This window comes from Pogona vitticeps, chromosome 4, assembly GCF_051106095.1.
Source record: "Pogona vitticeps strain Pit_001003342236 chromosome 4, PviZW2.1, whole genome shotgun sequence".
Lineage (NCBI taxonomy): Eukaryota > Metazoa > Chordata > Lepidosauria > Squamata > Agamidae > Pogona > Pogona vitticeps.
In genome coordinates, this window is record NC_135786.1 from 174,593,646 (window position 1) to 174,882,003 (window position 288,358).

At 40.7% G+C, this 288,358-nt stretch overlaps 4 protein-coding genes across 10 annotated transcripts in view; 2 read left to right on the top strand and 2 right to left on the bottom strand.

Moving 5' to 3' along the window:
• Nucleotides 1-35,777: 35,777 nt before the first annotated feature.
• SOCS6 (suppressor of cytokine signaling 6) lies at nucleotides 35,778-100,939 on the bottom strand. Of its 4 annotated transcripts, XM_072998756.2 has the most exons (4): nucleotides 74,102-74,233; nucleotides 70,441-70,481; nucleotides 67,583-67,701; nucleotides 35,778-44,416 (listed from the first exon to the last, which is right to left on the bottom strand). In XM_072998756.2, the coding sequence occupies exon 4, from the start codon at nucleotides 44,290-44,292 to the stop codon at nucleotides 42,685-42,687; it is 1,608 nt and encodes a 535-aa protein (XP_072854857.1). In that variant the 5' UTR covers nucleotides 44,293-44,416; nucleotides 67,583-67,701; nucleotides 70,441-70,481; nucleotides 74,102-74,233; the 3' UTR covers nucleotides 35,778-42,684. The 4 variants fall into 4 exon arrangements, with proteins under 4 accessions (XP_072854857.1, XP_020652297.2, XP_072854859.1 ...); XM_020796638.3 differs by lacking the exon at nucleotides 70,441-70,481 and having other exon boundaries at nucleotides 74,102-74,240; XM_072998758.2 differs by lacking the exons at nucleotides 67,583-67,701; nucleotides 70,441-70,481; nucleotides 74,102-74,233 and adding an exon at nucleotides 100,830-100,939.
• Nucleotides 100,940-101,155: 216 nt separating this feature from the next.
• On the top strand, nucleotides 101,156-225,429 carry RTTN (rotatin). Its single transcript, XM_020796643.3, has 49 exons — nucleotides 101,156-101,318; nucleotides 105,003-105,190; nucleotides 105,527-105,725; nucleotides 106,547-106,615; nucleotides 109,540-109,630; nucleotides 110,050-110,164; nucleotides 111,431-111,581; nucleotides 113,348-113,513; nucleotides 114,235-114,416; nucleotides 116,557-116,672; nucleotides 119,797-119,967; nucleotides 122,697-122,909; nucleotides 125,601-125,713; nucleotides 126,391-126,517; nucleotides 128,062-128,187; nucleotides 130,966-131,082; nucleotides 131,914-132,050; nucleotides 133,827-133,998; nucleotides 134,108-134,207; nucleotides 134,827-134,915; nucleotides 137,077-137,194; nucleotides 144,241-144,337; nucleotides 145,253-145,321; nucleotides 146,624-146,812; nucleotides 147,885-148,124; nucleotides 152,069-152,213; nucleotides 153,288-153,442; nucleotides 155,818-156,037; nucleotides 159,096-159,224; nucleotides 160,871-160,978; nucleotides 170,263-170,421; nucleotides 172,410-172,481; nucleotides 175,585-175,777; nucleotides 178,702-178,784; nucleotides 181,977-182,085; nucleotides 183,024-183,222; nucleotides 187,301-187,391; nucleotides 190,237-190,390; nucleotides 191,643-191,780; nucleotides 193,508-193,719; nucleotides 195,783-195,888; nucleotides 196,597-196,694; nucleotides 197,649-197,726; nucleotides 201,379-201,505; nucleotides 204,515-204,717; nucleotides 208,637-208,904; nucleotides 210,214-210,317; nucleotides 222,097-222,166; nucleotides 224,412-225,429. Exons 1-49 carry the CDS (start codon nucleotides 101,222-101,224, stop codon nucleotides 224,492-224,494), a joined length of 6,756 nt encoding a protein of 2,251 aa, XP_020652302.3. The 5' UTR covers nucleotides 101,156-101,221; the 3' UTR covers nucleotides 224,495-225,429.
• Nucleotides 225,430-229,515: 4,086 nt separating this feature from the next.
• On the top strand, nucleotides 229,516-251,974 carry CD226 (CD226 molecule). Of its 4 annotated transcripts, XR_012086813.2 has the most exons (7): nucleotides 229,516-233,178; nucleotides 233,621-233,965; nucleotides 240,671-241,033; nucleotides 247,597-247,699; nucleotides 248,646-248,697; nucleotides 249,978-250,101; nucleotides 251,066-251,218. XR_012086813.2 is itself a non-coding variant. In XM_020796649.3 (6 exons), exons 1-6 carry the CDS (start codon nucleotides 233,064-233,066, stop codon nucleotides 251,174-251,176), a joined length of 1,089 nt encoding a protein of 362 aa, XP_020652308.3. In that variant the 5' UTR covers nucleotides 229,516-233,063; the 3' UTR covers nucleotides 251,177-251,974. The 4 variants fall into 4 exon arrangements, 3 of the variants coding, with proteins under 3 accessions (XP_020652308.3, XP_020652311.3, XP_020652309.3); XM_020796649.3 differs by lacking the exon at nucleotides 249,978-250,101 and having other exon boundaries at nucleotides 251,066-251,974; XM_020796652.3 differs by lacking the exon at nucleotides 249,978-250,101 and having other exon boundaries at nucleotides 240,671-240,832; nucleotides 251,066-251,974.
• Nucleotides 251,975-255,060: 3,086 nt separating this feature from the next.
• DOK6 (docking protein 6) overlaps nucleotides 255,061-288,358 on the bottom strand; it is a 264,561-nt gene continuing 231,263 nt past the window's right edge. The window contains exon 8 of the mRNA XM_020796646.3: nucleotides 255,061-261,182. Within this exon, the coding sequence (XP_020652305.1) occupies nucleotides 261,043-261,182 (140 nt within the window). The 3' untranslated portion in view covers nucleotides 255,061-261,042. The remainder of the gene's footprint in view (nucleotides 261,183-288,358) is intronic.

Sequence of the window (288,358 nt, forward strand, 5' to 3'; positions counted from 1 at the left end):
TCTGACTGCGTCATAGTAGGATCGGGCAGCTAGGAGCCAGTTGTCGATATAAGGGAAGACCGCTACTCCCCTGATATGGAGATACGCTACCACAGGAGCCATACATTTGGTGAATGTCCTGGGAGCTCTCGAGAGCCTGAAAGGGAGAGCAGAGAATTGATATGTTGTAGTCTTGAGCCGGAATCTGAGGAACTTTTGGTGAGTAGGATATATTGATATATGAAAATATGCATCTTTGAGGTCGATGGTTACGAACCAGTTTACCTGGGATAGAAGAGGGAGAATGGAATCAAGGGTTAGCATATGGAATTTTCTATACAGTATGAATTTGTTGAGGTCTCTAAGGTCCACGATTGGCCTAATACCGCCATCCTTCTTAGGGACTGCAAAGTATCGGGAGAAGAACCCATTGTTAAAGTCAGAAGATGGAACTCTGACTATAGGACACTTTCTGAGGAGTGATGATATTTCCTCTCGTAAGAGTACTGAGAAGGAGGTGTTCTTAATGAAATTTGATGGAGGGATTTTTGCAAATTCTGAGGTATCCCTTTCCGATAATAGCCAGAACCCATTTATCAGTTGTAATCCTCCACCATTCTGGCAATATACCCAATCACTCTCGTGGGGCTATGAGAGTGATTGGGTATATTGCTTACCCCTCCGTTGTGTTTTACGAAAAGGCAGGCTGGTGCCTTGGCATTGTTGCTGTTTGAATTGCAGGGGGTTGGTCTGTGGCAGTTGGTAGACCCTTTCCTGCAGTTGTTGCTTATTGTAACGAAAGGGCTGGTATTGACATTGCAGGTGTTAGAAAGGCTTTTTGTAAGGAGGTCTCGTATTTATATGGTTGGTACAGTAGATATGATTTAGCCATTTTCCTCATCTTATGGATGCTTTCCAATATGTCATCAGTTTTTGCATTGGACAACCAAATGGCATCGAAAGGGAGGTCCTTAATATTAGTCTTGGTATTGTCAACAATGTTAGCTGCCCTGAGCCTTCTGAAGTTAACATGGTCTTTGACACGGTGTCCGCAGTATGTTTTGCAGTGACCCTCTGCTGTTTTGTGATGGTGGTAGCCTCTGTATACACATTCAGGATTTCTGTCTTTGATGGCTCTGGCGCTGCTCGCAGAGTGGGGAGTATTTTGTCCCATAAATGTCTCTGATAGGCGCCCATTGCCACCTGGTAATTGGAGATCCTGATCATTAATGCCGCTAGTGAGTAAAGTCTTCTCTCCAAGGAGTCAATTTTCTGTCCCTCTCTATTCATAGGTGTCATATGAAACCTAGTGCGGGACTTGGGTTCAACCACTATTGCGTGGGTTCAACCATTATTGAACTAGGAGTTGGATGTTTGGCTAAGAAGTCCAATTCTGATCCATGTGTCTTATAATGATGTTCAACCCTTCGTGGAATTTGAAGAGTCGAGAGTGGCTTATCCCATGAATCTTTAATAAGCTTAAGAAGTGCTGGGATAAGGTTCAAACTAGGTGGGAGTGTCTTATCCTGGTCCATATCATGAAATACTAAGTCTTTCTCCTGCTGTGATAATATTTGAGCATCAAGTTACAGGGTCTTTGCCATGCACGGTATGAGTTGAGTGTAAGATGTGTAGTCATCCGCAGGTGACAGGGGATGACTGCCCCTGGTATCAGCAGAAGGGTGTTGAGCCTTGGATACACCCGACAATGATGAGTCATCCTTATTAGAAGAGATAGAAGCCCTTGATGGCAAGTGATGAAAGCTCCTTGAATGAGTCCTCGAAGGGGGGGGGTCGGCATCCAACTGCATAGATGCAGAGAAAAACTCGGTATCATGGCCGGAGGGGCCGGAGTAAAGCGTGGTTGCTTCTACTGAAAAATCGTCTCTGTGGTGTTTAGGTCGTTTACCTAGTACAGAAACCTCTGGTACCGTCTTTCTTTTCTGAGGTGATTTGACTCAGGGAGCAAAAGCATCCCCTCGGCGTTCAGAAGAGACTTCTGGCGGTGGTGCCACAGAAGGGTACCAAGATGGTGGTGGGTAATTAAGACCCCTATATTCATTGTGATAGCCATAGACATGGTACAAATACAAGTGGTATCGATCAAACTAAGGATAGCCATACTGCGGCGGACCCTCGGGATGGTGGTATTGCTCCTCATGGCTGAAAGGTTGGTATGGAGAAGTATGTTTGTGCTCCTCTGTTCTCTTTTTAGGAGTGCACATAGCAGACTCCTGTTCAGATTCAACATCAATATCTGCCCACCCTGAGGATCGAGGGCTAGAATGGGCCAAGGATGGGCTAGAAGGTGCGTCAGCCTCACAATGGCCTGAACTTGGAGAGAAGCTAGGAATAACATGAGGTGTTTGGGCTGGAAGAATGGCGCATTCCTCCCTATCCGAGAGCCCAAGATCTTCTCTCAAGGATTCCTCCAATGGCAATGAAGCCGAAGGAAGGGATGCGATAGCTGGCTTGGCAATTTTCTTTTGTTTTTTTAACTTTTTCCTTGTCTCTTTTCTTTTCTTTTTCGCAAGCATGTCTCCAGACCTAAACCCTATTGAGCATCTGTTGACATCCTGAAATGGAAGTTGGAGGTGTGCAGGGTCTCTAACATCCACCAGATGTGCGATGTCGTCATGGAGGTGTGGAAGAGGACTCCAGTGGCAACCCAAGAGGGTTAAGGCATTGCTGGAAAATAATGGTGGTAACACAAAATATTGACACTTTGTGCCCAATTTGGACATTGTCACTTAGGGGTGTACTCTCTTTTGTTGCCAGCGGTTTAGACATTAATAGCTGCGTGCTGTGTTATTTTGAGGGTACAGTACATTTACACTGTTATACAAGCTGTATACTCCCTGCTTTACATTGTAGCCAAGTGTCATTTCTTCAGTGTTGTCACATGAAAAGATACACTAAAATATTTATGAAATGTGAGGGGGTGTACTCACTTCTGTGATATACTGTATTTTGTTTTAGCTGTTCTACATAGTAAATGGATGAAATCTGAGGAAATTATGTAGGTGAGAGTGCCACGAACCTTCACTTGAGGTATAATTCTGCATGGCTTCTGCAGCAAAATATGATTCTAGGGAACAGAAACGTCCCATTCCAGTGGACGAGGGTTACAATTGCAGCCTTGCTTTGTATGAGCTTTAGGTATCTTTCCCAAATAAAATACAGTCCCTCAGTGTGCTCTCTCAAATATCATATAACCTTGCTAATTAGTTTGATAAACGGCTTGGGCCCTGGATACCTGAAGGACCGCCTCCTTCCATATGAACCTACCCGGCAGTTAAGATCTAGCCAGGGGACCCTTTTGAAAGAGCCATCCCTTAAGGAGGTAAGAGGGATGGGCTTGTAGACGAAGGGCCTTTTCGGCAGCTGCCCCCAGACTATGGAATCCCCTCCCGACTGAGATTCGTCTGGGGCCGACGCTGATGACATTCTGGCGCCAGGTCAAAACCTTCCTGTTCCAGAAGGCTTTTAATTGAAATAATATTAGGTGTGGGTCCTATGGCAATTTTTATATATTTTTAATTGTATTTTAATTGTTCTAAATTGTATTGTATTTTAAATGTTGTAAGCCGCCCAGAGACCTTTGGGTAGTGTGGGCGGCATATAAATAAATAAATAAATAAATAAATAAATAAATAAATAAATAAATAAATAAATAAATAAATAAACTTTAATCAAGGTTATGAAGATTTTATTCTGAAGATGTTTCTCACCATTAATTCAGCTGTGACATTTTGAAGATTCTTATTCAACTCCTTTTTATAGGTTGCTGTGCTTTGTCAAAGCATCACTACTACTCCATTTTGAGTCATAAATGTCTTTTATGTCAGCTTTGTACTATCTTCTACTTTTTGAGTAGACATTTTATGCAAAACATAAATTACATAGGATACAAACACACTGGAGCTATTTTGACGATGGCTTATCCTCTCTGGCACTTATCTAACAGAGCTCTTCCCAAGAGCAAAACAGAGAAGAAATTCAGAACTTTACACTTAGCTATTGTGACTGGGAAAAAAAGCCTTAAAATCCTGATAGAACCTTTCAGGACTAGCCTGTGCAATCCTGCAAGTATTTGTTAGTGTGAGGTGAGGTGAAAATGTTGAGCCTGAAGTGGTGTAAAATAGGTCATCTCCCTTAGCGTTAGATGACCTATAAGTCTTGCTTTTGACTGAAAACTTTTGAAAATTGAGCTGGAGGAAAGGAAGTCTGTATTTTAATTTTGGTACAATGGTATTGTATTGGGGTGTGTGTATTATGAAATTCCATATGTATCCAAACATATCAGCACGAATCCAGAGCAATGCAAGGGCTATTTTTCTGAGTGGTGGTTTTCCACAATATTACATTTCTGTCCATGGACCTACAGAGGGTCTAATCTTCTGGTTAATTCTGTGACTGCCAGAAAGGGGAAGATGTTGGATTCATCAACTGTTGAGCAAGGTCAAACTGTCCTGCCCTATGCCAGAGTAGAGGGCACAGCTGGGCATAACCTCTGTGCAACTGGGTAGTTTATTATAAAATGAAATCCAATCCGCCATACAGCTTGTGTTGAGATTTAACTAGCAATGCTGCCAAATATTATGCGAGCACAGCTGGGATGTCAAACACAAGAGATCAAATTATGTTTACCTCAATGCTAAACCAGCATTGCAACCTCCAATTATCTTCATCCCAGCCAATCAGAATATAATCTTTGACTCTTTCCCTTCTTCTTTTCCCACCCAAGTCCCAGCCTGCCTTCAACCTGCCTCCCACTAAAAAGGCAAGGAATGGAGGGACCTTCCCAGCAAAGCTCCCTCTCTGAGGTCTGTTATGCAGCTATGACTGTATCCCAGCCTCAGTAAACATAGGGAAATGTAGCTTTTCCAGCACTTTCAGTGTTGCAGGGGTGACATCATGCATTTTCCCTGTCCTCTCCCTTCCCCATTCCAGTACCTAGAGGCATTAATTGGAGCCTTCACACATACAACCCAATTGTCAAAACCATTCATTTTTCTCTCTGTCTTCCCTTCCCTGAAAAGAGAAAAAAAGTTGTAAATTTCTTGGAATTTGCATAAGGTTTTGCATAATTAGCTATGGCTAATAATTGTCGCAAATTGATGAGATGCCAAAGTGCTTCTCAGTAGTGCAGCCATAGAACATGGCCAGACATGCAATGGAGATAAACCACAAGACCTTGTCAATTAGCTTTGGCAAGTTACACAAAATTTCAGAACCGCAATCCATTATTTTCTGGAAATCATGGGAAATGGGGGAGGTGCTAGAGGATTGGAGGAGGGCCAATGATGTCCCTATCTTCAAAAAAGGCAAAAAAAGAGGAATCTGGGAACTACAGGTCAGTCAGCCTGACATCAATCCCAGGCAAAATTATGGAACAGATCGTAATGCGGTCATTGTGCAGGCACCTAGAAAACAATGCAGTAATAACTAGAAGCCAACATGGATTTGTCAAGAACAAATCCTGTCAAACTATTTTATCTCATTTTTTGATTGGGTAACCTCCCTGATAGACAGAGGGAATGCTGTAGATGTAGTATATCTTGACTTAAGCAAAGCTTTTGACAAAGTACCCCATAATATCCTGATTGGCAAGCTAACTAGGTGTGGACTGGATAGATCAAGTGTCAGGTGGATATACAATTGGCTATAGAATCACACTCAGAGGGTGATGGTTAATGGGTCCTTTTCTAACTTAGATGAGGTAACTAGTGGGGTACCTAAAGGCTCAGTCCTGGGCCCGATGCTCTTCGAGATCTATTGTGACGGCCTTCCTCACTACTCACAAAGGGAGGTCGCCACATCACTTTAAAACCCTTCTCTTCTTTACTGCCACCAACCATTCCTTAATAAATAAATCATACAGCAGGCCAGTATAACTTTTAAAAATAGAAACTTGGTTTATTGAATACAAACATAAAGGAATGGTAAATCACTATTAAAGAAATAATTGATCAATCACTGTTTCTCAGGCACTAGCTATCACAGACTCTTTCACACTGACACTAAGATTACTTTAACTCGCAGCTCAGACACTCATCTCTCATCTCAAATTCCAGTCATCAATCTCTCTATCTTCTCTCTCTTATCTGCCCCACTCACTCCTCACACACACCTTATATATCACAGCTCCTCCCGCCTCTGCACCACCCTCCGCCCTCTCATTGGCTGAGATTTTCCCTCCCAGCTGTGACGGACAATTTGTATTAATGACTTGGATGAGGGAGTGCAAGGAATGCTTGTCAAATTTGCAGATGATGCCTTATTGGGCAGAATAGCTTGAACCCTAGAAGACCTAAACAAAATTCAAAATGATCTTGATAGAACACTGGGCCAAAAGCAACAGAATGAAACTCAACAGGGATAAGTGTAAAGTCCTGCACTTGGAATAAGAAACCAATTGCACAGTTACAAGATGGGGGATACCTGGCTAAGCAAAACTTCGAGCAAGAAGAATCTTGGAATTGTAGTAGATTACAAGCTAAATATGAGCCAACAGTATGGTGTAGCCACAAAAAAGGCAAATGCTATTTTAGGCTGCATTAATAGAAGTATAGTTTCCAAATCCCACAAGGTGCTAGTACCCCTCTATTCAGCACTGGTTAGGCCTTACCTTCAGTATTGTGCCCAGTTCTGGATACCACACTTCAAGAAGGATGCTAACAAATTGGAACAAGTTCAGAGGAGGGCAACAAGAATGATCAGGGGGCTGGAAACCAAGCCCTATGAGGTAAGACTGAAAGAACTGGGTATGTTTATCCTTGAGAAAAGAAGACTGAAGGTTGATATGATCACACTTTTCAAATATTTATAAGGCTGTCTTACAGAGGAGGGACAAGATCTGTTCTCGATCATCCCAGAGTGCAGGACACACAATAATGAGCTCAAGTTAAAGGAAGGCAGATTTTGGTTAAATATCAGGAAAAACTTCCTAACGGTTAGAGCAGTAAGACAGTGGAACCTGTTACTGCGGGAGTTGGTGACTGCTCCAACACTGGAGGCTATCAAGAAAAACTTAGATAATCACCTGGCAGATCTGCTTTGATTGTATTCCCACATTGAACAGGGGGTTGGATTTGATGCCCTTGTAGGCACCTTCCAACTTCACTTTTCTATGATTCTATGAATTACTTAGTTATACTGTAGAGTCTCTTGTATCATAAGCAACAAGTTTCATTCAGTATAAGTGTGCGTCATTAAATCTTCATATGTTTTTCCTTGTTCACCTAAGCTTCAACTTTTCTCCATTTTGTTGTTTTCCTTGTGTCAAGCAGGGACCTGTTATTTTTGTATGGACGCTCTGTATGTGGATGTTATGCTGTATTTTGCATGCTTGCTCTCTTGGTGCATGTGTATGTACATGTTCATGTGTGCCCTTCTCCATGAAGAAGAGAGCACCTAGCCCCAAAACTTAAGTCAACATTTTCTTTAAGCGGAAAGTGACATGTCAAACAAGGAGAGTCCTCTTCATATGTATGGAGGTTTTCCATATATACACAAACAGACAAAAATATCAGGATTCTTGCCTGCATAGAAACTCAACAATTGAGTAGGAACCTCTGCTCCTTACATACATTGCTTTCCACATAATGAAAGCAATGATGGGGACAGGAAAAAGCAGTTCCCCTTCTCTCATGTTGAGTTTAGTTCAGTAAACAACAGCCTGAATGGGGCTCATGTGTGTTCATTTATACTCTAATTTCAGAGCATGGATTTTTTTTAACTCTGCTAAATCCAGCCTGACTTTTCCTCCATCAAACTGGAGGAGAGTCTTCATTTATTAATATGAGAAATGAGCCTGGTAAAATTGTGCATTGCCCCAATGGCACCCCTTATAAGGCTGTCTGCAGTAAAAGCACTACAACAAATAGTAATAGCCTGCTCAGGTGTATTAGAAAAGGACTATGACCCATAGTTTTATTGACTGTCAAAAAACAATTCCCATTTTGTGAAACAATAAAACTCAGATTTAGTGTAAATGTTCCCAGGTTAGAGCCTTCAGCCCTTTAATACTAGAAATGAGAGCAGGGACACCACCTTTTCCCCCTACATGCCAGTCCCCAAAAGAAACTAGAAATTGCATTCTAGAGAAAGGCACTCTGCGAGATACTGACATATGACCATGTAATGATATAGCCATTGCCTGAGAAAATGCCACCAATTTGCTTGTTTTCCATGTGTCTGACACATCTCAGGACACTGGGGAAAACTCAAGAGTGCTTCTTTCATGAAGCTGCAAGCTCTTAGCAAGAGTCTTAAAAATAGATATATCCGCAGTACTGGGTAAAATGGAAGCAAAGGGAATAGGAGAGCCTTGACTGACAGCTTTTCCTCTTTAGGGAAATTTTCTAGGGGGTGCTAGGAGAGGGGGTGATGACATTCCTTCTTTAATAACCAGATCTCTTCTGAGATATTTCGAAGATGCTGTCTCAAACATTGGAAGTTCTTGGTGGGTTGGAACTCCACGGACCTCACAGGTCATTTCCTTTTATGTCACCCTACATGGCGTTCAAATAAGACTCTTCTTAGAGCATCATCACTGTTAAAAATCCCATGGGGCAACAAGAGAGAGGGTTTCTTTATTAGTAGGGTCCTGTTGGCCAAACTCCCTCCCTGAGGCATTTGCCTAATGTCTACATTGCAGTCCTGTTGGTGCCAAGTCAACAATGGTTGTCTCTGCAGGTGTAAGCAACATGCACTTTTCTTGTGGTCCCCACATTACTCAGATGGAAAAATGAAAGCACTGCATTTTAAACAGTGTAAGGAAGTTATCAGTACCACCAACTAAACTGATTGTGAAGTTGTGGTGAATTTAGGAAGAGCTTTTTATTTTAATTGCATTTTTTTGAAGTACGTTTCCTGGTTCATGGCTATTCTGACTTCAGATGCAGCAGCTCTAAACACCAATGCTATCTTGCATCCAAATTAGTCAGAAAGGTTTTCAGCCAATAAATGTATTTTCTTTCTTGCCCTTCTTTTCCCATTTATTTTTCCTTTAATGAGCAGCTGTAACAATATGTACTTTTCACATTGCACAACCATACTGTTTTAGCTTTCTTTTAAAATGTTTTACAATCTGCTGGTCCCAATTTGTTTGCCTTTAGCCCTTCTTCATTAGTCAGCCTTTTGATCCAAGAAAGTTTTAGCACCCATATTAAATGCACATTTGAACCCTTGGGTCTAGAGATACATCAGTCAGCAGATGGACCCATCCTCCATGCTCGTGCCAGTACTATTGGCAGCTGTTACCAATAAAGTTGTGGCCTGGTTTTGCTTTCAATAGCTGTGTGTTTGTGTGATTATTTCATACCAGCCCAGGGCCATTGCTTGCTGGATTGGACAACAATTGCCATGATCTTCCTATATTGCAACCTTGAGTGCTGGGATGAGAGAGGTTATTTGGAACATGGTATACTCTACTACTGCAGCAAATGCAGTGTCCAGAGAATTTGATACTTGTGGCTCAGATTCTCAACTTTAATCAGTTTCCCACCGGGGGCAACTCCTTTGTTTTGCTTCTAGTGGTGGCAAGCCAAATGTGCAATGCCCATAAGAAAAGTTACTTTAAATCCCAGTAACTTTTGGAAAGTTACTTAAATCACAGCAACTGTCCATGAAGTCTGGAGATCATAGGAAATTTCCAGTCTTTGCAACCAAGACATACAGGTATGTGAAGGAAAGAACACCAGTGTGCCATCCTCAGTAGGACAGAGCATTGAGGAAAACCGCGGTTGTGTGGAGGGAATACTGGTGGAAATAAAACAGGAGAGGGAGGAGTGGAAAGGGTCACTGGAGGTTTGCTTAGCAGATGAGAAAGGGGAGGAGTTGGACCTGATTGTCTGGGAGGAGGATATAAAAGAGGAGGGAGGCGTGCAAAGTTTTAGAATCCTAACGGGCAGCGAGCAACCGGAGAGGAAAGATCAAGCGGTTCAGACCGAGCTGGGTTATGGGCACGAGGACTTTGCTAAACTGATGAAGGATTTCCTTAACCTCCAGACCGGAGGAGGCATGCTGCCAGAACCGAAAGACCAACACATGAGAGGAAGAGAGCTAGAGCCCATAGAATGGACCGTGGTGGTATATCCACGCAATCAACGTGGGGAGAAGAGGGTGATCCGTCCCAGTCCCTCTTTACTCCAACAACCGCACGAGGGGGACTGGGTGAGACACCCCTGTTGTGGGACAGTTTGTGCCGTGAGGAACACCCCTCCACGTCCAATGACCGATCGGGAGCAGTTTGGACCGGCCCCAGTATAAGGAGTGATTTGCTGACACAGGATGTAAATGTGTGAAGTTATAGAGTTCTTCCAGAATTGAGCTTATTAGACCCTTTTGAAACAGTTGAATTGAACATGTTAAATAAAAGAGACTGTTAAGAGTAATGAACAGCCTCCGACTCTTCTTCCTGCGCAACCTTTGGGGTCGCCCCCTGCAGACGAAGAACCCAATCACAAGGCAATACAAAAGCTCTGTGATTTTGTCTCAGCACCTGGCATTGGGGCATTTCTAGAAGGGGAGATCTTTGGAAAATCATACTCTGGTTCTGTTTAACATAGCTAGGCGTAACGCTTGTGTGTTTACGTCACCAACTGTATATCCAAAACCAGGAGAAAGCACAACTTGGAAAATATTGTGGGCATATACTCATTCGGCTGCAGACTGCAGAATGAAAACCTTTAAACTTAAAATAGATTTAAATGACAGATGGTTTTGTTCCCTCGTACTTTTTTCTTCCCACAGCTCTGTGTGAGCTCTGTTTTTCAAGTCTTGAGCAAGACATCACTACCTTGAAAAGCCTTGTACTTGCTACAAGGTTCCTTCATTAAAACTTTGCCACAGAAAGTTTTAGAGCTTCAGCAAGGAGCAGAGAGTGGATGAATGGAACAGTGGATGACTTGAGGGTTGCTTTAAAAAATACACTATTTAGCTAGGCCATGTTTTTCCTGCTGGCCTGCATTTTATGATATAAATTGGATACAAGTTAATGCCCATTTTTCTTAATCAACCAGGATTTCTTATATCCCTCTTCCTTTTGCCTGCTGTTTAGAGGTCCCTGAAACAGTTGCTGGTCTAGATTTGTGTAAGCTCATCAAAATATGTTAGTGCACTACTGCAATCTATGTTCAGAGTGACTCAACAATGTGGAAATATACTCAGATGTGTTCAAACAGTAGCTCTGATTGTATCTGGATAAATCTATGCACTATCTACATCACTGGTTCTCAACCTTGGCTTACACAGGAGTTGTGGACTGCAATTCCCAGAAGCCTTCACCACCAACTGTGCTGGCTGGGGTTTCTGGGAGTTGCAGTTCAAAAGCATCCGAGTAACAAAGGTTGGGAACCTAGGATCTACATGAAAGAGAGAGAGATGGAGGAGGGAGATATTTTCCCTACATATTCTGTTAAGGTTCATTCATATTCTGAAAATGAAGGGTTTGTCCTGGTGACATGCTGAGCCCTCTTGAGAGGTTGCAATCCACTCATGCAACATACCTGTGTGGCAGCATCCAAAATTATTCCAGTACAATTCTCTACATGGAGAAAGTTTTCTATTGAGGAAGAATTAATAATACCAAATCACAATGATGTAATTTCCAGTTCATGACATTTAACCTGTAGGCCTGTTGTGTCCTTTAATATTCTAGCTAAGGAAAAGGAAAAAGACAGAAATGTGGGCATTTGGAACTGTAAATGGTAACATTACTAGAAAAAAAATTAAGTGTGTGTCATATATGAACATTTCTTAGCAATTATATGCCTATATATTTTCCATAAGCATAAAGCTGCTGCTTATGTTATCCAACTGGAGGGGGGAAACAGTCACAAGATCCTTAATGCTAGCCAATACAGACAAAGAAATAAGCCCCATTGCATTCAGTGGGATTCCCAGCCTGAGCAAGCATGTATAGCAGGGGTGAAAAACCACTTTGGAATGTGGTTTAGCTCCCCATCACCCCACCTGCTGTAAACCAGACCGCACTAGCACTGTGCCTTTTCCACCTCAACTGGAAAACAGGTTTCACTTTTTCCATCCCATCCTCACTGGACATTCCCCCTCCCACCACCCTCTGTTGGACTAAAGTGAAGGGAATGGATTGAATAAACATCATCTGCCCTGCCAAAACAAAACAAAAACGAGAAAGAGAGAGAGAGAGAGTTAAAGTATATCTACATAACACTATTATAGCAGTTTGATAGCTCTTTAACTGCCAGGGCTCCACCCCATGGATTTATATTGTGGTGAGGTACTTAAAATTCTCAACTACAGTTCAGGTAAGTGCTGTGCTAGACTCCAAATTGCAGGGCTCTGTAGGCTGGAGCTGTGGCTGCTAAAAGTGGTATCAAACTACCGTTAACTGTATATTGTAGGCACACACTACACAATAAAGACAAGCTTAAACCACCCAAATTGCCCTGAGACTGCTACTTGCTCAAAGATCCCATTCTCCACCCACCAGACAATTGCTTTAATCTCTGAGGGCTAACATTTATCCTTAGCATCATTTTCCCATTGAAACACACTGCCTTCCATTAAAAGGCATTTGGGGAGCAAATGAGAGGTTATTTTATTTTGGAAATGGCATACAGGTTAGTGAGCCTTTCTCCCTACATCTTGCAATCCCATTACAGAGTAGAGGTTTCATTGGCCGCTATTTCTAAACTTTTAAAAGCCCGAAGATTTACCTTTAAGTTCCAACAGAATTGCTTTAATGTGCTAAGGTCATCCTGGGATATTTATCCTGGCATTTCACAGTTGTGGCTGAGAAGTTCTTTCTTACGTATTGACAGACCCTGGCAATGCCCGCGCATAGGACGCTGGGATCGCAGACGTTTTTTCCACCAACACCTTTCAAATTTCATTATATTTGATGGATGGTTTTCATGCATCTTGAGAATCTGACGTGGGTAGCATTCTTTTCCCATTCCAGTTATGGCAGAGAATTCCATCTTCTTTCACTAAAGATCACTAGCCATGGGGCTTGTAGCCAATTTGGTTCACTTGGCAGCTGCATTGTTCACCTGCAGGAACCTTGCTCTGAGACAGAAGCTTTTTGCTTATGACACACAAGTCAGATAGGTTATGCAATTAGATGCATGGAAATTTGTCAGGCCCTGTGCCCTGTGGTTTGGATTGATCATTCATATTTTCAGCTTCTCGCTAACATTCTAACTGAATGACAACCCAGATTTAAAAGTTGTGGATAATTCAAAAACATGTCCCCTGAAAATGAAAATGTGACAAGTAAAAAGGGCTTTGACCCAAGTGGCATCAAACAGCTTGTTCTTATTAACGCTCCATTGCAAGCAATTACCTGATGAGTGATCAGACCTGCCATCGGCTACAAAGAAGTGGCTAAAGTGTGTTCAGGTTCAGATAAACCCCTGGAGAGAGTCTGATTGCCTCTTTTTCTTAAGGAGGCAGGAAGTCCACAGTGCTACATCATGCTTTAAGTTATGGTCCCTGGTTCCAGAAGTTCAGTTTCTTGGATTTTGTCTTTATGTTGGCAAACATTGCCTTTTCGAGGCATTCATGTTCACATTCAAAGTGGAAAACAACAGGGCTTAGGTAGAATGAGGCAAGAAACTATGAGCAGAGAGCAGAGATTATCAGGAAGTGTACATATGCAACATTAAGTTGTTTATTTAAAATTAAGGCTGAATTCTAAGAAGGAAGACACCCTGGGTTCTTTGCTCTTTGGAACTCTTATTCTAAACATAACTCATAAAAAAAGGAAAAGGAAGTTAGGATCTGTTCCTTCATCTATCAAGTATTCCCTGATTTTTTTTAAAAAAATAATGTAATAACGTCTTCCATTAGTGTATTGAGCTTGTCAGATTGGTTCTGTAAAATGATAGCCTTACTGGATAACTGATCATTGTACAACACATGTGGAGTGAGGGACAGGCCAATGGAAGAGGTTGGAAGCTAATTTGGCAAAATAGCAGGTGGAAGGGGAAAAAGTGGTCACTGGCAACCAGATAAAGCACAAAAATCATGCGCTATTTATTACCATTTATTTATTTAAAATAGTTTTACACGGCCTTTCTCCTTAAAAGGTCCCAAGGCAGCTTACATCATTAAAAAAGACAATATTTAGAAGCGAAAAACAAAAAGTATACAAATATTTTGAAAGAAGTTTTTTTCAAAGTTGAGGACTTCGGTATCAAGGGTTTCGATTTGTGTCTTCGAGGTCTTAGACCAGTGGTCGGGGCACAGGGGTAATTTACCCCAAATGGGGTAAAAATGAAAATCCTGGGGGTAATGAGCAGAGTGCTACCAAACCCCACCCCTGAAACTGAACCTCAAACTGTAATCCACCTCTCCCTGCTGCCTTCCTTGGTTCCCGCAGTTGTAGATCAGTTCTTTTAGAGATCTGAGATAAGCCAGCTTTATTGTTCAGGGCTGTAGAACAGGCCGGGCACTCAAGCCAGCTTGTGAATGACTACTTCCACCGGAGCTGTATAAGGCGGGAAGGAAGGTGCAAGAGAGGGAAGGGTGGATTCATTAAGCTTGTTTAAAGGTAAGATTGTAGAAAATTTAGGGAGGCAGGGTGGGTGTATGTGTGAGAGAGACTGACTTTCATAAAGCCATGAAAAAAGGAGGTGACTGCAAGGAGAGAAGGCAAGAAGATGCAAGAGAGGGACCGGGTGGTTCCATCAAGCTTATTTACCATCACTTTCATACTGAACTGAAGCAACTGATTGTTGAAAATTTAGGGAGGGAAGGATGGAGGGATGGTGTGTGTGTGTGTGAGAGAGAGAGAGTGAGAGAGAGAGAGAGACAGAGAGAGAGAGAGAGAGAGAGACTTGACTCCACTGCATTTAGCTCTGCAGTTTCTGCTGAGAAGAGCAAGTACTTCAAGATTCTGTTTAGACACTCAATTTGTACTGGGCAGAACCAGAATATTTAGAAGAGTTTCACTAACAGCAAACACCTAGTAAAAGACAACCCCCACACCTGGTACTAGATGTCTGAAGTGTGTAGCAATTGCATTTCTCTATTTCTCATCCCCAAAGCAGGCAACAGTATCATAGTTTATTCCCCAGATCTGAATCCCTGTCTCTCTGCTCCTGGTCCTGCTTTGATTGCAACACCAAACAAAAGCTCTTACAAACAAAGACTGTGGCTTTCTTTATTGAATCAACCCATCTCATGTGCATTCTTCCTATTTTCCTACTGTATTGCACTTTTTCCTGCATTGCTGCCTTTTCCAGTGAGCTTGTCTTCTCATGATGCCACTGTAGAATAATACCAAAATCTCAGATAGGGGACTTACACATCACAAATCTTCTCTATGCTAAGTGTTTGATAACCCTGTCCTTAAGGCATTGAACTCAGTGTAAGATCCCTTCCTATAAGGAAATGAGGGAACCACAAAGATACCACATTTGGAAAGCTTTGATTTCCTCTATCTCTATCGTTTACTCTCGCTTCAAAAAGTATTTTAACAGTGCAACATTGTGGCGATCACCCTGCTTTGGCTCATGTAGTAGGTTATTTTCACACACCAATGGGAGCTGTTGGGAGGTGGAGCTGGAGAAATTAGAAGGGAGGGGTGACACAGAGAAAAGGAGTTTTGTCAGTTTAGTCAGTTAGAGATGAGAGTTTGAAAAGTTAGTCTGTGGGAGTTAGAGAGTGTGGTAGAGTGAGGAGTTAAGGGAGGCAGTTAAAAGTGTGGAATTTATAGTGAGTTAAGAGTGAAACAAGTTATTACTAAACTAGTGAATACTTTAAAATCTTTGAAGAACCTGTTTAAGTGAACTGTATCCAATAAACCTGTTTTTGTTAAACTTTACAATCAGCATGGACCCCAATCTTTCTAATTGAACATTGTTGAGAGAGATCAACCGGTGGCAGCGTAACGGAGGGAACATCTCATGGGGCTCAGGCTAGTGAAATAATCTGGGGACCTGCAGGGACACACCACAAACATATACTCCCATTAAGACATTTTTGGCTTAATCAAGTGCCTGGCAGCTTTTTCTACATAGGGAAAACAAAGTGGGTTAGACAAAATAATAAATAAGCCAATCTATGCCTATTTAACTGTGGTCAGAAAAAGCCAATCTGTTGCAGTGCTGTAAGGCACCATTGCTTTAGGCTGAAGAGTTGAGGCATCCAGAGCTCTCATGCCAATGTACCTTCAGTACTGTAGGATCACCCTCATGGTAGTCAGAGATGGAGTCAAAATTCTTCCACAAGCCTGGACCGTATAGCCTGAGGCACCATCAAGAGTGGGGTGGGGGAGTGTATGACTCCTTCTCTAAACTGCATTTTCAGTCTGAAAAAAACTATCTGACAGTGGAACAGATCAATTCACCTCTAACCTCTGGTCCTGGTCCTTCATTTGTCAGAAACAAAGAATTTTTTTCTGACTACAACACTGCTTTTTGCCCACTGGCCAGCCCATCGTCTGATTATGATCTGTGTCTCTGACCTGTTTGATTACGTTTGACGCTGCCCCTCATTGCAGCCACAAAGTTGGCCTCGGACCAGACAAATACTTTACAAAATAAGTAAGAGGTTTTGAGTAGTCTTTAGGGATAAAAACGTCCTTCAACTCTTTCCATGATTGCCAAAGCACAGACAACATTGTGTGACAAATGGCCATAATACTGTTTGGTGTACATCCCAGACTGAACAAAAGAGCAGATTGATCTCATCATTTTGAGGGAAATGAAGCTTTGCATGTGATTATTGATAAAGGAGAATTTGTGTGTGTCATCATCAAATGAATCCTCTAGTGAGGACAAGTCAGAATCCCCAGAACCCAATGCTAGGGAAGATTTGACAGATCCCAAAATCCTGGACCCTTGGACCCAGCTGATGTGGCTGTCAAAGGAGAGAGCAAGACCTCTAGATCACTGGTTCTTAACCTTGGGTTACTCAGGAGTTTTGGACTGCAACTCCCAGAAGCCTTCACCACCAGCTGTCCTGACTGGGGTTTCTGGGAGTTGCAGTTTAAAAGCATCTGAGTAACAAAGGTTAAGAACCACTGCTCTAGATAGCCCATAAGAACAACATAGGCTGAATGCATAAGTATGGCTAGATATTCCCAGATGAAATGTTTAGCTGTGAGGAAGAGTCCTCAGGAGAAAAAAAAAAGCCTCCTCAGAAGTAGGCAGTCTCCTTGAAGGAAAACACTTTCTCCCAAAGAGACCAGTGGGCCAAACTCCGCACTTAAATTCCCTCCCCAGTCGGCCATATATTTGCAGCTGAGTGCTTGCTGGGATCCAACAGGATCTATATGCATCTCCAGTTTGGGACAGTGATTTATTGGGGACAACATCCTTACTGATTCCTGCCCTTGCACCTTGTTTACCTGGAGCCCTGTCACTGACTCATAGACTGTGCACAATCTTTATACTGGTTGACTACACCCGTCAGATGCTCTCGTGGGTTTGCAGCAGTTAGTTGCCTAGTTTGACTTTTTTGGACTGTTACTGGTCTGTGGCTTTTGAATTTCCTAATTTGCCTGGCCCTTCAAGGAGTGTTTGGTTACCGGACCCCCTGCATCACTTTGGCTCTGGTTTTGGATTTTCCTGGCCCCAGGCCTCAGCTGAACTAGACTGCCTGTGCATGCAGCCTGCCAGAGAACAGGACAATAAAGCAGTTCATGCTGCATATGGACTACCCAGTTCCTTTTATATATATATATTGATATTGATATTATATGATATTGATATATTGATATTATATGATATTATTTGATATATATAATTTCCATGAATGAAATATCTATGCCATAAGAAAAGAAACTTTCAAAGCACTGGCTATTAATAAAAATGTATGACTCTTTTTTCTAGTAGCATCTTTTCAAAATACCATTTCCTAAGCATTTATTTGTTTTAGTCACCTAACTTGGATTACTTTTAGTGCTGATCCAAGAAACAATGCAATTCACCACTAGAGGGTACTGCAAGTAAACCAATATTCATCATCTATATCCAACTCAATTCTTTAGCAGCCAATCCATATCTAGCCAATATAGTACTGTATGTGTTCTGAAGGGAGTAATAACAAGACTGAGTCTGCAGATTTTTTAAAAAAACCTTTTAAAAAGCAAATGATGACTGAGCATTCCCACTGACCACAGTGGGAATGCTTGGTGGGGAAAGAAAACTGGGAAAGGAATGTAATGGGATCTGTCCTAAGTACAAACACTGCACTTTTGTACAATTGACAGAGATATTTCTGCTCGCAGATACTAACAGTGATTTTGTTCCTCTGGTTGCCAGTCTTTCTGTAGCTATTCAATCTTGCTCAGTGCAGAGTTCAGGGCAATGTGGCACTAAGTGTCAAAAGAGTTAATTGATAACGTCAGATGACTCAAGACTAGTCAAACCAAAATCAAGGTTGATTAATAAATGGCTAGACAACTAAAGTTTCTAAGTCCAATAAATAGGTTCAGAGGAAACAAAATTAGATTGGGAACACAGGAGGGGTAGGGCTCCACATGAGGCTGCCTTTGAGACTGATGCAGAAATTTCAAATGGTGCAGAATGCAGCGGCCAGACTTCTCACGGGGGTGAAAAAACGTCAATGTATCTCCCTCACTCTGGCTGCCCTGCATTGGCTGCCGTTTGATTCCACATTGATTTCAAAGTATGAACAATGACATATAAAGCCCTAAACGGTATAGGACCTCAGTATCTGGTGGAACACCGTCTCCCACCTAGATCTACCCATATCACTCGTTCTAGCCAGGAGGGGTGGCTGAGAGGCCTAATGCTGAGGGAGGCCTGGAGAGAAAGAACAAGAAACCTGGCCTTATCGGCAGTGGCCCCTCGTCTCTGGAACAGTCTACTCCCAGAAATTCGCCTGGGTGTTTTTAAGAGCAAACTCAAGACCTGGCTCTTTAGGCAGGCCTTCCCTCCTGTCATTATTTAATTTATTTTGCCATCTTCAATTATATTATGTTGTTGTTGCTATCTTAAACTGTTATTGTTTTTAGGAAATTGTTTTATGAACTTGTTGTTAGCAGTCCAGAGTAGATTTCAGTCTAAACGGGTGGAATATAAATTAAATAAAATGAATAAATAAATAGGAGGACCCAAAAAGCAAAATGAAACAAGCTTAGGTCAATAGGTGTTTCCGTGACCACCTTCTGTTCTGGGTCTTGGTCTTCAGAGGCAAGGGGCTAGAGTTCTGAGTCATGAACTGCCCAAACAATGCCATTAATATATAGGAAGGAGAAGACAACAGTTGTTTTTGAGGAACAACAGGTTTTCCAGAGAGAGAGAGAGAGAGAGAGAGAGAGAGAGAACTTAAAAAAAATAAGGGTGGGAACTCACTAGTTGTTTGTTTGTTTGTGTTTTATGCTGCCTTTCTTGTGAAGTTGGCTCACAACAGTGCTAAAACAAACAACATATTTCATTAAACAATGATTAAACATGATAATATTAAAACATCTATCTAAAAACTGTTTTTTAATGTAAAAATGTTTAAATGATATAAAAACATCAAGTGGTATCTAATTATATTAAAATTGGATATTAAAAGCCTGTCTGAAGAGAAGGAATCTCACTTCCTGGTTAATACTTGTTAAAGTTTGAACAGCAGACTCATAAACTCCCAAGCTTAGCTCATGGCACAAGGAAAAAATGTACATTTTCTACACATTAGTACAGGGATGGTTGGAATCAATGTAGCTTACTGGTTCAGTTCTTGTCAGAACACCCAGAGTCACTTTTAGATGTCAGAGAGAGCAGTACAAGCCCAAGAAGGCTTCAGCCCTGTTTTTCTGCAACAGCAGTCCACACAAATACAATGTCGACAGACCTTCTGGCAAAGCATTTTTGAAGCCTAAGAGGTATTTCAGAAGCAGTCTGTGATACGATGAAAAGGACAGGAAATCCACTGCCTGAACACCAGCTCCAGGGATTATTTAGGTAGCTGATCCAAACATTTGGATTGTGCTGCCTCTCAGCTGCTGTGTTTTTGACAACAAAGAATAGGGCTTATGTTGCAAAGCTGAAATCAGTGTGTTCCCCAATCGTATGCATGTTTTTCACATCACACTGGAGCTGTAGCCACAGAGCACTTTGCCACATCCAGCAGCAACTCTATAGGTTTTCTCAGAACCTGAAAGCTCACTGGGACCTGCAAAAGGAAAAAAGGATTGTCTCTTCCACAGTTCCAATGAATGTCACTGTTGGAAGACCAGGGTTCAATAGTTCCTTGTGTTCTGCTAATCACAAGATCACAAATTTTGTAGTAGAAGCCTATCTATACTTTCTCAAAAATATGTCTGACCATTAAACAGAGGTTTACAATGTAGAGGATATGTGCATGGTTATAGCCTTGGTCTGTTCTGTATTTGGAGGGGAATGAGATTTTCTATTCACTACTTCTTTGAAGTCACTAATTCTAGGATCATATAACAATATATTTCACTCTCATAATAATCCTTCAAAACTGGAACAAAAAAAGAGCTTGATCACTTTTATCCTTTTAAAGGAGAACACTCCATAAATTTTAGAGAGCTTTGACTATTGCAAAATCATATTAATGCTACTTAATAGTTCTGCTGCCTATCTCTTGAAACAGCCATTAAAAACAGCAGTATATTAAAGATTTTAAGCAATTAAGACTTCTACACTGCTATTTCAGACATTGCCAAAACATCAGATCAAAGGGTGATATAAAAATATTTAGGTAGATAGAATATAGTATTACAAAATAAATTCCGCTAGATGGAGCAGTCCTCAAGAGAGTGAAAAGGATTTTTCCTTCCTAGCTCTTCTACAGAATTTATAGATACTGAAGGATTTTTATTGTGCAGTAATAGAACAATTATAAATACTGATGAACTGAATGGGAAAAGTTAAAGTTAATATGTCCAACGTCTTGACCCTAGGCACTCAGAAATATATGGCAGCTCACATCCAAAATGGAAATAATATTTAGGATTACAGAAATTCTTATAACAAGAGCTAAAGAGGTCTTTCCACTCACAATTTCTTTCTAAACAATACCAATAATATTTGTAACAAGCAAACATAATATTTTTGGCCAGTATTCATACTTGTTCAGTAAATTCTGAGCTAATACCATTGTAGACACTTGGAATGAATGGATTTTGTTAGTAAATGATAATGTAAATCTTACTGATTTCCATTAGTCTATTGCAGTTGGAACTAAAATTGAATTTGGTCCTCTGTTATTTTGTAACCAAAGTGCATGGATAGTTAAGCTGTGTTGTTGTTGTTTAGTGACATCCACAGCCTCATTGCAAAGCAGGGTTTTGACAAGCTTAAGTCCATATATTTTTAAACATGATTCTGAATTTAGCCTTCTTTCATCATCAGAATGCAAGAATTAAAAGTGCAGAAACTAAATGTGCTAATACTGAAGTAATTTAACACTATAGGAAAGATTCATTCTCCCTTTGCAATGGTAAAAAAAACCCATCAGTCATATTATTTGATCTCTCCATGCTAATTATATTACTTGAGCTTATAATATGTGACAGTATGATAAAATTCAAACATTTTAACAACTTATAAAAAAAACTGCTGTGGCTTGGATCTAAAACATGGTATGTGGAAAGAAGCTCATGGAAGGTAACTTTTCCAACTTTCTTCCAATAGCAGTCCTCCATGTTCCATCCTTATGGCAGAAAGTGAGGAGGAATTAAAGAACCTCTTAATGATGGTGAAAGAGGAGTGTACAAAAAATGGTCTGAAGCTCAACATCAAAAAAACTAGGATCATGGCCACTGGTCCCATCATCTCCTGGCAAGTAGAAGGAGAAGATATGGAGGCAGTGACAGATTTTACTTTCTTGGGCTCCATGATCACTGCAGGTGGTGACAGCAGCCACAAAATTAAAAGACTCCTGCTTCGTGGGAGGAAAGTGATGCAAACCTAAACAGCATCTTAAAAAGCAGAGACATCACCTTGCCGATAAAGGTCCACATCGTCAAGGCTATGGTTTTTCCAGTAGCAATGTATGGAAGTGAGAGCTGGACCATAAAGAAGGCTGACTGTCGAAGAATTGATGCTTTTGAATTGTGGTGCTGGAGGAGAATCTTGAGAGTCCCTTGGACTGCAAGGAGATGAAACCTATCCATTTTGAAGGAAATCAACCCTGAGTGCTCACTGGAAGGACAGATCCTGAAGTTGAGGCTCCAGTACTTCGGCCATCTCATGAGAAGAGAAGTCTCCCTGGAAAAGACCCTGATGGTGGGAAAGTGTGAAGGCTAGAAAAGAAGGGGATGAGATGGTTGGACAGTGTCACTGAAGCTACCAACATGAATTTGACTCAACTCCGGGAGGCAGTGGAAGACAAGAGGGCCTGGCGTGCTCTGGTCCATGGGGTCACAAAGAGTTGGATACGATTTAACGACTAAACAACAACAACAACAACATGTTCCATCCTATAGTATTCTGGGGTCCCCACAGTTTCTCTGGAGTCCCTTATCAATAATATAAATGATTAGTATAGAGACAGGAAAATCATACTGTTTCATCTTACACCTACTCACCATTCTCAGGATTTAAATATATACTGTCATTCACAAAAAAACACCTTATTCAGAAAAATACATGTTCAGAATAACTTGGAATTGTTGGTTCTATGGTGTACATGTACACACACAGAAACACTGGCGTGCCAGATACTTTCTTGTGCTCACTATCATTCACATTTGTAAAAAACAAAAAGATTCTTTGTGTTTGGGTAAGAAGTGGGTAACTGGTGAAAAAAGGAGCCGGTTTCTAGAATTGTCCCTTTTTTAGTGTCTCTTATAAATGGTAGTTAGTACAAGAGGGTATCCCATAGACCATCTTGATTGCTGCCGTTGGTGTTCCCAACATTCAGTCTACCCTTTGCTATGTAAAGCTTGCCATTCTTTTTCCTGCTGGCAATGCAAGCATGATATTATACAGCAATATGGGCCATTTCCTGGTGTTTTGAATTATGGATACAGAAACACAGTACAGTGGTGCCTCGCATAACGACGAATCCACATAGCGATCTATTTTTTGCAATTGCTAATGCGATCGCATTGCAATGTTTAGATAGGGAAAACATAGCATTGCGATGTTTGGTAAGCGTTTCGCTTACCTATCTTCGCATTGCGATATTTTTAAAACAGCTGATCGGCAGTTCCAAAATGGCCGCCGGGTAACCAAAATGGCCGCCAAAAGCATTTTTGCGCGCTGCCCTCGCTTACCGAGGCAGCGAAAATGGTGGCACTATGGAGGATCTTTGCTCAAAGGTGAGTTTTCACCCCATAGGAACACATTAAACGGAGTTTAATGCGTTCCTATGGGATTTTCCTATCCGTATAGCGATGTTTCCGGATAGCGACGATTAATCTAGAACGGATTAACGTCGCTATGCGGGGCACCATTGTATCTCATATTCATAAACCAGAGAGGTTTTTGAAGAATTGTAATTTTATGGGGCATGCTTATCCCAACATGAGACCAGCATGACTGTGGAAGAAACGGAAGATTCCACAATGAATTCCAATACAAATAGAAAGTCAGCTCGGACTAGCCAAGCCAGCGATGCATTCATGTTATGCATAGAGCAGGATGAGGCACTTAGGAAATCTTGGTCAACCACCATGCCTGGCCGCATCTTCTGTTGTTTCAGCTTTGTCTTTCTGCTGAATTATGGTAGGCACTGGGAAGACAGAGAAAGATCAGTGTTGCACAACTCATTTCCACCATGTGATTATCATGGAATGACCTTCTTCAGAAATGAAGGACAAACTATATACTGTATATGATTCTGAACAGAAGGCAGTATAGTGAATAAGTAACATATATATAATAGAAGCATATGCTGGGTACTCAAAGCAAGTGATTTTTTGAACAAGGATGTGGGAAATTATCTTAATTGCATTATGTAATTGGTTATTTCCCAAGTTTTCAATGAGAGATTAATTCAGCTGAACTATTGTAACCTTTTGTGTAGCCTGCATAATATAAGGAAATAGTGCACACCCATGACCTCATGGAAGCTTGGACTGAGGGTGGGATTTCTGTTTCCCTTTCTAGAAATTCCTTGGCTCTTTTCATGCCTACCCAGGCCATTTTTAGCCCAAACAAAAATATAAAATGTGAAAACACCTGTTATGGACAAGTATGGATTTCACCATGTTAGCTGATTGCAAATCCCCCAGCCAGCATCTTTTAAAGCCTGACTTGCCAGTTTACAATTACTGTAAGTTTAAAATGTGGTAATGTGATATCTAGTGGAAATATCATTAGTTTTCTCATATAAATGGCTCCTCTACTGATAGCAGCTGAGGCTTTTTCCGAAAGCACTGTTTACTGACTTACAATTCTACAGAATGGCTTTTGACCAGGATATTCTAAAACAGCTTTCTGAAGCCTGGTGCCCTCAAGATTATACTGGACTGCAATTCTCATTCTCTCTAGCTAGCATGGTGTGAGTGGGTGAGCTGGAGTGCTCATGAGGGGTCTACCTCTATATCCCACACAGGTCCTTCCCAGAGCTATGCATCAGGCACAGGGTGGATCCCTTGTACCAGCTATTACCTGGAGCTTAATGCTCCATCGGAGGCAGGGAAGTGGAGAGACTCAGATGCATAGAGGGAAAGAAAAGGTGGGATAGACACACAGTATATATGAGAGATACAGGAGGAGGCAGTAAGCAGCAAAGATGAGGAAAGTGAAACTAAGGAATGGGCAAAGGCCCCTGAGTGGAATGGCGCATTGGCTTTGTAGAGATCAGTGAGCGGGGCACCCCCTGTGCTCGTGCGCATGTGCGAACAAGCACACGTGCTCTCTTGCACGAGCATGCCCGTGCACATGCGCAAATGGCAGCACAGCGCTTGTCTGGGTGTGTTTGTGCTTGCGCGCATGTGCAAATGGTGGCATGGCGCTTGCACAGGCGCGCTGGAGAATGTGCACAGCCGCAAATGGGCTGTGTGGGGGTGAGTGCGTGCAGGGGGTGGGGCATGAGGTCTGTCTCGGCGGCCCGGTCTGACTCAGGCCACGGACTGGCACCGGGCCGTGGACCAGGATTGGGGACCTCTGTTGTAAACAGTTTGCAATAAAGTCTATGTCTGTTCTTTGGACTTTGATTCTGGTTTTCAAAATTAAGATGGAAAGTAAAAGGGTACCTTTCAGGATTTCCACCATCCTGGGAAGGGCATACACCATCACACATGGCCATGCATTGGTTACTGTGGCAATTTTGGTCTGTAAATAAGTTTTATGTATGGACTTGGATTAGCTTGCACACTAGGTGGTTGGGATTGGTTGACAGTAGTATGTGGGATGTGTGCCAGGAGTGACAGTTAAAACAGTTGAGACGTGTGAAAAGGTGTTTATGAATGGAGCTAGGAGCTGATTGTTCTTTGTAGTTCTTGATTAGAGCGATTCTGTTTGCATATAAGTGTGGATGTGTGAGAAAAAGTTTGTCAGAGCTATAAGTTGATTAGTGCTGTTACTAAAGATTTGTCAAATTGAGTCAATTTACTTTTATTGAATATGCTTTAAGCACAAGTAAAATTAAGGATCCAGCCTGATGTGTATGTATGCAATGCAATCTTGTCCCTGTTTATTCAGATGTAAAACCCACTGTGCCTAATGATTCCTGTTCCCAATGCATGTGTGCCTATAATGGCAGTGTTAGTGGTTTTGCTTTCTGAAAATTACTGATCATATGGCCTTCAGTCTCTTCCAAGAAAATGAGTCAATACAGATTAAACATGTTTGTCTGTTTTCAGCACAAACAACTTCTAGCAATGAGCACATATGTTATATGTGAAGCACAGCATAATAGTTACATGTGAGTGAAGTCCCTTCTGACTTATGGTGACCCTAAAAGGGATTTCAAGGTATGTGAGATGCTCAATGAGTAGTTTAGCTTTTGTCCCCAATTGAGATTCCATGGCTGAGCAGGAATCTGAAGCCAAGTCATCTGAGTCCTAATCTGGCACTCACTACACCTTACTGGCTCTCATACTGGCCAGTAACAACTGAGCAATACATTATTGATATTTCAAATTTGTTGCTAATTTCAAACACAATCTTATCATTTTATTAATTTCAACCATACCGAATGTGCTTAATGTTGGCTCAGTTAATACCTCTGATCCTTCAGTTCTTTTCATCAGCTTTGAATTCACACAAGTCAAGCTAACCAACTGTGGAAAAGGAAACAGTTTCCTACATTGGATGCCAACTGACATGTTACACCTTACTACCCCGCTGTTATGCAAGCAAATACTCTGAAGAATCACTAACTCATTACTGTATTGCTTCAGAAACTAGTGTTAGGACTAGAGCCTTTGAATTGGTTATTGAAAGGAAGGTAGGGCTGACAATGGAAAGTTTGGTGACCTTTTATCAGAATTGGAGGAATGAACCATATGATTTGACAACTATGGCTTATCTTTATTTTTCTGTTGTGAGCAACTGTAATAACTACACTGTTGCTAGGTTCTCAAAGGGCACAGTCCAGCAGAGTTCCACAGTGGCAATTCCATTCATTGTAATCTGGAATTGCCATAGATTGCAACTCTGTGACAGCTCAAGAAATCCTATGCACTGATTACAATGGAAGAAAAATAAGTCAGAGTGCAATAGGCTCCTTATCCTTTGTCCAACCAGCTCAAAACAGTAGGAAAAGCGTAATATTTAGAAAGAACATAATATTCAGGAAAACACAGAGCTGAATGAAAATGACAGTCATGCCCCTGTTGGAATGGAAATGTTACCAATGCCCATGAACCATGTCCTGTTGTGATACCTCCCTGTCACTCACATGTGAAGGGAGATGATGCATCCATGTTGAAAGGGACATGCCTCTAGGGCAACTTCATGCCCCCTCCCCAGTTTACAAACAATGCCAGTATGCCCCACACTCTAGGAGCGTCTGTGACACAGGCAGTAATGAGCTGGTGCTGTGAGTTCGCTGCAAGCAGGCTTTCATGCCCCTGTTCATAGGAAAAATGCCATGACAAAGCACAACACACAAGAAGATAAAATGAGAGATGAGGAGGAAGCCATATGACACAGCACCCAGATAGTTCATTTGACAGAAGGCCTGCAGAACCAATGAGATGAAAATGTTTAGCTGAAGGGAGGAAAAAAACAAAACCCTTTCACTTCCTCTGTGACTCTGGAACCCTTATCCCAAGAAGGCCCGTGTGTTCTCTTTGCTATTGAATTGACTAAGAACTGTTAACTTAGTATGTCTCATTACATGCATGCAAACTAAGCACACATACATTTTTGAATATTGAAAAAAACCCTGATATCTAAAAAGCTATGAATTCAAGAGACCATAGGCAAGGTCCTTGAAGCTATTGTTTTAAAAACCTTATGATTTAAAATCAGTGGCACAACTAAATACATGAGAGCAGATGTATGTGTGTATGTGTCTCAACCAAGCCTGCTGCTTCTGCACATGCGTCCACCATGAAATTAATAAGTGGGCACATGGGCCAGCATGGACAATTGGTAGAAATTCTGAGAATTGGGAGTCCAAAAGACCTAGAAGCCAAAGCTGAGAACCACTGGTCTAATCCTTACTCAAAATGGTGATTCATGCGAGTCACCATTATGGCAAATATTATATTGGAAATGGTCAGGAAAGTGTGAGAAAGGTAGAAGTTTCACTGTTTAAAAATATCAGCTTTGTACTGATATACAGTATTCAAGGAGCTTATACAGTGGGGTCTTGACTTAAGAACGGCTCGAGTTAAGAACATTTTGACTTAAGAACCACTCTCATAGGAAAATATTGACTTTACTTACATACTTAGATTTGAGTTAAGAACTGAAAAAAAAACACGTGGGAGGCAGGGAAAGTGCAAAATGTGAACTTTCAGTGAACTGTTGGCCAGTGAAAAGGGTGCCTGTCTGCTTCCTCACTCCTCCCAGTGTTTAGAGAGTGGATTGGGAGACAGTCTTCGGACTGCCTGGTACTGTCCTGCCTGGACTGTATTTTCCCTGCCTTCCCTGAACCTTTCTTGACCTAAGAAAAAAAGAAACAAAATATCCCCCTCTAGTGGTCGAAGGTGGAATAGCAGCTTCCCATTAGTTTCCATGGACGGAAAAGAGCAGATACGGATCAAATGCTTCTCAATGCATTCCTATGGGAAATGCAGATTTGACCTAAGAACTTTTTGACTTGAGAACCGCCTTCCAATACGGATTAAGTTCTCAAGTCAAGACCCCACTGTAGTGAATTCAAGACCAAATCCTTGATGGCAATGGGCAATTCATTAACACGATAGGGCACAAGTTATTTTTTCAGACAGCATTATTTTGCACCAATCATTAAATTTCATCTGCCACAATGTTGCTTATTCTTTTAACAGCCTGCTTGTGCTCCTACTCACCTGGCAGAAATTACTACACAGAAATATCTGTTTATATTTGGCATTCTTTTCCTCCCGCGTGACATTAAGATGGCATGCCACAGGTAAGATGGCTATACTATAAATGGTATCATCCTAAACAGCATTCTGAAGAGACAATCAATTGTGTGTCCTCATGTCCAGCTCAACAGTTATGTACGCATACAGGAATTTACTGCTGATTCACATTTGAAGACTGAGTCTTTATCTCTTCCAATGACTAGTCTCTCTCATTACACATCACTGCAGTAATGACCACAATAAAGCCCACCTGTTCCATGATGTTAAACCTTCTATACATAATACTATATTAATTTTTGCTGTAAACCTGTCACTGGTTTCTCTTTTGATCACACAAATAATCCCTGTGCTTGTTTGAAAGTGATTAGGCTGGGTCTATTTTTGAATCACACAAGCGCACAATTGTGTAAGCTCCATCAGAATGGGGGGAAAAACAGAGTACTTGGGACACTTTGTTTCTTTTTCCACACTTTGAGATTTGGCCATTCATGTCTGCCAAGCTTCTTATCTTTCAGCTTGTTCTAAAACAATGAAAGGAATTGCTACTTACACCACAAGAACTCTTTATGTGTGTGTATGCTGTGTTTTTTTTAAACTACAGTTCTTATGGGTTGGTAAATGCTGGAAGAACTGGAAATACATTTCCAAGACTCTGACATGAACTCTTTTCAAGAACCTTAATGAAGAACCAGCCATTTTCAGCTTCATAAGTTGTTAGCTGTTAGTCTTCAAATATAAGAGACTGAAGTGTTTAAACAGACAAAAGTTAATATTTTGCATATGCCGCAGCTTGGATTAATCACAGTTCTGTCTTTCACCACTGAGCTTCCATGTTACTTGAATTTTTTTTTCTTTAGAAAGACATTGTGTTTTAGTTTGCTTCATCTTCAGTTGGCTCTTTGCTAGTTCTCATTTATTTATTTGGCTTTTACCCCACCCATCTAGATTCAAACACATCTACTCTGGGCGGCTTACTGTCTGAGAAATATAAAAAAGAATTAAAACAGATAATATGAAAAAGAAAGAAAAAAGAAAACATAAGCAAAGTACAAGATGGAAAAACACAGGGAACTAAATGATGGAAGGAGGGAAGGCCTGCCTGAAGAACCAAGTCTTCAGCTTGTTCTTTAAAGCTCCCAGCGAGGGCACCAGGCGAATCTCAGGAGGCAAGATGTTCCAGAGGCAAGCAGCCACCATTGAGAAGGCCGGGTTTCTAGTTCTCTCCTTCCAGTCCTCTCTTGAGGTCAAGCCCCTCAGCTGCCCAGCCTGACTAGATTGAGTGATATGAGTAGAGCTAAGTGGGAGCTCTGCCAAGTATCAAGGCCCTAAAAGGTACAGGGCTTTATATGTAAGCATTAATACCTTGAAGTCAATGCAGAAACGAATGGGCAACCAGTGCAAGGCTGCCAGAGTGGGGAAATGTGATGATATTTTTTCACCCCAGTTAATAGTCTGGCAGCCGTATTCTGGACCATTTGTAGTTTCCTCATCAAGGGTAGCCCCGCATAGAGTGCATTACAGTAGTCCAATCTCAAGACTAAGAGTGCATGGACCAGAGTGGTGAGTGCCCCAACATCAAGACAGGAGCTCAGCTGGGCAATCTGCCAAAGATGTAGGTGGGTAGTACAGACCACAGACACTACCTGGGACTCCATAGTAAGCGCTGGGTCAAGATGGACCTCCAAGCTGCGGACCACACTTTTTGTGGTGAGAGTCACCCCCAAAAAGAGAGGGAGCTTCCCAAACCACTGATAGGAGGGGTGCCCACCCTCAAGACCTCCATCTTGTCCGGGTTCAGCCCCAGTCCATTCTCCTGCATCCATTGCAGTATAGTCCCCAGGCAGTGCTCAAGGAACTGAAGAAGTTTCCCCAGGGCATTCATGCGCCAAAATCATAAGCAACTGACATCTTAATGGCAAAGGTGAGAATATAATGATGAGTGTAGAACTTTAGATCTAAGTGTGCAAACTTCAGATACAGCTGGAAGGCCATGGTTTTGCAAAGTTGTGTGCTCTTATTCCCTAGTACAGTAATAATGCTTTGGGTTTGTTTGTTTGTTCCTGTCAAGGAGGCAGTGGGGAATCAAATTTCCAACCTCTGGCTCTGCAGCCAGATAGCTAAACCACTGAGCTATGTAGCAGTTCCTTATAATGGTTGCATGCCATTTATTTCAACTTACGGTGGCCCTTCTCAGCATTTTCTATAGATGGTATTAAATCCTTGAATGGTTTTGCTTGTACAACTAAATAGAAATATTAACACATTAGTGAGTTCCATGGAAGTTAATGGATCTTACTCCTGAGTAAGGTGAGCACTGAATTGTGGCCACAATGTTATAATAAATTAAGGAAAACTGAGGAATGCAAGTTGACAAAATTAAAGGAGAAAAAGAAAAAAGTGAAAGCAAAACTGTATGTCGTTTTAAAGACCTTTAAAAGCTCAGTTTGAGCTTTTTAAAATCAAAATTCACTTCAGATGCAAGGAATGTGAATACACGTCCTCTGTATGTGTACACGTATTCTCATGACCAGAAAAGAATATAGATAATGAAGTGTCAATGGTTTATTAACACAAGAATGGGATTATCAAGCTGCAAATTACTTCTATTAGCAGTGAATGGAACTGCTTTAAGCCCACAAGTGTAACAAAGTATTCCTCCAGGTATGCCTCAAAATACATCCATATGTGATCAGTCTTTCGTGTCAAGATCTAAATATACTCACTTGTCAAAATAAGGAGTGCAACATCCAAACTAATACTTGAACTGACATTAGTTTACCTTTTTGGTGACTTGGTAAATGCTTTAAGATAAAGTCTTCTGTTAATTTTTAATTTTCTGTGCTTAATGTTATTGTACTTTCATGGTAAACATGATCCCTTTTCTGAAATTATTTTTGTTATTTTTATTCCTATTACTATGTTATTTTAATGTTGCTGCTAGCTGCCCAGAGTAGTGGCTCTGCTACTATTCGAGTGGGATAGAAATGTAAATAAACTAACATATCAATTTTGCAACTGTATTGATGGATCCTTATTAATACATCTTCAATCGGTTCAGAAACTAATACACAGAGGAAAGGGACACTGAATAAACACAGTGTACGAGATGTAGAAACTATTGTTTGGAGTGGCCCTGCATTGCCTTATGTGAAACACAGTACGTTACTGTACTGAAGTGTCCATCTAAATAATTTTTCTTTTAAGGTAACTGAAGAAACAGCTTTTAAAAACCTGAGGCCTGGAACTGCTTGTGCTAAGCCATTTAGTGTTCAAGGATCTGTGAGAGGGGGAGAAAACAGCTGCTGTTTTTCATTTCAGAGAATGCACATCATATGGGCAGTCAAAAGAAAACTTGCATCCAAAAATCTGATCCAGATGTTGCTGTTTGACAAAATCAAAAAGCAAACAAACAAAGCCAAAACATAACTAGAATACACAGAGCAAGACAGTACAAAGCAATGCATAGTTTTGACTATGAAATATGAGAAGTGGAGAGCAAAATAAGCCACAAATAATATTCTATTACAAAGTAAAAATAGGAGTATCATTACATTTTTGGAAACATAAGCACCCAATTGCGTCCTGTCTAGACACTTACTGTACAATATGTGAGAGGGAAATAGTGTTTGTCAAATTATACAGTTTGCCCAGCTTATCCATGCACCTAGTACTTTTGTGTCAGATTACAGCTGCACAGGGACTTAGAAGTATGGGCTCCAACTACTGTACGTAATATTCAGACTGTGAAATTTCAGTGCACAGATTGCATGACTGAATATTTTGTTTTATGCGATTATTTACATAAATACATTTTGCAGAGTCCTGGCACCTTAAAGGCGTACAAATCCATTTGTGAACTTTGGGGATCACAACCTACTTCCTCAAATACCTGCCACATTGTATCTCAGAAAGGGTTGTGATCCATTGGAACACACTGCAAAAAAATCTGTTGGCCTTCAAGGTGCTGTAACTTGTTTGTTTTATTCTTGCTATATACTCCGAAGAAGACTAACAAGGCCAGCTTGTTAGATACTGTTAATAGATAAGGATGGAAAGGTTATAATGAAGATATGTACAAGAATGAAACCAGGCCACTACCACACTGCTTTACTTTAATCTTTTCTGTTTTTTTTTTTTTTTTTACTTCCAAGAGTATTTTGGATTGAAAGTACAAATACAGGACTACAGTACAGTGGACCCTCGACTTACAGACGGCTCGACTTACAGACTTTTCGAGTTACAGACTTCTCTGGCTGCAAAATTTAGATTCGACTTGCAGCTAGAGAATCGACTTACAGACCAGAAAAAAACCAAAATGGAATAAAAATAGAATAAAAACCACTGGTTATGGGATTAATCGGTTTTCAGTGCATTGTAGGTCAATGGAGATTCGACTTACAGACTTTTCGACTTGCAGCCACCATTCCAATACGGATTAATTCCTTAAGTAGAGGGTCCACTGTATTTTGATTGAGAAAAACAGCCCAGAGTACTTTATATAAAAAAGCTTTATATAAATAGATCATACTTAAGGTAAGTAATGAACAGCCTTTTAATTACAATTCTCGTTCCAAATACTGTATTTTTCCATGTATATGACCCCCCCCATGTATAAAACAACTCCCTAATTTTGACCCTTGCTGGAGGCAGAGGAGCAGTTAATGGGCAACTGCTCCTCCACTTCCGTCTCTCCTGCTGCCTCCGCTGCCCGCCCAATCATCTCCTCCAGTGCAACTGCTTTGCCTCTGCCTCTTAATGCCTCCGCCACCAGAGGGGACAAGGCGGACATGGAGGTGAGCCTCGTCAGTCCCATTGGAGGAGGTGATCAGGGGCGGGCGGAGGAGGCAGCAGCAAGAGGTTCCCAAGCTCCTTCGCCTCTGTCTCCTGCTGTTGCCACCTCTGCCACCGGAGGGGACAAGCTGTGAGCCCTGGAGGAGGCAACTGAGCAGCAGTGGTGGTGGTGGCAGCAGCAGCAGCAGCAAGAGGCATCTGAATGCACATGTGAGTGCTCCTTTGCCTCTGCCTCCTTCTGTGTATAAAACAAGCCTCAATTTTTCCTCTAATTATTTTAGGAAAAAGTGTTGTTTTATACATGGAAAAAATAAGGTACATTTTGCAATTATTTTGCTCTCAAGCAGAATGTCTTCAAAACACACAGGTGACATTGCTGTAAGACTAGCCACTTAAGAAAAATAAGTGTACCAGTGTATCATTAAAAAATCTTCCAGTGAAGGCTATTACTTGAAGATACAAAACAACAGAGAAGTCCACACTAAGCCGTAGGCAGTAATTTTCATGAGGCAGAAAAAAGGGTTACCAATAAGCACAATAGGAGGGATAAGCTGTAATGGTGTCTGCTAGTTGGCAGAATTGGCCAAGCATTCTTCCTTAACTTCAAAACAGCATCTACTGTATTGAATGTGATTTTGATAAACATATGTATTGCAATGTGCCTATTAGCTGGAAGAGCCATGTTCAGAACTAGTCCCTTCTTGCTATTTATAGGTTTGTTATTCTTGGCAGTGGGAAAGGAACTCTGCAACCCTTGTTCTGGACATATCTCTATATAATACAGGTAGGGTTCTCAATAATGCTGTGTGGAAAAAATCTCCCATAAGAATGTTGACCTTTCTCTTTGATAGAAATTAAAATGTTTTTGGGAAAAAAATTCAAAGGATGAGAAATTTCAAATAAACTCATGGGTGAGGTTTAGGATTCCTATCCTTATCTTCCTTATGCTGTGGTTGAGAACGTGTGCAAATATATTGTCTTTTGTTGCCTCAATCATCTCTGCAGCTTCTGGATTTCAATTAAAGTCCTGGAAAAGACACAGTAACTCCTCCCACAGGGCTTTTTCATATGCAGAATGAAGAACTAGGAAAGATGAAGACATGTAAAAAGGAAAGACAAATCAGTTAGGGGCTCGATTCCTCAATGTGGCCCCTTGACAGGGACTGGGATTGATGGTCCATAGGGTCCCTTCCAGCTCTGTACATCTAAGATTATTATTATTCGTATAAATGCAGCGCCTTCACCCACCTTGCAATGTTATGGTAAGTTCAAAATGATCACCAGAAGAAATTCTGAATACCTGTCAAAATGAGGCAGAAAACCAGAATCCTTTTTCTTGGAGAAATAAACCTCTTCAGGAAGTAGGTCTACCTTTTTCCTAATGCAAATCCTTTTTTTTACTCCCTTAGCAAGAAGAAGTCTTGGAAACCAGGCCCTATGGGGAAAAATGGAAAGAACTAGGCATGTTTAACCTTGAGAAAAGAAGGTTGAGGGGAAACATGATTGCATTTTTCAAATACGTAAAAGGCTGTCATACAGAGGAGGGGCAGGATCTGTTCTTGATCATCTTAGAGTGCAGATATGCAATAGGCTCAAGTTACAGGAAGCCAGATTTCGGCTGAATATCAGGAAAAACATCCTTACTGTTAGAGCAATACAGTAATGGAATCAATTACCTTGAGAGGTGGCGAGTGCTCCAACACTGGAGGCATACAAGAGAAATTTAGACAAGCACCTGACAGATATCCTTTAATTTGTATTCCTGCATTGAGCACAGGGTTGGCCTCAATGGCCTTATAGGCCACTTCCAACTTCATTATTCTATGAATCTAAGTCAGTTTGCAAAATTATTTCCCAAATTGCTCCACTTCCATTCTTGTAGTAGGCTCCCCAGTCATGACTGCAAACTCTAGAATGACAGAAAATAGAGAGCATCAGCCAGGCTGCCAGTGGAGCTACTGTTCTTGCCACCTGCACGGACAGTGGATAACAACCAAAATAACAAAGGTGTGCTCTTACCGTTGCTAATGGTGAACCTCACCTTTGAAAAACAGGTAATTTTTTTATTCCCTTGGAGAAAGTTAGTGGAATTATTCTCGTTTATCTGCCCAAATATAGTGGAGTGAATTTTCAGAGGTAATAAGGTGAACAACTACAGTTTCTGAGTAGGTACCTCATGTAGTGCAGAGTTAACAGGCCCAGGTCCAGGCAAAAACTCCTTGAAACATCTCATTTACCTTGAAAACCCTATTGGGGCACTAGAGTATAAAATGTGACAGCACATAACACACACATATAGTGTCTGAGTATCACCATATACATCCTCCTTCTCTCAGCATCTCAAATGCTTTCTAGGACATAACAACCTAATATTGTTGATGTGGATTTCAAAATGGCAGATTTGAAACCTTTATATATATATATCTCACACTTAATTTGTCCAGGCAAATGTGAAGATTCAAAAATTTCATTAAATGAACAGCATCTACCAGTAAGTGCAAGCTAGGCAAACAAGGAAAACTGGTTATTCATTCTTCAAATGCTTTTGCTAACTATAGATACAGACTATACTCAATGGTCTTCAGCATCACACCAAATTATACACTACATATTATTTTTGTGAATTTTTTATTTACACACTGTATCTAGAAGCAGATAAATTCTTATACAATTTTTTCAAAAAATGTGCAAGAAATTACTATAATCTTTTTAACAAATCAAAACACAGTTAAAATCAATGAACTTTGGATAATTTATTCTGTTGTGTGCTTAGTACAAATAGCGCACACTTAGTTGGAAACATACAGAAAAGTGTAAACTACAGCAATCCGGATTTTAAGTATCAGTTCCATGGCACTCCACCACCATTATAAAAATTCCTTAACCCAGTACATAGCAATACAAACTTCTTTGAGAATTTCTTCCAACATCCTATTACTGGCAGAAAGAGTTTTGACATTTTCCCCAAATATATCAAACTCTAAAGTATTTTGTCGTATTAGAACTATCTCATTTTTGTTAAAGAACACATTATTCATGTTCTTATAGTATTCAAAGACACAATATCAGTGACTGCCAGTGTGATCCTATTTTAGCTTAATTTTCTTTTGAAGTTATGTAGCTGAAGACCCTTCCGCACTGGAATTCACAGTCATTATATTGCTGGTATTTTGGTTTCAACTGTTCCAATATTTACATATTAAGAAATGTGTTTGTATGTAAAAGGGTGTGTTTTGTGAGGTTCAGCAGCAACAGTTCATATCGAGATAAGCACCTTGACTTAAAGATACTGAGACATTTGAAAGCAATAACACACCTGGGTTGGCCAGACTTGATCACGTGGGATAAGTAAATTCTTAGAACAAAATGAAGAAAATGTTGGGAATGATCAGTTTAGGTGGAAATCCAGCCCCTCCCCAAGGTTCACTTACCTAAGTTAGAAAGGATGAAGAGAAGCTTACTCAGATACTATTTGGGGGGGGGGGATACTATTGAGCTTTATGGGAAATATCTGCCTTACCAAAAACTTCCCTTCCACACAGCAGTTAAAGAAACTCACACTAGCAACCTGAATCTGCCTTCAATTTTCCAGTAGTTCAGTGTAAACAGGAAAAAAAGCAGTTCTCTGAAGCGCCACTACTTTTCTTCATCCTCTTTGCTCAAACTAATCATACAGAATGATAAATCTGTGCTGTTTTGACTGCCAATTCCAACACACATACAGAATTTGCTTTTTCTAGAGGGAAAACGTTATATTCAACCTAGCAAAGACCTAGATCTAGGGTAAACCGCGTCAACAGCTGTGGCATTAGACTCCACAATCCTTTAGGAAGAGACAGAAAATTGTGGCTGGCTGCATATTTTTAGAGAGCAACTCCCATAGTCCCTCACCATTGACTAGAGCTGCTTGGAACAGAGGGCCTCAGAAATATCCAGAAGACCAAAATTCCTTATTCCTGCCCTACAAGTTCTTCTAGCAATTACACCATGATGCTTGGGAATCTAAAAATCCTAACAACTCCAATAAGATACTGTGCCCAGTGTCAGATTATTAGGTGGTATTAAGATAATTCCATGCAAATGCACCCTTAAGCACGAGGACTCTAAGAACACTTTAGGGAGGAGTGCATGTGCACTTGCTCATATTTAAGGAAGATGCAGACATAAACAAAGAGGCAGAAAAGCCTCGAAAAAAAGAGAAAGAAAACTGTTGGAGAATGGAAACCAGCTGATTCCCCAATGAATCAATGTGCTAGAAATTCTTCTGTGCTTGTAACTGTATGAAAAAAAAAGAGATCTGTGAAAAACTAAATGTATTGTATATCTTACCATTATCCAAAATTTTCAATTCATAGATGTTATTTTAGCCTATTAGAAGTATGGCAAAGATATAAAATTGACACATCTCAGCAGCACTGATGCTTTTGTTCTGAAAACAGAAATATTAATTGATGGCTTGAAAAATAACCTTTAAAATAAATTAATTCCCTTTATTATTAAAACCACAATAGATCCTACTGTCCTTGTGCAGATCCCTGAGGCTGGAATGAGCCTTTTTTCTTATACCAGGTTTCATTCCAAAAGCCTTTACTGTAATAGGCTCAAAAACTACCATTGCAATTCAACTTTGCTTTCTCACAAAGCTGAAAAACCATTAGTAAAACCTGTTACCACTAAAAGTAGTTTTCTTTAAAGGGACACACTCAAGTACAACTATCATGGAGTTACAGATTATTTGCTAAATACATGGAAGCTGTAGCCTAAGAACAATTTAGTTCATTGCCCCATTTTTATCTTTACCTTTGTAACACACTAATGTGATGCAATATTTTCGTTTAAGTTTACAATAGCATTTTATGTCTATAGCAACAGCATTTTCCAGTGGCATTTATTATCCAAGCTATGCTCAGGTAGAGGTGACAGTAATTTTTATATAACCAATGCTATTCGTTATGCTGCATTTAAGATGCACTTACTATGTTATGTTCCTTATGCTGGTGTTTCCTGGCACAAAAATGCTCATACGTGATCAACACTTTGGTTTACAGAATGATTACAAAACCTGAGGGAATTACCCCATACAGTTAAAAGGCATGCTAACCATCTAAACTGACTGTATTCTCCCTTTTTCTTTTTCTTCAATGCTTAAAAAAAGCTGTTCATCTGAGAACCTACTATGCGCTAAGTGCCATTAAAATATGATTCACTGTAACAGCTTGCAGAATAATCAACTGGCATCAGCAGGGTGATACGGGAGGAGGAAATTCAGACAATACTGCAGTGGCAACTTGCATGACTAGAAACCAGCAAACTGTTCATGGAAGCTGCTAGGAACTGTTGCATGAGTCCTTTTATCACATTCAGCATAATGAACAGGTGAGACAACTCACATTAACAGTTAAAATGTCCCAAAATGTGACTGAACATAATTTATATTTGTGTCACAGTATGGGATCAATCTTCCATGAACAGAACAAAGAAGGCAATTCATAACGGATTTTTCAATGTATTCATTCAAAAGTCATTCCAGAATTTATCCAACCTTTTGTGTAATCAATGGATGCAATTTGCACTCACCTCAGACAAGTGGCAGTTGCCTCAAATAGCAAATCAAAGCCTTGGAAACAGAAACACAGGGCAGCTTGCAATAGTTCTGTCTTACTAGCTCAACCAGTTTAGGATCAGAACACACAAATGGGAAGGACATTTCCAGCATAAATGACATTAGGCTTGACTCCCAATGTTTCGTCTACATCCTTGCTAAGCCAAACACTTGCTTCAGAGGTCATCCAGAGCAGAAACAGAAGCCATTACCACTGTGGCAATGCTAATTGCTCATACATTCATAGAGATACGTGAGGTGGCAGTCAACAATAAAACAGAACATACTCCAGTGCTCTCACTGTTGCAGCTAAAATACCCTCTTAGCTCATATGCAGATAACTCACAATGTGTTCATGCAGCCTCTTCTATCTGTCAGACCATGGGCAGACAAGGACATCTGTGTGGCAGGTACTGGCTATTCCTGCTCTAGCTATTAGCTGGCTGGTAAATGAAGGGCTAGAAATGGAAAAGTTAAATAGGAGAGAAAAGAGACATCCACCACTTCGTTCGTTTCCTAGAGCACATGGTACATTTGTTGGAGCGTAATTATTTTCCATAAGTCCACTAAGCTTTACAGTGGGAAGGCAGAAATTAATACTAACTCTGTGCAACAAGAAGTGTTTTGAAGAGATGAGCATTGCAAGTACGGGCTCACTACTTCTAAAAACCTATTAGCGGTATGGATGAACATAAAAGTGTGGGAAGAAATGTGGTGCACAGGATCAACCAAATGAAAGAGAGATGGCTGGATAGGTCAGTGAATCAGGTACAGTGGTGCCTCGCTAGACGATTGCCTCATGGGACGAAAAACCCGCAAGACGATTGGTTTTTGCAATCACTATGCTGCCTCGCAAGACTTTTTTTCTATGACCGTGCTTCACAAGACTTTTTTTTGAGACCGATGCTTCGCAACTTTTTTTTTTAGACCAATGCATAGGGAACCTTGCAAGACGATGATTTTCACGGAATGAATTAAAATCGTCTTGCGAGGCACCACTGTATTTGGCTGCAGAGGCTTGGAGTTTGATTCCCCACTCTGCCTCTTAGGGTAGCCTCAGCCTGTGTAGCCTTTGGCAAGCTGCACAGTCCCAGAACGTCACCCAAAAGAAGTGGTAAACCACTTCTGAGTACTCTCTACCTAAAACACCCTGGAAAGGGTTGTCAAAAGTCAGAATTGACTTGATGGCACACAATTATTATTACAAAGGTAAGCAATGTAAGTATTGGGTTATCAAACTGAGAAAGTGAAGATGTACAAGGAGAAACATGGTGCATAGGATCATTGCCTAACCCTCTTAAAACAGCAGTATAACTGAGATATTAGAGGGCTAAATCGTATGGAACCGTAATACCATTATGATTCTCTAAATCATGGTTGGATTGTTAAAATACTGAGATAATAATTATTTTAATTCTTTCGCCATAATACACTTTACAATTAGAGGAAGATACCCCAAACCCTTCATTTTTTTCTTACTACGGGGGGGGGGCAGAATTACCTCTTTCATAATGACAAGAATTTTAACCTAGTATGTGTCCTATTATGAAAGGGAGGTCCTTTTTCTTTCTTGAGCTCAAAACATGGTACCATAGTATATATTATTGTGCCTTTTATGTATAAAATTTGTTTGAAAATCAAAAAGCAAATGAAGATTTTGCATAAAAACCAGAATGGTAAAGACAAGAAATGTCTAGCATATACATATATAATTTGCTCAGGCATTTTAAGACTACATCTACTCTCTATTTCTTTTCAAAATCTATTGAACTGAGCAATAGAGAAATTTCCACCTCTATCTCCCAGAGCAAAAGACATGCTTTGCCTGATACTCTTCCTTCTATGATCTAAAAATAAATTTTAAAAAAATAGAAGTTTAGCATATTGATTCAGGCAACCCAAGATGTGGTGCCATCACAGCACCTTGCAGCAATACTTAAGCCCATTTGAAAGTACAAAAAAGAAAGGAAAAAAAGCTAGGTAGAACCAGCAAGAGAGAATTTTTCCCAAAGACTTCTCTAAACTTCATTCAGTCTTTGTTTTGGCCCTTCTTTAAATAAAATGAAATAGATTCAAATAGCTTAGAATGGAAAATAAAAATTAATCATGACAACTTTCAGAGCACAGCAAAACATAAGATACACAAGAATACCTCCTCCCCCAAAAGTAATTCTAACTTCAAATTGTACAATTTATTTTGGATGTTTCAGTTTCCTACTTATTGAGATTTTGATTTACAAGACATCTTCTAAAAAGAAACAGTAGCAGTTCCATTCCACATTAATTAGATTGCAGGAACGGCATGGGGACAATCTGCCATATCAATCATAACAATAAAAATCAAAGTGGCCCTAACTCAGAGAAAATCAGGCTGCAAATTTATACGAAGTCACCCAGGAACAAACTCTACTGAACTCAATGGAACTTTCTCCTAGTTCCATTATGTCATCAGTCGTGTGGGTCAGATTAGTCAAAACTTTAGTACTGTACAGGTAACAAACTTTCTCTACACTGTGTCTAATATGTATGGCACTGTCCCATCAATAGCTCTTTGCATCCACTGGAAACTTCTGCTTAGGCATCAGTGAACGGGAAGGGAGATGTAAAAGAATATACCCATGCTCTGGAAATGCTAATGCAGGAGCAAGTTGTAGATTTTAAACAGGATTGATTTTTCTGGGTTTCAAATAAAAATAAGTAGGAAAAGCCTGGTAATGCACTGAAACAATTCCTATGGTGATTTTTACGCAAGCTAATCAATTTATCTTTAATTTCACAATGTGCATGTTTTAAACAGTATAATCTTTAGCAGTATATTTCATTTGTCCCTTTGCTCCACTGACTGAAAAAAGGCAAACAAATGGATACTAAACAATAAAAGAAAAACAAGAGAATGATTGAGCAAAGTTAAGTACTTCCTGATCACACTACTTTTTATGGAGGAAATGTTACCATCTGTATATCCTATGATACTGAGCAAACACAAATTTGCTTAACTTTGCCTGGATAATGTCCTATTTATGCTGAAATTATGGGGTAATATTTATGTCAAGTTAAGTCAAATAATAACTTTTAAAACCTACATTGAGACAAATCCCACAATTCTGAGATTATCTGGAAAAGAACATTATTTTGCCATAGCTTGGTCCAAATAAGAATTTCTAAAGGCAAATTTTAAATAAAAATTAAATGGCCCTACATCTACATTTAGCCTTTATCTAACATGAAAAATTCATTATCTTTTTTTTCTAAGTCTGTTTTAAAAGGCCATCCTAAAATTTTAAAAAATTTGGGGAGTGAACAAAAATTAAAATATCTACAATCTTTAAAAGTGTCTAGGAGATAGGATACTCTGAAAAGATATGTTATATAACTATGTTGCAGCACAAGTTCCCTCCAGCCCTTGGTTATCTTTATGGTTTTTAATTGGATACTGGGAAATCATTTTAAGCACACATCTCAGTTTTATGTAGCACATTTTATCCACTCTTCTTTAATTAAAAAAAAGAAAAAAGCACAAACAAACAAAGCTAATTGAAGAAGACAAAACATATCCCATTAAGTTTCAACTTTTACTTATGGTTGAAAACACATGAAATGTGCTTCAAATGCATAAAAATCACAGTGGATTAGCAGCAAGATGGGGAGTTTTAGGAAAACTTTTATCATTCACATTGTGATTAATTTTACACATTGAATGAAGGATAGCTGTTTCACTCTTCTGAAAAACTTTAGAAAGAAAAACCCAGACCACCCAATCAACAAATAAAAATGCATTACCCTTCTTGATGCAGAAAAAAGAAATTATGGCAGCAAAAGAATGATAGCAATTAAAGTTTGTAAACTGTATTTCAATCTCTCTTTTAATTTTTTGTTGTTGTTCCCAAAGTGCAAGATGCAAGGTTCCCCTAAGCCTTCAGTAGTGCTTTTCTTGTAAATAATCCTTCATTTTGTTTGGCAAAGGCAGTTTTTGAATCAGATCTATTCTGGTATACTGGCGTATAACAAAGCGACACAAATACTGCAAAGAGCGCACCTGCATAAAACGAGACACCGGATTGGTCAGTCTGACTGGATAAGTTGTAGATCCAGGCAATCGAGATCTTGAATAGCAAAATGCTCCATTTTCAGAGTCCCTGATTGAATGCTCAATTAGATCAACTATAGAAGTATGTCCCTCCACATCTGGTTGTTCATAAAAGCTAAATCTACCATTTGAATGTTCAATTCTAGTATGAAGAGTTTTACCATGGGAACGGAAACTCAGACTTAAAAGGTATCGGTCATCAGAGCTGTCTCGTACAAGAAATGAACCATCAGGGACATTGGCCAGCTTCCCCTCTGCTTCCCATCGTGTAATTGGGCCCCAGTACCATCCTTGTTTTGCAAGTTTTTTCAGTTCTTCTGTGAGACTTGTCACAACCATAGGACCACTGTTCTGTACAGAATCATAAACTCTTCCAACTCCAGGCGCAGAGTTAGGATCAAAATTCAAATGGCACCGCATACTTTCAGCCACATGGACATCTGTGCCATTCAGGCCATTGAAGTTCCTTTGGATTTGATTATTCTGTATTGGAGGTAGCAGTGGGGAGAGTGGAGGAACATCACTGTGATTAACTCTTGGGCTTTGCAACATGACTCCTGTGGTACCAATTAATAAACCACTTACTGCTTGGTCCACAAAGATATCTGGAGGAACTACTACATCTTGACTCACTGAAGCTTCTTCTTCATGAAATGCACTACCACCCATTTGAGAAGAAACAGTTGAAACTTCCATGGGTGAGGAACTATCCAAACAGTAACTACGTGATCCTTCCAAAGGATACATTCCCTCATCTAAAGGCACAGTATACTGAATGTAGTCCTGAGGCATAAGTCCAATAACTACAGGCACATGCTCATCAATATGGAGATGCAAATCTCCATTCTGAGATTCTGTACTTTTTAATGCATTGTTTTGTTCCTGGAACATGCTGTCTGACTGCAAGTCATGGAAATCTTTGCGAACACCATTCAGTGCAGGGCTTGGATTTGAGGAATGGACCAAGGCTTTTACTTTTACTTCCATTTTTATACATGTTTCTTCTGAGTTTGTTGGACGAAGGGGCCATGGAGTTGGACTATAATGATGATTTCGTAGGGAAGTGGATCTAAGAGGCCTTTGAGCTCTCACATCTTTGAAGGTTATTGGAGCAGAAGAAGAAGAGAAGGTGTCGTCATCAGCAGAACTTACAGATGGGGTACTACCTTTGTTGCCTTTCTGCTTTTGTTTTGCCGACAGTCTTCTTTTTAACGTACCCATTAAGCTTTCACTCTTTGATCTGTTTTTCCCACCTTTCTCATCTTCGCTGTTAATGTCGCAGTTAGTCAAATCTTTACCGTAGCAGCTCCCAAATAAGGAGTCGTCTTTTGCAAAATCATTTAGTGATGGCTGTGCAACTACTACAAAGTCACTGTCATCTTTGCTCTTATTTAAATTAAAAGATTTACGAATGGTCTTGAGACTAATTTTCTTCATTATGAAAGTACAGGCAAGTCTTGATGTTCAACTCTTTCAGAGTTCTGTCCTTAAAATATATAAACAAGGAGCTTCTTCATGGATGTGCCTCATTCAGTCTCATTTTACTTCCAAGACTCATTTCCTGAAAAACAAAGAGATAAACAAATGAATTCCATACAAATCCCAAATGTGTAAAATCCAAAATTATTAGTTTTACACCATAGTTCATTTTTATTGTGCATTGTTATTTGAATATTGTTATTTGTATATTACTTATATTCCTTGTTGGTCTTATTGGCTAATTAGTCTTTGTGTCTTCTACTCAGAGAAGTAATGATTTGAAGCAGTGGTTGCCAACCTTAGGTAGCCCAGGTGCTCTTGAACTACAATTCCCAGAAGCCTTCACCACCAGCTGTGCTGGCCAGGGTTTCTAAGAATTGCATTCCGAGGACACCTGGGTTACCCAAGGTTGGGAACAACTAGTGTTGAGGATCATGAACAAGCTGTGAATTTACATGCTGTTCTTCCCCTTCTCCTGAAAAACTTCACTTCGGTTTCCAACTCAGTACTAATCACAATATGCTAAAATCAGCAAATGGCAAGCTATGGTTAGATTTCACCTTCCAAATCAAAATCAGAAAACCTAGTCAAGCAATTGTTTCCGGTTCTATTTTGGAAAACATTCCAAACTGAAGAGGATTTGCCACAAAGCTTCAGATTTCCATTTGTTTGTAAACCCAGTCTGATGCCTTTTTAACCACCCCCAGGCAAACTCTGCATGAAATGAAAATGCCAAGGCAGGGAGAAGGGGGGGGGGGAAGAGAGTCATGTAGTTTTGTGACTGATGTGTCTTGATTCTAATGGCTTTTTTCCCCACTTCCAATCTTAGCATATTAGAGAAGGATTTCTACAATGCAAGACTCACCCAGAATACCCAACAGAGAACAACTCTACACAGTATAAGACATCTTACAGAATAGAACAAAACAAAACAAAATAGCCCTTGTTTCAAAACAGCACATGCATAACTGAACTCATCAGTATGAAATTAAGAGGCTTCATATGCCACTTGGTTACTTAAAAGAAAAACAAAGAAAAAAGTCTCAAGCCTTATAGATACATAGTATAAAAATCCACACGCCCTTTGTCTCCATACATAACCCAACCCATATTTTTGTGAACCTGTGCATAACAATATACTTCCCCAAAGTAATTTAGTATAAGGGGAATGCTGTTTTACCCCTTAAGAAAAATAATCAGTGTGATCTTGAATGGAGAACAAAATCCACAAGACAACCCAAAGAAGATATAATAATGGGCAACTTTATTCTCACATTTATTGGGTAAATGTATGTTTTGGATCACAATGAAGAAGTAAAATTTCTGTATGTTCTCAATGACTGTACCTAAGCACAAGTAGACATGGAATCACCAAGAAAGGAGACTCTTAATCCTAAATGGTCTTTCCCAAGATATAATACAAGGTATGAGTATACCTGAACCAAATGAAAACTGTGACCATAATACTATTAAATTTGATTTACATGTAAGTAGAAAAGCCCCAGGAGCCCCAGCATGTTTCTGTTTGACATCAAAACAGGGAACTTCTTCACAATGAAGAAACTGGAAAAAGGAAGGGGAGGAAAAAAAAGTCAAAATTGACATGCCTCTCCATGATGCTTGGGGTATAGTCGAAGCTATATCAATAGAGACTGGTTAGAAGATATACTACAGATTAGAAAAAGAATGTCAAGTTCCAAGAGTCACAAACGTGGCTAACTGATAGCATGAAATAAGATACCGTGGATAAACAGGCTTCCTTCAGAAACTGGAGGAAATGTGGCGAAAATAAAGGAATAAAAAATGCAAGCAGACAATTAGGGATGCATACATGTACTTTAAGGGCCATATGTAATTTGAGAGCCAAGTGGATCAATTAATTATTTAAATATATCAGAAACAAAAAGCCATTTGTGGAGGCTGTAGGTCACTGACTGACAATGAAATTAAAGGCATTCTGAAATATGATAAAGATACTGCAGAGAAGCTAACACAATTCTTTTCATCTGTCTTTATTGATGAAGATATAGGGCAAATACTAACATCTGAATTGATGTTTCCAAGAAAAAAGAATAAGCAATTGAAACAATTATTGATGACAAGAGAATAAGTACTAGACCTCACTGAAAAATTACAAATTAATAACTCAGTCCAAACAGTATAGCCAATCAAGAGTTCTTAATGAAAGCAAGTGTGAGATTGCTATTGAGCTAACTAGAATGATAAACATGTCTCTAAGATCATCTCTCCATACTAGAGGACTTGGCAGAATGGCCAAAGTAACATTTTTTTCAACAACAACAACAAAAAAAAAAGGATCTGGAAAATTATACAACAGTTAATTCAACAGGTGTTCCAAGTACACCAGTGAAAAGCATTATTTTAAATTTCCTTTTGGAGAACTTTACAGCTACCATGGGCCACTAGCAAACAAATACAGTGGTGCCCCGCTTGACGATTGCCCTGTTAGACGTCGAAATCGCTTGAAGATGACATGGTGGTGCTACGGGCTAAACTGCAGAAGCCTGTGCTGCAGGGTCAGAAGACCAGCAGTCGTAAGATCGAATCCACATGACGGAGTGCCGGTTGCTTGTCCCAGCTCCCGCCAACCTAGCAGTTCGAAAGAATGCAAATGCAAGTAGATAAACAGGGACCACCTCGGTGGGAAGGTAACAGCATTCCGTGTCTAAGTCGCACTGGCCATGTGACCATGGAAGATTGTCTTCGGACAAAACGCTGGCTCTATGGTTTGGAAACGGGGATGAGCACCGCCCCCTAGAGTCGAACATGACTGGACAAAAAAAAAAAGCTTGTCAAGGGGAACCTTTACCTTTTATAGCAATTGCAAAACGATGATTCCAATGGTTTTTTTTGTTTTACGGGAACCATTTTCCCCCTGCATTATGACGATTAAAAAAAGCTGATTATCGGGTTTTCGAAATGGTTCCCTGCTGTTTTCCGGAAGACAACGATGCAAAATGGCTTCTCCTATGGAGGATCTTCGCTGGACGAGCAGGTATTTTCCCCATTGGAATGCACTGACCAGTTTTCAATGCATTTCAATGGGTTTTTTACTTGACAACGATTTCGCTTAACAGCAATTTTAATGGAATGCATTATCATCGTCAAGCGGGGCAACACTGTATATGGATCTGAGATCAAAGGAAGATATTGAATAGAATGTAAGTGGGTACTAGACCAAATCAACCATGAACTTTCTCTAAAAGCAGAAATGACTGAACTGAAGCTATTATATATAATGCCTTGAGAAAGGCAAGACTCATTGGAAAATATGAAAATACTAGGAGCTCAAAGGCAGCAGGAAAATAAGACCTGACATGAGAGTGACTCCATAAAGGAAATTATGGCTCCTGGAGTACAGCTATGAATGATAGGACTTTCTTCACTTCATTAATTCATCAGGTCACTATAAGTTGGAAATGATTTAATGGTATTATCATAACAAACTCAAAATACATTGGCACTCTGCGACTATTGTTGAGAGACTGCCAACATTATTACCAAATCAAGTGACTGTTGCCAGAACTGGAAACTGACTACACGTTGTAAAAAAAAAAAGTCAGCAGCATGATGTGATTAAATATCACCTCAAGTAACAGAATCAATATGCATCTATATATTAGTTTTTAGGGAATGCAAGATGGATGGTGCACTTATACTCTTGTCCTGTTGATAAGCTTTCCATTGGAAATTTGCTAGCCACTACATTAATAGCCTTTGGTCTGATGAAGCACAGGTCCTCTTACCTTTCTGTAAACCCTCTACCACTTCAACTTTCCCCTGAAAAGTTTCTGCTTCCCTGCTGGAAGATGGCTTTATAAAATAGTACTTAACATACATGGATGCTTTTAAAAACACTGTAGTCAGAAAATATGATGTGTATGTAACTGCATGTGAGTGAGTGAAAAGGGTCTTGGCAAGTGTATCAATGTCTGTGTATATCTATAGTGGACTGGCTATATCCACAGTTTGTACTTACTCTCTGATATGCTTAAAAGGTAAAGGTAAAGGTTCCCCTTGACAATTTTTGTCCAATCGTGTTCGACTCTAGGGGGCGGTGCTCATCCCCGTTTCCAAGCCATAGAGCCAGCGTTTTGTCTGAAGACAATCTTCCGTGGTCACATGGCCAGTGCGACTTAGACACGGAACGCTGTTACCTTCCCACCAAGGTGGTCCCTATTTATCGACTTGCATTTGCATGCTTTCGAACTGCTAGGTTGGCGGAAGCTGGGAGAAGCAACGGGCGCTCACTCCGTCGCGTGGATTAGATCTTATGACTGCTTGGTCTTCTGACCCTGCAGCACAGGCTTCTGCGGTTTAGCCCGAAGCGCCACGACATCCCTCCACAACGCCAACACGTCACTTCTGATATGCGTACTGTGGAGCAATTTGGCCCAAGGACTGAAACAAATTATTTGCTCCTGATATAGAGAAAAATATGATCTGCTGGGACAGCATCACTTTATTTTCCTGTTTACTAGACCAGAGAAAGCTTAAAACCCCATATTATGCATACTAGTTTTCATCAGAAACTTTTGTAACAGCACACTCTGTAGTACTGAAATATCCAGGATCCGGGGAACGTGAGAGCTAAAATGTGCACACAAGTAAGCCACCATTATATATGGCTGAGCACCTTTCTGCAGACAGAATCAGATAATTTCCAAAAGCTGTCCTATGCATGAGATGAGAGCTTGTGACTAAATTTCACTGTACAGTAATGGCTGACATGACCTACAGTGGGAAATGGGAATGTAACTGTGGCATACAGCTCTGCTCTCACCTGTCCGTCACAGCTGGGCAGGGGAACCTCAGCCAATGAGAGGACGGAGGGTGATGCAAAAGGGGGAGGAGCTGGATTATATAAGGTGTGTGTGATGTGTGAAAGGGGGAGTTTTGGAGAGTTTGAAAAGATGAGAGAAGTTGACTGAGAGAGTGAGATAGATTTGAGAGAGATCGTCAGTGAGGGAAAAGTCTGTGTGATCTAGCAATTGAGAAACGTGATTAACAACTTGATTTTACCTGTGATTCATCCTTTTTATTTTGTACAAATCAATAAACACTTTATTTGTTTGAAAGAAAAACTTGTCCTTTGTGAGTACTAAGGATAGGTTGGTGGCAGCAAGTGAAGAATAGTAGTGAGCACTCTTGGAGGCCTGTATTGGTAGAGGCTTGAGAGTGGCCCGCTACAGTAACTTTAGAAGCTGATATGCTGTGCTTTTTAGAAGTCTAACCACTATGGCTACATGTGTAGGTAACTATTTTTCATGACTTGGACCTTCCAGTATTTTATGACTTAAGACAGAAATTGTCATCATTGCAATTAAATACTTGCTACTCAATGTTTTAGCAAAATGTCTTAAGCTAAGTTATCATTGCAGCCAAGAAAGTCCCTTCTTTTCTATACTTTGGGCAAGCTTCATTAAGACTAACCAGTAACATTTCAAAGTCAGAATACATGAATTTCTTATGATGAATAAATAGTATTCTAGGATTTCTCCCAATGGATTTACTTCCAGATAACTGTAACTATATAATCCAAACAAGTTTTTTAATGCAGCTTTGCCTTTCAGGTTTCTGATTTCCAGTATGCCTAGAACTCCAAGTAATAATCTATGTCATTTTAGATGAACACATCATTTGCTTAGATATCCATGTGATAGTTCCTAATAAAACTATCCTGCAGAATGTACAATAACATGGAGCAAATTTTAGTCAGATGGAAAGGTTACCTGTCCATTAAAGTAACATTTTACAGAATAGTTACTTTTGAAGGCTCTGCAAGTGAAGGATGTTCTTCATAAGAAAAGAAATTGTTTTAAATCTCGGGTTCTTTTCAAGTAAATTTCCTTCCTTCTTTTCTCCAGTAAAATTAGCAATACTAGAAAGTTATGTTATAATAAATTTGTTTGCCTCTCAAGCACCAGAATATTTTTTAGTTTTGCTACAACAGAATATAATGGATAATCCTCTGCTAATTTAAAAATTTATATAGGATAGAGACTTACTTTGTTCTTTGAATGCTGACACTTAAGGATAAGTAGTCACTTGTGTAGCTTCAAAATGGATTTGAAATAAAAATGATGAAGAATAAAACAAGGAAAAAACAGCATCTGCTTTTCATCAAATTGTCCACAATGAAAAGCGAAAGGAGAACGGAGAAAATAAAAGTGAATACTCAAGGAGATCCATGAGGTAGAAGCTAAACTTGCAACCTGTGAGCCAAAGTTCTATTATTTAGACAAAGGGTGGGCAATTTTGGTGGATTTAGGGCCAAGCTTTCCTCTAAGGCAGGGGTGGGCAATTAATTTCTATAACGGAGCCACATGAAAAATCTGAACTGTGTTCGGGGGCCGAACCAACTTTACTTAAAAATAAAATCAAACAGTGATGTTATGATTGTTTTTATTTTAAACTTGCTAATCTTCACAAATACTAAAGAGGCTTTTTGCAGTATGTTCAAGATAAGCAATGTATCAACTTTAGACAAAAAGCTATAAATGGTTTGATGTTCAAAACTGTCTGTGGGCCGGACAGGAGCGCCTTGTGGGTCGTATGTGCCCCTCGGGCCGCACTTTGCCCAGGTCTGCTCTAAAGTGTGTGCCTACATGAGATTCTGCCCCCTCCCCACATGGCTCCTCCTCCTCCCTGCACTTGCTGCAATTGTTTTCAGCCCCTTTGGCTGCAACCATGACAGAACCCTCTGTGTGTGTGTGTTTGGGGGGGGGGGGGTCGCACATGAGAGAGTAAGTGCCCCACCCAGCAGAGGTGAAAATTAGAGGGAATGTTGTTTGGGGCCAAATGTTCACTCCTAGCACTAACTGCAGGCTGCATCCAACTCAGAAAATGTCTTAAAAAGAAATCAAAACTGAAAAGATCAGATTTCTACTTTGGGGACGTATCATTTGAGCATGGAGAAACCAGGGAAGGGCTCCATGCAGGCTGCAAAAATGGCTATGGGAGCTGCATGCAGTCTGCAGGCCAATTTCCCCCCTCTGGTTTGGATGCTGCCTCATCCCAGGCACCCTCTGAATTGCCGGGTATTTCCATCCCTCCCATCCCTAGTCGTTGTTGTTTAGTCGTTTAGTCATGTCCGACTCTTCGTGACCCCATGGACCAGAGCACGTACTAGACCTCAATTGGTGTTAATTAGGATGAAGGACTCATAGAATCACATCAGTTTCTTTGCTGAAATACTAACTTCTTAGTAAAGTGTATGTCATGAGCATTTAGAACTGTAACAAAATAAAAAGGTTTTCAACATTTGGCAGACAATTAAAAGAGACTTCAAACATAATTATTCCTGATTTATCCCATCATCAGAGCTGCTACCTTTTACACTATGTTGATGAAATTTTAAATTCTTGTGTTAAGATTTACAGCTGATATTTAGGAAGAGTCCTCTTATCTTCCTTTAGTTAATTTATTTAATGGAAAAGATTCAGAAATTATTACCAAATTGATTTCTATGGCATTTAAGATGTGATCCATAAACCATTAGCACCAAACATATCTTACTTCCTTAATAGTTCTAAAAAGATTTGAGAGCAAGTATTTTGGATTAGGATCGTCACAACATTGGGTTATCCAATTTGCAGAATAATCCTAGTACAGTATTCTGTAAAGTATGAGATTGTCTGCTCAAAGATAAACAATGCCATTTACTCTATTACAGCTCTGATCTAAAGCCAGAGATCTCAAGGAGATGACTTTCACTTATTTTAATTGGATTTGGTCTTGCAACTATCAGGCACTGCCTTAGCATTCGACCTTGAGAACCACATTAAGGTCTCACTGACCTTTCTTGTGGAACAACCAAAATACTCACGTACCTACCCACATGATATGTTTGTATTCAAATAAAAAGAAATACAGTGGTGCTCCGCATAATGAGCGATTCGTTTAACGATGAATCTGCATAGCGATGAGGTTTTTGCGATCGCGTTTCGCTTACCGATTATCACATAACGATGTTTTTAAAACAGCTGATCGGCAGTTCCAAAATGGCCACCCACAGTGTTTTCGCGCCCTTTCCTCACTTACTGGGCAGCGAAAATGGTGGCTGGATGGAGGATTTTTGCTTAAAGGTGAGTTTTTCCCCCATTCAATGTGTTTTAATGCGTTCCTATAGGTTTTTTTTGCCCCGCATAGCAACGAATCCGGATAGCGACGATTTTTTCGGAACAGATTATCGTCGCTATGCAGGGCACCACTGTATCTAACTATTGTGAAATATTATCAACTGAACATACCCACTACAAAAATGCTTTACTTTTGTAATTACAAAAGTAGTTTAAAAAAAATCTGATGGAAAAAGAAATAAAGAAAAACATAATTTAAAGGTTCTTGTGCTAAGCAGCTGCACCAATTTTTCAAACATCAAAAGTTGGTGGAATATCTGATCTGGTTTGGAGTCAAATAAGACTATCAATTAACTGTAATCTGCCTCTTTTTTTCTTACACTCAAATATACAGCCCTAATTTCATGTGTTGTAGGGATTGAAAGTTTCTGCTTTTGAACTACTTTGTGTTTTGTTGTCATCAGCAACAGGATATAAAGCCAGGATATAAAACAAATAGTTCTGGCTTGTTTTAACTAAGCACAGAATAAATAAAACACAAAGTCGAGTTTCCAAAGTGTTAATGTAGTTGGAACCTACTGATTAGTTCAAAAGTAAAATAATCTGGTGTCCTCCTCTTGTACATAGATCTGGAGCAAGGAAGACGAAATGCATTCTATTCAGTCTTGATAGCCTAACAACCAACTATAGTTTGTCACCAGGCATTAGTACATGATGATGGGTGGGGGAGAACTGTGCAAAGTAATGATAAAGCCTCGGTTTGGATATCAGACCAAACCATGGTTTATGCTTAGCTTATTTAAGAACACAGCATATTTTGTACTTTAAGATATACTAACTATGGTTTAGAACTGTTAAATCAGCTTTTATTTTACATCTGCTCAATACTGGCCTGAATATGTTCCTAAATTATCTCCCTTCTTGGCGCAACAACCTCTTGGTAAATAATTTTGGGGTCCTGGTGGGCACAGAACTAACTTATAGTTTCAATGAGAGGATAATTAAGACACAGCAACACCCATAACTGTTGGCACTGCATTGTACATTCAATCATAGTAATAATCTATAGTTACTGAAAAGCAACTTCAATCCTGAAAAGCAACTTCACATCCCACTTTACTTATAATTCTGGCACAGGATCAGAATTAAAACAAGCTATGGCTTTGCATGATGTGGGTGTGGCCAGCCTCCAGCACTGTGGAGCTGGCAACAGTTGGGTTCCTTGGCACAAACTCCATGGGCTCAACTTTGTGGTTTAAACATATGGGTGCTTTATTCACTACAGCTTTGCAGAAAACCAGCAGCCTTGGAAGAAGCAGGTTGACGGGTATACACCAGTCATTGGGCACCCTTCCCCTCAGTGGGATCCTCAGTTATCTTCACTGAGAGTCCCCACAGTTCAGGTCCATCAGCATGAGCCTTTGCCCAGCTCAAAGAGGGTTTGTATTCTTCTTGATATGGATGCCGGCTACCCACCCTTTCCTTCCCCCTAGTCCTTGCCTGTTCAGGTAAGGAGGCTCAGCTATCTGTCAGCAGTGGTCCTTCAGCTGGAGGAATGTCATAGAATGGTGCCCCGCTTGACGATTACCCCGGCAGATGACGAAATAACTTGATGACGATGTTTTTGCAATCGCTATAGCGATTGCAAAACGATGATTCAAATGGGATTTTTTCGCTTCACGACACTCGGTTCCCTGCTTCGGGAACCGATTTTCCTTTTCACAACGATTTTTAAACAGCTGATCGGCGGCTCTCAAAATGGCTCCCTCTGTTTTGCTGACCTCATTTCGCAAGACAGGGAGTGGAAAATGGCCGGCCTATGGAGGATCTTTGCTGCACAATCAGGTATTTCCCTCATTGGAATGCATTGACTGGTTTTCAGCAGTCTTCGCACCCTCTTTTCTCATGCCTCAGCCTTTTCCCATAGCATATCACAGACTTCCTTTCTAGTTCATAAGATTGCTGCCCTATATTTAACTGACTGAAACTAAGATTCCAGAAAATCTTTCATTTTTACAAACTGCCTTTACCAAACCTGATTAAAACATTTCCAGAAAGATCCTGTGTGATAAGTTAGCTGCAATACTGGACATAGAATAGAGAAACTCATGTTCAAGTCTTCACTCTCTCCTGAAACTCAACTGATGATAAAAAACCTTGGACCAGTTACAATATATCATCAAAATGTACTGCACTGATTTGGTGCAATTAAAAAATTATATAAAGACTGTGTTTTAAGCTTCTTGAATAAATAAAATATAAATGCACTTAAATAATTTAAAGTTCAGATGGAGTAGAGAAGAAATCACTGTAACTGTCATATTTTGCCATCTCATCCATTAAGAAATCTTCCCAACATCTCACTGAAATATGAAACATATACAAATCAAACCTTAGAAACATCAAGGTTGAAGTGCAAAATTAAACCAGTGTTCATCTTTGTCTGTCAACATCAGTAGTCTGTTGAACACAACTAGCAATTTTTATACTGTACCTTTTATAAAACCTGGTACAAAATACACTTCTGCTAATAAGCATCAAAATGACAGGAAGATAACAAAACCTTCTCATGTATGAAGATATGTCTGCATCATTAAATAGAACAACTTAAACACAATATGATAGCAGAATATAAAATAATTTATTCTTGAATTTATTATTCACAAATTTAGTCTAGAATGAAGACTGTAAAAATTAAAGCAAAACACCCTATTAAAAGGTTCAGTATTAACCCAAGCCAATGGGCCCACAACTGTTCTGCTCCAAATCCTTCCCAAGTTGCTTTTTCCTCCCAGAAGCTTATGTATTAAAATATATACCTGACCTTCTCTACAGCACCTAATTCACTGCTGACCATATTTCCACAATTTAGGATGACACTGATGATCTCTCACCAGCAGATGCAGAATGCTTATAGGGATTCTAAGTTTGCAAGTATAAATAACATGATTAAATTAATTGCTGTTTGGTGCATGGGTTGGTAAATGAAACAAAAAAGTAAGAGAAATTCCAGTTAAAATATATATATTAAAAATCTTTAGGATTTTGAATCAGATTTTTTTTGAAGGATATGAAGTTGGATAATGGGAACAAAGTGTACATGTATGGGTACTGCTTAGAGATAAGCACAACCCACAGTTTGCTCCCCCGCCTCCTCTGGGTGAGCACCCACTCTCTGCCAGGAGTGCACATCGCTCCTCCACCTCCTCGAGCGATCATCTACTCACTGGCAGCAGGACACTTTGCTCCTCCAGGCAATCCACCACTCACTAGCAACAGTGTGGGCTTCCCTACCCCACTTTGTCTGAGTGGGCGATCACCTGAGGAGGCAGAAAAGGGAATTGCACTCCTGTCAGTGAATGGGTGATTGCCCAGAGGAGGCAGGGGAGGGGAACATGTAGTGCCTGTGGAATAACTGTATGGGTATCATGCTGAACCACAGTTCAGTTGCCCATGCTACTGAATTTGCTTTCTAGCAACAGTGCTATTATTTATACTTCTAATTAAAATTCCTTAATAAATTGACATATTCGTTTTACAGTTTGTTGGATAATTTTCATAATGTCTGCATTTTATTGGCCGATAAATATTTTTCAAGGGTACATCTGAAAAACAATATAACTTCATTAACATTTACCTAGCTAAAACTAACAAAAGTATTTTAAAAATTGCTATTTCAATTGCACCCATGTAAGAATCACAAAACATGAAAAACTCAGATATTATAATCCATAACTGAAAATAGGTTTCAGCAAACTATAGTAAAAATTCAGCATTATGAAGCCTATTGTGAAAACTGAGCATATGTATCAGTAATACTTTGATTATTACAAAACACAGGACAGTATCCTGTTGCATAGCTATGTCAACGTAGTGGGAATAACATCACCACCACCAGGCGATTGCCACTAATTAGCTACTGCTTTGATTTCTGCCTGTGAACAATTTGCATGCAGTGAGACAAAATCAAATGCAAATGACATCATTCCCATTGCCCCAATGTAGTTACATAATAGGATTTTGGCCATTAATGATTTTCCTATCAGATCTACTTTCAAATAAATAAATCAATATGCCAATCCATTTATTGGGGCTGGGAAAAGTGACATATTTTTTTAAAAAAGAGAATGGTAAAATACCTCTGAGTACTCTATACCTAGAAAACCCTAGGAGGTCACCATAAGTTGGGACTGGCTTAATAGCACAGTTATTTATTGTTATGTTCAATGAAAGGCTGTTGTTCTCCGTTTATCACTAGGAGGTGCACAGGAGACCCCATTGATCACACCACAAACTGCAAACAGTCATTTTTAGTGGTAATAAAGAGATGAGTATTTGCTACCTTTTGAAGTCCCATCTTATAAGAGATAAGTGCAGTTAGTTATACACTTCTAGCCAGGGTGGATAATTATTTTTTAAAATCAAATTGATTTAAATCACAATTCAAACTATTATTTAAAATTTAAATAGTCAACACTCTGATTTTTAAAATCTAAATTGTGTCTGAAATCAAATCCGCCCTGATTCTGGCACTTAAAAACAGGGATGTGTTCAATGGACAGTCCAGGAACAAATATTCTGCCACCAAGACCCACCACAAGTGACATCAGTCTGTAAATTAAACAAAATCTACAAAATAAAAACACTACTTCTGGTTTTAGTGGGGGTCCTGCACCATGTTTTATTGGATAATAACTACTGTACATTCTTTACTTTTAATAGAAGAGATCAGGATTTCCAGGGGCTGATAAAAAAGACCAAGGCAGAAGTGCATGACCAGTGAAATCATGGAGTGTCTAAAATCTTAACACTACAAAGAATTAAACAGGCACGTTTTTGATCTACTGCTCCAACCCCAAATCTTAACTTTGCATTTCCATTACAAGGCTTGCACTGCAATGTAGACAAAACTTCACCAAATATTTTTTTCTCCACAGTAAAAAATGTCAAGATTTTTTTTTATTTTACTGAGTTGTGCAGCATGAACAAGCTATTGATAGTCTGAGAGCTCTCTAAAAGAAAATCTTGCAGCTAGTCTCTTTTTTTAAGAGAAAATATTACAAAACAAGAGAGAACACAAAGTCAGCAGAAGAATATGAATGTTAACTACCACTGAAAAGAGAAGAAATGTTTCAGTATCATATTTTGCTTTTGCTAGCAGATAAAAACAGACATTCCATTATGATTAGCAGCATATGAAAGACACTTTGCTACAATAAATTACTGCAACAATATGTAAGATTGACAATGCAACTGAGTTAGCTGCAGAGTGAAACTGCAGACTACTGTAATACAAACTGAAAAATGCCTGTCTGTATATTTGACCCATTTCATTGAGATGCCATGCAATCCTATGCCAAAGAATTTGCAAGATCAAGCTTTCTTTCTTCAGCCACCCAGATCACACACATTAATTGTAAAGCCGTCTGCCTAAATACTTAGGTTTATATCCTGTTGCTTGCAAAGGAGTTGCACAAAAGGCTATTCTACATGTGGTTCTTCCTTTCCCATTCCTTGTGCAAGGTGGAATCCAGCAACTAGGGATGTGCCACTGGGCTTTTTTTTTGTATCACAGATGCCAGGATTCTCCATTATGGGATTCCCCAGTCCCCCAACTTAGACTACTACAGTCCCCCAAATTTGATTCTCCAGGGAAAAAGGACAAAGCCGGAAGGCTTCATTGACTAAATAGGCTTAGCCTCATCCAGCTTTCTGCTCAAAAAAGAAAGTGCCTCAGTGCTTGATGGGAGCTTCCCACGTAACAATGCAGGTTACTAGTCTCTTAGCAATCCAATAAAAGAACTCAAAGGCTACTGTGTTTCCCCGAAAATAAGACAGGGTCTTATATTAATTTTTTCTCCAAAAATGCGCTAGGCCTTATATTCAGGGGATGTTTTATTTTTTTTCATGTACAACAAGCAACATTTATTAAGTTGCCTACAAACAGTCCGAATGACTACAGGCCGGTGGCACTAACTTCAATCTTAATGAAGTGCTTTGAGCAGTTAGTTCGGAAATATATTATCTCCTGCCTTCCTGATTCCTTTGATGGGCTTCAGTTTGCTTATAAAGAAAATAGATCAACCGAGGATGCGATCAATACTGTGCTTTATATGGCTTTATCCCACTTGGAAACACAAGGGAATTATGTAAGAATGCTGTTCGCGGACTTTAGCTCTGCTTTTAACACCATTATACCCCACAGATTAATAGACAAACTTAAAGATCTTGACTTTCAAGATTCTATCTGTCTGTGGATTTGGGATTTTTTAACAAATCGTCCACAAAGGGTTAAACTGAATGACTACATCTCTACTGACAAGATACTCAGCACTGGCACTCCACAAGGCTGTGTCCTTAGTCCACTACTGTTCTCCATTTATTCATCAGATTGCACCAATAACCATCCCAGTAATAGGATTATCAAATTTGCAGATGATACTACACTAGTAGGACTTATCTCTGGGGATGATGAGTCTGCGTATCGGGACGAGGTATTACAGCTATCCCGCTGGTGCAAAAAAAATAATCTTTTATTTAACATCCAAAAAACCAAGGAATTCATAGTGGACTATAGGAAAAAAAGAGCAGACATTCAGCCACTGTATATAGATGGAGTTTGTGTGGAACAGGTGGTTGAATGTAAGTTTCTTGGGACTATCATAACAAATGACCTGACTTGGAGTGCAAACACCGCTGCGTTAATCAGGAAGGCACAACAATGGTTGTATTTTCTAAGGATTCTTAGAAAGCAACAATTGACTGAGAGTTTGTTAATCACCTTCTATCGGAGTTCAATTGAGAGTATATTATCCTACTGTCTCTGTGTATGGTTCACGAGCTGCACAGTGGCAGAGAAAAAGGCAATTCAAGGGGTGATCAAGACGGCCCAAAACATCATTGGCTGTTCACTCCCCTCTTTGGAAGAATTGTATAAGAACAGATGTAAGAGGAAGATATCTAACATACTGAAAGACTCCTCTCATCCGGGATATCAGCTCTTTAAACTATTACCATCAGGAAGGAGATTCAGGGTATTGAAAGCAAGGACAAGCAGATTCAAGAACAGTTTTTACCCAAGTGCAGTATTGAGTTTAAATGCGGGGCCATAAGTTTTTGGTGGACTTTTTAATTGCTGAGAGAAAACGGGGTATCTATATTTGGATGGTGAAAGTTGTGTATATTTTAACTTTTTTTTTGTAGTGTTGTCCAGTTTTACCTTGGGGAAGAGCACCTCATTTCGTTGCACCCACTTGTGAGCGCAATGACAAATAAATTTCTTATGTCTTATGTCTTATGTCTTATTAAAATACAGTGGTGCCTCGTTTAGCGACGTTAATCCGTGCAGGAAAAAACGTTGCTAAATGATTTAATCGCTAAGCAATTTTAAAAGCCCATAGGAACACATTAAAATGCGTTTAATGCGTTCCTATGAGCTAAAAACTTACCTGTAACCGAAAATCCTCCATAGCGGTGGCCATTTTGGGTGCCTCTAAAGCGAGGCAAAACAGCGGTCGGCATTTTGTTTTTCCAGTGGCCATTTTAGAACCGCCGATCAGCTGTTAAAAATGGGCACTTTGCCATGATCGCGTCCCCGCGATCATGGCAAAACGATTTTTACCCATAGGGGTCATCGCTAAGCGATCGCTCTGGCAATGGCAAAAAGTCCATCGCTAAGTGATTTCGCCATAAAATGGAGCGATCGCTAAGCGAGGCACCACTGTATAGTCATGTCATCTTTTTCTCGTTGCTGCACAATGGTGGAGGGTGGGGCTTCACTTAACTCGGGCTTATTTTTGGGGTAGGGTTTATATTAGGAGCATCCTGAAAAATCATACTAGGGCTTATTTTCAGGTTAGGTCTTAATTTCAGGGAAACAGGGTAGTAACTTTTGTGGGCTTAAACAGAAGGTTGGCCTACTGTTTCTCATTCTGTACTCACTTCATATAGCAGTGGTTTGGGATGTCTGACTCTCCAGAGGACACTGGATCACAGCACCTATGATATTTCACTATTGCTGTGGTGGCTAAGACTAATGATGGTTAGCTGCAGTCCAATATCATACAGAGAGCTACAACTTGCCCACCCCCATACAGTGGAGCCTCGAGTTACAAAGGTCCCTACTTATGGAAATTTCGAGATACGAAAAGCTCCGGCCGCAAAATTTTAGTTCAATTTGCGGCCGGAGCTTCGACCTATGAAAGGCGGGGGGAAAGGGCGGGAAATTCGAAGGCGCCCCTGCTGCCCTCTTGTCTCCTGTCCCTGTCTAGTGTGGCTGAGAAGGCTAATTCAAGAGTGACAATCACTTCCACACCAAAAACAAATACCATCTGTCCCCTGTCCAGCTCCCTGATCTTGATGGTTTCAGGACTGCCTCTTTGCCTCGGCCTGCTGGACGAGTGGCTCTTCAATCTGGGAGAGGCCATGCAGCACCGCCTGCCTCCAGGCTGAACACTCAGATGTCAAGGTTTCCCATCTGTTGAGGTCCATTCCTAAGGCCTTCAGATCCCGCTTGCAGATATCCTTTTATCACAGCTGTGGTCTCCCTCTGGGGTGCTTTCCCTGCACTAATTCTCCATGCAGGAGATCTTTTGAAATCAGCCATTCTCACGACATGCCCGAGCCAATGTAGACGTCGCTGTTTCAGTAATGTATAAATGCTAAAAATTCCAGCTCGTTCTAGGACTACTCTACTTGGAACTTTGTCCTGCCAGGTGATACCAAAAATGCGTCTGAGACAATGCATACGGAACGTGTTCAGCTTTCTCTTCTGCCATGCACAAAGTGTCCAGGACTCAATGCAGGACAGGAGTGTACTCAGGACACAGGCTCTATAGACCTGGATCTTGGTATATACCATCAGCTTCTTATTAAGCCATACTCTCTTTGTGAGTCTAGAGAACACAGTAGTTGCTTTACCAATGCATTTATCCAGCTCGACATCTAGGGAGAGAATGCCAGAGATGGTTGAGCCAAGGTACACAAAATTATGAACAACCTCCAATTCTCATGTAGATATGGCAATAGAGGGAGGTGAGTCCATGCCCTGGCCATTGACTTGTGTTCCAGGAACATGTAATCAATTAACGTAACCAAAGCTGTCTACAAAATCAAGTCTAACACCAGACAGAAACAGATCTAGATAATCTGTTTGATCCATTAATCTCTGGAGCGAGATAAATTCCACCTGCATAAACATCTTGCCCAGAAATGGGATATTAAAGACTTCCCAGTAGTTATCTAGCACTGTGGGGCTCAAAAGCTTTTTCAATAATGTTCTTACAACAGCCTCTTTTAGATTCTGCGTTCTTGAGACAGACATTCACCACGGCCTTTACCCACTCTCCACCAGACCTCCTGTCACTGCTTTAATGAGCTAAGATGGGTAAGGATTTACCATACAAGTAACTGTCAACATTCTCCTGCTGCACAAACTGAAACATATAACCGGATAGACAAGAGCCACAGTTATATCAAATAGAAGTGTCTCAATTATTACAACAAAGTCAGAATGGATTTGAGTGATTTTATCTGCAAACTGCCGTACAAATTGTTCACGGTAGGCTGTTTCCTCTTTTGGACCAATGCCCTTGACCACTTGAAACAGCTCCACTGGATGATTATGAGCAGATGCAGTGCTGGAAGAGAAAATGGTTCTTTTTTTTTTTTTCCAATGCCAGCATTGCCACAAATTAGATTTCCCAATGAGCTCTAGTTTGCATTTGGTCAGATTTGCTCTTCTCCACCATTAGCTCTCTGATATCCATCCTACTCGTTCCATCACCGCCAGCTCCTTAGTAAACCATGACGCTAGTTTGTCTCCATTCCATAGGAAGGGAAGATTAGGAGCAACTAGGTGACATGAAACTCCTCAAAAGCCATCAAGAAACCATAAGGATCCATACGTTTTCCTCGGGCGAACCATCTAAATCAGTCTCCCACCCCTACAAAGGTTATAAGTTGCAATGAGTCCAAAAACCATCAGGTACTGATCTATTCATGACAGCAGAACTATAGAGAACTGTACACTCAGATCACCATCAACCTGACCAGTACAGAAAAACAAATCCGGAAACTGTCCTGCAGCATGAATGGGACCAGCTACTACATTAGGACATGATGTGCTCAGCATGAATACTGAAATCTCCCAACACCAAAAGCCAAGAGGTTTCCATCTTTACCACCAACACCTAGTCAGCAGCTCATCAAGACGTCTGCTGAGCAGCAGGGTGGCCAGTACATCAACAAAATACAGTGGTGCCTCGACTTACAAAATTAATCCGCATTGGAATGGTGGCTGTAACTCAAAAATTTCGTATGTTGAAGCACCGTTTCCCATAGGAATGCACTGAAAACCATTTAATCCATTTCAGCCAAAGGGGGAAAAACCCACCTAAATAAATAAATAAATAAATAAATACAAACATACACACATAAAGAAAGAAAGCTGCCCGCACTGCCCTCTGTCTTCCAAAGCCACCCTCGCTGCCCTCTGCCTCCCGTCCCTGCTACCTCTGCCGCTGCAAGAGGCAGCAGGGAGCGGGAGGCAGAGTGTTGGGATCTGCAAGATGAGGGGAAGTAGGGGTCTTGCAGATGAAGTCTCAGTGCAGGAATTTGTAGATGAAACCTGCCCCTTGACCAGCAAGGGGAAAAAGAAGAGACAAGACACTCGAATGTAAGGCAGCTGTTCAGAGGGAACCTCTCGATCTCTCCCCTCCTCCTCTTTTATTGTTTTCCTATTACATTTGCTCTAGTTAATCAATACTATTTTAACCACAGGCGTTTAATTTCCTGAATACACAGCCAGAATCAACAGACAGGCTGGTAAACATTCCTGAATACAGAGCAGGGTAAACATAGACAGTTAACACCTTAAGTACACAAATAAGTTAATACAATTTACCCAGAAACAGGAAATTCCTAAATACACAGGCAAGTTAATCAACTCAGAGACAGATAATTTTTGAATACACCAGCAAACAGGTTAATCATCCACCTTTGCCATACGTGACTTGTACGGTTCCCCACAATGGCTGCTGACACCACAGACACATATCTGACAAAAGCATATATTTTCCCACAGCAGAGGGCAATGGGGATGGCTTTGGAAGCCCAGTTTCCCGGACTTCCAAAACTGCTCCGACCGCCACACCAGGTGCCAGCTTCCCGAGCTTCCAAAACACACAGTGCGGCGGTCGGGGCGGCGTTGGAAGCCCGGGAGGCTGAGCATCCCTTTTCCTAACCATTGGGGCAAAGAAGAAGCCTCTTCTTCACCATCAACAGTTAGTAAACTTAAATTTCCCGCCCTTTTCCCCTGCCTTTTTTCTTTCGTAGGTTGAAGCTCTGGCCACAAGTAGAAGCAAAATTTTTCGGCCGGAGTTTTTCATAACTCGAAATTTTCGTAAGTAGGGACGTTCATAAGTCAAGGCCCCACTGTACTATCCTCAGCACCCACCTTTACGTATACACACTCAATCCCAGCAGACTGTGGGTCAGGGCACTTGATAAGGGGGGCAGAATCAGAATAGACCACTGCAAATACACCTCCCTGTCCCCTTTGGCTTGCCTGCTGCTGAACAAATCTCTAGCTGATGGGTAGAGATTACAAGCCACTCATCCCCAGTTTCTTTCAGCCAAGTTTTTGTAATACAGGCCAGGTCAGCAAGTTCACTGAATGGCTATTGGTTTTCCCTTTACCAACCTAGCATTTAAGAACAGCAGTTTTTGGCCAGAGGAGCTTGCTGCTACTTGAAATAAAAGACAAGGTGGATGTGACCAGAACTCAGTTGTGCACCCCTCACACACAGTATTGAAACTGCTGCCCCACTCCAGACCTCCCCCTGCTAAAAAAGGTTTTGATGGGAACTTGCTGGTTCACTTCATCTCTCTCTGCCACTCTGCAGTGGCTCACATACAAAAAAACTGAAGTGGCACGCAGGCAGTAGAGTCCTTCCCATTCCTCTACTCAGCAGGAATTGGTCCTTACCCTCAGCTCCCACTTCAGCAGGTACCCTTAAAAAAGGCATCCCTTCTAGTAGCATCTGCGTGGAGTGCTGCTCCCCCCATCCCCCAGTTGCACAGAAGTGATGCATGCAAGGAAAAGGAGTAGGCTGGTACCAGCTGACTAGAAAAAGCTGAGTCACACCACTTAGTGGCCTGATCCTGCAAGGAGGTACAGGCTTCTGAAGGCAACAAGCAGCAGCAAAACAAGGCTGGGTGGTCGATCTTGCCTACCAAATGTTTCTCTAGAGCAGCCTCTTAACAGTGTGTGCTGGTTTCTATCAAGTGTCAGTATCTAAGGTTGATACCCTGTTGCTTGCAAACTGCTGTGGAATAGTCTGTCCCACACATAGTCTCCCCTACTCTACTATTCATGCAAGGGTGAATCAGCAACCCTTTGTGTGAGCAGAATGCCAGTTTAAAGCATGAGAACTTTCTCTGACTTCAGTAACTGCAAGCTGGAGTTCAGCAGAGTTCAAGCAGAATGCTCTGCACACAGAGTTTTTACACTCTAAGAGGAGGAACAGGATACTAGTCAAAGTACAGTAGTTGGCTGTTAAATGGTAAAATCACACAAGCAGTTGTAATGTTATGTTCAAGGAAGTCTCTATTTTTACCACACAAACTCCCCAGTTATTTATTTATTTATTTATTTATTATTAATCAACAGTATTTTTCAGTAACTGGCATTCTCTAGATGATTAAAAATAAGATTTAAAATGAACATAAATTTAAAATAAAAATAACCTAAATGTGTTTTAAAAAAAGATAAACAGCAGCAAAATAGAAACATTACAGAGCTAAGACGCTAGAAGGTCTTATGTTTAAAATGCTGGAGAAATAAAGGATTGCAAGCCAGTATCAAACTGTAGGATTAACATTAGGTGAGTTTTCCTGATAAAGACATTCCACAACTAGGAAACTATTACTGAAAAACCTCTTTCTCAATATCCACTAACATTTTTTTGATGACAATACACAGGTCTCTGAAGATGGTTTCATTAACTGGAACCATGGAAGGGTTGCAAAATTCTGATTATGTGGCACATAAAGGAATCAATTTGCACCAAGAGACGACTATACCACATATATTAATACCGTAAATTTCCTGCAATATACATGCTGCTTTACGTATGCTGACCTGGAGTTGTTCCAGAAGTATATTTATTTAAAATATCTTAAATGGTGCATTGACAGTGAAGGCCCTCTCCTGTGTCTCCACCAAATGTGTCTGTATAAATGTGTGTCTTTGTGTGTGTATATATATATATATATATATATGATATGTCAAATCACATTTTCAGTAAATTTTCTAGGACTGCACGTGCAGGCACTTTACAATATATATGTATGGGAATCATAAGCGATTTTTAACAGATGATGTGGCTGCCTTAGTCCTCCCACCAATTTTTTTTAATCACTGTAGCTTGAAGTTGTTTACTTACTATAGTGGAGAAGGCAGTTAAATTTCACATTGATTCAAAGATCAACAATATATCTGGCTACATATCTCCAATCAATACCCTGTTTCCCCAAAAATAAGCCCTAACCTGAAAATAAGCCCTAGTATGATTTTTCAGGGTGCTCCTAAAATAAGCCTTACCGCAAAAGTAAGCCCTAGTTAAATAAAAACCCATCCTCCATCATTGTGCCGCAACCAGACGACATGACTGTATCTGAATAAATGTAGATAAATGTACATGACAAAAATAAAACATCCCCTGAAAATAAGCCCTAATGCATTTTTGGAGCAAACATTAATATAAGACCCTGCCTTATTTTCAGGGAAACACGGTAATCTAGTTTTATGTTATCTTCAGTATTTGGTAATAGCACACAGAAATTTCTCCTTCAAAAATTATCTGGTTCCAATAAAAAAAAACTTTCTTTCTGTGCTGTATCCCATATTGCCTAATCTTAATCTCCAAAGTGGCTGTGGTATAAAAATGCTCATTAGCAGCCAACACAACCTTAGATTTAGTTCTCTTAGACAAAATGTTTATTTTTTATTCTCCGACTATCATTTCTATTTTAACAACTGTGAGATGGAAAACCTGCAGCACCATAACAGTGAACTCTTGGGATGCAAGTAACCTTCAGCCTGATGTCATACAGATCTTTGACTAATTTCAAAAGCATTCCTCAAATGCAAGAGTGATCTGTTCCTTTTCTAGCATCCCATGATTTAGTGCAAGAGAAAGAGATTTCATTGAAAAAGAAAAGGTGTGGGGGCTAGACCTCTCTTGGTGCTGTCCACCAATGCCTCCAGCTTCACCACAGCCAGTGAGACGCAGACAGATTACTGTATACCTGAAGAAATGTAACTCTTGACAGAAATAGATTTGCTGTCCTTTTCAGATATAAAAACATTATATAATTAACATCTGTAGTCCAAAGCATCTAAGAGTACTGCGGTGGAGAAGGCTGCTCTAAGCCATTAGAGCAGTTGCAATAAAAATACTGAATGTTGTGTTAATGCTCTTGTAAGCAGATTCAAAACAAAATTTTACTATTGCATGATTGTGTTCCCCCCCCCCACAAAGCTAAATTCTACTGATTAGAAGATAACTGCAATGTCAAGCTAGCCATCAAAAAGTAAACAGCAAGACAAGTTTCATGTCATCTTACATGATATTCACTTGGATTATTTTATCCATTCAGTTATGGCAAATCAACAACTAAATAATCAAATAATAAGGATCAAGCAATGTACATTAGTTCCCTCTTTCAGTGGTAAAAAAAGAACTTTTGGCAGACACCTTCCTCATCACAACACACCTTAAGATGGTCATTCTAACATAAAAGGCAAATGAGTCATTAATACTTTCCCACGAAAAATAAAAAAAATCCACTAAAACCTTTTCTTTCTTTCTTTCTTTGTTCACAAAAGCAAGGATTAGAGGCACTTCTTGTTTGCAGAAACAAAGTCAATACACAGATTTAATGCTGTTGGACTGGTCCTCCTGCACTTGTTCAACTCAGAAGATACTCCTGTTAATATATTTAGTTACTGACCAAGATTCTGCAGTCTCAAAACAGCTTGTACCTGTTATCATCCAACTTTTTATCCATTAAATATTTTTGCCAAAATGTTTTTCTTACAACTTGAAAGAAATAAAACACATGCCCAACATCATAATGTTTACCTGCTAGAAGATCAGAGGCATACATTGCGTGAATGACATAGTTGCCTTATTTAAACACGGTTAATGAATATTCCATTTCAAGAACTCAATGAGATGTCTTCTGATAGCTTCATTAAATTCTGTCAAAAAGAGGCACATGTAACTTGTCATCCAAAGTCACTTACATGATATCAGCCAAATTTTCCTTTAAAGTACATTTATCGCTTGATGCTACTCTGAATGTAAGACATTATGTACTCTTATGTTCTTCAACTGGAGTACTTGTTGAATAACAGACCAAATGTGACTTGTACTACTTCCTCTTAAATGTATTTCTTGATACACAATTTCCTGAAGTGGCACCCACACCTATATAATGACGATTACTTCATTTATTTATTTATTTAATTTAACTTATATGCCGCCCACACTACGCAAAGGTCTCTGGGCGACTTACAGCAATTTAACTACAGCAAAAAAGATAAAATAATTAAAATACAATTAAAATATATACTCTAAATTTTGCCATCAGGACCCACAGTTGATATTATTTCAATTACAGTGGTACCTCGACTTACGAACTTAATCCGTTTTGGAACGATGTTTCTACACTGAACAGTTCATAAGTCAAAGTACCATTTCCCATTGAAATGCCTGGGAACGGAATTAATCGGTTCCAGCATTTCAAAAGGCAAAAAGGCAGGGGGAAAGTACTGGAAATTCCCATTTCTTGCCCTTTCTCCCTGCCTTTTTGGCTTCAGAGGTATCAAACAACTTCCTCTGATGTTGGGGGGAAAGCCCTTGGAGAAATCAAAAGGTGGCAATCGTGGCGGCGGGGACCCCCAGGGAGGTCTCCCAGGGCTTGCCCACCACCAGGGGAGACCTCCCTGGGGGTCCCTGCCACCGCGATCGGCGCCTTCGGATGTCTCAAAGGGCTTTCCCCCCGACATCAGAGGAAGCCGTTTGAGACCTCTGAAGCCAAAAAGGCAGAGATAAAGGGCGGGAAATTTGTATTTCCAGCCCTTTCTCCCTGCCTTTTTGCAGGGAGCCATTTACGAACAGCTCCGTTTGCAAAAAATGGCATTGACTTGCGAACAGAGCCTTGACCTCATTCATAGGTTGAGCTCCGTTCGCAAGTCAATGCCAATTTTTGCCAATGGAGCTGTTCGTAAATCGAAAAGTTCATATCTAGGGGCGTTCGTAAGTCGAGGGTTAACTGTAAAAGCCTTCTGGAACAGGAAGGTTTTGACCTGGTGCCGAAATGTCATCAGCGTCAGCGCCAGATGAATCTCAATTGGGATGGTATTATATAGTCTGGGGGCAGCTCCCGCGAAGGCCCTTTGTCTACAAGCCATCCCTCCTACCTTCTTGAGGAATGGCTCTTTCAAAAGGGCCCCCTGGCTAAATCTTAACTGCCAGGCAGGTTCATATGGATGTGTTTTGACAAGGCACCAGTTATACTATATTACTGATTTGTACATCAGCTCTTTATGTTGTCATTAAGCAAGCAGGTTGTAACATAATTTGTTTATAAAAGAGTTCCATGAACATATACTCAAGTTTAAATCCCAATCTGTTCAATGGGACTTACTCCTAGAGAACTGAACTCAATGTTGTGCTTATACAGGACATATATGTATTACAACCAACCGAGCAGTCCTTCCTCCTATAGTGGAACCTTGACTTATGAACGTCCCTACCTACGAACATTTTAACTTACAAACGGCTCCGTTCGCAAAAATCTGCAGTGACTTGCGAATGGAGCCTTGAGCTACGAATGAAAAAAAGGCAGGGGAAAAGGGTGGGAAATTCAAATTTCCCCTGCCTTTTTTCATTCCATTCAAACCATTTGTGGTGAACAGGCTGCTCTTTCGCCCCAATGGCTAGGAAAAGGGACCCCCAGGAGGTCTGCGATGGCAGCGGGGAAGCCCTGGGAGACCTGGGGGTCCTCCGCCACCGCAATCGGCACATTTGGAGGTCTCCTGGGAGTCCAATGGCAGTGGCAGTGGACCCTCAGGAGGTCTCTGATGGCGGCAGGGAAGCCCTGGGAGACATCCCGGGCGTCCCCCGCTGCCGCGATCAGAGGCAGCAGACACCCAGTGCCGGGAGGCTTGAGCTGAGACCCGGCCGGTTTGTCTCCCAGTGCTGGGCAACTGCGGCCTCCGCCGTGGCTGGGGGCGAGTGGTCAAAGCACCCTGGCCTCAAGCCTCATGGCGGCGGCGGTCACAGCAGCAGTGATCGCAGTGGTGGGGGACCCCCAGGAGGCTTTGGACGGGTAAGTGATTTTTTTTCTTTCTAAAAACTGTTCTGGGTGGCTTTTGCAGGATGGGTTTGGGCTGGGGGGTTATATTTCTGTGCTTTTTTTTTTCCAGTCCCAGCGTGGAACTTGCTCCAATGTTTATTTTTGGATTTATGTGTTTTTGGTTTTTGTTATTTTGCAGTCCCAGCATAGGACATGCAGTGTTTTTTTCCCCTTCCCTCGGAATGCATTAATCGGTTTTCAATGCATTCCTATGGGAAATGGTGCCTCGACCTATGAACTTTTCACCTTGCGAATACCATTACAATACGGATTAAGTTCGTAAGTCGAGGTACCACTGTGCTAAGCATGTGTACCGATCACACTCTACATTTTAAATAGCAGTACACTGAATCTTGCATTTTTCTGGCTAACTGAGCAGAATGAGGGGAGAGATAATTCAAAAGTCCTTCATCTCTAATTTACCAACAGGCACTAATTACAATTATTTATGATTTAATTCTACACTAAACATGAAAACAATGCCTCTAATTATCTGAATACCTAGTACCACATTTAAACTTTTCTGAAAGCTACTAATAAGTATATACAAGCACATTTGAGTGATTTAAAAACTTACATTAGGTATTTCAAAATGTTTGCTAGATTCTGTCTCTAAATCTGCAGGTAGGAAAATCCAACAAGTATAATGAGTTAATGAAAAGCGTGCAGGAAGTCCAACTGTAAAACTTTATGAGTGGTGGTGGTGAGAGAGGCAATGCTTCTACAGTTCTAGGAATGTAGAAAAATTACAGGAAGGCTCACCAGAATTGTAAGAAGTGCCATTTTTTAACATACCTGTTATGCAGTTTTTGCAGGAAATCAAAACATTGGCTTTTTGTCAATGGAAAAATGCTTTCTTTTCAGTTTCCTATTGTATTGCCTTCTGGAGTGCACCCTGTACTGTCCTTGGGCAAAATCATAGCCACCATGACACCACCAGTGGCAAATCACAAGTTGTTGTCCTGTCACTTCGAGCTTCATTTATTTGATCATGTTAATATGGATCATGTTCAACTTTTATATGGGATAGCCAGTGTGGTACAGAAAAGTGCTGGGCTGGAATGTAGAGGACCTGGGCTTGATTCCATTTTCAGTCACAGAAAATTGGGGGAGTGGGTTGGAACCGGTAAAATTACTCCTTAAATATCTCATTTAACTTAACCATATTAGGGTTATTGTAAGTCCAATTCAACTTGAGGGCACATAGATAATAAACATTTATTTACTGTTAATGAGATTCAGCACCTGCTACTGTGTTACAACCACAACAGTATCTTATTTATTTATTTATTTATTTATTTATTTATTTATTTATTTATTTATTTATTAAAATAGTTTTACCCCACTTTTCTTATTAAAAGGGGCACATGGCAGCTTACATAATTAAAAGACAATATTTAAAAGCTAAAAACAGTAACTATACAAATATTCTTAAAAATCAAACGAATAAAAATGGGAAATAAAATCAACACACACACAAACACATTTAAAAGCAACAAGGCACAACAATCTATTTAAAAAAACCATCTCAGACATCCAGTCACTAAGGGAAAGACTGCTTGAAAAGAAAAGTCTTCATCTGCTTGCAGAAGGACATACAGTACTCACATCTTTCCTAAAAACAGTGAGAGTGGAAGTTAACTCCAAATCTGAGAGGAGTATGTTAGCCTTGAAAGAGGATAAAGATTTCTCCTACATGCCTGTCAGGTAGGCTTCTGCAGCTGTTTATAAAGGCCTCTCCTGAAAATCCTAATATCTGGTTGAGTTAATAATGGTGGGACCAGCCGTCCCTTAGCCCCAGGCTGTTTGTGGCACCTCCATCTTGTCAGCCACCTCCTTCTTGTCAGAATTCAATTTTAGCTTGCTTGCTCACCCTCATCCAATTTAAGATTGAATTAATACAGTATTCAAGGATCCTGATTTTCATGGTGTTAAGGTGTCAAAATCTTGGCATCATCAGCACGTTAGTGGCATGCCACTAATTAGTGGCATGTAACACTTGAATGAGCTGGGGGTGGAATTCTAGTGAAACTTCAACAACAAAGACACAGTTCAGTGGGTTGGAGCACCTGGCTGATGAACCAGGCTGTGGGAGTTGAAATCCTCTTGATCCCCCCCCCCCAAAAGAGAGGGACCAGCTGAGATCACCTGCAATATGTGTGGCTGATGAGGCTACATGCCTTGCTATCTGTGTGACCACAAAAATGAAAGGCTGGTGATTTGTCTCTGAGTAAGTTGTACCTAGGTGGGTATTTTATTTATTTATTTATTTTATTTATATCCCGCCTATCTGGTCAACTAAGGACCGCTCTAGGCGGCTAACAGACAAAGAATAATAAAAATATAGAAGTCAAAATCAACTTGATTGAAAATAATTCTTATAAACAAAGAAAACTTTTCCTTCACTTTTTAGTGAATGTTTATTTCTATATGTTTAATATTTAGTTCTGTGGCCTGCACTTCTTTCTAGCCATTATCACTCACTTACTATTTTTAAAAGCAACAACAGGCAAACAGCTAGGTCAATCCAGAACAAAGGTAATCTTCCTACCCACTGTTCCCAATATGAGGAACTGTTCTACTAGAAATTATCTGATCTTATGTCCAGAATGTCCATAGAACTTTGACTTAAAAAAAATCCCTCAAAAGTAATCTTAGAATTCACTGTAAACTCTTTCTCTATTATGGGGACCAAAGCTTGGAATAAGGAATGTGTGTCAGAAGACTGATACCTAGAGAGACGTACATTGTTTGCATCCTTCAGTGGTCAAAATAACAGCACAACATCTGCAACACATTTCCTCCATTATTCTAATCAATTGGGCAATTGTGCTAAAGAAAGAGAAGTTGGACAAGGAATGAAAACTATATCTCAAATTTGTTCAGAGCACTAGTTGCTTAATAAAGTTATCACAAACTATAATAATAACCACAAGCATATTTTAATTTGCAACTATGCTACTGTTTTTGTACGGTACTTTTGAGTGGAATCAAGCATCCTAGTCCTAAACTCTTACCTGGAAATAATGCTCGTTTCCTAATTTGTGAGAACTGCAGCCATTTAGGAACATGATGGGCCTCAAGTTAATAGCACTAAAGCACTTTGGTTGGGTTGTGGGGAGGGAAGAGAATGTTCCTATATGGAAATTGACAAATCAAATCAAGTGCACTACTCTTAACCTTCTTCACTTAGGGACTAGCCCCACAACTTCATTCAATTAAGTCAGAGACACTATTCAAAATGGAAGCAGATGGCAGAAAAATATGCTCTACTAATCATTGGTTGTATCACCTTGCCTGTTTTAAGGAGAAAAGTGGGGTAAAATATTTTAAATAAAATAAATAATTAAATACCAGGAAAACTAATTGACTCAAATCTGATTAAGAAAGTTAAGATGCCAACTTCAGGACATGAGTGTGGAAATGATGGAAGATTTCATATGATAGTAGTTCGAACACCCTCCCAGACATCATCACCCTCCAATCCAGCCTTTGCCCTAATCTCTCAGCGTTATTTCTTCCTTTTGCTGAGTGTTTTAAAAAACACAACTCTACACCGAAGCAGCTAAAATGACCCCTCATCTTGCCGTTGATCCTGAATATCAAAAACTGGGGTGGGTCGGTTTGGATAGGTACTTTAAAACAAACAAGGCTCAGAAGGAGGGCGTAACGCTCTGCGGAAGTTTACATGCCCGACTCCCCGCCACACACCTCCAAAACGCTCCTGAACTGTAGAGGGGGAAAAGGGGGGGGGGAAGCCAACCGGTGCCTTAGGGTCTGGGAGAAATGGAGTGGTTATCATCCGACCTCCTTACAGCTCCGGATAGCCCATCCCACTATTCTTGATGGGGGGGGGGGAGATGTGGCTAACGAGGCGGAGGTTGCAATGTGGGGCACCACCCGCTCCGCTGGGGACTGAGAGAAAACTCTCGGGAGAGCGTCTTCGCGGGGCTACCGTCCTCCGTTTCCCCATCCCCCCCCCCGCTCCTTTATAGGCCCGGGCGGTGCCAAGGCACAGCACCAAACCGGAACAAAAGGCGAGCGAGAGAGACAGAGAGGCCGCGGCGGCGAGGGCGAAACAGGCCTTAGGACTCTTCTCACTGGAGGCCGCACCTTTCCCTACTATCCAGGCCTGGCGCCCCCCAAACCCAACGCGGCCTAGATCCCTTAGTGAATAACACGCTCTCTCTCTCTCTCTCGGGAATGCGCCAGGGCAAGGCCATCCGGGCCAGACTTACCAGGCGCTGCTGCTGCTCTGGGTGGGACGGTGGTTGGCGGCGGCGGCAGCGGCCGCCGTGCTGCGCGAAGTCCAGGCCGGCCGGGCTCGAGCGCCGGCTCCGCCTCCACCAGGCTCCCTTCTCGTCGGCCGCCTCGCGCCCCCCCCCCTCCCGCTTCCTCCTCCCTGCTCCTGGAGTTGCCGCTTCCTCCTCCTCCTCCTCTTTTATCCCCCCCCACGGCTTCGCAGGGGCGCGAGGGGGGCAGCGAGGCCGCCACCGCCGCTTCCCCGCATACAAGGAAGCTCCGCGCGCGCCTCTCGCGGCAGGAGCGGCAGCGGCAGCCGGGCGGAGGCGGCGAAACCCGAGGCAGCGCCGGTTCCCTCGGCCTCTTCGGCCCCTTCGTTGTAGGCTGCCGGAATCGCACTCGCCCCCCCCCACACATACACACAGAGGGGGAAGCCCCTCGTTGCTTCTTCCGCCCGTCTCGCTTTTCTTCTGCTCCCAGCAGACAGCCGTCCCCCTTTTGTCTCTCGCCTTTTCTCCCTCGGCGGTTGGTGCCGGAGTCCTTTTTACTCAGCACATTTCTAGGCAGCTTGCACTTCTCTATTTTTTAAAACATGTACAGTAATTGGACTTTTACTGAGCAAGAAAGACGTGGGTCACCTCAACGCCCGCCAACTGTGTAGGTTCCCCCCCCACAAGGAATTGCTGGTGGTGCTTAGCTGTACAGTACTTTTAGGAACTGGACGGTGGTGGTGGGGATACCCCTTGAAAGAAGCGACTCTAGAGTTGCACGCAGTCCTTTCTTACGTCCGTTATAAGCCTCCTGAACTAGAATGGGGGTATGCTGCTTAGGCTGAGTCCCTTGCAAAGAAGTAAATTTCGTTGAAAGCATACTCAGTTTTTATGAGAAAGCACGCTTCACGGCGCCAGAGAAGCCGTGAGGTGAGGGCAGAAGGGAGCCAAGGGAGAGCGCACGCTATCTAGTAGCTTCCTTGCTACCAGTTTTGGCAGCAACAAAGATGGAGAAAAGACTTGCGAGGAATCGGAAATGTGTTAGTCGGGGAGGGGTGTTTGCGAGTGTGTGTGTGTAAGTGTAAGGGATAATGGGACAGCGGGTGGCATGAAATTTGTATGGTGAGTAGATGGTGGGAAATCTAGCACGCATTTGAGTACAAAACAGTATGGAGGTTTTTTTAAGTGAATAAGAGATAGCAACAAGTGATATGAGGTAGGATGGAAAGGAAATAACTTTAAATGTATACATTGTATTTCCTCTCAGAAAGGTACGTGGCTTCCCTTTTCCCAGCTTTATCTTCATAACAACACCGTGAGATCAGGCTGACCAAGAGGGGCCTGAGGTCACCCAGTGATTTCATGGCTCATTGGAGACAAAAATGTGAATTTTGCACTTCTAGTTCAATTCATATCTGTAAACCCTAAAAAAATTTAATGACCCTGAATGACAACTGATGAAACCATCACAATGCTAGATATTTTGCATTTCCAGCATGTGACATACATATTGCTCATGTCTTCATGCATGTTTACTGAGGTTATATTCCATGCATTTGGAACACTTTACCCATACAAAAATAAAACCACCACAAAAACACCCTGTCAATTCTTTTTCAAGATCATCATCATCCTCCTCTTAGAATTGCAAAGCTGGAAAGGACCCCCTGGATCCAGCCCAACAGGGAGGCACTTTTGGAAATCAAATTCCAAACCTCTGGCTCCACAGTGCCAAAACACTTTTTGCTCTTTATTCAAAAATGGTATCCATCAACTGTAGTGAATCTCAACTACTAGTATGTTCTCTGGATCATATTGTAAGAATATTTCAGGCCTGACAGAAAGAAAGGGAATATATGTTGTAAGTATCTGAGTATTAGTAGGCTTGGACTGCATTGCCATTGCAAGGGACAGAGAATCCAATTTGGCTTGGGTGGAAGCATTTGGAATATATATAAATGACTTACCATTCAGAGTTGGACTTGTTAGTTGTCCATGTGGGTCTTCTCTGGCTGGTAGCTTTTCAGGGTCCTAGGGAGTTGTCCCTTGCATCTGCTCCTAATCCTTTGAACTGGAAATATGAAACATTGCATGCAATGTGTATGTTCTTCCAAGTGAGCTATAGCATCCAACTGTCATAGAAGAGGCCATAAAAAGTGAAGTTGGTGTGTAAAATCTCTGTGGCATTCTGTGTGGCCAAGTCTTTCCTCACTTGATAGCTGCAAAGGATAATGCCTGAAACTGGAAGTCACACTCTAGTCTTCAGCTGTTGTGACTTTTGATTATTTTATATATTTACATGTAGACACTGATTATAGTTCCATTTTTCGGCATCACTTTTCTCCACTTTCGGCCTATGTGATTGCCTGATTTGATGTAAGTGGTTGGGGTGTGTGTGTCTCCTTTAACCAAGTGCCTATTGTCTCCAGTGTTTTTTGAAGTGCTTTTCAAAGTTAGTGCTGCATCAGATTAGTGCTAGGTCACTTCAGAAAAAATACTTTTGGAAAGAAAGGGAAAAGGTGGTCCCTGTAGAAACTGCTGGTCCCATTTAACAATGTTCTGCTCCTGGTGACTCCTGCAACACAACAATTATTTATATACATTTCCACAGCTACAGCGATTTCACCCTTGGAAGCCAGCAGGGACCCCAGTTTGAAAAATTCTGAATAAAACCAGGTTTTTTTCCTATGTGGTTACTCTCTAAATCTACTGCTTAACATTTCTTGTGAAATAATACCAGATTCTGCAAACTGCTTTCATGTGATTTAGATTTTTTTAGATAAAAGTATTAATGTTTATTATTATTTTTTCTTTACTTTCAGATAATAAACATTTTGATCTCGTGGATTTCCATTCCTGTTGGCCATGAGGGAGCATTCACAGGACATTACTGGCTCTTTCATGCCCTAGACATCTCATCTTTATTCATACACACTATAGTGGTACACGATGTGAGTAGCTGGAAAAAGATTAGTACCCACAAAGATCTGTGGTTCAGAGATAATAAATATACAGCAAAGTTGAATACTATGTGTTGATATAGTCAATATTTGAAAACTAAGTTTAGGACATAGTATTAATGCCTCACAGAAGTTAATGAAAAGGAAATGTATTCAACTGATTTGAGTGGATAAGGATTTCACTAGAAGAAACTAGATGATTTATTTCAAACCACAGGGGAAATCTTCACTGAAGATGGGAATTTAACTTGTGTCTTTTAAGTCCCAGACACAGACTAAACACAACTTACATTTTCCAATTTATAACTGTTTCATCTGACATCTCAGATCTCTGATTTCCACTACACTGTCCTGATCTATTAGTAATTTTCTTCAGGGTTATATCAAAGGTTCTACATGACACTGTAGATATTATGAACAAAAGGTTTTCATTTCCTCTTCTAATGCTTTCCGGGACATGGCTAATATACCTTTAAAATATCAGGAATAAAAATAAGAAGCAATACCTTCATCAAGCTGGGAGACCTAAAATGTCTAATGTGCTGCTGTTTTACTACCAAGAAAATACATAAAAGCCACATTTGATATGGATGTTCTTTCTAATTATTCATTATTCTGTTAAACTAATTCTTCTTCCCAGCAGGGCACTGTCAGCAACTGGTAATACCCACTTCCTTCACATGCAACCTTAGTTTTGGGTACTTAATTCCACAGGTGATCATGGTGTTGTAGTAACCTTTAACACATATTTAAATTTTATTAATGGCATAGAGATAAGGATGTTCTTTCAAATAAGAGATGTGTATATTCTAACAAAATGTATTTGTGTAGTATTTGCACATCCAAAAGGCTTGTTTTAGGGTCTATACTGTCTTACATTTTTATTTAAAATTCAAATCAGACGTATAGTACAATAATGTCTTTGTATTTATATTACAGGAAATAAAGCATTCACACAATGACATTTTTATTTTATTTTTTGCAAATGACCAAGTGCTGTATCTTTTTCTAGAAGGAAAAAAATTGCCCCATCTCACCCCACTTCTGTATCTTGGCAATATCAAGGATTGACTGTTGCAATATGCTTTAACTGGAGGCAATCTGGTGATTTGTGCAGAATGCTACAGCCAATAACTTTATGGTTTTTAGTTGTTTTTTTTCAAGGACTGAATTTAGTGTGCTTTTGGGCACTCACTATTTAAGATGCTAAACTTAATGAATACTTCATACCTTGTAGTTTGGCTGAAGCCAAAGATGGGAGATGTGATTGTTAGAAATAAGTAGCCAGATATCTGTATAGGAAAATGACTGTTCTTCCAAGATTGTACCTAGCAGATGCTCAATGGATCAAGAGCTTCTGTTGTTGGAGGAAGAAAACACTAGTACTGCAAACCCCTGTCTCTTCCAGCTCTACAGAAAGACCTGGCTTGGATCAAGTAACTTTTCAGAATCGTAGTTTAATGATGCTTTTTGTAGCAACCTTAAATGACTTTGCACTGACTGAAAAAAATAAACAAACATTGAGATGGTTTTAGGATCTTCTCTGAAAGCATCTCCTACCCAAGCTTTCAGTACTTCTTGCCTGAGAGGAGAGAGCAGTAGAAAAATTACACTTTTTGACACTCAAGAGCAATCTGCACAAGGGTCAGCTTTTGAACATGTGAATAATGAACTAGATAACACTGTCCTGCCTAATCAATAGACAGTGACTTGGACCTTTAAAACTCCTATGCTGATGGATTTCAAACCGACCTGTGCAGCAAAGTTTGGTTTTGTATATTTTGGTCTCCATGCCGATTGTTTAATAAAGTTCTTGTTCTGCTGGTTAAATGCTTGTTGTTCCCCTCAAGCATTTCTTAAGGCATAGAACTGCTGGATAGTTCAGTGGCTTAAGCATCTATCTGGCTGTGGAACAAGAGACTGAGGGTCCATTTTCCCACTGTTTCTCCTTGACAGGGGCCAGACATGATGATGCATAGGGTCCCTTCCAGCTCTGCAGTTCCAAGATTATTAATATAATTTGATTCTGCCCAGTGGTACTTAATTTTGTGAAGAGATCATTCCACAAATCAATTCTGTTTTACAGAAATCCAAAAGGTAGATTTCCCTGTACTCCTGTGCCTGAAGCTTGAAAATTAACTTCTGATGAATAGAAATAGCCTCTCCCTGCCCTTCTGGTGACTAAAAGACTCAAATTACAAGTTGAGGACTTCCTAATCCTTTCGACATTTGAACATGTGACAAAGAGAGGCCACTCTTGTATGAATGCATATTTAGACAACTGCCCATCTTTTCTTCAAGTTTATGAATAAATGACACTTTTCTTCTTATATTTTTAGTTTACTATCTCTTTGCACATCCTTTTGAATAACATTTTCACTGTTTTCTTGCATAATAAAAACATTTCAAAAACAAGCAAACAAAATACAGTTCTTCATATTATTTTTGAAGATGTACAGCTTATTAGAGTGCAGTGACACAGGTTGACACTCCTATAGAAATGACATGTTTGAATCAGCCCTTAATCTCTGCTTTTCATTATGACTGGGCAGTAGCTAAGCAACTAGTACACAACATTCATTCCTGATTATGCCAGATGTCACTGCATTATTGCTCCCCTGCCTGCATTACCAAGCTGTTGCCTCTCCTGCAGTATTTTTCTGTTGGTTCAATGTGGTGGGGAGGGCATTAATATCAACTGTGAAGGGCACTGGTCTAAAATCTTACAAAGATAAAAGAATAACTACTTATACAAAGGTCTTGGTGAATCTAATAAATTCATTGGCATCACACCTTGTTTATATGCAAACAGCTCTCTATAGATATTTTTCCACATCAAAGCTTCATTTGCATATGACACTTCACTACTGTATTACATTTCTTATTTCTATAGCCAGGAGAGATAGGCAAAACAGAGAATGAAAGTTGCTGTATTTTAATTTAAGAAACATGCTTAATGAAGTGTTATGTTCAACAATTTTCACACTCATCCAACAATCATAGTTTAACCCATTAATGTTATTTTAGAGAGCAATCTAATTTACTTGTTAGTCTTAACCAATTTTGTACTTCCAAAATATCATAAAGCTATTGTACTTTGGACATACAATGGGAAGACAAAACTCACTGCCAAAGGCAATAATGCTGGGAGAGGTGGAAGGCTGGAGTAAAAGATGTAGACCAAACGTTAAGTTGATTGACTCAGTAAAGAAGCCTTTAGTTTGCAAAAACTGAGCAGGGTTGTTAACAATGTTTGGAGCCCACTAAATCATAGGGTCTCCAGAAGTTGGGACTGACGCAATAGTGAATAACAACACCTTGAGCAAAGATGATTTCCAAGGAGGTCTTATGCTTTAAAGGCATGACTACATGTTTTCCTACTTGTGTTATGGAGATTAATCAACCTCAAAGAGGAAAACTACTTTTTTCAGCTTAATATTATCATGGACATCTCACCTTAACAAGTTCCTCACATTCAACAACTATGATATTTAACATGAAAAGAACTATCAATCAAAGCCATGGTGACATATGCCTTAGTTACATCCCAGCTGCATTACTGGAACATTACGTGGCACTGCCTATGGAAAGTGTCATGAAATTTCAGTGGGTCCAAAATGCAACAGCGAGATTGCTAACTGGGGCTGGACAAAGGAATCAAGCAAACCTTTTATTACAGCAGCTTCACTGGCTGCTGATCCATTCCTGGGCTGAATTCAAAGTGATGGTTATAACCTATAAAACCCTAAACAGCTCGGGCCCAAGCTGTCTCAAGGACCACATCTCCCTTTATGAGCCTGCTCATGAGTTAAGATGACCAGAAGAGGACTTCCTCACAGTCCCAGCACCTTCACTGGTGTATTTGGTGGGAATATGGGAGAGAGTCTTCGCTGTTGCTGCTTCCAGACCCTGGAGCTCCCTCGCACAGGAAGCCCCATCTTTACATCCTTCCACAAGCAGGCAACGACCTTTCCCTTTTCCAGAATGACCTTTATATTTCTCAAATTATTTTATATGGTTAATATGCGATTTAATTTTTAAGATTCTTATTCCACATTTATTTTCAAAAGAACATTTTTCTCCCTGAGCTAACATTTAACCCATATGATTTTAATGGGAGTATTTGGTATTTCATAAACAACCTTTGTGCTGAAGAGTGATATTAGAACTGGATCAAAGAGATTTTAGAATAAGCATGCAATATGAAACGAAAGAAAAGTCAAGTCAGTAAAGCTCATTATACAGAGAGCAATTGGCAAAGTGAGACAAACTGTTCAGAGGAAGCCATATAGACAATAACTCAACTAAGCATCAGTTTGGCAATGTTCATTTGGAAGAACTGAAATGGCTAGACATTTTCAGCTGACATTACCATATTTAACTATTCAACATAGACAGCATTCAAACCATGAATAACAGGGGTGAAAAGAACCATCTTTTTCTGCCTGTGATCTGCACATGATTTATTTATTGGTAAGCTGACACATAAAAATGATCTTCTAATTTGAAAGGGATCTTTCTAAAGCAATATTGCTTTAGCTTATAACAAGGGGGGAAATTAGCAAGGAAACTGAGTAGGATCTATAAGTTGAAGTAGATAATAAAGAAACAATACATGGATGTAGTATTAGCCCTGCTACAGAATTAGAATATTTGTCTACGTCATCAAAGTAGCTAACAAACTTTTATTTTAAGACAGAGATTTCTCCATCACAAAAACTGACAATGTTCTTAAATAGTGCAATAAAAAAGAAAGCAAATGTTATCCAAGCAATAATATGACATAATTTGCATAGTTTAGCTGTCTACCCATATTGTGGTGCATGATCTAGATCTACTGCACAGAATGGCAGACTATGACGCAGGAGAATTTAAGTTTCTGCTTGGCTATGAAGATTCACAGGGGGTTGGCAATAATATACTCCCTAAATATCTCATATACCTTGAAAGCCCTATTAAGGTCACCATTATTCAGATGCAACTTGACAGCATATAACTAGAGAAGGGGGTACTCGTATACGAATATCCCTGCATAGGTGGAAATAACAAGGGTCCACTCATGATTTCGCTGCTGATGTGACCTCGTTGGAACTTCCTATCATGCCGTTGTCCGCAACTGATTACCCAATCCTGGCAAGGAGGCGGGATGACAAGCCTCTCTGCCAGTTTGGACAGTGGCTAATCTATTGTAGAGAACAGTGCCACAGGAAGCCTCTGTGGAGCTGGCGGCAGCAGTGAAATCATGAGTGGTGAACCCTCATTATTTCCACCTGTGCGGGAATATTCGTATTCTTATATGAATACAAATACCCCCATTTTTACATATAACACACACATTGCTTTATGTATTCATCTATTTTAATATATTTATATATTTAAATGCATTTTATCGCATCCTTTAACCTTCTATGTGGTTGTTTTTACTTGGTTTGTGGAACACAGTAAATTCCCAACTGACTTCACTTTCATCAAGTTATTTCAAAAATTCTACTTGTAAATTCAGTTGTAGGACATTTTCCCACTTCCCACAGAATGCCCTGATGTGTGTTGTTGTTGTTGTTGTTTGCACTCAAAAGTTTCATTATGTGAGAAATAATATAAACGGGCAACTGACATATCTCAGTCACAGTTTGGAACTTCAGAGATTGCAAAGTGCACTGCTGAGAACTGTCTGTCCATTGGACATACATCCATTACATGGCACAGTGAGCTGGTGTTTGTGACAACTACTGTAGTGCCTCGACTTACAAACTTAATTGGTTCTGGAACTCCAGCCATAACTTGTAATGGTCATAAGTCAAAGCACCATTTCCCATACAAATGCACTGGCTGAAATTGGGGGGGGGGGGGGGGAGAAAAGCAAGGAAAGTGTGCAAGACCCATCGGAAATGCAAAAAAAAAAAACAACAACAAGCAAAGCAGAAAGCAAGGAAAGTGTGCAAAACCCATCGGAAAAGCAAATGAAGCAAAGCAAAAAGCATGGAAAGTGTACAAGACCCATCAGAAATGCAAAAAAGCAAAGCAAAAAGCAAAGAAAGCATGCAAGACCAATCGGAAATGCAAATAAAGCAAAGCAAAAAGCAAGGAAAGTGTGAAAGACCCATTGGAAATGCAAAAAAAGCAAAGAAAAAGCCAACCAAACCCCGCAAGACCCATTGGAAATGAGGGGAAACCCCCCCAAAGCAAGCAAACCCCCAAAGACCCATTGAAAATGCGGGGAAAAATCCAACAAACAACCCCCCAGGACCCATCACAGCACAGAAACTTACACTCCCCAGCCCAAAACCATGCTGCAAAACTCACCCAGAACAGTTTTTGAAAAGCAGAAAGCAGCACCTTACCTTACCAGGCAGTCCGAAGCCTCCTCTGATCGCACACTCTCTAACCGTTGGGGGGGGGGGGAAGAGCTACAAAGAAGCAGCCTCTTCGCCTACCAACGGTTAGCAATTTGAATTTCCTGCCTTTTCGTCCTGCCTTTTTCTATTCGTAACTGGAAGCTCTGGCCGCAAGTCGAAGCAAAATTTTGTGTCCGGAGCTGGTCGTAACTCGAAATGGTCGTAAGTCATGATGTTCGTAAGTTGAGGTACCACTGTACTGTATTATGAAAAGTCATCACAAGGCACCTTACATACATTAGAGAGAAGAAAACATTTGAAGATTTGTTGCTCGATACCTAAACCTCATTTTCTTGTGTCCATTGATTCTGTCCCACCTAACAGTTCAATACTATCATGATGATTCAGACATAATAGAACAGAAGGGAGAACACAATGAGAAAAACTCATTATGTTGAAAACAGCTTGACTCTTAAATTTGAGCTTCACACACCATTTTGCTTCCCCGTTACTGAAGTGAAATATTACAGCCTGGTTGCAGATTTGGACTAATGCTAAATGTTGTATGATGGCAATTATATTACTAGTTTTTGTTGAACACATTATAATGGTGCCTCGCAGGACAAAAAACTTGCAAGACAAATTGTTTTGGCAATGGGGGTTGATGACTCGCAACACAAATGTTCCTTTGGCCGTGCTTCGCAAGATGAAAGTTTTTCATTTTTTTCCTGCCTCATGTTTGCTGATTTTTAAACGTTTTTCTATGATGTTTGAAAAGTTAAAGTTTTTTTAATTGAAATTTTTAAAATCATCTGCACAATATGTATGGCTTTAAAGAGCACTTAATAAACCCTTTGTAAACCAAATTTGACTTTGTTCTGACTTTTTTGTCCATAGGAATGCACTGATTAGATTTCAATGCATTCCTATGGGAAAATGCATTTCGCAAGATGAATTTTTCGCAAGACAACATTAACCGTGGAATGAATTAAATTCGTCTTGCAAGGCACCACTGTAGTTACTTAGTATGCTTGATTAGCATTTGGGAACTTACTTATGATGTAACAACAAGCTAAACCATGAGAAATGAATGCTATGATGCATCATGCTATCACACTGCTCAGTTATGAATGGTTTTCACATGCATTCACCTTTTAAAAAAGTAAACTTTCAAACTCTGCCACCACCTTTAGAAAGACCACAGATGCATACATGGAGTTCTCGGTGATATCCATTTCATGCATGAATGAGCTTCACCAATAGGAATGCATTATATACAGTGGTGCCTCGCTTAGCAATTGCTTCGTTTAATGATAAAATTGCTTAGCGATGACTTTTTTGGAGCGATCTTGCGCTCCGTCTAACGATGGTTCCTATGGCCGATTTTCGCATAGCGATATTTGGGACCATGCTTTGCATAGCGATGACAGTTTGGGTCCCCTTGTTTCGCTTAACGATGGTTTTGACAGCTTCATGTTGGCTGTTTTTTAGATGTTTAAAATGTTTAAAATGTTTAGAATGCTTGAAATCATAAGTGCACTTAATAAACCCTTTGTTAAACTAATTTGACTTTGTTCCGACTCTTTTTAAATTTGTTGTAATTTTTTTCCCCCATTGAGATGCATTGAATAGGTTTCAATGCATTTCAATTGGGGAACCTTGTTTCGCTTATCGATGTTTCCTATGGCGATTTTCGCTTAAGGATGGCAATCCGTTCCCATTCGAACGGATTATCCAGTTTTCAATGCATTTCTATGGGAAACCGTGTTTCGCTTAGCGATGAAATCGCTTAACAGCGATTTTTTTTGAACCAATTATCATCGTTAAGCAAGGCACCACTGTATTTCCATTCATTGATGGATGCTGAGGTGTTTATAGTTCTTTCGTAGTCTGAAATGTCTATGTGTATAGTATGCTACAGGTAACGCACAGAGACACCTAGGTACATACGTATGTACTTCTCTGTGCTCATGGATCATCTCATGGACCACGTACATACAGTGGTGTCTTCACTTATGAACGTCCCTACTTACAACCAATTCGACTTACAACCAGCTCCAGCCGCAAAATTTTACTTCTACTTGCGACCGGAACGTCCACTTAGGAACAGAAAAAGGCAGGGGAAAAGGCGGGAAATTCAAATTGCTAACTGTAGGTGGTGAAAAAGGCTGCTTCTTTGTAGCTCTTTTGCCCCGACGGTTAGAGTGAGTGCGATAGAGGGACTGCTTGGCTTCTGCTTCTCAGTGAGTGTGTGTGTGTCTGCAAGGAGGCTTGGGACTGCCTGTTAGATAAGGTACTGTTTTCTGCTTTTAAAAAACTGTTCTAGGTGTTTTTGCAGTGTGGTTTTAGGCTGGGGGGATTATGTTTCTGTGCTGTGATGGGTCTTTGGGGGTTTGTTTGTTTGTTTGGATCCCCCCATTTCTGATAGGTCTTGGGGATTTGGTTGCTTTTTTGGGGTTTCCCCCCATTTCTGATGGCCCTGCATGCTTCCCTTGCTTTCTCCTTTGTTTTCTTTGCATTTTCGACCTTGTCCCTCTGTTCTCTGTGCATTTCCAATCTGCTCCATTTGTTTTCTGTGCATTTGCAATGGGTCTTGCACGCTCGATTGCTATTCTTTCCCCCTCCCTTTGGCCAGAAGGGATTAATCACGTTTCAATGCATTCCTTTTTCTTTTTAATTTTTTAATTTTATTTTCAAAACTATTGGGTAATGGGGAAGGAATACAAAAGGCAAAGGGCAGTGGGGGGGATGGAAAAAGGGTTTTGAGAATAAGAAAACATCAAATGCATAATCATTCAATCTTTCATATCAAGTATATAAACATCTAATCTATTCATGTTCCAATAAAGGTTCATCTTTCTTCTTTTTCTTCTTCTTCTTTTGACTATTTTGTCTATGTATTAACCTCTTTAGCTTTCAACTTATACATGTAATACAGCTTAAATCTATGTTATTCCCACAGCATCAGAACACCAAGGCCAATTGTGAAATATATCCCCTCTTTCACCCTCCTTTTTTCTTGAGAATACACTCAACAGACCCAAAATAATATAAATTCTGCTCTCCCCTCCCCTTTCCTCCCTGTGCTTGTTTTGTTTCTGCGACTCTTTTTTCTTCCATATTTTAAAAGGGGGAACAATATCATTCAAAGTCTGCTTTTCAACCTCAATTTTCTTATCTGCTATCGCTACATCGCTTACTGGGTGGCCCTCCATCCCTTGTATATTATCTGATATCTTCATCAATACAGCCGGTTCTGAAATCTCTTTTTCGTGTAATTTAACCTCCGCTACTTTCCCTCCCCTAGAGCCTCCAATCAGGTCTTCCATCTGGTCAATATAATAATTTACCTGCATGAATTTTTGCAACAGTGACATCTGAAAAGAGGTTTTCCAATCTAGCCACCGATCTGTAATTTTCTCAGGGGGAGGTTCCATTTTCTGTTTCCACTATTTTCACTTAAAATTCCCTCTCCCCTTTACCCCAATACACATCCAATATTTCTAATATTTCACCTTGCAACTATACAATATTAGCAATAAGATAGCAGGTACATTCAAGTAAGAGATGGAATCTAAAACATAAATCAAGTGTCTTTGTAGTCCAGTCCTTTTACACGTCGCTGATATCTTCAGACCGGTTGCTTCTTCTTTTCCCTTCTTTTCTCTTCTCCAAGTTTGTTTTAACCTTCACCCGGCAAGACTCTATTATTAGGATGTCATTTGTCAAGATCCCAGTTCAGTTCAAACCACATAGCCCCCAGTTCACAGCTCACAGTCCGTTTCTTCCTTTTACTTCCAGAGACTTCCTTCTCCTCCCCCAAAAAGGGAGGTCCAGCAATCAGAGTCCCGGCAAGTATATTATCCACGGAAAGCAGAGTCCCACACAGTCTAAAAATATATATCCAAAGAGGAAAAGGGTCCAAAGTAAACAGCTTGCAACAGAATTTATTTTTTCAAAGCCTGTCAGTTGATTCTTCAAGAGTTATTTTTCCTCCTTTAATGGAGACACGAGCTATTTCTGCCTGGCTGTTCCTTTAGAAATGACTCGACCTTCAGCTTGGGTAAAGCTGGTATGCTAGGAATGCCGCTCCTTATCTCATTTGGTCATAAATTTGCACACAATCACTTGTTCTTTATTTAATGAGGTTTTTCATAGAACAAGGGCTTTCACTTACTTTGATGTATACTTTCACCGTGCTTCTGTTTTCTTATTCTCGGCGAACGGAGCTGTCTTTGGCTAGTTGCCAAAAATGGCACCCGTCTTCGTCTGTGCTGATGTGAATTTCCAGAAGAAAGAAAAATCGATTTGCTGCCCAATTTTCTAACTTCTGTGGCTCACCAGCTGCTGCAGAAGGGTCTCTCCTGACTCTTCCTCGGCTCCCCCATTTCTGGGAGGGTCCCAGACCGAAGTGGTTCTAGCTTTCCCCAGGAGCTATTCCCGAGAGCTGCTAGCTTCACCAAGACGAAGCTCCTCCTCCCACGTTTCAATGCATTCCTATGGGAAAAGGTGCTTTGATTTACTACCATTTTGATTTACGTCCATCTTCCGGAATGGATTATGGTCGTAAGTCGAGGCACCACTGTGTATTTCCATGAAATTCAGGATAAATAGGAAGGACCAAGGTTCTTGTCTCCAGTTAAGCAGAAACTGGCACAGAGCTTCCCAGTACACAAGAACATGTCTACATACAGCCCCACTCACATGCAGAAGACAGGTAGCTGGGAGGGAAAGATATGATGTTTTTATAGGAGCATTAGTAAGGCTATCTGTTGTATTTATACCTATTTCTCCATACGGGTCGCTCTTAAACAAAGGCATGGCCATACTAAAACTACTGCAGTTTATATCTATCAGTGTGGAAAGGCAAAATATATCAATTTTGGTTCTTAATTAGTAAAATAAAATTTATTTACTTCTATGTGTGAGCTACTGTCCTTTCTAAAGTTAGCTAAAATGCTGTTGATTCCATGCATTAAGTAGACAAGATACAAGTAGTTGTACAGTGGTGCCTCACATTACGATATTAATTTGTTCCAACGACATCACTGTAGAACGAAAACGTTGTAAAGCAAAAATAAAAAAGCCACAGAAACGCATTAAAACCTGGTTAATGCGTTCCAATCGGCTAAGAACTCACCGTCCAGCAAATATCCTCCATAGGGGCGGCCATTTTCGTGTGCCTGTGCAGCGAAAAATGGCTCCTAAACACAGTGGGGAGCCATTTTGAGCACCCAGCGGCCATTCTGAAAACCCGATCAGCTGTTTTGATTGTCGGGAAGCGAAAATCGGTTCCCGAAACAGGGAACTGATCATCGCGCAGTGAAATTCCCCCATTTGAAACGTTGTTTTGCGATCACTTTTGCAATCGCAAAAACCTTGTAATGAGGATTCATTGTTAAACGGAGCGCCCGTCTTGCGAGGCACCACTGTACTTGTGCTGCCTGCCAGCCATTGAATTCCTCAGCTTTCTAAGGTCAGGGCAGTTACAGGGAACAAGTAACTCCCCTATTGCAATAGTTGCACTTGTTACCAATCTGTTTCTGGGCCCAATTCAAAGAGCTGGCTTTGACCTATAAAGCCGTATATGATTGGATCAAGGCTATCTAAAGCAGAGGTCCCCAACCCCCGATCTGTAGCCCAGTGCCTGTCCGTGCCCTGAGTCTGACCAGGCCATGGAGAGAGACCTGCCCCCACCCCCGCATACACTCCCCCCACAGCCTGTTTGCACTTGCATGCAAGCGCACACCCGCACAAGCGCTGTGCCACCCTTTGCATGTGCACAAGCACGCACCTGCACAAGTGCTGCACCACCCTTTGTGCATGCGCACAAGCGCATGTGCACCTTCACACGTGTGCAAGAGCGCAGGGGGTGCCCCACCGTCCCCAGGTGGTCCGTGGGGCTAAAAAGGTTGGGGACCGCTGATCTAAAGGACAGTATCTCCCTATAAGTGCCTTCCTGGGTCCTGAGATCTTCAGAAGAGTCCTTTCTGTCAATTCCATGCCCTCACAGGTGTGAGAAGTTATTTTCTGTGGCTGTTCCCAGGTTGTGGAAAGCTCTTTCTTTGGAGGTTAAGTTTGGCCCCTATTGTCTTGTCCTTTTGGTGACAGTTAAAGAACTGCCCTTTTAGGAGGGATGTTAATGATTAAATTGGGCAAAACCAAGTCTCTTCTAGCTGCATGCATTTTTTTTCAAGTGTGTTTTCAAGCTTTTAAAAGTTTACTTACTTTTTTTAAATTTTTAACCTTGTAATTTATTATGCTTTTAGTCCAAGTAATTTTAATAATTTGTGAGCTACCTGGGGTCCCTTCACTAGAGTCAGGTGGCACAAACAAACAAAAATGAACATGTGCTTGTACAATAGATGGCAGGCACAAAAAGAAAAACCATAACACGGCTGCCCTTACAGGCACACATTTTTTCTATTAGGATTTTAGCCATAGTAAGATAGAGTTCATATTGCATGCCAGAAATTCTCATGTGATATTGGCTATTCTCCTCCACCCCCTTGGCTGCCCCTATTTCAGCCTGAAGGAGCACCAGTAAGTTTGCCTCCCCCCCTCCACACACAGAGCAGTGCTAAATTTGTTGCTATACTATAATAGAATTTTGAGGCAGAAAAAAGGATTCCACAAACAAAGAAATCAAGTACGAGCTGTTCTTTTTGCAACAGCCATTTGATAGCAGTCTTAGTTTATGTGTAGATCCTTTGTTTCTGGTTCTGGGAATGGCATATGGGCAATTCCTCTTACCCTTAGAGGTCAGATTCCATTATATGTGACTGCCACATTACAAATTAAGAAACAATGCCACTTGTGAACATTCACTACTCTTCTTTGTTAGTCATGCAAAGGATTTGCAGTGATGCCATATCAGCTCTCTGGAATGATTGTTGTTTTAGCAAAAACAACGTGAATGAGAGTCCAAAACTGTCTGTGAATATAGCATACAAAGTAATGTAATTCAGTATGATGTTTTTATGGAGCAAAACAGTATTTGAACCATACATGACTCAGTATCTGCTGGATTAAAATCCATTAAAGTCAGGCTTTAGAGACTTAGGTCTTGTACTGCTTGAAAGCTCAGATGTGCTGAAAAATTACATATGAACAACTCAGCTCCCAGCACTCTATAGTCTCACCTAATGGTAGGCAACTTGTGGTTCTCCAGATGTTGTTGAACTACAACTCCCATATCCCCTAGCCATCATAGCCAAGGGAGAAGTCAATGTAGATGCAGTCCAGTAACACGACTGAGTATATGATTAAAAGAACACCTGGGCAAGACATAGAATCCTTTGGTACAAAGAGGTAGACATGTCTGTTAACCTGTGGCAGACCACTGACCTTGGCTGCTTTCTGTGTAGTGCCCATTTTCAAACATTGTCCAGTCTAATGTCCTTCACCTTAGTTTCTTGTGCCCTGCTTACATGTAAGTGTTTGTTTTCTGGACCACAACTGGCAGAAAAATTCCCTAGGCAAAATGTGGTCATGCTGGCAGGGGGATTGGGAGATACAGCTCAGAAAAGCAATTATTCCAAGCTCTTATCCATATTAAACTATCAGACTGTCTCAAATGGGCTGTTTCTAAAGCAATTCTCCAAATTTTAGCTTTCATCAAGCCTTGATCACAGGTCAGTCTGACTGATTGGCACAAGACACAGGTGTTGCCCCATAGGTTTGCAAATCTGTCCCTCACAAATTCTGTTTGGCTCCCTCTCTGTTTACTTTTAGGCTATGAACATGTGTCTACTGCAACACATTTTTGGTTAAAGATGAGGAGTTGGATCTTAAAACAATACTGTACTGAACTTTGATTTAAATATTTCTGAAACAATTCACTGACAGTCTTATTTTGTAAATACTGCTTTCATTCTTAATATTTTGGATGCAGATGTTATTTTAAAATTGTTTTAAAATAAGGTGTTGTAATTATGTCCAATCAAGTTGCTTTTGAATTATGTTGATTCTAACAGGGTTTTTGGAATATGTAAGATGTTTGAGAATAGCTCCCCATTTTCACTATCAGGGGTGAGAACTTGATACCAGCTATCCGCTCCAGCAGATGAGCCCACAACTGTGAGTTATCTGGGCTCATCTTTTCAAGGTGGCAAAATTCCTAAATGTCAAATGCTCAAATGAAAGTAACAAAATATATCTATTGCAAGGCTTGAAATGCATTCATGTCCAAGCCAACCCCCCCCCCCCAAATTATATCTATCATTAATTATTACTAAGAAATCATCAAGGACTACAAAACTCAGAGGGAAAAGATTAAGTACAGACAGGCTATAGCAGCCTGCTTAAATCTCAGTGGAATCAAGAAGGCATTTATGATTGTAGCCCAAATCCTCAAAACGTGAGAGGGTGTTGGGGGGGGGGGGTTGCGATCTGGATGATTTGCAAGAGATTAACAAGGATTTCTAACTCCCAATTGGATAGCAAAAACAGCAAGTCAGGAAAGCTTTGGTTAAACAGTCATGGATTTTAATGTGGAAAACTGAACTCAGTTCCTTTCTGTTACTCAAAATAAATAACTTGATCCATAATTCTGTAACTGCAGTTGTGTCACCTCACTTTAGTTGGAGGATCCTTAGGTTTTAGTTTTACTAAGTAAGCAGCAGAAAGAAGCATAAAACCTACTTACCCCTGCCCTAAATTGCTTTTGAACCAGCTCTGGGCTTATTGCTTATATTACTGCTGTACTACAATATACCTGGTGCTGACAACATACAGTATAATTAAAGAATATAATACTATTATTATACTATCATCAGAAATGTTTGCATCTGAACTTTTTAAACTTTTATTACAGCACACTTAGGGAACAACCTAGCTTTATAAATAAATAAGAAGCTAGTATTTCTTATTGTAGTCCTAAGACTCCAGCATTCTCTGTTGGGCCTGGCAGTCATGGTTCTGTCTGAATCATCATCTGACTGGTGGCTGACAAAAAGAGCATTGCTTTAAGGACATAGGTCAGTCAGCTCCATGTGACTAGACAGCCGCTAATAAAGCAGTGACTTTTTTTAACTGGCAGATAACTAGTAAGTAATCCTTTCAGTGATAAAGGGGAATTTTCTATTGCTCCTTCTGGGATTTATGTCCTTAGTACAGGGGTTTGGCTTTTCCTTTAGATATAGGGAAATAGTAACTTCATGTTATAAAAATAGAAGGCTCCAATAATGGAAGAAGCTATATTATTTTAATATGTCACAGAACTATGCTTCCAACCTCTCTAAGAACATAGTGTATCTCACCTAAGCAACTTCAAGTGTTCTTCTAGATTCTGTTATAATATAGTACTAAAAATTAATCCTGGAGTCCTAAATATATTTACTCAGGATTAAGTTCTGTTGAGTACAGTGAAAAATCTGTGCAAAGAGGACTGAGTGGTATATTTTGTGGTTGTGTACTTAGGGCACTCATTCACAGAGTCGCCATAAGTCGGAGGTGGTTTAACAGTACATAATAACAATTTAGGGCATGTCTGTTGGTTTGCACATACAGTATTTCAAAGCGTGCTGCTATTTCCACCATGCTTCAACAATTATTCTGAAGCTTCCTCACGCATCTGTCAAAGCAGGAGAAAACATTACTCTGTGTTTGAGGGAAAACTAAGTGACCTAGCAACGAACCAAGTCTCTAATGTACATGGGAAGTAAGACAACACAAAGCTCATGATATGAATATCATGTGATTTACATTTTGCTAGTGTTTCCATATCTCAGTATATCAGAACATTTCACTTTCTATTTTTATTCAAGCTTAACTGTAACTTCTAAAAGAATATTAGTTAGATTGCTCTCAGTCAGTCCTAAGAGTTGCTTCAGATGAAATTAAAGCTGCACTTATGGTGTTATCCACATTATCACCCATGCTGCAAATTGTTTTTGACCTTTGTTCTAGAAGTGACTTTACATGTTCTATAACGAGATGCCTGAGGTTCAAAAAAAATCAAAACAAAAATATGTTTAGGGGAGGAAGAATTAGATAAATGTTGCTTTGGATTTTGGCTGTTATTTCTAGAAAACAAAGGCTTTTACTGCTCAGTACCCTACAGATGGCTGGACAGTTACCAACATGACTTTGACCAAACTCTGGGAGGCAGTGGAAGACAGGAGGGCCTGGCATACTCTGGTCCATGGAGTCACGAAGAGTCGGACACAACTTAATGACTAAACAACAACAAACAGATGCAATAAACTACAAATTTTATCATTTATCCATGCTATTACCATGCTGGCTGGGAGATGGAAGGGTTATAATCCCATCCAGTGAAAATCAGGTTGGGGAGGCTCCTCTAGAGGAAGAGTTTAGAGTTATGCAAGATAGAAGGGAATTCCATAATGTATATCCTAGGTGTGCCAACTGAAAAGCTTGTCCCATTGTATACACAATGCAGCTTGTACTCAGGCACAAGCTTGTGCAGAGTGCGAAGCAGACATTAAACTCATGATGGAAGAAAGAAGTAGAATTAATTATCCAGTGCAAAGGATCTACTGTAAATTACTTGTTCTATGTGTCAATGCTACAATGTAGTTTTGACAGTTTTGTTAGTTTAGCTAGGCTTATTAGTTCAACTTTCCTAGTGTCTATCTGAACAATATGCTCAAAAAAAGCTCTATTGCTCTATTTTCAGACACAAGACTTAACATTTTTCTTCAATAGGGTTTAATGAAGGTAAAGCCTATACTGGCCAAAATGCATACTGTTTTTCTACAATCTTATGAACTATAATGGTGAGGTGTAAAAGCTATTTATACTTTGTATATAAAAATGTCCAGTGTTACTTTTATAAAAAAGGCTGCTGTGTCTACAGTTTTTCTGAGTCAGAAGTCATTACTACAATAGCCAAGATTTTGTTTTTACTTTTTGAAAATTGGTTTCTGCTGCAGTGTTGATATTCCAAAATGAATACATTCAAGGATAACAGTACAGTGGTGCCTCGCATAGCGATGTTAATTGGTTCCAAAAAAACCATTGCTATGTGAAACCATCGCTATGCGAAACACCATTTCCCATAGGAATGCATTGGAAACCGGTTAATCCGTTCCAATTGGAACGGATTGCCGTCGTTAAGCGAAAAAACCCATAGGAAACATCGCTAAGCGAAACAATGTATCCTCCATTGGAATGTATTGAAGCTGACCCAATACATTTTAATGGCTTTGCGAAGTCAATTTTTGCAATTTTAAATGTGTCATACAAGGGTCAAAAATGGTTTTAAATGCTTGGATTAGCTTCTGCACCCTCTAAAACGGATGCAAAAGTTAATTTGGCTTTGATCTGACTTTTCATTAATTTATGGTGAATTTTTTCCCCCCAACTTTTGACAGCTGTCAAAATCTGACAGCTCCATTATTTCCTATGGGGGAAGAAAAAATTCACAAAAAATTAATGAAGACTCAGCAACTGTTCTAAATTCTTGGGTTCGTTAGAGGACCCCCTAAGTTGTGTGCAAACCTGATTTGGCTTTGATCTGAACTTTCATTAATTTTTTGTAAATTGTTTTCTCCCCCATAGGAAAGCATGGAGCTGTCAGATTTTGACAGGTCCATTGGTTCCTATGGGCCAAAAAAAAATTCACAAAAAATTAACGAAAAGTCAGATCAAAGCCAAATCGGGTTTGCACATGACTTAAGGGGTCCTCTAACGAATCCAAGCATTTAGAACCGTTTTTGACCCTTCTAAGACACTTTTTTAATTGAAAAAAAAACATCGTTAAGTGAAGCAGGGGACCTAAAATCGCATTCGTTATGCGAAGCATGGTCCCAAACTTCGCTAAGCGAAAATCGCCCATAGGAAACATCGTTATGCGATGCATATTATTTTCTAAAAAAACACATCGTTATGCGAATTCATCGCTAAACGAGGCAATCGTTAAGCGAGGCACCACTGTATATGAATGTGTAGCATAATGGTGTTGGCATTTGCTCTCTAAAATCTGATCATGTGATATGATGCCATATCAAAATGTTGCTTCAGGTAAACAGAATAATTGTAGTTATCTCTAGCAAGAAACAGATGCTTCCATCTGGTCTGTTCAGTCTCATAAGATGAACTCTGAAGACATGACCAAGCAATGCACACATATTTTGTTATCTTCAAAATTTTCTGCTGTGTAAGGGGGAGGCAAATAGACATATAGCTGTTATCAACAATGAAAAAAAAAACCCAGTTTAATAACCAAATAGAGTAAATCTGGAAGTTGAGTCATGGCAACTGGACTTCTTTCCTGTTAGGTTGAAACATTTTACTACTCATCCAAGTAGCTTCTTCAGTCTGGAAGAAACTACTTGGATGAGTAGCAAAATGTTTCAGCATAACAAAAAAGAAGTCCAGTTGCCATGGCTCAGCTTCAAGATAACCTCACCTAGATCAGTGGTTCTTAACGTGGGCGATAATGTCCCCCAGGGGGCGATTTCATTTTTCAGGGGGGCGGTAGAACAAAAAGGGGCGGCGTGGGGGCACTGGAGCAGAAGGGGGCGGCAGGGGGGCGCTGGAGCAAGCCAAACCTGTGAAGATGGCTGCAGCCTTTTTACAGTGTGCATGAATATATATTTTCCTACAATTTTAATTTAGTTTCAGATTTTTTGTCTTGCAATTTTTAGTTCCTGCATTTCTTTTTATGCCCTTTTTATATTTCCTCTTGCGTCTTAAAATTCACTTGCAACTAAATCATTAAATTTTACTTTTTGGGGGGCATTTCATTTTCTTGGAATTTAATTTTGTTTTCAGGGGTCATTGGATTTAAGTGTCTTAAATAAATAAATAAATAAATAAATAAATAAATAAATAAATAAATAAATAAATAAATAAATAAATAAAAGATATCATCACTGTGGGGAGGGGGGCGATGATAACTTCCTCAATGGCTCAAGGGGGCGTTTCTTTCAAAAAGGTTAAGAACCACTGACCTAGATGACTGAGAATTTTCATAAACTGAGTAAAGCAACCAAATGGTAGGATTTAAGCATCCCTACATCATTCCTGGTTTCAGTTACAAAATTTACAGTCCAATCACCCCTTTTGGAAAAAAGTCAATAACTTGGACAGCTTTTTATGTTAATGGACTGTGGCTTGTTTGTTTTTAAAATTTATGTCATTGATTGAAAGAGTGATGGTATTGATGCCATGTGGGATCCCCCAGAAGGCCGAAACAAAGATCTTCACCTTTACATTAAGTATGTTTGTCACCACACCCGGACTGAAACAACAAGAAACCAGACTTAACATACAATTATTGTAGAAGTGGTCTAGTACAGTGGTGCCTCGCTTAACGAGTGCCTCGCTCAATGAAGAATTCGCATAACGATGGCCTTTGCTGGAAATTTTGCCGCCTCACCTAACGATGTTTCCTATGGGGGATTTTCGCATAACGATGTTTGGGACCTTGCTTCACTTAACGATGACAGTTTTAGGTCCCCTATTTCGCTTAATGTTTTTTTTTTTGACAGCCCTGTTTTCGCTATTTTAAAAATATTCTAAAATGTTTAAAAATGTTTAAAATGCTTGGAATCATTAGTGCACCTAATAAAACCTTCGTTAAAGTAATTTGGCTTCGTTCTGAGTCTTTTTGAATTTTTGGTGATTTTTTTCACCATTGAAATGTATTGAATAGGCTCCTATTGGAACAGATTAACCGGTTTTCAATGCATTCCTATGGGAAATGGTGTTTCACTTAACGATGTTTTCACATAACAATGTTTTTAATGGAACCAATTAACATCGTTATGCGAGGCACCACTGTACTAGGAAAGGGTTAATTTGAGTTGGCTAGGTAGTGATCTCAGTGCTGAAGCAGCTTGATGACTCACAGGTATTAGACAGCCAAGCTTGTTCAAAGATTTTTCAACTAGCAGCCTACGACAAGCTTGTTTGTTCTGGCTGTGCAGCACTGCACATCTCCTGATAGCTGGGTTCCTGCTGGAGCCATGGTGACAGACCACAAAGAACCAGAAAAAGCCTTATGGCTGTAAATAACTTAAGAGTCTTTATGTATTAGATATATGAGGGATTTTATCTTTATATTTTTACCATTGTGTCTGAGATTCAAAGGATGTTTGCACATGTTTAATTCATTAAAGAAATGCCAGAAAAGGAGCACTGCATTTCTAGTTTGTTCTTATTTTGAATTCTGTCTTGTACCCTTTGTTTTATAATAAAGTTTATAAAAATCAAGTGTGGTCCAGTTCCTTTGACTGCTCTGTATGGATACCAGATTCTCTCTAATTAGGGTGAGGTGGAAAGCCTTTATAAAAATCTCCCAATCACTGCAAGGGAAACAGATTTCTCACAACCAGTGAGCATAAGGAAAAGAGTATATGAGGGGGAAAGGATAGAAAGAGAGGTGGTGGCACTTTTATCAGATGAAAAAGTGGGGCTCTTCATCTCCATGTAAACTGGAGGCTGAGGAAACACATTGCTCCATTCCTTCAACACTCTTTTAAGAACCTGAAAAGCTAGTACTTAGCTTGTTTTAGAAGCAGCATTATATATGGTGAGTTCAGGAACAAACAAAAAAAAATAGTGAGAGAAGTCAGCTACTTCATCTATGTTTTCTGTTCCCAGTTGTCACTCTAGAAATGGCTTTTACTTATTGGACTGACATTACAATTCATTGTAGTTTGGATTCCTAATAAAATGCTAGAGGAAGAACAAAATGCTGGCAAGTAGAAGATATTCTGACATTTACTACTGAATTTAATATTCCTTAAGAAGATTAATGCTAGTTTCTTTCCAAGACCCATACCTATCTTACCTAACATTTATTTTGCTCACTGCAGGCAATGTTTAGGAATAACAGCATCATTTCTACAATAGCTTATCTTTGTAGAAGATTTTTTCATCCTCTAGCTATAGAAAATAGAGACCTTTGGGTAGAGTGGGTGGCATATAAATTAAATTAAAATAAATAAATAAATAAATAAACAAATAAATAAATAAATAGCTAAATGAGATCTCTGCATATTCTGGGTGAACAAGGGATCAATATACCACATTTGGATAGGTAAGTGTTATTATTGATAAAATGTGATCATGTTTAATCAAATGTACTTTCTGTAAGCATCATCAAGTGGCAGATTTTGTCAACTGATGGTTGAGAGTAAAAAGATTATGTGCTATGAGAAAGAATAATGGGATTAAGCAAAAAGAATGCTAACATTTAAAAGAGAACGGATTTTTACCAATGCAAGCATTTTCTGCAGACAACATAACGACAACAATGGTTCTCGAACTAGTGAAAATATAAAAGTGGTATTCTGAGCAATTTCAAGTCTTTATCTAGTTGTGCAGAGAATATGGAAGATAGGCCGGTTTGACACAGTGATCTGACTTGAGTAGAAGTGGAGAGACTGACATTCAAATCTGTACTTAGTCATTGTGAAACACACTAAGTGCAACTACACAGCTGAGAATGTGTACTGATCCACTGTGAATTCACACCTGAGAACTTGGATTTCCCTGGATGAATCTGATTTAGCTGATAGCACTCTCTCTTTTCTCTTGGGTGCTGTAGCACAGCTTTGTTTCAGTGTTGACACCAAGCGTAAAAAGAGTTGGAAGGGCCGATAAGGCCATCGAGTCCAACGCCCTGCTCCTTGCTGTAATCCAAATCAAATTCACATTGAATTCTATGTCATGTAGTCAATGAAAAATAATAGAATCCTGATCATTCCAATCCCAGAGCAAATTATTTGTCAACTTAGTTGACCCCTGAGTAATCCTGGACAGGAATCTATTTGTTAGCCTAACTTTCCCTATAAGCTATTTACTAATTATGTGCATTCACTAATATTATAATGGAGGTATTATGAAGTACATATGCAGAAATGCAGAATGCTAGTATAACTCAGTCATTTAACAAGGAACAACAGCACAGATTCTTAAGGTGCTCATGGTAAAATAAATGGGAAAAGAAGTGCAGAATGAATTGGCTGAAGAATCGGTAAAAGTGGTTTGGATTTAACAAAGCATTTGCTGTTTAGAGCTGCCACATCTGAAGTTGAAAGAGCTATGACAACATCCAACTCCACATAGGAGAGGAACAAAAATAATTAAATGCCTCATAGTTAAAATCTGTTGCAAGGAGAGAAAAAAAGAAATTGGGGACCACAAAACCAAAAAGCAGAATTTGCATGCAACATGGAAAAGGAACAGGCTGTACTCACAAACTCACTTACTTTGGAGTAAGCACATACAGAATTAATGTCTGAGTACACTGGAAAGCTTTGCTGCAATTTGATTTGCAGCCTGTATTATGTTTGAAATTGAAGTCAGTGTTCACATAGGGGCTGCAGATTGATTTGAGAATTCCTTATTCATACTGGATGTGATGTGATTCACATTTCAGCCCTCAGCTTCCCCTTTTTTCCTCCCTTCCTCTGGTCCCACCTTTGCCAAACCAATGGCGGGGGTGTATAAATAGGAGAAATAACAACAACAATGACTTATCAATAAGGTCATAGGATGATTTAGCACTAATCTCCTATATGTAAGAATTTTTTAAAAAAATCAAAATTCAGATAACAATTGGGGGAAAGGCGTGTTCCCCTAGTCCTGAACATTATGCCCCAACTATGTACACATCACCAAAACACCATCTACGGACATGCTTGCCTGTCTTTATAAGAACGCATCACAACTACTGTAACTCCATGGGAAAAATCCCAGCTGAATTGTTCTCACTTGAAAAATAGAAGCCTTTTCCCCAACCCCACCGACAGAGACAGAAAAAAATCTGCTTTGGGAGCAAAAAGCGCTAGATCAAATCAGCATTTGCAGCATGTGGACAGTAAAAAATACCTTGAATTCACCTGTTTCATAAGCAGAAAAAATCCTGCAATATTTGATCATCTAGTCGCAGACTTAAACTGTGCCAAAATTCTAGGGAAACCAGTACCAAATGCAACACTTTATAGGCAAAATTTGCACATTTTATGACATTTAGGCTATAGTCCTGAATACATTTGTTGCTATGTGCCATCAGATCAGTCTGACCAATGGAAACTGTAACAGGGTTTTCAAGGCATGTGAGATGTTCAAGGTCTGGTTTTACTAATGTCACCTGCCAGTGAGCCTCCATGGTTGAGCACGGAACTGAATCCAGGCCTCCTGACTCTTAGTCCCACACCCCAAAAGTTCTTGTTGTTCTTATGAAATGCCAAGTCATATGTAACCTTGTAGGGTTTTTAAGGTCTACGAGAAGTTTAACGAGTTTTTTTTCCTTCCTCAGGGCCGTCTCCCAGTGAGCTTCTATGGCCAAGCTGGGATTTGAACCCAGGTCTCCTGAGTCCTAGTCTCTCACTCCATCCACTATCCCACACTGGCTCTCAAATTCACTTGCCTGGGAGCAACCCCCATTAAACTCTGTGGGATTTAAGTCACAGTAAGTACTGGAGAAGAGAACGGGGCACTGCCCGAAAACAGACCTACCACTAATATCCTCCTTATCTCTTTGGAAACACCCACTCGAGGCCTGAAAAGAGAACCAGCGCCAGCGCTCCGACCGCATCTGAACATCCCCTCCGAAGACGCAAGGCACAACCGGGCGGGAAAGCACGTTTCCCAGGCAACGAAAAGCCTCAGCTCAGCTCTCGCGAGGTTTTGTGCTTCCCTGCCGCCATTCCCAACGCCTCTTGCGTACTACTAACGTAAAGATACACGGGAGGGCTTTGAATGAGGTGAAAAGATAAACCTCCTACATTTCCCAGAGGCCCCCTGTGCTCCACAGTTCTCGCGGGAATGTCTCCCGCTCAGTCCTAGCGCCTTCGGCGTTGCGGACGGCGCGGCGGTTGAATTTGGGCCGCTGTGGGAAGGAGGCGGTGATGGACGAGTGTGCTGGAGCTGTTTTGGCCGCCGCCGCCGCTTCGCCTCCTCTTTCCCAGATAGAGTTGTCGTTGTCCCCGCTCATCCGGAAGCTCCGTAAGTGCCTCGCTGGCCCCCTTATCCTGGAAAGAGTGCCGTTGGGGTTCACCCTCCGTGGGCTTCCCAAAAGTAGCGCCTGTCTTCTGAGGGGGAGACAGGAAAGCCTCTGTCCTTTTCCCTCCAGCATCGGTGTTTCCGGGCGGGTCAGCTGTGGGCAAGCCGAGTTTAAATAGATATGTGTGTTAACTTTCTAAAATAGAACGACCCTGTCTACTCGAGAGTAAGTCGCTTGGCTCCCACGGGACGATACAGGGTCGCAGCCTAACAGGGCAGTTCGGTGCATGTCTTCTCCAGAGTAAGACCTGCTTCGGTCAGATAGTAAATGAGGATAGCATTGTAGCAGTATTCTAACATCTTTTGCACGTTTCCTAGGGAGTAAGTTCTACTAAGCAAAATTAGGAAATGGCAGTGTATCCCCCCTGCAAAAAAAAAACCCGTACAAATGTAGGAGTAGGCGATACTTTTATTGGATCACAAAATCAAGTAGACAGCTAGCTTTTCATCTTCCTCAGGCTTTCCACAAAGATCTTGTGTATTGTGTTCCCCAAGACTCTCAGGGCATGGATCCGATCTAGATTGGGCAAACCGCATCCTACATCAAAGACTGGAGATGTTTCATAAATAAGATCAGCACCCTAAAACTCAACCCCGGGGAGAGACTGATCAGCTTTGATGTAGTATCCTTATTCACCAAGGTGAATAAAGGACATTCTGACACTCATCCAGCAGCTCTTTCCAGAAGATATCAAGGCCCTTATCGAACACTGCCTAAGGACCAGTTACTTTCAGTGGGATAATTCTTCCATTGTGGGGAGGAGAAACTGCTTTTGACACTTTAGGGGCAACTGTCCCCTCCTTGAACAATACTAACTTTTCTTATTTCTTGAAAGCGTGTGATTACCTTGGTTTGTTTTCCTTCAGCTTTGTTACTATTGGTAATAAAGTACAGTGGTGCCTCGCTTAACGATTGCCTCGTTTAGCGATGAATTTGCATAACGATGTTTTTTTAGAAAATAATATGCATCGCATAACGATGTTTCCTATGGGCGATTTTCGCTTAGCGAAGTTTGGGACCATGCTTCGCATAACGAATGCGATTTTAGGTCCCCTGCTTCACTTAACGATGTTTTTTTTTTCAATTAAAAAAGTGTCTTAGAAGGGTCAAAAACGGTTCTAAATGCTTGCATTCGTTAGAGGACCCCTTAAGTCATGTGCAAACCTGATTTGGCTTTGATCTGACTTTTCGTTAATTTTTTGTGAATTTTTTTTTTTTGGCCCATAGGAACCAATGGACCTGTCAAAATCTGACAGCTCCATGCTTTCCTATGGGGGAGAAAACAATTTACAGAAAATTAACGAAAGTTCAGATCAAAGCCAAATCAGGTTTGCACACAACTTAGGGGGTCCTCTAACGAACCCAAGAATTTAGAATAGTTGCTGAGTCTTCATTAATTTTTTGTGAATTTTTTCTTCCCCCATAGGAAATAATGGAGCTGTAAGATTTTGACAGCTGTCAAAAGTTGGGGGGAAAAATTCACCATAAATTAATGAAAAGTCAGATCAAAGCCAAATTAACTTTTGCATCCGTTTTAGAGGGTGCAGAAGCTAATCCAAGCATTTAAAACCATTTTTGACCCTTTTATGACACACTTAATTTTGCAAAAATTGACTTCGCAAAGCCATTAAAATGTATTGAGTCAGCTTCAATACATTCCAATGGAGGATACATTGTTTCGCTTAGCGATGTTTCCTATGGGTTTTTTCGCTTAACAACGGCAATCCGTTCCAATTGGAACGGATTAACCGGTTTCCAATGCATTCCTATGGGAAATGGTGTTTCGCATAGCGATGGTTTCACATAGCGATGTGTTTTTTTTGAACCAATTAACATCGCTATGCGAGGCACCACTGTAATCCAGCTGTTTCCAGGGAAACTTTTTATATTTATTGCAATGAACGTTGTCATTGCCATGCCCTCCACAGCACCACCCAGATAAATTTATTGGATGTTCTTTCTATCTAGAGCCAACCATGGAACAGGTTTCTAGAACATGTTGTAGAAGGGTAAAAACAAAGTAAAACCAAACAGTACAGTAAAAGAACTACACAAAACAATTCCCAAAAGAGAACAACCTTTGTTTAAAGCAAAAATTTCAACTGGATCTCTGAATCTAGTTCATCAGGCCCTAGAACTCTGAATTCATTCAGAGTAATGAAGTGTTCCTTGACTTTTTGTTTATAAATCTCAAGCTTTGATCCCATTCCCTTCACTTGTACTTCACATTTGCATGGAGGATCATAGATTGTCTTTTGGCAAAAGACTGAGCTAAAGTAAGAATTGACCACGTCTGCCTTTTTTTTTTCCATATGAAGCCATTTTCCCATCCCATTCACTAACTGAGCCATTATTTCTTTTCTCTGTCTTCTGCTATGTACATTCATAAAGAATGATTTTGTTGTTGTTGCTTATAGCATCTCCTGCTAACCTCAACTCACTCTCAATTCTTTATTGCCAGTCTGTACTCTTCCTTTGTGTTCTGGCCTTGCTTCCACTTCTTATGTTTGTCTTATTTTGTTTTCAACACCTCTCTGAACTTTTGGTGAAGCCACATTAGTCTTTTTTGTTGTTTTACACCTTTTTTTCCTTGTTAAAATTGTAGTTTTGCCTTTAGAATTTCCTTTTTAAGAAACTCCCACTTGTCTTGGACTCCTTTTCTTGGTAGGATATCCTGCCATGGGATCTTACTTATCATTGTTCTGAGTTTATTAAAATTGGCTTTCCTAAAATCCAGCATACTTGTAGCTACATTCTTTTTTTGTTTCCTTTGAAATCAAGAACTCAAGTAGAACATGGTCACTTTCCTCCAGAGTTTACCTTACTGTCATTTCCTCTACCAGATAATCTCTATTGATTAGAATCCAGTCAAGGGTAGCTATTCTCTAGTTTCTTCCTACACTTTTTGCAGGAGAAAATAATCAGCAACACAAGTCAGTAATGTACTAGAAGTCCCATGTTTGGCAAAATTTGCCTCCCAGCAGATATTGGGGCAATTGAAGTCTCCCACTACAATTACAGTGTGTTTCTTTGAAATTCTTGCAAGTTGTTTTTTGAAGTTTTTATCTGCATCTTCTCTTTAATTGGGCAGTCAATAGTAGATGCCAGCTGCCATGTTCCTTTTATTTTTATCACATTTTTTAAAATCCAGATTCTCTTGATGGGAAAAGCTCATCCTGTATTTCTAAGCAGGGACATATATTTTGGACGTATACTGTGGCTCCGCTTCCCTTTCTATTATTTCTGTTCTTTTTGAATCATTTATATCCTTTAATTGCCATTTTCAAGTCACAGGGTTCATCCAACCAAGATTCAGTTATCCTTATCAAGTCATATTTACCCTCCTGAACAAAGACTTCCAGTCACTCTTGCTTGTTTCCCAGACTCTTGGCATTCATATACAGACACTGGAAGATACCAGGTCTGATTTGGAAACCATTTAGAGTCATTCATTGTGAGTATAAAGTTGCATGCTGACATGACTAATAGGTAAATGACAGCCAGCCCTTAACACTTACATACTTAATTCACTAAATGTCCTATGTCTGTGAGCCATGTATGAGAACCAGTCCTGCATAAAATAATTTTGTTCTTCCATGTCTTCCATTTCCCCCTCTTCTGAACAGGTCATCAGCTGGCTGAAATTAGAGAAAGAGCTCTGAAGAACATTTTGTGTAAACTAGAGCATAATTTGATTACATATGTTGATTTGGTGCAAGAAAAGCTGCTATTTCTCAATCTTTTAGAGTGGTTCAACTTTCCTGTGGTACCAATGAAAGAAGAAGTTCTCAGTTTAGTGAGCAACTTGGTAAAGGTATGGCCTTGTGTAGCATTTGTTCCTTTGTGTAGCTTTTAAACAAAACCTAGGAATACAAAAGAATTTTCAGTAGAATCTATCCTTTCATTAGAATTACTATTGGTCCAGTAATACTGGGACTCCCAACAACTAAATACTAAATTTTTGTTTGCTGAGTTTTATTATATTACACACACTTAATGTGTGTATCATGATGTGTCTCATAACTGAAAAATGGTTGGGAGCTAATGTGTTAAACTTCAATATATTAACAAATCAGGAAAGCTAATTTTTGAAATGGCAGTTTTCAATTATATTATTTTTAATTTCTTGCCTATTAAAATCTGATTTCAGCACCCATCTGCTGTAGAGCATTTGATTGGGATTGGGGCAGTGGAATTTTTCTCTCAACTGCGTCCAAATGTTGATCCAAATCTGCAAGCTGTGATTGATGGGATTCTGGATGGGTTGTTTATGCTACCTTCAGAAATCTCTTCTGACTATCAAGCAGTGTCTGATGAAGCCCAGATCTTCTCATTGAAGGGTGATGCTGGTAAGTTACACCTTGGTGTACAATGTACAGTGGTGCCTCGCTTAACGAGCGCACCGTTTAACGAAGAATCCGTATAGCGATCCCTTTTTGGGGATCGCTATACGGATCAGCCCCAATCGCCGCACTCGCTTTGCGACGATTGGGGCCTCCGGCGGCCATTTTGGAGCCGCCGAACAGCTGATCGGCGGCTCTAAAATGGCCGCCGCATGACCCGAAATGGCCCCTATCAGTGTTTTCGCGCCCTCCCCTTGCTTACGGAGGTCGCGAAAACGCTGCGGGGGGGCATTTCGGGTCATGCGGCGGCCATTTTGGAGCCGCCGATCAGCTGATCGGCGGCTCCAAAATGGCCGCCGGACGCGAAAACATCGCTGGAGGGGTAAGTTTCGAAGCTTATTGGAACGCATTAAACTAAGTTTAATGCGTTCCAATAGGCTTTCCTTACCCGCACAGCGATGTTTTCGTATAGCGAAGGTTAATCCGGAACAGATTAACCTCGCTATACGGGGCACCACTGTACTGTATCTATTAGTGAAGTGTGAGCCTTGCACTGAAGTTTACTCAAGTTAGGTGTTGCACAAGAGTTGATGACATTCATTTTGTTTCTTGCTAATCTGTGAAATAATATGGGGTTGGGGAGGCAGTTTGAGGATATGTCTTCGGAAATGGAAGGAACAGAGGGAATGTAGAGCTGTATGTCAGAAAACCCACACAAAACTGGACTGAAATAAACTAATTTACAGAGTTAATAAGCTGAAGCTGCACAGCATAGACACTGTTGTTATTTACTATGTTTTTGTATTTTTCTCTGTTGTGCCATGAAGCTTGTGTTGGATACTTTCACCAAGGGAAAAATCTACAAGAAACAGGAAGACCACCAAAGCAAGAAGCCGGTAGGTAGTTGTATTACTTATATGTAAGTCTAAATGTTTTGGAAAAAGTTTTCCCTTAATATGCTGGTATTCAGTTTTCAGTATGTTTCAACAGATGACTTAGTAAAGTATTGGGGTTGCAAGTTGCATGACTGGGTAATTTAATGTGATGACATGGAATCATAATGAAGATCCCAAACATATTGAGAAATAAAACTTGTTGTTTCTGTGAAAGAAGGGAAAATTAATGTTTTGGTTGAGTCTAAAATATTATGCAAATAGTGATGGGGAGCAGCTATAGCTTCTTGATGAAGCAAAGTGAAGATTGAAGGAGATTCTTTGACATAGGGCAGTCTGACAACGGCAGATTGAGAACCAAAGTGGCTGAAAGAATAGTACCAAGTACTGTAGACTATGGACTGCATCTCATAAAGAGGTGGTGATTGAAAGAACAGAGAAGCAGGAAACTGAGGTTAAAAGGTGTTACTGGGAAGAGAGTGAAGCCAAATTTTGAATAATTAACTGGATTTCAAATAGCTAATCAAATTGGTTCTAGTTGCATTAATGTTTAGAAACCTTAACGGCGGACGAAATTGGCAACTATAGGCCCGTCGCCAATGTTTCTTTCTTAAGCAAGGTAGTCGAGAGGGTGGTGGCCGATCAGCTTCAGGTGTTCCTGGATGAAACAGATGCCCTGGATCCATTCCAGTCGGGCTTCAGGCCGCGCCATGGAACAGAAACGGCATTGGTCGCCCTGTGTGATGATCTATTGAGGGAGGCCGACGGGCAAAGTGTCTCTGCTGGTCCTCCTCGATATCTCAGCGGCCTTTGATACCATTGACCACGGTATCCTCCTGGGGAGGCTCGCCGAGTTAGGAATAGGTGGCCGGGCATTTGCTTGGCTCCGTTTCTTCTTGGAGGACCATCCCCAGAGAGTACAGCTTGGGGAGAATGTCTCGGCCCCGTGGAGCCTCAATTGTGGGGTCCCACAGGGGTCGATCATCTCCCCAATGCTGTTTAACATCTACATGAGGTCGCTGGGGGGGGGTCATCAGGGGGTGTGGGGCTCTGTGCCATCAATATGCTGATGACACGCAGCTCTACATCTCCTTTTCACCAACTACAGGAGATGCCGTTCTGTCCCTTCAGTGCTGCCTGGAGACTGTACGGGAATGGATGCAGGAGAACGGGTTGAGGCTGAACCCGGACAAGACGGAGGTACTGAGGGTGGGCGCTCCCACAGCTGGGGATTTGGGAAACTCCCTCATTTTTGGGGGGGTGACCCTGCCTGCCAGCAATGGGGTTCGCAGCTTGGGGATTCATCTGGACCCGGCGCTCACCATGGAATCTCAGGTGGCGTCTGTGTTCTGCACCGCATTTTTCCATCTTAGGCGGATAGCCCAGCTGCGACCCTATCTTGACGTGGGGGCTCTCACTACTTTGGTACATGCGCTTGTAATCTCAAGATTAGACCACTGCAATGCGCTCTACGTGGGGCTACCTTTGAGGCTCCTGCGGAAACTACAGGTGGTGCAGAATGCTGCGGCCAGATTACTTAGTGGAGTGAGAAGATACCAACATATCTCCCCCACCCTGGCCGCATTGCGTTGGCTGCCCATCCGATTCCGCATCGACTTCAAAGTATTGATGCTTACCTATAAAGCCCTAAATGGTTTAGGACCTCAATACCTGGTGGAACGCCTTCTCCCACCAAGATCTACCCGGGTCACTCGTGCGAGCCAGGAGGTGAGGCTGAGGAGCCTGACGCCGAGAGAGGCCCGGAATGAGAAGACCAGAAATCGGGCCTTCTCGGCGGTGGCTCCTCGCCTATGGAACAATTTACCTCCTGAGATTCACGCCGCTCCCTCGCTGGGCATTTTCAAGAAACAATTAAAAACACTTATGTATAGGCAGGCCTTCCCAACAGCTAACCCCTGACGATCTTTTTCTTTCTATATTATTTTGACCTTTATCTTTGTTAATTTATAATGCTTTTGAATTTACTGCTGTTGATTTGTAAGCCACCTAGAGTGGTCGAATAAGACCAGATAGGCGGGATAGAAATGAAATAAATAAATAAATAAATATTAACAAGGTCAGTAAATTCCAGTCCAACTATTGTATGAAAACAGCACTTCTAACCATTTTGTCCTTAACTTTGGTTCAAAATAGATCAGTAAAACATATTAGTTCATTGGTGGATTTCTATGAAGAATTTGGTACTTTTGACAGGAAAGGCAGTCCTGCATGTTATCCACAGCCTTACAGAACTACTAGCAGTAGGAGGTAATTTCTTTCCACCAAGACTGACACACATATTTTTCCAACATTGAATGTGTGTTCAGAGACCAGGCAGACTTGGGCTTCTGTGACTCTTAAGGCCTCTAAGGAACAGCCCATGCCACTCCCTTTCTCTGCACTATTTTTTACCACATCCAGTGCTGCAGTGTGGAGCTCACTGAGCTAAATTACAGCAGAAATTTCTGTTGGGTCTGGAAAGGTGGGGATCTGGTCTCTGAGCACTTTCTCCAGCTCAGTGGGGACATCCACTATTTCCTATTGCTGCTGAGATAACCTCCCTAGAGCTCTAGGGTTGCAGTGGATATAATCTAAGCTATTTACTTGTAGATTTCTAACATCAAATGTGCCTCTTTTTAACCTCTGTTCCGCATTGGAAAACTGCTGAAAGACAAAATAAAAAAAGTATAGGTTTAATCATTGTTTTGATGAAACATCTTGAGCATTTAAGGCTTTGAAATTTTGAGCATTGGTGATAGTAAAAGTTGTTTGACATAGTGGAAGAAGAAATGGTGACTGGTAAGATCAAATTGATTTATTGTGGAAGCACCATCACTTCTCATGGGAAAAACACTGAATTAATATATGTCTTCACCATGTGAGTTTTCTCTGTGTTTGACATGCAACGAAATTTGCTTCCCTCACAGTCAAACATGGAGTAAAGTGCTTGAGGTTTTCCACATTCCCTTGGTTGTCTTTGACCACAACAGATAGACATGTTCTGTCATCAAGCGAAAGGTACGTCACATTAATTGTAGTCTCCATTCCATCTAATAATGAGGTAACCCATTTTTTTGCTTGTAATTGATTATCCTATTAAGGATATGTTTTTGTGAGATGAAGTAGATTGGAACTGTGCAGATCAATCGTCTAGCCTGTTTATTAGTAGAAGGTTTGGTAGGAGGCAAATATGGCATGTGAGAGACAACTGGTCTCTTGGTTACAGGCAAGAAGATATGCTTATTCTAGGGTTGTGTATGAAATAATTATTGAAAGCTCGATTTCTTATTCTTTCCTTCTCCAACTTTTTTCAATATTAAGGAAACCTGAGTCTTGATGTCAGGATGGGCTTTGATCAAATCACTTTTAAGATTTTGTAGTTGATAGAATAACCACAAAACAAATTCCAGATATCTTTGTTGAAATGTACTTTACAGCTCACTGAGAAGCAAAAATCCCAAATTAATTTGGAATACCTGTGAGCTTCTACAAGATGTTATTATGCAAGACTTTCCTGCTGAGATCTTTCTTCAGAGACCAAAGATTGTTCAGGTTAGAAATGTTTTGAATTAAAATATTGCCCTCTCTGGTAATGGTCATGGTAATTAATTCTGGCTGGTCTTACTGGGAAAACTGATAGTTGATATTCCAGGACCCATCCACCTTTGGATGGGCCTTGGAATACTGCTTTAATGGTTAGAGCAGTATAACGTTGCAACCAGTTATCTCTGGAGATGGTGAGTGCTACAACACTTGGAGGCATTCAAGAGAAAGTTAGGCAACCACCTGGCATGTATACTTTGATTTGGATTCCTGCATCATTGAGCAGGGGGTTGGACACGATAGCATTATAGACCCCTTTCAACTCCATTACTCTGATTCTATGATTTTACAAAGTATACCAGTTACATTTAATGGATAGTTTAGCATAGAGGCAGGGAAAGTCTGTGAATATGTGTTATTTACCTAGTCAGGATCTCCTACATGTTTTTCATTGGCTACAAAAGTAGGTGTGAGACCAGTCATATGAAAGGCAGCCCTCCAGCAGAAAAGAAACTGCTGTTTGACTGCCCTCGTGCATGCAGTTTTTGTCTGTTAGATTTTGACCCATAGGTTCTGATGCTTTCACAGTTCACTTTTGGATCCAATGTGAAACACTTGCCGTTGAAAGGTTCCTGTCCTTTTAATAGTCAAAAATCACCATTAGGTCTCAATTGTGGCAGGAGTGATCTGGTAGTTATTTTTGACTAACAAAAGGTCCAGCTACTGTCCTGAGGCTTCCGGAGGCTTCACCTGGGCAAACAAGAGTCCTAAGGAGCCTCAGAAGCTGGAACTGTTTATATGGGAGATGGGAAGCTTTCAATTAATTTAAATTAATTATTTCTATCATCCTGATCATGATGAACTGGCTTAACTGCACCAACAGGATTTTGCCCAGTTATTGGTACCATGACAAGTCAATAAAACTGGAACTGAGAAAAAACTGAGAGTCATATTTGTGCCTGTGTAGTCTTTGTGTAACATACAACAAGAATGCTTGCACTTATCTCTTAAGTCATGTGAGGACAAATCCAGGTGTTGGACTGCATCTTCCCACCCACCTTAGCCAGCCTAGTGAGAAATGGGTGGAATAGCAGTCCAGCAAATCTGAAGAGCTGCACTTTGCCCACCTTCCATTAAATTACTTTAATGATACCTAACAAAGCATAGCCACCTTGGGGTATTTTTAAGAAGAAAGGTGGGATAACATGTTTTAAATAAAGAAACAGATAGAGATAACTGTATTTTGCCAATAATATGTAGTTTTTTTCCCCCCAGAGTCTTCTGTCTCTTACAACCTTGGCTCTTGGGAAAGATGGACAGTACAATTTGGCCTTGCAAGCCATCTCATGTCTGCAGCAGTTGTGTGTCTTGTTACAGAACAGACTTAACTTCCACAGAGATCCAAGTTTTGTTTCAAGTGAAACAGGTTTGTATATAGCCAAATCAAAGTGAGATACATATTATTTTCCTATTTATGATAGATGTATCCAGGCTAAATGATGTGTACACACAGAGGGCACATAAAGGGAAAGACTAACATAAGTGCTTAGGATTTTGGCTCAGTGTACCTGCTGCTGATAAGCAGGAAATTTAAAATGGAGTGCAAATGGCAGCAAAAATAGGCACCAAAATAGCAATATCAAAAAAAGCAAAGCAAAGGGTGCCGCTTATATACCGCCCCATAGTGCTTCAAGCACTTCCTGGGAGGTTTACAAGTTAATTATGCAGGCTACACATCCCCCCCCCCCCAGCGAGCTGGGTACTCATTTTGCCGACCTCGGAAGGATAGAAGGCTGAGTTAACCTTGAGCCAACTACCTGGGATTGAACCCCGGGTCGTGAGCACAGTTTTAGCTGCAGTACAGATATTTAACAACTGCGCCACGAGGCTCACTGGCTAACTCATTATCCTGGCAGGTACCAAAATAGTGGGTTAGCCAGTGTGCTGTGGTGGATAGAGAGACTAGAACTCAGTAGACTGGGGTTCAGTTTACCAGCTCTGACATGGAAACTTACTGGGGTGATGGAACTGGTAAAACCACACCTTAAATACGTCACTTACCTTGAAAACCCTATTAGTATTGCTAGAAGTCAGTTGTGGTTTGAAGGCACATAACAACAACCAGAATAGCATCATGATAGAAAAAAAATGTGATAGCAGCTACAGTAGGCTCCATACAAATAAAGTGTATGATATGCTTTTATCAGTGTAGTTTATTATGTCAGGCTAGGATGTAGTGACATGGAAATACAACAGAAAAGGTGTTGGGAGACAAAAGGCTGAAAAGAGTTTTCTTTTCATGGCAGGTACAACTGTCGTACTCCAACCTCTACAGCAGGGGTCCCCAATGCCTGGTCCGCGGGCTTCCTGGAACTGGGCCACAGAGATGGATCTCCGCCACGCACGCACAGTGGGCGTGTCATGCTTGCGGAGGGGCATGTCGCACTCGTGTGCATGTGCGCAAGTGCAACACACCTCTCCGCAAGCGCAACCAGCCCACCTACAAACGTGGGGGTTCCCCCCATGCATTGAGCCCGCCCCCCCAACCGGTCCACGGTCCCAAAAAGGTTGGAGACCACTGCTCTATAGTACAGGCCATTGAAGACAGGCCATGATTGGCATGCATTGTCAGTGTTAGGATCATCCATAGGGGGTCACATTAATAATTATCTTGAATGTATAAGAGATATGTCTTCACAATACTTAGCCAAAGCTCAATGTAAAATTGATGAAGAATTATCTTTTATTCAAGTTGTTGTGGGAGAGGCCCCCTGCTAATTATATTTTGCCCTCTGATTATCTTTGCTTTGTGGATTCACAGAGCTGTCAACAGTGTGAATTTATTAATCTGGCCTATAGGAGTCTCTCCACCCCAAATCAGTTCTCCAGCCGTGTATGATATCTTTCCTGTCACCCTTTGGTTGCATTTTAAAATTATTTGTTAAAGGAAATCAAGCAGCACTAAGTAGGAGTTATTTTACATCACATTACATTATAATGTCAACAACAACAAATCTGTACATGTTGAAGTGCATTCTAAACATAAATGGTTTGTGGTTTATATTGGTTTGTTCATGTTATATATTGGATTGTTTTCTACATAGAATGAATGGAGCTTTTAGGTTGTATTGTTCATATTAATCATGTGTTTGTGGCATAGAGGAGTCTTATATGTAATTAATGTTATTAAAGGTACTGTTTCCCAGAATTCCTCAGTGTCATATTGTCAAGATACTAGAAGACATTCTCATTCCCAGAATCCATCCCCTGGCAGTAGTAGCCCTCGACCATCCGTAATAGGACGCACTGGCCAGCGTCCTAGAGGTGATGGTCAAGACTGGGATGCAACAACATCCAGGTGAGAAAGCAAGCAGGTGGCTTTTGTATAATAAGCAGGTGACTTAATTGTATATGGATATAATTGATATATGCCTAATTATATATTTTAGGTATCCTCCCATACCTAATTATATACATTAGGTATGGAAGGATATCTATAATCCAGATATATATACCTTTCGCTCCATAAGACGCACCTTTCCATAAGACGCACCAATTTTTTAGGAGAAGAAAACAGGAAAATATAATCTGTTTTCTTCACTCCATAAGACGCACAGACTTTCCATCCCCCTGTTTTGTGGGAAAAAAGTGCGTCTTATGGTGCGAAAAATACGGTATCTCCTGCAACCTCTCGCTAATTTTCCATAAAAGAGGTGAAACAAATGCTGTTCCTTATGATTTTAAGATGAATATCGTTACTCTGCCTTGCCTATGTGCCTGGTTAATTATGACATAGGAGTTTGAACTCTATCTGCCTTTTCATCTCCTCTGGCTTCACAATCTCTGCCTTAAATTCCAAGGCTGGGGTGTTATTGGTCTTCCTTGCACGTGAATCTCTTTTGAGGGCCAAGGTGTAAGTGGCTGAGAAATGTTTTTTAAAATAAAATAAGAAGCTGGATGGAACTTCAGCAGGTTCAGATATTGTGACCTTAAATTAAATAATTTTCCAAGCCTGCTTAATGTATCTTGCAAACAATAGGACTATCATAGGTTTTAATCCCATGATTTGTTTTTTGCAGTGGAAGCAGTTCTCATGCTAATGCAAATTCCAGAATATCAGTCCCATCGCCTATGAATATGGGTCATATTGACTTGCCAGAACTGGAAAATGAAGATACTTTGGATTTACAGTTCCAGCAGCTTAGTCTGCCTCAGTTCTGTGTAGCTGTTTTGGAATATGCTGTGCCTCTTCTAAGAACAGGTAATTTGTGTGCAGTAGTTCTGAATTTCTTTATTTTGGCTTTCTTATATTAGAAATACATGAGTTTTATGGGGGGGCATATCTTGTTGCGCTGTGTTATCAAGCAAGAACAACTGCATGAGCATTCCCTTTTGCATGCCCAATCAAACCATGGTGGGCAGATAGATTGTTCAGCAAACTGTGTGATTGGTTTCCTGATGTTCAGGCTGTTAGAGCTGAGAAATTTTTATTGTCTAATAAGGATTTTGTATAGACACTTACACAGGAAGCACATACAGTGAAATTACTATGCATTCTGTGGTTGCTTGGTTGGAATTTTTTTCGCTTCTCCATTTTGTCCTTCCAGTAACCTTGGAAACTAAGGCACACTAAGTGACAGAGCTAGCCCAAAGTCATGGAGTGAGCTTCAGGACTAAGAGGGGATTTGAATCCAGCTCTCCCTGATCTTGCTCTTACACTCTAGCTGATATCTTGCCATCTAACTTTTATCAGCAATAATAGAAGATTCTTTTGTTAAATCTGGGGTGAACACCACTAGGGACAAAAGGTTTTTAATCATACTGCATTTATTGGCCTGTCAGGTGTCTTCATTGCTATCCAACAATTACTGCAGTACAGTAGCTATTACTATATGCTACTTCAAGTCCTTTTCACCTCATAGTTCATGCCTTTCTCTTTAACTTAATTGTTTACTGAAAATGGTGGTTCTTCCTTTCTAGTGGGTAGGAGAATATAACCAGAAATACCTGAGTCTTGTTTATGGGTGAAATTAATTTGACGATATATTTAAATGTAGCACAAGGAACAGGGAGAAATTATGAATGTTTTTATTAGTTTATTGAGAATAAAACATTTTCAAGTAAAAGTAGTGCAGCAAGATTTTATGAAGAAAATGATAACATTTGCCAAAATGAAACAAATTGCTACATATAGAAATTTTCCTGGCAGACTATGATTTCACTCTCCCACCAGTCCTTCAAGTTTTCTTTTTTACGGAGGCAAAGCCTGCAAATCAAAATATGATTAAAAGAGAAACTAATTATATCTACCTAATCCAAGGCACTAATCCAAAGACCTGCCGTATTTTTCCATGTATAAGACTAAAATTTTTATCTAAAATTTTTAGGCTAAAAATTGAGGGTTGTCTTATACACAGATATAAGCTGAGGAGAGTACAAAAACAAGTGAAGGGGAAAGCAGGGATCAAAACGCTGCAGAATCGCTTTGATCCCTGCTTTCCCCTCTGCTTGCTAAGTCCCATGGGGCTTAACAGAATGAGGGGGGAAAGAATCAAAGCAATCCCGTGGCTGTATAAGGGGGAAAGGGATCAAAATGATCGTGCAGTTGCGGGATTGCTTTGATCCCTTTCCCCCTCCTTTTGCTAAGCCCTGTGGGGCTTAGAATGAAGGGAGAAAGCAGGGATCAAAGTGATCCTACAGCGCTTTGATTCCTTTCCTTCTTCACTTGCTAAGCCCCACTTAGATTTCTTAATTTTGGGTTAGAAAAGTGGGGTGGGGGTGTCTTATAGATGGGGGCATCTTATACATGGAAAAATGTGGTAATTCCTGTAGGTTTGGATAGGTAGGGCCTCTGAGATGGGGTAATCCAGGGAAGGCTCAGTAGGAAGTGCATAGCTCTCTTTTTAAGTACTGGTTTAAATGAGATGCAAGCACCCCTGGCTTGCACTTTCATAATATATTTACCAGTGACCCACCCATGAGAAACAAACAAGGTATTCCACCCACTCCTGCCCCTGGTCCTACCGTGTTTCCCCAAAAATAAGACAGGGTCTTATATTATTTTTTTTCTCCAAAAAACACATTAGGGCTTATTTTCAGGGGATGTTTTATTTTTTTTCATGTACAACAATCTCCTTTTTTTTCCAAATACAGTTGTGTATTTGAAAAAATCCAGCAACATCTGGAAGAGCCACATGTTCTGTACCCTAGTTTATGGTATAATAAACTGGTTAATCTATAATATAACCCAATAAGATTTGAAAACTTCATCTTTCCAGCACATCCTCTTCTTATAAGGCTGCATTATCAATCTTAATATGTAACAGTTTAAACAAAAAAATTGCATGATTATCCTGATATTGGGGGCTTTGTTGCTCTAACATTCTTGTATAAATTCTCAGGCAGCAGGAGAGTGACCATGCAAGTCCTGGAATTGCTTGCTGAAGATCTTCTGCTCATCGTTGATTCTGTATCTGAAGATGTTTGGGAAGACAGCACTCTCTTTGCTCTAGAACTTGTGAGAATATAATATGTATTGAATTTTACTGCAGAATATATTTCTTTTGAATAAGTGGGCCAGAATTGTACTACATTTACTTCATCTCACTTTCTAGATCTAACTCACACCAATAGTTTACAGAGGGCAATGACCTAAAAATATAAAATATCTTCTTTTTTTGTCTTTATAGCTAAATATTTATAAAAGTGTTCTTAAATTAACTTCCAATTACTATGCAATATAAGCAAAACATCCATTACATGTCATTGGTGGAATGAGGGATGACCAAGTTATTTTCCATCTCATAAACTTTTGCCTGTGCCAGCTTTAATTTTCCTGGGTTAGCTTTCCTCATTTTCTTAAGCAATTTGTTGCTTCTGCCTTCTTTAATTAGAGGTGCCTCCCATTTCTCCTCTCCTTGAGTGAGCCATGGTAACAGCTTAATTAGGAATAGTGTTGGAGAGTTCTTTTCACATCTGTCAAATGTTATTTAAAAATTTATTAAAGGACAAAGTTGTCCATGAACTCATGTGTCATCCTGCACTACTTGACCAAATATTTAAATGCTTTTGAAAACTAAATAAGCCAGGGCTTTTGATGAGCCACATAGGGATAGAATTTTCACAGTTAAGGTGCAACCCCTGAGTGTTTCTTGCTGTTAGAAGTCTTGCTTTCAAAGCAAAAGAATTTTCACCAGTAAGACTGTTAGAAGTCTGCTCCAAGCACACTTTCTCTATACATTACAAAAAATGGTTTTCTAGTGAATTTCATGTGAACCTGAGAGAATTATCTTGTGGTTTGAGGGCAGCTTGGGGGGGGGGGACCCTGAAAAATGTAAAAATAAGTGGGTGTGTATACAGTCTTTAAAAAAAGTTATGGGGGAAAATCACAGTATGCTTCATATGTACTGAAAATTAGGTAAATACAACTTCATTTCTGTACTTGCTATCGGGATCTTCATATGGAGCTTTTATCACCTATTATCTGTAAATCTCTCAGGAGATCAGAGGATTATGTCCAGTTGCTACTCTCTGACAATACCCCTTATATTACGAGACAAGTGGCCAAATTCTGTGCTGCAGCAATGGTTATTTGTAATCAGAAGTTTGGGTAGGTGATTTTAGATGGATAATATAATGCTTTTAATATCACACTGGCTGAGGTTTTACTTATATTAAGGAAATATGGTGTTATTAACTGGAAAGAAGGGGTTGTTTTATCATGTCTTAATGGAATGTTATTACTCTGACTGACTTTACGAAACTATAATTATATGTATCTATTTTATATTGATTTGGTTTTACTTGTCTTTGACCGTAATAAAGTATTCATTCATTCATTCATTCATTCATTCATTCATTCATTCATTCATTCATTCAACTTCAGATGAACAGTAACACATATTTATTTATATTTTATTTATTTATTGGACTTATATACCGCCCCATAGCGCTACAAGCACTCTCCGGGTGGTTTACAATTTTTAATTATACAGGCTACACATTGCCCCCCCAGCAAGCTGGGTACTCATTTTACCGACCTCGGAAGGATGGAAGGCTGAGTCAACCTTGAGCCGGCTACCTGGGATTTGAACCCCAGGTCGTGAGCACAGTTTTAGCTGCAGTACAGCGTTTTAACCACTGCGCCACGAGGCTCATATTACACTGTGTCATGATATATTTTTAAAAATAAAGCCAAAATGGAGAAGCCAAGTATGAAAAACTAAGTACATCTTATGATTCAATAGCTTGAAGAGCCACCTTTAGCATCAGTAACTTGAAGTAATCATTTTTTGTCTCTCATATCATTCTGGAGGAATTGTGGCCCACTCTTCTTAACAACATTGCTTCAGTTCATTGAGGTTTGTGGGCATTGGTTTATACATAGCTCTCTTAAGGTCCCACCGCAGCATTTCAATCAGGTTGAGGTCTGGAGTTGGACTGGGACATTGCAGCATCTTGATTCTTTTCTTTTTCAGCCATTTTGTTGTACATTTGCTGGTGTGCTTGGGATCATTGTCCTGTTGCATGATCCAGTTTTGGCCAAGCTTTAGCTGACGGACAAATGGCCTCATGTTTGACTCTAGAATACACAGAGAAGTTAATGGTCAACTCAATGACTGCAAGGGGTCCAGGTTCTATGGTTGCAACACAAGCCCAAATCATTACCCCTCCACTACTGTGCTTGACAGTTGGTATGAGGTGTTTGTGCTGATATGCTGTGTTTGGTTTTTGCCAGACATTGTTCTGTGCATTAGGGCCAGACATTTCCACTTGGGACTTGTCTGTCCAAAGGACATTATTCCAGAAGTCTTGCTGCCAGGAGAAGCTTTCTCCTGGCAGCCCTTGCAAACCAACCATACTTGTTCAGTCTTTTTTCTAATTGTACTGGCATTATAATTAGAAAAAGACTAGTTGTAAAATACTGAGACCTGTATAGTGTGAGATGTAACTCTTAGGATTTTTATGCATTTTCTTTGAGCATTACATGATCTGACCTTGATGTAAATTTGCTTGGACATCCACTCCTGGAAAGACTGGCAAATGTCTTGGATGTTTTCCACTTGTGACTTATCTTCCTTATGATAGTATGATTGACTTTAAATTGTTTGGAAATGGTTTTATTACCCTTCCCAAATGGATGGGCAGCAAGAATTCTCTATGATTGTTGTTGATGTTCCTCCTTGGCATTGTATTAACAGATACCTGAATGCTCCAGACTAGCAAACTGCTAAAATTTTGGCTTTTATACAGGTGGACACAGTGGCTGATGATCAATTACTCAAGGGGATTTGGTTAGCAGCACTTAGCTGATTCTTAGCCTCTTAAATTCTATGGAAGCAGTAAAGGTGTACAGTACTTAGTTTTTCATACATGGCTACTCCATTTTGGCTTTATTTTTGTAAAATAAATCTGACATGGTGTAATATGTCATGTGTTGTTGTTCATCTGAGGTTGTATTTAACCAATTTTCAGACCTGCTAAAGGTCAGATGATTTTTATTATGTCCTGATATGTAAAACCTTAGGATTCAAAGAGGACATACGTTCTTTTTTACATTACTGTACCTTTCTGTGGCTGCTTATGTTCCAGGAATCTTCTCTTCATGAATAGTGACTTAATAACTTATTTTTAATTTTCAGAAAGAAAAACTGCTTGGAGTCCTAGATATATTAGGTGAAACAATTTCATACCACAGAAGTAATACAGGTTCAGAGCAGTCTACACTCATAATAGTGCACCACAGAATGGCCTTTCTTAGTGTTTCACTTTTTACAGTTCGACTACTACAAATTCTTCTTCCTGTAGAAAAGGTGAGGTATGCACTTTGCTTGCACATGAAATGGTACTGGGGGGGATCCTATTAGCGTAATGCATGCCTGTCTTCTTTAAAATTTAAATCTTTCAGTTAATCAGAGAAGGAAAAGAGGAGTCTTGTATAGAAATAAAATAAAATAATATTTTTTAAAAGGATGAAATAGAGTGGAGGGTGAATAGAGATGTTTGAGGCAACATGGAATAAAGAAGAAACACTTGAGGGATAGTGCTTGAACTACCCTGTTTCCTCTCAGAGTGATAAATAACCAGCTCAAATAGGTTTGAAAAGGGCAAATCATGTATCTGTGGTTATGTGAAGAGTTTTTCTTTTTCTTTTTGCATGTTGGAGCATCAGACACCTAGTCATCCCAATTATGCACATTTATAACTTGGTGTTGTGTTCCAAATAATGGGATTATAGATGAATAAAACATTCCCACATTTAAGGTACTATGATGTTTCCAGCACTTTGTCCTGGAAGAAACTTATATTTTGGTAGCTCTACATTTTATGAAGAGGGGCTCTGTGTCCTCTGTACATCTTGAAGAGATAACAATTTCCACTGGAGTTTCTGTTCTGTCCCATAAGTCTGGAATATTTTCTTCCATTGGATAAGATGTGTCTTCAGCTATCTGGAGGACTTTTTCATAGATGTGTGTTCTGTGGCTTATCACTTAGGCCAAATGGGGCATTCTTATACCTTATTCCACTCTGCTGAGAGTTAATAGTCAGTTTGTCTGAGAACTACTGTCACATACAAGCCATTGATCTGTTTAGACCCAGTAAGCTCACTATACAATAAAGTTTGGGAACATTAGGACAGCTAGTGTAGACTTTGTTTTTGATGCAGATTATGCAGGTGACTAGGATGAAAAAAATTATACCAAGCTACCCTGTTTCCCTGAAATTAAGACCTAACCTGAAAATAAGCCCTAGTACGATTTTTCAGGATGCTCATAATATAAGCCCTACCCCCAAAATGAGCCCCAGTTAAATGAAACCCCTGCCCCCACCATTGCTCAGCAACCAGAAGAAGATGACATGACTGTATTTGAATACAGTACATGAAAAAAATGCAGTACATGAAAAAAATAAAACATCCCCTGAAACTGAGCCCTAATGCATTTTTGGAGCAAAAATTAATATAAGACCTTGTCTTATTTTCAGGGAAACAGGGTAGGTTTTCAAGCAGGAGAGTTTTTGTATCATCATTGCAGTCAACTAGTTCATGAGTTATGGTGATCCTTTCCAGGATTTTCTAGATATCAGTGTTAATAATAATGATGTACCATCAAGTGAATTCTGACTTATGGTGACCCTTTCCAGATTTTTCTAGGAATAGAGCACCCAGAAGTTTACCTTTCCTTTCTTCTGGGGGTACCCCAGGCCTATACAGCTTTTCTTCAGTCTCAGGCTCTGCGGCAGATACCTAATTCAGTGAGCTATCAAGTCAACTTTTTCTTGATAGAGAAATTGTTTTATCCTTTTCTGCTGGGGATATTTTGGTATTTTATAGCTTGCTTAAGACTGCATGTCTGCCTCTTTCTCCTAGGAGGCACAGTGGGGAATTGAACTCCCAACCTCTGGCTCACAGCCAGATACTGGACTCATTGAGCTATCCAGGCAGCTTTTCTATTATAAACAGTTAACTAAATATACAGTTGCTGGCTGGATAGTTCAGTGATTTAGGTTTCTGGCTGCAGAGCCAGAGATAGAAAATTCAGTTCTCACTGGGCATCCGAAAGGAGACAGCTTGTGTGGCTTTGGGCAAGCTGCACAGTCCCAGGATGCCATCAGAAGAACAGAATGTTACTCTCTATCTAGAAAACACCATAAGTTAATGCCTTGATGGGACACAATTTTTATTAAACACTGTATACAGTTCTAGATTAAGTGTGCACTCTGCCATCTGGTGGTTAAAAAAGACCTTTACAGTTGAATTTACTGTATATTTACTGTACTTACCTGTAGAGTCTGTGCTGTATGATGCATACCTCATACAGAGATTAGTTCCAGCTGTGTTTTTTTTTCTGCAATTGAATGGGTAGTCTTTCCTCTGAATTGCATAGCTTGGTGGTGGGAAGTGACATTAGATATTTAGCTAATGGGTGTTGGTGTGACTGCAAAAGCACAACAGAGAGATCAGGTTCTACATAACCTGTTCCAAATAATTGTCTCTAGTGTGGGAGTTTTAGTTCTCACAGTCATCCTTGTTCCCAAGTATATAATTTGTATTCCTTGCAAAATATAAAAATAACTGAAAAGAGCACAAATTAGTTAAAAGCACTTCTGTGAAATAACCGTACAACCTATTCTATAGTAAAAGTAATACTAATGATAAATAATGCATATGCAGTAGTTTTTTTTTTAAAAAAAATAGATCTAGAAATGCCTGGTCCAGAACAAATACCTGAAACAAGATGTTCTTATTTTCCAAATGTTGTACTGTTGCAGGGAGTAGTATATGGCTCAATCATTAGAGTAACATTATGGAAAATGTGTTATTTTTAAGTATCTCTAGAAGAGGGAGAACTTGGAAGGCTCAGATTGATGGTCTGTGGCTGTACCTATCAGTTTGAATAATGAAACACAAGTGCAAATCAGTTTCATAGCCTTTTGAGGCAATTGTAGACATTAATACCATTGATAAAAATTCACAATTCATACCTAGTAGTCATGCTAAGAAAATATACTTAGACTTTTTTTAAAATCTTTTCTTCTCAAGGCTAGTAACATTTTGCCAGAGAGCTTACTGATTGCCCTATTTGAACTTTCTGTGGACATGCCTTTCTCCTTGGAATATCCAAATATTCATGAATCTGTCATAGCTTATTTGGAGCAGATGAATTCAGAAAGCTACAATATTTATAAACAAGCTGCAGAAATTGCCTATTCAGTTGAGTGCACCTGTAATTTTATGATGGATGTTCGCAAGGAGGTAAGAATAATTGCCTGGGTATATTCAGTTTTTAAAATGTGTAAGTGTAAAGTGCATAGGACATCTATATACTTGTGCATGTATTTAAAGAGTGAAAGAGGAAGATGACTTGTGTAACAGGTTTCCTGCAGTATTTGAACAAAATGGTGACAGGTTGTGTTTGCTTTTCTAAGTCCTGCTCTCTATTGCTAGTGAAGTTCTATATTTTGGGATAGGCATGTGAATTTAGTTTGTGTGTGTAGAGGGGAATAATATGATTATTCTGTGAATTTCTTCTTCCAGGCATTAGAGTGCCCAGGTTGTTTCAGTTACTATTCAACGGTAGTTGTCCCTTTCATAATAGAATTAGTTTGTAAGAGGTAACAAGCATATATAATGATAATGGCCATTGATATTTATGGACATGTTGGTTTGTGGTTAGTTACAAGTTATGCTACTATCACTCTGAAACACATTGTTTCCTCATTTTTTTTTTGTCTATATGGAAAGGACCCCTCAGTCATTGCTCAGGAATGAACTGAAAAGTTCTTGTAGTTGTTTTCACATAGATCTGATCCAGGAGTGGTCCGACATTGCTCTACAGTGACTTGGATTGCATGAGGTGGAGCTCATTGGGAGTGTTTCAGAGCATGTGCAGTGGTGCCTCGCTTAATGAGTGCCCCATTTAACGATGAATCTGCATAGCGATTGAGTTTTTGCAATCGCAAAAGCGACCGCATTGTGACGTTTTAAATGGGGGGAAATCGCTTTGCGATGATCGTGGGGAAGCGCTTCACCACGATCATCCCAAAGGCCCCGCCGATCAGCTGTCTTGCGAGGGGTGGAGAGAGAGAGCCCCTTGCAGGTTGGAGCTGCAAGGGGTGGAGAGAGAGCGAGAGAGAGCATACCGAAGCACAGCTGATCAGCGGGGGGTTGCGAAGCTGGCTTCCCCGCGATCTTTGCAACCCCCTGCTGATCACCTGTGCTTTGGGGCTCTCTCTCTCCCCTCGCAGCTCCAGCCTGGGCTGCCCAGGCTGGAGTTGTGAGGGGAGAGCGAGCCAGCCCGAAGCAAAGCTGATTGGCGGGGGTTTGCAAAGATCGCGGGTGCTCTCTCTCTCCCCTCGCAGCTCCAGCCTGGACAGGGAGACTGAGGCACCGCACCGCCACCCTGGCTGTGGCGGCGCGGTGCCTCAGTCTCCCTGCCCAGGCTGGAGCTGCGAGGGGAGAGAGAGCCAGCGCCGAAGCACAGCTGATCGGCGGGGCCTTTGGGATGATCACAGGGAAGCGCTCCTCCGGGATCATCCCAAAGGCCCCATTTTTGCACAGCTGATCGGCGGTTCCAGAATGGCTGCCTGCTGTGTTGCCTCGCTTTAGAGGCACCGAAAATGGCAGCTGGATGGAGGATTTTTGCTTAAAGGTGAGTTTCCCCCCATAGGAATGCATTAAACGTGTTTTAATGCGTTCCTGTGGGTTTTTTTGCCCCTCATAGCAACGAATCCGTATAGGGACGATTTTTTTGGAACGGATTATCGTCGCTATGCGAGGCACCACTGTACCATGATAGGTTGACAGCAACACAAATCATTTTACTGCCTGAATGAATGGCACCAGTTTGGCATATGAGGCAAAAATTCCATGAGCTCCCTTCTTCGTTCCTGGCAGCAGGGTGGATTTGATTTAAATAAAATTGATTTTAAAAAATCATTGATTTTTATCCACCCTGCCTGGCAGTAAAACAGATTATCAACAAATTAAATAGTTAATAGTCTTTATACTTTAACAATACTCATGTTCTCTTGCCTGAGATAGCTGTTTCACTATACTAAATGGTAGGGGCAACGATCCCTGTAAGCTGTGCAGCCGTGCACCCGCGGCCAGTGTTGCCGCCCAGATGATTCTGGTTGTGGCTGGAAACCACCACCAACACCCCTGCACTGGCAGAAAATTAGAGGGAACATTGAGTAGGGCCATTCCTGTATGTGACAGTATATCCTTACTCTTATCATTGCTGAAGTTGCATTGCAATGCGGGAAGGCCTCTCCGTGTTCATACTACTCTTGTTCTCTCTCACTAGCAGGTTTCACACATGCTGTTTAATTTAAGGATTGTATATGATGGTTATTAGGTCTAATGTCTTCCTGAACATTGGTGTTATTTTTGAGTTATTGTTAGTGGTTACTTCTGTTGTGATTCATGAATGACTTGTACAGTGGTGCTTCGCTTAACGATTACCTCGTTAAATGTTGAATCTGCTTTACGATGGTTCCTATGGGGAAAATTCGCTTCATGACGATCAGTTCCCTGCTTCGGGAACCGATTCTTCGCATTACGATGATGTAAAAACAGTTGATCGTCGAGTTTCAAAATGGCTACCCGCTGTGCAAAATGGCTCCCCACTGTGTTAAGGATGGATTCCTCGCTATACAGGCACCAGAAAATGACCGCCCTATGGAGGATCTTCGCTGCACGATGAGGTATTTCGCCCATTGAAACGCATTGAACGGTTTTCAATGTGTTTCAGTGGGTTTTTTAATTTCGTTTAACAGCGATTTTAATGGAATGCATTATCGACGTGAAGCGAGGCACCACTGTATTGAATAATCAGTCATATGACTGAAGAACCATTCCATGATTACTAACTTTTAAGTGACTCTTGCAGATATTTTTTAAATTACAGATATTCAGTATAACCATGTATCCTCATTCTTTAAGGGGGAAAAGAGTTTTGTTGATTTATTGGAGCTAGCAGAGCAGGCATTAAAAAGTCTTCCATATCATCAGTACTTTGCTCTACTTCAGGAGTTAATCAATCTTTGCTCAGATATGTAAGTATATGACAATTTGCATTGGTCATGAAAGTTACTTGTCAGAATTGTGATGCTAGGAAAAGATCACAGCTCCCAGAATTCCCCAGCCAGCATGGCCAATGGCCTTATTGACTGGGAAGTATGGGGAGGTATTCTAATATATTTTTTTCCGAGATCTGTTGGAGATAGAGAATGAGACTGTTCACTATATTTAAGTTATTTTGTCTGAATTAATAAATTGATTGAACCTTGCTATATGATTTTTGATTTGCTGATGTGGCCATATTCATATAATGCCAGAGAGATACATGATGATTTCCAGAATAGTATGTCAATAAACAAAACAGAATAGCCTCCTGCTCTGAAGTCCTTACAGTCCCAGTGTTAACGCTGAGGGAGAAAACGGGTGGAATAGACACTGAAGAGTAGTGTAGTGTATATACACAGAAGCATGTTTCTTAAGAAGAAATGCCAGTGGATCTTATCTTCTGATAAGTAAGCTTAGCATATCAGCTTTGCCAGTGACAGCTTAACTATAAACTAAATAATGACAAAAATTAGCAAATGACTGAATTAGTTAGAAGCCCTCCAGTGCCTTGGCTAGAAAGAATCTGCATCCCAAGGCTTAAAGAATTGGCTGCCCATGTCTTAAAGCAATTACTTTGCATTCTCTATTGAGTTATTTCTGTTTGTAGCTGGAAGTCTGCCCATGCTAGCCCATTGCTGCAGGCTGAGAGTCAGAAGGTGCTTCTCCATCTGTTGTCCCATCCGCTGTCAAATGTAAGAACTGAAGCCTACCGCTGCTGCCTCAAAACTATTAAGGTTAGCATCTTAAAAAGCTCATAGCTTCTTTTAGTTTTCTTTTTAAACCAGCTTACCTTCTGTTCCACTCAATAATAGCACAGAAATGCATATAGAACAATCTGTTTGAAAAGATGTTTTAATAGCAGTGGGCTACAAAATGGAATGGTTTCTTTTGCAAACTGAAGCTTGTTTGGTATGAATTTTGCCTGTGTGTTTTTAGGTCCTGCTGAGTTTCTGGGAGAAGAGATGTCTGTATAATTTCTTTGGCTGTGCATACCGTCTTTCTGCTGAAACATAGTTTACTCTAGTGTCATTTAATGTATATGAACTGCTGGATAGCTCAGTGGTTTAGGTAACTGGCTGTGGAGTAAGAGGTTGGGAGTTCGATTCCCCACTGTGCCTTCTTGACAGGGGCTGGACTCAATGATCCAGAGGGCCCCTTCCAGCTCTGCTGTTCTAAGGTTGTTATAAAAACCTGCTCATTTAAGGCAGTTAAAGAAGGCCTGCAGCACAACCCATAATACTCGTTTCTAGTTGATGTTGCTTTTATGTGTCATGTGGCAATCCTATGAATTAACAAAAGGTCCTGTCATTAAAAGCCTTGCTCAGGACTTGCAAACTAAAGGCTGTGGCTTCTTTTATTGAGTCAATTCATCTCATGTTAGGTCTTTTTCTTTTCCAGCTGGCTTCACCTCTTCATTATTGTCTTGGTGAATCAAACCTTCTCATGATATAGTAATAGTACCATAGCTTTGTGAGATATTTCAGATCTAGTAGCCACTTATTTTATTTTCTGGTTGTCCATGCATCTGTGAAGTTCCTGTGCAGCACCATGTTTCAAATGAATCAATGTTTCTCCTGTTTGCTTTCTTCATTGTCAGCTCTCACGTCCATACATTGTAATAAAGGATACCATTTTATGGATGATCATCTTTATTTATTTATTTCAAATTGTTTTACTCCACCTTTCTTGTTAAAAAGGACCCATAGTAATTTACATCTTTAAAAGACAAAATTTAAAAACTAAAACAGCAATTATTCAAATATTTTAAAAGAATCAAACAAATGCCACCAAAAATGGTAAACAAATTCAGCACCAAAACCCCATTCAGAATAATAAGGCACAGCACTGCATTTAAAAACCCCTTGGTCTCCAGCATTAAACCTAAGGAACATTTCTGTTTCTTTCATAGCTCCCAAGTCTTCATCTTTTGATTTCTTGGTTGTAGTCTCCATTTGGTTTGATGAATATTACCTTTTTGGACATAGATTGAGGGTTGCATTAGGGGGCATGAAATCATTACCTCTGTTGTTGTCAGGATCAGTGATTCTCAACTTTTTGTATCTTATGTGTTACAAAATACTGCATTGATTTGTGGTAGGTAAGGTTGGAAGGAGTCAGCATATCATGTCTGAAGATGTAGCCTTTGAGGAAGAGTTAATTCCATTTCTTTGGAAACACTCATCATTATTAACTACTTCTGTGTGACCAGGGGTTTTGTCCCACTGGTTAAGAACTACTGATCAATGCAACTATCTTATGTCTTTTTTTTTCCTTCTAGGAATGCTTAGGAATTCATAATATCACTGCACCCGTTTCTTCAGCCAGCCACAGAGTCCATTTCTTGCTTCATTCCAAAGTTCTCTATGAAATCTGTAGTTTTGGTCTTCAGGACTCCCAACATGAGGTACAGTGTGCTGTCTGTTAGATCTGTGTGTTAATCTGAAGATTAAAAAGGATTACATACACCACGAGCTGCATAGTTTTCAATCCCAAGTTAATGTATTTTATTGCCATTTGCTGCTTTGTGACACATCTAGTCTTGTATGCTTGCATCTTGAACATCATTACTGAGAAGTAAGCCTCACTGACTTCCTTGGAACTATATCTGTTTAAGAATACATAAGATTGCATCAAATTTTATCTTGGAATGTTTAAATAGATGACAATATAATGAAACATTTCCAGGGATAAAAAATGGTTAATTCACAAGGAAAAGTAATTTTTTTCTTCCCCACGCCTCTGTTTCACAGATTAGGTTGCTATAGAACAGTGGTTCCCAGCCTTTGGTAACCCAGGGGTTCTTGGACTGTAACTCCCCAAAACCCTGGCCAACACAGCCAGCTGGTGGTGAAGGCTTCTGGGAATTGCAGTTCAAGAACACCTGGGTTATGCAAGGCTGGGAATTACTGATAATGAAGGACCTGAAAAAATGGTCTTACTGGAAAATCTTGAATTTTTTTTATTTTATTTCCCATGGATAGAAATAATTTTAATGTTAACATATATCTATGCCCTTTGTCCTTTTAGAGATTACTTTTTTTGGCAACTTTTACTTTAATGCAGGACTGTTTAAATGTTAACATTGAATGTTATCAGCAATACTGTTTTCATTCAGTAAGAGAGTAGGTGCTAATAGTGGTGGGACTTCATCTTAAACATGAATTTTAAGAAAGCTTCCTTTTTTGGTTTTGTGTGTTTTGTTGATTTCCGAAGAAGATCCTGTTAAACACGTATAATTCGTTTAAATGAAAGACAGAACACAATAGAGCCCTTTCCTTTCCTTCCCTCCTTCTTTCCTTTCTTCCTTGTTTCCCTCTTTCATTTACCCTTTCTTTCACCTTTGTCAAATGACCTGGGAAATTAACCAGGAGATATTTTGTCTAATAATGTGGCACAGGCTGCTATCACAGCCAGTCAGAACATCCAGAAGTAGGGGACCAGAAATTATATTATTCCAAAGAGCCTGGATTGGTTGAAACCCAGTGATGGAAATACTTTGCTTTACTTCTTCTTGTGGGAGCCCCTGAGTTAGCTAGCTTCTGGTGCCCTCTATGTTGTCTTGTAGTGTATGTTCCTGCTTGTCAAGCTTTTCAACTTAGGACATAAAGCATCAGTAGTAGTGGGGAGAGAAATCTCTGGATATTTTAGTTGTTTTATTTGTGAAGTGACTATATTTTTTGCCTTTATTTCCTTGCTTGCTTTTATTCATTTTTGGGAGAGGGGGGTGTATTCTGTTTTGCTTTAAATGTTTATATATTTTTTCCTCTGTGTTGGGGTAGCTTTCCCCTTTACATTTATTTTCAAAAATTGTTATTTGGCTGTTAATTTACTGGTTATTTGTTCTATTAAATGTGTACATTTTGGTATACTTTTGGTGATCTTTCCCATGTGTCGTTGCCAATTTTTAGAGTAGCTCACTTAACTTGCCTCTTTTTTTAGAGTAGTTTTAAAATGGTTCTTTATCGTTTTTGCATTGGCTCTTTGTTGCCTGCCTTGCTCCTGATTTTTTGGAGTAGTTTGTAAGGGTTCTTTAGGGCTTTTGGATGAATGCCAAAGAGAACTGGAATGGGTTAAAATAAAATGAAGAAACCGGAATGTTGCTTTCTTTAATGTTTATTGAAAGAACAGGTATATGGAAGACAAAAAAATTAAAGAGGCACCCCCCTGAAAGAACCCAAAACAAAACAACTCAAATGTTTTCGCCACATGCATCTCTATGTGTGGTTCTATAGCAACTGTTCCGGGAGCAAGGTGACTTAGTAAAAGGGGGAATGCAAAGGTGCTATATACAATTGGGAACTTTTGCTTAGCCCAACTGCTGCTTAGGATACATGCTAGGTATTGACTCATCTTCCTTAAAATTGATTTTTGTATTGCATTTGTCATAAGATGCTTTGCAAGAATATTTTAAAAATCATTATAAAACAATATTAAGGAGAGTAATTATAAAATAATAAAGTCTTATTGAAAGTAGAAAAAACTAGATTAAAATATTTAAATTAACATAATTGTTACTGATTCAAAAGAAAGTATAAGCACTAGTTACTCCCTTAGAGTAACTGAATTCCATTTTAAAAACGAATGTTCTTGTTGTTACTTTCTTCTACAAGGGCACTTAGAGCAGCAATCCCCAACCTTTTTGGAACCACAGACTGGTTGGAGGGGCAGGCTCCATGCATGGGGGTGGGGGCACCCCCGCAAGCACAACACACACACACACCACAAGTGCAACACGCCCCCCCCCACAAGCACAACACACCCGGAGGCGGGAGTGGAGATCCATCTCCATGGCCCAGTCCTGGGAAGCCCACGGACCGTCACCGGGCTGCGGACCGGGGGTTGAGGGCCCCTGACGTAGAGCACAGCATCAGCGCTTAAGATAGGACAGAGGCTATGAGCCTTTGAAGATTGTACCAATCCTATCTTATTTTCTGAGGCCCTCTGCAGCAAGTTTTAAACTCTTTTCAAGCTCACTTATGTTAATGAGTAGTACCAATCTCAAAGCTAAAATTTGTCATGATTGTAGATCACTGCAGTCCTTTCTTGTTTTAAAAATGCGTAAACTATTTGGTGTAAAGTTTCAAGGCACAGTCTAATTTCCCTTTCTGACTCCTACAAATTGGTTTGGCTACCCTTCGTTGCACTATTTGTTTATTCCACTGTTGCCTTCTCATTAAAACAGGTATGCTCGTCTGCCACATTTATACTGATGTATCTTCTTCAGGGCCGATTAATGATGGCAGCAGTGACCTGGAACAAGCTCCTTGAGGCCCTCTATCCTGTTGTTCCAGTCCTTCAGGTAATCTTAGCATCTTGTAGTGCAGTTTGTCTTCATGCAAGCTTAATTGGTTTGCCAATAGGGAAAAATATATAAACGTGGTAACCAGGCAAATAAAAAACAGAGGCATGATCTTGTTTGTTAAATGTTCTGGAGATATATAGGAAAGATTCATTCCCAGTGGTTTAGCTGACATTTTTCTGAACCATATCAGGCAATTCATAGCCATCCAAAATTGTTGCTGATCATAGTTCAGGGAACAAGTCCTAGTTTCTTCTTGTCTGTACCTCAGCATAATATGCCTTAGAATCATTGCTTAAGCCTTGTCGATTTGAAATTCCTACCAATTTGTGATTATTATAACAGATGGAACCAAATGTATTGGGTTGTTTCCATTAGTCCTTGAAACATGGGTTGTAGCAAATGTTTTGCAAGTATTCACGGGCAATGATAGTGTTGTGCAGTAAGGGAGGATTGCCGGGGGAATGGAACTATATCACTTTCTACATTGCTTCTTGAAGTAATGATTGGGGATACAGTGGCTTTGTGCCAGTATGGTAAATGTGAAAAAGCTCATTAAGATGCAAAATGATTGTGTATTGTATCAATTATGGCAGAATAAACAGTTTTTAAAGAACACTGTTGAGATAACTACTGTAGCAAATTACTTTTCCTCTCCAAAATTGGATTCCACTTGTTCATAGGTATGTGTGAACACAAAGAGCCACACATCTATTTAGTTTTGTGAATGATCAGTGACTTCAGCTTACTGTTACCAAGAAAAGTATTTCAGTGCATGATGCTTGTTTCCCTTTAATAGTCTATGCTAATTTCGAAATAATATTCACTTAGGGTTATGCAGACACAGAAGAACCTCTTGGGAATTGTATCCTCACACTAAGTGAAACAACTGCAGAAAAAGAAGGGATTCTTCCAAGAACAACTAGACTTAGGGCTGCCTTGCGTCTTCTATTCTCAAAAAAGCCATTGTGAGTGAATCTGCAATCATCTTGTGTTTTCTGCAGCACCATGGTGTGTTTGTTGCATAAGGTTATGGATATGAATATGTTGTTCCTTCAGATATAGGTGGCAGTGGCTGCTGTGTGTGTTTGTGAGTGAATTTAATTTCCCCTCTGTTAAGAAAGAGAGACCAGTGTGAACCATATTAATGGCAAACGTGCCTCTAGGAAAATCTTTTCAGACTGAAGTAACATAGTTGAAGTGCTGCAAGAAGAAATTCGGCATATACCAGAAAACTGAATAATATGTGAAAGGCACTAATGTAGTACAAGGTTGGCTGTGAATTTGGCTGTTGGAGTTGATAAGGCAACAAAGATTCAGTTAAGTGTATGTTTCAGTATGAAAGCCTTGATAAGGAAGTTAGATTTGTAAGTTAGCAGATTAGCCACCTAGAGTGGTCATACTGACCAGATAGGCGGGATATAAATAAAATAAATAAATACAATGGTGCCTCGCTTAACGAGCACTTCATTTAACGATGAATTCGCTTAGCGATGACTTTTTCAGAGCGTTTTTGCGCTCCGTTTAACTATGGTCCCTATGGGCGATTTTCGCTTAGCGATGTTGGGACCATGCTTCGCATAACGATTACATTTTGGGTCCCCTGTTTCGCTTAACGATGGTTTAAACAGCCTCATGTTTGCTGTTTTTTAAATGTTATAAATTTAAAATGTTTAAAATGTTTAAAATGTTTGAAATCATAAAGTGCACTTAATAAACCCTTTGTTAACCAAATTTGACTTTGTTCTGACTCTTTTAATTTGTTGTTGGTTTTTTTCCCCCCATTGAGATGCATTGAATAGGTTTAAATGCATTTCAGTTGGGGAACTGCGTTTCGCTTAGCGATGTTTCCTATGGCGATTTTCACTTAAGGACGGCAAATTGTTCCTATTGGAACGGATTATCCGGTTTTCAATGCATTTCAATGGGAAACCGCGTTTCGCTTAGCGATGTTTTCACTTAGTGACTAATTTTTTTGAACCAATTAAAATCATTAAGCGAGGCACCACTGTAAATAAATAAATAAGGGTTGTAGTAAAAACCAACCTGTCAAATGTGGACAAGCATTAAGTAATGTCTTTCCAGTGGGAAAAAAACCCTTTGCCAATGAAACCTGGCAGACAATCTCTCTAGTCGATCCCTCCTCCCCATCCACCCTTGATGGGATTTCCTTGTTCTCTGAGCTGAACCAAAAAAAAAACCTGATTAAGAAGATGTTCTAGTCTTATGAAGCAGATCTTGAAGCTGTGTTCAGAGCCAAGGAGGAGGATTGTTCCATTTGTGTTGATTTGCTGCAGTGTAGTTACCTCATTGGGTCCCAAACATCGACAATACGTTTTATATCTTTTGAGTGAGAGCTACCCTATGCTACTTTCCAGTTTTTTCTGTAGTCTTTTTGTTATCGATTGTGATCCAGGTCAGTCAGATGAGATGTATATGTTCAATGAATTTTGTTTGGTATATTTCAAGCATAGTAACATATCAATGAGTAGTTCTGGAAATGTCATTTTTCTCTTAACTAAGTTCCTAGGCTTCAACAGTAGTGATTAACTGGGATCACAAGATGATGAGGGAAATTAAAGTAGATAAGACTTGTAAAGTTGATGCACTAAAAACATTCCATTTTCTTTGGAAAAGGGTAGCAATTAGTGTAGAACTTTTTTTTTATTTTGTGCATGTATTTTTTAAAAACTGTAGGAAGCATTTTCCAGGAAAATGTCCAATCATACTCTTAATTTCTTCAGAGTCCGTTCCATGGCACTCAAACACTTAATGTTTCATCTTACGGTTGATGAAGAGGTGAGCCTGAAGCGTCCACTGCTGCAGGGCAGTGTCCTTTCCAGCATTCCTAACTTATTAATTGTGGAAAAGCCTATTGAACTCAAGCTAAGTGATGCAAGAGAGTCAGTTTTTAAGGTAAACAAATATGCATTTAGCATGTTTGATAATGCCCCTCTCCTGGAAGGAATGAGAGAAACAAATATTTTTCTAGGGCAATAAAGATTTGTATTTGTTTCTCTTTTAGGCTGAGACAGTTGAAAAACTGTATGATATTTTTATCTCAGACACCATTGATCTAGTCTTGAGGAAGTCTGCAGCTGAGCAATTAGTTGTAATTATGCAAGGTAAAATCCTTTCTGTTATTTGCCAATATGTTACAGAGATACTGAATGTCATTGAGTATGTTGTCAATCCGATGGCCATGAAAAGCAAACACGAGGTATCCATGTGCTTAAGAACCCTAGGATTTTCAGAAGTATAAAGAAGGGGGGGGTTCAGCTTGTTATTTTTATTTATTTAGCCAACCCATTTGCCAAATTACTATTTCATTTGCCAAATGACAATTTGACGCTTGAACTCAGTAGTTAGTACAGTAGCCAAAGTGAAACTAATCACCAGAAGGAAAATCCAATAGTTATTTGTTAGAAATGCTATTAAATGCATGACCTGTACTAATGCAGTACTTCTTGTTGTAAAAACATCTCAAACAAAATCTTCATTGGCTCCAGAATAACTATTAGAGTGAATGAATGGGCAAAAGGAGTGGTGGTGGTGGGAATGGTTGAATGTAAGGGAGAATTCACACTGCAACATTTTGTTGTAGATTTTATTTGTGATTCTTAAAATTGCTGGGAAGGGAATTCTTATTACTTATTATGAACAAAATATTTCATAATCAAATGCCATGTTGTTAGTATGTATGTGCCTCCATGCCTAGAGCTTGTTTCTTATTTCCTCTTTCAGATTCTAAAATGCATGACATTATAAAAAAGAGGGGTGTGATAGACAGAATACTTGCTTACTTTGCTGAGTTTGTTGACCGGGATGGTGAGGTAATCTATATATATCATTAGTAGGATGCAACACTTTTCTCAGCATGCTCAATTATTATAAGCTTTGTAAAATTATGTTGGATAGGAATTAAATAGTTGGACTGGAGAAATATGCAGCTGCAGATTTGGCCAATTTCCTGTTTCTGCTTGGTTAAGAGAAAGAATTATTTTGGCTCTTATCCCTACATTGTGATTAAACATGTTTAAATCCCACATCATCACTCCATTTTAGTAATAAGTAACCAGTTACTGTAGTTCTATATCCAGTTTAGCAGACTTGCAGTTGAAACATAACTTGAGCTTTGCTGTCAAACAGCTCTCCCAAGTTTATGATTTATGTGTTCTACACTGATAAATTATCTTGATTTGATAGAATAATTATCAGGTGTAATCATTATGTCCATGATAGCTGCAATAATACCAGCACTATAGTGCTGTTTGTGATACATATTAACACAAGAGCATTGCAGGATTATTTGCGATGGAAAATGCCTGAGCAATTGCACAGTTGACATGTATTCCTTGGACCTTGGGTATAACACCCAACAATATTATTCCTTTGTAATTTTCAATTACGTGGTGATGTACGGGATTTTATTATTTGTTTATTTAAAATATTTTTGCCCTGCCTTTCTCCTAAGAAAGGACCCAAGTGGCTTACATCATTGGGACACAGTATTAAAGCTAAAGATAGTGAATTATCCAAATGAATTAATAACATTAGATTAAGAATGTTAAGTAAATCAATTATTCCATGGATTCTAGTCACAGTTTTTATATGAGCTATAATCTGTCCACAATAACCCAGCTAAACAATCCAGAAGATAGTTCATAGTTTATCTGCACCACACTGTTATAACAGTTTGATACTGCTCTATACTACTGTATGCCCATGGTTTTATTCTACTGAATCCTGGGATTTGCAGTTTGCTGAGAGATTCAAAATTCTTTGATAGAGAGCTCTAGTGCTGCAATTTAGAGGAGTGTTCTAGCACTCTCCAGCAAAGAATTCTAAGTACCTTACCAAAATGCAGATCCTAGAATGGAGCCATGACAATTAAAATGGTATTGCAAACGCAGTGTAGCATAGATGCAGTCTTTGTTAAACCATGCTTTCTGGTTCACACATAGAAGCAGGCCAGCTTCAGGTCAGCTATAGTGAACTTTATTCTTTATTCTTGTTTCATTTCATACGGCCCACAGGGAAGGTATGGGTCCATGCCTTCAATCATGTTCCTGTCTTCTCATGTGTGTAGTGCTGAGCTGTGACTTAAGTGTTACATTCACACTCTTGACCTCTGGTTTTAAAATACCTCTTGGAAGTTGGGATTTTGAAGAATTATTTTGAATGTATGTTTTTGATCTTCAGGCCTAACATATACAGCAAAGTGTCAAAATTTTAAAAATCCTATACAATTCAGTAGGGACGAAAGAAACCAATGTGTTCTGGACAGACCACAGCTGGTTAATGTAAATGTGAAATGAGAATTCTGTCTGACGTTATGTCTGAATTGCGGTAGTTATGTAGGAGGTGTTTACTTGTTCATATACACCACCAAAAATTTGGGGGAATCCCTGTCTTTTTATGTGGAGAGCTGATAAGCATCTGCTTCTTTGTTTTGAACAAATCTGAGCACACAAGGAAATCTTTCTTCTTTGCAACATTTCTGTTACCTAAGAGGTAATGGAACTTTATGATGTCTGCCTTTTGCACATCCTAGCCATGGAGATACTTCACTGCAGCAAGAGGAAGCAATTCAGTCTGTAATCTATGTCTCTGTTAAAATGAATTGTGGCATACTTCCAAGCTTTTGCCTGCATTGGCCTTTGTGGGGTTACAGCAGAGAAAATGCCATAGGATTGAAATGAGACAAGGTGGAAAATGTGCTGTAACATCTTTCTATTAGATTTACATTTTTAATTGAATATTCAAATACTGATATAGATCAGCTTTGATTTCTCTGGATCTGGGATTATAGACAGAGGGATCAAAGGCAGAGAAAAGAAACAGGACCATGCAGGCTTTTTTGAAGACACTGTAAAGTGCCCAAAGAATATTGACCCCAAAGAAGCAAAAAAGGGCTGGGGAAAGGTGGAATATACTGCACTGAGTTAGAGAATGCATAAACATTATTAACGAAAGTATTTTCTTTTTTGACAGATCATGGATTGTATGATGTTGCCATGTCTTACCCTTCTACGTAAAATTGTATATGCAGATCCTGTTAAACGTCTGTCTCTAGCTAACCAACCTTGTGTCTTGCTTTTGTTATTTAGAGGTAACTTTGTAAATGTAGCTTAAATATTATACGCAACCTTATTGATCCATAAAACAAAACTCCAAAACCCAGGGTATGCTGTTTTACGAGGACTGTTTAGGGCTTTTGATTTGATTAATAATGCTCCTTTAGCAGTGCCTTGCTAGATGATCGTTAAAGAAGAGTGAAAGGTAACTCATCTGTTATAGCAGAACTGTCTTGAAAAAAAAATAAGCAACTACCATAACTGGGGGTTGCTTTGACTCCCATTAAATTCACTTGGATCCATACTTTCCACTCTCACAATCTCTTCAGATTTCCTCTAGTAATGGAGAGCTACAACATCTCCCAAAACAAGGTGCACTGGAGGTAAACAGTGTTCACAAGGAAAGAAACTTCTGGAAGTGCAAATCACCTTATAAAAAAGAGGTTTACTTTCTGTGTATATTGTTTTAAAAGTTAAAGTGATTTCTTCTTGTCATTGGTGCTGTACCAGAAATGGGTAATTGCCAAAATTTTCCTTTAAACAAAGTCTAGAGCATCTTGGAACTCTAATCTTCCAAGCACACTATATTTTAAAGGCAAATGCTGGCTGCTTCTTTGTGAATGCACACTAATGGGTTAATTCTGCGCCTGCGCAGGATTCGTGGGAACTTTCTTGAGCTTAAAGTCCTGCGTTTGGCAGGACGCATGCCCACTGTGTGCATACTCTACCCATCTGCAGAGCCCCGTAGTTCCTTTTTTCCATCATTGAGGTTAGACTACTCTCGATGCTGGAGCTGTGTTTTCTCCCCACCTTTTTGCCTTTTGTGAGGTCACTTTTATCTAAACTTCTGCAATTTCAAAAGGACGTTTGTTGTGATTGCTCTTTCCCCTTCCCCTCCCCCTTCCTGTTTTCCCGCCATTTTATGGCATGGGCGGGTCCTTCAAACTGTGCACCTCTGCAAACAAGATTCCCCTCTCAGGTGATCACGATCAGTGTCTTTTCTGTCTGGGAGAACATCAAACCCATTCCTGCCAGGAGTGCAAAAGACTCACTAAACTGGCGGTTAAAATTAGATTGCAACTCCTCAGATCCTTCCTTTGGAAGCACTCTTTGAAACCGCTCACCAACAACCCTCACAATATGGATCCTACATAGACCTTGATTCTGAGAGCAGACGCCTCTACTTCAGCTGGAGCCTTGTCATTGGCAACAATCCCAAAACCAGGTCTGTCTCATCCCAAGGTGTTGAACGAGCCTTCTTCATCGAACAAGCCTTCAAAATCAAAATCTTTGATGTCAACCCCAAAGGCATCCATGACCTCGAGACTTGTTTTCTCCTAAACAAAAGAGAAAGTCAGATGAGTCTACGAAATATGCACACAAGAAGTCCAAGCAAGCATCTAAAACTAAACATCAGCCTGAGGCTATGGTTGCTGCCAATGAACTCCCATCGCCCATTCTTGAGGAATCCTCCAGAGATGCCACTGGCATCAGCTTGGCATCGGAAGATGGCAGGCCACACTTGCCATCTTCAGGCCAAGTCTTGTCCCCAACTTTGACTCATTCACCTAATTATGGCCATGTTCAGGCTCATGCCTTTTCCAGCCCAGCCTTGCCCACACTAGCTCTCCATCTACAGGGCGGGCCACAGCTATTTAGCTGTCAGTTTTGGCTTCCATCATACAGGATTCACCATCACCTCAGAAGCATCTCACTAAGACGCACCATTTGTCCCCTTGCTATCTGCATCAGGAGACCTATAGGGCTTACAGTCGTATCCGACCCCACCTGGAATATCGCGACACCCACTATGGAGACTATTGAAGAGCTTGGTGTCATCATGACTATTTGGACTTATGTCAGGAACCTGTTCCTTACTACTATGAAGAACCTAAGAGGGTTCACTATGCCTATACGTATCCCTCTGGATCATTTTCGCCATCGCCACCTGAGTATCAATCTCATCCACATTCTCAGGAAACACAACCTGGCTTGGTTCTGATACCGAAACCACTTAAGAGAGCTCCTCTAAACCCTCTGCCCGGACACCAGTTAACATTGAAGTGACCCTGCTCTTCCGCATCGGACCCGACACAGCCCACTCAAGGACCACCCTATCATAGATTAAATCTCCTTCAGTACAAGTCACAACAACATACAGAGGACCACCTCCTGCACTTCTCGAATCCAAGAGCATTCCACCAACTCAGCATGCATCCACGTTGAGTACTGCCCGAGCCTCCACGCTGAAGTCTCGACATTGATCTCGTAACCCGGGATTCTCTTCTCACAGAGACAGTTCAATCACACTGTCCACTGATACTCTCAGTCCCCTTTCTGATAGGTCACTTGAATCTCCAACTTACCTTCCAACACCTGATTCAGATGTTGCTGATAATCACCCTCCCTCACCTTAGGATTTCAACTCTTATTTTCACTTAGTTCTTTAGATGACTAAGGCTCTGGAGCTGGAAGTAGAACAACCATCTCCACCCACATGGTATCTGGTTTTTGACGATATCAGTAAAGATAAATAATCACCACTTAGTCTTGCCTTCATCTTGGCCATGCTCGCCCTTATCATAGAACTGTGGGATAAGTCTTCTTCTCCATCTCAAGTATCCAAATGAGTAGAAAACCTCTGTCGTACTCATGGAGATGATACTACCTTCCTAGTAAAACACCTGCTGTCTAATTCAATAATTGTTGAATCCACACAGTCTCAAGCAAGAAATCGCCCTGATGTAACCCCTACTAATAAGGAGGGCAGGAAGCTCGACATTCTTGGACGCCACTTATATCCCATCATGTCCTTTATTATGTGTGTCTCTAACTATCTGGCAGCGATGGGGGCATACCACAGACAGTTGTGGAACAAGTTTCTACCAGTATTACAAGCCACACCAGAAGAAACCTGTGCTGCTGGTCTTAATATCCACCTCAAAGCCACGACCTTGGCAAAGCAAGAATGTATTGCTACTCGCCATGTAGCTGATGCTGCTTCAAAGAGCATGGCCAAATCTATTACAGTCAGAAGACATGCATGGCTTCACTCTGCTGGCATCACAGAGGATATCTGCTCATGCATTGAAGAGCTGCTTTTTGATGGTATTGGTCTGTTTAACAACAAAACTGATGACGTTATGGACAATCTCGACAAAATCCATAAGACAGCATGGTCTTATTCAACTCAGCAATACCATAGGTATCTGCACACCTAATGGCGCCAACCTCCCATCTGCCAACAGCTGTATCAACAATACAAGCCTGTCTCCTTTGAGAGATCATGCCCTCCACCTCACATGGCTCCTCAATATTATCAGTCCCAAGCTGCCAGTGTCCATGCCAGCCCTTCTGCTGACTGGAGAGGAAAGCCAAGCAACATTTTTGACTCAGTCCCTCCCCGGATCTGCCTCTTCCCCATGCCTACACACTCTTGGCTGGCACCATTTTTCCATGCTTGGTCAGGCATCATTCCTGGGTCTTAGCCATCATCGATCTGGCTACCTTATAGAATTTTCCAAACTTCCCCCTACAGGCCGATTAAAACATGCAACACCATCACCCATCTTGGAGGATGAGATTTCATCACTCTTACAGAAGGATGCTATCCAGAGAATAGCTGTTGAAGATTAAAATACCAGTTTCTACTCCCGATACTTCACAGTCTCCAAAAAGGATGGTGGCCTCTGCCCCATATTAGACCTACCGGACCTCAACAGGTACATTCAACCCAAATAATTTTGAATAGTCATTTTAGACAGCATCATTCCTCTTCTCTGCAGAAACAACTGGTTCATTGTCATTGACGTTCAGGATTCCTGCTTCCTCATTTCAATACACATGTACCACTGGAAATATCTCCACGTTACCATTCACAATGCCATATTTCAATTCAAGGCCCTTCCTTTTGGACTCTCCACCACGCCCATGGTTTTCACAAAGTGTCTTGGTGCATGCCTAGACTCTCATGCAGCACAGTCTTTTTACCTTATGAGAGAATCTTCAAGCTCTAGAAGGCAGTATGCCCATTCTATCCTTTCGCTTCAGTGTCAGCTCACCAAACCCAACACCTTCTTGGGCTTATGGCATCTACTGCAGTGGTTCAGCACGCCAGACTGAAGATGCATTGTCTTCAGTCTTGGTACATATCTCTATTCAACGTTCAAACAGAACACTCTTCCAAGTACCTCAAAGTAATGCCAGAAACTGGCAGATAACTTACCTGGTGGACTTCACCAGTCTTTCCATCGGTCATCCATTCCACTCTCTCCAACTCTCTATCCAAATGACCACTGACACAAGCCCCATAGTTTGGGGTGCACACTGCAACAACCACACAATGCATGCTTTCTGGTCAAAGAAAGAAAAACAGTTGCATACAAATCACTTAGAACTACTGGCAGTGATCAAAGCCTTCCATGCGTTCCAATCTCTCATTGTGGGACACGGAGTCCAGATGGCTACAGACAATACCACTGCCCTTTTTATATCAACAAACAAGGGTGCATTCACTCACTATCCCTTCTCCTCCTAGCAGTGCAACTTTGGCAATGGTGTTACACCCACCATGTCTTCCCAGTAGCAGTCCATGTTGCCACCAAAGGCAACACAGTGGCAGACCATCTAAGGAGATTCACCACCCAGACACACAAATGCTCGCTAGATCAAACTGTTTTCCTTCAGTTATGTCTCAAATGGGGCAACTCCACTATCGATGCGTTCGCCACAGAACACAACACAAAGTGCACTCAGTATTGCTCCTGGGCAGGAAGAGGCACTCACTTCCTAGGAGATGCCTTCATGATGCCATGGAACCCAGATCTTGTATACATGTTCCCTCCCATTCCTCCGATCCAGCAAACAAGTTTGTCTCCTACAAGAGCAAACAAATACTCTTCTCATAGCTCCATGGTGGCCATGCCAGCCCTGGTTCACCACACTGAAAACAATATCTGATTTCTTGTGCCTCCTGAAATCTCACCATCTTCTGATGAAGCACGGCACTGTCACTCACCCATATCTCAAATCTCTCCACCTCACCACCTTAAGGATTCACCCACAGTGACATCTGTACTCACCAGAGCGCGGAAGCCCTCTACAACAGAGCTGTACTTCTATAGATTGAGTGTTTTCAGTACTTTTGCACAGACTAATGTGCAAAAAGTGGGCACACTTCTTTCCTTTCTTCTATAACTCTTCAAACATGGCCTGTCTCATTCTACATTGAAGGTCTACATTGCAGCTGTAGTAGTGCATCAACCTACAGGTTCAGAAGCATCAATCCTTCTCTCCCATCTGACTCTTAAGAGGTTCCTTAGAGGGCTCAAAACATTTGACCACCTCCAAAACCTCCGCCTCCTCAATTGTCTCTACAGCTGGTTCTCCATTATCTGACTCATTCATCCTTTGAACCCCTGGCCACTACTCCGCTTAAGGTTCTTTCTCTTAAGACATTGTTTTTGTTTGCTATCACATCTGCTCAATGAGCTAGTGAACTAGCAACACTGTGGGCAGATTACCCTTATCTGCAATTCCACCCAGATAAAATCACATTACATCTTAATGTCTCATTCTTACTCAAGGATGTCTTTCACATCAACTAACCTATCATTCTTCCAACTTTGTTCCCATCACCATCCTTAGACTTGGAATGCATGCTTCACACCATTTATGTGAAATGGTCTCTAGCATTTTATGTCTGTCGTACAGCAAGTTTCTGCAAGTCTCCTCGCCTATTCATATGTTACCAAGGACCAAACATAGGATGTCAAGCATCTTCCCAGATGCTTTCTCGCTGGACAGTTCAAACCACTAATCTGGCTTATGAACTGGCACATAAACCTTCACCAAGCTCAGTCAGAGCACACTCTACCAGAGCTGTCTTGAATGCACAGCTTTGTTGAGAGGTACAGTGGTGCCCCGCATAATCCGTGCAGCAAAAATCGCTGCAAAGCAATTTCGTTGCTATGCAAAAATAAAAAGCCCATAGGAATGCATTAAAACCCATTTAATGCCTTCCTATGGGCTTAAAACTCACCTTTAAGCAAAAATCCTCCATACGGCGGCCATTTTCGCTGTCCGGTAAGCGAGGATCAGCGCGAAAACACAACAGGCGGCCATTTTTTTTTAACCTGGTGGCCATTTTGGAACCGCCAATCAGCTGTTGGAAAATCATCGCTATGCGATAATCGGTAAGCGAAACAGTGAACCAATCATCGCAAAGCAATTTTTTTCCCATTTAAAACATTGCAATGTGATCGCTTTTGCGATCGCAAAATCTTCATTGCTATGCGGATTCGTCGTTAAACGGGGCGCCCGTTAAGCGAGGCACCACTGTATTGATATTTCACATATCTGCAAGACAGCTACCTCGACCAGTCCCTCCACGTTCATCTTGCACTATAGACTTGATGTTCAGCCCAAAAGGGATGCAAATTTTGGACAAGCTGTCTTGTCGTCTATTTTATAGTGATGGCCCACCTACTGGTAAGTCAGCTTGCAAATCACCCATTTGTGTGCATTCACAGAGGCCACGAAGAAGAAAGAGAGGTTACCTATCTGTAACTCTGGTTCTTCAGGTGGTCATCTGTGAATCCATATGTCCCGCCTGTCCTCCCCTCTGTCCATCACATATGTCTCGTCTTCTTTTTGACAGTGCCGGACTCTTTTTTTAGGAAGTGAGGGGCTCTGTGGATGGGTGGAGCATGCACACTAGGAGGAAGGGTCCTGCCAAACGCGTGACTTTAACCTCAAGAAAGTTGAATCTTGCACAGGTGTAGAATTAACCCATTAGTGTGGATTCACAGATGACCACTTGAAGAACCAGTTACAGGTAGGCAACCTCTCTTTTTCCTCTTTCAAGTACATGAGTAGCTTACTCTGTTATCCATTCTTACAAGTAAGTTCTATTATATTTAATAGGACTTATTTCTTCTGAACTATTTATATAGCCTCAGTTTTCCTCCCAGAACTAGTTCTGTACACTTAAAAGATCAAGTTTCTTACTTCTGTTTAATTAAATTTTATCACTGAGTTTTGTGTATTGGGGGGGAAATAAATGATTTTGCTTTATATTTAGTTTCCTTGATATTCCAAGATCATGGTGCTATCCTGAGTGAAGCAGCAGCCTTACTTTGTCTACTACTGTTTGATGAAGCAGCAAGAAGAGAGATGTGGTAGGCTAACCTATGGTGATGATATTAATGTTCCTTTGTTTCTTTACCAAGTGAAATATGTGTTCTTCCTGATGTCAGCTGAGATGCATGCAAATTATAAATAAAGGTTAGGCCTTTGTCTGGTGTGTGTGTCTATGGATGTGCAAGTCCAGTATTATTTTATCACCCAGTATTGTCAGGAATAAAGGCAATGATTTTGTTCTTTGTCTTCACTGTAGATCTGTTTCGGGAAGGAGGGAATTCATATTATTCATAAATGTAGGAAATCTGTAAATAAGCTAAAACCCATTAAGTTTGGCAGCCCCAAGGTGTTCTTTCATATTTAATGCAAGGTTGCCAAGTGTTTTGCAGCCTTCACCCAAAGTAGTTCCACCAACAACATTCACTTAGAAAGCCAACTTAATAAATGACAAAACCTGTAACTAGATGTTTTGATCCGACACTAACTGCTACAGCATTAACAGTGTAATTTACAATAGTTTGATACATATTCCAGTGTGATCTTGTAGGTGCAATGCACTGTGAGAAAGATTATGTTGTGTGTTTTTAGTGGTGCTAAGGTAAAGGTAAAGGTTCCTGTTGACAATTTTTGTCCAGTCGTGTTTAGTGGTGCTAGTATTGTAAAATCCCTTTTTGCTAACTTTTACTTAGAGGAACATATTTAATATTAAACAACTTCATTCTCTCCTGTATTGGCAGCCTGATCCTCAGCTTCTGCAGCTGATAAAGCTTTGGCCATTATAGTCCCATTTCAATCTGACGGCACAGAGCTAAAATTGCAGACTTGAGTATCAGATGTATATGTATTTGAGTGTTGGGAATGCATAACTTTTAAGTTATAGAGCAGTTTAAGGTTCACACTGTTGATTAATCCATGAAGTATTTTCTTGATTCACCGGTTTTCTCTTTTTATAGGGCTGATACTGTTTCCTGTGATTCACATAATGTTCCTCCCTTTAGCTTGCCTGTTGCTATTGTGAGACGGTAAGTCTCTCTTTGTATCTGTTACAAAACACATCACTCGTGCTGTGATGGTAGCTTGCATTGGAAAGATACTGCTAATGCTTCTGGCATAATAGGAAATAATCCATAATAGAATAATCATACCAGAAGAGTGACCTGTGTGACTATATCAGGGTCTCTGCTGTAAATGAATAGTTTTTTAAAAACAAAGAAAAAACACCTAGTGCCTAGAGTAGACTTGATGTTGTTCAATATTTAGCCATGATAGCTCTTCTCCTTCCTTAATCATGCAGTTTCACAATTTATAGGAGCACTGGAAAATGCTTGTTTTCAACATGTATTTTCAGTGCCAGCTTCCAGAAGTGCAGCCTAGCATGTAATTTGAATAATCTGGAGCATTAACATTTCTCCATCCCTAATGCCTGTGTTTCAGCTGATACAGTGCGTGGTCAGTTCTGTAACTTGGCTATGTTACACACAAGCACTACATGTTTCACAGGCACATTGTGGTATTACAAACACAAGTGCAAGGTGTTGGATTTCTTCTTTTTTAAAAAAACCTTGATAAATGGCTTGGCTTCTTTTTACTATGTTGCTGGAACTTTCCATCATGAATATAAGTTTTCTTGTGTTCCCAGAGCAAAATTGTAGGCTCCACGTCAGATAACTTTTGTTTGTTCCATACTAATTCTCAGAACAAACCCTTCATCTGTGATTGCAGCTAAGATATCAAGCCTGTGTAAAAAGATCCTTAGTGACTTCTTCATTATTTTATTTCCCTGAGAAGCCTGGAGCACATGAAGCAAATGATTCATTCAGAAATATGTGAATGTCTTTCAATTTAAGACAAGTTTTTGCTGTTGTCTTGTAAGACCAAACATACAAATATGTGTTTAACTTGTAGCGTTCAAGTCATGTAAAGTCATTAGGTTGACAGGGGAGAGCAAATGTAGATTTGTGTGGAAGGCATTTTCATGTGCACACAGTATAAAAATTTGATAATTTCCTGCTAAAAGAATTTTCTGGTGACCAGCAACAGAATAAGATTTTTATGTTCTGCTAATTTAGCTGATTTCTAAATGGGGCTAAGTAAGTGGTATAGGGCCATTAATGTAGAATTGCTGAAGTCTGTGTCTTTCAGTCCTTGGAACAGAAGACTGCTGTAAATCCCCTGTATGAGTGGGAAATGGCAAAAAAATCAAAAATCTTGTCTAAATCGTACAGTTACTTGTAAATTGATAGCTATCATCATCACATGTTTACAGGTTGTCAGAAGACAGAAAACCCCTTTAACATTTCTTATTTCTCTTTTTTCCTGTAAAGGTATCATCTACCTGTCAGAATTTCTGCTCATCATGCTGTGAGCCCTAACTCAGTGGTGTTACCATTTCCCTGTGAGGTGTGGGCTTCTAAACCTGTGTCAGGCATGCTTAAATTGGCTTGGAACTTATCTTGGTTCAGTGGAAGTGATAACTTACTGAAACTCACAAATTATGAGGCAGAAACGGAAAAGTAAGTTTCATCACATTAAAACTCCATGTGTTAGAAGCTAGAGCAGTGGTTCCCAAACATTTTGGCCCTGTGGCTCCCTTCATTTTCTGAACCCTGGCCTTGACTCCCCTTGCTTGGAGGGGCCTTCAAGGCTCTTTTTTCCACCAGGAGCAGGATCCTGAACTACCTAGCCATCCCATCTCTTCCTCCTCCTGGAATATCCCCATAGATCACTGAAAAAAAAAGGTCACTAATTTCAGACCTGCTCACCAGGTGGAATCCCTGATAGGAATATGCCGTTTGGTTTGTTTGGACTCCAAATCCCAGAATTCTCAAATAATTCCATTGGCAGAATTCTGAGAGTTCCAACCCACATATTTGCAGAAACCTTCATTTGATTCAACTGGACAAGTCAGGGTCTGTATGCTTCAGAGTCTCATATTTCAGTTCTGGATGGTCCTGCAAACATTTTCTCAAGTGTCCATGAATTCTGGGAAGCATGAGAAATATCTGCTTCCTGACATCAGTGGCATTTGGGAATATGCTTGTGGGACCATCTAGACCTTATACATGAGGTGTCTCTTGTCAGCCCATCTCCCTGCCACCTCATCCTTTACTCAGTCTGTTGGGGAGAGGTGATGGGGAGAAAAGAGTGTGTAGGAAAGTGATGGGACAGCTTCACCACAGCTGAAACCAAACCCAACCTATCATCAGGTAAGTTTCTTATGGGCCTCATCCAAATTCAGCACATGTTTAACTTGCCTTTGGCCACACATTTCAGAATCTACCTAAAAAAGCTGTCAATTGCTATATTTTGCTATGCATTATCCTGCAAATAAAATCCTTAATAGTGTTAGGAAATACAGTTTTCATCATTGCTAACAAATAGAAGACACATTTAAAATCATAGGCATAATAATATTTGTTAAACTAACTTCTTTTTTACATAAAAATATTGAAAGTTTGGAAAGGAGTAATGTTGACACTCCTTTGATGAGAGAAGAAAAATGAAAACATGAATTGCTTCATTAGCTAGTTCCGTTTTTAAAAAGGTTTGCTTAATTATCCTTTTAATTTCTTTTTTACATTTCAGATTTTTAGACACATTAAAGCTCTCCTCAGAGGATCTTATTACACTGAGGATAACACGTGCAAGCAGTGGAATGCAAGACTCTCTTAATTCCATCATTCAAGCTGTTTCCCACAGGGAAGTAAGAGATGCTGTCACAAGAATGAATTTTTATGTTCTGAATGACAGGCTGGCATTCACGTGCAGTAGTGGCTCTTGTGGGGCCGCTTTGAAGTGCTTGGCTTGGCAAACAGCATTAAGCAGGTCAGTATGTAAGTGCAACATACCTAACAGGATACAAAGCCATCTGTCACAGTAGATTTGGCTTTGAAATGTTCCATTCTCTTTGGAGTTGTCTTAAACATTTGCTACTGGAGCAAGTAACTTTGAAAGTGGCAAACCTGTGTTTAGCAGTAAGAAAGGGCAGAGTTCTCTAGTGAATAGATTGATAGAGACTAGAATGAGATGCTATAAAGTATGCGTGGTCAGGCCTGTTTGTCTTCCTATAATTGTTTGTCTGCAATTATAAAATATATATAAAATCATCAGCATAATTCCCCTCTTGGTTTAATTTTATTAACTGCCTTGCATCCAGATAAATGATGTCCAGTTTCCAGTAATATGTCCTGTATAGTTCCTAGATAGAACATCAGTTAGTATTGATAACGTCAATACCAATTGAGAGCCACCTGGCACCCTCGCTGGATGGGTTTAAATGAGCATTGAAGACTTGGCTCTTCTGCCAGGCTTTCCCTGAGCATTAAGATCTTGGACTCCCTTTTGCCATCTTTTTTGCCATCCTCTCCATCACCCTTTTTACCACCTTCACTGCCATCTGTTTTAATTTATCCTGTTGGCTATGTATTATTTTATTTTTATCGTGTTTTAATATTGCTGTTTATATTGTTGTTAGCCGCCCATAGTGGCCTGGTTGCCGGATGGTGCGGGGTATAAATCTAATAAATAATAAACATATTCATATATCTCTAGGAACAATTTGGAAATGTTAACTGCTGGGTAGCTCAGTGATTTAGGTATCTGACTATGGAGCTAGAGGTTGGGACTTCAGTTCCCCATTGTGCATCCTCGATAGGGGTTGTACTTGATGATCCATAGGGTCTCTTCCAGCTTTGAGGTTGTTGTTGTTGTTACTTTTTTTGACTATACCTCCTATTGACCCATAGTCCAGAAAGTTCATTTTTCCAAGCACCTTTTCGAAAGTCTGGATTGGCGCTTTGTTTGTTTTGTCCTGCCATTCTGTACATTTTGGGGTTCTTCAGATCCCCACTACAGTGGACCCTTGACTTACAGACGGCTTGACTTACAGACTTTTTGAGTTACAGACTTCTCTGGCTGCAAAATTTAGGTTTGACTTGTAGCCTGAGAATTGACTTACAGACCAGAAAAAAACCAAAATGGAACAAAAACGGCCTGTTATGGGATTAATCGGTTTTCAATGCACTGTAAGTCAATGGAGACTTGACTTACAGACTTTTTGACTTGAGCAGAGTTCCCCAACCCCCGGTCCGCAGCCCGGTGCCGGTCCCTGAGGCTACATCAGCTGGGCCGCGGGGACACAGCGGCAGCCATTACAAAAAGGGAGGGGCGGAGTGGGCTTGCCTGGGCTGGAAAATCTGTTGCTGCTGGGGCTTCTTCCTTGGAGGTAAGAAGGCCTCAAAGCCACGGACTAACTTGTATCAAGGGGGCAGGCGGGGCTTGGGCAGAGGGAGAAGGGAGGCCTGCTCAATGGCCCCAAGAGCTACCATTAGAAGAAAGAGGGGTTTTTTTTAGCTTGCCTGGGCTGAAAAATCTGTTGCTGCTGGGGCTTCTTCCTTGGAGGTAAGAAGGCCTCAAAGCCACGGACTAACTTGTATCAAGGGGGCAGGCGGGGCTTGGGCAGAGGGAGAAGGGAGGCCTGCTCAATGGCCCCAGGAGCAACCATTATAAGAAAGAGGGGTTTTTTTTAGCTTGCCTGGGCTGAAAAATCTGTTGCTGCTGGGGCTTCTTCCTCGGAGGTAAGAAGGCCTCAAAGCCACGGACTAACTTGTATCAAGGGGGCAGGCGGGGCTTGGGCAGAGGGAGAAGGGAGGCCTGCTCAATGGCCCCAGGAGCAACCATTATAAGAAACAGGTTTTTTTTTTTAGCTTGCCTGGGCTGGAAAATCCTCTGCTGCTTGTCCACTTTCTGCATTTTACCAGAACAGAGCTGCAGCATATGAGCAAGTCTTTTGTAAAACTAATAAGTCCAGATTGTACCCCAGACAGCGTGGCTAGTATTTGAGAATGATTGTAGTCTGAAATGTCATTAGGTTGCCTGCTTCTGTTCTTAATTAGTCTTAATGTGGACTTATTTATTTACTTAAAATATTTTTACCACATCTTTCTCCTTGAAAGGAACTAAGGCAGCTTACAACATTAAAAGACAAAATTAAGGCTAACCCAAGTAATAAATACTTTAAAAAGGTCAAACAAATACAGTGGATATAAAAAGTTTACACACCCCTGTTAAAATGTCAAGTGTCTGTGATGTAAAAAATGAGACAAAGATAAACCATTTCAAAACTTTTTCCACCTTTAATAAGACCTATGAACTACAAATCTATTAAACAACAAACTGAATTTTTTTAGGTGGAGGCAAGTAAAAATAAAAAACTAAAATAATGTTTGCATCTGTGTGCACACCCTTAAATTAATATGTTGTTCAAGCACCTTTTGATTTTCTTACAGCACTCAGCCTTTTTGGGTATGATTCTATCAGTATGGCACATCTTGATTTGGCAATATTTGCCCACTCTTCTTTGCCAAAATGCTCCAAATCTCAGATTGCAAGAGCATCTCATGTGCACAGCCTTTTTCAGATTACCCCACAGATATTAAGTCAGATTCAGGTGTGGGCTCTGGCTGGGCCATTCCAAAACGTTAATCTTCTTCTGGTGAAGCTGTTCCTTTGTTGATTTGGATGTTTGCTTTGGGTGATTGTCATGCTGAAAGATGAAGTTCCTCCTCATGTTCAGCTTTCTAGCAGAAGCCTGAAAGTTTTGTGCCAACATTGACTGGTATTTGGAACTGTTCATAATTCCCTCTAGCTTGACTAAGGTCCCTGTTACAGCTGAAGAAAAGCATGATGCGGCCACCACCACGCTTCACTGTGGATATGGTGTTCTTTTGGTGATGCGCAGTATTGTTTTTGCGCCAAACAGATCTTTTGGAATTATGGTTGAAAAGTTCAACCTTGATTTCATCAGACCATAATACTTTTCACCACATGCTTTTGGGAGACTTCAGATGTGTTATTGCAAAATTTAGCCGGGCTTGGATGTTTTTCTTCGTAAGAAAAGGCTTCCATCTTGCCAGTCTACCCCATAGCCCAGACATATGTAGAATACAGGAGATTGTTGTCACATGTACCACACAGCCAGTACTTGCCAGATATTCATGCAGCTCCTTTAATGTTGTTGTAGGCTTCTTGGCAGCCACCCTGACCTGACCAATTTTCTTCTAGTCTTTTCATCACTTTTGCAGGGACATCCAGTTCTTGGTAATGTCACTGTTGTGCCATCTTTTCTCCACTTGATGATGACTGTCTTCACTGCGTTCCATGGTATATCTAATGCCTTGGAAATTCTTTTATACCCTTCTCCTGACTGATATCTTTTTAACAATGAGGTCCCTCTGATGCTTTGAAAGCTCTCTGTGGACCATGGCTTCTGCTGTAGGATGTGGCTAAGAAAATGTCAGGAAAGACTTACTAGCACTTGGGATTCCTCAGAGGCACTTTAAATGATGGCATAACATACTGCATAGCAAGTACCCCCACGCACAGACGCCCCCCAAGCCCCCCCATTCACGGATGCCGGCGGCAGCGCCCCCCCCCCCGGTCCTTGGAAGAATGGTCTTCAACAAAACCGGTCCCTGGCATTAAAAAGGTTGGGGACCACTGGACTTGAGAACCGCCTTCCAATACGGATTAAGTTCTCAAGTCAAGACCCCACTGTAGTCTGCTAAAGTGTTACCTGGCTTTGTAGCTTTGACTTACTGATCTTTTCTCAGTTTTGCCAAAGTCTTGCATTCAGCCACTTTGTTTTTCTCATACCTTCTCTTGCTATCTGTTTTCTGTTGCTAGCTCAGTTTATAATATGGAGTGGAATGAAGAATGTGAGTCTTACATTATAGTAGTGAAAAAACACATAATTATTGCTTGTGCTGTAGGTTTCTTCAGGTGCTTCCAGCTTCCTCTGAGGATGAAAAACTTCTGGCTGATGTCATATGTTTTTTAAACAAGCTTCTCAAGGAACAGAAAAATATTTCTGAAGCAGAACACCTGAAATGGATCCTTGATGTACTCCTGAAAGACGTAAGGCCCTCTTTGGTAATTAATAAATTATTAAATTAGTAAGTGCTAGTAACAAAACTAGCCAGGGCTCTTTGCCCCTTCTTCCCAGTGTTCATAGTAGCAGATACACCATTTGCACCTCAGCTGTTTATCAAAATTGCTACTGCTGTTACTACTTCTAATGTTGTTAGTTTGGCCTGGGTTCATGTTTGAATTTAAGAGACTGCTTTCTGAAAATAGTCAAAATAATTAGTCTGTCCAGCTGCATTATCATCTACTCCAGTTGACTGGAGGCTTGAGTCATCTGATTAGGCAAAGCTCTGGTTTGATCCTAGAGGGATTAAACCAATATTCATAATTTCGTTTCTGCTCTGAAACAGCTATTGGATTCAGAGAGCTTAAACAGATGGACTTTTGATAGGTAGAATTCCTACAAAGGTCTTTGATAAAGAAGCATTGAAGGCCAGGAAACTCTTTCTAGAATGCTCCAGTTTGTGGGCTTGATCCAAATTAGGATGATTGAAATAAGTGCAAACAGCCCATATTGTAAAGCAAGCCCTAAAGGCTGGGCTGCAGGAATGTTCTACATGAAGAAGCATTCATTCTTGCTATTAGGATTAGTTTTGTAGAAGTGTAAGGGATTTCAACAATCAACAGATATCTAGAATCCAGAAAAGCACAACGAATCGTCTGGTATTAATGGCTGCCCAGGACAAGTATTAATCAAAGAAGGAAAAAGAAAAGGGGGAAAATGTCCAGAAAACAGTGCAATAATAAATCACATAAGATGCATGTTCACAAAACAAATCAAAATTTCCTCTGTAAAATTTTCTCATGCAGAGCAAATCAGGTGTTCTTAGCCAAAAAATAATAATAATAATTGCCATTTCCACTTGAGAAGTGTTGCATGTATGTCACAGAATGGCTGCATCAAATGCAGTTCTGTAGTAAATATGTTATGGGTAAATCACTAAGAAAAACGTTTTTAAGTTTGGAATAACAAACTATAGTTTGTAGTGGCAACCTAATTAACCAGTGTTTTGTGAGTAAATAATAATTATATTCTGATGATGTTTCACTGATTTTCCCATACAGAATTCAAAATCTTTGCTAGATCTTATAGTGCAACCAGAATCCCAGGCACAAGAAGAAATAGATGATCTAAAGACTGCTGTCAGACAACAGCTACAGAAAGAATTGATTGCTTTCTTTAATATACTTCTGGTCAGCTTCATGTCCATCACTGACAGGTATATTGTAAAGGAGTTGTCCATATATGCCAGCAATACAATGCAATGGTCAGATTGGTAAACTGCACCAGATCCCTCAGCTTCCTGAGGTGCAGCAGGTGTCAAGAACGACTACAACCTTTTTGTGGACTCACTGTGCCCCTACATTAGTATAATTTCTTTGGAACCTGGCTATTTGAGAGTGCCTTTAAATGAGAAAGTATCTCTTCTGAGGGTATGTGAATGCTTTCCCTATTTGTCATCAACTTTATCGACTGCTGCTTGCTGTTGTGTTTATTTCTTCAGTTGAGTTTTATTATGATGGTGATTCAATACATTTTGCTGTGTTTTTTATTATTGTTGTTGTTGTTATAAGCCTCCTTAGAGTTTATTGTAAAAAAAGGTGGGATATAAGATACAAATGTATAGATAGATAATAGATATGAGTATGGATATAGATATTGGAGGAAAATTTTGTTGATTTCCTTTAGTCAGCAGAGTATATAGAGAAAAAACACAGCTGCAACACAGAGGAAATGTGAAGAACAATAGCTAAAAGTTCAAATTTCCACCCAGCCCTTTTGTTATCACAGGGTGACTAGCCCTTTGTATATAAAAGTCACTGCATGAGTAACTAACTATAAGTAGGAAATAAAACCATATTTACTTACAGTTGTTCATCAGTTACAATCAGAGGTATTAAAGAAAAACACCAGCATCGGCCATGCGGGAGACCAAATCCACCATGCTGGGTGCATGGTCTGGAGGTCTGAGTTACACGTCTGCTTTTGCCGAAAGTCAGAGAGGAAACAAGCCATCAGAAGCAAACAAACAGGACGAGGGGCGGGGGCTTGCCTCAAGCCTGGGAAAAATGAGTTTTCTGATTGGTTGGTGGCAAGACATAGTTATGTTTGTGAACTCCTCTCCCTTCCACTAAAACCCAGTGTGCATGCAAGATTGTTAGTTTTCTCTAGCAAAAGATACATTTGAAAATTGTATGGGAATTTGGCTTAGAATATCAACCTTTGGACCGTGCTCCGTGGAATGTGGTAGAATATGGCTTATTTTTACAGAATCCTGTTTTTCTTCCTTTTTTTGAAAACGTATTAGCCTAGTTTCTGGATTTCTTTTTTTCCTCATGCATGAGCAACAGACAAGTCATGGGTGGTGACTTGTTTTGCTATGGAACCCCTGTGCACTGGTAGACAACCCAAGCATATTGTAGGGTGGATAACATGTAGCCCTGTAGGAATTTGAGATTACTATTCCCATAATCCTTTTTTTCCCCACACACCTGTTGTCAGACCATCACCCTGCCACCTTATCCTTTGCTCAATGGGGTCTGTTGGGGAAGAGGCGATGGGGAGAAAAAAGTGTTTAGAAAAGTGATGGGACAGCTTCACTACAAACCCAACCTAACATCAGGCAAGTTTCTTTTGTGCCTGAAGTCCAAAATACTTGGTAGATAAAAAGTTGTATTGATATTGAGAATATACCCTGAAATACATCTAACATTTCAGTAGTGCTGGGTAGCCTGAGATAGGTTCCAGAGCACCTGCTTTTTGTTTGATATGAGAGGGCATCAAATAATAAGCCAACTTTTCTTGCCCAGGAAAGGCAGGGGATCATATAATGCAGATCTTTGCTTTCAGTAGAGTGCCAGTATTCCCCCTTCCTATCACTCAGGTAGTTGATCCTTTTTGACCATGATAATGTATCTTGATTTGCTTCAATATCTGACTTAAATCCTATGCCTCTCCAAATGACTTTTTAATTCTCTGCCTTAACTCTCTAAAACAAATCCTTTTTTTGCCTAATGAGCTTCTTGTTTATTTCTATACTTTTCTGATTGAGTTCCAGAGACAAGGCCTTCTCACTGGTTATCTCACTTCTAGGGAATTCTCTTATTTATTTTATTTGTTTACTGCTCTTATATACCACCCATATAGTGTCGTGCCATTTTACACATGCATATATGGCCTCGTCTGTACCTGTCTTGAAACACTTCTACTTTGCATGGCATTCTATATATTTATTTTGCATGTTGGTTGTGGCATTCTGGCATATTCAGCTGTTCTTTGTTGGTATATTTTGGTTATTATCTGTTTACAAGCAGGCTCTTTTATAGGCTACCCTTGGAGAATATTTTGCTCTGAAAAGTGGGATGTAATTTATACATTTACTATAGGAGTAGTAACTGTCTGCTGTTTATGATCTTTTCACTCAGGAGCCTCTTATGAGCTTCTAAGGAATTCTAGGGTTTCCTGGAACAAAGTTTGAAAATAATTGTTCCAAATTCATGATACAGTCAGATTTCCTGAACTCACTCCAGTTTTGCTGTACTGTAAATCAGCTGATGTGCAGTGCTAGAACCATCCATCTTCTGTTTGCTACAGAAAAGACAAAGAACGTACTGGCTATTTCCGAACAGAACTAGCCCTGAAACTTCTGCAGTACCTTCGAGTAACAGATGCGCCCCATTTCTATGGATTACCTTCTTTGGAAAGAACATTAAGAGGAATGGTTCACGTCACTGCATTTCCAGGCTGGAGTTCATACTCTGTAACAATGGAGCCCTTCATGATTTGTAAAAAATACCTAGCAGGGCTTCTTGAGGTAAGTGAATTAGGGCTGGTTTTAGTGTGATTAGACGACAAATTAATGGTGGATGAAGGCCAAAATGTCTCTTGTGAATCTGACAGCAATTCCTGGGAAATTAGGTGTGTGCTCCCTAAACACAATGTTTTGCAGTGGAATGGCTGTGATTTTCTCAATACTGATGATGCAGGAAGGCACAGAAATACCAGCATCTCATCTCCTCCTTTGCATGTTTTTTTAACCTAAAATTAGATATATTTACCTAAAATTAGGAATTTTACCTCATTTTACCAGCCATGTGACTACTGGTACTTCAGATCATGTTTTTCTTGTACAGGCTTTAAAACTACAATGGCAAAAGTATATGTTTTCATTACATATTCTAAAAATAATAAAGTTGTTGAAAGAGTACCTTATATGAAATAGTATATGATTAAATAAAGTTACAGGATTTTTTCATGAAAGTAACCTTCCAGTCCATTGCTAAAGAAATCTAGCCAAGAGGCAGTATTGGTGGTGTCATAACAAATGCAGAAATATATAGGGTACACATCCTCCCATGCTAGTAACAACATTTTTATTAATCTTGCTGAGTTTATATAGGAGATGGCTAGAGCGCAGGTGGAGGAAATCCCGCTGGGAGTCTGATCAAACACAACTTAGAGCCCATTATTGGGCCTATTTTGTGGCAATACAGCTGGCGAAACGGCAATATTTCTCCAGCCGTATTGCTTCCTCAGAATGTCGTCCAGCAGAGCTGTTTCGGGTGGTCCGGGATCTTCTTCAACCGGGAAATCCAGTGGAGGTCCTGGACTGCTCATCAGCTCGCTGTGATGAGTTTGCCATCCATTTTGAGGGAAAAACCGCTCAAATTCGCAGTGGGTTGGACTCCACAGTTACTGCAGAATCAGAGGATGTGTCCAGTGCGCCGTGCTTAGGCCAGGTATTAATGGATGAGTATCAATTGTTGAGGCCTGAGGATGTGGACAGGGTGCTTGGATCTGTCCGTTCTACCACCACTCCGCTCGACCCTTGCCCATCCTGGCTAATTGGAAGATCAGCCGGGGGGTTCGCACCTGGGTCCAGGAGGCCGTGAATGCCTCTTTGAGAGAGGAAGTGGCCCCTACCGCATTGAAAGAGGCGGTAATTCGACCACTCCTTAAAAAGCCTAACCTTGACCCAAGGCTGGTGGCTAACTACCGACCAGTAGCGAACCTCCCTTATTTGGGCAAAGTGTTGGAGCGGGTTGTGGCTGGGCAACTCCAGGTGCTGCTGGATGAAACGGATTTTCTGGATCCATTTCAATAGGGTTTCAGGCCGGGTTTTGGTACAGAGACTGCCTTGATCGCCCTGTATGATGACCTTTGCCGGGAGAGAGACAGGGGGAGTGTGACCCTGTTGATACTCCTGGACCTCTCAGCGGCTTTCGACACCATCGACCATGGTGTCCTTCTGGATAGGCTGGCTGGGTTGGGAGTTGGGGGCACTGTTTTACGGTGGTTCCGCTCCTTCCTGGCTGACCGTGTCCAGAGGGTGGTGCTGGGGGACAGTTGCTCTGCCCCATGGCATTCATGTCATGGGGTTCCTCAGGGCTCGATACTGTCCCCCATGCTGTTTAACATCTACATGAAACCGCTGGGAGAGGTCATCAGGAGGTTTGGGCTGAGGAGTCAGCAATATGCTGACGATACTCAGCTCTACCTCTCGTTTTCCACCAATCCAGGTGAGGCAGTTTCTGTGCTGAACTCGTGTCTGGACCTGATAATAGACTGGATGAGGGTTAATAAATTGAAACTCAATCCAGACAAGATGGAAGTGCTGCTAGTGGGTGCTTCCCCGGACAGGCTGGAGGGCCATTTCCCTGCCCTGAATGGGGTTACACTCCCCCTAAGGGACAGGGTCCGCAGCTTGGGGGTGCTCCTGGACCCCAGTCTAACACTGGAAGCCCAGGTGGACCCGGTGGCCAGGGACACCTTCCTTCAGCTGCAGAAATTATACCAGCTACGCCCCTACTTGGATGAGTGGAGTCTCATGACAGTTACACACGCACTGGTAATATCCCGCATAGATTACTGCAATGCATTCTATGTGGGGCTGCCTTTGAAGATGGCCCGGCGACTGCAACTGGTCCAGAATCAAGCTGCGCGGCTGGTGAGTGGTGCGGCCGCCAGGGAACATATCAAGCTGATTCTGTATAAGTTACATTGTCTACCAGTTGCTGCCCGGGCCTAATTCAAAGTGCTTGTTTTGATGTATAAAGCCCTAAACAGCTTGGGCCCTGGATACCTGAAGGACCGCCTCCTTCCATATGAACCTACCCAGCAGTTAAGATCTAGCCAGGGGGCCCTTTTGAAAGAGCCATCCCTTAAGGAGGTAAGAGGGACAGCTTGTAGACAAAAGGCCTTTTCGGCAGCTGCCCCCAGACTATGGAATGCCCTCCTGACTGAGATTCGTCTGGTGCCGACGCTGATGACATTTCGACGCCAGGTCAAAACCTTCCTGTTCCAGAAGGCTTTTAATTGAAATAATATTAGCTGTGGGTCCGATGGCAATTTTATATATATATTAATTGTATTTTAATTGTTACAAATTTTTATTGTATTTTAAATGTTGTAAGCCGCCCAGAGACCTTTGGGTAGTGTGGGCGGCATATAAATTAAATAAATAAATAAATAAATATACTGTTTCACTGAAGATCCACACACAAAAATCATGTTAGGTAGCAGATTTATCCTGGATCATTTTGCTTTTATCCAGTTTCAGTTTTGGTTCTTTTGAACATGATGAAACCTTGAACAAGGTGAAGAGCAGTTATATAGTTGTCATCTAGAAAAAAGAGAAGAGATGACTTTATGTTTAAACAAGGGCTCCAGGAGACAGGATCAACATTTATAATGTTTACAAGCCTGTCTGTGAAAACCATATGGGAGAGTCTACAAATAGTGAAGTTAAGAATTTGTCATCTTTGCAAGGGTCAGCAGCTGGCCCTTGCACTTCTTTACATATATCAAAGTGTACCTTTTGGAAAAGCTGTCATGTCATTGCTCTGTTGTTGTTTTTCCTCCCACCTTTCCAGGTCATTTCATCTTTTTATGTTGAATGGGGAGGAAATGCCATGTCTTTCATGGGGAAAGGGGTCACAAAGAGCACCATCCTGTGTTTGCTTCACTTGTCCCATGAAATGATGGCTCAGGCCCCAAATGTGGTAAGAGAAATTTAAAAGCCATTGTCCCAGATAGCTTACAGCTACTGCTAACTGTGATTGGTTTTGTAGTGTGGAACTACCTGGTAGTCATTTTGCACTTCTGAAGATCTGTTTGTTATGATTGGAGTTAAGTGTGAACATTGAATAATATTGCCTCGAGCTTTGCAATCAGTGCTCATTTAAGCAGCAGCCACATAAAAGAACGAGTATGCCTAGAGAACAAAAAAAGAGCTTAGTATGTAGACTTGAATGGGATGCTTAAGTAGCAAATTTCTGAGATCTAAAAAACTAGAAACATAAAAAGACTTGTCCTTGAAATAATTTTTTCCATGGCTGATTTTGCTTACATACCTGGAATTTTCTTCTCAGGTCTGATTGACCAACAGTTCTCTATTGGTTGCTTTTTCTTCACACGTAGGATGCAGCATAGCTTGTTCCTCATTCTCTAAAGTTCCATGTAGCTTGTCTTTTGTATGGCTATGATGGGATAGAACAGTGGTCCCCAACCTTGGGCCTCCAGATGTTCTTGGACTGCAATTCCCAGAAGCCTTCACTACCACTTCTGCTGGCCAGGATTTCTGGAAGTTGAAGTCCAAGAACATCTGGAGGCCCAAGGTTGGGGACCACGGGGATAGAAGTCAAAAAGTGTGTAACTTTGAAACTAGTCATGTAAGGTTTAACCTGTGTGGAGATTTAGTACCCTCAGCCTTTTGGGAAATAACCCTCTAGATGTAATTAAGTCACCAAGGGAATAACATGCTGTTTTACCATTTTGGAGACCTATGTCTGTTTGCCATGGTGCTGTATTTAAAAAGAAATAAATGTTTTGAAGAATTGAAAGTGGTAGGAACCGCGAGAAGCACGACACTGTGACACAGGGTTCGCTGCTTCCTGAAAGCTCCCCTGCAGAAGTCATGTTTCAGGGATGTCATTCCATCCTTCAGGTGAGCCGTGCCATTCGTGCCTTCGACTAAGTGGGACTAGAACTGCTAAACTAGGCTCTCCTGGTGGTGCTGGCTTTTTTTTTCTTTTTAATTATCTGCACTCCACTGGCATCAAAATGTATATGCAGACTCATCTGATCAGCAGACGTTTTCAGCCAGAGGAGGGCCTTGGGCCAGTGTCCTATTGAGCTTATGTTAAGTAGAAACCCCCATTGACTTAATGTGGGATTGCACTCATTGTGCAGGTGCCTCTATTGTGCAAGAAGTGGGTGGAAACAGCACAATACTTGTTACTACACAGACTAGACTTCAGTAGAAAGCTAGCCTTGACATTAACATGGCTCAAGCAGGTTTGCATTTGGGTAAGTACGTAAGCATTATATAAAAACTCTGCATGGCAAGGACCAGAGATGGAGGATTTTTTATTATTATTATTTTATTTTAACAACCTCCACTGTTCCTTTCATTTCAGATGGTGTGTAGTTCCTTTTCCCTTACAGTGTCCATATTCTAGGATGGTGACTTCTTACTTTCTTGTGATCATGTTTTTTTGCAAGGTAGCAGTTAAATTGTACAACTTACTGGCACACAGATATGCGTAATCATAAATGCTGAGAGAAATATGTTAAACCAGCATTTATATAACAGATGAAGTATGAGGCTGGATTTTTATTTAGCAAAAAAAAAACCTTTCTTTTTTAGGACTGGATATCTCTCTGGTACTTGCCGTACGATAACAGTGAAGAACAAGTTTGTCCTCGACAAAGCTTAGCTTGGCTGATTCCATTATGGGTAGACAGAGACTCAGAGGTCAGTGAAATCCTATATTCTGCATTTATTTTATCATACCTTTTAACCCTGAAAATACGATGTTTTTGAATCAACATCTTTAGACCTGCCTGTCTTACTTGCCATGGCACGTATATATTGTTCCTCTGGTGAGTGTGGTGAGTGGCCAGCCAGCTTTGCTTGCAGTTTTGTAGCTCCAGAGGTAGGCAGTGATCATCTTGGCAGCTGAGTTGTGATTCTTCTGCTCAGATTCAAAAGCAAGAAGAAGACTAAACATTCTTTGGACACCGAATCGTACATGAGCATCTCAGTAATACAGCAACCCAACCACTTACCCTCCTGCTTCCCTTTTTCGCTCCAAAGTTTGAACTGGAGAGAACAGTTAGGACCATTCAACATGAAGGCACAGTATAACAGCAGAGATAAAAATGACCAGGTCTTAGTGAAAACAATATTTGTGTGAAATGTCTCTCTCTCGCTCGCTCACTCTGTTGGTTAAACTGTCAGTGTTCAATGCCTTAAATCTCTGTATGTATGCATGAGTTATGGCACACTAGATTAAATTAGCAGACGTGTTAATGAGCTATGTAAACAATGCAGACTTTTATTTCCTTTTGGCTTTGTATGTTTTGTGAAAATTTAAATGGAAAATGAGCTCATGTCTGTTACCTACCAAGATATAGGAGAACTTTAGTCTTTCTTCAGAGACATAGAAGTGTAGAAATCATGTTGTAATTGTTTAGAGGAACTGAAGGTTTCTGACTTGTCATAGACCTGGATTAGGCACGTGCTTTCTCTGAGTTTGCCTAGATAAGATGGAGAATTGGGCATTCCACAAGTAAAGTCACCAGTGATGATTGTATATTAATCTGGTAATCATCTGCCATCAGATGCCCAACAAGGGAGCCTGTGTTCTGCCAGGTTTCCTGTGACAAAGACCTCTGGCTTAGTACATAGATATTAGAGTGGGCAGTGTCGCACCATGTGAAAAATTAGATCTAAAATTACAATAATAGGTTAATAATTACAAATATTATGAATAAATAATTACACATTTTGTAAGTACTGTATACTGCTCATGGGGTGCAAGGATTGTTATACTCACTGTACATTGCATGAAGTCTGATTATCTGTATGGCTCTGTAAAGGTGTAAATCACCTTGGAGATCCAGCATGGAAAGCCATACCATGGCACTTGAAAAAAATTGTTACATGCTCACTTGTGTTTGGCCTGATCTCCAGGCCTAATTTTAATTTTGCCAGAGGGAAATGTAAGAGTAACTACGTTGTTGAATAAGTGCAACATGCCCACCAGCTGTAGTTGGGCATCTGCTGGTTTTCATTAAAATGATATATAAATGAGTTAATTGCAGTAGCTGATATTTAAATTATATGAAGTTGTAGAGGCCCTTAGGCTCATTATGTATTTTTAATGTAGCCTTGGTTCTGAATAAATTTCTCAGCCCCAAAGTATAACAGACTCCGGTGTAACAACAGGTGACGAAGGCTGAAGGCCTGGAAATATTGGTCTTCAAGGTGTGACAAACCCAGACCTACTGGGATATGCCACACTTTCACTAAGCTGCCACCAACCATTCCCTATAAGAAGTCACACAGACCAGGGATGGATTTTTAACAAATAAAGGAATAAGGTTTATTTCAACAACACACAGGGAAAATAAAATGATCAAATGAATAAGATACAGTAACGTGGCTTAGTCTCAATCATACATACACACAGTTTGGTTCACACAGAACACTTAACTTGAAGCACAGACCCTGAACCTATCAGTCCTGGCTAACCATACAGACACCTGAACCTATCAGGTTGGTACTGACTGACACACAGTAGTACCCTGTCTGACACACAGACTCCCACTCAAGCTTCTTCTCTCAGCTCTTCTCCAGCTTCTCCTAACTTCTCCACACAGGCTTCACATATATATACAGTACAGCCCCTCCTCCTGATGTCCCGCCTTCCACTCCCCATAGGATGGAACTTTCCCTCCAAACCCATGACAGACAGGTAACATCAGTGCTGTATGTAACACAAGGTAAATTAAAAGTGGGTGAAAAAGGAGGTTGAAGCTGCTGGTGAGGAGAGGGAGAAGAGCCATTATCACTGCAAAAGTAATATTTCTCTTTTCTAGGAAAGTGGAGAGGGCGAAGGTGAAATAATTTATTCTGTTCTTTTCTTGCTTATAAGCTGGGATGGGGGGCAGGAGAACAGCTGCTTTAACAGCTTTCTCCTCTCAGTGCAAGAATCAATAGGAGAAACATGAACTACAGAACAAAAGTCTCTTTCTCCTTTTCCAGTTGAAGACATTATTGAATCCTGGAGAAGGGGTTTTGCATATTTTGCTGCAGAACAAGCTTCTCTCTAGATGTCGGTGTTACATACAGCACTGATGTTACCTGTCTGTCATGGGTTTGGAGGGAAAGTTCCATCCTATGGGGAGTGGAAGGCGGGACATCAGGAGGAGGGGCTGTACTGTATATAAATGTGAAACCTGTGTGGTGAGAGGGAGATGCTGAGACACACTGTGAGACACTGAGATGTGACGAAGCAGCAGCTGGGGAAGAAGAAGCTGTTGTGGGAGTCTGTGTGTCAGACAGGGTACTACTGTGTGTCAGAGTACCAACCTGATAGGTTCAGGTGTCTGTTGGTTAGCCAGAACTGATAGGTTCAGGGTCTGTGCTTTAAGTTAAGGGTTCTGTGTGAACCAAACTGTATGCTTGTATGAGTGAGAATAAGCCACGTTACTTTATCCTATTCACCTGATTATTTTATTATCCCTGTGTGTGTATTTAAATAAACCTAATTCTTTTATTGTTTAAAAATCCATCCCTGGTCTGTGTGACTTCTTAAAGGGAATGGTTGGTGGCAGCTTAGTGTAACTGTGTGACATATCCCAGTAGGTCTGGGTTTGTCACATTGATTGGTGTCCAGCGTGTGGGATACGACTGGTCCAGTTGTCCAGCGGTCCAGCAAAGCCTTGGCAGGTGTGCCCAGAGCAAGGGGGGTCTAGTCAGGGACAGTCTGAGGCGCGTAGGTAATCTTCTAGGTGTACCTCACGGGGAGGTGCGCTAGTAGAAGAACGTGCCAACTGGGGAGACTTAGATTAGGGTGCTCTGAGGTAGCCTGGTTTTGGCGGGAAAAAGCTGAGGCAACACTGCGTGGTAACAGTGAGCTAGCTTGCCAGCTGAGAGGCCCAGCAGAGGGGGGTAGGCTCTGACTCGATACTGTTGCAAGTTAGTGCTGAAGAACAGCAGCAATCTCTAGGGAGAGCTGGTTCTGAGGCAAGAAGAAAAAAAGTGGTCGTTTTATTTTGAGGCTTGACTTTTAAAGCAGCTTGTTCTGAGGGGGGATTATGCCCTTGACTCGAAGCCAGATGGCCGAAATGAGTGAAGTGAAAGACCCCCAGATTGACCAAGGTTCTGAGGATGAATTTGGCTCAGTGCAGGGTGACAGCACAGGAGAGCAGAACCCAGAACTTAGAAAATTGCTCATAGCCCAACAGCATGAACTGAGGATGAGGCAATTTGAAGTGGAGGAAAGGTTAGAGAGAGAAAAATGGAGGAAAGGGAAAGAGAGAAACAAAGGCAATTTGAATTGGCATTGGAGAGAGAGAAAATGGCGTTTGAATTAAGAAAACTGGAACTAATGAACCAGAACAATAATAATAATAGGGATTCTGAGGGAGGCCAACTGTCTAAAGCTGACCTGAAGAAATTCCCTGTGTACCACAAGGGAGATTGTCCTGAGGTGTTCTTTTCCCTAGTGGAAAGAGCGTTTGTGGACTTCTCAGTGAGGGAAACTGAGAAGATGACCATCATGCGATCTTTAATCAGTGGTAGCCTGGCTGAGGTCTATGCCGAGATGCCTGAGGAACTGATGAAAGATTTTGCAGAGTTTAAAAAACTGGTGTTTGCAAGACATGGGATAAATGCAGAGCAGCTGAGACAAAGATTCAGGTCCCTCACAAAAAAACCAGAACAGACTTTTACCCAAGTGGGGGCCCAATTGGTGAGGCTGCTTGAGAAATGGCTATCGCAGGAGGGAACAGAGACCTATGAGCAGCTTAAAGACTTGATAGCACTGGAACAGTTCTATTCAGTCCTGCATGGGGAATTGAAATTCCAGGTGAGGGAAAGGAAACCGAAATCTGTGGCAGAAGCCTCAGAGATCGCAGATTTTATTTCCCAAATAAGAAAGCCCTTGGGTGAGGGGAAATCTGTAGGTAAACCCAAAGAAACCTACAGCAAGTACTCTCAGGGACCAGGGAAAAGCCAGCAAGGGGGAGGGGCCCATGGTGAAGGGAAGCCCTCAGACATGAAACTAAGACCTCAGGTTTTGGAGGGAAAACCAAAACAAGATGAGAGAGAATCAAAATACACCAGAAAATGTTATTTCTGTCAGGGAAAGGGTCATCTAATCTCAGAGTGTGAGAAATTAAAGCAGCTAAAAGGAATGGTGCCTCAGAATTCTAGTGGGACCAAGCCAAAAGCTGTGTTCTGTGTCCAGAAAGAGCAAAGCTCAGTGTCACTGAGGGAGCCTGTTGCCATGGCTACTCAGTCTGGAACAGCTACCTATGCTGATCAGGCTGAGGAAAATGGTCCTCTTGTGGAGGTAAAGCGCTGCTTGCTGGTGAAAACAGATTCTCAGTTGTTTGAGACAGCAGGGGTGGACGTAGGAATACTTGACCGTCAGTATAGGGGGCTGCGGGACACTTGTTCCCAGGTAACCCTGTGCCATCCAGATATTATTCCTAGGGAGTTTATAATCCCAAATGAGAGCATAAAGGTGGCAGGGATTGAGGGGCAGGTAATCTCTCTGCCAGTAGCAGAGGTACCTGTCAACTTTCAAGGCTGGAGGGGAGATTGGCGGCTAGCGATTTCATCGACTCTGCCAGCAGCCGTGCTCGTGGGAAATGACCTGGCTGAACATGTGAAACGGGTGCTAGTGATTACACGTTCACAAGCCACCACAGGGACAGTTCAGGGGGGTAATGATGAGCCAGAGACGGAAGCAGAGGGGAGTTCAGAAGCTGTGGTGGAAACCTTAACCACAGACAGCAGATTTGGACAGGAGCAACAGGCAGACGCCACTCTCCAAAAGTGTTTTGAACAGGTGACTGACGCCCAGCTAACACCTGAAACCCCAGTGAGATTTCTGGAGAAAAAGGGGATTTTATATAGAGAGACCCTGAGGAATATCTCAAAAGGGGGAGATGGGATCAGAAGTCAGCTGGTGGTACCTGAAAAGTATCGCCCCATGATCTTACAAAGGGGTCACTCTGACATGTTTGCTGCACACTTAGGGGTGAAAGGGCCCCTTGATTTGATCAAGCAAGATTGGGAGCAGATCACCCAGGATGACCCACAAGACGTTGTGACATACATAGACACCTTGATGAATGACCTAAAGAGAAATCTAGAGCTGGCAGCAGAAAACCTGCAAGCTCAGAAGGTCAGACAGAAAACATGGTATGACCACAAAGCTAGAGAGCGGCACTTTGACCCAGGGGAGGAAGTGCTTTGGCTTAGGCCCTGCAGAGAGAATAAACTGCAGCTCAAATGGGCAGGACCATATAGGGTCATTTCTAAGATGTCAGACCTGAACTACCTAATAGAGCAGGAGGAGAACCAAGCAAGGAGGGTGGTTCATGTGAATGCCCTAAAACCCTACTACAGAGGGGAACAGAGGGTTTTATTCGCGATAAAAGCAGCTGAGAGTGAGGAAGCTGAATTACCCTTCTGGGAGGGTAGAGGGGAAGTAAAATACAACCCAGAGGAGGTAAAGATCAGTCCTGCACTCACCCAAGACCAGCAGCAAGAACTAAAAATGCTGCTTAGTAAATATCAACAGGTGTTTTCCAACAAGCCGGGGATAGTGAAGGGAGTGATGCATCGGATCCACACAGGGGATGCACCCCCGCAGGCAGTATCCCCATACCGAGTAACGGGACCCTATAGGGACAAGGTGCGGAAGGAGCTGGACGAGATGCTGAGGGAGAACATAATCGTCCCCACTTCTAGTCCTTGGTCCTCTCCGATAGTCCTTGTGGACAAGCCTGATGGGAGCATTAGGTTTTGTGTCGATTACAGGAAATTAAACCGTGTAACCACTCCTGATGCCTACCCAATGCCCAGGCTAGACAACCTGATTGAAACCATAGGGGGTTGTCGGTTCATCTCATCATTGGACCTGGTAAAGGGATATTGGCAATTAAGAATTGATCCCAGGGATCAAGAAAAGACTGCCTTTTGCAGCCCTTTTGGTCTCTATGAGTTTCGAGTCCTGAGCTTTGGTCTCAGAAATGCACCAGCCACATTCCAAAGGCTGATGGACCAGACCTTGGCAGGGCTCAGTGACTTTACAGTGGCCTACATTGACGACATAGGGATCTTCAGTAATACCTGGGAAGATCACCTGATACACCTGGAGTTAGTGCTGCAGAGGTTAAGTGCAGCAGGGCTAACAGTAAAGGCCAGCAAGTGTCAGCTGGGTAGCCCAGAAATAAAATACTTGGGTCACATGGTAGGGGGAGGAATGATAAAACCCCTGGAGGCCAAAATAGAAGCTGTTCGTGATTGGCCTAGACCCAACACCAAGAAAAAAGTCAAATCATTTCTTGGGTTGGTGGGCTACTACAGAAAGTTCATCCCGAGGTTTAGCGAGATTGCGGCTCCGCTGACCGATCTGACGAGGAAGAAGGCAGATGACCGCATCCCGTGGACCAGCGACTGTGAGGCGGCGTTCCAGAGGTTGAAGGAGGCGTTAATCAACTATCCAGTCCTGCGGGCTCCAGACTTCGACCGGGAGTTCATCATCTACACCGATGCGTCTAACAGCGGGGTAGGAGCAGTTCTGTGCCAGGAGGATGAGAATGGTGACCAGCATCCAGTGTCCTACCTGAGTAGGAAACTTCAAAAAGGTGAGAGACATTTGGCAACCGTGGAGAAGGAGTGTTTGGCCATAGTCTACGCGATCCAGAAGGCCAAGCCTTACATCTGGGGAAGACATTTTATTCTGTGTACTGACCATTCACCATTGCAATGGTTAAAGACAATGAAAACCCACAATAGCAAACTTATGAGGTGGGCTTTAAACCTACAGGACTTTGACTTTGAAGTGAAGGTGGTCAGAGGGTCAGTGAACTGTGTTGCTGACGCCTTATCAAGAAGACCTGAAGAATGAAGACGGCGAAAGAACATGGACTATGTGTATATAATGATGACAAAAAGTTAAATGTACCTGTTGTTTTTTGACCTTGGTTTGTATGAATAAAGGTAAATTGATGTAATGTTAATGGTAAATGTTTAAATGCATAATTACTATGGTTAACTTAGAGTGTAAGGATAAGTAAGTATTATATGGTATGTATAACTGTTGTTGTGTATTTTATTCAGGTTGTTTTTTGGTGAAAAGCACGTTAGCTTTCCCCCTACAAAACAACTTATAAAGAGGGGAGGTGTTACATACAGCACTGATGTTACCTGTCTGTCATGGGTTTGGAGGGAAAGTTCCATCCTATGGGGAGTGGAAGGCGGGACATCAGGAGGAGGGGCTGTACTGTATATAAATGTGAAACCTGTGTGGTGAGAGGGAGATGCTGAGACACACTGTGAGACACTGAGATGTGACGAAGCAGCAGCTGGGGAAGAAGAAGCTGTTGTGGGAGTCTGTGTGTCAGACAGGGTACTACTGTGTGTCAGAGTACCAACCTGATAGGTTCAGGTGTCTGTTGGTTAGCCAGAACTGATAGGTTCAGGGTCTGTGCTTTAAGTTAAGGGTTCTGTGTGAACCAAACTGTATGCTTGTATGAGTGAGAATAAGCCACGTTACTTTATCCTATTCACCTGATTATTTTATTATCCCTGTGTGTGTATTTAAATAAACCTAATTCTTTTATTGTTTAAAAATCCATCCCTGGTCTGTGTGACTTCTTAAAGGGAATGGTTGGTGGCAGCTTAGTGTAACTGTGTGACATATCCCAGTAGGTCTGGGTTTGTCACAGTCGGTCTCATTGCATGTTCACGTTAGTGGTTCCTTCTTCAGACTCTTTCAGACCTTACAATTTCTCATACATGGGAATTGCTTCCAAAGGGCATAAAAACAGCCTTACTTTTTGTTACGCTGTTGCTTCTGTATATCCACAGTACTTCCTCCTGCTTATCATCTCCATCTCAAGGGAAATAACTGTTGAAATGGTAACACATTTAATAAGTTTTTTGTTTTGCTTTAAAGTTGTTGTCTGAATCCTTCTGAGGGCACAGTGGAATCAGAGGACCATGGTTCCAATTTATGTTATTGTGCAAAGCTTTGAACTATTCCTTGCTGTCCTAGAAGGATCATCTTCAAAAGGGTTGCACAGAAGCAACTTTGAAAAGCTATAGGAAAAGGTTCTGGTTTTTTGTTCCAATGAGCAAAATGCTTGCACGAACTGGATAATCAGGCCATTTTTAACACCATTTTGGCAACACTCTTCAATGAAAAAAGAGTAATTTAATGGACTAGACTACAAAGAAGGGTTTTTAAAGTGTTGTTTCTTCATTTGTGCTACAATGAATTGCTTTGTGTTCATTTTATAGGTACTAGGATACATATGATGAGGTGATAATTGCATTTTTACGTTGTTAAACCACATCCAAAATGTGAATTTAAGTTTCCAGTAATTGCTAGCTGTTCATGAAATTACATTTAAAAAAATATTGTACAACTGGGTGGAGACAAAACATTTCATATTGACTTCAATGATTTGTAATTTTTCAAAGCTTTTATAACAGCAATGGCGAACCTATGGCACTCAGAGACCTCTCTGTGGGCACATGAGCCATAAGTCGCTGGACTACAACCCCTGGCAGCCAAACCTGAGGAGGAGGCTGCAGCTGTGGTGCTAGTGCCCCGACAGGCGGCAGGCCAGGATCTGGAGCAGCTGGTGGTGGCAGGACGACTGAGCTATAGGCAGTGGCAGGGTTGGCCACGACTGGAGGTGGATCCAGAGTGGGGTCTGGAGGCACCTTTATTACCAGGATTCCCGCCGCCGCCGCCTGCTGGATTGTTGTTTTATTTTTCAGTTTGGGCACTCGGGCTTAAAAAGATTCGCCATCACTGTTCTATAGGGTGAAAATGCTCTATAAAAACATTGGTGAAATGTGTAAATTTATCTGATTCTTGCCTTGGCTTTGATAACCAACATGCAGTTTTTCAAAGCTTCTAAACAGTGATAATGCTCTACTTAAAGCATTGGTACAATGCTGGATTTTAATTTGTAAATTCATTTGGTTCTCATTAATGATAGGTTAAATTCACATCACTTGCAATAGGATCGGCCCTCACATCAGTCGAAGTAGGTTGTTTCGCTTTAGTCGAAAGCTGCCGAAACATATCAGGAGGCTTATGGGGAACAGTGCTTAACATCCTTCTAGACAAAACTGAATGTAGCATGGTCCGAAGGGAGGTATGTAAATCCTGCTCTCTGAAAGATATTTGTCTTGTGAACATGCTCTTAAAGGCCCATTGCTGATCATATACTATAACTGATCTTAATTTGTGTATAGTGGCTATGTGAATAGAAGCCATCTTTCATTATCAGTCTTTCTCTTCCAGTCCTCCTTGCTTGTCACCCCTAAACTGTTGGAAAGGCTCTTTATAGCACTTGTGAACAGTTTGGCTTTTATGCACGTCTGCAGTAAAGTCCTGCCAATCACATACAATTAGTTTTGTGAGCTTTCTTGTGTAACTTACTGGATAGAACTCTTATCTCTGAGAGTGAAATTCATCAAGTGTGTCATCCCAGGTGAAGGATTAATAAAGGGAATAGTCGCTTGGCTACCGCTTGTGTAAGATTTTCAAAGCACTTTCCTAGTGTTCATGGTGAGCCCTCCCCATCAAAGCAGGGAAAGCTAGCATGTTTGGGAAACATTTCAGTGCATATGCTAAGGATTCTAGGTCCATATTTAATTTTCCGTCAGATATATTCTGAATAGTCTACAGCCCACTGTGGACAACAGTATTTCACTTTTCCAGGCCCTAGGAAATCGGCCCACTCACAGTCAGCCCCCGAAGCTTAAAGGGGTATTGGCTCACAGCAAGCCACACAAAAATGATACGGAGGAAGGACAAGACCCTGCTGCAAACATAGATGCCATGTCTAATCTGACACCACTGTTACGGCCCCAGCAACATTACCCACACATCAAAGGCTTGTTTAATTGTTCATCTCACAATGCATTCTATGCCAACCTTTGCCAGTGCTGTTCCTCTCTATTCTACATGTGGTAAACAGGAAAATTTCTGTGCAACAGGATAAATGGGCACAAGTCTGACAAACAGAAATGCAGAAGCCAGTTTCAAATCACTGAAAGGGGCTATATTCACAGCTTCCTAAGTAGATACAAAGAATTAAATAAGAACCAAGGATTCTTAGCAAACTCTATATTAATGTTCTAGATTCATCCATCGTCCTAGATATAGCTATAACTAAAATGCTTTTTAACTTGGCATAACTGTAGCCTAGCATGCATCTTAAAAATTTTGATTGGATCTTTATGTAATCAGTAATTACATTGTCAGTGTTAATAATCCCATTGCCACTTGAAAGTTCCTTATCAATGTAATTGTTACCCTCTTTCTTCCATCATGCCCACCCCTCTACCATATCCTCTGTGTATGTAAACCAGTGACCTAGCTACTGTGTCCAGAGAAGCAGATTGTAATCCAGAAGAGCTCACATTGAAATAAATGTGTTTTTTAAGGTGCCACATACGTTTTCTTTTCATTTCTGTTACACAAGCTGAAAAGAGATATGGTTACCACTTTGAAAATTGTGATTCTAGTGGTTTTGTAAAGGCCCCAGAACATTTATTTTTATTTTTGATTTTTTTCATCATGTATTGTCACTCTCTTATGATTCACAACAAATCTTCTCCTGATGGTAAAGAAATATAGAATGAATATAGGTTCTCATTGTCGTTTTAAAAACAAAAGAAGCCTGTAGTGTTTACATACTGTCAATAAATAAAGTAAGATGGAAAAGAAAGTAATACACAGAAGGCAGTTCACATAAAAGTGGCTGAAGTATTAACAATTGAAGAAATTGTAGTTAAAAATAAATTTGATGTGTGCACCTGCCTTTTAACTCTCATAATAGGAATTTCATTTGTGCTACGATTGTTCTCCACAGGGATTTGTTGTAAAAATAAAATGGGAGGGTCTTTTCTTACCTCCTCTGAATTTTATAGTAACATATAACATTTAATTTTTAATTTTTAGTGGGTCTCAGAAAAATCTAATAACGCCTGGATTCTTATAATAGAAAGATTATAATGGTCTGGATGTACTTGCTACTTTTAGCAGTGACTGAGTGTATATTTGAAGCTGGCTACTTGGTTTAGGTTGTTTAGCTGCAGCCAGATGGCACTGTTGATGTTTGGTTTCTCTTTGTAGGCTGCATTTATTCTTCAGAATCTGTTGGTGATCCCGTTGCCCACTGAAGAGGTTAAAGACCCCATTTGGCAGGTAACTAGTTGACTTGATATGTTGCTACCACTCATCAATATGACCAGTATGCCCAGGATTTTGTGACCTTGTTAGAAGGAAGGAAGGGCATAAACTGCTTTCAAAAAATGTGTGCAGAAAAATTTGAGTCTTATCCTGTCCTCAAAATCAGGAGACCAGCAAGGGGAGGTTTTCCCAATATTGTTGATCCTTGCAAAATTCCACCAATGCCAGAGAAAACCATAATCTCATAGTTATATAGCTGTGTTAACCTTCCCAAGTATGTTGAGAAATGGCTCATAAATTAATTTAGGGCATCACCTAGTTAAACAAAATTTTCAACCCATTTATTTCAGCACAAGGAGGCCTCGTCTTTTTCCAATCAACACAGTGGAACTGCAGTATCTCAATTTGGGTGGTCAATGTGGATCATGGCCTTCAGAATTCAGCAGGAATTCCCCAACCGGAATTCTGGGGGCTTTAGCCACAAAATTAAAGTCCTCACAGGAGTTTTCTATTAAACACCTGGGGGGGGGGGTTATCTGAGGAAGTTAACAATCTTTAATTGAAAACTCTGATGAGGACTTTAATGTTTGAGGCTGGGATCTCCAGAATTCTACCTAGTGAGATTTCTGCTGAATTCTAGGGGCTAAAGTCTAAGAAAAATAAAAGTCCCTATAGGTTGTATATCTTACATTAACCATGTAAGACTTGAAAATCAAAGTTGTTTTCAAAATGGTTCACCACAGTGACATCTGATTTATGGATGGATGGATATCACACTTAAAATGACAGATCAATTGATGTATGTTGAGACTTAGCAAAGGATCATTTTCCTCCTGTTTTGAGAGTATCTCTGCCAAAGAGAAATAGTTTTTTTCTCCACAAGAATGCCAGCGGCTGTTGCTGGTATCCAACAATGGTATTGTGGTTCCTGCCCTGCCTACTTAGAAGCAGTGGCAACAAAGGACAGGGTGCGTGTGCCAAAGAACAGATGTGCTACAGAGACCTCTTCCTACTTCCAATACTGCTTGCAGCTCTGAACAAACAAAAAAATGTTCAACAGCCATCAGTCCTTAGAACTCCCTTTGCCATCACTGGGGTGTGGAATGTGGGAAGCCAGTAATCTTCTAAGTCCATTACTCAGTTGTCTTGCTGGTGCCAATACCTTCCTGATGTGCAGCAGCAAGCAGATAAGATATAGGGCACTTCCAGAAATAAAATCCCATGCTTATGCTCAGCAGTGAAGCCAACAGATATTGTAATTGGTCAGAGGAGGCTGTTTCAGGAGGATTACTGTAGCCAGACATTTTTGGACTTTCTTTTGTGGGCTGATAGCCAACTGCTGTGGCTCTGGGAGTTGTGAGTCAGGGGTTTGCAGGCACTCGTGGTTCGGAAAAGCTGTTTGAATAATTAATTTTCAAGCATCTTAATATAGCTGCTTCAGGGATACAGAAGGATGATGTAGGGGGATGGAATTCCTGTTGCAAAGGAAAAGAATGCCAACACAGATTACTTTAGACAATTTGGTAAGCTGCCTGTTTGAGCTTGTCAATTTTCAAGCTGTAGCTTAATACTTTTTAATATACTTGCATTGCATTTTCAAAATGGTTTGTGAATGTTTAAGAACTCTATTTCAGGAGCAAGTGAATGCTTTCAAAATACTTCTTAATGGACTAGATCCAAGGTACAGCAAAGAAAAAGAGAATAGTGGTATTCTGCAAGGATTTAGGCAAGTGCTAGCAGAATTAAGTAGACAGTATAGGAGGAAGGTTGTAAAGCAGTTCTCCGTAGACAAAGAACATCTTAGTTGAGTTTCATTTAGTCAGTGCTCATGAAAATGGAAGTCATCTTGCTCCAGACATTCTGTTGTGGTGGGAAGAAATGTGCAACTATAGGGTTGAAACCAAACACACTGCCCATTTCACCTACTAGTTTTTACCTTGGTGTAATAGAGTTATAGGCATAGAGTTATGCCTTGATGTGGCTAACATCATTCTGAGTGGGTGTTGGGAGAATTTGGACAGCTTTTGTGAGAATGGATGGGGAGAATGTTGCAAAAAGAGATACAGCACAGATTTCTGTTGGTAATCGGTTTGAATTTTTCATCAATTGCCATATCTGTTTATGATTAATTGACAAGGTTCTGGGGCACATCTTGGTTGCATAATAAATGCATACTGTCAATTGATGCAAGCAGCTGCAGCAGGTTACACAAAGCTTACATGTATACCGATACAATTCTGGACATCTTTCTACAGTATTCTTTGAAAAGAATGGCTGATATTACTGCTCAGTAGTTTGTTTTTGCATCCTCTTGTAAATGAAATTCTTTTTGCACTCACTAAATCACGGCATGTAATTCCAGATCATCAGATTACAAAATGTCATGTGGTTTCAAGGTTGCATGTACCAGCTGCATGCATTCACCTGACACCACTGGTTTTTGGCACGGTTCTGTGCCTGTGAAGTGCTAGGCACAGAAAAAGCAAATTGGCATCAGCAAAGCCAAATATCAAAATTTTGATTCATTCTCTAACATTGCAACATTTCTAGAGTATGCAGTTGTCATGCTTGATTCTGTCAGTGCACATCTTCTGCAGATAAACTGTAATTCTGTAAGGGAGAATTTGGAAACGAATAGAAAATTAATTCTTCTGATTTTGCTTCATTTCAAATAGAAACAGTATATTTTTGTGGGGCAAAATCCCAAAGAAAGAAGTTTCAGTAAAACTTTGTTTGTAATCTGCTTCCTTTTTTCTAAAGTGCCAAAATTAGGGCAAGCTAGCTGAGGACACAAAGCATATATTTTTTTATTTATTCATGTAAAAGAAGCTAGAACGTTGTCCTGCTTTGTATACATCATGAGAAGTCAAAGTTGTTTTTTTAAAAAATAGACTCAGCAAGGTTGGAGAATTTGTGGCCTTCTGGATGTTGGTGTTGGTACCTACACCTGGTAGGGGCTGTAAATGTACCTTTGCCTCATCCCCCAATTTTAATAGATTTTTTGACACAACAGATTTTTGTTCCAGCTCAGTCTGAAGAAGTGAGAGTGCATCCTATTGATTGACAGCCAGTGCTTTAAGGGAAAAAATTGACAAGCTTCTTCTCCTTACGTTCCCAGGGACCTTGTGTGCATGATGAAGAATTTGGTCTTTCTCTGACAGGAAAACCTGCCCTGCAGGCCCTATTATATCATTGCCACTTCTATGAGCATTTGAATGAGATGGTGAAAGAGTGCTACCTAGGTCGGTATACGTTTGATCTTCACTGTTCTTCAGGAGACAGCCTGGCAGCAGAAAAGAATAGCATAAATGGTAAATGACACTTTAAAGAATTCATGTAACTTGAATTTCACTTGCACTTCTGGATGTGTTCAATAGAGTTACTTCTTATGATTGCTGGTTTAAACAGTGTTATTATTCTTAAGTATTATCTTTTTGTGTGTAATGCTAACATAGTGTTTCAAGTAAGATATCAGTCAATCTGATTTAGTATCCAAGATACAATTACCATGTTTCCCCGAAAGTAAGACAGGGTCTTTGTGAGAGTGAGGCCGAGAGTAAGAGCCCTCTTGGCTGAGTGCTGTCCCTTCCAAAACCACTGAGAGGGAGGTTCAGATTTCTCCCATCCCCGCCCTTGGAAAAGTGAACAGTGGGAGACCGACACCCGGGAATTGGAACAGGAGTTGTGCGGGTTAGAAGTAAAACGACCAGAATTGGCGGAAAAGAACAGACGTCAGAGGGTGGGAATAGAGGCAGGAATGGCAAAGATAAAAGGGGAGAACAGCCAGTTGCTGCCAGGCTGGGAATGGGTCTGGATGCAGTACCCATGGACAGGTATCTGGGAACACTTGAGAGTTCCGAAGGAAGAGGCTGATTATCGCCATAGAAGAGAGATTTCCCCTGGACCCTCTTACTGGGGAGAAGCAGAAGCTCGTGAGTGGCGAAGGAGGTTGAGAAAGGAGAAGGAGAAAGTAGAGCGGGGAAAACAAGAGGTTGGCATGGAGGGTGGAGGAAATGAGGAGAAATTATCCGGGGGACGCTGGATGACCTTTTCCCCCACCAGAGACGATGGAGGACCAGACTTCACAGAGGAGGAGACCGTTTCCCTACTGGAAAGACCAGTCCGTGAAATTCTGAAGGACAATGTTGCCCTAGACTGACCGGGCCCATGGAATGATTCCGGGACGAATCCTTTTCTTGAAGAAGCTTGGAAGCCCCTGTCCAACCCATTGGCAACAGGCGACAAGTTATGGGACCCATTGTTTGATATTGGACTATTGTTGAATAACCCAATTAACCTCTCCCCTGTTTCAAAGTTTAAAAAGTCTCCTGGTTCCTTCGAAAAAGTATTAGGCTCAAAAGACAAACCCTCACAGTCTTATATTAATTTTTGTTCCCAAAACACATTAGGGCTTATTTTCAGGGGATGTTTTATTTTATTCATGTACAACTATCTACATTTATTCAAATACAGTCACGTCATCTTCTTCTGGTTGCTGCAAAATGATGGAGGGTGGGTTTTCTCTTAACTGGGGCTTATTTTGGGGATAGGGCTGATAATACGAGCATCCTGAAAAATGGTACTAGGGCTTATTTTCAGGTTAGGTCATATTTTTGGGAAAACGGTATGTTCATAGCTGCAGTGGAATTAAGTATATTGGATAACTCCTTCCTTTTTTGTGAAGGATAATAATAGGGTTAATGAAAAATAAAACAACATTAATTAGATCTTCAAGAAAGATGATTCCATAGTACAGTAGCATGAAGACATTGAAAAAGACATGCTGTATTACAGGTCATTATCATTATGTAAGCATTTCATTTCTGTCTTCCAAGTGTTCATTTGAAGGAATCCCTGCAATGAATTCTATACTGGGATTATAAAAATTATTTTAATTTAAGAAAATGGTTGACAGTGCTTACAGAGAACCAAGGTCGATTTCATATGTAGACTTCAAAGTGAACACAATAGAAATTATAAATATTGAGGTCAACAAGTTAACATTTGAAAATGTGCACAGTACAGGTATATTCATTGGAGAACCAGGTTGCCCATAGTCTTATACTTGTTTCCAAGGTTTGTATGAAACAGCAAGAATCTTATGGCTTTGCTCCTTTTATTTTCTGTGTTTTAAAAAAGTAATTGTGCATAAACACCTCAGAAAACATGTTCTTCATTGTGACTGATATAAGGGTTTTTCTGCCTATCCAGAATCACACCTTGAATATTCTAAAGCTGAATAGATTCTGAGAGAACTTTCCCCTACACCTCTTGTGTGCATGCCTAAGTGGACCTCAGCAAAGTTCTCTCAGCTCCTTTTTGTCTGCTATATTAGCAACATCTCTCCATGTGTCTGACCTATCTGCTAAAAATAAGCTTCTTCATTTGGCCTCTCTCTCTAAGACTCCTTTGACAGAAGGCCAGGGTCTTGAAAGCAGCATATATGAGTGCAATCTGCTTCAGTACCAACTGCTTCAACTGCTATTTAACATCAAACATCATATCCACAGTTTGGATATTGACAAAACAACAGATTCCACTGCCTGCATCCATGTGTTCTATATTTATGTCCTACATTGAGAATTTGAGTGCTGTCCAATGCTTTGTGGACTTGATTCATGCACTTTCCTTGCCTTATTCTGAGTCTGCAGTAATTTGCTTCCTATTGTGTTTTGGAGACTCTTTATAATCTCTTATGGTCTACCTTGCTACAGTGTCAGCCTGCCAAGCCTGTAGCAGGATTATATGTTTTGTTTTCTCTAATCCACTCATGAAATGATTTTTTTTCAAAATGACATTTGAATACATTTGCTCACCCCAGCCTACCCCTGGCTCAGTCTCTTCTGCCCTAGTCATTCTCTGATGTGTTTTCTCTGTATATTTTCATGTACATTTCAATTATATTTTCATTTCGGTTGCATGAAAATATAATTCTTCATTTTTAATCATCTTCATAGAGCTGCTGGACATTGAGAACGGTTTCCTAAATGTTTAAAGCAATTTCAAATACATAGTCATCTTCTTTATTCATGTTAGAAGCAATTCAGTGGTGCTTCTGGAATAGATGAATCAGCTGATGGGGTGCTGTCTTTGCTCAGGGAATGCCTGAATGAGTTCATCTCATATATGTCCCTGGCACATAGGCATGTAATATGTTCCAAAACTAGGAGTGGGTAGGAAGAGATAGATAATAAGTTGTTTACAAAGCTGGACTTCTGTCTTTTTCCCCCTATAGACCTTGATGACTCCCTCTCTTTCTGGAGACTCCACTATAATCAAACCCAGACTCCAAGTTCCCGGTCAACATCTGAAACTCTGGTGAGTTCTAAATGTGCACAGATTGCTCCTATAATTGAAATTTAAAATTGTTTACCAAGTTGGAAGAATGAAGATTGTGTTGGAATGAGATATTTTTGAATTGACTCTCTAAAGGAAGTCAGAGCCTTACATTTGCAAGGATTGAGCAGGTCTATCAGCAGCAATTATGAATTAGCATTCTGTGTGGAGATCTCTTATTTATAGGGTCATCATAAGTCAGTGGCAGATTGATGGCATATGACAACAAAACAGAGATACTGAATTTCTGGAATTTTAAAACCATGGGGAAAAACATTATCCCCAATTTTTATAAAAGAGAAGTGAGGTTGAAATAAATGAAATATTTATTTCCCTATACACTTTAAATTTATTTTATAATTTTAGCAACATGTATTTTTCATTAGTATCTTAATTAGCATATAAAATAGTACTGTTTGCCATGTTTATGAAATTTAAAAATATAAATGCCTTAATTGTCTAGAAGCAAAATTGTGAATATGCCCTATACTAAAGATATGCAAACTGCTGCACCCTATGCTACCTAAGGATGTATATTTTAGTTTTGCCATCTAAGAAGTAGGGAGAAGAAAATAAAAATAAAGCCCATCCCCAATTTTGGGGTTTACCCCTGCTTCTACTATGACTGTTCCACCAAACCAGAAAAGTGGTAATCGGAGGGAAGCATGTAGCATTATGCAAGCAGTAGAATTCCACTAGCACTCTTATGTTCCTCTCATAGACCTAGACATGACATGTAGAAATGCATCTTGAAGCTGAGCTTTGTATACATACATAGAATGTACAGGAGTTATTATTCTTTAGTTATGTTGACTGCCATAAATACAAATATTCGTATTACATGGCTTGGCAATTTGAATGGGCAAAACTTATCACACACTAGTTGGTAACTCAGTGTTCAAGAATAAATGCTTATGATTACTTTCTTAATTGACAGTAATTCACAGCTAAAAGTTATGCCAGTGGAGTTATTATGGTGGCGCTGCGGGCTAAACCGCAGAAGCCTGTGCTGCAGGGTCAGAAGACCAAGCAGTCGTAAGATCGAATCCACGCGATGGAGTGAGCTCCCGTCGCTTGTCCCAGCTCCCGCCAACCTAGCGGTTCGAAAGCATGCAAATGCAAGTAGATCAATAGGGACCACCTCAGTGGGAAGGTAACAGCGTTCCGTGTCTAAGTCGCACTGGCCATGTGACCACAGAAGATTGTCTTCGGACAAAACGCTGGCTCTACGGCTTGGAAACGGGGATGAGCACCGCCCCCTAGAGTCGAACACGACTGGACAAAACTGTCAAGGGGAACCTTTACCTTTACCTTTACGTACCATAGGATTCTAGCCAATATGTTTTCAGAATCCCCACCCAACCATTCTCAAAAGTTTCCAGTTTTCCAATCTTAGAGAAATCCTGTCACCCTAGGATTTCACAATTCTAGCTGGTACAGTGGTGCCTCGCATTACGACGTTAATTTGTTCCAGCGAAATCGCTGTAGAACGAAAATGTCGTAAAGCGAAAATAAAAAAGCCATTGAAACTCATTTAAACCTGATTAATACGTTCCAATCGGCTAAGAACTCGACGTCGAGCGAAGATCCTCCATAGGGGTGGCCATTTTCAGGCGCCTTTGCAGCCATTTTGAGCACCCGACGGCCATTTTGAAAACCCGATGATCAGCTGTTTTGATCATTCGGAAGCAAAAATCGGTTCCCGAAACAGGGAACTGATCATCGCGCAGCGAAATTCCCCCATTCAAAACGTTGTTTTGCAATCGCAAAAACCTCATCGTAATGCGGATTTGTTGTTAAACGGAGTGCCCGTCTTGCAAGGCACCACTGTATTTTCTTTGTCAAATTTAGCCCAATTATATACACAGAGACACATGCACATTGCTATGTCATACCCATTGGTGTGGCTTATAAGGTGGATGGCATGGGAAGAGTTAATTTAAAGTGCTTTCTTTTCATTGATTTAACTGTATTACTTTATTCTGGTGTTTTAAAGACTACGAATTGTTTAGATTTACACAGATACATGAGTAAATTGTTTTTTGCCTTAAATCAACTGCCTAAGGTAGCACATGTGTGGCGATCCCATTTCTATTCACTTTACAAAAGCCTTTCTACCTGCTCATCCACAGGCAAATCTTATTAATCAATAGTCATTAAGATTTAGATGCCTGTTATAAGCATTCTGGTTTCGATATCAGAAATTATCTGTGTTCAGCCTCTACATAAAGGTAAAGGTTCCCCTTGACATTTAGTCCAGTCATGTCCGACTCTAGGGCGTGGTACTCATCCCCGTTTCCAAGCCATAGAGCCAGCATTTGTCCGAAGACAGTTTCCGTTGTCATGTGGCCAGAGCGACTAGACACAGAATACCGTTACCTTCCCACTGAGGTGGCACCTATTTATCTACTCGCATTTTTACATGCTTTCGAACTGCTAGGTTAGCAGGAGCTGGGAGAAGCGACAAGAGCTCACTCCGTCATGTGGATTCGATCTTACGACTGCTGGTCTTCTGACCCTGCAGCACACAAAGCCTTCTGCAGTTTAACCCACAGCACCACCACGTCCCTTAGCCTCTATCACAGTTACAAAGTTATTACTGGAAAGGGCTTAGCAGGTGTGAGAAACTAACAAGATATATCTTATAACTATTTGAAATTATTATTGATTTTTACTTGTCTAAGAGTTTGTTTTTCTTGAGCTCAAAAATTGAAGCTACTAGGCAGCACAATTTAAGAATAAAGAAACTGCTCCTATCTTTTATTTTGTTGGTATTAATTTTCCCCCATTAATAATTCCTAGAAATTCTCAGTTAATTGAGTTAATTAGCAAAAATACAAACCGGTATAAGCACTATACTCCTATATGGAATGTATTGTTAATTTATTATTTATTTTATTTAAAATATCTCTGTCCTGCCTTTCTCCTTAAAAGGGACTGAAGGTGGCTTACATAATTAGAAAGACAATATTTAAAAGCTAAAACAGCAAGTGTACAAATATTTCAAAGTTTGAGAAAGAATTAAATAAGTTCCCAAATGAGAGTACTCCACTGGCTAGACAGAATAGTTTTCATTTACACATGATGTTCTTTGGATTCCAGGTAATAAAAACTGTTCATGAAGATGTCACTGTCAGTGGAGGAAAATTAATTACTATATTTGGTTCTTTATAGATCACTTCATCCTCGCCATCTCTGGAGTCTGCTGTGGAGCTACAAGCACCTCCCTCACCACAGAGTAGTAGTATGCATGACATGCCAGTTAATCGACTCACGGCTCAAGGTAAAAATTGTTGATCCCATCCAAGGATCCAAGGTATCCTTTACACATATGTGAGGATGGCTGTGTCTTCCTTCCCACACTGTTCCTCACATCCCATTATAGGTTACTTTGAAAGTCATCGCATAGTTCAAAAGACATGGAAGATGAACAAATCTCACTGTACACACAGATCTGCCTTGATATATTTCTTGATTGTACCTATCAAAAGTTGCATATTGAAGACCTGTAAACTAACTTGCCTTGCTGTATTTTTTAACTGTACACTTCATTGGTTTTAATGTTTTTGATACATTTAGTTGATTTTAATGATTCTTATAGTGGGGTTGGTTTTATTTGATTTTATAAAGACTGTAAGCTGCCCTGAATCCTATTTTCTAATGGAAAGGTGCAGTATAAATGTAATAAATTTTAGCAAGAGTTGTAGTAATAACAATATTATCATGCACTACTACCTGTTTTGGGTGTTTCTGACTGCCAAAGATCCTTTCTGAAATTTATTTCTGTTGCCTCTTACTTACATTGCTCATATTATTTGTTCCAGTGGAAGTGATTTCAGCTTTGGCAACAGCTTTTAAATGTATTTTTCGTATTGATTTTATTTACTGTTTTCAATATGATACTTGTTCAATTATTTTTTAATATCTATACATTTACTGTTTTTAGCTCTTGTATATTGTCCTTTTAATGATGTGAACCACCTTGGGCCCTTCCAAGGAGAAAGGTGGGGTAAAATATTTTAATTAAATAAAATGTATGCTATATACAGTATTGTTTGAATGGAATCTGATAAGTACAATAGCATTTGGACTTTGACATAGCTAACAAAGTTGACCTGTATTTATATCTAGTTTAGGAATGCATTTCTGTATTTTAGGTAAATTCACAGTTTGTCTCCAAGTTGAAATATTTGTTCTTGATTCCTGCATTTTGTGTTTTAGGCCAGAGTGACACAACCACAACAGCTTCTTTGAGTCCACACAATTCCCTGCAGTCTATCATTAGACCTAATCAGTGTGCTGTGGTCACACCCCCTCTCCTGTCAGCTGTGTGCAGCTTGCTGGACAACCTACTGATTGTCACTCCAGAAGACACTGGAACTGCTCTTCAGCAAGCACATACACTAACTGCTCTCAGTAGGTAAGAGATCAATAACTACTGAAATTACAAACAAGCAAAGAGTGTGAATAGGACAAATGCTACCCGAAGCTTTGTCACAGGTATTGATCAGCAGTTGAACATTCTGAAAACTCAGGATAAACTTTTCAAATCCATCTAGACGATCCATAGCTGCTTGCAAAGTCTTGAGCAGACTTACACTATCTAAGAGTTCCATTACTTTTAATTAAGAGCTTCTGATAATAATAAGCTGCTGTTTCATTAGATGAAACTAATAAATATATGTCCATTTGTAATCCTTAGCCATTATCTTAAAATTTGTCTGTGGAAGGTGTGTGATATAATCCAATATTGTCAACTGCAACACCACCAAAGTAGTCCATTTGACAAAAAAGGTTGGGTGTATTGGTGGAAATTTTAAAAGATGTTTATGCATATTGACAGACCATATTGATTGAAACCTTGTTACTTAGCATAGTAAGTTATACTAGAGTAGACTCATTGAATCAGCAAGTATTTAGTGTGTCAGGTTCCATTGATTCAAATGAGCCTACTGTGAGACGAGAGGCAAGGGGGTAGAAGCCCTCGCCGGAGTGTCGTCCTCCCTCAGGAAAGAACAGGAGCACAAACAGACCCGCTTGCATCACCCGTCAAGATGGTACAATGGGGAGTGGACACCCATGAGTTAGAACGGGGGTTGTCTAAAATGACAGTAGCCGCTTAGACTGAGAGGGAAATGGTGGGAAAAGAAGAAAGGGGCAGAACCACCTGGAGGCGGGAATAGGGGATACAAAAGGAAGGAGGGACGATATACCCGGGGGTTGGGAGTTAATATGGATGGAAGATCCCTGAACCGGAAGGTGTGAAAAGGTCTGGGTTCCCAGAGAGGAGGCAGACTACAGAAGAAGGAGAGGTCTGCCTCCTAGACCCTCGTATTGGGGGGGAATCAGAGGCGCGTGAGTGGCGCTGGAGGCTGAGAGAAGAAATGGAAGCTGTGGAGAGAGGGGAAAGGGAGAGAAGAGCATGGAGACTGGAGAGGGTTCCTGTCGGACTGTGGGCTCCCTTACGAGGAGATGAGGCCCTATTTGATCCCAAGGGGGGAGATGAAGAGACTATACCGTTGATTGACCCAGGGATGGACTCTTTGGACTTGAATGGCAATAATCCCTTTACCAAGGGTCCCTGGAATGACTCTGAGTTTAACCCATTTAACAAAGAAGTTTGGATGCCCTCATGGGACCCATTGGTCATGAGAGACAATGTTAAAATGGAGTTAGAAGATAATAACTTGTTGTTTAATGTTCCAATAAAACCCAGTTTTGATTTTGCAACTCACGAGCCTATAGTGTCTATGCCAAAGCCAGAGGAGACCCCATGTGAACCTTCACACCTACTTTAGTTGCAGTTTACTATACTAACAGAATTTCAGCCATAGTATATCAACTGTATTTCTGATGTATTTCTACCCTGCTGTCTGTTAATTGTAACTGTTAAGAACCATAATCAAGAAACATTTTGGTAGATCAGTCTGATCACTAATAAAATAGATACAAATTGTAGTGTTGATGTCTTTTGGACTGAGTAAACATAAGAATGGTATACTGTATTTTTTTCGTTGGTTAGTTTGTTTGTTTAAAATGTTTTTACCCTGTTTTTACCCTGCCTAAAAAAGTACCCAAAGTTGCTTACATCATTAAATACAATATTTAAAGCTAAAAACGAGTATATAAATACTAAAAAAGAACAAATGCCACTCTGATTTATTCTCTTCCCTCTCTTCACTGCCATGCAATGAGTATGGAGCAAAGACTCATTCAGCTACAGAAGCTCTCCATTTTATTCATTTATTATCTATTTAATATGTGTTCATACATACAAGATGCATAGACAACCCCCCTACCTTTCTCCTCAAGAGACCCAAGGCAGCTGATAATATTCAAACAAACAATACGAACACAGGAAGGGAAGGAACAGTAGTTCCCTCTTAGACAGTCAGTTACAGAGCCTTTCCTTAAGAGAAATTTTTTTTTTCCTGTCTGCAGCAGGACAACAGAGGGGGCCAGCCTGGTCTCATATGAAAGGGAGTTCCACTTGAGCCAGAGCTCTGCACGATCAGAGCTTGCAGTCACTTGCCAAGTGCATACAGGAGTGTTTCTGCTTCAGACTTGCTATTTGGTGAGAGCAGATCTGTGGCAGAAGGGGTGGGACTGGCAATCTTCCCTTCCCCTCACCCCTCCTCCCATGTTAAATATAGAAGAAAATGGCCGAATACAGCTTAAATAGTCATTTAAAGTGTGAGTTTGGGAGCCCTATGTTCAAATCTCCTGTCAACCTATCGTGAAAGGGCTAGATGTCTTTATAATAGGAATGCTGCTATTTTTGTCGTCCTGGCTGAACCATAACACCTTACAGTTTGTCTCCAAGGAAACAACATCCTGCTTCTCAGAGCAGTTTATTGCACTCTCCTTCACTGGAGGTAGTCGAGGGCAGTCGTTCTAGGGTCCATATCCATTGAGAATTGGAAATTTGTAAAACCTTATGGAGTCCCGCTTAAAAGGAACTCTTGAACTGCTTCTGTGTTTCTCTGAAAATAAGACAGGGTCTTATATTAATTTTTGCTCCAAAAATGTATTAGGGCTTATTTTCAGGGGATGTTTTTAACTTTTTCATGTACAGCAATCTACATTTATTCAGATACAGTCATGTCATCTTCTGGTTGCTGCACAAAGGTGGAGGGTGGGGTTTCACTTAACTGGGGCTGATTTTTGGGGTAGGGCTTATATTACAAGCATCCTGAAAAATCATACTAGGGCTTATTTCAGGTCTTATTTTCAGGGAAGTGGTATCCATTGCCAAATTATAAACGGGCCCAAGGTCAGTGGGATATCTATGGTTAGCCTCTAAATTTTAGAAGCTGAAATTTAGTTTTCAGGGCTATTTCCCTTCCATTATCCTTTGTGGAGGTTGTGGTTGTGGCAGTCAGTTCTCTGCCTCCTATTCAAGCCCCACATTTTTATTTATTTAAAATATTTATATGTCACCTTTTTCATAAAGGATCCAAGGTGGCTTCTTTCCTTCCTGCCTGCCCATCTGTTGTTTTCCAAGTGAATCACAGTGTCAGAGAATACGTCTGTAGCCCTTAACTCTTGTAAAGCAATGCCACTACAAGGACACTCTTTGTATATTCCTGAGAGGTAGCATTGCCACCACTTCTATGTGTTGGACTGATCTCTTAACCTGCAGGCAGGCAGAATGCAGGTTTACACTATAAATAAATGGATTTACATATTTTTATTTTCTTGTCTAATTTTTTTAAAAAAATGCTTATAGCTGAGCAATGTAAAGCATGGGTAAGCTCATATGTTTGGTGCCCTAAGACTCATTTGTTTTTATGCAACAGACTAGACTGCACAGCTACCCCACTGGAAGTTTAAGCATAGATGGGAAACTACTCATTATGGGTTCTTTCAACCCAGAACCTTTTTCAGGATGTAGAAAAGGTGTGCTCTCCTCCCCTCCACCATGCAAATAACATAACAGTGTTTTAACTGTAATCTTCTTATAACTTTTAGATTAGAGTTTGGGCACAAACTGGCGGTTTAGTGCAGTTCATTTCTCAGCTGAAAAGCCAATTCACGGTTTGGTGCCCCCTCAGTGAGTGGCAACTTGGAGGAGGCAGGGTGGGGCACTGCTGTTAAGTGATTGCCTGCTGGAGAGGCGGAGCACTGAACCATGGATCAGCAATTCTGCTAGGAAATGACCCATCTCTACTCCTGATCATGTAGATATCATTTTAGTTTGATTTCTGCCCCAGCAGTCCCTTTTCCCCCCCTTTTCTGAGGATAGAAATTACATCAGTTTATATGATCAGAATATCATGGAGGACCCATATAGCTTATGTTCTCCAGAAAGGATGCACTGATTTCATTGCAAGTGAAGGCCTTATCTAATGCCAGGTTCTGAATGTGCAAACACTTTCTTTTGGAATATTTTTAATAGCCCAAATTCTTCACAAATGCAGGCTGCAATCACATGTTGGCCTTCCGTGTGTGAACTCACGTCTGCTTGTGCTAACCCTGTCGTCTATCTTGTGTTTTAGTCTTATAAATCCTGGTTTGATAGAGAGATGTCTCTTGGACATAAAAGCATTTTTGCCTCAGCCATCACATATGGAGTACACAAAAATGCAGGTTAGTTCTGCTCATGTTTGTTCTTTATTCTGTTATGCTAGGGCACATCTCATGCATACTGGACTGATTTAACTACTGAAATGTCTTTATTTCTTTTATGTTTATTGAGTGAGCTATCACTTAATTATTTCAGTGATATATTATTTCAGTGAGACTACCGGTATTTAACCACAGTGTCTCTTACTAAAACCATAGTGTGTTTCCTGAGAATTCAGAAAAGGATGTTGTTTTTCTTAAGTGTGGAAAAACTATAGTATTGTAAAGAAAGGTTAATACCTTAAAATGGGGGGAGGGGGAGGAATCTAAACTGTATCATGTCAATTAACTTTTTCAAAAATCCTCCAGCATATGTATGTAGGATATTGCTTTTGTATCGGCAGTTCAAAACACCAGGAAGTGGTCCTCCGATGCCTCGTAGTGTTGCGCCCACACTGCCAGCAGGAAAAAGATGCTAAGCTTTACATAGCAAAGGCCAGCCTGGATGTTGACAACGTCAGTGTCAGCAATCAAGACGGTCGCTCTTGTGCTCACTGCTATTCATAAAGATACACTAAGCAAGGGAAAACTCCAGAACCTGTTACTTTTTTCATCAATTAAATATTTCTCACTCCAACACAAAATGATTGTCATGGACTGTTTTCAACATGTTCTCTGGCTATTGCTTGGGGCACAAACAATTTCTCTTTCTCTTTGCTGCTTCTCTCTCTATCTCTTGTTGTTTGTGCCTGCCTTCTTTCTACCTCCTCTCTCTTGCCTCCCTCCCTCACCTGTGATTCTCTTTTCTCTACCTCCATAGTTCTTCCCATGCTCTATTCCCTTTTCTTTTCCTCTAAGCAGTTCTGCCTGTGGTAAAGCTGAAGTCCCAGTGAGACTGATTAGTTTTGTGGAGTATTGGCAAGAAGTTTGGGCAATGGCTACAGTAGAATTCACTTGGCATGTGCAGCCAGACTATATATTCTAAATGATAAAATGAATTGACTTCAAATAAAAATGAAGCTTGTAGCAGAAATCATTTCCTTCCAAGAAAGCAGTAGTAGGCATTTGAAAAACAACTACTGAATTTGCTGTACAATGACCAAAACTGGTAGTGAAACACAATCACGAGGGTAGGAATATGTTTTTTTAAACAAAAATCAGTTATACAAAAGTACTTGTCCAACTTTCTCCATATCTGGCACAGAACAAGCCCATACTGTCTACAGTCAGTTTACCAAATAAGGTCCTGATTTAGAGCACATTCAAAAGGTGTGCGTGTGTCTGAAATGCCATATACAGTGTGTGTGTGTGTGTGTGTGTGTGTGTGTGTGTGTGTGTGTGTGTGTGTATATACACACACACACACACTGAATATATATATATATACACACTGTATATGGCATTTCACACACACACATATATATATACATTGTACACAGTATGGGCTTGTTTTGTGCCAGATATGGAGAAGGTTGGACAAGTACTTTTGTATAACTGATTTTTGTTATACATTCTATAAGCAGTTTCTTATACTTAAGAATATACAGTATAGGAAACAGCTTATAGAATGTTGTTTTGGTTGGTCATGTCATAGAAGAACTGCATTCCTATGCACTTGTAATAAGAAAAATATGCACTGTGTGTGTTCAGATAAGAGGAGTGATGCCTTGTGAAAAAAAAGCTGGCTAAGGCTTCTGGGGAGTTGAACCTCAGGGGCTGCATTCACACTGCAAATACTGTGTGTGGTTCTACTAATCTCATTTTGTAGAGCTAGAAAAAGGCACAGAAACAGGGAGTACAAATTGTAAGTACATAAGAGCCCTGGTGAATCAGGCCATCTAGTCCAGCTTTCTGTATTTCACACTGGCCCCACCAAATGCCTCTGGGAGCACACAAGACAACTAGGTAACTGTCTCCTGATCCCCTACACGTGGAGAAATTTAATAGAAGGATTTTTCCTTCTTTCGTAACACTAGGGTTGTATAGTTAAACTGTACTTCAGACATTATATAGCTAAAACTTTGGGATATATTGTTACTAGAAATGGTGGTGGGTACTAGCTTAGAAGGCTGTAGAAGCAGAGTGGGCAAATCTATGGAAGAAATTTCAGAAAATCGGCACTGCCGGGATGACTTTACATAACCATTGGCAGTTTTTAGAAATTAAAAAGTTTCTCCCATCTCACAGCCCCCACTCTGTTCCCCACAACAAAAGGGGATCCAGGATCCCTCAAGATCTATTGCCGCAGGGTGGGGTGGGGAAGAGATCAGAAATTTTTAATTTCAAAAAAAAAAATCACTGCAACTGATGACGTCATCAATATTACATGGCGTGGCTGTGCAAACAGGATTTCAGGCACTGAATCAGTGGGATTTATATAAAGGGTCACTCATCATTCAATAATTGATTTAGTGGTTCTCCTTTGGTTGAGGCTAGCAGCAGGATTTAGGCAGGTTTTAAGAATACCCTCTGCAGGAGACTCAAGACATCAAACAAAATATTATGTAGACTTACAGATCTTTGTGAAGAAGTAAGTTCGATACATCTGAATTCTGAGGGATAATATTGTAGCCTGACACGCTACGGTTGGACCAACAAAGTAATCCTGTGCATATTTACTCAGAAGTAAATTCCACGGTCTTCTGTGGCGTTTACTCTTAGGTGGCTATGCATGGAATTACAGTTTAAGAATAAGGCATCTTTAGTTGTGAGTATGTTGCGCATCTTAGGCATCATTTTTCTTAAATTTTATCTTCTCACTGGTCTGATTTGTTAAGTTTATTTTTGAAATGTGTTGCTATGTGAAATGATTTACTGGAGAAATATATTGAAAGTAGATGAACTGAGCCCTTCTCTTGTGTTTCAACAGGTTCTGTTTCTACTGCAGTTTGTTTCATCGTTGTCCCGACTACTGCAGTCTTGCTTGCTGGTAGACCCTGGTCTTGTGGTGCGAGATGACTTACTGACACCTCTCTTGAAAAATACATTTGTGGTTCTTTCCATTAGATCAAAAGATGGCTTAGGTAACTATGTGGGTGATGAATATGTTACTGACAGTTTTAAACATGAAATGTCAGATGGCTGACCTCAAAAGATGTGTGGTTTTTAAAGCTTTCATTTAATTCAGAACCCTGCAATCTCATCTGGAAGTTGCCATTCACTGTACACTGCTGCCACTGTTAATCAATCCCTTAGTGTCGTGTGGGCCTTCCAGTGGTGGTGACACCCTCATTTTGCTCTAGCATCCAAGTACAGTGGTGCCTTGCAAGACGAAATTAATCCGTTCCATGGTTGTTGCCATCTAGCAAAAATTTCGTCTAGCGAGGCACGGTTTCCCCCTGCCCCCCCCCCCGTGGCAAAGTGCCACTTTCAGAAGCCTCCCGGGTGCTTTTCCACTGCTGAACAAGCCCCGGGAGGCTTCTGAAAGCACTGTTTTGCCGCAGGGGGACCCATTCGTCTAGCAAGTTTTCCAACCCGCGAGGCAATCGTCTTGCGAGGCACCAGCGTATAGTGATTATATTTGGCTGTCTGAGCAAAAAGAGTTTCCCCATTGCTTCCTTGTGCTGTTCAAAACCCTGAAGATATCAAAGGGGTTATATTAGTAAGACTGCTTGGCATGCAGATAGCACTCTATCTGGAAGATAAACCAGAATTTTATTTCTTTAGTATGACAGTTTGGCATTTTATGTCATCATTTAACAAATCAGTAAATAAGGTTTCCTACTGTCTGAGGTCTGGAGCCTCAGATGCTTCTATGGCTCTCAGTGTAGCATGAATAGATTACAGTACTCAGTGAACATACATAGGGTTGTGCTGGAAGTCGCTTGCAGCCTTACTACCTCTGTTTGATTTCCCAGGAAAGGTGAACTGCAGTGGCAGCAAAGATTCCTTTTGTAGTTAGAAGGCCTGAAGGTTTTATCCAGACTTTCCAGGCCCTTTCTTTTTTCTAGCATGTCAGGTTTTTTTCTGAGATCAACAAGAGAGCTCACGACCCATCAACATGAAATGTAAAGCTCTGCTAGATCCATACTGATTAAACTGCAAGGGGGAAGTGTTAAAATATTATCCCAATGTGTTCTTTGTAAATATGATATTCATAATAAATGTTGAAACTTAAATTTACATTACTTGTCAACTGCTTTTATAGCTTACAAGGTATGATGTTAGGAATAAATTCTCCCTCTGTTATATAGACACCTGTTCGTCTAACTTTAACCCATACAGACATTTACAAGTCTGGTGCTGTGTTAATTTGTTTATATATCTGATTGGCAGGACCTGAGTTATCAGCTGCTGTTCACAAAGCTTGGGAAGACTTATTCAGATTTTTGGCTACACTTTTAAGAAAATGTGGCCATACCTCTCTAGTAGCTGTGACTGCAGCTCTTTCCAAACATTGGACAGCACTAATAGGTAATAGTTGTTTTTTAATCAGTGGTGTTTCATTGCATAATATAATTTGTAATGGATATCTACCATTTCCAGAGTTCAGCAAACCTGTTTGCTAGGTGTTAAACCAATGGAAGGTGTGCGGGGGACTGACCATGAATGATAAAGGAAAGAAACAGACAATCTTTGTTTGCTTTTCTCCTTACATGACAGTGGTACCAAATGCAAAGCAGAGTCATTATTTCTGTATCTCTTGATGATCATTTTAAATAGGATTATGACCACCAGAAGTGACTGTGGTCTCTCTAGTTTTGAAAAATGGCATCCAGGTTTTAAATGAGTACGGGTAAGAGGCAGAATGTGGCAAAAATGTGGATTCATGATTTTTTTAAATTAAAAAAAGGAAATCATACATGGTGGAGTTGTGATTGCAGGTGCTCAGAGTCATTCTTGCATTCTGTGTATCCAATCCTTATCTCCTCAGATTCTTTGTGCTGTGGGTTTTCTCTAAATGCCTGAACCGTTACGGCAGGGACAGATTTTGTATGCACCTTCTCTTGACTTCACCTTCCCATATCTCTCACCATTAGTTGGGGATTATGGGAGTGGCAGTCCAACAACCTTCTGGGGACATAAGGATCCCTATCCCTACTTTACAGGGTGACATCTCACATTATGCACAGGAAGTTTTTACAGTACCAGATAGCTTCATTCAGAGATGGTTGCACAATAATAAACCTTCATTGGGCATATCCCTTCTGGAACTTACTTTCAGAGGTGTTTTCATGAGCCCATGCTTAAAAAATCACATACAATTACACTACATAGTTATAGTATGCAGACCTTATTCATATATTCTTCTATAAGTGGAATTTACATGTGGAGAATGGAGTAGTATGTGGATGCACAAACCAGTATTTCACTCATTTTATTGTAATTTGTGTTATTTATTTTCATTGTTATTGCCTTCACTTGCTTATAGAAGGCTGTAGAACGGCATTCTAAAAGGTGGAGCTGTAAATATTATAAACAAATATATGCTAATAGCGAGACAGATTTCTTAATACATTTGATAAGTGTTTGAATTGGTCTAAAGCAAAAACTGTATCCATTGTTCTATACTAGTTATTTCAGGGTGTTTAACAGCTTAACCATTTTTCTACATATCCAATGCATACAAAAGTGTTTCTATCATCTAGTTCTGGGATAATTAACTTTCATGTTGCCATTATATCCTCCTGCAGAACATGTATTAGTTTGAATACTTTCTCTGAAAAACGTGTTCAGATTGCCAACATTTTGTGTTGGATGCTAAGAAGGTGTCTAGAATCCTGTTGCTTATATGTCAGTGTAAATGCAAAGGTATAAATCAGAACAGAATTGCCACTAGTTAAGGAGACACCACCTGTATTCCTGTATAACATGCCAGATTATCCAGCTGGAACATGATGAGGAATAGAAGTGGCAACTCCTTAACTAGTGGCAGTTCACAGCTGTGATTTATGCCATTGCACTTATAGTGGCATATCTAAGCAGTAGGATTCTGGCCGTAGTCTACTAATGAAACTTAACTTTTTGACTATGATCCATAATTTAAATTATTTTCAGTCACTGTAAACAATCCTATTATCTACTGCCTTGAATATAATTAAGAACTACAATACATATTTTATTGTACAGTACATATTTTGATATCTTCATTTGTTTGAGTGCTGTGGCATAAAATCCATATCTCTCTGACCTTTTTTAAGACACAGTATGTGAATGTGTGCATCTCTCTGTCACACACCGTGACCTGTACGTGACATGCCTGCAGTTCCTTGCTGTTCTCTTTTCCGAAGAAGGGAAGAGAGAGCTACGCAATAAAGAGGATAACTATTGCCATCCCACAGTGACTTTCCTTCTAGATAAAGATGAGAGAAGCCAGCCATCTGTAACCAAACTTTCTGAATTACTAATTCAGGTAGAAATGTCTCTTCTGATTTCAGTGTACTGTATTTGAGTTTTATGATTACACTGTAATGTAATTTCCCACAATGTCTAGAGCATGTCAAATGCAAGATCTAGCTACTTGGTGCTGGTCAGAATGCCAGGCCTTGGAAAAAGAACAGTGGAGGATGGGGCAGGTATAGGCAGTGGTCCTTACTAGAAAGCTGAGGACAGAGCAGAGTCCTAGGATGTACATCAGCATCTCTGAAGATTTTACTTCATGATTCACAGATTTTACCCACTGCTAAGTGCACTCCTGTTGGAAGACAATTGATCCAGGGCAGTTCTATTTGTACCCTTTCTTCTTTATGTGTCTATTTTTTATTGGAATGCTTTTTCTAGTTTTATTGTTGTTCCAGGAACTCTTCTCTAGCAACAGTAATAGATAAACGATCAAGGAATGAAAACTAGACAAGGGTGTGTGCAATTGTAATTATTCAGAATGATAGGACTTATTTTGATTTTGCTGATTTTAAGGGCTTACCAAAAAGCTTGGTATTCCTTTTCCACCACATGATTTTGATACCTTCATTTAGTATATTTCCTGAGCTTTTGGACTTCAAAGTTAGAACCTGATGCTACAGTCTTCTTTAGCTGTGTTTAAAATGGTGACTAACCTACTCCCTATGGTACCTAAGCAGATTAGCAAAGGCACTGAGTAGCAGAAGGGGTCAGAGGTTGAAAAGAAGATTTGGGGGTGGAATCAAAACATAGTCTGTCACACTGACAGATTATTTGACTATTTCTTTGTGAAAGTAGGTAACTGAATTCACTTGCCGCTTATTAAAAACCATATAATTTCAGGGAAAAGAATAGTAAAATGACAGCAATCACAGATATCAGAACTCCTGTTATCTAGAACAAAGGGAGGCAACAGAGGGCCTGAGGCTTAGATACTGAGGTGGTAAATATCTGAAAACATCCAAGTTGAAGAACTGGTAGTTGTCATGATGAAAACTAAGAAACAGTCAGTGAAAAGGTAGCAATGAGTTTTCAGTGGGAATAAAAAAGAATGCCTCTTAGAGGAAGAACTGGGTTCATTTAGACTTTACTACAGAGGAGAAAACTAGATGTGACAGCTGGAGACCAATGTCTTAGAATCAGGTCACCATGAATTCCTAAAGAGGAAGGGGATGCAGTATATGAAGCTCAGCTTTCAAAAATCACCAGCATTCACAAACAAGTAAGGGTGGGAGAGACAAGAAATGCTCTATTTATTAAATAGAAAGTTGAAACTCACAAACAGCTTATATGTCTTCATTTAATCTTTCTTTGTCTGTACAAGGGAGGAAGAATATAGCTACCAATGGCAAGTGCTCTGAATACTAAACAGCTAGTTTTGGAGTACAGGGGGAGTTCAAAGTGGGCTGGTAGCCGAGGTGTTCTCCTGAAAATTTCCTACTAAACTGCTATTTTTTAGTCAGTACAACAATTGTACAATGGTGTTGCAGTAACTTAGAATATGGAAAGAAGCTTTCTGATGTTCTAGATACAAATGTGGTGGTGATGGAGTTGTTTTGTTTTTACTGCTTCCCTTATTGCAGATTGTCCTCATCTTGACTCACAGTTAGATGGAAATGATAGAGGCAGTGTTGTCTCATTTAAGAGAAGATGTGCTTGTGTGTAGACAAAGCTAAATCAGACAAAGTAACTGAAGCAAGTCATACTAATATACAAGTAAACTATAGGAAATTGGTAGAAGTCTAGTCATGATAAGCTGATATATATGATCACCAAGTCACCTTTCTACACGGGAAACAAAAAAATATTTTTCATTATTTTTGTATGAGTTTTAGTCCTATAAGATCACCATGTTGTGAAATGTAATTGGTTAGCTGGGGTTTTGTGGGTTTAAGTTTTAACTTGTAAACTGCCCAGAGTGGTACTTGCACTAATAAGGTGGTATATAAAGAAAATAAAATAAAACCCTAAGTATCTTTGTAGTGGCAGTTGTAAACCGTGGACAAGATGTCAAAAAGGTAAACAGAATCTAGAAATTATTTTTTTGTGTGGTGACCAATGTAATTTTATTGGTAGAATTATGAAAGAACATGTTTTGAAGACGTGATGAAACGAGTTGCTGCAAGTGCTTTGCTTCTCCTCTTAGCTGTCAGTAGAAGAGCGCAGAAATCTGCTTTAGAAGGTGAGCATCTGTGGTGTTACAAGATATTTTACATCTGGTGGTTCTTATGAACACAAAAATGTTTGTTGTCAGCAGTTTAGCAGACATCTACTGTATGTCCTGCTTTTCAGGATCCTTCTCTTTATCATTTAGAACTCATGGAAAAGGTTGACATTCAGGTCATTTGGGAGGAGTTTAGATAATTCAAGTATTTTTTTAACTTCTATACAATTTGCTGTTTTGTGACTATGATGTCTTTTTCATCTTTGGACTCTATTTCTTTTGGCAGAGGGGCACTAAGTTCACTTCAGAGAAACAGTTGCTTAATTAAATGCAAACATAGATTTAAACATAGTGTGTTCATAATCTTAGGGTACTGTATTTTTTGCACCATAAGACTCACTTTTTTCCCACAAAACAGGGGTGTGGAAAGTCTGTGCGTCTTATGGAGCGAAGAAAACTGATTATATTTTCCTGTTTTCTTCTCCTAAAAAATTGGTGCGTCTTATGGAAAGGTGCGTCTTATGGAGCGAAAAATACGGTACTTAAGGGCTTGTCATTTTGAATGGACTGTCACCTGGGCATGTTTAAATAATATATAGAACTTTAATGGTATATACGTAGGTGAAAGGGTGACTCACTGCTTACAAACAGAATGTCTGGTGTCTGTTTTTGCAAGTATTTTTGGTTGTGGGCAGATTCGTTAGTAGAGTGTGTTCTTCATTACAGCCAATCTCATAGAAACTTGCTTGGAGCAAATGAAACATATTCACGCACAACTGAACTTAGATTCTCTGAGGCCTGGAAAAGCACTTCAGAGAAAAAAGGTAAACAAAATCTACAAATTGAAGTGAAAAGTACTAAATCCCATGAACTCTGTATTTCAATTTCTATATTACTTTTCTCTTTGCTCCAGCTGCACATTTCACCCATCTTGTTCCTATACTACTGTTGAGACCCTCAGTTTGATCATTATTTTATAGAAAAATCATGCTACTTGAAAAATGTTGGCCAAAGGTTCTGCGTAGCTACAGACAGAGCATGTCTCTGTGCTAAAACCACCCATAGTATGATATTTATTGAAAGCATCTGATGTTTGGGAGTTAGATACGTGCTCCTCTATTTTTCTTCTTTTGCCTGATCTGTCTCAGTCCAGTTCTAATGTATAAACATGCTAATTAGTGGTACCCAAACTTTGTGTGCAGCCATGTAAAACGATCTTTGCACAGATCACATTCAGAATACATTATAGCTAGTGTCAGACCTTTGCACATGGAATGATGAAACCAGTTGTGAGAATATTTAAATCTTTTTGCCAGTGAGTTGTTTTAGATACTATTTAGTATGCAGAAGTAAAACTCTTTAAAGTCAGCACAGAGGATTATTTTTTAACTGGTGCATGTTTGTTTATAATAAGGACAGATTTTGCAAAAACCAACCAACCAACCAACCGATAGTTTTCCCCCCTCATATTATCACTTCACTTCCACACCTTTTGTTGTTCTTTGGAGAACAAGTCCTTTTTATCGGTATCTGGTGGATTCACTATGATTGAAAATATTACAGCCATTATGAATGGCATGGTAGAACTTCAACAATTCTTAGTGTTAGGTAAGGCTTCAAATCCATTTTTTTCTCCACAGTTTAGAATGTCAGCAGCATGAAAAGCCAGCTGATCAGGTGCAGTTGAAATATGGTAAAATAAATCTAAAAGCTTTGTATATGTCAGAGAAAGTAGATTCTGCCTGAATACTGATGCAAAAACACTTTTCCTCCCTTAGGATGACAATCTCAGCAAAGAATTAAACCTCATCATGCAACTCCTAAGAAATTGCTTCTTTCAAAATGAAGGCTGCAAAGTAAGAGACAAGAGTGATATGCAAATTTGAACTGAAACACAGCTGAACACCCCTCCCAATCACCAGAGAGATAGAGTATATCCACATTAGGGATGTAATTTTTTTAAAAAAAACTACAAATCCTAGAATTCTCCTTACTGTCAATCCCATTTAACAGACTGACCCCTATGTTTGGCCCACCTGGAAGAAAGTTGTAAGATGGAAGGCTTCCTGATCTAGCAGAGACCTCCATTGAGCTTCCTGTTCAAAAAGGAAGTTGCCCTGGTGCTTGCTGGGAGCTTTTGTTTTGAACAGGAAACTAAGACTCTCCTAGACCAGGACGTTTTTCCAGCTTAGGTTTTTCTCTCAGGTGAGCCAAAAATACTGTAGGTGTCTAAGTGTCAGATGCAACTTCGAGAATGGAGATTGCTGGGATTTGTAGTCCAAATCCTAATCCACACTACATAGTTTGAACAATTCAGTAACACGTGATCTGCCATGGCTCCATCCTGTGGAATCCTGAGATCTGTAGTCTGGTGAGGTACAGTGGTGCCTCGCTTAACAATTACCTCGTTAAACGACGAATCCGCTTGATGATGTTTTTGTGATCACAAAACAATGTTTCTTCGTATTACGACGATCAAAACAGCTGATTGTCGGGTTTCAAAATGGCCGCCCACTGTGCAAAATGGCTCTCCACTGTGCTTTAGGACAGATTTTTCGCTGCACAGGCATCGGAAAATGGCCGCCCTATGGAGGATCTTCGCTGGACGCTGAGGTATTTTGCCCATTGGAACGCATTTAACTGGTTTTCAATACATTTCAATGGGCTTTTTTGTTTCGCTTGACGAGGATTTCGCTCTACAGCGATTTTGCTGGAACAGATTATCCTCGTCAAGTGAGGCACCACTGAATTCTGTCCTAGAGAGCTCTAATGCACAGCACTGGCAAAGAGTTCCAAGTCCCTCACCAAACTACAAATCCTAGGATTTTATAAAACAGAGCCATGGCAGTTAAAGTGCTGTTAGACAACTACAACTGCATAGTGCAGATGCATTCATAGTCACCAATGGAAGCTGCAGGACCTATCTCTTTCCTGTTTACATCCAGGGAATTCCATGGAGAAGAAATTCAGCTGTTCAAAGATAGGGCTAGAAAAGAAAGGTGCTGTATATTTTAAAATGCCTATTCTAATATCTGTTTTATTACCGTATTTTTTGCACCATAAGACGCACTTTTCCTCTCAAAACAAGTGGGGGGAGAAGTGTATGCGTCTTATGGAGCAAATACTGTCCCCTCCACGCCACCATCGCTGGCTTCCGAGGCCTCCGGAGGCCTCAGCAGGCCCCGTGGGGGCCTCCCCCCGGCACCATCGCTGGCTTCCGAGGCCTCCGGAGGCCTCAGCAGGCCCCATCGCTGGCTTCCGAGGCCTCCGGAGGCCTCAGCAGGCCCCTTGGAACCCTCCCCCCGGCACCATCGCTGGCTTCCAAGGCCTCCAGAGGCCTCAGCAGGCCCCATCGCTGGCTTCCGAGGCCTCCGGAGGCCTCAGCAGGCCCCTTGGAACCCTCCCCCCGGCACCATCGCTGGCTTCCAAGGCCTCCAGAGGCCTCAGCAGGCCCCATCGCTGGCTTCCGAGGCCTCCGGAGGCCTCAGCAGGCCCCATGGGGGCCTCCCCCCGGCACCATCGCTGGCTTCCGAGGCCTCCGGAGGCCTCAGCAGGCCCCATCGCTGGCTTCCGAGGCCTCCGGAGGCCTCAGCAGGCCCCTTGGAACCCTCCCCCCGGCACCATCGCTGGCTTCCAAGGCCTCCGGAGGCCTCAGCAGGCCCCATCGCTGGCTTCCGAGGCCTCCGGAGGCCTCAGCAGGCCCCGTGGGGGCCTCCCCCCGGCACCATCGCTGGCTTCCGAGGCCTCCGGAGGCCTCAGCAGGCCCCATCGCTGGCTTCCGAGGCCTCCGGAGGCCTCAGCAGGCCCCTTGGAACCCTCCCCCCGGCCCCATCGCTGGCTTCCGAGGCCTCCGGAGGCCTCAGCAGGCCCCGTGGGGGCCTCCCCCCGGCACCATCGCTGGCTTCCGAGGCCTCCGGAGGCCTCATCAGGCCCCTTGGAACCCTCCCCCCGGCATCATCGCTGGCTTCCAAGGCCTCCGGAGGCCTCAGCAGGCCCCATCGCTGGCTTCCGAGGCCTCCGGAGGCCTCAGCAGGCCCCATCGCTGGCTTCCGAGGCCTCCGGAGGCCTCAGCAGGCCCCGTGGGAGCCTCCCCCCGGCACCATCGCTGGCTTCCGAGGCCTCCGGAGGCCTCAGCAGGCCCCTTGGAACCCTCCCCCCGGCACCATCGCTGGCTTCCGAGGCCTCCGGAGGCCTCAGCAGGCCCCATCGCTGGCTTCCGAGGCCTCCGGAGGCCTCAGCAGGCCCCGTGGGAGCCTCCCCCCGGCACCATCGCTGGCTTCCGAGGCCTCCGGAGGCCTCAGCAGGCCCCATCGCTGGCTTCCGAGGCCTCCGGAGGCCTCAGCAGGCCCCGTGGGAGCCTCCCCCCGGCACCATCGCTGGCTTCCGAGGCCTCCGGAGGCCTCAGCAGGCCCCATGGGGGCCTCCCCCAGGCACCATCGCTGGCTTCCGAGGCCTCCGGAGGCCTCAGCAGGCCCCATGGGGGTCCCCCACCACCACCATCGCTGGCTTGTGAGGACCTCCAGGAGGCTTTCCACTGGTAAGGTGCTGCTTTTTACTTTTTTTAAAAATGTTCTGGGTGGGTTTTGTAGGGTAGATTTGGGCTGGGGGTATGTTTCTATGTTGCTTTGTGTTTTGGTAATTTTTTTGAAGTCCCAGCATGGGACTTGCTCTGTTTATTTATTTTTACTTTGTTTTTTGGTATTTAAAAATTAGTTGCTGCTTTTTACTTTTTAAAAATGTTCTGGGTGGGTTTTGGAGGGTAGGTTTGGGCTGGGGGGGTATGTTTCTATGTTGCTTTGTGGTTTGGTACTTTTTTTGCAGTCCCAGCATGGGACTTGCTCTGTTTATTTATTTTTACTTTATTTTTTGGTATTTAAAAATTAGTTGCTGCTTTTTACTTTTTAAAAATCTTCTGGGTGGGTTTTGGAGGGTAGATTTGGGCTGGGGGGTATGTTTCTATGTTGCTTTGTGTTTTGGTACTTTTTTTGCAGTCCCAGCATGGGACTTGCTCTGTTTATTTATTTTTACTTTATTTTTTGGTATTTAAAAATTAGTTGCTGCTTTTTACTTTTTAAAAATGTTCTGGGTGGGTTTTGGAGGGTAGGTTTGAGCTGGGGGGTATGTTTCTATGTTGCTTTGTTTTTTGGTGATTTTTTTTGGCAGTCCCAGTGTGGGACTTGCTCTGTTTATATATTTTTATTTTATTTTAATTTTCAGTATTTAAAAATTAAGTGCGTCTTAACGTCCGGTGCGTCTTATGGAGCGAAAAATACGGTATATTTTGGAGCATGGCAGTTACCTGAAACTGGCATCTTCCAAATGCACCAAGTTGCTTAGCCACAGATTCAGAACCTATTTTGTCCCTCCTTACCACATCTTACTAAGATTCTTACCTGCTAGAGTTTAAAACAGCAAATAATCCTGAGGCAGCTTAAAATGAGCAGATTAAATTTTACAATGTTCACTTAACATGAGTCATTTGGTATTGGTCTGTCTTCTCTCTGACAGGCAGCAGCTGTTGGAAGTCACCTTATCTCTGTTCTGCACTCTCTGTGGCCATGGCTTTTAATGGATGACTCATTGATGCAAACAACTCTGCATTTGCTTTGTGTCTATACTGCAAATTATCCTTCAGGTGAGAGATGCTTCAGACATTTACCATATTGCAGGTGGCAATATTCACTGGAATAAAAGCTATGAGGCACAGGCATTTGTTTTGTCTCTCCCCAATTCTTCTGCTACGCAAATGAAAGTTCTTCTCACATCATTTCCTTTTCATATACAAAGGAAAAACTAACATAGCGTGCACATCTACCTCCATAAAGAAGGAGCAAATGTTGTGTTTGTATGTAGAATATGCACCATTTGACAGTATTTGTTTCAGTTCTCTTCATACAGCAAGGCTTTTTCTCCCAAGGAAATGTATTTTCAGTATTTCAGACATAGGTTCCAAATAATAATACTGGTATAATATAACTGCTCAGTGTTGATACATATCTTCAGTTGGTCAACCAAATCCTTGAATCATTAATAAGATTTCCTTCCTAAGATTTTCTTTGTGGTGAGCCAGTCAATTGGATATAATTTTCTACCCTCCCACCACTTTGCAGGATGAGTCTCTAAATTATAGGGTGAAAGTGCCATTAGTAGACCTGCATATTTGAGGCAGAGGAGGAAACACAGGTTATAATAGTTTCAGTCAGACATTAGTAGTAAAAGTAGTAGTAGTGGAAAATTTGATTTTAAATCTGACATATTATCTTAGAGAAAAACCATCTTTTGGTTTGAAAAATAGCTTTACAAGAACTTCAATTTCTCTTCTAAATGGATTTTGAAGATATGTTGCTGTGCACATCATTACAACTATAGCTTAATTTTCTGATAGGGTTTTTGTTGTTGTTATTTTTCCTTTTCCCAGTTGAGTCATTTCAAGTTACGTATCTGGCTGTTGATCCAAAGAGCCATTCACCTCCAAGTTCTACATGCCTGAGGAAAGCTTTAGGTTTCTGTTTTCAAACAGCAGCCTTCTGTGTCATGTCACAAACTGCTTTCTTTAAGCAGAGAAGGACATTCAAGAACAGCTTGTAGTATATCATAGAATTTTGTAGGCAACAAAATTATGTTGTAAACTGCCCAGAGAGTGTTTTAAGCTCTGTAAGGCAATACAGTGGTGGCCCGCATAGCGACGATAATCCGTTCCAGATAAATCGTCGCTATCCGGAAACGTCACTATACGGGGCAAAAAACCCCATAGGAATGCATTAAACTCCGTTTAGTGCATTCCTATGGGGGATAAATTCACCGCTAAGCAGGAATCCTCTATAGGGCCGCCATTTTTGCCACCTCGGTAAGCGAGGAATCGGCGCGAAAATGCTGCGGGTGGCCATTTTCTTGATCCGGCGTCCATTTTGGAACCGCTAATCAGCTGTTCTAAAACATCGCAAGGCGAAAATCGGTAAGCGAAATGCTTACCGATCATCGCAATGTGATGTTTACCCTATTTAAACATCGCAATGCGATCGCAAAAATGATCATAAAAAATGCCTCGCTATGCGGATTCGTCGTTAAACGGCGCGCTCGTTATGCGAGGCACCACTGTATAGAAGCAGCACTCTTTATTTAAAGGAAAACATATTATCTTAAATAGAATGTACCTAATCCCTTGGGCATGTTTACAGTAACTTCAGGTTTATAGCCAAGGATCTGCAATGTGTAATCCAGTTTGGTTCACACATCAGATTAACTGAAGTTACTCATGGCTCTCAACATATGCACGCATGAGGAAAAATGTTTCAGTGAGAAATCATTAATACAAGTGATGTCTCTTAAGCTTTACAATTCCTTGGCTCAAAATAGGAATGATGAAAAGGAAATGAACATTATATTCCCTATGTGTTTTCTTGGCTTGGATTTGTGTGTGTGTGTTTCCAAATGCCTGTTTACTTTCCTGTTGTTCCAGTACTGGGAAAGAGGGGCAAGTGTGATATTGCTGCTTTTCCTTAGTAGGCCAGCCAGCTGCCTAAAAGTGGTTTTAAAATGAATTGCTGCCATCAGTGTGAGGACAGCAGGCATACATGTGGTAAGAGAGAAGATGTGGGTGAAGTCCTTTAATGCCAATTTATGGCCATGTATAATTTAGGGATACCTTATGGAAAACTCATACAGTATATCACAGAAGTGAGTACACCCCCTCACATTTCATAAATATTTTAGTATATCTTTTCATGTGACAACACTGAAGAAATAACACTTGGCTACAATGTAAAGCAGGGAGTATACAGCTTGTATAACAGTGTAAATGTGCTGTCCCCTCAAAATAACACAACACACAGTCATTAATGTCTAAACCGCTGGTAACAAAAGTGAGTACACCTCTAAGTGGCATTGTCCTTCATCTGAATCTAGTCTGCTTTTCCATATATGTTCCAACAATATATATGTTCCAAATTCTTTGAAAGTGCTGGCTGTGGAACTGTAAATAGTTATGTTATATAGCATTATTTAGAGAAACATTGTGTTCCAGGTCTCACTTGTGATAATAAGCAGCTAAGAGCATGCAATGGCTGAATTCCTTTTGTGGAGTTTCAAAAGCAATGTATTTTTGAGAAACAAATTGCCATAAGTTAAGAAATCTCTGTAGACATGATTGCATACTGAGTCACAGAACTCATTGGGCAACAGATAAGGTGTACAGGGCTTAGCTTACAGCAGTTCCCCTCTAAAACTGCAACAGGATTTCAAACAATGTATTCTTCGTGTGGAAACTATTTTCTAGCTGTTAAACAGACTTATTATGTCTCACCGTCCATCCCCACACATACTGAAAGAACAGTACAATCCAGGTACCAATACAATACAAACCTACAGGCTTTTTGATACTGGGCTTCCCCCACCCCCTTTAGACCAGTGGTCCCCAACCTTGGGCCTCCAGATGTTCTTGGACTACGACTCCCAGAAGCCTTCACCACCACCTCTGCTGGCCAGGATTTCTGGGAGTTGAAGTCCAAGAACATCTGGAGGCCCAAGGTTGGGGACCACTGCTTTAGACTGTCTGGATTTATAAGTACTTCTAGCTAATTTTATGGAAACTGAAAATTTGTGTTCTTCCTAATACTTATATGCAACACTATTTCCGTTTTTAAAGGCTGTGCTTCTCTTTGTGTGGCAAGTGGCGGATTGTCTCCCCTTCAGACAGCTCAGAGAACTGCAACTGGAAACTCGCTAATGCATAGTGTTGTGAAGTTAGCTTTTCACACTCTTGCTGAGAACAACAACATTCAACAGATGACTTTTAATCTTCTGGCTAATCTGGTTATATCTCATGATTGTAAGAATGTTCTTCAGAAGGTAGGCATATTCAGTTTATATGGAACGTGCAGAAAGTGGTTCAGGGTGTGGAAAAGATGGAGGGAAGTTATTAAGACACCTGTAATGCTGTTTGGGCATTGCCTATTTATTTACCATATTTTTCGCTCCATAAGATGCACTTTCCCCCCCAAATAGTGGGGGAGAAAGTATGTGCGTCTTATGGAGCGAATACAGTAAAAAAAGGGGTTCAACCACCACCACCCAGAAGCCTCCCACTGCCATGCTGGGAGGCCCCTGAACTGGCACCAGAGACTGCTTGCTATTTGGACCTCACCATTCTGCACTGCTGGCTTTCCAGGATCTGCTTCCTGGAGCCCACCTGGAAAACCAGCAAGGCCAATAGGCCTATGGCAGCTTGCAGTGAAAACAGCCAAGGACCAAAGGGGAAAGAGCGATTCTAGAAAGACCAGGGGAAACCACAAACACAGTCCCCCACTTAGGCAGTTGATTTTCCCACATTTGGTACACAAATTTATGGTACATAAACTAAAGTACACAAAGCTTTAAGTCTCTCCATTTGTTAATGACAGTGGTAATGGTTCTTAATGCTACTGTTGACTGCTGTTCACTTTACATGGTTCAAATGTTATTCTGTTATAGTTTATTAAATATTTTGTTACACTATTTGGTTCAGAATATATTTTCCCTGTTTTCCTCCTCTAAAAATTATGTGCGTCTTAAGGTCAGGTGCATCTTATGGAGCAAAAAATACAGTATACCACTGTGTATAAAGGGTCGTACTTTAGCCCTGTCTCCTCTGTTGTCACTTCTGTCACCTTCCTTCACACGGAGGACAGCAAATCTGGAGAGGAGTTTCACTGTCCATAAAGATCCTTCACAAGAGTCAGAACTTTGTAAGATCAGGGTCCCAATTCATGTGCAGAGTGCCAACAGAAAGCAGAGCTCCCTCTCTTTGGTCCCCTCACCCTCCATGTGAGGAAAGATAGCAATATATGGAATGGAGTGGGGCTAGAATTCTGTCCTCTGTACATTGTGAGCGTACCTGAATAGATGACACCTGAATAGATCCCATGTGGTCTCCCCCAAGCACAAGAATGGGAACAGGAGTTTAAGTTTGTAGTGGTAATGATTGAAATAATCATTCAGGTATGCAAAAAGATGTGGCAAACCAGTGCTACCAGACCTCCAGGCCACTTTGAACTACTCTACAGAGGGTTTCTTAGCATGTGTGCAAGGAAGTAGAATTATCTGCCCTTAGTTCTGCTGACAGCTATGTCCATCAGCAAATACTCGCTTTGATCTCGGTCATACTTAATGAAGTTGTGGCTGATTTATCTGTATCTTATGTATTACCCCTATGAATCTTTAACTTAATGAGCTCAACCTTGTTAATTATCCAGTTTTTTTAAATTTGCTATCTGTCTTCTTTCCGCAAAACTGTATATTGATATCAATTCATATTTATTGCAACAATGCCTTCTGGGTTGTGGGCCCTGATTGCAAACTGGTTCAAGCAAATGCCTTGAAGTATAGTTTTGCACAATTGACATTGAATACGCTAAGGAACCATGTTTTGTCTCAGACAACCAATTATCTTTTTAGCCAATATGACTGTATTATGCCCTGTCCTAGCTTTTCTGTACTGCATCACCAGCTTTCAATGCTTATGGTTTGTAGCTGATTTATTAGTATAATTTGTATATGCAGCTCCAGTACATTTAGACATCAATTGTATACATCAAGGATATATTTTGTCACTTGTCAGCACTGCTTTTTGTGGAAAGATGGGCCTAAATCCCCTGCTCTTCATTTATGTTCTTTGTTGCCTCTTTTTCTCACGGCTGTGTAGTTACCTTTTAAGTGAAACATGTAGGACGTGCCTTTTCCCAGAAATTATGGGTTTGTTTTGATGCAGTAATTCTTCTATGAATAGTGCCGTAATTTCCTGCATATGCTTGATGAATGCTGCCGGAAACTTTCCCAAAGTAGCTTTCGTTAGTACAGTTCTCTCCCTCCCCAGTGAATCCACAACTTCTTGCTTCTCAAAGCAGTAGGTGGGACAAGACCATCTCTTTATCTTTGCTCTTTTTATCCTCATCAGGAAATGGGGCAGAAATATGGATTTGTGATTTTATGCCTTGTATATCAAAATATTTCTAGACAGCCAGAACGACTTTTGACTTGGTGTGCATTGATTAAAACAGATGCTGAACATTTAAGGTCACTAAACGTAGATAATGTTTCTGATTAAATTTCTCTCCCTGGATTTTCACAAAACTGCTCTCAAAGCAGCTGAAAATATCAACAGTTGACTATTGCAGTCAGTAAAAGAATACTTATGATGCAGCCGGTCAGTAGCCCTCAGATAAGAGAGATTCAGAACCTTATAGTTAAGTCTAACAGCGTATGAAAAGCTAGGAGAATAAAAATGCATTTGCCTTGTGTCCAAAAGAGAGGTAAGTGAGTGTCAGGAAAGCAGTCTCCATGGGATGCGCAATGGAAAACCTTTTTTTTTTTATTAAAGTGATGTTTCTGACCTGTTCCAAGACCTTTTCTTATAACACTGAACAGTTTATGTGCCATATCCTTCCTTATTCACCATCTTTCTCATGTGTTATTGCTGTTTTTATTTATTGTTGCGCTGTACTGCAAGAAATCTTCCACTGTCTTTCTCAAGAGTTCATGGAGGTTATCTTATACATTTTTCTCTTTCCAAATATGGTTGATTGGATTTAGATCTAAGGACTTGTGTGTTTAGTCGTTTAGTCGTGTTCGACTCTTCGTGACCCCATGGACCAGAGCACGCCAGGCCCTCCTATCCTCCACTGCCTCCCAGAGTTGTGTCAAATTCATGTTGGTTGCTTCGATGACACTGTCCAGCCATCTCATCCTCGGTCGTCCCCTTCTCCTCTTGCCATCACACCTTCCTAACATCATGGTTTTTTCCAAGGACTCTTGTACTTCTGGGAGTTCTCGGTCCACATACTGCTGAATCCTACCTTGGAGGATTTTGAGCATAACCTTGCTAGCATGTGAAATGAGTGCAATTGTCCGGTAGTTGGAGCATTCTTTGGCACTGCCTTTCTTTGGGATTGGGATGTAGACTGATCTTTTCCAATCCTCTGGCCACTGTTGGGTTTTCAAAACTTGCTGGCATATTGAATGTAGCAACTTAACAGCATCATCTTTCAAGACCTGTTAATCACTAATTCATCAATACTTTTTTGCAGTTGGTCGCTGGTTGCACATGACCTCCCAACAACACATCTGATTGTAATTTTTTTCAGATTACTAGATTGGATTTACCAAGTAGTACAGGAACATAAGGGCTTTATTTTATTAATAAGTGCATTATTGAACTCATTGTGAGAATAACATTGCAATTTCAGAGTAGTGCTGAACTGTTAAAAAGGTTTAGTAAATGACATGTTTGTGTAGATGAAGATTATCCATTGAAGGTGTGATCAGACTGAAGCAGTGTGTTAATGGCCACAGAGTAGATTGCATAATTTGAAGGATTGTTTAAGAAGGAGGAACCAAATAAGCAAGATTTTAGAAGTTTTGTTTTTGGTCAGTGATTGAAATCCTCTTGGTTAGCGTAGCAAGCAACACTAGGCCCATAAAATCAGATGGGAATTGGTGGGTCAAACTTCCATTGATTCAAATGCGATTGTGACTTGCTTTAGCATAGTAAATTACAACTAGAGTAGACCTATTTGCATTATTTGAATTTATAGAAGAGTTGACCTACAAAATCCCCGCTGATTCAGTGGGACTGTTCTAATGTGACTCACTACACCAAGTAAGAGGATTTCAGCCAATATCTTGTTCAATATATCCAGAAAAATATCTTATTTTGGGAATAAACTTCTTTCGGAAGGTTTGTGGAAATATGTTGCTGAGTAGCATGGTATAATTTATCCCTTTCCTATTCCAGAATAACTTTTTGCAGAACTTTTTGTCGCTGTCATTGCCCAAAGGGAGTAATAAAAGCCTCAGTGTACTGGCTGTTGCTTGGCTGAAGCTGTTGTTGAATTTGTCATTTGGAGAAGATGGACAGCAAATGATTGTGAAGCTGAATGGTAGTTTAGAACAACTTACAGAGCTGGCCAAGTACAAACACCGAAGTAATCCGTGTACAATTCTTCTGATTCTGCACAATACCTGCTTTAGCACAGCAAACAAAGCCAAGATACTAGCAAATGGTAAGTACTAATTCTTTTGTTTGAACTTTTACTATAATGCATTACTGCCATTTGATGGAAATGTAGGTTACAGATGTATGCTTAATATGAAAGATTTTGTGTGTAAACAGAATGTTTAAATCTGCTACAGTTTTATTTCTGTTTGGGTTTCTGTTTCCTTTTTGTAAATCACCCGAATAGTGCTCTGTTCAGTCGTTTAGTCGTGTCCGACTCCTCGTGACCCCATGGACCAGAGCACGCCAGGCCCTCCTATCTTCCACCGCCTCCCGGAGTTGTGTCAAATTCATGTTGGTTGCTTCAATGACACTGTCCAAACATCTCATCCTCGGTCGTCCCCTTCTCCTCTTGCCTTCACACTTTCCCAACATCAAAGTCTTTTCCAAGGAGTCTTCTCTTCTCATGAGATGGCCAAAGTACTGGAGCCTCAGCTTCAGGATCTGTCCTTCCAGTGAGCACTCAGGGTTGATTTCCTTTAGAATGGATAGGTTTGTTCTCTTTGCAGTCCAGGGGACTCTCAAGAGTCTCCTCCAGCTCTGATGGTATATAAATCAAGTAAATGAATGAATCACAGTATACAAATGTGAAAGTAGATAATAGATGTAGATATATATTAATTTCAGTTAATCCACTTGGTAATATAATACGCTAGAATGCACTATAAGTTTATTCAGAGAGCTGCATCATGTCTTTCAGACTGCAGTTAGCAAATTAATTAGCAATTTATTGAATGAATATATGAATCACACTTTGGTACTAGAGTCTGGTCAGTGTACAAAGTGTCTGTACAGCTTTAAGTAAGACAGTAAAATTCTGCAAAATTACCCAGCAGAAACCTTCAAATCATTAATGTCAAGACAATCCAGCAATCCAACCTTGACTTTGGTTTCTCTGGGCATAGTGTTCTAGATGTGGAGCACCACAGTTGAGGAATTCCTCTCCTGGGCTCCGTCTCCTAAACTGCAGGTGTGGTAAGGTAGTACAGTTGGATGTTTTGTTTTGTTTTATAAAGAACAAGCTGCCACCATTTTACACCTTTTGTGTTCCCTTTGCTAGCACTCAGCAGTCTAAAAGATACATTGCAGGTTATCTAAATGTCTTAGCTTTATTTATTATATCTAAATTTATTTTTTCCCGCAAGCAAATTTTAATGCCTAAAGGCATAGATGTTAGCCAAAATTAAATTATTTGTTGTAATATTTATCACAGAAAGAGAGAGACAAATTCCTGGTAGGAATTCATTGGAGGAGCAGAAATTGTGATAGAATGGCCTTTTGTCAGGTACATGTGTGGTCTTTTGTCTTCCTCATAGATAAAGCTATTGCATTGCTGTCTTCCTGTCTGGAAAGTGATAACCTTGCAGCTCGAAGAATAGGAGCATCTGCACTATGGGCTTTGCTTCACAATTATCAAAAGGTTAGTATTTTCAAGGCTGAATGCTTTTCTTCTGGTATGTTTGCACAAAAGCATTGTGGGTTTTATTTATGAATTGCATTGAATGTCCTGCATTTCCATTAGTGTCAGTATGACTGACAAACACAACACTGTATAAATCAGTCCAAACAATAGAAGCTTACAGCAAAGTTGGTTGATCTTAGTTCAGTCAAATGCAATGAGGGAAGGATGAGAGGTTATAGTACAGTGACAGTGTACATGCTCTGCATGCAGAAGATCCAGTTTCAATGTCAGTCATCTGTGGATATTGTTGGTACATGTAATCCAGTCATTTCTGATATATGGTCACCTGAGAATCGCCACCACGTCCCCTACCTGAGAATCAAGAACCTCCAAAAGATCCTGTCATTAGCCACTCTGTTTAGATTTTCCAAACACAGCAATGTGACTTCCTTTACTGAGTTAATTCATCTCATCTTAGAACTTCCTTTTTTCTTATTATTTTCCTTTCTTGCTAACATTGATGTCTTTTTCAGTCTCCCTTGTCTTCTCAGCATATGTCCAAAGTACAATAGTCTGACATTAGTCACTTTTGTTTTTAGAGAGAGTTGAGGCTTGATTTGGTCTTGTACCCACTTATTAACCTTTTTTTGCAGTCCATGGTACAACACCGCATTTTGAATGAATCGATTTTTGTTCTGTCAGCTTTCTTCGTAGTCCAGCTTTCACATATCTATTTAGTGTTGTTGTTGTTAAGTTGTTTAGTCGTGTCCGACTCTTTGTGACCCCATGGACCAGACACATCAGGCCCTCCTATCTTCCACTGCCTCCCGGAGTTGTGTCAAATTCATGTTGGTAGCTTCAGAGACACTGTCCAGCCATCTCATCCTCTCGTCCCCTTCTTCTCTTGCCTTCACACTTTCCCAACATCAAGGTCTTTTCCAGGGAGTCTTCTCTTCTCATAAGATGGCCAAAGTATTGGAGCCTCAGCTTCAGGATCTGTCCTTCCAGTGAGCACTCAGGGTTGATTTCCGTTAGAATGGATAGATTTGTTCTCCTTGCAGTCCAGGGGACTCTCAAGAGCTATGAATGATCCTGGTCTCCAGCAACACATTCTTACTCATGAGAAACTTTCATCGTTATTTCATAGGTGCCTGCCCAAGTTTCAGACTTCTGGTTTCTTGACTGAAATCTCCATTTTGGTTGATGATTGCACCAAAGTATAGAAGATCTTTGACAATTTTGTTGATGTTCTCCAAATTGAAATAATTCTTCTGGAGACATTATTTTTGTCTTCCTAAAGTTCAGCTGTAATCCTGTTTATGCATTTTTCCCTAACCTTCATAGTACCCATTTCAAGTTATCACTGTTATCAGCAATTTAATTATTCATGTTCCTTCCATCAAGTTTCACTTCTCTGTCTCTAATCCAGCTGTTCATATCTTATGTTTTGCACATTTACAAGATTGGGCAATGAAATGTAGTCCTCTTTGACACTATTGCCAGTTGGATACCATATTCTGCTTTAATGAAGGCTTGTTGTCTAGAGTACAGTGCTGCCTCAACTTACAAACTTAATTGGTTCTGGAACTCCAGTTGTAACTCAAAATGGTCGTAGGTCAAAGCACCATTTCCCATAGGAATGCATTGAATTGCAATTAATCTATTCTGGCCAAAGAAAAAGGCACCACCACAAAAAAAACACAACACTGTAAGACCTATTGGAAACGCGATTAATCCGTTCTGGCTGAAGGGAAGAAAAAGAAAGAAAAGCAACAAACCATGCAAGACCCTTTAGAAATGAAAAAAAGCAAAGCAGAAAGCAAACAAACTGTGCAGGACCCTTCAGAAATGCAAAAAAATCAAAACAGAAAGCAAACAAACCATGCAAAACCCATCAGTAATGGTGGGGGGAAGCAAAAAACAAACAAACCCTGCAAGACCTGTTGGAAATGGGGAAGTGGAAACAACCAGCAAACCCTGCAAGACCCGTCACAGCATAGAAACATAATCCCACCCTCCAGCCCAAAACCATGCTGCAAAACCCACCCAAAACAGTTTTTAGAAAGTAGAAAGCAGCACCTTACCAGGCAGTCCAAAGCCTCCTCCGATCGCACATTCTCTTAACTGCTGGGGTGAAAGAGCTACAAAGAAGCAGCCTCTTGGCCACCAACGGGTAGCAATTTGAATTCCCCGCCTTTTTCCCCCTGCCTTTTTCTGGTTGTAACTCGAAGCTCCGGTTGCATGTAGAAGCAAAATTTTGCAGCCGGAGCTGGTCGTAACTCAAAATGGATGTATGTCGGGACAGTCATACGTCAAGGCACCACTGTATAGGATACACACACTCATTTCTTTTAGAACATTCCACAGTTTTTCATGATCAACACAGTGCAAAGCTTTATTGCTCTCCATAAAGCACAAACTGATTTTCTTCTGAAATTCCTTGATAGGCAATCTATATTTGCAATATGAACTCCAGTGCTTCTTCTTTTTATGAGCCCAATTAGAGCATCTGATATTTCTCTCTCCATATGACAAAAATATTTATTCTAAAATGTGGAAAGTCACTTTTCTTGCATGGGAAATTAATGCAGTAATTCTATAGTTAATTCAGTTTTAGTGTCTGGTTTCTTTAGGATTGAAATATATACTGATTTTTTCAATCTGTGAACCATTTATTTGTTTTATATTTGTTGCCATATTCTTGTTAAAATTTTGATAGATTCAGTCTCTGTGGCCTGGAATAGCTCTATGAATATCCCACCTACCCATGGTGATTTACTTCTTCTAGTTGCTGTGAGAGCAGCTTTCACTTCACTTTCCAAAATTTCAGGATTCTTCTTTGAAAGAATCTGCCATCCCATGCATTTCTTCTATATACTTCTTCAATATATTGTTTTCATTCTTTCTTTCTTTTAACCTGGTCAGATAAAATGTTTCCCTGTTGATCTTTCAAATTCTATAATTTACTGTATTTTTCGTTCCATAAGATGCACCTCTCCATAAGATGCACCAAATTTTTAGGAGAAGAAAACAGGAAAATAATAATCTGTTTTCTTCTCCTAAAAATTTGGTGATCCATATGGAGAGGTCCATCTTATGGAACACACCCTAGGACCCTTTGGAGGCTCACCCTGCCCCCTAGGGGGCCAGAAGGGGTGAAATCGCCATCTTCAGGGACTCTTCTGAAGCTTCCCAAGCCTCAAAAGAGTCCCAGAAGGTGGCAATTTCGCTCCCTCTGGCCCCATGGGGGGCAGGGCGAGCCTCCAAAGGGTCCTAGGGTCTGTTCCAGGACCCTTGCGAGGTTCCCCCCACCCCCTACGGGGCCAGCGGGGGCAAAATTGCCAGCTTCCAGGACCTTCTCTGAGGCTTGAAAGGCTCAGAAAAGGTCCTGGAAGCAGGCGATTTCGCTTCTGCTGGCCCTGTGGGGGGAGCCTCTCAAGGCTCCTGGAAGGCTCACTCGGACCCTTGTGAGGCTCCCTCCACCCCTGCTTGGGGCCAGCAGGGATCAAATCGCCAGCTTCCAGGACCTTTTCTGAGGTTTGAAAGGCTCAAAAAAGGCCCTGGAAGGTCATGATTTCGCCCCCGCTGGCCCCATGGGGGGTGGGGGGAGCCGCGCAAGGGTCCTGTAAGGCTCACTCGGACCCTTGCAAGGCTCCCCCCACAGGGCCAGTGGTGGCGAAATTGCCAGCTTTGCTCCATAGGCACACAGACTCCCCCCCCCCTTTATTGGGTGGGAAAAGTGTGTCTTACAGAGCGAAAAATACAGTAGCTTTAAATTCTCCTCTAATTTCTTGGATCTTGTGGAAGAGTTCTCTGTTTCTTGTTTGTTGTTCTCTTCTATTATTTTGCACTGATTATTGTAATAATCCCTGTATGACAATCACTGAGAAAACTGCATCCAGCATTATGTTGCTGTTTCTGGCACTTGTACTTCGCTTGTATTGTGAGTTTCACGACTTATCTATTTCTTGCCTTTTAACTACAGGCATATCCTTTTTGCATTCTTCCCTTATATTGTCTCTGGTTTCAGTCAACAGAATTATTTGGCTTATAGCTGACTGACTTTAGTAATACAGATCTGGTGTTCACATGCCTCTGAATTTTTAAGGATTGTTATTTAAATTATATTTTGGTGCTGTGATGATTGTAATGTTCTTCAACTTTAATCTTTTTTCTTTTTCTTTTTCTTTTTTTTTTACATGAATAGTTTGCAGTCTGTGCCACGGTTTGCTTCTGTTCTTCTGAGTTTGATGGACCCATGATCTGATTCCACCAAGGGCAGCTTTTTATGTAGCTACATTCACAGGATTAGATTGGGGGATCTGTGTTCCATTCACTGAAGAGTGTTGCTAATGGGAACGTCCTCCCCTCCTGTTCTGGGGGACCTTTCCCCTGCACACTCCATTCAGCAATGTCTGTGTGTGACCTTCACAGGACTGGAGAGACTGCCATAAAAAGGACAATCCCAATTACACTTGCCTAAATCTGGATTCAGGCCATTATCACATTACCCCTTGGATCTGTTATAACACAGTGCTCATGACAATAGAGACTACAGATGAAGTTTTGTTGTAATGCATAAAGACATGTTATGCCTCTGTGGATGTAGTAGACCTTACAATAATGGTGTTCTGTTTTCCCAATTCGAAGCCTTTCCTCAGGTTTTTGTTCTCTTTTCCCAGCCCTTCTTAGACATTCCTATATCTATTCTTTCTGTTCTTCTTCAGCCACTGCATTTTCTCTGAGATCTCGTATCACCAAAGCGGTCCTAAGTCTTCTGTTCTAGCAAAACAGAAAGTTGTCTTCTCAGAAAAAATGGTCTAGGAAGTTCCTTGAGAAGGGAATTGGCATCAGGGGCTTTATTGCCTTATCCTAGTTTGGGAGAGATTCAGGCCACGTATTTCTTAGAAAGCAGCCACTCCACAACACTTAAATTATGGCCAATGTTGCAAGCTAATATTCCATCATATTTTGATAGATGGGAAAGTACAAAGAAACCTGGTCCTCTCCCAGCCCTGCTTTTCTATTATTCCCCCTAATGTTAACAATTACTGAGCCTCAGTGATGTCCTCTTTTTCCAGAAAACCTGACATGGGCTGTTTCTTCATCGTGGTCTTCTGTGAATGCACACAAAGGGTTAATACCAGCGCCAGCGTTGGGCCTCTCGGAACATTCTCTAGCTGCAAGAGAAAAGTAACAATGTTTAGGACTACCCCTACTGCGCACGCCCAGCCTAACCGTCCCTCAGTTCCATTTTTCCGCCTAGCGGTTTGGAGCCTCTCGTCTTAGCTGCGTTCTATTTGCGACCTGATATTATTCCTTGGATTTTTTGACCTCGCTTAGCTCACGGACTACCCTAGCGCTTTCTCCCTTCAACTAGACGACTCGGTTTATTTTCTTCTACTGGCCTTACTCGGACTGCTTACGGACTGCCTTGCCTTCTCCCTTAAACTAGTCGACATCGGTTTTTTCCCGCCCTATGTCCCCTTCCGGGCCATTCAGCAGGTGTGTGGTGTGCGATCGCAAAATTCCCCACCAGGACGGCCACGATACTTGTCTGTATTGTTTGGGGGAATCGCACAACTCCAAAACTTGCCCACACTGCAAAGCTTTCACTAAAGCCGCTCTTAAGGCTCGCCAGCAGCGCCTTAAACTCCATCTGTGGGAGTCAACGTTGTCTTCCACGGCGCCCTCGGAGGGAGAAATGGCTTCCACTTCTCGAGCAGCTCCTGTTCAATCGGTCGTCTCCAAAGTTTCGAAAATGTCGAAAAAATCCGCGTCGTCGAAATCGGCCGCGCCTGCTTCGAATCCCGAGCCCCCGGCTCTTGTTCCACCAAAAGCTAAACCGTCGAAGACATCTAAAGCTAAGGCAGCCGCCCAGCTTAAAATGACATCCATTCGACTTTCTCCGAGCTCGGGCTCGATACCGTCACCGATTCTCGAGGAGTTGTCGAGACGCTTCGAGACCTCGTCCGAGGCACCCGCTCCTCCTCCAGTTCGACGCACTGAAGCTGTGCCACCATCGGGAATGTCTTCCCCGACGCCGAGCCAGTTAGTAGGTGTCACTACTGGTGTCACTTCTGCCCCACATAGCCCTTTTCCTGCGGGCCAGGGGTCGCCTCCTGTGTCGATCTCGTCCGTACACTCGGACTCGAGATCTCCTCGAGACAAGGTGCCTCGTTCACCTGTGCGTTCGAGGTCGAAATCTCCTCGAGGCAAACGTTCCCGCACGGAGAAGCATCGCTCCACGAGTCGATCCCCTTCCTCCGGCCGCTCGAGGTCGAAGTCTCCTCGACGGAAACGGTCGAAGAAGAGGCATCGGGCTTCCACCCAGTCCGACTCTTCCCATCGTTCGGACTCGAAATCTTCTAAGCGCAAACGCTCTCGGAAGAAGCGACGCTCCCATCAGCGTCGTAGCAAACATCGACGTCGATCCTCTTCTTCCTGTTCGGCGGACTCCGACCGCCCCAAGCGTCGTAAGCGCCATCGACGTCGACGTGAGCGTTCGAGGTCCCTTTCCTCGTCTTCGACGTCCGCATCTCGAGACCGGTACCATAAGAAGATCCGGTACATATACCTGTCTTCTTCCTCAGAGTCGACCCGTCCTCGACGTCGACGCCGAGCTATTCGAGTCGGAGAAAAGCCTCCTTCGCTACCTGTTGCCCCTCCACCGCAACCGGTCCCTTCCACCTCGGCGCCGACTGCGGCCCCGACTCGACCTCCGACAGCGCCGGTCGGCATCGAGAAACCCCCTCCAAAGAAGAAGAGGGATGTCTTCTCCTCGGATCCAGATGAGGTGTCCACGGAGCAGTCTTCTGACTCTGATCAGGAACAACCCCCACCCCTGCCACCGCACGATTTACCTCCGGGTGATGTGGTGCTTTCAGATACAGGTGACCCTCACGCCTCTTCTCCATCTGAGGATTTTTCTTCCTACTCTCAGATGATGTCCAGACTTGCCAAAACACTGAAATTGGACTTGAATCTCCCTTCGCCTCCGGGTGAGGACTTGTTCTTCGGAGACATCAAGAAGGACAGTACCGCTCCCCCTAGTATAGCCTTTGTGCCTGTAGTTATGGAGGCCATTAAGGAGTTCTGGGCTCAGCCTGCGAATACTCCTAATGTCCCTCGTCGCACAGAACACTTCTACAAGATTCATGGGGCTGACACCCACTTTTTACTCAAGCATCCGATTCCAAACTCACTCATTGTTGAAACAAGCTGTTCAAGGCCATCGGCCAAAGCTCACGTTACCCCCGTTGACAAGGAGGGTAAAAAACTGGAAATCATCGGCAGAAAAATCTACTCCCTTGTCACCTTGTTACTTCGAGTCATAAATTACCAGACTGTTCTAGGGGCTTATCACAAACAGTTATGGCTCAAACTTTTGCCAGGTCTCAAAATGATACCTGAAGACTCCCGGCAAGCTTTCCTGAACTCATATGAGGAAGCTCAGACGGTATCCAAGTATGAGCGTCTCTCCATCAGACATGCAGCAGAGATCTCTGCCAGAGTTCTCATGTCTGCCGTCACTGTCCGGCGCCACGCTTGGCTCCGTTCTGCAGACATAATGGAGGACGTCAAATCAAAGGTTGAGAGCCTCGCCTTTGACGCTACCGGGCTGTTCAACGAAAAGACCGACTCCCATTTAGAGGACCTTCACAAGGCCAAGAGGACTGCCAAATCCTACTCTGTCCAAACTCAGTCTAGGCAGCGAAGGCCCCCATGGCGCAAATCTTATGGTCAATATCAACCTTCTCAACAGTACCGTCCTTACAAGCACCCACCTCAACAACGCTCTGGCCAGTCTTCTTCTTCTCTCCAGGGCTATCAGGGATACCGGCCTCGTCCGTCTCATCGCCGCCAATCCTTTAAGCCACCTGGAAGAAAACAAAAACAGTATCTTTGACTTTCGGCCCCCCATTTTTACCCACTCGCCACCTGCCACCCGTCTTCAACCGTTTCTTCACAACTGGTCTACCATCACAAACGACACTTGGGCTCTAAAAATTATTCAGCACGGTTACCAGCTGGAGTTTATAAGATCTCCTCCGCTAGGTTTCATAAATCATTCTCCCTTCGATCCCTCGCTAGAGGAAGAAATATCATCTCTCTTGGAAAAAGATACCATCTATACAGTACCACCCCGCGACATACACCGCGGTTTTTACTCCCGCTACTTTGCTGTCTCAAAAAGAGGAGGAGGCATAAGGCCCATCCTCGATCTAAGACTTCTAAACACTTACCTGCGACCCAGACGGTTTTGGATGCTCACCCTAGAGTCCATCATGCACCTGCTGAAGAAAAACAACTGGTTCGTCCTTATAGATCTAAAGGACGCATACTTCCACGTCACTATCCACCCCGACCACCGCAAGTTTCTCCGGTTCATCTTTCAGGGCACAATCTACGAATTCCAGGCCCTGCCGTTCGGCCTGTCCACAGCTCCTCGGACCTTTACCAAGGTCATGGCCCCAGTGGCAGCTTACCTTCGTCTCCGGGGCATCCACGTTTATCCTTACCTGGACGATTGGCTCGTAGTCTCCACCTCACGAAGACAATCCCTGAAAGACACAAAATTCATCCTGTATCTCCTCTCCAATCTCGGTCTCACTGTCAACAAACAGAAGTCTCAGCTCGTTCCCTCCAAAACAGTACAATACATAGGGGTTTGCTTGGACGCTGTGAAGGGTCGGGCATTTCTTCCCCCAGAGAGGATGCACAAGATTCAGCGAGCCATCAGGAAATTTCGCCCTCGTGCTCGAGTGACAGCCCATCACGCCCAACACCTCCTCGGCCTGATGTCCTCTACAACACCGGCGCTCGCTCACACTCGCCTCAAGCTACGCTCGCTCCAGTCTTGGTTCCTCACTCTTTTCGACCCTATGACGGACAGCCAGAGGAAGCGTCTCCGGGTCACCCCGGAGCTCGCCAGGCAGCTCCAATGGTGGACGTACACACCCCACCTCATGGTTGGCCGGCCTTTTCGTCCACTCCGTCTCTCCGTTCAGGTCACAACGGACGCCAGTCCATCCGGCTGGGGGGCGCACTGCGGTCATCACACCATTCATGCCCTCTGGACCCCACAGGAAACCATGCTCCACATCAATCACCTGGAGCTCCTTGCAGTTATCAAAGCCTTCAGGTCCTTCCTCCCTCTGCTACAGGGCCGCAGAGTTCAGCTAGTGACGGACAACACTACCACAATGCACTATGTCAACAAGCAGGGAGGAACTCGCTCTCACTCACTCCTGTATCTCTCCATCCTCCTCTGGGAGTGGTGCTACCGTCATCATATCTACCCGGTAGCCATCCATGTAGCCACAGAGGACAACGCCATTGCGGACACTCTGAGCAGGCTTCAACATCAGACACACGAATGGGAACTGAACCCCCTGGTTTTTCACGACCTTTGCAACCGGTGGGGGTCTCCAGTGCTGGACATGTTTGCATCCCCTCACAATGCAAAATGCCTCAGGTACGCGTCTCGAGCCGGTCTCGGCCTGCATTCTCTCGGCGACGCATTCATGATTCCATGGAACCAGGGTCTCTTGTACATATTTCCACCGATTCCGTTGATACAGAGGTCCCTAATCAAGCTCCAACGTTCGATGACTCCGGCCATTTTCATTGCACCCTTTTGGCCTCGCCAAGTGTGGTTCCCCACTCTAGTCAGCATGGCTGTGGACTCCATGACCCTTCCGCTGTGGCCGGACCTGCTGACCCAGGAAGCAGGCAAAGTCCTTCACCCCGACCTCGACACGCTCCATCTGACGGCGTGGAGGATCGTCCCGAAATCCAAGAGGTCTTGACTAACGCCGTCAAGCCCTCCACGTCTCGCTTGTATACCTACAAGTGGAAAAGTTTTTTGAAATTCACCCAGCAGAGGGAGCTTGTTCCCTCCCCTGTATCTCTTTCCACGCTTCTACAGTATCTCCGTTACCTGTTTGATTTCCACCTGTCTCTATCTACTATCAAGGTGTACCTTGCGGCGGTTGTTTTCTTCCAACCCAGGGCTTCTCCTTCTTCCCGGTTTTTCTCTCACCCTACCGTCCGGATGTTCTTGAGGGGTCTCTCTAACCTCTGACCTCCCGTTCGTCCACCGCTCCCACAGTGGTCCCTTCACTTGGTTCTACATGCTCTTTCCAGGCCTCCATTTGAACCTATGGCTACCTGTGACCTCAAGATGCTTTCTTTAAAAACGCTGTTCCTGGTGGCTATCACATCTGCTCGCCGAGCTAGTGAGTTGGCAGCTCTCCGTTATGACCAACCCTTCCTTCAATTCTTTAAGGACAAGGTTATGCTTTACCTGGACATCTCTTTTCTCCCGAAGGTGGTCTCCGACTTCCATGTAAATCAACCACTGATTCTACCGACCTTGTTTCCGTCTCCGACTACTGATGCTGAACGCATGCTCCACATGCTTGATGTTCGACGATCCTTGGCCTTTTATGTCTCCAGGACCAAGGACTTTAGACTGGCCAACAGACTGTTTCTCTGTTACTTTGGCCCAAAGAAGGGCTGTCCGGCCTCGCCGTCGACGCTCTCTAGGTGGCTCGTATCTACCATCGCCCTTGCCTACGAGCTCAACCACAGAGATCCTCCAAAAGGACTTAAAGCCCACTCCACCAGGGCTGTTGCCTCATCAACTGCCTTACTCCGTGGCGTCGACCTGCCCGACATCTGCCGGTCCGCTACCTGGTCCAATGCCTCTACCTTCATAACCCACTACAGATTGGACATGAGGGCAAGAGAGGAAACCAGATTCGGGAGGGCAGTGTTAACATCGGCTCTTCAGTGACAGCCCACCATCCGGTTAGTAAGCGTGCTAATCACCCTTTGTGTGCATTCACAGAAGACCACGATGAAGAAAGAAAGGTTACTTACCTGTAACGATGGTTCTTCAAGTGGTCATTCTGTGAATTCACACAATCCCGCCCGGCCTCCCCTCTGTCTGTCTGTCACTGGCATCTCTATGACTCGAGTACCTGTGGCGGACAAATGGAACTGAGGGAGGGTTAGGCTGGGCGTGCGCAGTAGGGGTAGTCCTAAACATTGTTACTTTTCTCTTGCAGCTAGAGAATGTTCCGAGAGGCCCAACGCTGGCGCTGGTATTAACCCTTTGTGTGAATTCACAGAATGACCACTTGAAGAACCATCGTTACAGGTAAGTAACCTTTCTTTCTTTTTCATCCTTGACTGTTGGCAACTGGTTTTTATAAAGAATTGGTCAGTGGGACATTTATGTCTGAAACCTACTTAGTGAAATTCTTAATCAGAAGACATATATTTACCTGTTTAAAACATATATTTCTCTGCTTTCAGCCTCTACACGAGTATTGTGTAATGTATAAATGCATCAAATTAACATTGGTGTATGGCAACATAATAAATTAACTTGTAGGTTATGTGACACGTGACTTTAAAATATGCTGTCTATTGCTATGTAGCAGACAGCCTATGCTTGCCCTATTGTATTCAGCAAGAAGTTGGCAAGTGTGTCACTCAAAAGGCTGTTTAATATTCCACGAAGAGCCTTCTGTTATGCTGAACTTTGCAGTCAACCATGTTCTGGGAAATTGTGTCTCTTTTGATTGCTAGATTTCATTGAATCCTTCTGCTCTCCTTCTATACCACTGTTCACAGTGGTATGCTCACATGTTGCATTCTTAAGTGTGTGAATGTCATAGCCCCGTAGCCTGCTGCCAGTAAAGGAGTGCAAGAAGGAGGAAAGATATTAAGAGCATCAACATGAGGGAATTAATAATACTTGGATTGTTCTTTCTTTGTGCTACAGGCAAAAGTGACTTTGAAGAATCCATCGATAAAAAGAAGAATAGATGAGGCCTTCGTTTCTGCAAAGAAAAGTATGTTTCTTAAGGAGAAAGTGTAGCTTCACTCTTAAAGGATTAGTAACTGGTTTCATAGTTGTATTGTGAAGAAATGATTAATACTCCACATCACACACACACTCAAAAAACCCAAACAAATATTTTGCAATCTAATCTTTGCATTTTTAATTAGAAGCAAGTCTCATGGAGTTCAGTGGGTCTTATTCCCAAAAATGTGTGCCTAGGATTACAGTTTAAGGCAGCAAATGTTTGGAAGCTGTATGAACTTTGGGCTTTTCCTTCTGAAATCTATGTAGGCTTCCCTCCCAAAGAGGAGGAAAACATTTCAAAGCAAGTGCCTTTTTAGGATTGTTGAACCCCTGCCACAGTTCTCAAAATCTTTGAGAAAAGACAGAATACAGTGAAAATTGGTCTTTTCAGTTTTCTCTTACATATGTATCATGAGCATACGTATAAAGTATTAAATAGAGAGGAAGGGTATAGTGTCTTTCATCTACACACAAGCATAAGAGTTGGCAACTTGTGGTGTCCTGGATGTTGCTGGATTGCAAGTCCCATCATCCCTCATCATGAGCTATCTCGGCTAGCAGTGATTGGAGATGTTACCAACTAATATTTGTCCACTTTCTTGGGACTTATTTTGCTATGTGTAGTTGAAGGAGATAGCGCACAATAATCTTTTTACCTGAAGGGAAAGGTAATAACAAAGAGCTTCTATGTTTTTTTATTTCCTGACACAAAAAAAATATATCGGTTTTAAGGGGACAGAACTTGCAGTGTCTAGGGCAGTGGTCCCCAACCTTGGGCCTCCAGATGTTCTTGGACTACAACTCCCAGAAGCCTTCACCACCACCTCTGCTGGCCAGAATTTCTGGTACAGTGGGGTCTCGACTTAAGAACTTAATCCGTATTGGAAGGTGGTTCTCAAGTCGAAAAGTTCTTAAGTCGAATCTGCATTTCCCATAGGAATGCATTGAAAACCATTTAATCCGTATCTGCTCTTTTCTGTCCATAGAAACTAATGGGAAGCTGCTATTCTGCCTTCTGCCACTAGAGGGGGATATTTTCTTTCTTTTTCCCCCTTAGGTTCAGGGAAGGCAGGGAACACTAAAGGCAGCACTTTAGAACTCTTTTTTTAAAAAACGAAGCCAATTTTAAATAATGTTTTAAAGCATGTTGTGCTGATTGATTCAGCACAAAGGCACTCAGGCAGGCTTTTTAGGTGCTGAGCAAGCCTCCAGAAGCCTGCTCAGAGCCAGCCGATCAGCTGTTAGGCGGGGAGAGGAGCGGGGAAAACCACAAAATGGCTGCCAGGCTCTTTCTGGGTGTCGGCTTTTAGCTCTTTCCTGCTCTTTTTCCTGTGGTTTGGGGGCTACCAAGGCCTGGTAAGTGACTTTATTTAACAGTACAGTATTTATTTTTAAGTTTCTGACCCTTTTCCCCCCTCCAGAAGCCTCTAAGGGGAGGGAGGGGGGACTTTTTTCCCTGTTCGTAACTCGAGGGAAGTTCACATGTCGAGTCCTTACTTTCCCTATAGGGCAGGTTCGTAACTCAAATTGTTCGCAAGTCGGGTCGTTCGTAAGTCGAGACCGCACTGTAGTTGAAGTGCAAGAACATCTGGAGGCCCAGGGTTGGGGACCACTGGTCTAGGGTACACAACCTTGGAAACAACCTCTAGAGCCACAATAAGCTAACTGGTTGGAAAGAAAAGCATATGAGATCCTGTTCGCTCAAAGCCAATTTGTTCTTCAAATCCATTAGTGATATCGCTAGCATATTGGGTAATTGAAGAAAGCTCAGTAAACTGACATTCAGCCTCCACAAAGCTAGGGATCCTGTGGGCCTGTGGAAGTGGCTGAAGTTCATTTCCCATCAGTCCTAACAAATTTGGCCAATGATGTGGTACAATGGGAGTAGTGGTGCACAAATATGGGGGGGGCAATATATTCCCACTCTTGTGCTAGCATTTCCAAGTAGTGCATTTTGGAAACCCTACAGAGCTGCTCTTGCTAGTGAGGTATATGGATCAATGATATGAATCACTATAAGCTAGCTTCCTACGTTCCCATTGATATTTTATTCTAGAATGACTTTGGAATCCAAAAACATGAGTATGAAGTATTGGTGCGTCTCATAAAGATTATGGAAAGTTAGAGTTGCATTTTTCATTCAGAGTTTTGTCTTCTTTTTATCTAATTATGAAGCAGGGTTTGCAGTTTGTTGTATATTTAAAAGTTCCTGCATTTCTCTCCTTTTTTAGATTTTCAGTTACAACAAGAAAGCCAGCAGGATGCTTATTACTTAAAATGTCTGGAAAGCCTTGTGCAACTTCTTAGCAGTTAACAGATGCTACGTAAACCATCAGGGTGTTACATAAGTGTTTTTTTTCTGAATGACAGAAGAACCCAAATGGACTTTTAAATCTGACATTTGTAAGAAAAATGCTAATTATTTGGATTAATGATATAAGATTGTGTACCAAAGAATTCACAGTAAGTATGCTTGTGTCTCTGGAAAACAATTCCAGAGTAATATATGAAAGAAAGTATAGAAGGAATAAATGTTTAATTATGCCAATTGTAATTATGTTTAAAAAATCATGTTTGTATTTGTAATAAAAATGTTAACAAAAATGTGTGTGTAGGCATCCTTCATCAAGAGACTATGATAATGTGCTCTGAATAGAGGTCTTGGAACATTGTCTAGCGTGGCTGAGAAGGCCAATTCAAGAGTAACAATCTCTTCCACACTGAAGACAAATACAATCTGTCCCCTGTCCAGCTCCCTGATTTTGCTGGTTTCGGAACTGCCTGTTTGCCTCGGCCTGCTGAACAAGTGTCTCTTCAAAATGGGAGAAGCCATGATGCACCGCCTGCCTCCAGGCTGAACACTCAGATGTCAATGTTTCCCATCTGTTGAGGTCCATTCCTAAGGCCTTCAGATCCCACTTGCAGATATCCTTGTATCACAGCTGGGGTCTCCCTCTGGGGTGCTTTCCTTGCACTAATTCTCCATACAGGAGATCATTTGGAATCCGACCATCAACCATTCTCACGACATTGCCGAGCCAATATAGACTTTGCTGTTTCAGTACCGTATACATGCTTAAAATTCCAGCTCATTCTAGGACTACTCTGTTTGGAACTTTGTCCTGCCAGGTTGATACCAAAAATGCATTGGGGACAACGCGCATGGAACGTGTTCAACTTCCTGTCATGCCATGCACAAAGTTTCCAGGACTCGCTGCAGTACAGAAGTGTGCTCAGGACACAGGCTCTACATACCTGGATCTTGGTATATGCCGTCAGCTTCTTATTAAGCCATACTCTTTTTGTAAGTCTAGAGAACATGGTAGCTGCTTTACCAATGCATTTATCCAGCTCGACATCTAGGGAGAGAGTGTCAGAGATCGTTGAGGCAAGGTACACAAAATCATGAACAACCTCAAATTCTTGTGTCGAAATGGTAATAGAGGTCATCCCTGCTAACCAAATCAAAGGCCTTTGTGACATCTATGAAGGCCACAAAGATTGGCTGTCGTTCCCTACATTTCTCCTGCAATTGTCTGAGGGAAAATACCATGTCAGTGGTGGATCTATTAGCTTAAAACCCACACTGTGATTCTGGATAGACTGTCTGCAAGCCCCTGGAATCTCATCAGCATAACACAGGCAAGCAGCTTCCCTACAATGCTGAGAAGAGAGATGCCACAGTAGTTACTGCAGTCGCCGCTGTCGCCTTCTTGTACAATGTGACAATGTTTGCACCCTTCGTATCCTGTGGTACTCCACCTTCCCTCCAGCAAAGAGGGGACTTTGGTCCTTCACATATTTTGAATAACCCCCAGAAGCACAACAAGACAAACTTTTAACTAATTGGGCAGTTTTTGATTTGTGTGGCGGACACTATTTTTATTTTATGTGTGTTTTCAATGTGTTTTAAGGGATTTTAAAGTTTTATTACATTGTTTTTATACTGTTACATGTTTAATTGGTATGTGTGTGTGTTATCATTGTGGTCCTAGTCAGTTTGTTTTTCAATAACTTGTGAGCTGCTTTGAATCTCCTAATTGGGAGAAAGGTGCCATACAAATGAAAATAAAATAAAATAAAATATCATGGCCAGTGGCAAGGGATTATGGGAGCTATTATCCAAAACATTCTGGGGTGGTGGTGGTTCTAGATGTTTACAGCCTTGGTTGTAGCACCCATACAGAGAGTAGTGTGGGTGCTGTCCCTACAGTGACCCAAGTCAGAAGTGAAAGGAGAAGGTACTGTTTAACACCACTGCATTCAAACATTATAGCCTGTGCTTTGTGATTTTCTCCAAGAGTTTCTTTGTTATGCTTGTTAGTGCAGTGAAACACTTTTAAGAGCCCCATCTGTTACCTTCTGCATAGAGAATTAATCCCTACCCTGTGCAGAACACAGCAAAATAGATTTGTTATAAGTGAGCATTATACAAAGAACGTATTGTTTAGTATCTTTGTTTATGTAGTGTAGACAGTGATGCCTAAGCATTACTTTTCTATCTGTTAGTCCATTCCATTTTTGCATGAGCAAAAATTAGAAGTGCCATAATTCTCATATAGGGTTTACGAGAAAGACAGAGTCAATATGGTGTTTGCTATTGCCAGGGCTCCTAAATTAAGAAAGAAAGAATGATGCTACTGTTTAGTAGGAAGAAGAAAGCTACATTCTGTAGGTTGAGGAAGTTTCCATGCATAGTGGAAATAACAAGCAATGCCTGTGGCTTGCTCGGTGAAACCACAGATCTGAAGATAATCTGTCTACCTGTGACTGCATGAGAATGAATAGCAACTGTTTCTTATAGAAAGGAAAAACGTTATATTAAAGTTTCATTTTTTTTAAAAAAAATTGCACACAGCAACTAAACAGCAGGCAAATATCACATAAGATCGTAAAGATACGATGCTATTCCCCATCATCCTGTTTGCATTCATTGATAACATCAGTATTTGTATGTTCATAATTCCTAGGAGGTTGGTTCCCAGAGGCAAAATACATCTGGTTACTTAATTCAGCATGTTCCTGTGAGAAGGATCTCATGAACAAATGTCATCACTTTTTGGCAGAACATGGAACAGTTACTTGAGTGTGGGGGGTGGATTACTGTATCTTGGACTTTAAGCCTCTTCAACAGCCAAAAGAAAAAAGGAAAAGCTTCAAATGTTTTCAAAAGTCTCGCAGAACATGGAAATATAACCTTTTTGGTTTCTAGTTCCCAGAATCCTCCAGAGCTGTAATATCCTGGACAATCTGAAAGTGGTAGTTGGAAAAAACACAAAACGTTTCCAACTTCTTCTTGAAGTCCATGTCATTACAGATGCCACACTGGCTGTCTTATGAAAAGCCCCGATACATATAAGCACTTTTTTCCCCCAGACTATACAAACAAGATTGTGGTTGAATGAGCTGCTTTGTAACTATGGGAACAAATCTCTTCAACAAAATGAACTGAACACATAAAACCCTTGATAACAGTGACCCATGAAAATATGGTGGCTTTCTGACTGAGCAAAGGAGCCAAAAGGAGTGCTCTCACGTCCAAAGTCCTTGCCTGCAGGAGCACAACATAGATATTTTAGTGAAGCAGAAGACATCTAGCTCTAGTGAAGGGATGAGAAACCACTTGAGTTACCCTTTCATGCTGACTGAGTTCCTAATTAGAAAATAGGGATGTGAATTAATTAAACACACACACACACACTGCTGGTGACATTAGAAGCTCCTCAGTCTCCCTGTCTCACTCTCACCAATGGTGGCCCCTGTTTCACCCAGTAATCTTGCCAGAGACTGCGGTGCAGACTTGCATGCCAGCAGGATTGGCTAGCAGATGAGAAAAGGACTTGCTTGAAGCCATGGAAAAATTCCCTAAGACATCCGCAAGTTGGGTTTCTCCTAAGACAGGAAGATGTCCTAAGAAGCAGGAGTGGAAGAACTAAATAAGGTTGACAGTGTTGCTCCAAGTCAGAGTTAGAACTGGTTAACTTCTACTCCCCAACCTGCCTGGCAAGTGTGGGATTTTAATGCCAGCCATCCTCCTATGGTCTCCTTTCTTACGATGAGTAACTAGATTGTGGCAACATGATATATAAGTATATAGCAGCCAGACATTTCAGACCTTCAGCTACCATGTAATATCAAAACGAACCATTGAATAGCTCAGTAGTTTAGGAATGTGGCTGTGCAGCCAGATGTTGGGAGTTCCGTTCCCCACCGTGGACCCCTGACAGGGGCTGGACTTAATGATTCCTAGGGCCCTTCCAGCTCTGCAGTTGCAAGATGATGATGATGTCAGCTTATGTGGATAGTGACTGGGCCAACGATGAAAAAGACAGAAAATCTATGACTGGGTTTGTCATAAAATTTGGAAGTAATATAGTTGGTTGGAAATCACGAAAGCAAAATTCTGTAGCAATCTCAACTTCTGAAGCAGAGTTTGCTGCTTTGTCAGATTTATGCTCTGAATTAATCTGGTATAAACAATTAACAAAAGACTTAAAGTGTAAAACAGATAATGCAATAAAAGTAATGGAAGACAATACCACCTGTATACAAATGGCCAAAACAGATAGAGTAAAAAACAGGAGCAAACATGTTGATATAAAATATCATAACGTAAGGGAAGCTGTAAAAGGAAAACTAATTGAATTAGAATATTGTAAGACTGAAGAAAATATTGCAGACATATTGACTAAACCGTTGTGTGCTCAAAAGCATGAAAAGTGTATAGATGCATTGGGAATGTGTAATGGGTTCAGGCAATTTAAAAATTAGGAGGAGTGTTAAGGTATATAATTTTTATATAGCCTGAACATAATATGTGTGTGTGCAGAACAAGATTGAGATGACGTCATTCCTTCATCCCTGGCTGATGCAATTTCTCTGCAATATGAAGATTGCCACACCTGTGTGCATGAAGTCACCTTAGACGGGATTGGACCAGACTGATGCCAGAACTGTATTTAAGAAATGAACTCTGTACAGTCATTCTCTTCTCCTGTGTACTGATGTCTGCATGTCATGCTGCCGGTTTGAATACTGAATACTGAAGTGCTGTATGTATGTATATCCTGTATATATTTTGTAAATACACTGCTGAAAAGAAGAAGCTGTTGTGTGCGTTTATCTGCTCTTTACTCTGCGAGAGACAAGATAAAGTCACAGACGCACACTCCCTTAACAGATGATGATTTCTTACTGACAAGCATAATAGCTAGAGATAAGATAAGCAAGTGCTATAGAACAGGACAGAAGAAATACCTGTACAAGGTTTTACTATTCTATGTTCACTTTAAACTTTCAACATTCTTATTGCTTTCTAACTGTGTGACTAGTTGTTTTCTCACTATCTGCTGGGTAATGTGACTCCTGAAACACAATATTTTGCACCAAAGAAGAATCAAGAGTATACCGTTACATGCAAATGTCTGTTTGATATAATCTATGAACACTTTGCTATTTGGGCAGGGATGGGGTCTGAGTCAATAGCAAAATGCCTTTTTATTGTGATTATTGTAACTGGGAGGTATTAGGACACTGCTGTAAAAGCATGGTATGTGCCTTTTTGCTTTGATTGTGAAAACAAAACAGAGGGTAAAAACGTAATTTCCAAAAATTACGCATACCCACAATTGTCCCCGAGTGATCAACTGTTTCTGCACAAAATGTTACAAAGATGTTGAACTTCATAGGAATATGTTTAATGTCCTTTGGTTGGGCAAGTCTTCTATCACATTATAAATTGACTGCAGTTTCTTAAAAAGGTAAGAGGTACATCTTGAACAACAAATAGATGTTGTATCTCTTTGAAATGTCTGCAGCCTCCCGTCAGGACTCATTGTCAGGTTTAATCAGACATTGCAGAGAGAAATATAAAGCATGGGTGATTATCTGACAAATTAAAATTTGAGAAAATAAGGGAAAGAAATGCAACAACTGAGTGCTCATGCTGCTTCTGCCTCCAGAACATTCTACTGAGCCAATCCAACTCTTTAAATCAAAATAAAGATGTATTTTTCATTGAGGTGTGTTGTCAAGTTTAATTTATGTTGGAAAAGTGCTTTGCAGCCCTCAGATATGCAAAAGTGTGTTATTTTTTTCAGGCAGTTAATAGCTGTCGCTACCATCCCATCTGGAAAGAGGGTGTCACTGTGGTGAATAGGAAACATTAAAATTCATATAGCAGTTTTAGATTAAATACTATTAAACATTGCATGCTATCCTTCGACAACTCCTACTATCATGGTTTATCAAAAGTGAAAACTATCTTCCTTACTGTTAATCCCATTTCACAGAGAGGAAAGACAGGCTGAGGATCACTAAGCTGGCCATTGCTACTTGATGTCTCAGTTAAGTCAGGATTTCAGATTTATCTATATCCACAACAACTACTTTTTTACCTTAATAACATGGTGGTTTGAAATAGGAGGCTGATTTAGGACTATAATGAAGATTTAACACATTTAACACAGTTCTCATAGTGAATTGGCTTAGGCTGAAAATAAATTAAAATTGGGAAGTGGGGTGGAGAAGGCATAAGCACACCTAATGTAAGCTAGGGCAGCTATTGCAAACTTCTAGCCTAAAAGCTCTGAGTCACTTCAGATTCCATTGTGCCACAACAGATGATGTACTGTCCATGCCATCAAATGTTGATCCACCTGCTTGAGAAAAATCCCTATCCGTTGACCATGGCCTGTGTACCTGAGAATGAATTAGAACTAGGAACCAGTTCGATTTCTATGTCTTTTCCAGTCACATGCAATGAGCTTGTGGCAGAACACTACCTAATTAGCCATTGCTCTTACTACACCAGTGTGGGACATGGTGGCGCTGCGGGCTAAACTGCAGAAGCCTGTGCTGCAGGGTCAGAAGACCAAGCAGTCGTAAGATCGAATCCATGCGACAGAGTGAGCGCCCGTCGCTTGTCCCAGCTCCCGCCAACCTAGCGGTTCGAAAGCATGCAAATGCAAGTAGATAAATAGGGACCACCTCAGTGGGAAGGTAACAGTGTTCCGTTTCTAAGTCGCACTGGCCATGTGACCATGGAAGATTGTCTTCGGACAAAAACACTGGCTCTATGGCTTGGAAACGGGGATGAGCACCGCCCCCTAGAGTCGAACATGACTGGACAAAAATTGTCAATGGGAACCTTTACCTTTACCTTTACCTTACTACACCAAAACACCACTTGTGCGGTAGAGCTACACCCAATGGGATCAAGCAAGGGCTAGTTGAATAATATCACTAATAGTATTGAAATTCTTGCCATTTTCCTATATTGGCTTTTGTAATACAGCTCTCAGAATGGCCAGTGGTGGAAGATCATTGCATCCTATTAACTGGGCACAATTTTGTAAAATAAGAAACCCATTACACACTGTACACAACTATTATAGATTATTCTTATCTGCAAGTCCAGACAAAATGTGGCAAACAGCTATTCAGAGGAACGGGCAGATGCTCAGATAAGGAGAGGAAATGTCTGCTGTCTCGTCTTTGTCCAAAAGTGGGAATTGTGCGGCATGCACATGGAGTACTATAAACTCAAAATCGCTTGAATAATCTAAGCTATTGGATATTTGAGGAAAGGGGTTAATCAACATTAGGCTAAACCCCTCATTACTGTAACACTGCTTTCTATGAAGTTTCTAAAGAAAAAGGGGGGTGGGGGAGATTGCAACGCTCAGCCTGAAACAGCCCTCTGTAAAGATTTTGGTTTTAAGTCCAATGACGTTCTTGCTTGCTCACTTGAGACAGTATTTTTAGGCTTTATTGATCTGACTAAATTGATGAAGGCAAATTGAATTAGTATACCTTTTACTCTACTAGAGTGGCAAGCCACCCCACTTAGTAAGAAATTGGAATGGTTTATTAGGAGGTCTGGGGTAGGGAATGTTTTCATGACAAGGAAGTCTAACATATCTATTTATGATTTGGGTTTGGTGTTTGTTTGCTTTTTTTTTTTTTTTTGTCTTAATACAAGCCGCTCAGCCCAGAGGCTCTACAGAATTCTGGGCAAATAACTCAGCTTAATTTTATCTCACATGGTTGCTAAGAGATACAGTGGACATAAGGCTCTGTATATCAGCACGCCCAGGACCCTGTCAAGTACCCCAAAAAAGTGATGGGACTCTGCTGTCAGAAGCTTTGGGTCTTAAATTTAACGTGGAAGAACAAACAATGAAAGAGAAGGAAAATGGAGTCAAGAGACTGCATTCACATAATTGATTTTATTTAAGCGAAATCCAAGCTAAGAAGTTATGCCAAATGTTGAAAGGTATTGAAGCCACATATGAAAATGCTTCTGAGCAATTGAGATGAATAGAAAATAAATTTTGTTAAGTCTTGTGCACTAGGATGGAACATTTTAGTCCCTCAGAACCATATTTTATTGAAGTGACAGAGAACTAGACCTACAAGCAGCCATTTTACAATAATGCTGTCTCATGCCATGTACATTGTGTGGGGGATAGGGTTATAGACAAAAAAACAGCTCTACACAAATGTGCACAAAGGAATCTGTTGTTTTCTGTCAAATCTACTGTGATATGTTGTTATTGTTGTTGCTCTAGCATTTTTTTATGCAATGAGAGAGAAAAAGCAAACAAGTGAAAAAGTCTTGCGCACTCTCTGTCTAAGCAAACCATGATAGTGAGAAGCAGAAATGGATTACTCCAGTTATGAGTAAGGAGGTCTCTCTTGTTAGGCAGAAGAGGCATTTAAATTCTCATGGGGCTCAGGAGACACAATAGGTGTTCAATATGTATCTGTGTCTTTAATACTTTATTTGGTATAGGCTCTTTAAATACTGTGGTTCCCCACGGAGTCAATAACATCTGGTTGCTAGTTCACTGCAGCAAGATAAAAATACTATCAAGCGCCTCATGTGGCCAGGAAATAGCAGAAACCTTCAAGACTTTCTAACACATGTCGCTATAGCATTGTTGGAAATGGATTGCCTTGCTTTCCTCACTGTCGCTGTGCTATTGTCCTATACAAGTAAGACAAGTTTCTTATCTGACATGTTATGTCTGATATTATTTCCTAACTGCTAATCCAACATTTACTTATTTGGCAATAAGTTCCATAGGCATAAATTACTCTTACTTATATCTACTTACTTATTCATACTTAATTTATCTAGGGTAAACGTACAAATATTTCTCTAGTTATTGTTTCTCTTAAAAAGCTATTTTCTGTTGTTTTATGCAGAATAAATTGCACTGTAGTCAGAGCAGGTTGCTCCCAGGTGGAAGTGTATAGGATTGCAGTCTAAATTGTACTTTAAAAAAATTGATGATGTCACATTTGGAAGCACTTTTGGTCTTGTAAGGGATCTTAGTTGGAAGTATTTTGCTCAGACAGTAGAAAATGCAGGTGTTGTGTATGTGTATTTGTTGTTTAGTGTTTCAAAGAAGCCACTGCTCTTCCTTTGCTTTAGGCTGTATGTTTGTCCCATTGGAAGGAAAACATGTGGATTCTACAATGAAACTTGCCAGAGATATGACTCTTGAATGTGTCTATCCAAAGATTGGAAGAATAATCCAGATGTCATGGCGTAAGGAAAATAACAGCAGCAAAGAGAAGATTGCAGTCTTCAGATTGCCTTATGACCTGTCTATTGCAAATGGATATAAGACTAGAGTCCGCATTAGTAACAATACCACAAACAACAAGTCCCTGATTTTTAACAATGCTGATGAGGAAGATACAGGGTTTTATCTATGTTCCTTTCACACATTTCCACATGGAATCTGGGAAAAGCGAATACAGGTTGTGCAATCAGGTAAGGTAATTGTTTTTACCATTGTTTTAACATTATTGGTAATCTGTCAAGAAAAGCTGATACCCATCGGCGATGCAAGTCATGCCTGAGGCAATGCTGTTTCCAAGGCAAACCAAACATTCCATGGCAACCATACATGCTTCTTTCTCTTTTGCACAATGTCCTTAGAGGTAGAATTTTGAATGCGATATCCTGAGCATGTTGCTCTCCTCTGACTTTGGAAGCTAAACAGGGCTGGGATTCATTAGGACATGAATGGAAAATCATCAAGGATCTCTAAATAGGCCTAGGAAATAACTGTGTCAGAACTCTAGAAAGCTGCTGCCAGTCAGTGTTAACAATAATATGCTAGTTGGACCCATTGCCTGACTTGTTGTGAGGCAGCCTCTTGTGTGCCTTTGAGAAGAGAAAGGCAGCTTAGTTGCATTTTTAGTTATTCATTTCTCACATTTCTACCCACAAAATGGGTAGAACAGACAAGACTAAAACATGAAAAACTGGTGTGAAGCTGGAAAACACACTGAGAAAAAGAAACAGCCACCACTTCCACCAGTAACCCAGTTTACATCCTAAATGGCTGTCAGAAAAAAGATAGCAGTCTTTAAGGGGCCATAGCATTTCCGTCTTCTTTGTTTTTTAATTTTACTTTTGATTTTTCCTGAGAGCTGAAAATAAAAACACCCTTGCCTACTGGTGATAGAACAACACAGAGGGAACAGGCTAGATTCCCTCAGCAGAGAGTTCCAAAGCTGGGAAGCAGCTAAACCCTCTTTGACACCCACTCTCTGTGCGTCCAAATACCTAGTTGAACAAAATGGTCTCCTCTTCATTCTAGTTAGTTAAGGATTTGTATCCCCCCTACGTAGTCCGTTTCCCCTGAAACTGCAAGTCAAAAATCTTACTTTGTTAATTCATGTATTCAACAGGGGCTTGCACTAGAAAGCTCTACAACCCTTTCCAGCTCTGTAACTCTATATAGCAATATGGTTTTGCTTGTTGTAACTACAGTTGTGCACATTACAGTAAAAAATGTCGCCCTTCAGTTGTGCTGCTCATTTGCAAATATATTACCACCTACTTTCCCCCTCCCTGTCTTCCATTCCTGAGCCTGAAAATATCAGAGTTCCACAAAAGTTTGTGTTAAAAAAGAAAGAAACATTTTAGAAGTTAAGAATTTCAAGCAGAGAAAGGAGATTGGACAGTGATGTGGCGTAGTACTTCCATGACCATTAACTGAATGCTCTACATTGTCCCCACTCCTGGCAAATTATACCTCTACAAACCATTGCAGCTCTGAATTTGTCTTTGTGAGAATTCTGTGTGGCTTTGGAATACTGAATGGGAGAAAGTGGTTGCAGAATATATTTGGAAGAGGTATTTCATATGAAGTAAGAAGAACTCCATGCTAAATCCTAAAGCGACTTTCTAAACAAACATTATTTATTTGCATGTATTGCATAAGTATGTCCTGTGACTTTTGGACAGAGTATGACAAAACAGAAAGCAATATTTAAATTCCGTTTATTTCCTTTATAACTATGTATACACCTTCATTTGAGCTATAAGAGCAGCAGAACTGGCCTGTAAAATAGCAAGAGAATTCCACATTACTTCTTGATGGTATTGGAGAGATTTTTATCAATCAGCATTGTACGTGTCTGCTTGGATTTCTCATTTAAAGACGTCTATGCTCATTCTAGGATATTCAGTGTGGTGTCATGGATAGAGTGACAGACTAGGACTCAGGAGGTCTGGGCTTTAATCCTGGCTCAGTCATGGAAACTCACTGGTGGTGATAGAGCCAATCTTTAAATTTCTCACTTATTAAGAAAGCTATAAGTCCATTTCAACTGGATACCAGATCATAACAATGTGCTTTTTAGACTGATGTGCAGTTTTGTCAGTAATCATTAACCAACAATTCACAGGCACTTAGTGTGTAGATGGCTTATGGGGGAAAACCTACCTCAGTCTATAACTTTGTGCATACTTGCATTCTTCCCTTTTTCATCATAAAGCTGTTTTAGCTGAAGAAGAAAAAAAATGCAAAGACAATTGTTTCTTTTGTCATGCAACTGCCATGGGTGAACTGCACCAGCTGTCCAATTCCATCTGCTGCCCGGACTGTTTAATTATGGAATTTGCTGTGTATATGTTACCAGTGTAAAACAGGCAGTCATGGTTAAACTGTGACCTTTTATCATTATTTCCCAATGAACCTGAAAGTCTGTCCTCTCCTGTTTAGGATGCTGAATAACTGAACATCTAGACCCCCAAATTCCAACTTGAAGTGGTTAATAACTAAGTCCCTATGAAAAAGGTGGAAAGGCTCATATTGGAGAAACATGTTCTCTGGCCCCATGAAGGAGAAAAGGCAGTTAGATGCTCAGCTCATGAAGGTCAACAGGAACTATCTTCTCCTGAACATTCTTCTGTTTGACAGACATTATGTTGGACTGACCTCACTGCTCAGTCATGGCCACTACCAAGAATAGCCTTTTTCTGACAAGTATACAAGACCCCATCAGGCATGACAATATTACTGTTGGAAAAGCAAAGGACAATCCAGTGCAACCAAAGGTACTCATGTTGTATATAATGTTTTGACTTTTGCTTTTGCAAAAATTAGTGCTGAGAACCTATACCATAGTTTTCACACCATTTTGAAGCTTCTTATTTGTTTGTTTGTTGGTTATACATTATTTATTTGTTATTTGAGGATAACAAATAAATGCAGATTCCTCTAAAACAATATTTACCCCCCAAAACCCAAAACAAATGAACTTAGAATAAGAGTAATATTTAACAGTGGGGAAGTCATTATTCTATTAGCTATTCATGGCCAGAACAAACTCCCTCTGTCAATTTCTTGAATGTCCCTCTCTCAGATTAGGGGATTTTAAGTGGCCAAGAAGATAATAAGCAATATTTTAATACATGATCATCTGTCTTTAGAAGGGTGGTGGTGGTAATGGTCCTGAGAATGCAGTTAAGAGACCTCCTCCACCACCGCCACCGCTCCTCCTCCTCCTTCTTTGTGCTGAAATCCAGAGCTTATACAAACTGTTGGTTTGGTTAGACTACAACTCCTATAACTCAGCTGGTGCTCCTATCACAATAGCCATGAATGCTTTTCCTAAGCTCTTTTTAAATCTAGTTCAGTCCAGACAGATCCTTCCCCTTGCTGGTATTCTTATCAGAAGGTAGATAAAGGTCAATAACTGCAACCTTTTTGTAGCTTTAGAAGAGATAGCCAAGTTGGTCTGTGCTAGCATGTCAGGCAGAAACAAAAATAAAAATAAAAAAATAATAAAAACAACACTGTGGCACTAATTGCTATATTTTAATGCAAACTTTTGTGAAGAAGTGGACTTGCAACCTTTTTGTCATCTTGATTTGCTGGGCCTGAGGCACATGAGAGTTACAGCATGGTTTCCTCTGAAAGAATGGCCATTTTCTAACTGGCTGATTGCAGCTCACTGCCAGCTTGGAGGAAGTATAGTTCTCAAAGACTTCAATCCTCTAGTTTATTACTGGAATCAAGTTCTTCCTCCTTTAGACTTAAAGTCTAATATGAGGAATCCTAGGTCAAATGTGACTTGCTCTGAGTGCTTAGAACTTGTTTTCTTTCCTCTCCAGCTAACCAAGACATCGTGCTCTGCACCACAGTACGTAAGCGCTATATAGTACTCGTATAAATTATTGCAGATTTGGTACTGTTGAAAAAAATGATGGAAATAATATAAGCCATCGAAGAGAATTTAGAAGTCTCAAAATGAACCTTAAATGCCCATAATAGTCAGTTTCTTATTACCATGCAGAAAATTGAGAACCACATGTATCATGTTCATATAATTTCCTACTATATGGCTGATCTGCAATGTGTCAGCATTTCAGGTCATGTAATTGTTGCATTCCACTAAGAGGTAATTTAAAAGGATAGAAATATGAGGTTGTTATGTGACAGCAGGGAAAATGAAGAGTGAGTCTGCAGACCTAAGAAGCCGTATATCCAGAACTAGTGAAATCTGTGACAGTTTGCCATAAAAATGATATGCATACTATCAAATGAGCGGTGAACATGTGCACCAAAATTTTTGCTACTGTGAACCATTTACTGAGGAAGGAAGAAAATTTAGCTCTACTACAGCAATGTAGTTTTTTTTAAAAGAGCATTAAAAAATAAACCCCTCTGTTACCGTGTTTATCTTTGGTAAATGCAAATGCTCTTTGCACCAGGATTTGTGTATTGAACACAGTGGAGAAAAAATTGAAAGCCATGTGAGATGCAAGGTAATCCTATTCCACCTTCCAGTTCCTTCCTTTTGACAGAGTATGTCAAGTCACAGGGCATCAGTTGAAGTCACAGAAAATGGCCATGCTTCCCCACTTCTCATGAGGAGGGAGGAGGTAAATTTCAAGGTGGGCAACATGGAAGAGGAGAAACTCTCATTCTTATTTTTGAGGTAGCTTTAAAGCTCGCACACTCATTTCTACCCATTCCCATACATCACAAGATTTCAATGGATCAGTGCAAAAGTCTAAGTGTGTGTGGTTGTGCTTGGGCACTGTTGGTCAAGAGCAAGGAGAGCAAGCTGGTGGGCTATATGGAACAAGACAGGGTGTGGCACTCTTTCCAGACCTGTTGGACAAGGTCCGGAAAGAGTGGCAGAAGGCCAGGAAAAAGCCTATGGTCTGGACTTCCACAACCCCCAACAGCAGCATAGGATTGGGAAGAAACATGTCATGTGTGCTACAGCTAAGGCCATGTAGGATAAGCTCAAGCAGGAATCATAGCATTCACCATAGTAGCTCAGTGCACTGTCTGTCTGGCAAAAATGGGTAGCTCTGATCCATGTTGCCATATTATCCAGTTACTGTACCATTTTTATTCAGATTCTGGGATTGTGTAACCCAGACTCTTGTGCCTATGTCTACCATCAGCTGGTCCAGAAGTAGTTGCAGCACAACTGCTCACAACCTTTGCCTGCCCTCATCTTGGATCACAACTCACCTCACAATGTCATAGTGTTCTGTTTCCAGTTCTTGGCCATGAAATCTTTTGACATGGGATATCGGTGACTTCACAACAAAGCTATGGCCCTTCCTGCTGCTCTCCTCATTCTGGTTTTGCAAAAAGTAGAAGATAAGTGCGTAAACATATCCTCACTGTCTCCCCACGGTTTTCTACCTGCAGTGTAAGAAACCATTAGCAGCTAAAGACCGATGCAATGCTAGCTATTGAGACGAGCTGTTTCTGTGAAATAATGTTCTTGTGAGAAATTAAGAGTAAGGAACAACTATCTCTACTGAGACCAATCCTCTAGGACAGAGAATTTATATTGTAGATTCATAGATCTGAGTACAGGACAGCACTAAAGCACATTGTAAAAGCAAAATCCATAATTCTTAATAGTGTCAAATGGACAGTGCTCTTAATAGTATAAATCACTTAGATTTTAATAGGGTGCAAGATTGTGCAACATGCTTCTAAAGCTCAACATCAGATGTTCAGAAATTAATAGTGGACTATTTTCATATTTAGTGTATGTCTATTACTAAAGAAAATTTCCAGATTTTAGAAAGAGAACAATATACAAGGTAATGCCCATGTATATGCTGAATGCAAAAATGTAACTAGCACCAGAGACAGCTAGAGAAATCCAAAATTCAGCCAGATACCTGGTGATTTAACCTGACATTTCTGATGCACTTAGAAAGGAGTGGGCAATGCAACAGGTTTTTTTTTCTGATGACTTTTGCCTGCCTTTTCTTTTTCTTTTTTGTTTGTTTTTTTGTTGTGTCCTACTGCACAACTGTGACTTGAGCACACTTTGATGAGAAGGCAGTGCAGAACTTTAACAAATAAACGATACACTGTTGGATAGCCTTGAGCACTCTACCAGCTATGTTTAAGCCATCCATCCATCCATTAGATAGTTCACATCCAACAACCACATATATAGAATGTGCAGTCTTGTTTCCTGAATTACATATGGTAAATATCACATTCATATATATTTGGAAGGGAAACAATATCTATTCTTTCTAAACCTAGGATTACTTCTAAACTGAAGAGGGTCACTGTGGCCTTCTATATATGGTTTTGCTGTAACTCGCATTATCTCTTACCATTGCTTATGGTGGCAAAAGCTGATTGGTGTTTCAGAGGATTATAACATCTGGTGTGGTGCTGATTTTGGAAATCAGACATTTGCAACTATTCTTATGAAGATCCCAAGGCTCCTATGTAATCCCTTATATTATTTGAGATCTGGGCAGATAGTGAAACAAAAGGGGGAAGTATTGATTGATTGATTGATTTGATTTGATTTGATTTGATTTGATTTGGTTTGATTTGATTTGATTTCTATCTTGCCCATCTAGACCAAAAGTCTACTCTGGGTGTTTACCAAAAATTGCCACTGCCAGGGTGACTTTACCTGCAGCATCAGTTTATGTAACTAAAAAAAATCTCCCCTCCCATCCCACTACTGCCAATGGTTTCCTGAGAATGAAAGGGAGTACATGGTAGCCTTGGGGCCTTCAGAAAAGAAGTTGCAAATGTTTAATTTCCAAATAATTGCCACCACTGTTTATGACATCATCAGGCCTAACACAGTATAGTTGTAGCAACAGGAGTTCAAACATTAACTGCTATAAACAGCATCCTTAATTTCTCTCCTCAATTTACTTCTTTTACAGATGATTCTAAGTCACAAGTCTTTTTGGATCCTGATGTTACTGCAGATTCCCAAGTTACTAAACCAAGGCGAAATGTCACCATAATGTGCTGGCATGACTCTGATATCACAGTGAATCAAGTGATATGGGAAAGGGTTCAAGTAGACCGTGTGGACTTCATAGGTCAGTGTCTTGAATCTGGTCTGCAGGTCTATGGTTCAGATTATGAAGGGCATGTACAGATAGACTGCGCCACCGAAGAGTATAGCACCCTTGTCCTGTGGAACGTCTCAGCTAGTGACGCTGGGTTATATCACTGTTCCTGCTTTGGAGCAAATGGCAAAAATGAATCTGGATGGACAAAACTGACCATTACTGGTAACGGTAAGTTGAAGGAAGGGACTGGGCACTGACTTTGCAATGGAAGTTTTCTAAAGGTTTATTTTTGCTCAGTGGCATATATTCATTGAAACATATACAAAATTGCTCACTTTACTAGGACCCAATATCTGGTGTTTTCTTTTTTTTTTAAAGACAGGCAAAGGGTGATGACGGGGAACGGGGCAGTGAGGAAACCACAAAGCTTGTTTGGGGTAGTTTTAAGCTAGACAGGAAAGGAAGAAGACAAATGGGTGTTAAAGAGGAAAGGCTGCAAAGGAAAGATGTTAAAAAAATAATGGCTTATCTTCATATATTGTTGCTACCAATGTTCCCTATATATATATATATTTCTGAGCACTTCCCCGTCAAGCAGGAGAGAACCAGCACAGCTATACAAACTTAGTGGTAATCTACAGGCCTGTTTTGGATTAGGCTGGATCAGGCTAAATCAGGTCATTAGGAGGTCTGGTCTGCCATTTGGTGTGATCTCCACATCCGAATGGCATATGGAGCTGAAGTTACCCTATTTAGCCCTCACCAGCCTGGTGCCAGAAGCAGGAAGAGTCAGGAAGGAGGCAATGAGAAGCTTTTTTTTTTTTTTTTTTTGCTTTTCTTTTAAAGATCTGGTCAAGAAAAGCAAACAAACACCCCATCCTGTCTCCTCCTGCCACCACTGTTCCTCTTGTCCCTTTTAAAAAGCCAACCCAAGGCACAGGCAGGCACTTGCACTTGCACAAATGGGTCATGCATGTCCATGCACAGGAGGTTTCAGCTTCCCAAAGGCAGGCTCTCTGTGCTGGAAATTCCTCTTCCGCCTCTGCCTGCTGCCTCCCCTGCTCCATTTGCCTCATAAAAAGCCAAGCCAAGTCACACACACTGCCTTTGGAAACACTTCCATGGAGTTTAATTTGCCTATACTGTATCATGAAGCCTCTCTCTTATTAAGCCACTTCATGATACAGTATTGACAAAAATGTGGCTAGGAACACTCTGGGAGGACAGGCTGGTTTGCTCCAGTAGAGACATCATCTGATTACCATCTTTACGAGTGTGCAAGCCTATCCGTGCAGTGAGCACACAGTGCTTGTCCACGCAGTGAGCAAAACACTCATCCGATCACACTCTTAGAGAGCTAATTTATTTTTTGTTGAAGAAGAAAGGCCCAGAAGAGTTTGAACCACAAATCCACCAGTAAGAAAATAAACGGCATTTGTATAACTGCCCCAGGAACCTTTTTCTTCTTCCTGTAATTCACAACATAAAAAGAGGCTTTCTGGATCAGCTAGCATTCATTTCCCAACTGTGGCTTCCAAGGTGTAATTCACTTTTCATCCACTTTTCTACCGAGTTGACATTCTCATTGACTAATTCATCCTAACCCTGATATATTCTCCTTGGCTATGCCCTGTGAACATAGAAACCAACAATTCCTGTTTCCTCTACATGCTTTGTTATTTTCTTCCCCTTAATTTAGTTTGTTGTGTTATCTGTCCACACTGAGGGGTACTTCAAAATTTCTTCAGTGCTGCTGTTCCTGTTTTTTTATTTTAATTTCTAGTGAGGTGATATTTCAAAGTGGTGCTGCTTGCAAATTTAGTTTTACTGCTACTGATTGTGATTCCAGGCAATGGCTGAAATCCTGTCACGTAACTCCACTTAAATAGTGATGGCATTATCACATGGCCATGTTAATCTCCCTGCCTCTCTTCTTCAGGTTCTGAGGGTCTCTAGAGATTTCTTCTCACCTTGGGAAGTTATGGGGAGCCCCAGAATGTAGGTGGGGGAGCCTTTAATATTGGAAAATTGCTGCTTGATCACTGCCAGTGGTCTTATATTAAAGCCTTCCCTCTCTTTCATCCTGAGCTTCCCAAAAGGAATCCCTAGGGAGCCGTCATAACATTGAGGGAGCAGTGAAAATAGAGAGTTTTAAATTAAAATAAAATAAAGATTAATGTTGTTGGGTGATGATATTCCAAAATATCATCACCCAACAGCCAATATATTCCAAGAGCTCAGCCATGTTGGTATGTAAATGCCTTGAAATCCAGTACTAAATCACAAATGGAATAGGCTCATTTAAATCAATGGAAGTTATGGAGGAGTTGACACACAGCATCCCTACTGACTCCATTGGCCTACTCTAGTGCAATTTACTGTGCAAAGCAACTGGATTTTGGCCTATGTTCGGTAGTCTTGGTGGTGCCAAAATGTGCCTCCACTCACAGGTCATAGCCTGGAGATGTTAAAAAGGAAGGGAGGGAGGGAGGGATAATACCTATGTTTAAACTAGATTGGTGCCCTGCTTGACGATGATAATCTGTTCCAGGAAAATCGCTGTTAAGCAAAATTGTCGTCAAGCGAAGAAAAAAACCCATTGGAATGCTCTGAAAACTGGTTAATGCATTCCAATCGGGAAATATCTCATTGTCCAGAGAAGATCGCCCATAGAGAATCGCCAATCAGCTGTTTAAGAATGCTGTCTTCTGAAGCTTCTGCCAGGAAAACAGCCATTTTGCGAAGGGAGGGAAGCCATTTTGTGAAGGGAAGCCATTTTGCGGAGCCGGAAAAAACATCGTTTTGTGAACAAATGGTTCGCGAAGCAGGCACCTAATCGACGTAAAGCGAAAAAACCCCATAGGAACCATCATTTTGCAATCGCTATAGCGATTGCAAAAAAACTCGTCATCAAGCGATTTTGTCGTCAAGCAGGGTCGTCGTCAAGCAGTGCACCACTCATGGCGCAGTGGTTAAATCGCTGTACTGCAGCTAAAACTGTGCTCACGACCTGGTGTTCAAATCCCAGGTAGCCGGCTCAAGGTTGACTCAGCCTTCTATCCTTCCGAGGTCGGTAAAATGAGTACCCAGCTCGCTGGGGGGGGGCAATGTGTAGCCTGCATAATTATATTGTAAACCACCCAGAGAGTGCTTGAAGCGCTATGGGACGGTATATAAGCAGCACTCTTTGTTTTTTTGCTTTGTACAAATATTTCAATGTAATGTAGCATTGTAATGTAAGCACTCAATCTGTTTCCACTTTCCTTCTTGGTTGTATCCTAATAGGCCATGGATATTGTGGCTTTGCTAAGACTGCCACATGCTCATTCTTGTGTGACAACTACTGTATATGGACAGAACTTCAGGATAAATGCTAAAACGTTTGAAAGCTCATCATGTGACAAATGTTAAGTGGAAAAAAATCCACCTGTAGGAGGAGACCACATCCGATATACTACTCCATCTCCTTGGGGGCACAACTCCTTTGCCTACGCTTGACTATGTCTCTGTGGTTTCTCACAGTCACAGGCATGTCCTTGCGCTCTGTGTGTACTTGGCAGATCTAGTAAACCTGTTTGTGGCAGGGTACAAGACAAGCAGTTCAAACCACTCATTAGTTTTTAGTGCATTGTAACTGTCAGGCTTGTCAACATTTCAACTGTAGATGTGCTGGTCAGGCAGTGGAGGTTGTAACCAGTCACCCATAACATTTTTGGAATCCTGAGAAGGGGGAAAAAGTCAAAAACCAGGGCTTTCTAAGGCAGTACTTAAAGGAAATGAAACTAGCCTTCATAGAATGTTAAATAGTGTCCCAGCAGCCTGTTTTCCTCCTGAAGTTAAGAGACAAATGACATGCCTCTGCCTTGTACAGTTTGATTCTAGGAAATGAAAGATGTTGCATTAAATGTTGTTCTGCTTGATTAGAAATACAGAAGATGCACAAAGAACAAGGCGGCATTCAGCAGCAACAAGGAAGCCAAGAGTTGCCTGACTCTGTTATTGCTTCAAAATGGGGTTGGGGCAGACATCAAGCCCATGGTCCCCACAAATCCCTTTTGATCATTTTTATGGCCTCTGCGGCCCTTTCATTTCTCCATCACAAATTGTGCTGCGGACTTGTGGTCATGGGTGTGCAGTATTCTGTGGGTTCCAGGGAAATGGAGGTCTCATGCAGCACCCTGACCCCTAGCAGTTGCCCATAAGTATAGGTAATAGAACGCCATTGGTCAAAGGCAGGATTGCACACTATAATGAGAGTTATCCTAACCAGTAGGGGCGGACATGAACCAAACCACAAACCAGAACAAAACACGAACTGGGTTGGTTTGTGGTTCAGTTCATGCTCGGTTTGGGGATCCCACTTTGCCAAAATGAAATGAAGCACCGAACCTTTTTTTCCACTTGACCCTTTTTTTTGGCTTCAGCAAAATGTGATGCCTACTCCCCCTGCCCCTGCCACCTTCCTATATCATCTTGAACCTACCACCAACAACACTGATGCTATCCTGAGAGGCAGCAAGCCTGGCTCCTTGCTTCTGTACATGTGCCCACCTATCAACTGAGTGGCGGTCACATGTGCACAGAAAACAAGCCAGGTTTCCATACAAGAAGCTGGGCCTGCTGCCTCTCAGGATGATGGTGATGGAGATGGCAGTGTTAGCTTCAAGACATGGTAGGGAAGTGATGGGGCTCAGGGAAGGGTGAACAGATGGTTCCCTCTGGCACAAACCTGAAAAATGAACCGTGGATGAGTTTGGTTTTTTGGAGGGGGATTGTGATAGTTTGTGGTTCATTGGTAACCATGAACTGTCACAAACCACTGGTTTCCTGGTTCATGCCCATCTCTGACAACCAGCTATTAGTAATTAAATATGTGATAAGTGAGCCACAGGTTAAGAAATAGTTCACTTTGAAAAACATAATGCAGGTGGTTTTGGTTGGCAAACCAAGTTGTTTATCACCTACAGTTGACCTGGTTCATCTGAAGGTGTTTGCTCTGGATCATAATAGGCAGAACTTCCCCTCTGTCAAGTTTTAGAGAAGAACATTTTAGAATCATTTTCAGTCACCTAAACTATGGCACTGGGCACAAAGCCGGAAGCGTCTTCTGTAGTTTGCTGCACATGGACTCTGATGCAAAGGGTATTTAGGAAAAGCTGTCCCCTCAACACATCCATACTGGACTACAGAGTCTTAACATGCAGCCCCAATCCCATGAATTGAGTCAGACACCCAAAACAGTGAGGGTTTGTTGGGACACCATGCAGCTGCTGCATACTTGGGGATGAGAGGAAAGGTAAACAAAGACAGAACTGCACACTGCCATACGTTCTCCTGAGATGAGGGGAAAGCAAAAAATAGTGACACAAAACTCCTCCTTCCTTCATCAAAGGCCTTTTCTAGACACAGGTTTAGGTCTCACGAGAAAGCAGAGAGAACTAGAAATGATTCTGCCACCCAAGACACTCTGGTTCGTCCTGCTGGGATCAAACACCTTAGACTTTGTGACACCAGTGGACACAGAGTGCTTGGCTTTTTTCAAATGAGTTATTTAAAATGGATTGGAGATTATGACTTGAGTGATTCTATGGAAAGAAACAGGGAATGCTGAAACTTCTGGACTGAGTAGCAAAGCACAGGGATGCAAAAGGCCCCTTCTTTGTTTTCTGTTTTTTAATTATGCCTTTGAATGATTAGTTGGATATGAATTTTCAAGGTAGCTAAGTGGTCAACGGTTTCTTATGATCATTACTATGACCCATGTGGAGAACCTGTGTTCACTGTCTCTTAGACACTTTTCTAGGGATGTTAATAATCTACTGCATGTAATTTTTATGGGGATAAACATGTGAGAAAGCCTGATGAAGTATTGTTATCCTGAGAGATTTTGATCTTTAAGTGTAATCGAAATGGCAGAGTACCGTGATGTCTTTTTTCCCCTTTAAATCATCTTTTAAAATACTCTTTTACAACACTTTATGAAGGTGTTGTGGGGAACTATACATTTTTTTCTTTATTAAGAGATGGTTATCTGACGCTTTCTTCAAAATAAAAAGTACAGGCTTTACCATTTGCCTGTAGTACAAAGAGCGAAGAGTCTTCATATCCTGCCCTCTTCAAGGGATAATAGTCTGGGGGAATTGTTTTTTGCTTGGTGAAGAATACTAATATTGTACTGGTAGTGGGGTGGGGTGGAGAGGTTCTTTCATCTAGCCTCTTGAATTCAGGAGATGATGGTGAGCATATTCTGAAAGTTACTGATGACAGAAAACTGAAATATGAACCTCTTTGCCTTTGTTTCCAGTCTTTTCATTTCCAAAATGCTGCTTATATACTATGGTCATCAAAAGAGGCACTCTGAAGGATGTACTCCAGAGAAGCTGGGAGATAGAAAGAAACACTTTATGGCGATAAGTTTGTCAGTGCTCGGTCCCAAGACGATATCGGTTAATATTAACTAGGTTGTCATCTAGTCTGGTGTTCATTAAAGTTTGCACAACAGGGTATTCTTAATGAAGTGGTTTCTTAGTCTTGAGAGTTAGCCCAGTGTGAGTCGGAATCAAAATTGTCAGGATAGACACTGGATTTTGTAGGCTATTCCAGATGACTCCACTGCTTAGCTTTTTAATAATTTGTTCTAAGGATAACACACACTTCAGCATTTCTTTTTAAGTTAATACTGTAGTTGCAACACATGCTGTATGGAACTCCATCCTGTACTACCTTACTTTAAAATCATGTATTTTCTTTGATCCATGTTGTTAATATTTCCCATCCTCCTTTCTTTCTAGTTCCTTTGATTTCTATGCAGCACATTGTCTTCATTGCTGGAGCTTCCGCAATACTGATAATAATCACCTTGGCCAGTGTTGTGGCTATTGCTTATCACAAAAGGTAAACAGATCATTCTGTACCATTATTGATTGATTGATTGACTGACTAATTGATTGAGTTATTGAGTTATTTATTGAGTTATTTTAAATTCTGCCTGTCTCCCAGTTCAGGGACCTAGGGAGGCTTATGGAATGGGGATGGGGAGAGATACCTGAATTAAAATATACAATGTAATAGTATTAAAAGACCGTTAAACTCAAAGCAATTTAAAATAAAACAAAGATAAGCAGAAAGATTTCTTTAAAGCACCTTCTCCCCGTTAAAAGATTTCTCTTTGGTTCCAAAAGCCAATCTGGATAGAAAAGTCTTTTCCTGGTCAGCCTTTCACAAAGAGGTTCCACGGTCACTAAAAGGACTTTTTCTCAGCTTCTCAGGTGATGTGCCTGTGAAGGTGGTGTGACTGAGAGAAGGGCCTCCTTTGAAGTTCTTAAAACTTCAAGGAGTTTCTCATGGGGAGCTGTGGTCCAGATAGCCTTGTCTACGATGAATAATAAATACCGTAATATGTCTTAGTATTTGTTTACATGATTTCTAACAACTTTTCTGGGTATAAGCCAGTTGAGTTGCATCTCCCATATCCATTGCCACTGGGTATGGCAACTAGGACTCACTGGGGTTGCAGCCCAAAAACATATGGTGTCTCTTAGTTGGGCAGCCATGATTTAAGACAGCTGGCCATATTTTGCTGGTTTCCACCCAGGAAATGTGCTTCAACTTTTGTCAACATAAGACATTTGCAAGTGCAATGCACAGTGGCCAGCACAGTGCAGAACAAAAGCCAAGAGCTTATAAATTACTGAATGAATTGTTAACCATGCATTCAAAAATGCAGATTTTGTTCAAAGCTTACCATTTTCAGAACCAATTTTAATATTTCATGGAAATTTACAATGTTCCTGGTTCTAGCAAGAGAAGTGACATTAACAAACTTTCTGTGTGTCACCAGAAAGAAAAATAAGAACAAGAGGATCAACATGATGAAAATCTTTTACGCACAGGTTAGTGGGGCCTGAGACTCTCTCGGTACTTTGCAAAATTTCTTTCTGAGATTTTTGCCAGGCACAGGGAATCCAAACCACACAGAGGCAGAGTTATTTTCTGTGGCACTTGTCAAGGCACACATCTCTAAATCAGCAGACTTACCATTTCATTTAGCATACTTTTATGTATCACAAAAACAAAACTATGGGTCAGTCAATTTGCTTCACAATATGATTAACACTTTATAAAAGAAAAGTTGTTTGAAAACTTGTGAAACTTTAACATTTTTCTATTTTATGTCCAACTAACTGGGTGTAACTTTGTGTAAGATGTTCACCAGCCACATATTGTTCCTGTTGCATCTTAGATGGCATTGTAATAAACTAATATTTGTGAGTCACAGAGAGTCACATAATTTGTTGTTGCTTCCCTCTAGAAAAGCCTTGGCTGAGTGCATCCTTCTTTGTGTCAGGCTCAGCTTTCAATCTTTGCCTACTGCACATCAATGCAGTTTTCCTGGGGCAGAAACCGACAAGATGGCAGCTTTGCAATAGGTGGTGATAAAACATTGCACTCTGGGGACACAGAACTGCTGTGTTTCCATCCATAACATGGAAAAAAACACCCAGTGTTTACCTCTCAAGAACGAATTGCCAAACTAAAGCAAGCTAATTGCAATTTACAGAGTTGGGATATATTACCGGTGGACACGACTCAGGCATTCTGTATTTCTTAAGTCTAATTGTGAAACTACTCCATTGCTATTTCTGCACCCATTTTGAAGCTGAGGATTTGACACTTTCTAGCCCAGACGAAGAGCAGGAATTAGTTAGTTGCAACAGGTCTCTTTTCTATCTGTAAGGTGCTATTTGGCATTGGTGATTTGTGCATTTGTACATTACCATTGTAATAATAGTGGAGGATGGAAGGGACATGAAGACTGTGGGTATAGAGAGTCTTTGGTACATGGTGAGCTAAAACATTGTAAGGAAATGGTACCCCGGCTTTACAGTCAATGAATCCTGGACAACCTTTTGAGTCAGAGCTGCCTGTCATGTTACATTTCTAAGGTACAGGAAGATGTATGTCACTCCTGCATGCATACAACAATGCACAAGTGACTTGGGTGACTGAACATGTCAACTGTATCTTACATGTTTTTACAAATCAGTACTGTTACTGTCTTAGGGATTAGGGTTAAACAGACACCACCTTGTAAAAATCAGAATGTCCCCATGCTCAGAGATCAGTCTGGCATACTTAAGAATATATTCACATTGTTTTGATGCATTTTCAGGACCCCGTTGTTCTCTGACCAATGAGGGAAAGTGAGATGGAGGGCAGAGAAGGCAATTATGAAAAACAGTGCTGAAAAGCAACATTTGGGATAAAAGACCAGTGCTGCCCAGCATCAAAACAAGGTGCACATTGTTTACCTATTGCAAGCATCTCAAGTCCAAAGCAAGACCTATAGAATATTTAGGTCAGCCATAGTTGAGGTAGTTGAACTCATAGGTGGTCGGTACAAACAGAGGAGTGCTTTACTCTGGAATTCTGGGGGTGAGGCAACCCCTTCACTACTCCATCCTTGATAGTAATAGGGTACAAGAGTAAGATCAATGGGTGGTTTTATGCATCTGTGCCTTTATATAAGGAATTTGCACCCCTTCCATGTTGTTGAATTCCAACTTCTATCAGGTTTGACCAACGTGGTGGTTGGTCAAGAAAAAAGATGACAGTGGTAGTCCAGAAACATCTGAAAATCAAGAAATTCCCCATCCTGCTTTATATTTTCCAGGTATCTTAGACAGAAGGAAAACCAATTTGTTCTTGCACTAATACTTCTGGTGCTCTGTAGCCTGGATGGTACATGAAGGCTTCTGGCTTGGGATACAAAATTCTATGAATCCTTTGGATCTCCTTAATTCCCAGCTCAGAATATGCCCAATTGGCTACAGCAAATTTAGGACATAACAGATATAGACATTTAATCTGTTACTAAGAGTCACATTGTGCATTTAAGTACAATATAAGAAAAATCCCTCCTGGTCAGATTAGATAATATACATCACACATTTTCAGAAGAGGTACTCCCTCAAATGGTAAAAGATGTCTCTCATAGTATGTGATCTTCCTCAATTTAAGATTTTGTATTTAGTGTCTTTTGTTATGGGAATAAACACAGGCTTAGTTTACAATCTGACTTCTGCAGCATTTAACCACAGAAAATCCTGTTAAATTGGGGTGGTGGTGGTGGTGCTAAATAGGTTCATCAGAAGAAATGACAATTTATTCTGATGAAGAAATTGATCCTGAGTTTCATTTCTATTAGGAGGGTATCCATCTTTGCTGAGTCATTCTTCTATCTGCTTTTCTCCTCCCTAGCGTTCACACAATTGTGGCTGCCAACACAAAGCAAATGCGAACAGAAGACAAAATATGGCAAGCTCTGGGGAAACACAGGATGAAATCTACGAGAATGTCAAATGTTCATAATGACAAGAGTAAATAAGTGTTGTGAATATTGCGAAAGTGGGCTAGTGGGCAACAAAGAAAACCTACAAACAAGACTTCCCCACATTCATTTGATGGAGCGGGACTGTCAAAGTTTGAATTTTGTTTAAAGTAACCAGGCTCTAACAAACATGTTGCTAATGTGCATAACTCTTTGCCCCCTCTCCCCCCAACATTTATGATACAGTCGTGCCTCGCTAGACGATGATAATCCGTTCCACTGAAATTGTTGTTTAGTGAAATAATTGTCTAGTGAAAAGCATTTCCCCATTGGAATGCATTGAGACTTGTTTAATACGTTCCAATGGAGAAGAATCGTCGTTGTCTAGTGAAGATCGGCCATAGGAAAGCCGCTTTGCGAACTGCCGATCAGCTGTTTAAATCGCTGTCTTGAGAAGCTTAGGTCCAGAAAACACCTGTTTTGCAAGTGCGGAGGGAGCTGTCAAAATCGTCATCTAGCGAAAATCGGTTTGCAAAGCAGGGACCAAACATTATCCAGCGAAATTCCCCCATAGGAGTCACTGTTTTGCGAATCGCTATAGTGACTGCAAAAAGTCAATGTCTAGCGAAAAAAACTGTCATGCGGGGTAACTGTCTAGCAAGGCACCACTGTACTCCCTCAGCTTTCCAACAACTGTATATTGTTTATAAGAACTGGGAAAAAGTTAATGCAAGGATAATGTCATAATTCCACATAGAGGACACTCATGTAAGTGTAATACTGAAATGCAGCAGTAACTTACTACAGATCTAAATCAGTAAAAAGATTAAAAAATTAATAAGCCGCCTAGAGTGGTCTAGTATGACCAGATAGGCGGGATAGAAATAAAATAAATAAATAAATAAATAAATAAATAAATAAATAAATAAATAAATAAATAAATAAATAAATAAATAAATAAATAAATATTGGAACACCTCTGAGCTTATTCAGAATGTTTTTCAGCACTGCTCAAAGGCTGCATCCTCTCCCTTATTCGCCTGGTGTCTTCCTAGCATTGCCTCTTAGCACCTATCCAACCAAATGACCAGAAGGGGATTTGGGAGATGAGGTTGCTGTTTTGTGCCTCTGACCCCACTACATTCCTCTCACATATGTTGTCAGACTAATATTTTCAGGATCTGCCTACCAGGCTTGCTTCCTTTCTTTCCTGACTCTTTAAGGAAGAGGCATGCTGCTGTTCCTCTCCCATGTGCCTCCAGGGATATTTAGTTAGCATTAGGGTTTAGACTTTTCTGTTGCATATGTAAGAGTGCGATCGATGGGCATTTGTCCTGCTGTTTGGTGTGCTGCAGGGATAGGCTGGTTCACTCCTTTTTCTGGCGATCACATGAGCAAAACCCAGCTTGTCCCCAGAGTCCCCACACCTTTCTGGCTCCCTTGTTAGGGGCTTCTGTTTTTGTTTTGGTTTTTTTGTGCAAGTAGGGTTACTATATTTTAGTTTGTTTTCAGACAGAGCCTCCCCTTTTTTTTTTTTTTAAAAAAAAAATTCAGACAGCATTAATATGCTGAATCACTTTGGAAAAAAAATAAAAGTGAAAAGTTCCTCCTGGAAGCAGGAGGAGACTGGAAACAGGAGAAGATAGATTTTTTCTTTTCTCTTAAATGTCAGATCTAGAACATGATTAGCCAAATCCACCACTGAGAACCAGCTGCTCCATGGAGCAGAGGGAGGAAGCAAAAATGCTCTGTTGAGGGGCAGAGGAAGTAAAAGTTTTTTAAAAAATGTACTAGAACAGTCTTGATACGTTGCATCAGTTACATTTTTTTAAAAAGTTGAAAACTTCCTTCTGGAAGTGGGAGGAGATAGGAGAAGGTTAGAGATCCCCCTCTTTCCCTTGCTTTCTTAAATGACCCTGACCAAATAGGGTCACTGGAGGTGTATGTGCCATTTGGATGAGAGGGTTACACCAAATAGCATACCAGATCTCTCTCCAACCTTAGGTGATCCTTTCTGGCCCTCACCATCCTGCTTCAAATGAATCTATGTAAACAAACCTTATGTTTCACTGAAAAGAGACAAACTGGAGAACACAACCCTACATATCTATTAATTATTGCATCATGTTAATATGAAAGCCACCAAGAAGATGTTTAACACGTGTGCTATGGTTGGCTGATAATTCTGTTGCTTACAGTTGGACATTGCAGCCAGAGAAGGCCTACTGAATCAGTGAGGATCTGGCTAGGCAAGTCCTCTGTAACTCTATTGATTGAACAGGCCCAACTCTAGATTTCATCCCTTATTTCACTATTAGAACTGTCACATCACTTGTAAAAATCACACTAGTTGCAACTTTCTTGAAGATACCTTTTGAATTCCTCCAAAGACTTATTAACCTCACTTTGCTTGCTCTGACGTCCAAAGCTAACAGGAAGACATGAAATGTTAACTTATGTGTGGTAGTTGGGATGGTGGGTAATTGCTAAGCCTTCTGATTCTCCAGGCAGGAGGGCATTCAACCTTATGGGTTGGATTCTGATGGGGGTGGGGAATCCCCACCAGCCACGTGCTTTTTCTGCTGTTATCTCCATCTAATTGTCACAGAAGATGCTAGTTAAACCAGGGAAAACTGCTGCATGGAACTGAGCTCTGATCTGCAATCTGAGATGGTGCTGTATGGAACTGAACTCTGGTTTGCAGCTCCAAACACTGTTGCACTGAGATTTTATATGAGGAAAATATACAAATTCACATGCCACATTAACTTTGCTTAGGATAGTCCCAAAATACTAGCTCAATTCACTGATGAAATATGTCCTCCTCAAAATGGAATTTGGGTCATTGGACAAAAAAAGTGTTGGCACTTCCGCCTCAGCTCTGGTATAGGCTTTTATGTGGTGCATATGTCCCTTTGGTGTGTATATTAGTCTTGCTGTAGCTAAACTTGTGTGTACTTTGTTAAATCCCTTATTGTTTGGCACTCAGAAGGTCACAGTTATGTATCAATAATGGTTTTGCCAAGCCACTGAATTTTTGCCCAGTTACTTCTCTGGCTTCTCACGTTTACTTCAGTCTCATTGAAACTAGACAAGAACTAAATAAAGCAGGTGGGACTAGAAAAGCAGCCAATTAGTTCAAACACTGGATTCATATTGGGAACCAATTCTGTGCTGTAGCTGTGCAAATCAATTTCTTAAGGTGATATGATCTCTCTGCTGCAATGCTTTGGATTTTTCAGCATTGCATGGCAACAAAGAGGGTTTTCCTATTTTTAGAACATGTAAAACACAGCTTATTTACTTATTTCTCTTAGTACCTCATTTGAAGAGTTATTTTTCATTCAGAGGACTTTGTCCTAGTGGCTGAAGAGAATCTATATGAGGCTTGACCAGGTCTAGCAAAGCCACATGGACCACTGGAGATGGGGTTAGGAGTCTGTGCAAAAAAGGTTTCTTATTACCTCCTGTCCAGTCTGTTTATGGGCACAATATGGCCTTACAAGGATGTCAAGAGCATTCTGCAGTGCTTTCAAAAATATGGTCCATGTATAGCATCATTGCTGAGATGGCTACATACACTTTCTTCATCATAAGAGTAGCCTAGTAACTTGACTATTATCTATTTGGAACTTCTACTATTGTATTCAGAAACCTCAGTTCATAACTCTGTGCATAACATTTTTGGTGTTCCTACCATCATTGTTCTTGCTCTAGGAAAGTTTCTGATGGAGGAAAATGCATCTTTTGTCAATGAGAAGATGGAAAGAATCCAAAAGTCTGTTAATTTCCTTTCTTTGTATCTAATAAACAGTTTTTATATTTTATTCATGTCTCAGATGCTTCCTGATTCATCTACACTATACTTTTCACATCCACAAGGAGGACAACAACAACAACAACAAAAATACAGCAGATCTTGGCCTTTGTTTAATCTGGTTTAATTCAATTTCATAGATGCTTTGGTTCACAGGGAAAACTGGATCATAACATCACATAGAGCAGAAGAGCAGTGTATTTAATTCTTTCCATTAATAGAACAAGAAACAACAGTAAATGCATCATTCAGTCAAGAGAAAGCATCAGTGAACAGCGGCTGAATGCCATTTTAAAACACCTAACATCCATTTCTACCCATACATACTTAAAATTCTTCCTACCCATCACACACATGGAAAGAAACCTCTCTTCAATAAGAGCATCTAAAAGACCTATAGATAGATCACTGAACCCCCACCATCTCTAGTTATTAACTATGATGGGATTTCTTAGTGAACTCTGAAAGGTGAGATTCTGTAAGGAAGAAACACCTCAGCAACCAGTTCCATCATCACTGAGGCCAATGAAACAAAGGAAAAAAAATCAAATGAATATGGTAAAAGAGAGGGCAAAATATGATTCATGATAACATTTCCCAAAGAATGCTCTGCACATCTCAAAACTTACCAGGGAAGAATGGATCAGGTGGGTGGAGGCAGACCTTGAGAAGTCCGTAATACTGTTTTGAGAGATCTTGGAAAGGTTTGATACAAACTAATATAGTATAATCAAAGACCAGATGAGACAAAGAGTAAGAAAATGTTTGGGTCACACCCACTGGCTTTCTGCTATTCATATATACCGGCTTCATACGTAGCACAAACAGAAAGTCATATTTTTCAGTCTGCAGTAGTTAACCTTTTGTATCCAACAACATTCCTGATGTAAAGCTCTGTGCCTACAATTTATATTTGTCCAAAGTGATGCATTTGTTTACACTTTTGAAAAAAAGTGGTGGTGAAACATGATTTTTAGCTTCATCTTTAAAGTAAGATGTAGCATATCAGCTCCCAGTTCCTCATTAACAACACACTTTTTAAAAATCAGGCTTGAATATCCCACCAAGGTCAGGATTGTAAGTCAAGAGACTCAATGGGCGATCCTCGCCACCCCTCAGTAAAATAAGCAGTCTGCGTTGTCATATCTGGGTCATGCACATAAAATGGGAAAATATAATCACCCCAAGGTTGCTCTTGCAAAATTAGAGACCTCTATGATCACATTTTGGGATTTTTTAAATTCAGCAATTAGTGATTTTTCCTTTATTTTATTTGTAGAAGATATGTTATGCTGTTACTTCAAAATAAGAATGCCTCCTATAACTTATTTGAAATAAATGTAGCTACCTAATTGATCTGAAGTTGGCTGGATAGTGCAGTGGTTTAGGTATCTGGATGCAACGTCAGAGGATGGGCGTTCAGTTCCCCACCGTGGCTCCTGTAAGCATAGCCAGTCTGTGTGGCTTTGGGTCATTATTTTCTACCTAGAAAACCCTAAAGAGGGTTGCCATAAGTCAGAATTGACTTGATGGCATATGATGATGATTATTAAGTGGACTAAGGTGCATCCCTTTGGAATGTTCTTCATATGGAATAAAATTGCAGACAGGTACACATCAATTAGCAACATGTCCACTCAACTGTATCTAGTTGTCTATGAAAAGCAGACTGATCAGCTGGTCCGGCAAGCCGCTAGCAGCAGCAGAAACTTTATTTGCCTTAGGCAAATAGCAAGGCTGCATTTGACATGCAAGGTTGTGCAGGCTAGAAGCCTCAAAACCCCAAGATTTCTGCTAATGACAGCTGCAATATGTATTCCCAGCCACCCCCCACTAAGCTATCATGCTCAAATCCTGGTACATACATTGTTTTCTTTTTCAGTGTTTCATCTTGAAGGCTTGGGAAAGTTTCCAGAGATCCTTGCATAGTGTGTAATCTTTAGGACACAGCTCACCTAAGAGATACCTCTTGTGATAATATTGGAGCGAACAGCATAGCATATTTACAGTATATGCTATAAGTGTAATAATTCAGAGTTTCTTAGAAGGATCATTACATAAACTAACAGGATTTATATTAATAAAATCACAGCAAAAAATCCCTAGAAACAATTTTACACGACAGCAAGCCTAACTGACCCCTGTGGATCTTATGTCAGAGGAATTATGCTAAGGAACATATTAATATTAATATTAATTAATTAATTAATTAATTAATTAATCAAAAATATTAATTAATTAATATTAATTAATTAATATTAAGGGAAGCAGCAGAGGGATTCTTTTAGGCAGAATAGTTTTCACTTAATAAGGAGGAAGAAATCTCTTTGCAAACCAGGTATTAACGTCAGAAGTGCAGACGATCAATTCTCCACAAGAAAACTAGCTGCACCTTGGCGACAACTGGGGTCCAAAGTTTCATACTGGGACAGAGCAAGCCACTCTCTCTGATTGGTAGACATACAGTGATCAAGATAAAGGAAGAATGAGCAACAAAAAGTGTATTCTTGAAGGTGTTTGCAGGGGCATGATTAATCCCATCAGATCACGCATCAGTTTCATTCAGCAGCTGTTCACCAAGCTAGGTAAATCTTCAACGTATTAGGCCAGAATACCTTGGGGGAAGAAAAACCTCCCACTTTACTGTATCAATAAATGCTTAACCAAAGCAGACATTTTTTTCACACCATTTATTAAAAAGCCATTGCTTCCATTCTTTAAATTTCAGTAGATAAAACTTGGAATTGTGGGGACTATGGAAAAGGGGAGAAGACTCTGACTCTTGTCCTTTCAACTCATTCTTTGCTGGCCTGAGAAAATAATGAAAGGCAGAGGAAACTCCACAGCTAGACACTCTGCTGGGGGGGTGGGGGTGGAGAGAGAAGCTGCCAAATATATATATGCTGCACTAATGTCCCCACAATGCTCATTGGGATGAACATATAAGAAACAATTCTCCTAAATGCTAGAAAAGCTGCCAAATCTCTCTCTCTCTCTCTCTCTCTCTCTCTCTGTGTGTGTGTGTACACACACACACACACACATATATACACACACACATAAATATATATTTGGCAGCTTTTCTAGCATTTAGGAGAACTGTTTCTTATATGTTCATCCCAATGAGCATTGTGGGGACAGTAGTGCACAAGACTGAAAAATCCCTTCTGTACATTCACTTATTGTGCCTTTCACTGTGATTCTCCCTTTACCAATTTCCAGGCCATTTTACTTTCTTTGCAGTGGCCTTTATATGATATCTCTTCAATGGGCAGAGAAGAAAATGCAATGAAACCACCTACCTTTCTATAAGGCATACTCAGAAGTCATTTTGCGTAATTGCTTGGCCCTCTCTGAAATCAGTATTTTTTAACGTGACATCCTGAAGCCTAGGAGGACATATTTTGCACATATGGAGAGGTAATCTACATATCTTGTGACTGTCAGAGCCAAATCCTGCTATTCAAGAGTCATTGATTTTGGGAAGTTAGTTAATTTACACCCAGATTCCAAGGCATTCACACAGCATTTTTTTCCAATGGAAGTTGACCTCCAGTTTTTTTCTTGCAGCAGAAATTCACATGGAACTAGTTTATGAACAAGGATTTCCTTCAAACTGAGCACGGACAGTGCAGTTCCAAATGACAACAGTTTTCACTTCTTCACCATAAATGGATTGGGCCCCACATGATGCTGCATGTTTTTAGAGACCTGGGAAGAAATGGATGAGCTCAGCTCCATATCTATCCTCCATTTGAAGGATGACTGGTTGATACACCAACCAAGATATATTGGGATAAAGTTTAAATTCTCCTTTTAGCCTTTAAAGATATACATAGCTGGGGCTTAGGATTATTTAACTCCCCATATGTCTGCCTGTATATTAAGGAGCTTAGTGAAGCCCATCCTACTGTTTCTTTGGTAATGTTTCTTTGCCATGAAAGGAGAGATGGCCTTTTCAGTGATCGTACCTTGAATTTGGAATATTCTTCCCAAATACATTGGTATCATTTGGACAGTAGGTGAAGATCATTGCCTCTTCCCATGCATTTTATTTATTTATTGTTTTGTGTAGCTTGTTTTCAATTATTCTGCTTCATCTGTGGTCGCACCAAAATTTGTAAGCTGCCCAGAGAACGTGTTTGAAACATAAATAAAAATGTCTGTAACATCAAAAAATAAGCATGCAGTGGGGGCTTTTCAGTCATGGCACTCAGATTTTGGCACTCTCTTCTGATAGGCAGAAATCTTGTTAGAAAGAGAAAATGATCAAGTTATTTAGACTGTTTTTTAATCTGAATTCATTTCACACTCTGAATAGTGGAATAGTTTGGTCTCTGCTATTTTTACTGTGTTCTTTTTGTGATGATCCTGTTTTTATTCCTAAGTTCATCCTTTTTGCAGATATGAGGGGAGGCTGCTGGTCTAAAAACCTACTTGAACTTTAAAAAACAAACAATCAAACAAACAAAAATATCAAGAAAAGAGATAGATATGGAGCCAAGTTATGGTCTGAGCTGCAAAAGTATTTTAAACTGGAGGTGGTGAAAAACAGTATTATCTTGAGACAGAGTTGAATAAATTGAGTCTTCTGCTGAACAGGAACAGCATTGACAGGAAATGTGTTGAGGTACAGCATTTCTTCAGAACTGACTTTTTCCTAGTGGCTACAGAGGTCCTCTCCTTTCACATACCTTTAACTCATGCTGCATCCATTCTTTTTAAATTTCTTTGGGGAAAAGACAAAAGGGCATAGTAGGCCAAAACGAGTTCAACAAGACTCAGAAATCAGCTTTGCACCATCTGCTTCATAATATTGTCCACTGTGAGTGGGACTGTGAGTCAAAATAGGAATGAGATAAATGACTGTGAAATGTCATCATGATGCATCTATGATTTTACATTAGATCTAGGGTATAGTGTGAATCAGACATTATGAAATGGAAACTTGGTCAAACAAATAAACAAGGAGGACAGATCCATTTTGTTACCTATTACTTTAGTAATATGAATTGAACTTGAAATTATACTTATTTCTACTAGCCAATTACCTTGCCCTATAAAACTATGGAAAACGAAGCTGTCGTTGAGCAATGTGGTTTTAGTTATCATTTGTACAGTATACAGAATTAAAAGTATACTGACTATAAATTCAGACTTCAGTATTAAATAATATGTACAATGGGAAGACTTTGAAAATGCCTTGTGAAACAGTCTTTTCTCAACGTCTATTATCACTGTTCCCAATGGGAAGCTGTGGATTATTAGATTCAGAATGCAGATAGATAGCAGAATCTGGGCATAGAGAAATCATAGTGGGAAATACTCTAAGCAAATAATCTCTTAATACACAACACAACCTATTTTCCAAAAGGCTTCTAAGCATCACCATGCCATCCCATTGACTGTATCTATTGATCTATCTTCTGTATTTGCTTGTACTCATGAGACTCTGATAAGAAGTCACCAGCTCTTTCTCAGGATTGCAACTTTAAGCTACAGTCTTAAAGTTACTCATGCATAAACCCCATTGAGGTCAATGGGAAGGAACTCTGCATAACAGATGTTAGGATTATATCCTTCTTTTTAAAGTTTTGCTTCATCTGTAAGAATGACCCAGGTGGCAGGCTGATGCCATGGAATAAAGGTGGCTGCTATTGTGGATGAACAAACCCAACAACATAGCTGACTGACTGGCAAAAGCCTCATATTGAAAATGTAATGTTCTGCTCAAACACTGAGAGCAAGTAATATTTGTGGTCATGCAGAAACCTCAGCTACACACCATCAGGACTTCAGAGCGAATACATCTTTCTTCTTCTATCTAAAAACAAAACAAAATTAAAAACCCAACATGGGCAAAAACAAATACAAAATTTAAATAAATAAAAGACTTAGATTCTGCCTCAGGGAAGCAGTGAGCCAAGCTTTCATCTTCACCGTCACCAGCTTGGAGGCGTTTGTCCTCAATTTCACTATGGATTGTCTTCTATGGACATATACTGTAGGAAAGGACCAACGGGCTTCCAGGGCCTGCAGGCAGGCAGGTTCCACACTAGACTGTCTCTCCTTTCATACACAAGTTGTATGTCATTGGACAAGGCCTGAGCTGTAGCTGAATCCATAGCTGCTAGACAGTGACAGGCATGGCTCATGCTCCTCACCTTGCTCTGAGGTATAGCCAGGAAATGTCTGTGCACGAGCCACCTTTGTTGAGCTGAGACTGTGACCTAGGCAGAGACAGCAGAGAGAAGGGAAGGAAAGAAGACCAACCTTATGAATATGGTTATATTTTAAACACTGTTATATACACAAACTCTAGTGGTTAAAGATATACATTGCCATCCCAGAAGATCTGTTCATTATTTAAAACAGTGCCATAAGATAGATGTATATGAGTTGAAAAATCTGCATTTCAACGATAATTGAAATGCATTTCAACAATAATTCTGCAATTTGTTCTACACAGAACTCTTGATAAGTTTGCTTCCATATAAGGTTAAAATGGAGGATTCCCAGTGTGGTTTGGTGGATGGATACATCACACTGTGTATACACTAAATCATAGTTAGTGTGGTGTAGTGGATAGAGTGACAGACTAGGACTCTGGAGAAGAGGTTCAAATCCCCACTTGGCCCTGGAAACACTCTGTGGGAATGGAACTGGTAAAACTACTCCTTAAATATCTCACTTACCTTGAAAGTCCTATTAGGGTTGCTATAAGTCGGTTCCAACTTGATAGCACAGAACACACAGACACAAGGTTAAAATGTCAGATCAGGCAGCCCTGTCTCACCTGTTATCCCATGCTTTGTTAAGCTAACACCACAGCATTGAAACCACAGCAAAGACTTAAAGGAAGAAAGATGGACTGGTCCTTCTTCCTGAGGCACAGCATGAATGAATGTTCCCCTCATCACCGGAAGTGAAGACGCACAGTACTTAAAGCCAGCCAAGGACATCCCAAAAATTCCTCACTCATCTTTGACAGTAACAAAACAGCAACAACAAAAAAAGCAATAACTAAAAATGTTCTGCCTTTCCTGACACTCAAAATTTGCTGCCTTAAGTGCCTACTTCACTCACTGTCACGGCGGGCTTACAAAGGAAGGTAGGCCAAATATTTAAGCAGCTTCTTGGGGACACTTTGATTCCAAGTCGTGAGTTCATATTCCCTTACTGCAGCCCTTCACATGTATCTCAGAGCAAAAACCAGTCATACAACCTAGCATAATCTCCTCTCTCTCGTTTTGAATACTGGACCAAAGAGCTCTATGGCAACCTGGATAGCTAGAATAAAATTTTAGAAGTTCACAATTACAACACATTCTAACGCAATGCTGGTATTCCATTTCTCCTGCATTTAGATCATAGAACTTCCCAAAAGCGCTGCCGGATTTATAAACTATCTCAAAATCATCTTGATCCTGCCAAGGTAGTGGAAAAATACAGCATGGCCAACAACCTTGGAAAAGGTCATCTCAACCTACTGCTACTGAAATCCACTCTTTCACTAGACAACTGAAGCCAGAGAAAGAGACCAGTCAAGAAACGTTATGAACATCAACAGCACAAAAGGAAAATGGTAATGGGATCAGGCAGTGGTGACACAGACTGCATTTCCAGGGACAATGTAATCATCAGGCAATCTACTATAACGCATGCAAAGGGAGAGCACACATCTAGCTTTACAATTTACTAGCTGGGTTATATTAACATTACATTTTGAAACTTTGAATGAAATGTCACGGCTTTGATGTCTTTCAGTTTCAAGAAGCCTTTGCATTAAAGTGCACTAAATGAAAACTGGCAGATGAGTAATGAACACAAATGCAATCGCACACACAATTTGTTGGAATACCAGCAGCTGATGATAAGGTGCTCCTAACAAGCATTACTGGCCCACGAGATTTCACCTGATATGTTTGTAATGAACTGGAGCTTGCATTTAAATGCCTCATGGAATTGATGCTGCCTTTTAAATATAAAGACACCCTGACATGCATAATATTTCAGATAAGCCAATGTCCTTCTGAACATGTAAATCTATTCCGTATTGTATTCTGAGTCTGTTAAGGTTCACTAGGTGGAGACTTTCTGCAGACATTCCATTTGGGTCAGAAAAGTTCATATGCTAACTTTTCATTCTCCTGCTTCTCCTGGTCACATTCCTGTAATACTGTGGCAATGCTTGTCACTGTCCCATCAAATAGGAGAAACTTAGATACCACCTACAGAAACAATACAAATGGTTCAAAAAATCTTCTAGCAGTGCACAGTTGATGAAGTCGGATGTTGAACTATATGATTTTGGCTTCAGCTTAAAAACTTCAGTCTAAATTCTATAACACTGGATGGCACTGGAGTTATACAGGGAAGAAAAGGAAGACAATATAGTAAAAGTTATCACAGTAATAAATGTTGCCTGCAAATCACTCGACTTCGTTGCACTACACAACCAATGGGTTTAACATCCTGCCCAGTACAGTGGTACCTCGACTTGAGAACTTCCCTACATATGAGCGATTCAAGTTAAGAACGGCTCCTTTCGCAGAAAGCTGCTTTGACTTGAGAACAGAGCCTCGACTTAAGAACCAAAAGAAGAAGAAGAAAACCTTTCCTGCCCTTTTTTGAACTAAGTTCACCTTAGGTCAAAAGAAGAAAAAATATATTAAAAAATTCACCCCTAGTGGTAGATATGGATTAACCGGCTTTGCATTAGTTCCTATGGGAACTCATGCTTTGACTTAAGAACAGCGCCTCGACTTAAGAACGAAAAACAGCAGATATGGATTAAATGGTTTTCAGTGCATTCCTATGGGAAATGGTGCTTCAACTTAAGAAGGTTTCGACTTAAGAACGCAGTCCCAATACGGATTAAGTTCTTAAGTCAAGGTACCACTGTAATTCTTTTGGTTGTGCAGGAAGTGGTTTACACACACAGCACTGTCACCACTGTTAACACCTGCATGATCCAAAGGAACAACAATATAGTACTGTAGTAAGCTTATGACCCCAACACAGAGCTATTCATGTGAGTCATTTCACATATTCAGTATACTGTACTTGTTTTCACTATGATCCACTAGAAGCTTCATCAGACAGAATCTGCCATTTCATGAATCCCACCAGTAACATTTTCCTGCACCATGCAGAGCCAAATTACTGCATTCCTCCAAGAGAGAGGAAAGTACAAGGGTTGCTACTAGAGCATTTCATTCCTCTAGGAACAAAACAAAAAACAAAACAAAAAAAAACTAGCATAGACTCTATATTTTCCATCCTGTTAACCTGGGATGTGACTTGTGGCTTGCTCCCCAATCTAATTCTAACTAATGTTAGAGAGATATACCACAGCAAACAGATAGAAAGTTTACAGTGATTTTGTAAAAATGTTCTGATTGTAGATTCCCCCTCCTGGCAGACTATGCCTTTATACATGATGCATATAATTATTTTTCTGCCTCCTGTTTTATCATTATAGTAGCTGGGCTGGGGCTGGGTTTCCCCCAGAGAAGTAGCACAGCAAAACAGGATTGAAGCCCCAGGACATTCTGACAAGCACAGACTATGACATGTTCTGTCATCCCTCCTTCTCAGCCTTCTTATCCCTTCTGAACTTAGAAGGAATGTACTTCCGAACTGATTTGGAAAATGAAACAAAGCAGGGATATTGTCAGTTTTCAAACCAATCTGAAGTGAATTGAGGAAGCCCAGAGTGGTACTCAGATTTAATTGGGGACCTCCAAAGCACTGAATTTTGCCTCGATGCTGAGGAGGTTTAAAAAGTTTAAAACAAAAATTTGGTACCTGGGAATTTCACCTGGAGAAATAATCTTTTAACAGAATCAAGAAGCCTAAAAAACAAAACAAAAGCAAAAGCAAAAATAAACCACCACCATCAAAACAAAAACAAATAATAAAAAAGCCCACTAAGTGACCATGAAAAGCTCAAACTCTCCTAGAAGCCCAGTTACATGTCTGTGAGAGCTGAGCCTGACCAGCTAATTTCCCCAGCCCCTGTGATTGGTGGCTTTTTTGTGTCTTAGCAGCGGGATGTTTTTAGTTTTGCATTGTTTTCATTTTCGGTTCTATAGATAAGCACTGTATTTTTTTTCTTCTTTTCTTTCATGCAGCTGAAGATCTCATTTTGCAGTACCCTGAGTGCCTGTATGTGAATTGCTATGGATGTCTTGATTTTCTCATGAAGGATTTGAGTGGGGTGGGTCACATCAGCACAACAGGATTTAAGCTATTTCCCCATTACACACACACACACACACACACACACACACATTTTGTACTTCACTTTCTTTATGCTGCCTGTTGGCTTTTATTTTTGCTGCACTTCGCCTTTTTATTTTCTTGCTATGCATGCCTGTGTTTCAGACTATAGGGACGTGGTGGCGCTGTGGGTTAAACTGCAGAAGCCTCTGTGCTGCAAGGTCAGAAGACTAGCAGTCGTAACATTGATTCAAAGCGACGGAGTGAGCTCCCGTCGCTTGTCCCAGCTCCTGCCAACCTAGCAGTTCGGAAGCATGTAAATGCGAGTAGATAAACAGTTACCACAATGGCAGCAAGGTAATGGCATTCCATGTCTAAGTCGCACTGGCCATATGACCACAGAAACTGTCTACGGACAAATGTTGGCTCTATGGCTTGGAAATGGGGATGAGCACCGCCCCCTAGAGTTGGACACGACTGGACTAAATGTCAAGCGGATCCTTGACCTATTTCAGACTATACAGGTGGCAAATATGACACACAGAGTACTCTGCTCACTGGGACAGTGAAGCTGTCCTTCTTTCAACAAACATTTTTGTTGAGTAAACCGAGTAGATTTGCCAATTCCTATAGAGGAGGGAAAGAAGGAAGGAAAGAAGGATTTTCCTGGGAACAATAATAACTGCAAGCTAGAACTGCTGTAACACAAAGCATAGAGTGTGGTCTGGTCTTTACTTGATATTTAAAAGCTATTAGCTTTACAAAAGATCTGCAACGTTTTAGTTGGTATAGAACAATCCAGCTTCCTGCATTTTGCACATTCCTTATGGGTGTGTGTGGTTATGACAAGTATCATAATCAGCAGCCAGTTTCAAAATTTACCACTATCTCAACAAGGTCTCTCACTCCAGAATTTCAGAGAAGAAACCCCTGTCCTATTCCCGAGCTGCCCCCGCTTCTTTCATATCAGTATTTGTCAATTATCACCCTTGTATTATTAAGCAAGTTCCCTAACAAAATTTTATGGACTGTTTTATTGACTATTATCTTGATTATCATCTCCTCCCCCCCTTTTTCTTTTGGCATTGAGGTTTTTGAAAGAGGCAAGTGAAACACTAGCAAAGGTAGGTGTGCACTGAGGAAGAAAGGCAACATGTGAGGAAGAGTTCCCCTCCTTGGTCAACCCGACAGGGTCATCAGGCAAAGTGTCTTTTTTCAATTGAAGTACTGATAGTACTAATTGAAGAGCTATTCTACAAAGAATGGTAACAAATAGAGCCACTGAGGAATTTGGTGGATCAGGTGCTATTAGGGAACTGAAAAGAGGCCATCAACAGATGTTTAAATATTTGGGCTGGAACAGGAAATGCTGCTCATTTTCTCAGTTGGATTTCACCAGACAGTGTAAGTGTGATCTTTGTGATCAGAAAAATTCATAAAGCTGGTAACAATTTTCCTCGTGTATTTTTCTTCTATAGGTATTTCCATCATCAATGAAAGTCCTTATATATATATATATATATGCGGATGGATGTACAGATAGCACTGCTGATGTTTTGGGATGTGTCCTCCATTATTATTACTGCTGCTGCTGTTAAGGGGATTTTTATTTGTTTTTTAAAAACATCATTTACTACTTGTTTGCAAAGTAAAGGACAGCACGGGGAATGCTCTTGCCTCTAGTTGCCAGATTCTGACTTGAATTAATTTTGGATTGCAGCTGCAGTGGATATTTACCAAGATCTGACATCTGGAAAATATCAGCTGTCAGATCTTGGTAAGTATCTACTGGAGCAACAGCTCCCTCCCAACTCCCCAGTTCTGGCATCTCTGACTCATTTCTCCTAGAGGATTCTTCTCAGTGTGGTGCACCATAGATATCTCCACAATGCAGGGTGTAACCCAGTTTTATTTCTCATTGTCATCTAGGCCAGGTAAGGCTGTGCAGGTGCTGAACAGGTGTCTGTAACTGTAAGAAACTGGACAAGGGCGAAAAGAAGCTGGATTCTAACCACATAGTTGGCTCTCATGTCTGGGAACTGAAACCTTTAGATGGGTTACAATCCTCGTGACCCAGTATTGTTAGTGTAGACTCACACCTGTAGCAAATAGTTACATTTTCCAGCTGGTGAATCTGTGCAGATTCACCAGCTATGATTGTTCATGAGCAAAAAATATATTTGCCAACAGTGACATATATCCTAGTAACTTCCATAGTGATGTACTATAGTGCATTTTCCATGGGGCTCTTCCTGAAGATAATCTAATAATGTGACTAATAAAATTTGGCCAGATTCCTATTATTTATGTATGAAAGTGCACAAGTGCCAACTTCTTAACCAGTGACACTTTAGAGCTGTGATTTATCCCATTTGACTTAAGCTGTGTTGTATGGAAATAACAGGCTTCTGGCAATTATTATCTTTTTGCAGTATGACAAGTAATGTTCATTCATTAACTTTTAAAAACTTCTGGTGGGGGGGTAATTTTATGGGCAAGAGCTGAACTATTTTTTGTATATTTTTTGTAGTGGCCTGTTAGGTGGCTGGTGCCCTGGATAATAAACAGTTTTAAAATATCCTAATAAAGTATAAATAAATTCATACTGTAAGCTTTGTATTTAACAATCAAGACATGCATATTCATGTCCAAACTAACAACCTGTGGAACTTTAAAAACATATCTTTTGGCCCAGATGGTACTGCTTTCTTTTTCATTTACAGTTTGTATTGTTGGAAAATAAGAACATCTGAAAATAATTCAGGTATAATAACCATATTTCACATTTAGTTAATGCCAAATCAGCTGGAGAACAAGTAAAGTACATAGCGTACTCAGTTGAATGTGTCAGGCTGCTGGTGAAACAGCTGAAGTGTGGGATAACAATATCATTAAAATGATTTCTACTGCAAGAATGTCTAAAATTTATTAAAGTGGAGCTCAACCAATAATGACTAAACCACCTTGATTACTCAGGACATTGATTCCAAATGATGAAAGCCATCCCTCTTTCAACCTTCTACTATTTAGTATTTGGTGGCGGTGGTTTGCAATACCTTGTTTTTTTTTTTTAAGCTTTTAATTTAAAGTCAAGATGGTCCATGTAACATAGTACAGAATGACTCTTCTACTCCCCCATCCTGCCCCAAACACAGAGAAGTGTCTATAGCTCATTGGCTAACATATATGACAGCATCGTATTTGAAGCATAAGGATAACTAAGGAAGTTTTCTCCCTGCAGGCTTCTTGTTGCATGATCAAATCAAGCATCTGGATGCACATACCAGTCTAGGAACCTGTGCAAGGCTGGGCATGCAAGGGAGAGTTTTCTGGAGCAGGTAGGATGCTTATGTGATCAACCTTTCATGAAGACATAACATAACAGGATACTAGACATATTTTGCAGGTAGAAGATCACAGGTCCAGTTATTGGCACACTGAATTAAACTCATCTCCACAAGACGATGGCCTGAGATCTTCAACAACCTTGCTAGTCACACTGGAAAACAAGAGGTAAACTTTCTGCTTGGGCATGCATTTTGAAGAAGGCAAACCCATAATGTTCAAAGATAAGTAAAGAAACAAACAATAACCATTCCAATCAAAATGTAGTCCACACCAAACCAAAAAACAAACCATTTTATACACATACTATACCACTCAAAACCTTGGCCCCAAACCCAAATGTTGCACCATTACAACACCCTACTATGCCAGGATGTTCCCACTATTCCTTCCTTTTCTTTTCCCCTAGGCTGCCAAACAAAGTTCAAACAGAACTCCTGAGATGTAGCTACCTGCCTTTTTAATTTTTGTGGGTGCCGTTGCCCATACAATGCTCATGGTATTATTGGGAAATCGCTATAAATAGAAATGATGCAGAGTACTGAGGCTGTGCTTTATAATTTGTCAGTCTGCCAGATTAAAAAAAAAATTAAATCCAAGGCAGGTGTCCATCACTATAATATTGTGAATGCAAAAGGCAGCCCTCCCGAACTTTGTCCTCCAAATATTATTTTGAGTACAGCCCTTATCACACTGCCTGGTTAAGGCTGATGGGATCTGTAGTTCACATTATTAAACTGTGGGGATTCTAATCTAGATCAGTGGGATGAAACAATATTCTGTAGATAAGCAGTTAAGAGCTTCATAGCACAGTGGTTAAACTGCTGTACTGCAGCCAAAACTGTGCTCACGACCCGGGGTTCAATCCCAGGTAGCTGGCTCAAGGTGGACTCAGCCTTCTGTCCTTCTGAGATCTGTAAAATGAGTACCCAGCTCGCTGGGGGGGGGGGAAGCAATGTGTAGCCTGTATAATTAACTTGTAAACTGCCCAGAGAGTGCTTGAAGCACTATGGGGCGCTATATAAGCAACACACTTTTTGCTGGTCCTCAGTTTTGCATTACAAAAGCAGTATAATAAAATTAACATTGCTATTTTTATAACTGTGTAAATCACAATTACACAGTTAAAGCTAAAGTAGCTGTAAGATTTAGCTCTCATGGGTTATAATTTCATATGCATTATAGGCCTACCTTTATAAAGAGCAAAAAATAACTAGATCAAGAATCAAAAGATGTTCCTGCCCTTATTATTGTAGAGGTCAATGAACAAGAGGTTGTAGGCGCGCGTGCGCACACACACACACACACACACACACACACACACACACACACACACACACACACACACACACAGAGAGAGAGAGAGAGAGAGAGAGAGAGAGAGAGGGAGGGAGGGAGAGGGAGAGAGAGAGAAATGTTGGGGTATAAGGCAAATACCTCTTTAAATATTACATCCTAAAAAAGATAGGTCAAATGAAGACTTTACAGAAATATTTTGGAAGCTTTGAAAAGGAGTCCTGTGGCAGCTTGAAGACTAAGAACCTGCTTCACCAGATGTATGGAGCCTTTGCCTCAGTTGGCCGGTTATTTATACACGTGTTTGAACAAAAGCGAAATATGGTCCAATTTAAGAACTGCTTTCTCCTATACTCATAGATGCTTACTCCAACTGTTTGCTGATAATAGTTTAGGAAGCCAGAGGAAGCCAGAGGAAGAGTTAATTAGGTTTGCCAACACTATAACCAAATTCAGTACAATATCAAGAATGACCAGGAAGATGCAAAAAAATGAAATAAAAAAATCATCTAAGATTTTAAGGCTCAGTTTTAAGGCTGAAGGAGCAATCCTATCGCAAGCTCTTTAAAATATCCAAAAGCTAAACATCAAATTGTGTTTCTGCATTTCATACCAAGGAATCTACTACATTGAGGCTGATAGTTTAATAGAGTTGTATGGCAGCTGTATCATTTGGAGGAGCAAATGCTTTGAAAGACTGCTACTTGGCAGTCTTAGGCAGGCACAAAGCCAGCCCCAGTGAGACCCAAGCTGTTTGCCCTAAGCAATATATTGTGACAAGCAGATTGAAACAATGGAATATAAGCTCCTGAACATCCTCAACTACAGAGTGGTTCTTTAATTTATTGTTATAACGACCTAAATGAAAATGCAGGATCATAATCCAAACCATCAGCATTTTGTACACATTAAGATATCTGGTTTAAATCCTTTGACACAAATCCTTTGAATTATAGGGGTAACATTAAGGAACATTACCCCAGAGGACATTAAAAGAAGCCAAGGTGCTTTGAAAATGCAAAACAACTACTGTACTGTATGGTATATATTTCTGGGGTTGGTGGTGGTGCCCTGAGAGAACACTGCTAATTCAGGTTTTTGCTCTTGATCTGTTTTCCCTGTTTATCTATTAGCACTACTCAGCTTTACAGATCCTTTTAATCCCAGCAATCCATTGCATAGCTCAAATGTCAACAAGAAATCCTTCAGTGCTTGAGAGTAAATTTTTCAGAAGTCTGTCCCCATCCTTCCTTGCCACCTGCTTCTTTCCAGTATGTCTTCCACAGCAGTCGCAAGGCAACTTGATGGCCCATCTGTTTCATATTTTCCTCAATACACTGAGAACAAGAGTATGAATTTGAAAAGGTGGAAGAGAAGAGAGGAGATGGTTTTATTCTTGTTATTAGAACAGCTTGCATTTCCAGAAGTTTATGCAGGTTAATATTTACCATGTAGCTGCTCACTGATTATGAACAAATTTAGAAATATCTTTATTGCAACCTCAGTAATATTATTTAGTCACATAATTAAAATGTTAAGATGAGTCCACTATTGACACAGCACCTCACCAAGGCATAGTCTCATGTAAGCATAATATTGGGGCATGAACGTACTTTGAGGCAAAATGAGTTTCCATATTGACATGATGTTAAAACGTCATCTTTACTGAAAGTTGGCTGAAATCCTTTTGCCCACCTTTGGACTGTGCAACTCAGATTATGTCATCAACCACGACCATGGGAGGAATGAAACATTTCCTATCGCTCCCACCCCAGTTTCTGGGGATGCCTAGGAATGGAATAGGGCAAGAATCCTGCTAGTTTACATAATTGTAGAAGAACCAGAAGAGGTAGCTGTATTTGTCTGCACTAGCATATCAGGCCAAAAATTAAAAAATAAAATAAAATAAAGGAGACAGAAATGTTGTGGCACTTTAAAGGCTTACTGCTGTATTTTAAAGTGATCTTTCATGGCCAGGTCCTCTTCCTCAGACATAATATACATAAGGGCAATCGTACAACTGCTCCCCACCCCCAACATACTTCCCTTCACTTTACACATCATACACTGGTTAAAGATTGGGTCTGAGACCAGACTGCAGGATATATATCCATATAAAACAGATTCATCAAAGCAGTCATTGGAAACACCAAGCAGTAAAAAGGCATCGTATAAGGATAAAAAAGCCTAATTGTATGTCTGGGGGTTGGTTAGGGAATGACTTGCCTGGTGCCGAAATTACATCAAGGTAGGTTCCATCCAAAGCTTCTTGAGGAAAGCAACCTACATTTGGGATATCATTGTGTTTTCTCCTATAGCTGCTTGATTGATTTTTGATAGCAATTTAGAGGCCTTTAGAGCACTGGTTCTTAACCTTGGGTTACTCAGGAGTTTTGGACTGCAACTCCCAGAAGCCTTCACCACCAGCTGTGCTGGCTGGGGTTTCTGGGAGTTGCAGTTCAAAAGCATCCGAGTAACAAAGGTTAAGAACCACTGCTTTAGAGAACCCAAAGATTGGCTACTGTTGGAAAATGCCTGAATACAAAGCAGGTACATATGTAGACTCTCCACACAAGAATTGGAGGTTGTTCATGACTTTGTGTACCTTGGCTCAACCATCTCTGACACCCTCTCTCTAGATGTCGAGCTGGATAAACGCATTGGGAAAGCAGCCACCATGTTCTCTAGACTCACAAAGAGAGTATGGCTCAATAAGAAACTGACAACACATACCAAGATCCAGGTCTATAGAGCCTGTGTCCTGAGCACACTCCTGTACTGCAGCGAGTCCTGGACCCTTTGTGCACGGCAGGAGAGGAAGCTGAACACCTTCCATATGCGTTGCCTACGACGGATTTTTGGTATCACCTGGCAGGACAGAGTTCCAAATAGAGTAGTCCTAGAACGAGCTGGAATTTTCAGCATGCATACATTACTGAAACAGCGACGTCTACGCTGGCTTGGGCACGTTGTGAGAATGGCTGATGGTCGGATTCCAAAGGATCTCCTATATGGAGAATTAGTGCAGGGAAATCGCCCCAGAGGGAGACCACAGCTGCGATACAAGGATATGTGCAAGCGGGATCTGAAGGCCTTAGGAATAGACCTCAACAGATGGGAAACTCTGACATCCGATCGTTCAGCCTGGAGGCAGGCAGTACATCACGGCCTCTCCCAATTTGAAGAGACCCTTGTCCAGCAGGCTGAGGCAAAGAGGAAGTCACAAAGGAAGCAAAACCAGGGAGCTAGACAGGGGACAGATTGGATTTGTCTTCAGTGTGGAAGAGATTGTAACTCTCAAATTGGCCTCCTCAGCCACACTAGACGCTGTTCCAAGTCCTCCATACAGAGCACACTACCATAGTCTTTCGAGACTGAAGGATGCCTACTACTACATATGTAGACAAGAGCCCCAATCCTAAGTCACAAAGGGCTTTCAGGAATTTTGAGTGACGGCAGAATCAAGGGCTTTGATTAAGTTCAGAAATGAGCAGAAAGCCAAAATAGCTGGACATGGAAGACTATACCCATGTGATTTCTACCTGGGGGTTTTGTACCATCTATTGCTTGGCCCAAAGAGGAAAATCCTTTCTAAGGCAGAGAAGAATGAAAGCATACACACAGCATTCTCTTGGAGTTATTGCTTCCTCAAATGACCCTTATAAAGACACACTTAGCTGGAGATTCTGAAGAATGTCTGGTTTATAGACCATATACTAAATATATTCAAGAGAAATGGAAAGATATATAAAAACACACAGAAAATGTGACATAGTTTACTATTGTATTATTTGCAATTTATCTTCTTGGTTCTTCCTTCCTTCCTTCCTTCCTTCCTTCCTTCCTTCTTTCCTTCCTTCCTTCCTTCCTTTCTTTCTTTCTTTTTCTTTCTTTTTCTTTCTTTCTTTCTTTCTTTCTTTCTTTCTTTCTTTCTTTCTTTCTTTCTTTCTTTCTTTCTTTCTTTCTTTCTTTCTTTCTTTCTTTCTTTCTTTCTTTCTTTCTCCAGATAATTGTTATCCTGACTTGTGATTTTGATTCTACTGGAACATGACTATTACTTTGGATCCTAAAATTTAGGGGTTCATATAATAGTTCATTAATCAACTCTACTTCTCATTAGAAGAGTCTCAACTGCCGGACTGAACTAGCCTCTTCAAGACTAGAATGTTCATGGAATTGACTGCACGGAACTGATGATAGCATTATATTACTGAAGAACTGCAAAAAAAAATTGGACATGTTCACACTTACTTACTTGCCTACTTACAAACTTTGTACACCACTCTGTAACCAGGATTTCTAGGTTTCCTTACAATTAAAGGTTGTCCACAGGAAGCAAGGAAGCATTTCAATGGTTTGTAAATGCTTTCACAACTGCCCTTCCACTACCGATTCCCATCAAAATGTTTAACCTCTGAGTACTTTTTGCCATCATCAGTGCTTGTACAATTTATTGACATTTGTATAAGACTTTGTCAGGAAAAAGGACCCCATTTTCTAATTTTTTTTCCACCTTGGAAACTATGGTAAACATGCCATAAAGAATTGAGGAATGGGGTAGAGGAGAAAAGGCCACTCTTAATTAGGGCTGAGGACTCTAAAGGAGTCAACTCTTCACAGCATATAGACAATAACATGTACTGTATGTACAGTGGTGCCTCGCATTACGATGTTAATTCATTCCAGCGAAATCGCTGTAGAACGAAAACATTGTAATGCAAAAATAAAAAGCCCATTGAAACGCATTGAAACCCCTTCAATGCGTTCCAATGGGCTGGAAAATCACCGTCCAGCAAAGATCCTCCATAGGGTGGCCATTTTCGGTGGCTGTCTTGCGAGGAATCCATCCCAGAAAACAGCAGGGAGCCATTTTATATACCCGGTGGCCATTTTGAAACCGCCGATCAGCTGTAGAAAAACTGTCGTTTTGTGAAGAATCGGTTCCCGAAGCAGGGAACCGATCATCGCAAAGCGAAACAAGCCCATTTAGATCATCATTTTGGGCTGGAACATCATCATAATGCGGTTTTGTCGTAATGTGGGGCAATTGTAATGAGAGGCACCACTGTGTACATATTTTAGACATTTAGACATTGAGTGCTCAGCTCATGGGGACAGGGGTGGACGGACAATGTGCAGCATGTATAATTAAATCGTAAGCTGCCCAGAGAATGCTTTAAGCAGTATGGGGCGGTATATAAGCAGCACATTTTGCTTTACCTTTGCTTTTATAGGAGCTTATATATAGTTCTTGTTATTGCTGCTTCTATCTCTATTGCATGTTTTTTCCACCTGTTTTTGTTTTATTCTTTCTTATGTATTTAACACAATAACATTTAAAAAAATCTCAGGCAAGACTATTTTTTCATACAATGGGATCTAGTTACAGCTAAGTTTAGATTCAGCTAATGGAATTAATTGTAAGGTCTGACATTTAGTTGATATTTTTCCTCACAAGGTACAGTAAAACATTCACATCTTATCGCAAGGTAAACTTTGCTTTAGATGGTTATCCACATGGCTGGGCAGTCATGTGAAGCCATCCATCTTCCTTCACAATGGACGTCCTCTGTCTCTGACAGCTATTCAACCGGATGCATTTCAACTGAGTTTCTCTGAAGTGCAAGTAAATGGCAGGTTTAAGAAATGCAACCTGAAAAGATGGAAAATGCATTCCAAGGCAGACATACACGGTCCTTTTTTTTAAAAAAAAAAATCAAAAACTTACTTTGGAAAGCATTGCCTGTTTACACGGAGTCACACTTGACTCACCTCTGAGTAAACCCAAGGCACTGGCACAGAGGAGCATGACAGCAGAGTGAAGAGACAACTGAAGCAAGCTCTGCTTAATCCAATAATTGAGACTTCAGCCTCAGCTTCACAAAGGAGCCAGCTTTCTTTACACTGTCCACAGCTGATATAATTGGTATGACATTTTGTTTTCCCCATTCTCTGATACACAGTGAGGCCAAAATGGGAACAAACACACTCCCACTTTCTGTACCAAAGACTAAACTTCTATAATTGCATGAATTCCCATATGTCATTGCTGCCTGTGTTTTCCCTCATTCTCTCTGTACTCCTCACTGTTCTTATTTAGCCTGTAATAATTTGTTATTATACTGATTACAGCCTGTCCTGTGATCTATTTATGCAGGGTTGGTTGGGAATATTTTGATAAACAAATAAACAAGCAAACAAACTCATAGAGGACAGAGATCTGGCCTCCTGCCTCCCATGAAACTCTATAAAGTGTCACATACATTAATGTTACTGTGTAATCCATAACATTATTTCTCCATATCATTTTGACTTATGGATACCTTTTCCAGGGTTTTCTACATGTGGAATACTCAGACGTAGTTTATCATCCCCTTTATCTGAAGGCACCCTGGGATGGTACAGCTTGCCAAAGGTTATACAGGCTCACTCTGGTCCTGGGAGGCACTGCAGAGGTCTGAACTCCACATCTTTGGTTCCATAGTCAGGCACCCAATAAATATAAGAACTAAGATGGCAGAACAATTGTGTATTTTCTTCCTTGAGCCATTTCATGTTGTCTGGTATCAGAGTCAAGAAGATTCAGGGGAGACAAAAGCAAAAAGCAAAGCGTGCTGCTTATATACCGCCCCATAGTGCTTCAAGCACTCTCTGTGCGGTTTACAAGTTACTTTTGCAGGCTACATATTGCCCCCCCCCCAGCAAGTTGGGTACTCATTTTACTGACTTCAGAAGGATAGAAGGCTAAGTCAACCTTGAGCCGGCTACCTGGTATTGAACCCCAGGTCGTGAGTACAGTTTTAGCTGCAGTACAGCAGTTTAACCACTGCGCCACGAGACAGCTGAATCATCTGCCAAGCTGTAATGCATAAGATGTGCAATCTTTTTCTCTGCTGTTGTAGAGGGCGGGTCTAGAATGCACAGGTAAAAACTGCATGGAAGTAGATTTTAGCTAAATACGGGGTGAGGTGGAGTCCTTGTGTTTGGCAGTGGAACAGATTGCCTCAAGAACAGTGGGCTCTCTTTGACTGAGATGCTACAGTTGCATCTGGTATTGAAAATGTTGTGGTAAGCAATGAACTAGATGACCTCTAAAGCACTCTGATAATTTCAGAACCATTGGCAATAATATTTGAGAATTCTTGGAGAAAAGGAGAAGTCCCCACAGACTGGAGGAGGGCAAATGTTGTCCGTATCTTCAAAAAGGGGGGGGGGAGAAGAAGACCCAAATAATTATCACCCAGTCATCCTGACATCAATTCCTGGAAAAATTCTAGAGCAGATCATTAAACAGACAGTTTGCTATTACTTAGAAAGCAATGCTGTCATCACTAAAAGTCAACATGGGTTTCTCAAAAACAAGTCATGCCAGACTTAATCTGATCTCTTTTTGGATAGAGTTACAGGCTTGATAGATGAAGGGAACGCTGTGGATGTAGCATATCTTGATTCAAGGCCTTTGACAAAGTTCCCCATGATATTTTTGCAAGGAAGCTAGTAAAATGTGGGCTAGACAGTGCTGCTGTTCGGTGGATTTGTAATTGTTTGACTGACCGAACCCAAAGGGTGCTCACCAATGGCTTCTCTTCATCCTGGAGAGAGGTACTGTAACTAGTGAGGTGCCTCAGGGTTCTGTTCTGGGCCCTGTTCTATTCAACATCTTTATCAATGACTTGGATGAAGGAATAGAGAGTATGATTATTACATTTGCAGATGATACAAAATTGGAAGGGGTTGCTAATTCCCCAGGGGGATTAAAATTCAAAATGACCTTGACAGATTAGAGTCCTGGGCCAAAACTAACAAAATTTCAACAGGAAGAAATGCAAGGTCCTACACCTAGGCATAAAAAATGAACTGCACAGATATAGGATGGAAAATACCTGGCTAGACAACAGTACCTGTGAAAAGGATCTAGGAGTCTTGGTAGACCACAAGCTGAACATGACTCAGCAGTGTGATGTGGCTGCCAAGAAAGCCAATTCTTGGTTGCATCAATAAGAGTATAGTGTCTAAATCAAGGGAAGTGATCATACCACTGTATTCTGCTTTGGTCAGACCTCACCTGGAGTATTGTGTCCAGTTCTGGGCACCTCAATTCAAGAAGGATGTTGACAACCTGGAACGTGTCCAAAGGAGGACAACCAAAATGGTCAAAGGTCTGGAAGCCATGTCCTATGAGGAGTGGTTTAGGGAGCTGGGAATGTTTAGCCTTACAAAAAGAAGGTTAAGAGGGGACATGATAGCCATGTTTAAATATTTGAAGGGATGTCATGTCAAGGGAGGGACAGGTTTGTTTTCTACGGTTTCAGACACCAGGACAAGGAGCAATGGCTTCAAATAACAGGAAAAGAGATTCCACCTGAATCTCATGAAGAACTTCCTGACAATCAGAGGTGGTCAGCAGTGGAACAGGCTGCCTCGGAGTGTGGTGGAGTCTCCTTCTTTGGAGGTTTTTAAGCAGAGGCTGGATGGCCATCTGTCAGGAGTGCTTTGATAGAGTTCCTGCATGGCAGGGGGTTGGACTCTATGGCCCCTGTGGTCTCTTCAAACTCTGTGATTCTATGATTCTACAATTCTCTGATTTGGATCCAGATGTAGATACATATATCATAGACCCACCAAAATCAGTGGGATGTTACTCAGGCCAGACAAGTCTTTCTGCTTCTAGTTCACCCTTGGCTGCTCCTTCCCATGTCGACCTCTGTTATAGTGTCTATCCAGTGAGCATTTTTTGTTTGTTCCTGCAGGAGTCAAGATCAAAATTTTCCCAGTCCACTAAAACAATTTTCTTTGAGGTGTGAAATACAATTTACTATTTATTAAATTATATTTAATATATTTCTATGGGGGACATAGAAGGAGCCTCCCTGAAGAAAGGTAAGCTTTGCAAGTACATTCAGGTGTCTGTTGTGCAATGGCAGGCAGTTGCCTAATCTTTCCTATTGCTTTTTATAACCATGGCTGTCCTTCTGCAGCACTCACATAAGCCAGATATATTTCAACAAAACCTGTACCAGAATAGTTGTCAATCTAATCTGTCAAAAGGCAATACATCAATCAATTATACAACAAAAAAGCCTGCTATGATAAGCATCTAACATGGGATAGGGGACTATGCCCTCTCAAATATATTTTTGAACTACTGCTTTTGTAATCCCTCTGTGATTGCTACACTGGGTAGGTTAATGAGAACTGAAAGCATATGTAAAGACAAAAAAGTTTTCTGCCAATACAAGAATTGCAGTCATATGATATATTCTCTTGTTTGTCATATGATTGGCCAGAATCCAGGTGTGGATTTACAATGGTGTAATTGCATAAGTTGTGGTAGCAAATTGCAGCTTATTAATGAGTTGCTGTTCACATTCCTAGATGTGTTCCAAGTCACACAACTGGCAGGCTACCAGGAATGCATGCAGCAACTCATTAGTTAGCAGCAATTGCTGCCATGATTTAGGCAATCCATCTGATGCCAATATATATCCACTAGAGGATTCTGGCCATTGTCTTGGAACTTTACTACTAAGCTTTTCCTCAAGAACTTCTAACAGCTAAACCATAGGAATATCACGAAGAAGCACTTTTCTCACTGTCACTACTTAATACATTCTATATTTACTGAAGCAGCACACATTATTATGACTTCCTCATTATAACGTCCTGAGAGGAAATTTTATAGTCAGCAAACCATAACAGTGACTTAATGCTATGCAGGACTAAGCAATCACAAAAGATTATTAATTTTAAAGTTGAATCATTATTGGTTATTTCTTAGTCAAAGTAATACCCCAAATGGGAAGAAAATGCTATTATTATGCATTGGGCCTTCAGCTAGGGCAAGGCCAAAATGAGAAAATTAGATTTCACTTAGTGTATGAATTATTTTAGAGCCTGGTTCTTTCAGCCTGAAGAGACACAACGTGCTGGAACTTACTTTGCTGATGTGAATGTAGATACAGTTGGATATCAAGGAAGGACTTGTATTTTAACTTAATGTATGTCATTTTACAGATCAAGTTGATAAGTATTTTAATGTCAGAGATGAGTTCTTGGAGGCCAAAAAATGTTTATGCCCAGTTCCATCCTTCTTCAAGCTCCAGATCTACTCATATTTGTAACATTTAACAATAGTGTGTTTCCCTGCTGCACTAGATATGGTAACATCTCCTGAAATTACTTATTATACTGCCAGAGTGGTATACCGGCAGAGACATTATAGGAATCTCTACCAAAATACTCAATTCTGTCATTCTTGCATGAGAAATAATGGACAGCAAAATTTATTCTCCTGGAAAGATGAGGTATTTTATTGCACTCTTTTGACATAGGAGAATGAGAAAAAGAATGGTCTTTTAAAAAAAACTTAAGCAAAGCTGCAAAATACAAAAAAGAAAAAAGAAAAAAAGAAAAAAGAAAACCACTCAACCCACAGTTCAACACAAAATATGATATAATGCAAACAAGACTATGTACTGTATCTGTTTAGCAGTTACTTCTGAGTGGGGAGCCTATGTCCCAAATTACTTCTCTTCTCTATAATATCCTTCAGCAGGAACAAGCAGGTTTTAGGAAGGGCCATAGCACAGTAGACCAAATCTTTGTGCTACACCATCTTGTATGCAAATAAACCACCAGGCCATTCAAATGGCTGTTCACAGCTTTTACTGACTTCTCCTCCACATTTGACACTATCACCAGAAACTGGCTGTGGGAGAAGCTCATGGAGACCAACATCATTAAGAGACTCCTAACCCTAACACAACGTTGAGGGTAAGGATTAGCACAGATGGAAGGCTGACAGAGGAAATACATAATAACAAAGGGGTAAAACAAGGGTGCTTACTCACACCCCTACTTTTAAACTTTTATATTAATAATATTGTAACAGCTTTAAACCATCCAGATCATTTCCCCCCCTCAATTGGGAACTATAAGATTGCAAGCCTTATATATGCTGATGACATTGTATTATTATCTATGAACAAAAAGGGACTGAAGAGAAGCTTAAATAAGCTCCAAGAGTTTAGCCACCTAGAGCAACTAAAGATAAATTATACAAACTCTAAAATGATGATTTTTGGAAAGCATCCCCCCAAATTTAGCTGAACTATAGGTGAAAATCAAATAGAACAAGACCAAACCTTCAAGTACTTAGGACTGCATTTTGATGAGAAAAACTGCTGGAAATCCCAGATACAGAGCACGAAAATATCGCTTCAGAAATCTAGCCATGCTCTGGTCAAATTTTTCCCTTCCAAAGGTGGTAAACTAGCAACTCCAGCTTTAAAGGTCTTTTCAGGAAGGGTCATCTCTCAAATGCTTTATGGAATTGAGATCTGGGTATGAATCAAAACAACCTACACCATCTTGAAGTAGGACAGAATAAATTTCTGATACACATCCTTGTAGCACCCCAGGGGACTCCAGCAGCTTTTCTTAGAACCGAGACAGGCATGGTGTCCATTAAAGCCAGGGCAACTCTAGCTATATTCTCTTACTATAAGAGGGTAATGGATATGTCCGACCACTGTCTACCTAAACATTGTATGGTAGAGCAATGGAAGAGTGGTGGCTGGATAACTTCAGTTCAAACCCTACTAAAATCTAAATCCCTCTCCACATATATTTTTGTTTATTTTGGGGGTAAAAGCTCCTGGATAACATTTTGGCTGCTCTACAGGAGGAAAGCCCTAAGATAAAGGTGGTCAGGTTACTTTTGGACTGTGACCCGTATGTTACATACAGAACAGCGCTGTTTGCAAAAGCAGCCAGAAATATTTGAGCTAATTTCCTGAAAGCCATTGTGATCAATTGTGTGGGGGACTCCCAGATATGAAGGGTTTCTTATTATTTTATATGTCTGTGATTTTATCATGATTTTATTTGATCATATTTGTATTTTAAACAATTGTGATGGCTTTTAGCTAATACAATAAACTTGAACTTGTACTGAAATATGATATAATGCAAACATGACTATGTGTCTGTTTAGCAGTCACTTCTGAGTGGGGAGCCTATGTCCCAAGTTACCGCTCTTCTCTAAAAGAAGAAATAAAGGAGATCCACCAAAGGATAGTATTCCCACTATGGTGTAGTGGATAGAATGATGGACTAGGATATTATTATTTCTTGGCTTCACTCCAAGAGTGAACGGTTCAAGACTCCCATTCCTATATATGAAGCACTTGGGGCTTACTGCACTGCTCAAGAAAGATTCCTGTGAGTTGCCCTTAGCCTATAAATGGACTTTAACTCAAGAGAAAATATATGACATCCCTGCCAGAAGCTTATCAGTTGGTTATGCTAGCCTACTTGCAAGGCTGTTAACTGCAATGGCAAATTACTACTAGTTAATAAGTTTATTTATTTTTATTTATTTATTAGATTTCTATCCTGCCCATCTAGACCAAAGGTCTACTCTTACGTTGCTGTCACAGTCCTTCTTGTGGACCAGTTGCATGAGTTGGTGCATGAAAGAGGCAAATAACTGTGCACAAGTGGCAACTAATTAACCATTTGAAATCCCCTGCTGCAGTCAGTGCTATTCCACTTAATCTGGTAAATGTAACCAAAACTATTCTAGCCATTTTCTGCAAAATTGGATAAAAGGGGATAAATATGCCAGTTGTTCAGCATTGTAACTTGCTTTACTTCTCACAGTATTTCTCTGATTGGTCTGAAATATGGCCTATTTGTAAAACTTACAAAGAAGATAATGGATGTAGAGATTGCTTCTGTTTCTTTGAGTGGGCATTTATGAACCTACACCGATAGGCTATTCTGCGTATGTGCAGTGTTTGTTCACAGAGAGCTCCATATTACTAACTGAACTGGTATCATTTTTATAACCAAATGAAATATGAGACTTATAATGCTAGAAAGTGTTTTTTTTTTTGGGGGGGGGCAATAGGGACATTACCATGTTCTTCACAATGTTGTGGTTTTTTCAAAAAATACGTTTTAGAAATCAATTTATTTACATTTGGGTGTAGAAGAAAAAGATATGTCAAAGTTCAATACAACTATTTCTTCAGAAAATAAAACATCATGGCAAACAAACAAACAAACAAATAAGGCAATGGGCACAAACCAGAAAAGTTTCTCTTGTGTCTCCTATACAGTTATAATATTAGCACCAACCTTACTCAAATCAATGTGACTTTAAAATCCAACTTATTCGTGGAGCATGCCTTAATGTTGCAGAGAAAAGTATGTAATAATTTTTAGTTCTGAAGCATAAGCAAAACTATGTCCAGAGGAAAAGTGCCCTGTTACACTTTTTTCTGGGAGTAAGGGACTACTGAGTTAAGTTTGTATGTGAAAAAGCTCCCCACTAGGGGGCAGTTTAGCTCTGTCACCCATGCTTATAGGGATGCTAGATTCAGAAACCTCCTTCATGGATTGCTGCCTTGTCGTGGCGAAGGGGCTTGAGTAACTCAGAGAAGCTATGGGCTATGCCGTGCAGGGACACCCAAGATGGACAGGACATAGTGGAGAGTTCCGACTAAACGCAATCCACCTGGAGTAGGAAATGGCAAGCCACTCCAGTATCTTTGCCAAGAACGCCCCATGATCAGAAACAAAAGGCTAAAAGATATGACGCTGGAAGATGGGCCCCTCAGGTCGGAAGGCGTCCAACATGCTACTGAGGAAGAGTGGAGGACAAGTACAAGTAGCTCCAGAGCTAATGAAGTGGTTGGGCCAAAGCCGAAAGGACGCTCAGCTGTGGACGTGCCTGGAAGTGAAAGGAAAATCCAATGCTGCAAAGAAAAATACTGCATAGGAACCTGGAATGTAAGATCTATGAACGTTGGGAAGCTGGAGGTGGTCAAACAGGAGATGGCAAGAATAAACATCGACATCCTGGGCATCAGTGAACTAAAATGGACAGGAATGGGCGAATTCAGCTCAGATGATTATCATATCTACTATTGTGGGAAAGAATCCCGTAGAAGGAATGGAGTAGCCCTCATAGTCAACAAAAGAGTGGGAAAAGCTGTAATGGGATACAATCTCAAAAATGATAGAATGATGTCAATACGAATCCAAGGCAGACCATTCAACATCACAATAATCCAAGTTTATGCACTAACCAGCATTGCTGAGGAGACTGAAATTGAACAATTCTATGAAGATTTACAACACCTTCTAGAACTGACACCAAAGAAAGATGTTCTTCTCATTGTAGGGGACTGGAATGCTAAAGTCGGGAGCCAAGAGATAAAAGGAACAACAGGGAAGTTTGGCCTTGGAGTTCAGAACGAAGCAGGACAAAGGCTAATAGAGTTTTGTCAAGAGAATAAGCTGGTCATCACAAACACTCTTTTCCAACAACACAAGAGGCGACTCTATACATGGAAATCACCAGATGGGCAATATCGAAATCAGATTGATTATATTCTCTGCAGCCAAAGATGGAGAAGCTCTATACAGTCAGCAAAAAGAAGACCTGGAGCTGACTGCGGTTCTGATCATCAGCTTCTCATAGCAAAATTCAAGCTTAGACTGAAGAGATTAGGAAAAACCACTGGGCCACTCAGGTATAATCTAAACCAAATCCCTTATGAATACACAGTGGAAGTAAAGAACAGATTTAAGGAACTAGATTTGGTGGACAGAGTGCCTGAAGAACTTTGGATAGAGGCTCGTAACATTGTCCAGGAGGCAGCAACGAAAACCATCCCAAAGAAAAGGAAATGCAAGAAAGCAAAGTGGCTGTCCAACGAGGCCTTAGAAATAGCAGAGAGGAGAAGGGAAGCAAAATGCAAGGGAGATAGGGAAAGTTACAGAAACTTGAATGCAGACTTCCAAAGAATAGCAAGGAGAGACAAGAGGGCCTTCTTAAATGAACAATGCAAAGAAATAGAGGAAGATAACAGAAAAGGAAAGACCAGAGATCTGTTCAGGAAAATTGGAGATATTAGAGGAACATTTTGCGCAAAGATGAACATGATAAAAGACAAAAATGGGAGGGACCTAACAGAAGCAGAAGACGTCAAGAAGAGGTGGCAAGAATACACAGAGGAATTATATCAGAAAGATTTGGATATCCCGGACAACCCAGACAATGTAGTTGCTGACCTTGAGCCAGACATCCTGGAGAGCGAAGTCAAGTGGGCCTTAGAAAGCTTGGCTAACAACAAGGCCAGTGGAGGTGATGGCATTCCAGTTGAACTATTTAAAATCTTGAAAGATGATGCTGTTAAGGTGCTACATTCAATATGCCAGCAAGTTTGGAAAACTCAACAGTGGCCAGAGGATTGGAAAAGATCAGTCTACATCCCAATCCCAAAGAAAGGCAGTGCCAAAGAATGCTCCAACTACCGCACAATTGCACTCATTTCACATGCTAGCAAGGTTATGCTCAAAATCCTCCAAGGTAGGCTTCAGCAGTATGTGGACCGAGAACTCCCAGAAGTACAAGCTGGATTCCGAAGAGGCAGAGGAACTCGAGACCAAATTGCTAACTTGCGCTGGATTATGGAGAAAGCCAGAGAGTTCCAGAAAAATATCTACTTCTGCTTCATTGACTATGCGAAAGCCTTTGACTGTGTGGATCACAGCAAACTATGGCAAGTTCTTAAAGAAATGGGAGTGCCTGACCACTTTATCTGTCACCTGAGAAACCTATATGTGGGACAGGAAGCAACAGTTAGAACTGGTCATGGAACAACTGAGTGGTTCAAAATTGGGAAAGGAGTACGGCAAGGCTGTATATTGTCCCCCAGCTTATTTAACTTATATGCAGAATACATCATGCGGAAGGCTGGACTGGAAGAAACCCAAGCTGGAATTAAGATTGCCGGAAGAAATATCAACAACCTCCGATATGCAGATGATACCACTCTGATGGCAGAAAGTGAGGAGGAATTAAAGAACCTTGTAATGAGAGTGAAAGAGGAGAGTGCAAAAAACGGTCTGAAACTCAACATCAAAAAAACTAAGATCATGGCCACTGGTCCCATCACCTCCTGGGAAATAGAAGGGGAAGATATGGAGGCAGTGTCAAATTTTATCTTCCTGGGCTCCATGATCACTGCAGATGGAGACAGCAGCCCTGAAATTAAAAGGCGCCTTCTTCTTGGGAGGAAAGCGATGACAAATCTTGACAGCATCTTGAAAAGCAGAGACATCACCTTGCCAACAAAAGTCCGAATAGTCAAAGCTATGGTTTTTCCTGTCATGATGTATGGAAGTGAGAGCTGGACCATAAAGAAAGCAGACCGCCGAAGAATTGATGCCTTTGAATTGTGGTGCTGGAGGAGGCTCTTGAGAATCCCCTGGACTGCAAGGAGAACAAACCTATCAGTTCTAAAGGAAATCAACCCTGAATGCTCACTTGAAGGACAGATCCTGAAGCTGAGGCTCCAGTACTTTGGCCATCTCATGAGAAGAAAAGAGTCCTTGGAAAAAACCTTGATGTTAGGAAGGTGTGATGGCAAGAGGAGAAGGGGACGACCGAGGATGAGATGGCTGGACAGTGTCTGCGAAGCAACCAACATGAACCTGACACAACTCCGGGAGGCAGTAGAAGACAGGAGGGCCTGGCGTGCTCTGGTCCATGGGGTCACGAAGAGTCGGACACGACTAAACGACTAAACACACACACAGATTCAGAAACATATTTACTTGTAAGAATATTACCATGTCTCCCCGTAAATAAGACAGGGTCTTATATTAATTTTTGCTCCAAAAAATGCATTAGGGCTTATTTTCAGGGGATTTTTTTTTCATGTGCAACCATCTACATTTACTCCAATACAGTCATGTCATCTTCTGGTTGCTGCACAGTGGTAAACAGCAGGGTTTCACTTAACTGGGGCTTATTTTGGGGGTAGAACTTATATTATGAGCATCCTGAAAAATCCTACCAGGCTTATTTTCAGATTAGGTCTTATTTTCAGGGACACAGGGTAGTTGAAATCAGCTTGTGTGCAAACTGGCAAAACAAAAGCACTGGGAATACTAAGTCTTCTCCCACCCTGCCATTCCCAAAGCCAACGTGAGTACTGTCAGACAACACAGCATCCCTAACAAAAAGGGTTTGTTTAGGCTATTTGCTGAAGTGTTTCTTTCTCCTTACTATCTTGAAGGGCACGTGGTCTTAGAAATGTGTTCTTGCTCTCAGACTTCTGTTGAATTGCACTTACCAGGCAGTGAGAAATCACAAGGTGCAAGCTGGCCAACTCTTCAATCATCCAACTGCAGGAATGAGCTTTAGCTGGAAAATCCCACTTTGAGAAGATAAAAGCTCCAGCTCTGCTTCAGCAGACATAATCCCATCGGGTTTGATGGAGGTTACTCTCAAGCAACTTTTCTGGTTTTGTCCTGGATTGATGTGAACTTCTATATACCATGTCCAGAAATGCTTCATTGTCCTGGGTGGTTCATGTACCCAAATATCATATACCACCTTTTTCCCTCATTCTTTATCACCACCCTCTTACCTACTCCTTTCATTGGCACCTGAAATCCTTATTTTAAAAAAATGTTCAGCAAGTGAAGCAGTGCTGGACTGAGGCTGCAGTCACACTGGCAATAAGAAGTCCATTTAAGCATCATTTAAATTGATTCAGATTTTATTGTTTGCATGATGCAAGGGTGAAATAGATTTATATGGGCTGCAAAGCAAGTTTTTCTCAACTTGCTGGCAGGGTCTTTGTAAAGTACTTTGCTTCTAAAACTGATTCAGTTCAATGCAGTTTTGAAGAAATTAGTCAATTTCAGCAGTGTAGATGCCAACACCAGTTTATATCACCATAAATAAATTGATTTCCATTCAGTGCATGTGAACCAGGTCACCAGTTTAAATACCATGTGGCCTGAACCTGATTTTTTTAAAAGTCTGAACAGAAATCGATTCAAATTGTCAGCATGACCACAGCCTGACGTAGTAAGCATTCGAATTTTATCAGCTTAGCACTACATGGCTAAGTTTAGCATTGCAGCAATAAAGTTGGAGAAAAGCAATCTTTAAAAATACAGTTTGCACATTTCATTGCAGTTGTAGTGGTTAAAAATGCAGAGGAAAGAAGCAGATTTCACTGCCACACTATATCCCACTCTGTGCATCATCAGTAATGTCATCTGGACACTTCCCATAACAATCCTAAAGGACATATATAGGCAACCTGCAAGCCAAAAGCAAGACAAAAGAATGCAAGTGGAAATGCTACCAAAAACACAAGCTCTGCTGACTAAACAAAACACATGGCATACATATGCCAAAAGATGGGATCTACTTGCAATTAGCACTGACACTGTCATTGACAGAATAAATATAGAAAGGAACATTAAGAAACATGGCACAAACAGTTAGACAAAGACCTGTCAGAAGCAGCCATGGTGAACACCATGGGAAATGCACATCAAACATGGGATTTGTCTGGGTTATTATGGGTCTGTCCTGTGAGCTGTACAGGCAGTGTGGGGCGATAAGAAAGAATTTTTTTGCTTCCCTATTAAACAAAAATCAACTAGATACATCAATCTTAAGCAAGCAACCCCCTAAAATTAACAAAATTTAAATTAGTCATGA

Coding starts and splice junctions, on each gene's coding strand:
- RTTN (XM_020796643.3), top strand. CDS start 101,222: ATGGACGAGTGTGCTGGAGCTGTTTTGGCCGCCGCCGCCGCTTCGCCT. Junction 156,038..159,095: donor ACCTAGCAGGGCTTCTTGAG/GTAAGTGAATTA, acceptor CCACCTTTCCAG/GTCATTTCATCTTTTTATGT. Junction 210,318..222,096: donor TGCTTCACAATTATCAAAAG/GTTAGTATTTTC, acceptor TTTGTGCTACAG/GCAAAAGTGACTTTGAAGAA.
- SOCS6 (XM_072998758.2), bottom strand. CDS start 44,292: ATGAAGAAAATTAGTCTCAAGACCATTCGTAAATCTTTTAATTTAAAT.
- CD226 (XM_020796649.3), top strand. CDS start 233,064: ATGTGGCCAGGAAATAGCAGAAACCTTCAAGACTTTCTAACACATGTC. Junction 233,179..233,620: donor TGTGCTATTGTCCTATACAA/GTAAGACAAGTT, acceptor CCTTTGCTTTAG/GCTGTATGTTTGTCCCATTG. Junction 248,698..251,065: donor TGAAAATCTTTTACGCACAG/GTTAGTGGGGCC, acceptor TCTCCTCCCTAG/CGTTCACACAATTGTGGCTG.